This window comes from Ranitomeya variabilis, chromosome 7 (genome assembly GCF_051348905.1).
Source record: "Ranitomeya variabilis isolate aRanVar5 chromosome 7, aRanVar5.hap1, whole genome shotgun sequence".
Lineage (NCBI taxonomy): Eukaryota > Metazoa > Chordata > Amphibia > Anura > Dendrobatidae > Ranitomeya > Ranitomeya variabilis.
This window is the reverse complement of record NC_135238.1, coordinates 45,033,888-45,322,245: the sequence shown is the minus strand read 5'-3', so window position 1 is coordinate 45,322,245 and position 288,358 is coordinate 45,033,888. Positions and strand designations below refer to the sequence as shown.

Below are 288,358 nucleotides of genomic sequence, written 5' to 3'. Positions count from 1 at the left end.
TCCTGATCCTGGTTGGAGGGTGGAGACCATGGGGACGGGGCCGCCCACGAAAGAGACCGCGGGAAGAAGACGCTGGAGAAGAGACAAAGATGGCCACGCCAGAAGCCCCGCATGAGAAGGATCGGGCGCGGAGAGAGGTTGGACAGCCCAATGTAGCCCAGGGTACGCCGGCACTGCGGGGACTGACCCTAGCAGGGCCAACGATGGGCCGACCTCCCCGGCCGCCGTCGGAAGAGAGCATGGCCGCGGCCGAGGCCCGGCAGATTGCCGCCCGCCTGGAGGCCGATGCCCGCGTGATCGCTAGGCTGGGCCGACCCACGGAGGTCTGCTTGGCTCCAGTATCCCCTGCTTCTCCCAACCCGGCCGCGGCTGAAAGTGCGCTGCAGACATCAGGCCTGAAGATCATGCCTGAGGCCGAACACCTGCGGCGCTTGATGGCTGCATGGCGAACCCGACCCCAGCCGGCCGCGCAGGTTGACCTGACCACCAACGCGGAGGTTCCCTCATCCCACTGGGGGGTAGTGGTCTCCTTCAACCCCCAATATGGACGCGGGGTTATCCAGGAAATCGGGGAGCCGCTACAAATCCACGTGGATCGGGAGGAGGTGGAGCCCTGCAGCGGAAGATTTCCCCGCGATCTGGAGCCCGGTGATGCGGTGACTTACACCCGATGGAGGAGGGCTACGGGAGAGGCTGGCTGGATGGCGCGAGGCGTGCAGCGATGCATTGCCCTCCAGGCTGCTGCCGGAACACCGGAAGAAGATGATCCCGTGGGGAAAGCAGCAGAGCCCGGCCCTGCGGAACCTCGAGAAGACCAGCCTCGCCGTGCCCCGGAGGGACGTGTGCGCCTGCCAGCGAGAAGGGCCTCCCGGCGAGGGATCTTATCGTTGCTGGGACCGGAACCGCGTCCTGGCTCACCAGTGCGATCTGTTGGCCTGGTGAGACCGGATAGGAGACCACCACAGTAAGATTTTACTGTACTTTCTTACTTGTAAATAGTTACCGTTTTATTGCTTTTATGTGGCTGCTAAAACCCGTCCAGGGTAAACTCTTAAAGGGGTCCCTTCTGTTGACCCGGGATCCCTATTGTTTTTGGTTATTTTCTATTTTTCCTGCATTCTTCAAAAACTGAGAAATCATGAACAGTGCATGATCAGAACTTCTTTGTACATAGTTTGCACCTTATTAAAGGCGCTCCCTACTGGTTTTACTTAAAGAAGGACTCTTTGCGAAGATACCGCACTGGAACCTTTGCTGAGTGTGGACTGGTAGCTTGAGAAGATACGCTACCTCATAGAGACTTGGTCCTCTCTTAAAGGGGATGTTCATTTGTCACACTTCGATAGTAATATTGCTTAAGATAAGTAGCAATAATGTCTTGACCAAAGGAAATGATGATAATGTTTATATGAGAAAAGTTATATGTGTTTAATTAGTTAAATGTGAAGAAATACTGATAATGTGCTCTGAGAAGAAAAAGGTGAAAGATAGAAGAAGGATGCAGTGGACCCGTAGGGATAGACGTGGTGTCCAGCATGCATAATAGACAGAAAGAAAGAGAGAAAGATAATGAGAAGGCTTAATGTTCGATAGAAAATGTTTTTGATAATGCTGATAGATAGTTAATGGGGATAGAAGGTAAACCCTGAGTTCTCATAGGAGTCAAGAAAAGATGGCTCAGTGCTATAAAACTGAAAGTAATGTTATGTTCTATACTGTGTATAGTAGTTGAAAAGGCAGTAGGCCCTGGCTGAACGGGGCGGTCCTGTAACAGAAAGGAGAGGCAGTAGGTCTGGTGCCGATAGGACAGGCGGTCCTGCAGATCCCAAGTAGGAGAATGTAAAAGTTAAAAATGCCTTATAATGTGATTATAGGAAGGTCTTTAGTGGATGCAGAGTGTATGTCCTTAAAGGCAATGTTAAATTATTGTTCAACAGTTTTGCACTTAGTAGAATACCCGGTTGGGTAAGAAAAGCTAATTATAGCATGTTGCTATGATATTTAACCATGTTTGTAACGTTCAAGTGTCCGTACCTCCCATAAAGGGAAGCCTGTTCAAGTATACTTATTGTTATTGCACTCAACAAAATTGTATGTCTTTTTGCTAACTTGTATTGTTGTTTTCTTCCCAGTCCCGGAGTACTGTGTTTAACCAGGGGGGAGTGCAGCGCCCCAGAGTCCTGGTCGTTGCAGTACTGTGGCTCCGCCACTATGGGGAGCTACGGTGCGTCCGATGGCACTGAAGGAGTTCATCTGATCAGGTATCACAGACACCAATACATTTCACAGCTGGGCCTCCGGGGGGAGCTAAGGGTGCTATTCATTAGGCCACTCCCCACCATAGTGGGTAAACTGGGGGTCAGGCAGGAAGTTAGATGAGAAAGCTGACTGGGTTGGACAAAGCAACACCTGGTGGCAGAGGGTGTTGTGGAGGAAGAGACAGTAGGGTCTCTGTCAGGGGTGGGATCCTGACAGAGGCTTGGCATAGAAAAGAACGTAACGGGTCCGCGCCAGCTCCGGGAAGCGGCGGGGCCCAAGAAAGGACTAGAAGCGAGATAGATTGTGCTGAGTGAGAAACGAGATCAAGCAATAGGAGAATACCAGTAGGGGTCGTGCTGTAAGACCGGAGCAACACCCTACTGAGGCGCATTACCGGTGGCCCGGAACGCCGAGGGAGTATCATAACATTCAGCTTCAAGCAATACTCTAAACAGCGGCAGGACAGTCAGTCTAAGGCGGGCTGTCTCACACAAATCACCTATGAAGTCTTGGGGGGCACCTTGTGGAGAGGGGCGACTCTAGGGTCCCGGAAGAGCTCCGAGCCTACCCGTCAAACGGGTGCCGTCCCAACCAGAACATCAGGGAGGGACGGAGGATTAGAAGAACATCATTTAATCGAGTTGTGAGGGAACTTAAGAAACAGACACAACGGTTGTGGGGACTTTCCGTAAGCACAGCAGGGAAGGACCGCAACACATAGCGCTAGAAGGAAGGCACCGATTTCCACCTGTGAAGAGAACTCTGGAGGTGTCATTGGACCGGCTGGACTTGCGCAGCCTGGTGAACCATATTCTGGACTGTGGACTCAGAGATCTTCAGTAAAGAGGTAAAGAGACTGCAACCTGGTGTCCTCGTTATTTACTGCACCGCACCACCACTACCACCATCCACACCTATCATTCACTGTGCGCCCCATGGCAGGGTCACGGACCGGGGCCTAGCCGCCGTGACAACCCCCAGAAGCAGAGACCCGTAGGCCCGGTGCCGGGTACCCCTCGGCCCTGCGGCGGTGGGGGCGCTACATTAGCAAAGAGGACATTATGCACTGGAGGAAAGAAGAGGCCGAATGGAGAGGACGATCAGTGGTCGGCACAGCAGTGGTGGAACAGATAAGTGGCGAGTTGAGTATTATGGTGTTTTTTTTACATCCTATGTTTCTTATGCTTTAGGGTCTACAGAGACCCCACAACATAATAACGAACACTCAATGTGCACTGAATAGCTTAAAATTGAATAAAACGTTCTTGACAATTTGCATAAACAATCTATTACTCATCCTAGTCACACTTCCTTGCTACTGGTTTCAGGACTTCCCTCGGGCTTCAACAGGACGTGTACCGAGTTTGATCTCCACTCATGGGTATTCAAGAACATTTTCGTCTTATTGCTATCAATTTTGTAGAACCTTTCTTAAATGGCTTATAGGACGTTTGCGGAGGGACACAGATGTACATGGATGGGACAGTGATACATTTCGTCTAGAATATTTATCTCTCCAGTTACTTTAATGATTCTCTTTTTGTCCAAGTGGCCATGGTTTCCCTTTGACAACTGGCCATTTGCTGCTATCTTTGGGCCGTCAAATTTAGTACTAAGATTAACATCTGTAGGTTTCCTGATTTGCATTCAATTAAAGTTGGCCAACAGTGATTTTTTCTGGGTTGGCCAATCATTTATTGTGTATGGGGTCTCCCAACACTTTCCAACTCTTTCCGACAGATGATGTCAGGGTAGAGAATGACTGGATGTCTGGACATCTAAAGTGATCTAAGTAATGATAGAGCGATAATGTGGCTAAAAAACGTAGGTTATTACCTTTATAATCCAAAAAGTTTAGAATGCAAATGTTTTTTTTAGAAGAGGATTTTACAAAAGTAATGCAATTGCAAAAAGACACAGTCATCAAGTTCCACCAAGTGATGGACGAGCATAAAGGTAGGCGCTACAGTTGCAACCATAATGCATCTAACGGGACTTTCACACTGCATTTTGCCATCTATTCGTTGGCTCCATTTGGGCTTACGTCTTAACCCCCTGCCAAACAGTATGCAGGAGTATGCCCCGACGGGACCATAGACTATAATTCTGCCGACAGAGTAAACATGTTCTCTGTCATGCATCATTTTCGGGCATACATGCCTATTGGGGATGGACACCAAGGCGCAGTTTCATCCAATTAATTAGATGAGACCAGCTGGGATTTGGATGGTTAATTCTGCAACTGTCCCTCCAGCATCCAACAGAGTCTGTTTGAGCCTGATGTCAGGCTGTAGTGTAATGGATCTAGTAAGATACGCAAGGGACAGTGTGAAGGTTTTCCCCCGAGTACGGACTTTATACTTTCAAACAGTAGGTCTTAAATATTGAATTTCAGTAACGGATTGGGAGCGCCCCCAGACGCAGGGCCGTGGGGTTACTCGATACCGGGCCTCTCTGTCTCGGTCCTGGGGTTGTCGCGGTGGCTAGACCCGGTCCGTGACCCTGCTAAGGGGCGTCCAATGAAAGGTGTGATGGTGGTGCACGTCGCGTTGAATAATGAGGACACAGGGTTGCAGTCTCTTTACCTCTTTACTGAAGGATCCACAATCCAGAGCACTGCTAACAGGGCTGGCTGAGACCGGCCGGTCCGAAGGCACATCCAGAGTTCCCTTTGCAGGTGGAAATCAGTGCCTACCTTCTAGCACCTGTGTGTTGTAGTACTTCCCTGCTGAGCACCACGGGATAGTCCTCACAACTGTTGTGTCTGTTCTGATGATATTCCTCACAACTCGTATCTGTTTTGATGTTCTTCTCCGTCCCCCAGATGATATGGCTAGGACGCAACCGTATGGCCTAATCATGAAACCCTTTGCACCCCCTGGTGGCCGGAGTGTGACGTGTAATGTGTGACTGTGATACCTGGTCAGGTGAACTCCTTAGGTGCCATCAGACATACCATCACTCCCCTTAGCGGCGGAGCATCAGTACTGCAACGACCAGGACTCTGGGGCGCTGCAGATTTATGACCACATCAACGTTTGATGTGGTCATAAATCATATGAGTACACTTCAGGAAAAGAGAAGTATGAATTCAAGTGTACTAATTGAACACTGGTAACTCATTCTGCAGCCATCTATGTACAGTGATACGTAGAGGCTGCAGAAGACAAAATGATTTTTACTCTAAATGTATGCATTTAAAGGGTTTTTAGTCTCCAAATTGAAAGTTATCCTGTATTCTATTACTGATTGTTAGGGGTTCGAGCACTATAATGTCATTCATTGTTTTCAGGGTTAAGGGAGAAAGGCAAATGGCATCACTCAATGGCCGCTCATAAGTTTGGTGATGCTCATCTTTGGTTAGAAATTGGCCAGAAATTCCCATACACTCCCAGCAGTTAGAATCGTTGTCAAGTATGCATGTTTATTGCCATGTACCAACACAACTTTTCCAGCAGCCTCCACTAATTTTAATTTGGGTCTCCACCTGACCCATATGTACAAAAAAGTCTGTTTCCACACAAGCCCTCCAAACACCCTCTCTAAGGGGCTTAGAAATAGTTTTTGGCAAGTGAACTAGGTTTTATCCAAAAACTGAGGATAAATTGTCCATAAATTGCTGCATTTCTTTAAAATGTCTTATGCTGTGAATGCTTTTTTATTTTTCCAAATTTTGTTGACATTTATTTCTAAATTTCAGATGAATATCACAGTTGGTCAAGAAAATACAACCAAAGAATCCTCCCCACTCTCAGACCAAGTTGTCAGAATGACAGTTTTTATTCCGACCTTCTTCTTCTACTTTATCTTCTTGTATTTAATCGCTGTTCTGTTGAGGATCTTCTTCAGGAGTTCGAGCGCTATGGAAAGTGTCCGCCATGTCTTCTTTGCCCACATGATTATTAACGATACTGTGTTTCTCACTTTCTCACTTTTCCTTTCTGTCCTTTACTTTTATCCCATTGCCTTTCCCATTTCATTCTGTTACCTAATAGTCACTGTGACCTCAACGACTCTGAAGGTCACGCCATACAACCTGGCAGCCTTGTCCTTGGAGCGCTACATAGCCATATGTTACCCGCTAAGACACGGAGAGTTCTGCACAGTGCACAGGTGCGGTATCGCTATTTTGGTCATGTGGATTATTGGACTCCTCCCCAACATTGCAGATTTCATGATTGTCATCTTGTCAGTTGAGAAGAATTATTTTGTACTTTATGTAAAATGCAGCCGCTTCAATCTCAAACATAACCCCGCACAGGACATAACAAAAGTTTTTGACAACGCGTTTCCTTTTTCCTTGGTCGGACTAATCATTATATTCACCTATGCCAAGATCATGATGGTGGCTGTGAGGATGAACTCCGGTAAAGCCTCAGCCTCCAAAGCTGGGAAAACCATCATACTCCACGCGTTTCAGCTCCTGCTGTGCATGACGTCTCTCGCCCATAAAATTGTGGAAATACAGTTTCCAGATAATATAGTACTGCTGTCCAACATTAATTTCTGCTTTTTCATGTGTCTTCCGAGGCTTATCAGTCCTTTGATATACGGTATAAGGGATGAGCTGTTCTCTAGTAACATGAAAAAATATTTCCTGTACAACAAGAAATCTCCAAGAGTGGATTCAAACTAAGGGCAATAGATTCTCAGAGACCTGTTATAATATTATCAGCTTGGAACATAGTGAAGGCTGCGTCTTCTTGTAATGTAAATAAAAGTTGAGAAGTCTTTGGGCTTTATTGCGAAAACTCACTTGGACATGTAAGATGTTGAGCGTACCGCTTTGGAGTCTTACTGAAGATCAAGAAATGGACATCAGGGAGAAAAGGGTTTTAGCCACAGTCTGGCCCCAGCGCTGAACCATAAAGGGCCATCAAAAGATTGAAAAAAAGTACAAATCCATACACACCTCATCACTCATCTCCCCGGCTTCTCCTCTCTTCACCGCCACCCATCCAGTCCTCACTGCATCTTCTGATCCCGGTGCTGATCAGACTCTATGTGCACGGAGGGCTACGGCGCGCGTCGTGGGCGTATGACGCCGTGACCTTCCGAGAACTTGTGTAGAACACTCCCAGGCCTCATGAAAGCTGGACGTGCCGGTTGAGTCTGAGATGCCCGGGGATTCTAGTGTGGGCAGTGAGGGATCAGAAGATGCAACACTTAGGGGGGTCGTCCATTCTGGCGCAACATCTGCTAAAACACTGGATAATCACCGTTCCCAAGACCCCACTGATCATGCAATGTTAGCGCTGCTATTTCCAGCAGGTGACGTGACGGCGGCAGATTATCAGAGGCTCCTGTTTGGCCACAGTCCTTACTATTCTGTAAGGGTCGGACAGCCATGCTTTATTGACATCTGGTGCAGAATACAGTACAGATCAATCATGTCGGCCTATTACTGATGATCGAGGACAGTACAATGCCAATAGAAAATAAAATGCCCATATGCCAGCAATAAATCCAAAACATCATAAAAGGAAATCCTTCAACATACAAAAAAAATAAAACATAACAATTAGGAAGGAACACGTTGCTCATTTTGGTCTTGACGTGGGGGAGTGCTGGAGTCAGAGGTGCCTGATTCACGAGGAGGTGTGCGCCTCGCCACTAATATTACTCTAGTCAGAGACTGGAGTAAGATTTCTGGCATATTGTAAGTCTCACCCCTGAAAGCAGTACAGTTGAAAATCCCCATAATGCCGGGATCCCCGCAGAACACTGCGCAGAGCATCACACTGCCGGTCCTGGTAGGCTGGCTGTCAGGAAACCATGATGCCTGGAGTCTGATGATACTGTCAGGGTAACTGTGCGCAGTGACCCACCAGCCCATATGACACCTGTAAGGGCAGTGCAGGTGGTCACTACACAGGTGGGATACCGCCCAGTACAACATGGAACAATAAAGGAACACCCGGAGTTACAGAAGAGGCTATATGGGGGTTATCCCCTCCTTCTGGGACATGCTCTACCAGCCTCACCCGCTACCTATCTGCGCAGGACACACTCCCAACCATTTTCATATTACTCCCAAAGAGAACTTATGACGCCCTTTATAACACCCTAAAATAGGTGCAGACCAGTGGCTTAACAGTTGCCGTAAGTATCAAAGTCTTTGAGGGACCAATGCCCCAATGTCAAGTGAACAGCCCCACAGATCAAAGTTTTGATTGCCTGCCCAGCGCTGCCTATGCAGAGCGCAGAAGTCGAGACAAGTTTGATATTGGATTTTAATAGGAAACAACTCAACTAAAGTGACAAAGCTCACACTAACTTTAAGTGAGATTTGTTGTGTTGGTTGCTGTCTATGCAGAGTGCAACAGCCGAATACAAACCCATCTCAACTCCTGCACTCTGAGATGCAATATCCGAGATGAGAGTGGCTCAGCAGCTAATGAATGAAGGCAGCATTGAATCAGGTGCACTGAAAATTCATTGTCTTTATTCCTTACTAAGGGCAGATCTTATATTTCTTATGTTTTTACTAGAGATTCAACATAACCAGTTTTGCAGAATTTTGCTAAGATATCTGTTTGTGGAGGATAAATTTGTTGCTGGTCAAAATAAATTCCCAAACCTCCAACTGCACTAAACAAAACAACTTGTCGGGGGTTGTGGGTAGCCAAACTGGGCAATTGCCCAGGGCCGCCATCCAGAAAGGGAACTCCTGCTTCTTCAGCCCCACCATGGAGTGTAGAGAAGATGTCCAGCATTGCTTACAGTGTAACGCCATGCATCCTCCACAGTCAAAGAAGAGTTAGAGAAGGAGGGGAAGGGGCCACCACACAGCAATCAGGACAGAAAGTGGCGCAGTCCTGTCTGTGCGGTGTCCCCCTCTTCATCATGTCTTTGGGTACGTGCACACGATGCAGATTTGCCTGCAGAATTTTCTGCACAGAATCTGCATCTCTTGCCACGGAAACATCAGCACGGATTTGATGCGGTTTTTATGTGGATTTTCATGCGTTTTTGAAAGCTGAATAAAAAACTATTATTGAACAAAAAAAAAGATTTGTGATGTCATTTCTTGTCCAACCTCTTCATTTACATACTCCAATGAAGAATAATGTTTATTGAGCGCCCGCTAGGGCCGTGGAGTACTAGGGCCGGGTCCAGCGGTACTTAAAGTGGTTGTCACAGTGGCAATGACCCAGTCCGTGGCCCTGGGCGTCCGGTTAAAGGGGATGAATGGAAGTGGAGAATAAAGTCTATAAAGGATAATTTGTGACGCCAACTGTGGTATTCGGCCAGGGAAGGCCGACGCTGCTTAAAGGGGTCCACTGGGGCTGATGGAGTTGCAGCAGAGTTGTTATAGCTCCCCTCAAGTAGAGCTTAGTCCCCAGGGCTACCGGTACAGTTGGTAAGAGGGATGATTGATGGTGGGGTGCAGGAATGAGGGTGCAGGAAATAATTGAAGGACACAGAGCTGCAGTTTCTTTTACCTTTTACTGATGAAATGCAGGTACAGTCCAGGGTACAGGCAACAGGCGATGGGGTCCGGGCAGCCTGGAAACAACTTGGGATTCACTTAGCCAGGTGGGTTCGGAGGCCTTCCTTCTGCGCCACATATCTGACCCTCGCTGCCCGATGATCTACACAAGTCCTCTCAGTGTCTGTACTTCCAACCCGTATGGCTGACAGCCTGAGCTTGTCTTGGACACTGCCTTCTCATGGGAGCCCCAGGCTCCTGACCTGCTGTGTTGCCTCTGGATGTCAGGTGGGGCCTGGAGACTTGGAATCTCCTGCCCTCCGGATTCGGTGGCTGAATATGAAATCTTCTCACCATCACGGACCCTGGTGTCCGGTCTCTGCGCTTTATCTTGGGGTGAACCCAATCACAGCTCCAGACCCCAGGCTCCTATCTTTTGCTTCCTTTCCCTTCAGTGTCTCACACTAAACTCACTAACCCCATCTCCAGACCAGAACTTATAGGGAAGCTACCCTGAAACCAGGATTAGAGCTCCCCCTTCTGGTCTGGAGTTAGGAAGGTGTTGTGTGTTTGTATTACCTGATTAGGAAATCCCTTCTTGTGTCCAGGCATGATATCTGTCATGGTTCTCAATGGCAAGAGAACATAGAAGAGCATAAATAAGGACTAGCTCTTGGAAGATGGAATCTCGAGCTGACCGTGAGCTAAACCTACCGCACAACTAACAGTGGCCGGGTAGCGTGCCTACGTTTTACCCCTAGACGCCCAGCGCCAGCCGGAGGACTAAATAACCCTAGCAGAGGAAAATACAGACCTGGCTTACCTCTAGAGAAATTTCCCCAAAAGGCAGACAGAAGCCCCCACATATATTGACGGTGATTTCAGAGGAAATTGACATACGTAGTATGAAGATAGGTTTAGCAAATGGAGGTCCGCTTACTAGATAGTAGGAAAACAGAAAAGGGAACTTCACGGTCAGCTGAAAACCCTTTCAAAATACCATCCTGAAATTACTTTAAAGACTCTAATATCAATTCATGACACCAGAGTGGCAATTTCAGCTCACAAGAGCTTCCAGCCACAGAAATAATCAAACACTGAGGACTGGAACAAAAATGCAAAACAAACTTAGGACTAAAAGTCCAACTTAGCTGATAGTTGACTAGGAGCAGGAACATGCAACAGAAAGGCTTCTGGTTACATTGATGGCCGGCATAGGAGTGACTGAGGAGCAAGGCTAAATAGAAAACTCCCACATCCTGATGGAAACAGGTGAAGCACACAAGTTCAGTACCACCAGAGACCACCGGGGGAGCCCAAAAACCAAATTCACAACAGATATCACCCCTCCCTATGAAGAAGGCAATGCCAATGTGGCAACCAGACACCTGGGGTGGCACATTCCCCCCTAGTACAATTCAGTACTCCCGGACTGAGGAAACATAAAGAAAACATGTTAACAGGTGAACAATTATTAAAGGGTTACAAGGTTTCAAAAATATAAAAATTTACAAAAACCAAGCTGGTTTTCAGGTTGGTCTTCAGTCTCTGCTGCTTCAGGTGCAGTTGGTTTGGGAAAGATCAGGACAGGTACTATGATGGCTTGATTTACCTGTTTCTATGACTGGGGAAAGTCTCCAAGAATGGTATGGATTTTCTTTTCCTTCTCTTCTATGGGTTGAGGGGTATCTTGGTCTTTCTCTCTGTCTCTAAGTTGGTCAGGCCATACCTTCAGATGATCTCTTGATACTGCTTTTGAGGTCTCTCCTCCATCTTGACTGATGAGGCACACTTTGGTGTTATCAAAGTTTGAAGGCATGACGGTGTATGGTTCTGCCTCCCACTGATCATCTAGTTTGTGAATTCTTCTTTTTCTTTTTAGAACTTGTTCTCCAGGTGATAAAGGAACTGCAGGGGCATGCTGATTATAGTTCCTCTCCTGCCTCTGTCTTGCTTGGTACAAGCTTCTTTCCACTTTGCGGTATTGCTGCTGCTGCTCTGTATCCCAGTCTGCATTTGGTGATGTGCCAGGCTGGAATTCAGTTGGTGGAATTTACCGGGATATGGTTGTATAGATCTACAAAGTCCAGTAATTTCTCTTGCCATTGGTTTCTCTCTTCCAGGGGCAAGGTCTTCAACAAGTCAATTACCACCTGGTTCATTTTCTCACACATGTCAATTGTCTGTGGATGATATGGCGTTGTGTGATTTTCTTGCATCCGTACAGGTTACAGAACTCCTGGAACACTTCTGCCTCAAAGGCTGGGCCTTGGTCAAGGAGCACCTTTTCAGGGTATCCATGTGGTCGACAAAAGTGTTGTTGAAATGCCTTGGCTGCCCTCTTTGCTGTTTGGTCCTTGATGGGCACAGCTACCAGGAACCTTGAGTAATGGTCCACTATGGTCAGGGCGTAGACATAGCCTGAATGGCTTGGGGTCAGCTTCACGTGGTCCAAGGCTACCAGTTCAAGCAGCTGTTTGGTGACCATGGGCTGTAGGGGAGCCCTCTGGCTGTTACGGTCTTTCCTGTGCAGCTTGCAGGGGCCACATTCTCGGCACCATGTCTCAATGGCTATCCTCATGCCAATCCAGTAGAATCTTTCACGAAGTAGAACCTCCAACATCTTCCATCTGAAGTGTCCTGCTCCATCGTGGTACACTTCCAAGACCATTGGCACATCTCACCTAGGGACCACCACCTGCCAGACCAGTTCGTGAGTGCATTGGTCGATGTTCCTCCGACACAGCTTACCCTCATAGATGAACAGCTTGCCCTTCTCCTTCCACAATTTTTGTGTCTATTGTGGAGCATCTGGACCACGGTGTGAATCAGCTTGTGTCAGTAGCTCCTTTACTAGGCGGACTGCTGGATCACTATCCTGCGTTTCTGCCCATCTGTGGTGGGGCAATGGGTTCAGTGTGGCTTCTCGCCTGTCATTGCGCTGGCTCCTCACACAATGGGAGTACTGGGCCTCCGGGGCGGTGGAAGGCTGGTAACTTGATCTCTTTGAGTGCTTCCGGATCTTCTTCCTCTTCTGGTAAATTGGGCATCCTCAACATTGAATCAGCATTACTGTTCTTATGCCCTGCTTTTTACTTGATGGTAAACTCGTAGTTAGACAAACGGGTTATCCATCGCTGTTCCAATGCACCTAGCTTTGCCGTTTCCAGGTGAGTCAGCGGTGAATTTTACTGAAGCTAGGTAGTGCTTGAAGCCCAGACTATGGTGAGAAACTCCAACTTAAAGGAACTATAGTTGTTGGGGTTCCTTTCGGTGGGATGAAGCTTCCTGCTGGTGTAGGCAATCACTTTCTCTCTGCCTTTCTGCACCTGGGACAGCACTGCTCCGAAACCCATGTTGCTGGCATCTGTGTAGAGTATAAACGGTTGGTCATAGTCAGAATAGGCCAGGACTTCATCTCCCATGAGAGCCAACTTCAAACGGGTGAAGGATTCTTCCAACCTGTCATTCCACTCAAACGGAGGAGTCTTGCTCTTGGCCTTCTTAGATTGGCACACTAGCAAGTCTTGCAGGGGTGCGGCTAGCTTGGTAAAGTCCTTGATGAATCTTTGGTATTAGACTACCAACCCGAGGAACTGCCATACATCATGAATGTTGCTGGGTTTTGGCCACACCGGTGCCACACCTTAGTCGCTTACCACGTGACCTAGGTACTGGACCTTGGGCTTCAGCAGGTGGCATTTGGACGGCTTCACCTTCAGGCCAAAGTTGGACAGGGCTTCAAACACCTCAGCCAGGTGCTTCAAATGGTCTTCTTAGGTTTTGGAGAATACGATGAAGTCATCCAGGTACAGCAGAACAGTCTTAAAGTTCTTGTGCCCGAGGCAACACTCCATCATCCTCTTAGACGTCCCTGGTGCATTGCACAGCCCGAATAGCATGTAGTTGAACTCGGAAAGACCCATTGGTGTTGTGAAGGCAGTCTTCTCTTTATCTGACTCTGCCACGGGAAGCTGCCAATACCCACTAGTGAGATTTAAGGTGGGGAAATAGTTAGCGGATCTCAGTGCCGCTAACGGCTCCTCAATTCTAGGTAATAGGTAGGCATTCTTGTGTGTAATGCTGTTGATTCACCTGTAGTCAATGCTGTTGATTCACCTGTAGTCAACACACGTTCTCATGGTACCATCTTTTTTTCTAACGAGGACTAATGGAGCTGCCCAGGGGCTACAACTATCTTTGACCAGACCAGTCTCCTTCATCTCCTGTAACATATCTTTGGCACAATGATAGTGAGCGGGGGTTACAGGCTGGTACCTTTCTTTAATGGGTGTATGTTCTCCAGTGGGGATATGGTGTTGAACCCCTTTTACCTGCCCAAAGTCTAGTGGGTGTTTGTTGAATACCCGCTCATACTCCTGGACCACTCGGTAAGCCCCATGCTTTTGGTGCAAAGGAGTGGAGTCAATGCCTACGTGCAGTTTCTGACACCAATCCTCCAGCTGTCCTGCAGAGCCATTGTCCTCCTCCTGGTTGGGACGGGACCAAGCTCTCTGCTGTTTGTATGGCATTGTTACTGACAGTTAACAGTTTAGCAATGGTGGCATATCTGGATAAATGGACCTCTTTTCCCCCACAATTCAGGATGTGTATCGGTACCCTCCCCTTGCAGACATCAACTACCCCTTTGGCTGTCAGGATGGTCGGCCTACAATCAGAATACACAGGTTCTACCAGGGCCTGGTATCTATCTATCAATCACCGATCCATTATCTACCTATTATCTATCTAACTAGTATGTTTCTATTATCTATTTATCTATTATCTATCTATTTATTATCTATTATCTACCTTTTATCTATCTTTCTATCTATTTTCTGTGCTTATACTGCGGATCTCCTCACAATTCCATAAGGATAAATCAAGGTTCAACATCTGTAAGGCTGAAGTCTCTTGTGGGTTATTACTTCCATGATGTTCAGAAACAGAATTTTGATGTCAAAACCAATCTCTGACATTACTCATCCTTTGGAATACATCAGGGGCTGAGAAGCAGATATATAGAGCTCAGCCCCTCCATTGTCCCGTATCCTTCTCACTATATAGATTATGCAGCTTGTTGATGTAAATGGAAACACTTACATAATCCTCGTACAGTAAGTAGTAGAAACTGATAATGGGGTAGCTAGAACCATTCCAGTAGGTCTTTAGAAACCTGTGATGCCCAGAGGCAAAACCCAGATATATGGGTGCAGAGGTAACAATAGCACCAGGAACCATATTTAGGGTATGGGGGACAAATACTATGAGTTTTGATGGTACTTTATGAGTGTCACTTTATGCTGTATATAATGTGATGTCTGTTAGACTTGCTGCATGGTAAACGATGGTTGAGGGAGGTTAGCCTGCAGCCAGAGCTACATTCTGGAGGTTTCATAGCTGAAATTTCCCTTCAAATTCATTTTTTTTCACATGTGCAGAATGTGATTTCAGTTGTAGGAAGTGTCATCTTAAAAAGGCATGGTGCAATTACCTGCCCCTTGTATTTTAGTAATAATTTGGGGGGATCCTTTGCCAGAAATCTAATGTGTATAGATACTTTCAGTCACTAGAAGAAGAATTCCTCACTAGGACTCTAATATCTCTAGAGTCCATTTGGTTGCCTACAAGTTGTCCTACTCTGATGACTTTCATGAATTTCAATGAGAAAAGCAATGTAGCAAACTTTCTGCAACTTGAGGACCATCAATTTAGGTCTGATAACTATTGCCTAACTGTTGCTTGTGCTTTAGGTTATGACTGTCCTTTTTCTTTAGCATGAGGACTTCAACCAGAAGATTTTCTGTTACTATTCTGATAATGGTCAACTTCACTGAGGTCAGCAACAAGACGAACAATCAAACTGTAGAAATCGTGAGGAGTACCCTGCTTGCCTTAGTGCTCCTGTCCTTCTGTGTCTTCATCTACTTTGTGACAATCATCTTGTACGTCTTCTTCACCACTCCTCATGTTCGGGAGAATGCTCGCTACATCCTGTTTGTCCACATGCTCATAAACGATACCTTGCTACTTTCTGTGTTGATATTCGTCTCTCTTGTAGCTATATTTGATGTGTACATCCCTGTGCCGATATGTTATGCCCTCGTCATGTACTCCACAAGTTCATTTAAGGTGACAGCCTACAACTTGGCCATCATGTCCTTTGAACGTTACTTTGCCATTTGCTATCCGTTAAGACATGCACAAGTCTGCACCATGCAGAGGTCTCTTTTGGTCATTGGAGTCATGTGGCTTCTGAGTAGCACTCCTCTGGTGCCTGACTTTATCGCCATGTGTTATTCAATGCCAAAGAATTTCTTCTCCACCAGCTTGATATGTCAGTGGTCAACATTTGCAATGAACAGTTTTCAATTAACCCTAAGGTCATTGATGGAGATCACCACCTTCATCTTGGTGGGATTGGTCATCCTTTACACCTATGTGAAAGTTATGGTGGTGGCTCGGAAGATTGGATCTGGGAGGTCTTCTGCTTTTAAGGCAGAGAAAACTGTTCTTCTTCACGCCTTCCAGCTCGGACTCTGTATGATGTATTTTTCATATTCCTTCACTGATGCTTACTTGAGGAAATATTTCTATTTTATACCAATAACCAACTTTTTCTTATTCATGTGCATCCCCAGATATATCAGTCCTTTGATTTATGGTGTAAGGGATGAAGTGTTCCGAAAATATATAAGGAAGATGAACTTCTTTGTATAGTTGGATGGATGTCACTAAATAAGGCCAAACTTTACAACTTTTTGCAAAATGGGTGCAGCCCAAAAGGATGGTTGGACAATATTTATTAGGTAGACTAGGAATGAAAGGACCCATATCTACATGCCCACTATCAGGTATAATACAACACATATTATAATAAATTTGTCCCAATCACCCAATTTAATTTTTTTTACTTAAAAAATATGTTTTAGTAGAGGTGGGCCAAATCTTGGGTAGGTTGGCAGTATGTATAGTATTCATCTTTTGGTTCTACTTTAGTTCAGGCATTGGTGGGCAGATCCTACTCCTGTAAACAAGCAGTATCCAGTGTAGAATGCCTTTTCACTCCATGAGAAGTTGAAAAATACATTTTGCTTTGATCCCAATATGACTATTGTAGATGGGAGCCAACAGAGGACCCTCCAACTATGAAAAACACGTGACCAGTACTATTATTATCATACAGCCAAAGCTCACCGGAGGATTTTCAGGTATTCTTGTTTGGTCCTGAGAAGCCACATTCGAGATATCTGTGAACAATACTCCAATCTTAGAGACTGATATTCTGTGTTTCCATTTCTAAGAACCAAGTAAAACTGTAAAAGTGAAAACAAAAAAACATGAAAAACTTAAAAAAAAAAAAATTGAAAAATCTTGTGGAATGTAAAAATTTGTGAAACTCAAAAATTTGTAAAATTTCAATAATTTGAAATTTTTAATAATAATGAAAACATTATTAATGTTTGAATAATTCAATCTTATGGATAGAATTGAGCAAAATGATTTGTACTGCCCATATTCGGTGTTGAGTCCTCCAAGGAAGTCAGGCCAGGAGGGGCAGTGTTCACTTCTGTATCCGATGTGTTCAGCCCTGTATCTGGATTTTGCGACGTCTTTATGTCTTACTCTATGAGATGCCTGGGATGCTGGCCCCAGGAATGCAGTCTGCCCCGGAGTAACTCCTCAGTAGACTGGAAGCCAGATTAGGGGAGAGCGAATCTTTTGCTCAACTCTAGTTGTAGATCATTATAGTCTCCAGAGACAAATAAGAAAACAGGGAACTGCATACAGATTTGTGTGTATAGAATAAAATGTTGTTATTCTGCTTTATCGAAGGCTTCCACAAATACCACAAAACTTTTATTATCATCTAATGAGAATGAGAGGACTCTGCTCATCTTGCCACAGTCTGTACAGACAAACTGACTGAGTGAGCTACAGAAAACGAAAAGCATCAGCCTTACGTGAAACCAGAGTGTAATCTATAGTATTATTTTCTATGAGGATAATAAAGAAAAAAAAGATCAACATTGTCATACTTAAAGGGGTTGTCCTACTTGCTTCCTTTTCTAGTACAGGGTCAAGAGAGAAAAAGCTGATTACATGGTGTTCCTAATACACAGCGACAATCTGGGTAACGCTCAACATTTGACCCTTCTTCCAATAGCACCACCAAAAGAGAAATGAAGCGTTACTCATGTATCATGGACTCTGTGATGTATAGATGTGCAGCGTACTCTAAGGAGGGTGAGAACATGACTGTGCGACACTGGGGAAGCCATATGAGGAATAGAAAGGCGCCTTATAACTCTACATCCTGAGTACCGTGCTGTACCTACAAGACATTGTATTCTGTAGCGTTGTGCCTAGCAAAGATGCAACCAAAAGCTTATCTTCCCTGATTCAGCACCTGAACTGGTCCCGCAACCTACCAAATGCATATAATACACGTGCCTTCTATATGCCAGAAGGGCTTGTGGGTACCATGGAACACCAGGGCTCAGGTACAAATGCTAGAATTCCCTATCCTGCCCTTATTCGATGACCAGACTATGGACATTTGTTTTGGATCGGCCCAGAATCGGTCTGTTTTGAGGTTTTATGCTATTTTAGTAGATTGTCCCTTTTGCATTTTCTGCATGCTCAACATTGTGATTTATGATGTTGTTCCTTTAGTCATTGCCACAATCCTCTTGATCCTCCATGATTCGGCTTTTGTATGTACTGAACGACGTTATTGGTCCACTAGTTGGCCCCAGTGACATACCGAACAGCAGGCCTATGACGGCTTTATTAAATTTATTGGCTGCATGGAGCACAATCTTCCCAGAAGAAGGGGCAAGCACTTTCCTTTTATTCTGCAAGAATTTTCAACTATTTTACAGAAGTAGAATAACGGGGGGGGGGGGGGGGGGGGGGGATATATCCTTTACAAAAACAGAGAAGATGCTCCAAGATCACTTTGTATTAGGCCTCATAAGCCAGTAACTGTAGAGGATCAGGTTAGCGTAGAAGAGTCACAAGTTATAACCTGACTTAATGTTATACCACACGCTGAAGTAAGCCATTGTAACGGGGCTCAGGGTGGTAGCTGCAGGTGAGGTACTCGTCTTCTGCGCCCCGACCCACTAGAGAAAAACGGGGTCTTACGTTAGTGTGTGTGTGTGTGCATGCGTGCGTATGTGTGTGGACATGTTACCATAATGGACACCTCCTAGCTCTTCTTGGTCTTCCATGCATTGCACGGCTCCGCTCCTCTTTACAGACACTCTGTAAAGACACTCAGGAGATGCAGATGCCTTTCTCTTGGTTTCAATACAGTGAAATGTTTTCAATTAACATTTTTCAGTGGTATAGTTGGTGAACTGCAGAACAGGTTAGAGCATTTCAACCATTCTAAATATAGAGACAATTTAGCTGAGCTCTTTCAGTAACCATTATCCTTTATGACATTTTTCGTGATCTGCGTACCTACAGATGGGCGAACCCAAACAGTAAAGTTCGGCGTTCATACCGAACACCTACTGTTCGGTCACAAACACCGAACACGGACTTCGCCAGGAAGTGAAACTGTTCAGGTTCGGCCCCCCAAACATTTTGTCGCCCTTTCATGGCAAACACCATTTCTGATCGGCAGCAAAATCATCACCGCCAGTAAGACAGCCGCGGTTCTCACGCTGTCAAAAGACAGCTTGAGCGCACAGCAGTGATCAGGGGTATAAACTTCACCTCCGGTCACTGGTGTCAGCTGATGGGACTACTGCTCCCAACCAACTGCCGCCTGCTGCCACTAATAACAGTGAGAGCAGGAGTGGCTGATGGGTGTATTCATTAGCCGGCTCCTGCACTGTAAATAAGTAATTAGAAAAAAGAACAGTGTGGATTCCCCTGTATTTTTGATAACCAGCCAGGCAAAACTCACAGCTGGAGCTGCAAATCTCAGCTCTTAGCTTCAGCAAGGCTGGTTATCAAGAATAGAGGGATCCCCATGCCATATCTTTTTAATTATTTAAATAAATAATTAAAAAAAACAATGTGGTATATCCTCCATTTTGAAAACCAGCCTTGCTAAAGCAGACAGCTGGGGGCTGATATTCTCAGGCTGGTAAGAGGCCATGGATATTGCCCTCTCTGGCCTAAAAATTGCAGCCCACAGCTAGAAAAGACACATCTGTTAGAAATGTCAAGTAGAATTCATATTTGTGGGGTTGATGTCACCTTTGTATTGTCCGGTGACATAAAGCTGATGGATTAGTAATGGAGAGGCGTCTATAAGACACCTATACATTACTAATCCTATATATCTATGGTAAATAAAGACACAGCCAGAATAAAGTATTTATTTGAAATAAAACAAAACACGCTTTTACTTTTTTATTTAAAAATAACAGTTATGCTCACCTAATGCCTATTCTACTGAATCCCTCGTCTCCTGTAATAAAACAAAAATAAAAAACAACCATACCCTTCACCTGTCCTTCGTTCTGTCCCACATAATCCATGTCTGGAGATAAACAGCTTTCAACCTGGATGGTGCCAAGATTTGACCATCCAGGCTGAGAACCACTGGTGACTGAGCTGCGGCGAGCGCAGCATCAGTGACTAACAGTGACATAACTGAGGTTACCGCAGGTCACTGAGGCTGCGTTCTCAACCGGTCTGAACTGTGGTGGCCTCGGTAAGATGCCCACTAGCACCGTGAGAAAATCTCATGGTCAAGAAGCGAGTTCATCGTAGTTCACGAGGAGAATTTCACTGTGGTGGATTTGAACTGTGGTGAACTCACCTCTGCACCGTGAGACTTTCTCACGATACTAGCAGGGATCTTACCAAGGTCACAGCAGTTCAGCCCGGTTGGGAATGCAGTCTGTTTTCTGACAGGAGACGAGGGATTCAGTGGAAGTAGGCGTTACGTGAGTATAACTGTGTTTGTTATTTTTAAATAGAAAAGTAAAACTATGTGTTAAGTGTCAAGGTCCCACCACAGCCCAGGGGGAATCTCGAACCACCTCTGCTGCGGTCTCCCATTCTCCTCCTGCCGCAGTGGAGCCTGCTCAGCAGAGACATTGGTCCCAGCACCTGGCTCAGGCAGATGCTGTGCGTTTGGTTACTGCTGCTCCTCCAGGTTCAGCCATAGTAACCAGCACTGTTCAGCGGTAAGCTGAGTTGTTGACTGTTGATGGACTAATCTAGCGCCAGACAGTGCTTTTCAAGCACAAGACCACGATCCTTACAGCATCTATCCAGCAGCGACCGGCAGTGCGGCGCCATGCGCAATCAGTGCGCTTTCCTGGCCCTAGACAGGGTGGTTAGTGGCGTTCGCCAGTGCGGCGATGTACGCACTCTTGTGTGGTAAATATTAGTTAGTTTTCCCCTGGCACCACGGTTGTGGCACCGAGCACTAGTGGTCTAGAGAGACTCTTCCCCCTGTCCTTGGGGCAGAGTTCTGTGACTTGGCTCTAGTGCTCACTCTGCGGCTTGGCGGCCCTGTGAAGTAACAGGGTTCGTCTCCCTTTTCATACCGGGTGAAGCTAACCCGTGTGTCAACACGTTATACCGCCATTACTTAGCAGAAGGTTCCATCTCTGCATGGTGTACCCCGGGCTGCGAACGCACCTCTTATCACTCATTATATTATTTGGTGCGTTCCACCACCCCTAACACGATGCTTTGTTTTATTTCAAATGAAAGACTTATTCTGGCTGTGTCTTTATTTACCATATAACAACAGGATTACCAATGGCTAGGTGTCTTATAGACAACTCTCCATTACTAATCTGTGGGCCTGATGTCACTGGACAATATAAAGGTGACATCAACCCCACAAACAAGAACCCCACTTGCTACTGCTATATGGCAAATGGGAAGAGCCAGGCAAAGCACCAGAATTTTTGCATATAATAGATGTTTTTCTGGGCGGCTGCGGGCTGCTATTTTTAGGCTGGTGGGGGCAATATCTATGGCCCCTTACCAGCCTGAGAATACCAGCCCCCCAGTTGTCTGCTATAGCAATGCTGGTTGTCAAAAATGACGGTGACCCCACACCCTCTGTTCTTGATAACCAGCATTGCTTAAGCTGACAGCTGAGGGTTGCAGCCCCCCACTGTGAGTTTTGCCTGGCTGGTTATCAAAAATACAGGGGAACTGACACCATTTTTTTTCATTAATTATTTACAGCACAGGAGTCGGCTGATGAATACTCCCATCCGCCTCTCCCGCTCTTATTGTTATTAGTGGCAGCAGGCGTCAGCTGATGGGAGCAGTAGTTCCATCAGCTGACACTAGTGACCGGAGGTAAACTTTATACCTCTGATCACAGCCGTGCCCTCACGCTGTCTTTTGACAGCGTGGAACCGTGGCTCTCTGACCGGTGGTGATGATTTTGCAGCCGATCAGAAGCCGTGTTTGCTGCATTGTCATGCATGACAGCGTGGCAAACACTGGATGTTCAAGCCCCCATTCAAGTGAATGGAGTCCTGGTTCAGGATGGGGGAGTAGCCGTGGGCTAAACTCGAGTAACAAGTACACTCGCTCATCACTACTCCCAGCTCTTCTGGTCTGTGACCCATTGCACAACTCCAATTACTGTGACCGCATGAACAGAAAACTACACCCATCCATAAAAACAAAATCTTCTTTAAATGGCAGTTTGACTTGTACACAAAGAACAGCAGGAGATGCCTTTCTCTTGATTACAATACAGTGGCATGTATGGGGCAGCACGGTGGCTCAGTGGATATCATTGCAGTGCTGGGGTCTTGGCTTCAAATCCCACCAAGGACAACATCTGCAAGGAGTTTGTATGTTCTCCCCATGTTTGCGCAGGTTTCCTCCGGTTTCCTCCCACATTCTAAAAACATACTGATAGGGAATGTAGATTGTGAGCCCCACCGGGGACAGCGATGATCAGGGCCGTATTTAGAGTTTATGCTGCCCTAGGCACTTTTCGTGGTGCCTCCCCCATTGGTGAGTATGACTAATGCAGACCCTGTCGGCAGTGACTAAGGCTAATTTCACACTAGCGCCGTGCACTGCGTCGCTATGCGTCGTTTTGCAGAAAAAACGCATCCTGCAAAAGTGCTTGCAGGATGCGTTTTTTCTCCATTGACTTGCATCAGCGACGCAGTGCGACGGTTGCGTCGCCACCAAAAAACGTTGCATGTAACGTTTTTTGGTGCGTCGAGAACGTCTTTTCCGATCGGCCATGCGCGGCCGGAACTCCGCCCCCGCCTCCCCGCACCTCACAATTGGCCAGCGGATGCGATGAAAAACAGCATCCGCTGCCCCCGTTGTGCGGCGCTTTCAACGCTAGCGTCGGTGCGCCGCAACGACGCATAGCGACGTGCAGTGCACAACGCTAGTGTGAAAGTAGCCTTAGGCTACTTTCACATCAGCGATTTTTGCCATTTGCGGAAGATCTGGCAGTTTTTCTGCATCTGCCACATAGCAGATCACTTACGGCAACACTGTGTTCGGCCTCATTCATTCCCTATGGGACTTGCAGACATGTGCAGCACTTGCGGTTTTGCCGTGATCCAGAAAATGCGGTACTTGCAGCAATGGAAAGAAAAGTTGCTAGCAGTGTTTTTTGTATCACCACAAGTGCCGCACATGTCCGCAAGTAGACATCACTACCTGTCCCTGCACCTTGCTAGCTCATCCCTAGCATCCCTCTCTGACCTAAAACTACACTATAAAGCTTTAGAAAAACAATTTATTAACCGACATTCCTACGATAATGAGGGCTCCAGGCTACAGCGTAAGTGCATTGTTTTCCCTGTGGAGGGATTCAGGAAGACGGCCGCCACAGGCGGCGCATGTGCAGACTGAGATCGCATCTGGACCAAGATCCGAATCTCCACCTTCGGTGGCTCACAGCTTCAGAAATATGGCCGGCAGGAAAGCAATGCGCTTCACTTAGCTCTTACCGCCAACATTGGGCCCGCAGCATTGCACGGATGTGACACCCCCTCCTCCCATTCAGGGCCCGCTGCATTGTCCCACTTCTGCCACTGCAGACTTCCAGAGGAGGGGACTCAGCCTCCTGTGATCCTGTTTACAAGGCGGGAGACCGCTATTACTGGATCAGGGACGCTATTACAGGGCAGGGACATGTGTATGTATGTGCACACACACACACACACACACACACACACACACAGACTGCACAGGGGGACACAGTAGGCACACACAGACTGCACAGGGGGACACAGTAGGCACACACACAGACTGCACAGGGGGGCACAGTAGGCACACACAGACTGCACAGGGGGGCACAGTAGGCACACACAGACTGCACAGGGGGGCACAGTAGGCACACATACATAGACTGCACAGGGGGGCACAGTAGGCACACACACACAGACTGCACAGGGGGCACACATACATAGACTGCACAGGGGGCACAGTAGGCACACACACACACAGACTGCACAGGGGGCACAGTAGGCACACATACATAGACTGCACAGGGGGGCACAGTAGGCACACACACACACAGACTGCACAGGGGGCACAGTAGGCACACATACATAGACTGCACAGGGGGCACAGTAGGCACACACAGACTGCACAGGGGGCACAGTAGGCACACATACATAGACTGCACAGGGGGGCACAGTAAGCACACACACACAGACTGCACAGGGGGCACAGTAGGCACACATACACAGACTGCACAGGGGTACACAGTAGGCACACACAGACTGCACAGGGGGGCACAGTAGGCACACACAGACTGCACAGGGGGACACAGTAGGCACACACAGACTGCACAGGGGGACACAGTAGGCACACACACAGACTGCACAGGGGGACACAGTAGGCACACACACAGACTGCACAGGGGGACACAGTAGGCACACACACAGACTGCACAGGGGGACACAGTAGGCACACACACAGACTGCACAGGGGGACACAGTAGGCACACACACAGACTGCACAGGGGGACACAGTAGGCACACAGACTGCACAGGGGGACACAGTAGGCACACAGACTGCACAGGGGGACACAGTAGGCACACACAGACTGCACAGGGGGACACAGTAGGCACACACACAGACTGCACAGGGGGGCACAGTAGGCACACAGACTGCACAGGGGGGCACAGTAGGCACACATACATAGACTGCACAGGGGGGCACAGTAAGCACACACACACAGACTGCACAGGGGGCACAGTAGGCACACACAGACTGCACAGGGGGACACAGTAGGCACACACACAGACTGCACAGGGGGGCACAGTAGGCACACACACAGACTGCACAGGGGGACACAGTAGGCACACACAGACTGCACAGGGGGACACAGTAGGCACACACACAGACTGCACAGGGGGACACAGTAGGCACACACACAGACTGCACAGGGGGACACAGTAGGCACACAGACTGCACAGGGGGACACAGTAGGCACACACACAGACTGCACAGGGGGGCACAGTAGGCACACACAGACTGCACAGGGGGGCACAGTAGGCACACACACACAGACTGCACAGGGGGCACAGTAGGCACACATACATAGACTGCACAGGGGGACACAGTAGGCACACACACAGACTGCACAGGGGGGCACAGTAGGCACACATACATAGACTGCACAGGGGGGCACAGTAAGCACACACACACAGACTGCACAGGGGGCACAGTAGGCACACATACATAGACTGCACAGGGGGACACAGTAGGCACACACAGACTGCACAGGGGGCACAGTAGGCACACAGACTGCACAGGGGGGCACAGTAGGCACACATACATAGACTGCACAGGGGGGCACAGTAGGCACACACACAGACTGCACAGGGGGACACAGTAGGCACACACACAGACTGCAAAGGGGGGCACAGTAGGCACACACACAGACTGCACAGGGGGGCACAGTAGGCACACACACAGACTGCACAGGGGGACACAGTAGGCACACACACAGACTGCACAGGGGGGCACAGTAGGCACACATACATAGACTGCACAGGGGGGCACAGTAGGCACACACAGACTGCACAGGGGGACACAGTAGGCACACACACAGACTGCACAGCGGGACACAGTAGGCACACACACAGACTGCACAGGGGGACACAGTAGGCACACACACAGACTGCACAGGGGGACACAGTAGGCACACACACAGACTGCACAGGGGGACACAGTAGGCACACACACAGACTGCACAGGGGGACACAGTAGGCACACACACAGACTGCACAGGGGGACACAGTAGGCACACACAGACTGCACAGGGGGACACAGTAGGCACACACACAGACTGCACAGGGGGACACAGTAGGCACACACAGACTGCACAGGGGGACACAGTAGGCACACACACAGACTGCACAGGGGGGCACAGTAGGCACACATACATAGACTGCACAGGGGGACACAGTAGGCACACACAGACTGCACAGGGGGCACAGTAGGCACACAGACTGCACAGGGGGGCACAGTAGGCACACATACATAGACTGCACAGGGGGGCACAGTAGGCACACACACAGACTGCACACACCCATCACAAGCCAGTGCCACCAGAGCTCAGCAGTCTCCAGTGAGCAGTAGAGCAGAGCCTCAGCAGGATAACCCCGCAGCAGTGTGCCGGCATGAGTGCCTCACTTCAAGCCGAGGTCTGGCTCTGGCCCAGTGTTCTCCACTACCTGTCAGACCCCAGGACCGTCCTAACCAGCTGCGATGTGGACTGGGGACGCTGTGCCACTCTGGATCTCCTCCTTCCAGTCAGGTGAGTTCGGCAGACACTGACTGCACACAGAGTGGGCGTGTCTGTAGTGCAGGGATGCAGCTGCCGACACCCAGCCTTTAACCCAGAAAGCAGCCAGAAGCTGGGGGACCGTCCCAGGGGCATCTGAACCCTGCGCCCCAGCCCAGCCTGCCCCTGGTGGGATCCGATACTCCCACAGCAGCCGGAAGACAGGTGGGTGGGCGGCCCGACACAGGACTATGAGGCAGAAACTGAACTTGGCGCCTCAGCGAGGAGGGGGTAGGGCTTGCACTGTGACTTGTTTCCGGTGTTCTGAAATTTGTCGGCATGTCGTAGATAGTAGGGATGGGCGAGGCTACGGAGTCACGTGGCGCAAACTGACCAATCACGGCCAAGCAACAGCTGAAGCTGCAGGGTGGAGAGAAGAGGAGCTCTGGGCGGCAACATGCCTGAAAATTTCAGGGACGGGCGTGAGTATGGCACCTGGGGGCCTGGTTAAAACCACAATAGTGAGGGAGGGGGCGTGACAAAGGGAGGGGGACGCCCTGAAATTTCTGAGCATAGTAACGCCCCCCTCCCTTTGTCACGCCCCCTCCCTCACTATTGTGGTTTTAACCAGGCCCCCAGGTGCCATACTCACGCCCGTCCCTGAAATTTTCAGGCATGTTGCCGCCCAGAGCTCCTCTTCTCTCCACCCTGCATCTTCAGCTGTTGCTTGGCCGTGATTGGTCAGTTTGCGCCACGTGACTCCGTAGCCTCGCCCATCCCTACTATCTACGACATGCCGACAAATTTCAGAACACCGGATCCCTGTGCATTACACATGAGGGCGGCGCGCTGTATCTGACACCCCCGCAGCAGCCATAAGACTTAGGAGGGCGGGAGAAGGGAGGGCGGGAGAAGGGAGGGCGGGAGAAGGGAGGGAAGGAGGGCGGGAGATGGGAGGGAAGGAGGGCGGGCGGACCCGGACTATTTAAAAAAAAACAAAAAAAAAAAACACCTTGCCTTGCTCAGGTGCCGCCCCCCCCGCATCTTACCGCCCTAGGCACGTGCCCTCAAGTGCCTAGTGGCAAATACGGCCCTGGCGATGATAATGTGTGCAAACAGTAAAGCGCTGTGGAATATGTTAGCACTATATAAATAAAGATATTATTATTATGTCTTCAATAAACATTTTTCAGCGGCATAGCTGATAAATTAAAGAACATGTTAAAGACCTTCAACCTTTCTAAATATAGCTAGCTCTTCCAGTGACCATTACCCTTCAGGCTACTTTTCGGGAACCACATAATGATGCACGTGTGGCTGCTACCATACTGAATGTGTCCCCATCCTTGCTGACTCATCTCTTCTCAGAACTGCAGCTTCAAAGACCTGTCTGACACTTATTCATTCCCCAGAGACCTTTAGGGACTCTACCAAAGTTCCTGGCAATACATCCCCTTCAGCAACTCGCCTGCTAAAAGTATTTTGCTGCCACTGATGAAGTTCTTCTTATTTGCTTCCTCTTCCTTTCTGCTCTTTTCATCCAAACACCCCCCCAGGTTCTGATCACCTTAACCATAGGGTATCTGTACTTCTCTCTTCCTATTACTTAACTAACTTAAATAAAACATTGGGAGTTGTTATAGAGGTGGAATGCCATCCTCTAACCCCTCACACTCCTCCATTCTTTAATGATGGTCATCCGTGACCATCCAGGACCTTTAAGAAGGGTGAGCGTATACACAATAAAACACAGTAAATCGATCAGGACTGAAGGCTTAATATAGATGTCTTCTCCTCCACTGATTGGCTCCTATAGGTTAAGGGCCCCAGAAGACCAACAATACAGTCCTGAGCACAGTCCATAACTTTTTAAAATTTCTACTAAGACTGGTCCTTTTTGATAAGGACCCCAGAAACCACCAGTGTCCCTAAAAATAACAGTATCTGTTATTAAGGGTATCAGACACCCACAGATGCACCAGCATCTGCAGTCCAGCAGAAAACGTTACAAAAGGCATATCAAAACAAAAATCAAAAACAAAGATCTAACCAATTTGGCTATTACAGACTCATCTGGCCTTGTGGGTGTCTGGCCGCACACTGCATTGATCTCTCGGCCATGGGGTAATGTGACCGTTGTTTTTGACCCCTGATGAACCCTCAACAACTTGGAGGGGGAAACGCGTCGGGTCCTTCTTCTACCTCCCGCTGATAAGTATTGACTTTCTATTTTCTCTGATACCGGCCCCCTGTGATATTTTTTCCGGGTGGAGGCTATGTGTAAGGCGATTGATGGGAGACTTTTTTTTCTTGGATCGATTGTGGGTCCTTGATTCGATCTGTTATGATGAATTGTACACATTTTGTCAGCGTTTAGGTATTTAGATTTGTGTCCTATTGGAATTGTGTCTTTACTATTTCTGATTTGTACTCCGTAGGGCATTTAATAATATCATTGGGTGTGTTTAAATAATAAGTGCAATATTTGGATCTGCAAAGTAAGGGATCCCTGTGTAGACATTTTTTGGAAATCAATAGGTATGTATCAGGTGGTCATTGTTTTGAAGCAGAATACTCTTTTGAATACGAGATAAGTCTATTCAAGCTGCTTCTTTACCCACAACTTTTTTTACTTTGAGATAAGAGATACCTCTAATCAGATTTTACTCACCAGATAGAGCCCAAACACAGGCTCATAGAATTATTAGCTGCTGCAGATCAACCTCTCCTCGTGACCAGCCAGAGTAAAAAAAAACTGACCATGAAGGGCCGGACAAATGCCACTGCATACCACCGTTTTTGGCACCAGCACTTTATGAATTCGACCATCTCCCCGGGGTAGAGACTGTGTAGCCAAAGGGGGAAGGTACCTCCACTTGACAGTGCTTCTGATCACATAAATACGGTCTTTGGTCTCTTTTTTCTCTAAGAAACTGAAGCCTCACTTAATATCAAATTCTAGCACTCGGCCCTTTGTCTGGGCTTCCTACCTGGTCATGCGGCAGTCTAAGTTTGAACCTTCCAGCCACTCCCTAATATAGATATTAAATATCCATCCAATTCCTCCCCTCCACTACGTCATCATACCCTGCTAGACATTCCCACCACAGACTTTTCAGAGGATGGCTAGGGGTACACTCTAGTGGGGATGAATAGAATCACATCTTCTTCCAGTAAATTTCCAGCTTGGGCACTTCTGCCCCATATATCTTTTAGCAGTGGTACGCATGCGCTGCCCATGGACCTGTGGGATTGGCGGCTGGCGGTCAGTTGCGAGTGGTGCTCCTACGTCTTCTAAACAGATGATCTGGGGCTTCCGACCGTGTGACCGGTGGCAGTCAATACCCCCTTTTGTCTCAGGTGCCGTTAGGACGGCGCATGCGCCGAATGTACTGCTGAACATATTGGGTTCATTATAAGTCTACCACTTAGGCGAATGCGCATGAGGCCCACATTTGCCACTTCATATGTGGTTTCCGGTGTCCATACGGAAGTACAGCTATCTCAACATTAGGACATATGCCCTGTCCATACGCAATTACACACGGGCGCATGTGCAGTCCAGACACATAGTTTTCTTTCCTCTTACACAAACAGGCAGCAGCAAATTAACATCGCAGTGCATACTATTTAAACCGGCACACCCCCTGCCCTGACACGCCTCCCGAAGAAGCAGTTGTGAAACGCGCGTCGGGGAAGAGGGACGCCGAGAGAATTCCACGTGGCTATACATAAGGTAATAGTGTAGTTTTACATATATTTATAGCTGCAGCACTATAGCACTTTATACATTAAAATAATAAGGGTCAAATATTTAGGCACCCAGCTATATGGAAATGCCCAGTTAGCTTATACCTTATAGTCATTATGCTATTTCTGCTTCAGTGTGAATAAATCGTATTTACTCTATTAATAGCCCATAGAATTTTTAGGAAGACTCTATGGCTGTATAGTCCCTCGTTGTAGGATTGAGCACCCTTCCTTTTATGTTTACTTTTTGTTTTTGATTTTAATATTAATTAATAAAAATGATTTTTATCTATCTAATACTATTGTGGTGGATCAGTTCTTATTATTACTAGGTCACCATATAGTGAAAATTAGCTCACCTCTACTAGTCTGGCTGTTGCCCCTCCAGATTCTTCTTTCTCTTACGGAGATTCTGCGTCCATTCCAACAGCTTGCTACACAATTGCTGGAACTGGAACGGCCTCTTCAGAGGGTGGTGCCACAAAACTGACTGCCTCAAGAAGTGTTCTTTTGGCCGCATCAGCGGAGTCTGGTTTGGCTGCTTTTGGCACACCGCAATGCTGGCGGGCACCTCTTCCTCTGGTATAAGGCTCCAGTATCACACCCAGAGTTCATAGACCAGAAGCCACATGTCCAATTTTTATATGGAGAGGGACATGTAACTTAGGCAGCCAATGACAGAAGTCCTTGTGTGTGGACGTTGTGGATGGTTTCTGTGCCCTTATTAGGCTTCCGGAATTTCCACACATTAAGTTAATAAAAAAAAAAAAAGAATAATAGTCCGCCACTCATCTGACCTCTCGTCACCACCTCCCTTCATCAAACATGTCCCCCTCGCTCATCAAACAGCACCACTATCCAAGCCAAAGTCTTCACAAAAGCATTATTGGAAAATTGATCATTTATCTAACTTTGGCTTAATTTTGACGAGTTTGAGGAAAATGCTGCGGAACATTAACACAAATCCGAATGTTCAAGGTTCTTGCCGAATTTGAGGTTGGCGAACTTATTCTGAACAAGTTCGCTCATCTCTAATCGTCAGCTCAACATTTCTGAAGGCCTTGAAGACCAAGTTACAAGATGGCCATGACTGAGAGGTATCATCAATGCTCAAAATCACTGAGCTGGAAAAAAGAGATAATTGCAGTTCATTCAAGCCAGAGTTACTCATAGCAGATGGGCTGTGAAAAATGTGCTGAATTCCTAATTGTAGTAGAATTCACTTTAAATACCGACAATAACCAATTAGTTTGTAAGGAAAATGCCAAGGTGGGGTCCTGTAACAGAGCCAGAAGGCAAAACTCTATAAACCTAAGTACAAGGTACAATACCAGATGGGTTGCATCTAACGATGAGGGGATCAGGGAAATTTCAAATTCGCCAATTTGTGCAGTTTTTCCTGGTTTGGGGTCTTTGCAGAGCTTAGAGCGTAATATTAAACATAACATTAAAAAAAATTATAAAAATCCTTATACTTACCTCACCGCTCACCTCTCCGGCCCCACCGGTCCGGTCCTCAACGCATATTCTGATCCCTGCTGTCTGTGCTGAAATCCCGGCTCTGATGAAGCCAGGGAAGATTCTGCACAGGTGCACAATTAGGGCACAATGTCATTACATATCGAGGTGCACCATGACCTTGCACACACATTTGTAGAGTCATCCCAAGCCTCAGCAGAGCAGAATGCTGGCTCACTGCCAGAAACCTTGGGATTTCAGTATAAGCAGCAGTGATGATAAAATCCATGAGGAATAGAAAAATCTGCAATTTGGAGAACACAGATTTTTGGAGCATTCAGGTAATGTAGAATTCAATTCCACTCTAATGTATTCCCTTATTTGTAATTTCATCAAAGGTAGAGCCTTATCTCATAACCCAGTAGAAGCTAAGGCCGGGTTCACATTACCGTTTCTGTGCGCAGCGTATGATCCGCATACATCCTCATGCGTCATGCGTAAATATCTTTAACATGGTGCACACAGAGACATGCATTTGCATGCAAATTAATATGCATGCATCGTTTCACGGTGTCCGGCAAACGCAACGTGTTGCATTTTTTTTAGGCGTCAAATATTGCGCAATCATGCGCATGGGGACAATTGCGTCAAAACAGCGCATTGTCTATGGAAATGCATTGGTACGCAAGGACATGCATACGCATGCGTTCGATACGCATGTGTACTTCAGACTGTGCATGTCCAGGAAATGATGTCACCGCCTCCACCATGCGCATAAACAAAGAAAACGCATGGCAAAACGCATTTAAATGCATGCACACGCAGTGTTTTTTTGGCATCATGCATAAGATGTGGAGGCGCAAGCATGCGTTTGTGCATGCAGATGATATGCTGCGCACAGAAACGCTAATGTGAACCTAGCCTAACAATCTTACTGGTGAAGAAATTGGAGACATCAAGGTCCCAACATCGTGCTTAAAGTCGAGAAAATAGCGCAGACTTATCAACTTTTTTTAATTGTTCACAACTTTAGTGCTGAACCCACGGCAGGACCAAGGGGTGGAATGGAGCAGCAAAGAATGCCGCAGAAAAGGCAATGCGGGTACTGTCACTGGGAGTGCAATGTTTGGGAAGATGCTGAGGGAGTACCTTGCTGACCGTACCAACGTCCTCGGTGATTCCTCTGTGCCTTCTAATTATTGGGTATCCAAGTTGGACACGAGGCATGAACTGGCTCTCTACACCTTGGACGTCCTGGCCTGCCCTGCCACTAGTGTTCTGTCAGAGCGGGTTTTTTCCCTCATCCCACAAGAATTTATATAGCTACGCTGCAAATACCAGACTCTGTGAACACTACTCATTCCCCCCTCCCAGAGTCATGTAACACAAAATAGTTAATAAATAACATTTCCCACATGTCTACTTTACATCAGCACAATTTTGGAACCACACTTTTTTTGTTAAGAAGTTATAAGGGTTAAAAGTTGACCAGCAATTTCTCATTTTTATAACAAAATGTACAAAACCATTTTTTTAGGGACCACCTCACATTTGAAGTGACTTTGAGGGGTCTATATGAAAGAAAATAGCCAAAAGTGACACCATGCTAAAAACTGCACTCCTCAAGGTGCTCAAAACCACATTCAAGAAGTTTATTAACCCTTCAGGTGCTTCACAGAAAATAAAGCAATGTGGAAAGAAAAAATAAACATTTCATTTTTTTTCACAAAAATTTTCTTTTAGACACATTTTTTTTTCAGTTTCACAAGGGTAGCAGGAAAAATTTGCCACCAAAATTTGTTGTGCAATGTCTCCTGCTGAAACCCAATATCTGGAGGAAAGCCACTTGGGCGCATGGCAGGGCTTAGAAGGCAAAGAGCGCCATTTGACTTTTTGAATGTAAAATTTGCTGGTGTAATTAGCGGATGACATGTCATGTTTGTAGAGCCCCTGATGTTCCTAAACAGTGGAAACTCGCCACAAGTGATACCATTTTGGAAACTAGACCCCTTTGGGAATTTATTTAGACGTGTATTGAGCACCTTGAACCCCCAGGTGCTTCTCAGAAGTTTATAAAGTTGAGCCATGAAAATAAAAAAATCACATTTTTCCCACAAGAATGATTTTAGCCCCAAATTTTGAGTTTTCATAAAAATAACAAGAGAAATTGCATCATACAATTTGTTTTGCAATTTCTCTTGAGTATGCCGATACCTCATACAGTATGTGGGGAAAACTACTGTTTGGGCGTACAGCAGAGCTTGGAAGGGAAGGAGCGCCATTTGACTTAATGAATGCCAAATTTGCTGAAATAATTAGCAGATGCCATGTCACGTTCGAACAGCCCCTGATGTGCCTAAACAGTACAGTGGAAACTAGAGATGAGTGACCTTGTTCGGAAAATGTTCATCAATCTCAAATTCGGTACAAACATAGCTCATTCTGATTCATGTTTTGATTCTCGAGCATTTTTCCTCAAAGTTGGAAAAATTCGGGCACAGTTCGGTAAATGATCGCATTTTCACTAATGCTTTTATTAGGACTTTGGCTAGGATAGTGGTGCTGTGTGGTCAGAGGTGGGGTACATGCTTTATGAAGGGAGAAGGTGGCGAGAGATCAGAGGAGCTGCGGACTGTTCTTTTTTTAATTAACTTAACGTGTGGAGATTCCGGCAGCCAATCAGGGTGCAGAAATCATCCATGATGTCCATAAACAAAGGCTTCAGTCATTGGCTGCTGAAGTCACAAGTTCCTCTTCATATAAAAAAAGACATGTTGTTTTGGTAGTGCCATTTTTTCAATGTAACAGCGCCGAAAGGCTGATCCTGCTGCAAGTGGTCAGATAGTTAGAAAGGAATTTTATTGTCAGCTACTTCAACTAGATAGGAACATGTGTGAATTCGACCTTCCAGCATCTACCTCGTTTGTGTTAATACTGTGGGGCAGGCAGGAGGACACATTTCCAAATCTAACTCGTTTGTGAGACTCAGTACAAGCAAAAATTGCAATAATTTGACTACTACATGCATACCTTACTCTGAGATTCTCACTGCGTTAAAATGCGGACCAGCGAGACTCGCCAACCACAGGCCGTCCCATCAACCGCATCTGTTCCTTCTTCCTCCTCCATCACAATGGCAAGTGTTTTCGCACAGGTCTCTGGACACAGAATCTCCACTTGTTTGACCCTACATAGTCAGGGTGAGTGATGACCCATCAGCTATTATGGAAATAAAGATGTCTGCTGTTTTTGTTTCACAGAGCACACCACACCTTTCTCAAACCACCATAACATTTCCACCTGCGCCTCACTCACAGTCCAGCCATCCTGTTCTCCATACTCACAGCAGCACAGCTCTCGGTCCCGCAGTTGTGGTCACGTAAAAGAATGTTTCCTCCTACACATGCCAATGGTAAGAGCTTTAACTCCACCATCTCCATTCTGTTGACCGCGTAAATGCTGCCTTTCTACCTGGTGGATACATACAGTTTCCAAAAGCTGATGGCCAAGTTAGTCCCCTACTACCAGTTGCCCAGTTGCCATTATTTCTCTAAGAAAGCTGCGCCTGTGCTACACCAGCATGTCACAGACAACATCACCCGTTCCTTGAAAATATCTATGTCTGCCAGGGTGCATTCCACCACTGACACACAAACAAGCAAACATGGCCAGGGGAATTAAATCTGGCTGACTGGGAACTGGGTGACTGAGGTGGCTTTGCGGGCAGGGGGGCAAGGGACTGCTCCACATGTCTTGGAATCCAAGGCTTACGGGACAAACCTCTGTATCTAACACTTCCTCCGCTGCTTCTACCTTCTCCACCTCCTCTAGGGCGTCCACCTGCACCCTCAACCTCTCCCTTAATAAACCACATGTTCCAATAGTGCAAAGAGAATCCCCCCTAACCCTGTACTGCGCAGCCAGGGCTCACTGCAATTAGGCAGTGTTTAAATTAATATGCCTTGGAGATCGCAGATACACAGCTCAAGAGTTGCGGACAGCTATCAAGGACAAGTTAGGGCAAAGGATGTCTCCACTGAGTGCAAATCTGGTGGTGGACATACGCCAGGGCAATCTCACACATGTGCCTTGCATGGCTCATGTCCTCAACCTGGCGGTAGAGCAATTTCACCGCCACTATCCCAGCCTGGATGCACTGCTGCAGAAATCACGATCACTGTGTGCTCACTTCTATCATTCGCACACAGCAGGTAATTGACTTGCATCGTTACAGAGGTCTTTCGGCCTACCAGTTAGCCATTTGACATGCGATGTACAGACATGGTGGACTTCCACTCTGCACATTTTGCACCGACTGTGGCAGCAGCAATGAGCCCTGGTGCACTAGGTCCTTTTGCATAGCCTGAGCAAACACAGTACTGATGGGGTGCAAATCACACTTGTGGAGTGGGAACAGATGAAGGACCTCTTCACCCCTCTGTGCAGTTTTAAAATAGTCTGCAGGAGGAGGTGGTGGTCAGAGAGAGATGGAAGCAGAGGAAGATGCGGAACGGATAATAAGATCTCTGTCATGGCTTGGACAGGGTTAATACCCTGCCCTCTCAGGGTTAATTGTTGTGGCCTCTTTTTGGAACCGGGAGGGATATTTATACCCACTCTGGACTAGGATTCTCTGTCAATTATACTTTCGCTCTGAGTGCCTGACCCCTGGTGTGCGTGTGCATACTGTGGTCTTTGGTCTCCGTGCTCGATCTGGTCTGTTGATTTTCTCGGCTTTCTGACCTCCGGCTTCCACCTTACTACCCTTCTGTCTCACCCTCCAGTACCTCCCAGTTATTGACCTCGGCACGTTTGACTACTCTCTGGCGCTGTTCGCCTCCTTTGCACCCCGGCATCTGGCTCCAACCCTGGCCACTCCCCCTCTGTCACATAGTTCAGGTCCGGCTTGCTGCCCAGTGAGTTCTTCGCCATTTTGCGCTGGGCTCCCTTACTGCGGTGAGTAGCCTCCCAGCAGTAGTTACACCCGGGATCCTTGACAATCTCTAAGTTCCGGACTGTCATCGCACAGATGGGTGCCATGGGAGGGTGGATTACAACGATCGAGGGGCTCTTATAGTGATGGGTGCGCAATAGTCAGAAGATAGAGAGGATAATGATCTCCTCTCTGTTGTCCGTGGTTGACGGGAGGGCACGGAGGAAGCAACCTTGAGTGTTACCCCTCCACCAACACACCATGGACTTGGACCTCATGGAAGCGCAAGTCACATGAGCACCTTCTTGCTGCACTATCTGCAACATGATGCCCATATTGTTAGCATTAGAAATAGCGCCGACTACTGGGTTATCTCTTGGTTAGATCAACGGTACAATAGTAAATTTTACCAGATGCTTCCTCCCCCGGAGAGGGATGTGCACTTGCTGCAGTATTGAAACACATTTGTAGACAAATTTAAGAGTGGTTTTCCCCAAGACAGCAGTTAGACACACAGTGTGCAACACAGGTCTAAACTTCCAACCCAGGGAACATCGAGGTGTCATTGCAAAAACATTAGCAGCAACAATGTAAATGGCAGAAGGAAATTCTGTAAGTTGTTTCCCACATTTTTTAGACCAGACCACGCACCAGCAGAACAGAGTACAAGTCTGACACGTGGAGTGAGGGACTGGAGGGGATGGTGCAGGAGTATCTGGAGCTCAGTATCAATACCATCAGGTGAATTTGACCATTTTGAATTTTGGTCTTCAAAAATTCAAGAGTGGCCTGAGCTCGCCTGTCACACCTTGAAGATTTTGTCATGTCCGGCAGCAAGCATTCTCTCAGAACGTGTCTTCAGGGCTGCTGGTGGTGTCCTGATGGACAAGCGCACTCGGCTGTCCCCTGAAAGTGTAGACCTCCTAACTTTCATCAAGATGAACAAGTTGTGGATCTCCAATGACTTCTGCAACCCAGTCTTAGACTGGGCAGACTAGGCGATGGTGTCATTTTTATTGTGATGCATTGATCACGCATTATTGCAGCCTGTGAAGCTTTTGCCATGGCTTCTGTGCCTGCTGTTGCTGTTGCTGCTGATGTTACAATTTTTTGAAATGTGGAGACTTCAAGCTGGGTCTTCATCTGGCGGGTTGCCTGTAATGGATGTTGTGTCACAGGCCTAATTTACGGTTTCTACTCTGAGGAAATTGATGCCACTTTAGTGATGTGTGGCAATAATTTTTTGAAATGTGGAGTCTCCTTCATGTGTGTTGCCTGTAGCAGTATTGCTCCCAGACAGGCAGGCCTGCACTTACATTAAGTCAACAAGCTGTGTTACTTTCCTTAATCTTTATACCAATAGGAGTCTACAAAGCTGATATTTCTGCCACCTGAGTGTAGCTGAGCAGAGAAGCACTTTGAGCTGTTGCATGAGGTATCAGAGCTCCCAGCAAAGAAGGCTTACACAGATCCCTCACCCACCTCATCTTAATTGAAACTTAAGGTACCGTCACACTAAGCGACACTGCAGCGATAGCGACAATGATGCCGATCGCTGCAGCGTCGCTGTTTGGTCGCTGGAGAGCTGTCACACAGACCGCTCTCCAGCGACCAACGATGCCGAGGTCCCCGGGTAACCAGGGTAAACATCGGGTTGCTAAGCGCAGGGCCGCGCTTAGTAACCCGATGTTTACCCTGGTTACCAGCGTAAAATGTAAAAAAAACAAACAGTACATACTTACATGCGTCCCCCGGCGTCCGCTTCCTGCAATGACTGAGCGCCGGCAGTAGCAGGGCACAGCGGTGACGTCACCGCTGTGCTGTACTTTCACTTTCATTTTACGGCGCTCAGTCAGTGTGGGAAGCGGACGCCGGGGGACGCATGTGAGTATGTACTGTTTGTTTTTTTTACATTTTACGCTGGTAACCAGGGTAAACATCGGGTTACTAAGCGCGGCCCTGCGCTTAGTAACCCGATGTTTACCCTGGTTACCAGTGTAAAATATCGCTGGTATCGTTGCTTTTGCTGTCAAACACAACGATACACAGCGATCGGACGACCAAATAAAGTTCTGGACTTTATTCAGCGACCAGCGACATCACAGCAGGATCCTGATCGCTGCTGCGTGTCAAACTAAACGATATCACTAGCCAGGACGCTGCAACGTCACGGATCGCTAGCGATATCGTTTAGTGTGACAGTACCTTTAACCTCTAAGCTGTAAATGCTGGCCCAGACCCCGATACTTCATGCATGGCCCATGCCTGACTGCTGCTGTGCTATTATCAAATTTCTACTCTGGGTCAATTTGTCACTTTTCCTGGTGTGCACCTCTAATTTTTAGATATGTTTGGACTCCAAGTTAGATCTCCTTCATGTGTGTTGCCTGAATTTGGCAGACATCTCAGAGCACCAGGCCTACACCTGTCACTCCTCCACCTGTTGCTAATCAATGTTTCAGCCAGAAATGCTGGTCTTGGCCCTGTCCCAGGCCTCCATGCTACCTAATTATACTATTTGCAATCTCGGTCAATTTATGCCATTTTCCTGGTGTCTCACCCTAATTTGAGCTCTTTTGGCAGCTTTTTGGCCCACCTGAAGGTGTTATCTATGCGTTTGGTTTTGCCTCCAATTGAATTCAGTGGGGTTCAGTATGTACAACGAACATGTTTGACGAACATTAGGGACATTCGCGAACATCGGTCCCCAAAGAAGCTGGGCGAAAAGTGCGCGTCGAGGCAGAAGGCAGGAGCTCCCTACACTCTGTTTACGCAGCGGTTTACCAAACAGGTATGCTAAAAGTCGTTTATCATTTTTTCAGCTAGCATTTACAAGTAACGTATTCATGATAGATAGCCAGCTAATGACATCTGACATGCGCAGATATAATTTTAATCATTGCACTAATCAGCAATATGTCTTCTTGTCTACTTAATAAGATTTAAAACAATTGCACCCATGTATGTATTATTAATGAGGTTCAATGATGATGATAGTTATGTTTAATTTCTAAACACATGGTTATCTCAGTATACTACAGTGATCTTCATTGTTTGTGTCCGATGGTTTCTATAAGAACAAGCACTTTACACCTATAAATGTTTCATGCCATCTGCTGGTAACACTAAGTTGCTGCAATTGGTTATTTGCTTTTCTGATGAGTTGTTAGTGGAAATGGCAGGATTATAAAACTAAGAGTGTGCAGTTCCTTGTGTGATACATTTATTATCCTTCATGTAATAAACTCTTAGATCCAATAGTCAATTGTATGCCTATTCTGATATCAATTAGTTGTGATTTGCACAACCATATTGTCATTGTACTCCTCGCTGCTACCAACATATAGGAGTTTACAGCCTTCTATTATTTCCAGGACCTATTCCTGAATTTTATTATAAAAAAAAGTTTATTGACTTTTCTAAATAAAAATTGTGTTTTTATGTTAACCCCTTTCTGCCAGCTGACGGAATAGTACATCAGCTGGCAGATCCCCGGCTTTAAGGTGGGCTCCGGCGCTGAGCCCACCTTAAAGCCGCGACATGTCATTTATCCAGCGCTCTACACTGAGCACTTACTTTGAGGTTTCCATAAAAATCTCTGAGTGGTTTGAAGGGTGAATCCCCCAAGGGATCCATTCACTATAATGAGGCAGCAGAGTTACTCTGGACTCCATCTGGCCTCTGTCCAGCCGTGTCCTTCTTTTCAGAAGTGCAGAAAACTTTTATGCTCACCTAAAAGACAAACACTGCCAGACCACAGATCCTATGGCCTCCACAGGAACTGCTTGTGCCTCATTATAGGGAATCTTCCATTGAAGGTTCCACCTGAATCAAGGATTTCAGAGATTTACACAGAAACCCCAGTGTAAGCGCTCAGAGCAGAGAGCAGGATAAATTTGAGTTGGGCCTTACTACGATCTTTGGGAGGCAGAATGAACAAATCCACAGCAGGTGAAGAATTGGTTTTATTCATTTTTTTACACCATTCCTTGTGCGGTATAAGTGATTTGGCGACTTTATTCTTTGGGTTGGTGCAATTACAATGATACCAGATTTATATTGGATTTTTATCTTTGGCTGCTGTTACACACTAAAAGACACTTTTCATTGCAAAAAATAGTTTTTGCATAACCATGTTTTGAGAGCTATAATTTTTCCATATTTTGGCCCAAAGAGTCATGTAAGGTCTTGTTTTTTTGTGGTACAAGTTGACGTTTTTATTGGTACCATTTTTGCGCACATGACATTTTTTGATCGCTTTCTATTCTGATTTTTGAAAGGCAAAAAGAAAAAAAAACAGCAATTCAGGATTTTTTTTTCATGCCATTCCACATGTGATAAAATTGATAATTTAGCTTTATTCTTCGGGTCAGTACAATTAAAGCGATACCACATTTATTTTTTTATGCATTGCAGCTTTTACACAATAAATACTATTTTATAGAAAAACTAATTATTTTTGCATCACTTTAGTCTAAGAGCTATAACTTTTTTATTTTTCTGCTGATGGAGCTGTATGGGGGCTTGTTTTTTTGTGGGACAAAATAACATTTTCAGCGGCACCATGTTTTTTTTACACTCGCCTCTTTGATCACATTTATTGCACTTTTTATCGGCGGTATGATGAAAAAGCATTGTTTTTTGCCTCTGTTTCCTTTTTACGGTGTTCACTGAAGGGGTTAACGAGTGAGACAGTTCTATAGGTCGGGTCGTTTACATAAATGTATTTATTGGAATAATATTTTTCAATTTTTTTTGTTCTTCGGGTTTTTTTTTTAATATATTTTTAATTTTTTTTATACTGTCCCAGGATGGGATACAAGCCACCTTTCCTCCAGGACCCTGAAGGACCCCACAGCCATCTTGTGGCCCGGGGTCACCATGGAAGCACAAATGTGTAATGGAAACACCCAAGGAGCTCACTCCCTGTGCGATGCTCCTCAATGTCATTGTCGCTATTGACAGAGGCATCAGAGGGGTTAACCCTTTAACACCAAGGGTGGTTTGCACGTTAATGACCGGGCCAATTTTTACAATTCTGACCACTGTCCATTTATGAGGTTATAACTCTGGAACGCTTCAACGGATCCCAGTGATTCTGACAATGTTTTCTTGTGACATATTGTACTTCATGATAGTGGTAACATTTATTTGATATTACCTGCGTTTATTTGTGAAAAAAATGGAAATTTGGCAAAAATTTTGAAAATTTCGCAATTTTCCAACTTTGAATTTTTATGCCCTTAAATCACAGAGATATATCACGCAAAATACTTAATAAGTAACATTTCCCACATGTCTACTTTACATCAGCACAATTTTGGAAACAACATTTTTTTTTGTTAGGGAGTTATAAGGGTTAAAAGTTGACCAGAAATTTCTCATTTTTACAACACCATTTTATTTTAGGGACCACATCTCATTTGAAGTCATTTTGAGGGGTATATATGATAAAAAATACCCAAGTGTGACACCATTCTAAAAACTGCACCCCTCAAGGTGCTCAAAACCACATTCAGGAAGTTTATTAACCCTTCAGGTGTTTTACAGGAATTTTGGAATGTTTAAATAAAAATTAACATTTAACTTTTTTCACACAAAATTTATTTTAGCTCCAATTTGTTTTATTTTACCAAGGGTAACAGGAGAAAATAGACCCCAAAAGTTGTTGTACAATTTGTCCTGAGTACGCTGATACCCCATATGTGGGGGTAAACCACTGTTTGGGCGCATGACAGAGCTCGGAAGGGAAGGAGCGCCATTTTACTTTTCAATGCAAAATTGACTGGAATTTATATGGAACGCTGTCCAACACAACTGATGGTCCCAACCCCATTTATAAGGCAAGAAATCCCACTTATTAAACCTGACAGGGCACACCTGTGAAGTGAAAACCATTCCCGGTGACTACCTCTTGAAGATCATCAAGAGAATGCCAAGAGTGTGCAAAGCAGTCATCAAAGCAAAAGGTGGCTACTTTGAAGAACCTAAAATATAAGACATATTTTCAGTTGTTAAAACCTACAAGAGAAAAAGTAAGCAAAAACCCTGATGTAACTAAGTAAAAAAGCAAAAGTGCATTTAAATAACACAGAGTTTTCAGTAATACTCTTTTTTGATCAAAAAATAGCACAAAAGCCATCCCACCGCGTAAAGGTAACTCTGATCGGGACAGTCCTACACTGTATAATATTAAAACTTTACCATGTGTCAATGTTGACCTCATTGTGACTAAGGGCAGACAAAAGGACTGGGCCCAACCAGTGAACACCAGACCGGGGATCTCACGCCGTTAACGGTGATAAAGGGGCAGGACGGCATACTGGGACTCACACCTGTCCCTGCCACTATAAAGGGGCCCTGGCTTACCCTTATCTCAGGGGTACCTATAATGGTTAGGAGGCCTGAGCCGCCAGCGTATCCCTGTCTCCTGTGCAGGCCCTATCAGTGGCCCCCTCTCCCCCCCCCAGGGAGGAGGACTGCACCAGTGGATTAATATGACAAGTAAACAGGGTATGCAGACAAGGTAACTAAAATCTCAAACTCACCAAATGCTCACACAGCCACAGAGGAAACACAGAGAAGGGAAGAGGGAGGAAAAAACTTAGGAAGGAAAACAGGTTTAACATGCAACCAAAACAGCAGACAACAATCTCTGTAAATAAACCTCCAAGCTCCTAACACCATGCTGCTTCCCACTTCAAGCCAGGGAGCATAACTGATCACTGACAACAGTTGTAGTCAAAGCTGAGTCTATATAGGAGAGGAGATTACCAAAACCAATTCAGCTGAGAAACCAAGCTCTCAGCAACTTCAGCAACAAGGTTTAACTCCTGCCTTGCTGGCACAAGACAGCCAGTATATTCACACACAGTTGCTCAATATACCACAATAGCAAATCCCTCCCAAACGAAGGGTATATGTACCATCCAACTAGAACCTACACATTAAGTGTGATCTATAGAATAAATCGATATCCACTATGGTACTGATATAATACAATCAATTTTATTAAACATAGTAATAAAAACATAAAAAATTGAATTACTACATGTAAGAAAGGTACAAATCCACAAAAGGATCCACAAAATTGATTGTTTTATATCAGTACCATAGTGGAGATCGATTTATTCTATAGATCACACTTAATGCGTAGGTACAAGACAGCCAGGTCAGAATTCAGAAGAGCTTCTGTTCACCGTGTGTGAACGAGGCCCAGAGTGCTGCGGTTCTCTGGAACCTCTCTGTCGCAGTAGCCCCGTGACAGTACCCCCCCTTCTACGAGGTACCTCCAGAACCTCAGGACCAGGTTTCTCAGGATGAGCTGTATGAAATGCCCTGACTAACCTAACCTCAGGGACATCGGCTGCAGGTACCCACATCCTCTCCTCAGGACCGTACCCTTTCCAATGTACTAGATACTGTAGAGACCGGCGAACAAATCGAGAATCCATGACCCTGGCTATCTGGAACTCGAGATTTCCATCAACAAGGACCGGAGAGGGAGGTAAAGGTGATGGATTAGGTGACGCCACAAACCTCTTGAGTAAGGAGCGATGAAAAATATTATGGATCCTAAACGACTGAGGTAAAGCCAGCCAAAATGCAACAGGATTGACGACGGCCACAATCCTATAAGGGCCAATAAACCTAGGGCCCAATTTCCACGAGGGAACTCTCAGTTTAATATTCTTTGAGGACAACCAAACTCAATCACCCACACATAGGTCCGGACCTTCCATACGTCTCCGATCAGCCGCATTCTTATATCTGGAACTCATCCTCTTTAATTTATCAAGAACCCCTTGCCATACGGACGTGATGGATTAAGAAAACCTCTCCTCTTCAGGAACCCCTGAGGAATCCTTCCTATTAAATGAACTGAATTGAGGATGAGAACCATATGCCCTGAAAATGGGGACTTACCAGTAGACTCATGAGTACAGTTGTTTATTGCAAACTCTGCCAACTGTAAGTACTTAACCCAGTCCTCCTGATTTTCTGAAATGAAACACCTGAGAAGTTTCAAGATTTTGATTTACACGTTCAGTCTGACCATTGGATTGAGGATGAAAAGCTGAAGAAAACGACAAATGAATCCCCAGCCGGCTGCAAAAAGCCCTCCAAAACTTAGAAATAATTTGCACCCCATGGTCTCACACAATATCTGAAGGAACACATGCAGTCTCACAACCTCCTTGATAAAGATCTGTGCCAGAGTCTTGTCATTAGGTAACGCGGGAAAGGCAATAAAATGTGACATCTTGCTAAATCTGTCAACTACGGCTAAAATAACTGTATTACCCTCAGAAACCGGCAAGTCAGTGATGAAGTCTATTGACAAATGGGTCCAAGGTCTATTGGGCATCTCCAGAGGTTGGAGAGACCCAGACAGGCGAGTACGAGGGGTCTTGGAATGCGCACACACACTGCAGGCAGCGACATATTCCTGTACATCATGATTTACCCCAGACCACCAAAAACGCAGAGTGAGAAGGTCCGTGGTAACTTTACTTCCAGGGTGTCCGGCCAAAACCGAATCATGATGTTCATTGATGACCCTAAGACGAAGATTAGCAGGAACATAAAGTTTACCTAAAGGACAGGCTGCTGGGGCGTCCCCCTGCGCCTCTACCACCTCTCTCTCAAGATCCGAATTAATTGCGGCGACAATTACACCCTTCTGTAGTATAGGACCTGGCTCACAATTATCCCCACCCCCCGGAAAACAGCGGGATAACGCATCAGCCTTGACATTCTTGCTTCCTGGCCTATACGTAATATAGAAATTGAACCTGGCGAAGAACAGAGACCACCTAGCTTGCCTAGGTGTGAGACGCTTCACAGATTCTAAATACAACAGATTTTTGTGATCTGTGATCACCATGACTGGGTGAAGTGTTCCCTCCAAAAAATGGCGCCATTCTTCAAATGCTCATTTAATTGCCTTTGGTCTTCACCATAGTGGAGTTTGGAGTGTGACTGTTTGAGGTTGTGGACAGGTTTCTTTTTATACAGATAACAAGTTCAAACAGGAGCCATTACTACAGGTAATGAATGGAGGACAGAGGAGCCTCTTAAAGAAGAAGATACACGTCTGTGAGAGCCAGAAAGTTTGCATGTTTTTAGGTGACAAAATACATATTTACCACCATAATAGGCAAAATAAATCTTGCCATATCAGGCAAGATGATTTTCTGAATTTGTTTTCTCAATTTTGACTGTCATAGTTGTGGTCTACCTATGATGTCAATTACAGGTCTCTCTCATCTTTTAAATTGGGAGAGCTTGCACAATTGGTGGCTGGCTAAATACTTTGTTTCCCCCACTGTATATCACCTGAACAACAAAAAATACAGAAATGCATCATCAGAAGCCCTAGAACAATCAACAGTACATAAATACAAAAGTACTGAAAGTACTGAAATGCATCACCAGAACCACCATCAGTACAGAAATTCATTAACAGATGAACCAAAAGTACAGAAATATAGCAGCATAATCACTATTGGTATATAAATACATTACCATAACCACTATCAGTACATGAATATATAAAAAGAACCATTATCAGTACTGATACCAAGCCATATATTCTTCTCTTCTGATACTTATATAGCAGTGTATTCCATCTGTGCAACGCAGAAGTGATGTTGACGTTGCCCTGACCCCGAATTGCTTCAATTGTGCTAGTTCCTGAAAGGCAATTCAATCTAGGGAGTCGGCATTTTCCACAGTTTGGAGAATGGCCAAGGGGGAGCAAGCGAAATGCAGTCACCTGGGAGACACTTCAACCCACCACATCAGGCAGCCGGACAGTCCAATCAGATGTACCCAGGGCAAATGCATCACCTAGATAGGCTTCTTTGCAAGGCTATGCTCCCATTGTGCAAAAACATACACTTATGGAAAACCTGCTGCATTTTAAAGCAGAATCATATGACAACGCATGCTGCAGAATGCACTCACTCCGGGTGAGAGGCGCAACATGTCAATTTATGCTGCAGATGTACTCGTGAATTTCAACCTTTGCAATGCAAAAGATTAAAATGTGCGGATCCCCCAGTTATTAACTTGCAATGATATCTGCAGCAGAAAAAGCCGCAGCGTTATTCGCAGAATCAATTACCGCTACGGGAGATTCACAGTGGAGATGCCTAATGGGAATGTAACCTACTGGGTTTGTAATTATTGTCAACATTGCTCCACCTGAGGGCTCCAGGACACTATGTTCTCACAAAGATGGTCTCCAGCCACTCCTTACTGGACCACCCGTCACCAAGACAGGAGCTGATCATACACAGTGCACTAATTATTACAACAACTGGTTAAATTCAAATTTTCTGAAATATTGATGGGTTTTTTTGCATTTTCCGAGTACAAAAAAAAGTCTGTTTTGACCCATTTCTCTTCGGAACATGTAGAAATCCAGCTTGCTTGTTGTCTAGACTGGGCACGGAGTGACACTGTGCATTATCTGAGCCCTGGCACGCTGCCCCCTCCCTTCTATTGTATGGTATCAGGGGATAAATGCAGGGGCAGTGTGATCATCTGGGCATCAGCACCACACCACCATGCGCTGCCTCGGGACGCTGGCCCTGCTGCTCTTGTTTACTGCGATTCTGCTGCTTGGTTCGTATACTTGTTGTCTTCAGAGCATGACTGCCTTCTGTTGGATGTAGCAGAGCTGCATGTGTTATTTGTGGAGCGTGACACCTGCCTGGGGTAAGGTAGGGCTTATCATGTAGATTTATCCTGCCATAGAAGTTGTATACCTTTATCATACGACCTTCATGGAAGCCATTACACCTCGTGCACGGTGGAGTCATGGTGGACAACTCATGGTGGACAACCCTTTGTATTGTGGATTCATGAGGGACACATAGAATCAACGATTAATCTGTGAGGACCCATGAGTTGACACTGGTGAAAACCTCAGAATATTGTGCTTGGAAATTTCCAGATCTCCAAGAAAATATTCACTATAGTCCCTGTTCAGACTAACGTTGGCAGATTTTTTTTCCAGAATTGGAGCATGAGGATTAAATCTAAAATTCGAGTCGCTATTCAAAGTTTTGACATCTGGAGAAAGGGATCCCACCAAAAGAAAGAAGAGTGACCTCCTAGAAGGAACCTTTATTTTTCTTGCAGGATGCAGATTGGTTTTGGACCATAAAAAAACAACAGTGTCCTCAAACAATATTGTGGTCTTATTGTTTTTTTCCTTCTTGTATCCCTTTTGTTTGGAGAAAAAAGCAAAAACAGAATGTAGATTTTTAAATACATCTTTTATTCAAAAATTACTGAGCAGTAGTGATAAGAGAACACAAGCGAGAATTGCAGCTGCGGGGACTCCAACATATTTTTCGAGCATGCCGAAGACACTTGGTTAGCACACCGGCATTAAAATGTAATCTTGTTACCTATAGAGTTGAGCGACTTTAACTTTTTGGGGGTCGAGTCGGGTTTTGCGAAACCCGACTATCTCAAAAGTCGAGTCGAGTGCAATCGGCCGATAATCGCGTAAAGTCGGGGATCGATCGAAACACGAAACCCAATGCAAGTCAATGGGGAAGCATAGTCGGCAGTGAGTGGGGGCCAGGAAAACACCTACAGTGCCCATTTTGATGGCAAAAACATCCATTCTTGGTTGTGAAGCTTGTCAATCTTAATTAACTTTATAATAATAGTTAGGCATTGGAAATTGGAGGTCATTTGGCTAAAGTTGTGGGGGTAGGGCCGGTTCAAGTTTTTAGTGGGCCCAGGAAAGGTGCACTACGTCACGGCGGTGGAGCAGTGAGAGGTAAGTATTTCCACTTTGCAAGTGCTGTGATCCTGAGCAAGCAGGGGGGGGGGGCACTCGTTCGCATTGGCACTGGCACAGGGCCCCTCAAAGTATGGCGGTGTGTTTGCATGGCGGGGGCGCCTCCCACCGGCAGCGACACTTCTGCGGGCCCTGTGCCTGTGACGTCGTCAATGAGTATGCACTTTCTTCTGCACCTTTCTCTTTGTCCCTGTGTAAGGTGGTATAGTATGCGGGAAGCGGAGCCTGACTTTCAGCAGGGTCAGATTGTGGCTGTGTAGCGTGCAAGGGGAATGTAGTGGTCTGGGTCAATGTACCACAAGAGTCATCTAGCACTGGCTGGGCAATGGGCAGGATGAGGATGAAACACAGATATAGGCCCAAATAATAAAGTGGGATAAATGCAGTTCAAAATTGGTAACAGGACTAACCAGGCGGCATTGGTTTGTTTAGTGGAGAATAAAACACAGGAGCGGCAGACACCGTTTTAAGGGCCCAACCACAGTAGTAGGCCAAATGCAGTTTAATATTACAAATAAAGGCCGAAAGCCTGAAGATTGAAGCTCTGGAAAATAACACAGGGCAACACCAAGGTGCTATGCAGCTTCCATTATGTGGCAGGAGTACACAGGCAGCATTGGTGTGCTCGGTGGAGGACAATTGGAAGGAGGGACCGCAGACAGTAAGTACTCCAAAAAACTAAATACACTGTGTTCCAAATTATTATGCAAATTGGATTTAAGTGTCATAAAGATTTAATCAATTTGTTTTTCAAATAAACTCATGGATGGTATTGTATCTCAGGGCTCAATGGATCACTGAAATCAATCTTAAATACATGTGATAATTGGTTTTCCAGGTGATTCTAATTAAAGGAAAACTACTTAAAAATGATGTTCCACATTATTAAGCAGGCCACAGGTTTCAAGCAATATAGGAAATAAAAAGGATCTATCTGCTGCTGAACAGTGTTAAATAGTGCAATGCCTTGGACAAGGTTTGAAAATATTAGATATTTCATGAAAACTTAGGAGTGATCATCATACTATGAAGAGATTTATGACTGAAACAGAGTTCATGCAGATAAAGGCATATTGAGGAAGGTTTCTGCCAGATAAATTCATTGAATTAAGAGAGCAGCTGCCAAAATACCATTACAAAGCAGCAAAAAGTTATTTGAAGTTGCTGGTGCCTCTGGAGTCCCTCAAACCTCAAGGTGTAGGATCCTTCAAAGGCTTGCTTTGGTGCAAAAACCTACTATTCGGCCACCCCTAAACAGTGATCACAAGCAGAAATGGTTGCAGTGGGCTCAGACATACATGAAGACTATTTTTCAAGCAGTCTTGTTTACTGATGAGTGTCGAGCAACCCCGGATGGTCCACATGGATGGAGTAGTGGATGGTTGGTGGATGGCCACCATGTCCCAACAAGGCTGCGACGTCAGCAAGGAGGTTGAGGAGTCATGTTTTGGTCCAGAACAGCTGGTAGGGCCCTTTAAGGTTCCTGAAGGTGTGAAAATGACCTCTGCAAAGTATATAGAGTTTCTGACTGACAACTTTCTTTCATGGTATAAAAAGCAGAAATGTGCCTTCAGGAGCAGAAGCATCTTCATGCTGACAATGCACTATCTCATGCTGTCATGCTGCAAAGAATACATCTGAGTCATTGGCTGCAATGGGCATAAAAGGAGATAAACTCATGGTGTGGTGTTGTGAATTCAGTTTGTGGGCTCCCCCGGTGGTCTGTTATGGTAGTGCCTCTTATGTGCCTTCCTCCATCTCTGATTACTTGTCGCCACCCTTTAGGGGAGTTTCCTATTTAAGGCTGCTTGGCTGTTAGTCTTATGCCGGCCAACAATGTATCAGTAGCATTCTGTTGCATTCTCCTGCCTCAAGTTCCAGTTCAGCTAAGTTGAATTTCGTTTCTTGTTAATGCTATTTTTGTCCAGCTATCTGCAATGTGACTCTTCAGTGCTGGAAGCTCTTGTGGACGGAAATCACTACTCCAGTGGCATGAGTTGTCACTGGAGTTTAAAGTAATTTCTGGATGGTGTTTTTTGAGTAGTGTTTTTTAAGTTGACCGTGAAGTAACTCTTTCCTGTCCTTCTGCTATCTAGTAAGCGGACCTCACTGTGCTAAATCTGCTGTTCATCCTACGTATGTCATTTCCTCTGAACTCACCGTCAATATCTGTGGGGGGCTACTATCACCTTTTGGGGTTCATCACTGGAGGTAAGGCAGGCCTGTGTATTCCTCTTATAGGGGTAGTTAGATCTCCGGCTGGCGCGTGGTGTCTAGGGCATCGTAGGTACATCCCCTGGCTACTTCCAGTGTTGTGTCAGGTTCAGGTCACGGTCAACTTAGTTTCCATCACCCGAGAGCTAGTCCGTTTGTTATTTTTTCCCCCTGCCATTGGGGTATCATAACAGTTTGGCCGGCCAGTAAAAAATCTATGTGTAAAATATGCACTAAAGCAGGAAGGAGGAGAAAAGGTTTTTTTTTTTTTTTTTCTGTGTTTGAAAGTGCACCCTGGTTGCTCATTGTATTTCTTGCTTAAACTGCAGTCTTCAGCCTTTTTTTTTTTTTCCTCCTCTCCTCTTAACCTCTGAATGGCTTGGGTTACACCCATCTGAATCATGGATCCACAGAGTTTAGTTGCAGGTTTGAATAACCTTGCGACAAAAGTACAGAACTTACAAGATTTTGTTATACTTGCTCCAATGTCTGAACCGAAGATTCCTCTGCCTGAATACTTTACCGGAGACAGATCCCGGTTTTTGAGTTTCAGAGAAAATTGTAAATTGTTTTTGTCTCTGAGATCTCACTCTGCTGGTGATCATATACAACAAGTTAAAATTGTTATTTCTCTACTGCGGGGTGACCCACAAAGTTGGGCTTTTGCATTATCGCCAGGGGATCCTGCGTTGTTAAATGTAGATGCGTTTTTTCAAGCTTTGGGGTTGCTTTATGAAGAACCTAATTTAGAGAGTTTGGCTGAGAAAGCCTTGATAGCTCTTTCCCAAGGGCAAGATGAAGCTGAGATATACTGCCAGAAATTCCGTAAATGGTCGGTGCTTACTAAATGGAATGAGTGCGCTTTAGCAGCTAATTTCAGAGAAGGTCTCTCTGATGCCGTGAAGGATGTCATGGTGGGGTTCCCTGTGCCTACAGGTCTGAATGATGTCATGAAATTGGCTATCCAGATTGATCGGCGTTTACGGGAGCGCAAATCTGTGCACCATATGGCGGTGTCTTCTGAGGAAAAATCGGTGCACCATATGGCGGTATCTTCTGAGCAAAAACCTGTGCACCATATGGCGGTGTCTTCTGAGAAAAAACCTGTGCACCATTTGGCGGTGACCGCTGAAAAGGCACTAGAGCATATGCAATGCGATCGTGTTTTGTCTAGAGGCGAACGTCAGAATTACAGGCGCAAAAATGGGTTGTGCTTCTACTGTGGAGATCCAGCTCATGTTATATCTGCATGCTCTAAACGTATAAATAAGGTTGATAAAAAGGTTGATAAATCTTTTTCTACAGGTACCTTGCAGTCAAAATTTCTTTTGTCCGTGACATTGATTTGTACCTTATCATCTGTTACTGTGAATGCTTATGTGGATTCTGGCGCCGCTCTGAGTCTCATGGATTGGTCCTTTGCCAAGCGTTGTGGGTTTGATTTGGAGCCGTTGGAAGTTTCTATTCCCCTGAAGGGTATTGATTCTACACCTTTGGCTAGCAATAAACCACAATATTGGACACAAGTGACTATGCGTCTTACCCCAGACCATCAGGAGATTATTCGTTTCCTTGTGTTATACAACCTACATGATGTCTTAGTGCTTGGATTACCATGGTTACAGATTCATAATCCCGTCTTGGACTGGAAATCTATGTCTGTGTTGAGCTGGGGATGTCGGGGTATTCATGGGGATACACCTTTGGTTCCCATTTCTTCATCTACTCCCTCTGAGATCCCAGCATTTCTGTCAGATTTTTATGATGTCTTTCAAGAGCCTAAAATTGATTCTCTCCCTCCTCACAGAGAGTGTGACTGCGCTATTGAATTGATCCCCGGTAGTAAATTTCCTAAGGGTCGCTTGTTTAATTTGTCTGTACCTGAACATACTGCTATGCGGGAGTATATTAGAGAATCTTTGGAAAAGGGTCATATTCGCCCCTCGTTGTCTCCACTAGGGGCAGGATTTTTCTTTGTGGGTAAAAAGGATGGTTCATTGAGACCTTGTATCGACTATCGACTTCTGAATAAGATTACAGTTAAATACCAGTACCCGTTACCTTTACTGACTGATCTGTTTGCTCGCATAAAGGGGGCTAAGTGGTTCACTAAGATCGATCTACGTGGTGCGTATAATTTGGTGCGGATTAAGCAGGGGGATGAGTGGAAGACCGCATTTAATACGCCTGAAGGCCATTTCGAGTATTTGGTAATGCCTTTCGGTCTCGCGAATGCTCCTTCCGTTTTTCAGTCCTTTATGCACGATATTTTCCGTGAATATCTGGATAAGTTTATGATTGTGTATTTCGATGATATTCTTGTTTTTTCGGAGGACTGGGAATCTCATGTTCAACAAGTCAGGAGAGTTTTTCAGGTTTTGCGAGCTAATTCTCTTTTTGTAAAGGGCTCAAAGTGTAGTTTTGGAGTTCAGAGAATTTCCTTTCTGGGATATATTTTTTCCCCTTCATCTATGGAGATGGACCCTGTCAAGGTTCAGGCTATTTGTGATTGGATACAACCTACTTCTTTGAAGAGTCTGCAGAAGTTCTTGGGTTTTGCTAATTTCTATCGCCGATTTATAGCGGGTTTTTCTGCCATTGCTAAACCTTTGACTGATTTGACCAAAAAGGGTGCTGATGTTGCTAATTGGTCCTCTGCGGCTGTGGAGGCCTTTCAGGAGCTTAAGCGCCGCTTTTCTTCCGCTCCTGTGTTGCGCCAGCCTGATGTGTTGCTTCCGTTCCAGGTTGAAGTAGATGCTTCGGAGATCGGAGCAGGTGCAGTTTTGTCGCAGAAAGATGCTGACTGCTCAGTGATGAGACCATGTGCGTTTTTCTCCCGAAAGTTTTCGCCCGCTGAGCGAAATTATGATGTGGGAAATCGGGAACTTCTGGCCATGAAGTGGGCGTTTGAGGAGTGGCGTCATTGGCTTGAGGGTGCTAGACACCAGGTGGTGGTCCTCACTGACCACAAGAATCTAATTTATCTTGAGTCGGCCAGGCGTCTGAATCCTAGACAGGCGCGCTGGTCGTTGTTTTTCTCCCGATTTAACTTTGTGGTATCATATCTGCCTGGGTCTAAGAATGTGAAGGCGGATGCCCTCTCTAGGAGTTTTGAGCCTGACTCGCCGGGTGATTCCGAACCTACCGGCATCCTGAAGGATGGGGTGATATTGTCAGCTGTCTCCCCAGACCTGCGGCGTTCTTTGCAGGAGTTTCAGGTGGATAGGCCTGATCGCTGTCCGCCTGGTAGACTGTTTGTCCCTGATGATTGGACCAGTAGAGTTATCTCGGAGGTTCATTCTTCCGCGTTGACAGGTCATCCTGGAATTTTTGGCACCAGGGATTTGGTGTCTAGGTCCTTCTGGTGGCCTTCTTTGTCTCGAGATGTGCGCATGTTTGTGCAGTCTTGTGATGTTTGTGCTCGGGCCAAGCCCTGCTGTTCTAGGGCTAGTGGGTTGTTGTTGCCCTTGCCTATTCCTAAGAGGCCTTGGACGCACATCTCTATGGACTTTATTTCTGACCTTCCGGTTTCTCGTAGGATGTCTGTCATCTGGGTGATTTGTGACCGTTTTTCCAAAATGGTTCATTTGGTACCTTTGCCCAAATTGCCCTCCTCCTCTGAGTTGGTTCCTCTATTTTTTCAGAATGTGGTGCGTTTGCATGGTATTCCTGAGAATATAGTGTCTGACAGGGGTACTCAGTTTGTGTCTAGATTTTGGCGGACGTTCTGTGCCAGGATGGGCATCGACTTGTCTATTTCGTCTGCATTCCATCCTCAGACTAATGGCCAGACTGAGCGTACTAATCAGACCTTGGAGACTTACTTGAGGTGTTTTGTGTCCGCTGATCAGGATGATTGGCTTGACTTTTTGCCATTGGCAGAGTTTGCCCTTAACAATCGGGCCAGTTCTGCCACTTTGGTTTCTCCATTTTTTTGTAATTCAGGGTTTCACCCTCGGTTTTCGTCCGGTCAATTGGAGTCTTCGGATTGTCCTGGAGTGGATGCTGTGGTTGATAGGATGCATCGGATTTGGGGACAGGTTGTGGACAATCTGAAGTTGTCCCAGGAGAAGACTCAACAGTTCACTAATCGTCATCGGCGTATTGGTCCTCGTCTTTGTGTTGGGGACCTGGTGTGGCTGTCTTCTCGATTTGTTCCTATGAAGGTCTCGTCTCCTAAGTTTAAGCCTCGGTTTATCGGCCCTTATAGGATTCTGGAGGTTCTTAATCCTGTGTCCTTTCGTTTGGACCTCCCAGCATCTTTTACTATCCATAATGTTTTCCATCGGTCATTATTGCGGAGGTATGAGGTACCGGTTGTTCCTTCTGCTGATCCACCTGCTCCTGTGTTGGTTGAGGGTGAATTGGAGTATGTGGTGGAAAAAATCTTGGACTCCCGTGTTTCCAGACGGAAACTTCAGTATCTGGTTAAGTGGAAAGGTTATGGCCAGGAGGATAATTCTTGGGTGACAGCATCTGATGTTCATGCTCCCGATTTGGTTCGTGCATTTCATAGTGCTCATCCAGATCGCCCTGGTGGTTCTGGTGAGGGTTCGGTGCCTCCTCCTTAAGGGGGGGGTACTGTTGTGAATTCAGTTTGTGGGCTCCCCCGGTGGTCTGTTATGGTAGTGCCTCTTATGTGCCTTCCTCCATCTCTGATTACTTGTCGCCACCCTTTAGGGGAGTTTCCTATTTAAGGCTGCTTGGCTGTTAGTCTTATGCCGGCCAACAATGTATCAGTAGCATTCTGTTGCATTCTCCTGCCTCAAGTTCCAGTTCAGCTAAGTTGAATTTCGTTTCTTGTTAATGCTATTTTTGTCCAGCTATCTGCAATGTGACTCTTCAGTGCTGGAAGCTCTTGTGGACGGAAATCACTACTCCAGTGGCATGAGTTGTCACTGGAGTTTAAAGTAATTTCTGGATGGTGTTTTTTGAGTAGTGTTTTTTAAGTTGACCGTGAAGTAACTCTTTCCTGTCCTTCTGCTATCTAGTAAGCGGACCTCACTGTGCTAAATCTGCTGTTCATCCTACGTATGTCATTTCCTCTGAACTCACCGTCAATATCTGTGGGGGGCTACTATCACCTTTTGGGGTTCATCACTGGAGGTAAGGCAGGCCTGTGTATTCCTCTTATAGGGGTAGTTAGATCTCCGGCTGGCGCGTGGTGTCTAGGGCATCGTAGGTACATCCCCTGGCTACTTCCAGTGTTGTGTCAGGTTCAGGTCACGGTCAACTTAGTTTCCATCACCCGAGAGCTAGTCCGTTTGTTATTTTTTCCCCCTGCCATTGGGGTATCATAACAGTGTGGCCACCATCCTCCCCTGACCTCAACCCTATAGAGAACCTTTGGATTATCATCAAGCAAAAGATCTATGAGGGTGGGAAGCAGTTCACATCAAAACAGCAGCTCTGGGAGGCTATTCTGACTTCATGCAAAGAAATACAAGCAGAAGCTCTCCAAAAACTCACAAGTTCAAAGGATGCAAGAATTGTGAAGGTGATCTCAAAGAAAGGTTCCTATGTTAACATGTAACTTGGCCTGTTAGGATGTTTTAGAGTTAAATAGCTTTTTTGTCCAGTGAATGTGACCTCCTAATGCTGCAAATTCCACAAATGAGCATTTTCAGTTCTTTAAAACATATCAAATGTTTAGAAATCCTACTGTGCATAACAATTTGGTACAGTGCATTTTGAGTTTTTATTCCTGCCTATTTTAAATACTCTTTCTGATAGCACACTAGCTGCTGGGCAAGCAAGCTCCTGCAATGCATATTCGGCCAATTCAGGCCAGGTGTCTATTTTGGATGCCCAGTAATCAAAGGGGAATGACGGTTGAGGGAGAACATCGACAATGGCGGAAAAATAGTTAGTAACCATACTGGACAAATGTCTCCTTTCACTTTGAATTGATGCTGCAGTACCTGTCGTGTCTGCGGTCATTGCGAAATCACTCCACAACCTGGTCAGAAAACCCCTCTGTCCAACGCCACTTCTGATTTGTGAACCTCTAACACCTCTGCCCTGTTGCCCCCTGCAGCTCGTGTGAAAACCATCACCGGCGCTGTGTGCTGGGAATGCCTGAATCAAACGGTCTACAAGAGTTGCTTGTTTGGTTGCCAATATTTGTTCAAGGTTCTCATGTGGCATGATATTTTGCAATTTGCCTTTATAGCGAGGATCAAGGAGGCAGGCCAACCAGTAATCGTCATCGGTCATCATTTTAATAATGCGTGGGTCCCTTTTGAGGATACGCAAGGCATAATCCGCCATGTGTGCCAATGTTCCAGTTGTCAAATCTGTGCATGTGTTGGGTTGAGGAGCACTTTCGGGCAAATCAACGTCACTTGTCTTCCTCAAAAAAACAGAACCCAGCCTTGCAACGCCAGCAGTTTCTGTTGCCCCCTGAGAAGCTTCCTCATCCAAAAAATATTCATCCCCATCATCCTCCTCTTCGCCCGCCACCTCGTCCTGTTGACTTCCCTGAGCAGACAATGGCTGACTGTCATCTAAGCTTCCCTCGTCCTCAGCTGCAGACGCCTGCTCCTTAATGTGCGTCAAACTTTGCATCAGCAGACGCATTAGGGGGATGCTCATACTTATTATGGCGTTGTCTGCACTAACCAGCCGTGTGCATTCCTCAAAACACTGAAGGACTTGACACAGGTCTTGTAGCTTCGACCACTGCACACCTGACAACTCCATGTCTGCCATCCAACTGCCTGCCCGTGTATGTGTATCCTCCCAAATACATAACAGCACGCCTCTGTTCGCACAGTCTCTGAAGCATGTGCAGTGTGGAGTTCCACCTTGTTGCAACGTCGATGATTAGGCAATGCTGGGGAAGTTGCAAAGACCGCTGATGGTTCTGTATACGGCTGGAGTGTACGGGCGAACGGCGAATGTGCGAGCAAAGTCTGCACACTCTCAGGAGCAGGTCGGGTAACCCCGGATAACTTTTCAGAAAGCACTGCACCACCAGGTTTAAGGTGTGAGCCAGGCAAGGAATGTGTTCAGTTGTGAAAGGGCTATGGCAGCCATAAAGTTCCTTCTGTTATGACTCACTACCTTGCCTGCCTCAAGATGTACAGTGCCCAGCCATGACTGAGTTTCTTGCTGCAAGAACTCGGACAGTACTTCGGTAAGGTGTGTCTGTTGTCCCCCAAACACTTCATTGCTAATACAGCCTGCTGACGCTTGCCACTAGCTGTTCCATAATGGGACACCTCATGTGCAACAGTGGCAGCTGCGGATGGACTGGTCGTGCGACTGCGGTCTGTGGACGAGCTCTCACTTCTGCTGGAGGACGAGGAGGAGGAGGGGTACGAACGCCTACAGCCAACTGTTTCCTAGACCGTGGGCTAGGAAGAACTGTCCCAATATTGCTGTCCCCTGTGGACCCTGCATCCACCACATTAACCCAGTGTGCAGTGATGGAGACGTAACACCCCTGGCCATGCCTACTGGTCCATGCATCTGTTGTCAGGTGCACCTTTCTACTCACAGATTGCCTGAGTGCATGGACAATGCGGTCTTTTACATGCTTGTGGAGGGCTGGGATGGCTTTTCTCGAAAAGAAGTGTCGACTGGGTAGCTCGTAGCATGGTACAGCGTAGTCCATCAGGGCTTTGAAAGCTTCGGTTTCAACTAACCGGTAGGGCATCATCTCTAACGAGATTAGTCTAGCAATGTGGGCGTTCAAACCCTGTGTACGCGGATACGAGGATGAGTACTTCCTTTTCCTAACGAGAGTCTCATGTAGGGTGAGCTGGACTGGAGAGCTGCATAGGGTGGAACTAGCGGGGGTGTCGGTGGACATGGCAGACTGAGAGAGTGTTGGTGATGGTATTCTTGCTGTTGCCCTACATACAGTGTTTCCTACCACGAACCTGGTGATTCCCTGACGGCTTTGGCCTTGCGACGAAACCGCCACATTTACTGCAGGTGGTGTGGTAAACGGTGGGCTTACAGTGAGGGAAGGGATGTAGCGTTGCTGACTAGCTTCATTGCGAGAGGGTGCTACAACGTTAAGGGACGTTTGGTAGTTAGTCCAGGCTTGCAAGTGCATGGTGGTTAAATGTCTATGCATGCAACTTGTATTTAGATTTTTAACATTCTGACCTCTGCTGAAGGTCCTTGAGCATTTCTTACAGATGACTTTGCACTGATCATTTGGATCTTGGTTAAAAAAATGCCAGACTGCACTCTTCCTACTATCGGATACCTTTTCAGGCATTGCACACTGAGCTACTTTAACCGGATGGCCACGCTGTCCTACAACTGGTTTTAGTTTTGCCACACGTTTTTGACCAGATACGGGCCTGCCAGATGGAACCTGTTGTGATGTTGATGCCTCCTGCGGCTCCTCCTCCTCCGCTTCAGAGCTACTGCTGCCTGCACCCTGTTCCCCCAATGGCTGCCAATCGGGGTCAACAACTGTGTCATCTATGACCTCCTCTTCTATGTCCTGGGCATCTTCCTGTGGGTCACCGTGTAAGCCGGTGCTATAGTGTTCGTGATGGGGCTTAATAGTGTCATCAGGGTCAGATTCTGGATCAGTACACTGCGAGGGCAATGTTCTGATCTGAGTCAAAGGAACAGCATAATAATCTGGCTGTGCATCTGTGCACTCCATGTCCGATTCATCTTGTAATGGGCATGGCCTGTTAACAATTTCACTTTCTAACCCAGGAATGGTATGTGTAAATAGCTCCATGGAGTAACCTGTTGTGTCGCCTGAAGTATCCTTCTCTGTTGTTCTGGGTGAAGAACACAAAGAAGCGACTTGTCCCTGACCAGGAACATCCACTGACTGCTTTTACATTTGGTACTTTCCGAGGAGGAGGCGAAAGAGCTAGAGGCAGAGTCAGCAATGAAAGCCAAAACTTGTTTCTGCTGCTCCGGCTTTAAAAGCAGTTTTCCTACTCCCAGAAAAGGGAGCCTTCGAGGCCTTGTGTAGCCAGACGATGCCGCTGGCTCAACAACTTGAGCCTTAGGTGCTATTTTGCTTTTCCCACTACCACCAGATGCTCCACCACCACCATCATTACCAGCTGGCAATGACCGCCCACGGCCACGACCTCTTCCACCAGACTTCCTCATTCTTGGAAAAATTTAACCAAACTAACAACCATTATGTGGTCCTGTACAAGCAGGTAGAAGGTGTACGTAAACTTGTTGTGAATTTAAATCTCCCTTTTTTATGTGTGGGAGAATGCTGGAAAAAATGGGGCCCACTGTATTACACTACACAGTTTGATTGGCAGAAAGAGGCTGGCAGATATGCCACGAACAGGACTGACGCACGCAGATGCACACACTGGCAATAGAAATCTCACTCTTTATGTGTGGGAGAATGCAGGGAACAATCAGGCCCACTGGATTACACTACACAGTTTGATTGGCAGAAAGAGGCTGGCAGATATGCCACTAACAGGACTGATGCAGATGCACACACTGTCAATAGAAATTTCCCTCTTTATGTGTGGGAGAATGCAGGATTTAATCAGGCCCACTATGTCACAGTATAGTTTCTGTGGCAAAAAATGAATGACAGATACCACAGACAGCACTGGCACAGATGCACAGATTTGGCAAGATTATTCTCCCTTTATTTAAATTTTTTTTTATATGGGAGACAAGTGATTTAATCAGGCCCACTATATCACAGTATAGTTTCTGTGGCACAAAATGAAAGACAGATACCACAGACAGCACAAGCACAGATGCACTGATTGGCAATATAAATCTCCCTTTTTAGGTGTGGGACAGTGCAGAAAAATACAGGCCCACTGTTTTACACTACACAGTTTCAGGGGCTGAAAGTGGCTGGAAGATAATAATAATAAAAAAAAAGGGACTGTACTACAATCACTATCTCCCTACAATAATCTCTGAAAAGTATGGCAGGCAGCAATAAAAAGGACTGCTGCACACAAAAAATGAGGACAAACAAACAAGATAGCTGTGCAGAAAGGAAGGAGCAACAGGATTTGTGCTTTTAAAAAAGCAGTTGGTTTGCACAGCGGCGTACACACAGCAATGCAGCTATCAGGGAGCCTTATAAGCTACAGAGCTGTTGCACAGAAATCTTGCCTCCACTGTCCCTGCAAAGAAAAGGTGGTGTTGGACAGTGGAAATCGCTACAGCACAAGCGGTTTTGGGGTTAATGGACCCTGCCTAACGCTCTCCCTGCTTCTGACGAAGCTGCAGCAACCTCTCCCTATGCTCAGATCAGCAGCAGTAAGATGGCGGTCGGCGGGAACGCCCCTTTATAGCCCCTGTGAAGCCGCAGAAAACAAGCCAATCACTGCCATGCCCTTCTCTAAGATGGTGGGGACCAGGACCTATGTCATCACGCTGCCCACACTCTGCGTGCAGCTTCATTGGCTGAGAAATGGCGCTTTAAGCATCATATGAAACGCGACTTTGGCACAAAGATCGCGTACCGCATGGCCGATCCCATGCTGGGATCTGGTCGGGTTTCATGAAACCCGACTTTGCCAAAAGTTGGCGACTTATGAAAATGACCGATCCGTTTCGCTCAACCCTAGTTACCTAGCGTATAAATGCTGCTGTTTTCCTGAATTTGGCGATGTTTTTCTTTTGTTCCTGCTCCTCTCCGTTCCCGAGATACGGCCCCATCTTCCTTGTCTATAAATTTGTCTTTTGGCCAAGTGTGCATGAAAGAGGAGGTCACATCTCAGGAATGTAGAGGAGCAGGAACGAAAGAAAAGCAATGCTGGATTCAGGAGAACAGCGGCATTTACACCAGGTAACAAAATTCCAAATTTTTGGCATGTGACAGGTCCAGTGTAAACTGGTATCACATCCCTTGTAGCTACAGATCCACTTCCTATCACTTTCTCCACTCATCTGCTAAACTTTGAGATCTTAAGGCTTTTCTTGACATTGGGTCATGACCCTCAAACATATGGAAGACCTCCAAAATGATTCCATTACTGGAAAATATATTTGCGTTAACCAGAATTTATTGTGCAGAACATCTAGTCAGATTTAAAGTAATTACATTTTGTGATCATCATTTATTGAATGGTCAGACACCAGCAATGAATGTCTGGAGGACACTTCAGAACATCTACCTTGGATGGACTCTCGGTTCCTAGATTTCTAAAACTTGGACTCCATATCCATTAATAAACTACTTATCCATCAAGAGTCCTCCTCCTCTCAATGCTCGGTGACAAAACTACATTTTAAGATTAGCCTTTGGGTCACAAGCCTTGAGTCGTTTGTAAAATTAGCTTTAGGTCTAAATTTCAAGAAGATTGCACTTCTCGTAAATGGTGGCTCTGGAGTCCATATGGTTCCAGGAGCTTCTCGGCCTACTTTTTAGGATGTTTTAACAAGTTTTCTTCTTAAGGAAGCCAGATAACTCCACTTCTTGATTTATGGGGGTGGTAGAACATATTTCTCACGAGAGTTTTAGCCACTTTCTTTGCTCTCACTCAGCAATTTTCAGAACTTTCACAGCAATGGAAAAAATGTGCTCAAACGCGTCCATCACTCAATTACTGAGAGCGCGCATCGGGGTCCTCTTCTAGAAATGGATGCAGATGGTACAAAACAATTACACATAAGGTTTCTGCCACTCAAAGTCACACCCTGCTAATCAGTTATGCTGGGAAATGGGGCGATGATGTGACAACTTCCTATCGATTTACACTATGTAGAGAGGCAGGTTGTCAACACTTGCACATGGAGCGGCTGATGCTTTAGTACTAGGGCTCAGTATCTTAGGAACATTGTTAATCCTGTGACAGAAATCAGAGTGTCGATGGAGTTCCCCTTTAATAAAGTCATTATTATTGCAGCTGGCAGCAGTAAGGACCTGAAGTTCTCCTTATGGACATGTGGAAACCACCAGGGTTACTGTCGTCGCTACTGCTTTACCCATGAGAGCTCCGTAGGGGCATTTGGTTGTCCTCGAAAATTCAGGTAGCGTAAAGTTTTCCTGGTGCTTGGAGCGGTCGCAATATTTTCTTGTAAATTAGGTCCACACTTTTTTTTTACAGTCATTTTTCTGTCTTATCTTTTTGTCTTTGTCTAGTAGATTATTCATCTTTAACTGCACAAAATAAAATCTTGATAGCAAGAGTTTATAACTTATTATCTTCCTTCTTCTGAGCTTTTTATAGCCAATTTATGACTATAGGATGGTTGGACTGAACTTTGTAGAAATAAATCAGCCAAAAGGAGCTTAGAGGACGGAAGGTAAGTGTTAAACTCTCCCATCAGAAGCCGCTCACTGATGGATTCTCAGTTAACTCAATGCTAAATTTAAAGGGATAGCCAAAAAATTTTTGAAGGCTTCTTTCTCCTTTAAAGGGAGCCTGTCATTAACTAGTGGCATGTAGGTAAAGGGGCTTTAATCCTGATTAAATCCTATATTCGCACAAAGAAATCTGCAAGGTAAGGATTTTCTCAGCAGCAACGTGTCTTTACATACATGAAATTAGTTTGGGGTATAGAAATCCCGATTTCCAATTCTCTTTAAATGCATATACAGTGGGGCAAAAAAGTATTTAGTCAGTCAGCAATAGTGCAAGTTCCACCACTTAAAAAGATGAGAGGCGTCTGTAATTTACATCATAGGTAGACCTCAACTATGGGAGACAAACTGAGAAAAAAAAATACAGAAAATCACATTGTCTGTTTTTTTAACATTTTATTTGCATATTATGGTGAAAAATAAGTATTTGGTCAGAAACAAACAATCAAGATTTCTGGCTCTCACAGACCTGTAACTTCTTCTTTAAGAGTCTCCTCTTTCCTCCACTCATTACCTGTAGTAATGGCGCCTGTTTAAACTTGTTATCAGTATAAAAAGACACCTGTGCACACCCTCAAACAGTCTGACTCCAAACTCCACTATGGTGAAGACCAAAGAGCTGTCAAAGGACACCAGAAACAAAATTGTAGCCCTGCACCAGGCTGGGAAGACTGAATCTGCAATAGCCAACCAGCTTGGAGTGATGAAATCAACAGTGGGAGCAATAATTAGAAAATGGAAGACATTCAAGACCACTGATAATCTCCCTCGATCTGGGGCTCCACGCAAAATCCCACCCCGTGGGGTCAGAATGATCACAAGAACGGTGAGCAAAAATCCCAGAACCACGCGGGGGGACCTAGTGAATGACCTGCAGAGAGCTGGGACCAATGTAACAAGGCCTACCATAAGTAACACACTACGCCACCATGGACTCAGATCCTGCAGTGCCAGACGTGTCCCACTGCTTAAGCCAGTACATGTCCGGGCCCGTCTGAAGTTTGCTAGAGAGCATTTGGATGATCCAGAGGAGTTTTGGGAGAATGTCCTATGGTCTGATGAAACCAAACTGGAACTGTTTGGTAGAAACACAACTTGTCGTGTTTGGAGGAAAAAGAATACTGAGTTGCATCCATCAAACACCATACCTACTGTAAAGCATAGTGGTGGAAACATCATGCTTTGGGGCTGTTTCTCTGCAAAGGGGCCAGGACGACTGATCCAGGTACATGAAAGAATGAATGGGGCCATGTATCGTGAGATTTTGAGTGCAAACCTCCTTCCATCAGCAAGGGCATTGAAGATGAAACGTGGCTGGGTCTTTCAACATGACAATGATCCAAAGCACACCGCCAGGGCAACGAAGGAGTGGCTTCGTAAGAAGCATTACAAGGTCCTGGAGTGGCCTAGCCAGTCTCCAGATCTCAACCCTATAGAAAACCTTTGGAGGGAGTTGAAAGTCCGTGTTGCCAAGCGAAAAGCCAAAAACATCACTGCTCTAGAGGAGATCTGCATGGAGGAATGGGCCAACATACCAACAACAGTGTGTGGCAACCTTGTGAAGACTTACAGAAAACGTTTGACCTCTGTCATTGCCAACAAAGGATATATTACAAAGTATTGAGATGAAATTTTGTTTCTGACCAAATACTTATTTTCCACCATAATATGCAAATAAAATGTTAAAAAAACAGACAATGTGATTTTCTGGATTTTTTTTCTCAGTTTGTCTCCCATAGTTGAGGTCTACCTATGATGTAAATTACAGACGCCTCTCATCTTTTTAAGTGGTGGAACTTGCACTATTGCTGACTGACTAAATACTTTTTTGCCCCACTGTATTTTGGGCTTTCAATTGTTTTGTTTTTCAATTGAGTTTCATCGAAAATTTAGCATAGAATTAACTGAGAATCTGTGATCGAGCTGCTTCTTATAGGATAGTTTAACACTTATGTTACAGTTCCCTTTAAAAGGAGAAACACTTTTTTTAAAAAAACAACATTTTTTCCCTTAAAACTTTACATATGATCGGAAACCTCCTTAAATCTGCATAAAATCTACTCAATTTCTTAAAAGAACAGTCTAAGAAAAAAGTTTTTGGAGTCAATATATTCCCTACAGAGACAGAAAACTGTCTGGATAGGGATACACCAATCAGGACAGTAGAAAATCTGAGTGCCCGCCCCCAAGGGATCTGTAATGGGGTCTGACAATCGTTATACTGTTCTTTGATCAGAATTCTCTGCTCTTCCAGATGTTGCATCCCCGGGACTTAAATCTTCCTTGTTGAGACTGAGGATCGCCTACAAGTTGCGGGTCCAATCATAAAAATGGCCTGACGGTTACAGAAAGAAAATGCAGCAGAAGCCTTCCAATCCCTCAACAATGTGAACGAGATACTGAAGTAATAAAATTTATTTATTAGAAATCTGTGTATCCGGTTGGCAGGTCCGTCTTTTTTATGCATGGTCTTGTCCCTGGCCAACATGATTTCCCTACGAAAAAAGGATCTGCTGAGGACGAAGTCACCTTAATGGAGAGTGCTCAGTATCGGGCAGTATGAGACCAGGTGTCCGGTGCTGCTCACTGGCCAGAAGTATTCAGTGCTGGGAGTTTCTGCTGGGAGAGGGGCAGAGGAAGCTTTATCAGCCGTAGTCTCAGATTTCATTAGTGAAGGTTCCGATGTGTCAATGTGAAAAAAGAAATGTCTCTGACTTGCACTCCGCAGTCCATCATGAATGGAAACAGCAAATGGATCAACGATACTGGAGTTGGAATAAGTATCTTATATCACTGGGCTGGCATGCACTCGGACCCCACACTTCCTTTACAGCTTGACACATACTGTTTAGTTACTGATTTAATTGAATAGTGGTAGAATTTCTACAAATACAGCGCCACCTCCATGTATGGGTCATGTGTGGTATTGCAGTTCCGGGTCATTCACTTAAATAGAGCTAATCTGCAATACCAGACATAACCTGTGGCCAAATGTGGTGCTATGTTTTTTTTTTATAAAAAGAAAAAAGAGACATGCAATACTGCAGGGATCATCAAATAGTAGTAAATTTTATTAAGTAATAATCCTTAAACCACACCACTCACAATTAAGAACATTTAAAAACACGTAAAACACAACAACAGTCTGCCCAAGAAATAATGGGAAGACAGATCTATACACGCAGGTATGGACCTTTTAAATATATACCCCCACGTTTATAATAAAACAAATTATTCTCCCTAGAGCAAATATATTATTAATAGATTGGTATCTAATATATATGAATAGATAATTCAACAACTAGGATGATATAAGCAGATAATCATATCTTAGCCACTCAAACAGTCAGAAAAACGTGCTTCAGTTAAATACAAAAATAATCAGAAGAAATTCTACTAGACTGGCTGTGAAGGCTGTGTTTTTTTTTTATATTTAAGCCTCCATGGTTTTTAATTAGTTCACCATCTGCAGCAATTGCTGTAGATCCTTCATCAATGGAACTGCAACATTCTTTACAGAAAAAGGTTTGGTAGGTCACGGAGGTCATACAAAAAAAAGGCAAATGGAGACTGAGATGAGCAGTAGAGGAGGGGAGAAAAAAAAAGAAAGCCTTGGAGAAAGCGCAGACTAAGTTTCACACGTCCGTTATTTTCCAGTACCAGAGATGACAGTGTTAGTGTCCAATACTTGCAGCACATGTGTGGCAACCATGTGCCACATCAGTACCACACAGACGGGCTCCAGGGAAGAGGCGCTACAGTAAGCGCTGTTCCCCGGCGCCGGGTGCTGAAGATGACTCATCATTCTCCCCTGCTCTGCCAGTGATTGGCGCGAGCAGGTGAAAATGATGAGTTATATTCAACTGATAACAGCGAGAGCAAGCAGTGGCTGATGGGACTACTACTCCCATCAGCCTTCACCTGCTGCTGCTAATGACAGTGACAGCAGGAGTGGCTGATGGGAGTATTCATCATCCACCACCTGTGCTAGGTGGATTCATGAATCCTATGTCTAATAAAACGTAACGTCACTGGCTGCAAAATATCATTAAGTTTCTATACACAGGTAAAGCTCATGGCATCATCTCACTTTTATGGTATGTGTCCATGGGCCATATTACATCCGGAATAGCTGCGGATTGAACGCTGCATAGAGCCGCAGTGTTCAATCCGCAGCGTCCAGATGTTACAGCATAGTGGAGGGGATTTTGTGAAATCCCGTCTCCACTATGTGTGCGAACACGCACCCAGTGGCCCCGCATTTCCGGACATGCGGCGCGTCTTTTTAGAACGCAGCATATCCGTTTACCTTGTGGCGACATTGCGCCGCCGCAAGGTAAAACACAGGGCCCTATGTGTGGGGTGCGATGATTCTGGATGTGTGCAATGCACATCCGGAATCATTGTGTCTACAGAAGGGGGCGGCACTTTGGGCGGAGCGAGTTTTCCGCTCCGTCCAAAGCGCCGGCCATCCTGAACATGGATACATACCCTAATTGTTCCACTCCTGGTTTTGTCTTATAAATACTGATGTGAAATAATGACCAATACTGACCGTGTGAACGCAACCTATGCCACCACCTTTATCTGCTCCTACAAAAGTGTTAATCATCTCCCAACTTCCCCTGTAGACCCCCCCAAAATACTATTTCAATTCACTCCTGGAGTCCTCACTATTTCGATTCACTCTGTGCGTCCTCACTGCAGCGTCTGTGCCTCTTCTCTGCTCTTAATCACCGTCCTCCAGCTCTGATTGCTGCGGCTGCGCAGTAGCATCACCAGCCTGAGCAGGCGCACTTCCACTGGAGCTGGAATGACGAGTTTTTTGTGCACGAGCAGTGATGTCCTTTGCTCTGCCCACAGTGGGGGAACACACCAGAAGAAGCACAATGTGTAAAGAAAAAGAGGCATGGATAACGAAGAGGCATGGATAACGAAGAGGCATGGATAACGAAGAGGCATGGATAACGAAGAGGCATGGATAACGATGAGGCATGGATAACGAAGAGGCATGGATAACCAAGAGGCATGGATAACCAAGAGGCATGGATAACCAAGAGGCATGGATAACCAAGAGGCATGGATAACGAAGAGGCATGGATAACGAAGAGGCATGGATAACCAAGAGGCATGGATAACGAAGAGGCATGGATAACGAAGAGGCATGGATAACCAAGAGGCGTGGATAACGAAGAGGCATGGATAACGAAGAGGCATGGATAACGAAGAGGCATGGATAACGAAGAGGCATGGATAACGATGAGGCATGGATAACGAAGAGGCATGGATAACCAAGAGGCATGGATAACCAAGAGGCATGGATAACCAAGAGGCATGGATAACGAAGAGGCATGGATAACGAAGAGGCATGGATAACGAAGAGGCATGGATAACGAAGAGGCATGGATAACGATGAGGCATGGATAACGATGAGGCATGGATAACGAAGAGGCATGGATAACCAAGAGGCATGGATAACCAAGAGGCATGGATAACCAAGAGGCATGGATAACCAAGAGGCATGGATAACGAAGAGGCATGGATAACCAAGAGGCATGGATAACCAAGAGGCATGGATAACGAAGAGGCATGGATAACGAAGAGGCATGGATAACGAAGAGGCATGGATAACCAAGAGGCATGGATAACCAAGAGGCATGGATAACCAAGAGGCATGGATAACCAAGAGGCATGGATAAATCGGCATCTGTTACTTTTCACGCCTGTGCAAAGATTTAGCAAGGATTTACAGATGCTGATTTACACATGAGCGCACTGAACAGGCTTTGGAAGATTGACTGCGCACGCGTCATGAGTGTACCCAGATGCAAACATGATTACTTCATTTCATCACACACGTTCACTGTTCATGTAGCTTTAGTAACATATCATTTTTGAACAAACGCTCAGTGAGGCTGAGCACATGGACCTTGTCTTCCATAGCTGCTAATAATTTAATTGATTTATTATCTATCTATATGCATATAAACAGAACTTCATATGTTTTCAGCTTGTTCCCTTTTGCCTCTGATGAAGCCACAGTTTTCATGGCGATACGTGTGGGTCTCTACCCCGATCTCTTTATAGGTTGACACCGTATTTTCCTCTTGGACTTATCATCGGCTTCTTGGACTGTGTCGGTAGGATGTTGGTTATGGTCTTGAACCATTTGACTATACCTCATTATCAGGTCATTTGGGGATGCTACGCAATTCCAGCATTTATCATACTGATATTTATGTTGACATTACTGACTGATCAGCTTTTATCATTTATAGCGGGTTCTTATTCAAAACAGTGACAGATGGGGGAGACTGGAGTCTTATTTTCGGCCTTTGTTCTAGTTATTTTATTTACATTTTTTAAATGTATGTTTTTGGCTCATGTGTGAAATATTAATATCCGTAGGTGACCTCTTGGCTTTACATACCTCTTTTTCTACACAAATCTGGTGATGCTACTGGGCAGGTGCGAGACTTTGGTGACGTAGGTCACATCATCCACATCAATCCAAGCAAGAGGATGGACGTGAGGAGCAGAGAGGAGGCACAGACGCCCAATAGACCAACCACCCTCATTTAAATCCAGCAAGGGTTCAATTCAAGTAGTATTTTGGGGGTGTTTACAGGAGGAGTCAGGAGATGATGAACACATCGGGCAGGTTCCTTTTAAGTCAGATGTGTACGTGTACTAGTGATGAGCGAGCATGCTCGGATAAGGTGTTATGATGCTCCGGTGCTAACCGAGGGTCTTCGGTATAGTCGAAAATATGTTCGCGTTCCCGTGGCTGCATGTCTCATGACTGTTCGACAGCCACAACATATACCAAGATTGTCTGCTTGTTAGGCTGTGAAATATGCAGCCACTGGGACTCGAACATACTATTCGAGCACGCCGAAGACGATCATTTATTACCTGAGCATGCTCAGACAACACCATGAAAAAGCTGATTTAATCAGTCATTGGGTGCCTCCGACAGTCGCTTTGACAGCAGCATTTAGCACGCACCAACAGGGAGGAGAGTCATTCAATACTCTCACTGGCACACCCATGATGCGATGGCGGAGCACCGATGGATTGGTTCGGTTGATGACCCCCATGCCTGTAATTACAATACTCCCATGAAAGCTGGCTTTTAGTTAGCATTCATAGATCATCATGATTTTCACTACACATAGCAGTGTTGATGCCCTGCTATGTATAGCACAAGTAATCAAATGATCGCAGTTTCAAGTCCCCTAAAGGGACTATTAAATAAAGTAAAAAAGGGAGAAGGGAGAAGTAAAAATATGAAAAAAATAGAAATCGAAAGTTCAAATTCTCCCCTATTAGAACATCAAACAAATAAAAAACAAAACACACACACACTTGCTATCGCTGCGCTTGTAAAAGTCTGATCTGTCAATATATAAAATAAATTAATTTCTTCTATAAACGGCGTAAGAAGAAAAAAAAGCAAATAGCAAAAAATTATGGGTTTTTTTGGCCGCACTGCAATAAAACGCAAAAGAGGAGATCCAAACATTATATCTACCCCAAAATAATATCAGTAAAACGTCAGCTCAGGGCACAAAAAAAAAATCTCTCACAGCCCTATATCCCAAGAAGCGAAAATGTTACGGGCCTCGAAAAATGGAAGCAAAAACAAACTTTTTTTTCATTTTTACTTTATAATTATTTATTTTTAAATTTGATTTTTTTTTATACCACTGCTCTAAAAAGTTCCTCTCGGCCATTTAATAATACAAGTTTAGAAAAATAGGAATAAAAGAGTTATATACTCTCAAGTGACAACAAACTCGCTGAATGCTAAATGGATTTAATTGAAGCCCCTGGATCTGGTCATGTCAGGTCAGCTGGAGAGGTGAGTCAAGGACATCCCAATGCCTGCGGAAATACCATCACATACAGGATTGGACAACAGTCTCCGATTTGCCAGTCATCTATGGCTTTTGTCCCCCCAATTGGGATCAAAAACTACATCCAATTTAATCTCAAAACAAAAAAAGTCACAAAAGCCGAATGAGGACAACGACCCCTTCTATTGTCCTAAAAAGCAGAATGTAATTACTAGAACAGGATCTATAGAAAATATCCTACAATTGCCACAGAGTTCCACTAGTGGTTGTAAAACTAGAGGGACATTGACAACCAAAAAAACGTATGCCTGGCAAGTTGTCAAAAACACAGACATTTTTATTTTGAGCCATGTAAGGTCAAGGCGTCCAAGAACATATCTGCTGTAAAGTTACGAGAAGCCTTCATGACTCCAACAGGCGTCCACACCAACACCGCCAATATTAATGACAGTAAATCCAACGTGGCAAACTGCATAAAAGATGAGATTTCCGGGATCCTGGTGATCCAGATGATCAGGCACAGTAACACAGCTAGCAAAAAAAGACATTTGTCCATCCAGTTCAGCCTATATTTAGTCAGAATAAATCCCCAGATCTACGTCCTTATAAAGAACCTAATAACTGTAAGATACTATATCGTTACGCTCCAGGAAGACATCCAGGCCTCTCTTGAACCCCTCGACTGAGTTCGCCATCACCACCTCCTCAGGCAAGCAATTCCAGATTCTCACTGCCCTAACAGTAAAGAATCCTCTTCTATGTTGGTGGAAAAACCTTCTCTCCACCAGACGCAGAGAATGCCCCCTTGTGCCCGTCACCTTCCTTGGTATAAACAGATCCTCGGAGAGATATTTGTATTGTCCCCTTATATACTTATACATGGTTATTAGATTGCCCACCAGTTGTCTTTTTCCTAGACTAAAAAATCCTAATTTTGCTAATCACTCTGGGTATTGTAGTTCTCCCATCCCCTTTATTAATTTTGTTGCCCTCCTTTGTACTCGCTCTAGTTCCATTATATCCTTCCTGAGCACCGGTGCCCAAAACTGTACACAGTCCTCCATGTGCAGTCTAACCAGGGATTTTTACAGAGGCAGTATAATGTTCTCATCATGTGTATCATCATCATCATCATCATCATCAGGCAGCTTGGAAACTTCAGCTGATTAGTCACGAACATTGTTAGCTTTTTCCATTGGACAGCTCACCACTAGAGATCAGCGAATGGAAAAGCGTTCGCCAATCTTAAGTTCGACACGAACGTAGCACATTCAGATTCGTGTTCAATTTTCCAAGCATTTTACCTCAAAGTTGGCAAAATTCGGCCACAGATCGGTAAAATGATCGCACTTCTACTAATGCTTTTGATTTCACTTGTCTAGGATAGTGATGAAGATAAGTGGGGGGACAGGGAGATGTGTTTTATGAGGGGAAGGAGTGTATCTAAGTCAGAGGAGCTGCTGAGTGTAATTTTTTTAAAATAACTTAATATGTGAACACTCCGGCAGTCAAAGGGCCCAGAAACCATCCACAATGTCATGACACGAGGGCTTCTGTGATTAGAAACCGAAGTCACGTTTCCCTCCATATACAAAGCTGACATGTTGTTTTGCCGGGGCCATTTTCTTAGTGTAACAGCGAAGAGAGGCCGCTCTTGCTGCTGCGGAAAGTGAACTTGCCATTAAGTTAGACAGGATCATCTCCTGCTTGAAATCGATCTTCCAGCATCTAACTAGTTTTTGCTAATAGTTTTGTGGAGGCAGGAGTCCACATTTCGTATGTAAAATTGTTTGGGCAAAAACTGTGTTGTAGTCAGTAATCAGGAGTCCCCATTGGCTAATCAAAATTGTTAGGCCTAATATTGGGGTTCAGCAAGGAGGCCCTATTTGCTAATCAAAATCGTTAGGGCTAATAGTATTGTTCAATCACAGTATCTAAGAAAATAAATAGTGATTGTTCATTTAGTGACAGGTGACTGACGGATGTGAGCCTAAGGTTGCTAAACAGCAGGGTACTAGAGGGGAAGGCTACATACAAAATGAGTGGGAAAAAGCGCGGTCCTGATGGAAGGGGAATGGGCTTGGTATTCGACGTGTACGTGGGTTAGGTGTTATTGTTAATGAAAGCTCAACTGAACAAACACTGTCTCGTCCTATCCAAAGACAACTGACAATATCTGTTACCTGAAGGTCTACTTGAGTCCCTTTCCAGTGGATTGCAAGCGCTGCATCAATTCGCCTCTCCTCCTCTTCCTCCACCTTAGCATCACACACAGTACAATCCTCATAGATTGCACCCAAATCACCCTTGTTTCACAAAATTCCAATCACCCCATTGACTGTGTGGAACCACAGATGGGCCATACTGAAGAGCTGTCACACATTTTATTCCTTAAGCATCACAGGTCTGCTCCATAGATTCACAGAATCCAGAGGAGGAAAGCCTCTGCACCAATGCTCTGCTCACAATATTTTCCTGTTGGATCCGGGACAGACAAACTAGAGTCCGAGCAGAATCCCGACTTTTCTCTTTAGATCAGAGCCACGTGGTTGGAAGACTCAGGTCTTCTCAGACAGGAGGAGGAAGGAGAGAAATGGTGAGGAGGTGGCTTACAGAACATGACAGAGATTCTGTACCTCCTCCAGAGAGAAGAAGAGCTAGAGATCCATCCAGGAGCTCGGTACCAAAGGAGACCAGATACAGGAGCCGTTCGCCACATAAGCCGCTTTCTGACCATCCCAGCTCTCCTGAGGCTTCACCACCGAGCATGTTTCCTGACCGCCCTAGCTCTGCTGAGTCTTCACAACCGAGCATGCTCACTGACCATCCTAGCTCTGCTGAGTCTTCACAACCGAGCATGCTCACTGACCATCCTAGCTCTGCTGAGTCTTCACAACCGAGCATGCTCACTGACCGTCCCAGCTCTGCTGAGTCTTCACAACCGAGCATGCTCACTGACCGTCCTAGCTCTGCTGAGTCTTCACAACCGAGCATGCTCACTGACCGTCCTAGCTCTGCTGAGTCTTCACAACCGAGCATGCTCACTGACCGTCCCAGCTCTGCTGAGTCTTCACAACCGAGCATGCTCACTGACCATCCTAGCTCTGCTGAGTCTTCACAACCGAGCATGCTCACTGACCGTCCCAGCTCTGCTGAGTCTTCACAACCGAGCATGCTCACTGACCGTCCTAGCTCTGCTGAGTCTTCACAACCGAGCATGCTCACTGACCGTCCCAGCTCTTCTGAGGCTTCTAGATAATAGATAGATAATATAGATAGATAATAGATAGATTATAGATAGATAATAGAAAGATACATTTCTACCTGTCATTTATGACATTTTCTGACATTCTAATACAACTTTTCTCTTTAGATCAGAGCCCTGTGGTCGGATAACTCAGGTCTTCCCAGACAGGAGGAGGAGGGATGGAAATAGAGAGGAGGCGGCTTACAGAAGATGACAGAAATTTTGTACCTTCTCCAGAGAGAAGAAGAGCTAGAGATCCATCCAGGAGCTCAGGTTGCACTCTTGCAGGAAAGAAAATGGCAGAGAGGAATGAGAAGGATATGGCAAATCCAACGCCTTCCTACCAGGAGCGCCACAGGCCAGGAGGAGATTCCTTCTTGTGTCATCTGTGATAGATAGATAATAGATAGATAATAATTAATAGATATATACTGTAGATAGATACTAGATAATAGATAGATAATAGATAAAAGATAGATAATAGATAATATAGATAGATTTATAGATAGATAGATACATATATAGTAGATAGATAGATAATAGATAATAGATTGATAGTTAGATAATAGATAGATAATAGATGGTAGACAGATAATAGATTATAGATAATAGATAGATAGATAGATAGATAGATAGATAGATAGATAGATAGATAGATAGATAGATAATAGATAGATTTCTACCTGTCATTTATGACATTTTCTGTGGCTCCGCGAAAATCGCATCTGTCCTCTCTGCCGCCAAAACTGTTTCCAACACAACAGACAGAGAAGAGCCTAAATCCCAACATGTGCTCGTGTCCATCCCCATCTTGTAAAGAGGACACTAACAACTATTATTCCTTTTCTTACAACATAAAAACCTTCTGTAAATCAAACCTTCTACTCACTGATCTGGGAACTGATATGGCAGCCATCCAACTCCTGGCGGACATACCTGCCTTGGAAGCGGCTCCAGCACCAATCCGCTATGTACCGTAAGGCTACGAAGGAGACCTTGTGTACCTACACAGGGCTCTGACCACCACCCAGCATTAACATGGCCTACTACACCTGAGCGCGAACCTTAGGAACCAAAAACTTCCTCTGATATCAGATCCAGAATATGAAGTGTGAGAAAAGGAAATCAGATGAATCTGATTGGAATGTAAAAATAAAAAACGATTAAGAAATATATGAGAATTCCATTATTTATTGGTGTCGTAGGATTGAGGACTGAGGTTCAATGGCACAAAATAAGAGGCATCAGCACTATGCCAGCGGGATGGAGGTAATGACTGACGACTTGTAGCTTCGTTCATAAATACATAATTGGGGTTATGGCCTCATACACATTAGATAACAGTCATCCAAACCCGGCTCTGTCATAGAGAACACAGGAATGTTCCTGTATATGGGTCAGGGATCGGATCCATCGTGAATCCAGCAGCTATATAATGTGTAAGGCCAAGTTCAGCAGCGCAGCTACCAGGGGCAGAGGGGGCCATCGCCCCAGGTCCCTCGTTCTGAGGGGGCCCACCCGGAACTACACTACTGGAACTGTATCGGTGTGCACATCGCGCCGATACAGTTACATTCTGCAGCAGTGCAGGGAGAATTGATCTCACTGCTCTGCCGCCCGGCCACAATGGGGCCCCTGAGCAGGTGGGGGGCCCTGTGCCAGCAGTGGGCCCCCCGCACATCATCGCAGGGCCAGCTGTATCAGCTGGATGCCGATACAGCTGACCGCAGTAATAAGAGAGGGAGCTTTACGCTCCCTCTCCCATTATCCCTCTGTCAGCATCTAATGTCACTGACCCCGACATTGACAGTGGTTGCAATGATGCCAGTACTCGGCGCCTGCAGTCAAAAATGAGCGGGAGCAGCGCAGGAACCAGGAGGAAGAGAGGTGAGTATTTTGTTTATGGGGCTACATTACACTACAGAGGGTGGCTATGGGGGTGTATTATACTACAGAGGGTGGATAAGGGGGTGCATTATATTATAGAGGATACCTATGGGGGTGCATGACACTATAGAGGCTGCCTATGGGGGAGCATTATGCTACAGAGGCTGCCTATGGGGGTACATTATGCTATAGAGGCTGCCTATGGGGGTGCATTACATTATAGAGTCTGCCTATAGGGGTGCATTAGATTATAGAGGATGCCTCTGGGGAGTACATTACACTTCAGAGGCTGCCTATGGGGGTGCATTATGCTATAGAGGCTGCCTATGGGGGTGCACAGGAATGAACGTATGTGGCAGCTGTGACCCAGAGTCAGGCTACGGCTCAGAATCAACTCCAGAGATTAGAGGATAAGTCTCAGACAGAACTGCCAGAACAGGAGGACAATACTGTGGTCCCAGAACCTCCTCACATGGCAGACCCAACAAGGTCCCTGATAACCGACACTGAAGACTCAGCTTCAGACCAGGGCCTGGCAGTCACACTAGGCCAGAGCCTGCAAACTGACAGTCAGAGCCTCCAGTAGGCCCTGAGGACACATGTCAGTCTGCAGAAGCTCTGATGTCTTGCAGACCGACCCCCTACTGCTTCTGACAAAGAGAGAGTATACTGGGACCAGGGCAGACTGTATAAAGAGACACTCCCCACGGATACTACAGAATCTTGGGACTGTGAAAAGCGACTGGTCGTTCCTTATCTATTCAGAGAACAATTATTGAGAATTGCTCATAAAATTCCTCTGGCCGGACACTTTGTAATACAAAAGGCTAAAGCTCAACTGACACAAGACTAAAGCCCCCGTCTCACTAAGCGAGATCGCTAGCGAGATCGCTGCTGAGTCACAAGTTTTGTGACGCAACAGCGACCTCAGTAGCGATCTTGCTATGTGTGACACGCAGCAGCGACCAGGCCCCTGCTGTGAGATCGCTGGTCGTGTCGGAATGGCCTGGACCTTTTTTTGATCGTTGAGGTCCCGCTGGGTAGCACACATCGCTGTGTTTGACACCTTACCAACGACCTCGTTGACGACTCAGACACTGAATCGTCATAATAGCTCCCATGTGACATCGTTGTACAGGTCGCTACAGGTCGCTGGTGAGATGTCAAACAGTGAGATCGCAGCAGCGATCGTTGGGAAGATCTCACTGTTTGACATCTCACCAGCGACCACATAGTGACGCAGCAACGATCCCTGACAGGTCGTATCATTGTCGGGATCGCTTTAGCGTCGCTAAGTGAGACGGGGCCTTAAAGCTCAACTGACACATAACTTCTATTGTCCCAAGATGGGTACAGATATTGCCAATTACTGTCGGTCATATGTAGTTTGTCAGAGAGTTGGAAAGTTCGGGAATATACAGAAAGCTCCATTGATACCACTGCCAGTGATAGATGAGCCTTTCCAGCGAGTGGCTGTGGATATCATAGGGCCACTTGCCATCCCTAGCAGCTCTGGCAAAATGTTCATTATCACAGTGGTGGACTATGCTACACGATACCTGGAAGCTGTGGCACTGTCCTCCATCCGAGCAGACAAAGTGGTGGATGTTTTACTGACTGTTTTCTCTTGTGTGGGGTTCCCCAAGGAAATGTCAACCGATCAGGGAACCCAATTCATGTGCAGTCTGATGGATAGCCTCTACGAGAAAACACAAGTGCAGCATTTTGTGGCCAGCGCATATCATCCCCAAACCAACGGACTCTGCGAGCTTTTTAATGGAACATTAAAACAAATGCTGAAAATGCTGGTGGAGACTGAAGGGAGAGAAAGGGAGCGGTACCTCCCCATCTGCTTTTTATGTACAGAGAGGTACCCCAGGGGTCTACAGGATTTCCCCCCTTTGAACTGGTTTATGGGAGGGTAAGGGGGCCACTTGATTTGTTTAAGGACTGTTGGGAGGGTGACCCCAAAACTACAGGAGTCTCAGTGGTTGAATATATACTGCGACTCAGAGAAAGAATGCAAAAACTGAGCAACCTAGCCCATGAGGACGTGACCCAGGCCCAAATCAACCAGAAGGTCTGGTATGACCGCAATGCCAGACTGAGGGCCTACGAGGAGGGGCAGAAGGTTTGGGTATTGGTCCCTATGTTGTGTTCGTGACACCACCTGTGGTATTCGGTCAGTAGGGACCGACACTGCTTAAATGGGTCCTCTGGGGTGATGTTATGGCAGCAAAGATGGGGTAACTTCCCACAGGTGAAGTAGGTCCCCAGGGCTCCCGGTGTATAGATGGAACATGGTGAGAGGTGCAATAAAGAACGAGGACACAGGTTTGCAGTCTCTTTACCTGGTTTACTGAAGCTTCAGGCAACCGCAGTCCAGGGCACCAGATCACAGGTACAGGCAGGGTCCGGCCAGCTTGGAAGGGAATCCAGAGTCCCCTTTACCTGGTGGAGATAAAAGCCTTCTTCAAAGCGTGGTGGTGTTGTAGTCCCTTACTGCCTATGGCTTCTGATAAGGTCCTCGCAGTTCCTCTCTGTCCCCCATGAAGGTTAGGACACAAACCCGTATGACAGGTGGCTCGAGCCTATTTACAGGGTCTCTATCATGACCCGGGCTCTATATGCCACTGTGCCTCCTGAGTATAATGGTAAATTAAAGTCCAGCTGTCCTGCCAGTTTCCGCTATGCCTCTTAGAGACTGACACAGCCTCGGTCTACCAGCTACCAGAATTCTACGCTCAGCCAGGGAGGTAGCCAAATCACTACTCTGCTCCACTGGTATCAATCTCCTGTGCTTTACTCTCCGACACACTTTCTACAAGCTGTCCTTTCCTTCTCTGTTCTCTTTTTCCAGGAGCTGTAGCGACTCTGGCTACACGGACCCTTCAGTCTTGCTGACACTTACTGTCCGACTGCTCTCTTCCTGTCCTCCTGACAGACTGTTCTCTAACTTCCCCTCCAGCCAGAATATATCAGGGAAGTTCCCCTCAATCCATGTTCATAGCTCCTCCATCTGGCCTGGAGTACGAACATGTTGTGTGTGATTACCTGACAAAAGAGATCTTTCATCGCTTCCAAGCGTGACATCACTCTCCCCGTGAGGAAAGCAATGCCACTGTGACGACCAGGACCATGGGGTGTCACATACACTGTACATAAGTGGCTAAATGATGTTAATTATGTGGTGACCCTAGATGAACATGCAAAGCGTCAGAAAGTATTTCATGTAAATATGTTGAAGGCTCATCATGACAGGGAGACCTGTGTCTTACCTGTCTGTAGCCAGGCTGAAGAATGGGAGGCTGATCTGTTACTAGATCTGGGGGCTGGGACTTAGCACATGGAGTCCCTGGAGTCAGCAGAGTTTAACCCTGAGCTATCCCACAGTCAGAGGTCTGAGCTGATGGGGGTGCTTAGTGAGTTCCCAGAAGTCTTCAAAGGGGAGCCTGGGAGGATGCACTTAGCAACTCACCATGTGGACACTGGTACTAATCCCCCAGTACAGCAGTCTGCATACCCGGTGTCAGCAGAGGTGAAGGCACACATGAGGGAACAGGTAGAGGAGATGCTAAACCTTGAGGTAATACAAAAATCCCAGAGTGCCTGGGCCTCGCCTGTGGTCCTTGTCCCGAAAAAGGACCGTACTACCCGGTTCTGTGTAGAATACAGGAAATTAAATCTATTGACTACATGTGAGGTTTACCCCATGTTGAGGATAGACGAGCTGTTAGAGCAGCTAGCTAAGGCATCGTACCTCACCATCATGGACCTAAGTAGGGGATATTGGCAGATACTTCTGACCAGAGAAGCTCAGGAGAGGCCTGCCTTTATAACGCCATTCGGGCTGTTTGAGTTTCTGGTGATGCCATTTGGTATGAAAAATGCCCCTGCCACCTTCCAGAGGTTGCTTAATCACTTACTGGAACTGGAAGGATTTGAGGGCTTTGCCGTTGCTAATCTCGATGATATAGCCATTTTTTTAGTAATTCTTGGGAGGAACACCTCGTACATCTTTCCCAGGTGTTGCAAAGGATTAACGCAGCTGTTAAGCCACGGAAGTGTCAGGTAGCCAGGTTCCTCGGACATCGGGTGGGGGGAGGGCTGCTAAAACCTGATCCAGGGAAGGTAGAAGCCATTACAGCCTGGACCACCCCACGAACCGAGAAGCAGATACTGTCCTTCCTGGGTATGGCTGGCTACTATAAGAGGTTTGTACCAAGCTACAGTGCAAGCAAGGTGAGGAGCACCCAATTCTCTACCTAAGCAGGAAACTCCTGCCAAGAGAAATGGCTTATGCCACCATTGAAAAGGAATGTTTACCAATTGTGTGGGCTCTGCTGAAACTGCAACCATACCTCAAATTCACTGTGATAACATCATAACCTATGGAGTTGGCTCAAAAGAGTAGTTGGGGACAATGGGAAATTGCTTAGATGGAGCCTAATATTCCAGCAATATGATTTTACCATCCAACATAAGAAAGGGATCGATCACGGCAATGCTGATGTCTTATCTCACCAAGGTGGGGGGGGAACCAGATATGCTCTCGGGAGCTGACCTGTAAGTCAACTCCATGCATGTTCATAAAGAGGGAGGTGTAGTGAAATATGTATATGTGTGGCTGGCAGTTAATTAACATCTGTCTTGAAGATTGCAGGTCTCACCAAGGTGATAATATATGCTATCCTGAGAAAAGGCAGTTTTCTGTTCTCAGACCACAGAGGGCCTTCTTGGGAAGACACAAAATTGGAAACATTTAACACCTCTGATGCCTCAAAGGCAGATGCCAAATGGGACCTAGTGCAGCATGACAATTTCTATTTACTATGAGAAAGAATGGTACACAAAGAGTGTTCAGAGGAAAATAATGTATTCATTAGAAAATAGCCAGTATCCAGCCAAAAACCAAAGATTAGAATAGTGACCTGGGAGGCTGGTCTAGAAATCTGACATCCAAGTTAACTCTATAAATTAGGCCTGTACACATAGAAAGATGTTCACAGTGAGGGACAGCCAAGCTGGTGTGATCCGTTCCATATTTCACCTCCCTCAGGGGCAGAATACCAGACTGCAAAGTTCCATATTTCTGTAAGTTCTCCTTTTTAATTTAAAACTGTTTTTGCATATTTGTATTTCACTTTTAATTTCCATATTTTTGTATCTTTTATTGTAAGCACTGTACCTTTCCTATTAAAGCTTAAAACTATAATAAGTCTGAACCTTGTATGCTCTAAATAATCCATAGCCTTAGAGTGTGTGATCCTTATAATTGGCAGACAGCAGAAGTATTTCTGAGACTCATGGCCCATGTGTTTGGTGAGTGGTGGCAGCGTGTATGAGCAGCGTGTGTGGACTGTCGTGGTGTGAATTGTGCTCACATTGCAGCATGGGACAGAAGTTGAATGCTGGACTGAGACAGAGTAGATAGATTAACCCTTGCAGGCGCAACCTCAAGTCACATGCTGAGAAGTGGGTACGTGACAATTTCTCATGTGGAATATTGGAATATAAGGATGCTGTATCAAGGGTGACCTTTTTATTTCAATATAAGTGTCCACAACTTCTTAGCAGGTGCCATTCTGTTCACATATAATCATTAAAGGGGTTGTCCACTACTAGGACAACCCCTTCTTGTTCAAAAATGTTTGGCCCCCCCTGGGACCAGGAGCCGAGCAGACGTGCCTTGGATGTGCTCCTCGGTCCCCTTCAGAATTTAAGGTTGAATTCTACTTTTTCACCCATCGGAACCCGGACTAAAAGGCCCACAATATCCCACACACATCCGGGCTGACACACCTGCCGGTGCTCGCTACCGACGTGAGCCAGAACGCTTCCACCGCGAGCCGCCATCACTGCCCGTTGGCTGGAGCACGGAGGCAGAAGCGCACTGCTCCGGTGACAGAGGAGCAGCGGTGAGGGGGCCGGCGTGAGGCAGCACGCCTGGAATCGCGGCGCTGCCCAGAGAGGATCCGGTGAGTGTGGAGCCGTTGGAACGGGTGGACAGCAGCCACCAGAAGACGCGGCGGCCATCTTTAACACCGGAGTACTGCTCTAAAGGGTAGGCAGACTGTGGCTCCGGTCACCAACGGGGAGACCCCGCTTCAGCCCCCCCGGTGGTCACTCACCTGCCGGTTCGGTACCCGTGGTGGGGCATCCGGTTGCGGCGCCTGCAGGTCCCTGGAGGCGCCATACACGCTCTCCTCCCTGATCTCCTCTTTTGGCGCCAATAGCCGCCATCTTGCGGGGTGGCAAAAACTCAGCCTGAGACCCAGTTCACCCATTTAGGACAGCGCTATAATGCGCATTGTGCTGGACATCTAAAGGTCCTTAGGACGGGGGGCGAGACCTGACTACACTACGGTCTGGCCGCACTAGTTAGGAGCTCCTGCACTGACTTGCTTATTACATTAAATCACCTGGAGCGACATATTGCGGTTACCAAGACAACACTAATCAGGCAGAGAAGTGTTTCTCTTTTAACCCTTAATACCGCTCAAGCTGTCTCTTCTACTGACAAACTTCTCCTTTGGCAGAACTTAAAAAGGGGAAAATAGTGTTTAAACTTTCTTGTTATAATAACTATGGAAGGTGCTCTGCAGTTTCTTTCCTCTCATTAATGTCCCTACGGCGACACCTAGTGTCCATTCCTAAAAATTTGTGCTAATCTCAAACATATGTGCACATCAAAGTGGAGTTAAGCTCCTCCATGAGAATTTTGTGATTTTTTGATCATTAGATTGTCCTGCCATAGTGTTCTGTGCAGCGGTCCCTGGCCAGAACAGTAGTGAACCTCTGCCCATACAACACTTTCACGGACCCAACAACCCTAGCCCTGACGGCTCTCCAGACATTATTGACACTTCCATACCTCCCAACTTTTGAAGATGGGAAAGAGGGACAAAGTTTGCGGCGCGCAAAGCGCGCCGCGGCAAATTTTAGGCCACGCCTCTGACCACACCCATTCATAATTAGTCACACCCATATCCACGTCCCAACCACACCCATTTAGCACTGCCGATCACACTGTTTCATATACAATAGTTATAAACAAAAAAATATGGCCACACAGTGCTCCATACTGTATAATGACCACACATGATGGTCAATACTGTATAATGACCGCACATGATGCTCCATACTGTATAATGACCACACATGATGCTCCATACTGTATAATGGCCGCACATGATGCTCCATATTGTATAATGGCCGCACATAATGCTCCATACTGTATGCTGGCTGCACATGATGCTTCATACTGTATAATGACCGCACATGATGCTCCATACTGTATAATGGCCGCATATGATGCTCCATATTGTATAATGGCCGCACATAATGCTCCATACTGTATGCTGGCTGCACATGATGCTTCATACTGTATAATGGCCGCACATGATGCTCCATACTGTATAATGACCGCACATAATGCTCCATACTGTATAATGGCCGCACATGATGCTCCATACTGTATAATGACTGCACATGATGCTCCATACTGTATAATGACCGCACATGATGCTCCATACTGTATAATGACCGCACATAATGCTCCATACTGTATAATGACCGCACATGATGCTCCATACTGTATAATGACCGCACATGATGCTCCATACTGTATAATGGCCGCATATGATGCTCCATATTGTATAATGGCCGCACATAATGCTCCATACTGTATGCTGGCTGCACATGATGCTTCATACTGTATAATGACCGCACATGATGCTCCATACTGTATAATGACCACACATGATGCCCCATACTGTATAATGGCCGCACATGATGCTCCATACTGTATAATGACCGCACATGATGCTCCATACTGTATAATGGCCGCACATGATGCTCCATACTGTATAATGACCGCACATAATGCTCCATACTGTATGCTGGCTGCACATGATGCTTCATACTGTATAATGACTGCACATGATGCTCCATACTGTATAATGACCGCACATGATGCTCCATACTGTATAATGACCGCACATGATGCTCCATACTGTATAATGACCGCACATGATGCTCCATACTGTATGCTGGCTGCACATGATGCTTCATACTGTATAATGACCGCACATGATGCTGCATACTGTATAATGACTACACATGATGCTCCATACTGTATAATGACCGCACATGATGCTCCATACTGTATAATGACCGCACATGATGCTCCATACTGTATGCTGGCTGCACATGATGCTTCATACTGTATAATGACCGCACATGATGCTGCATACTGTATAATGACTACACATGATGCTCCATACTGTATAATGACCGCACATGATGCTCCATACTGTATAATGACCGCACATGATGCTCCATACTGTATGCTGGCTGCACATGATGCTGCATACTGTATAATGACCGCACATGATGCTCCATACTGTATAATGACATACAGGCAGGCAGCTCACACACACGCTCACACACACGCAGCACACACACAGCTCACGCAGCTCACACACGCACGCAGCATCACACACACAGTATCACACATACACACGCAGCATCACAAACGCAGCTCACAAACACATGCAGCTTTGACACAAATGCATCACACACGCAGCCATCACACACACACACAGCCATCACACACACACGCAGTCATCACACACACACACAGCCATCACACACACATGCAGTCATCACACACACACACGCAGCCATCACACACACACACGCAGCCATCACACACACACGCAGCCATCACACACACACACGCAGCCATCACACACACACACACACGCAGCCATCACACACACACACGCAGCCATCACACACACACACATGCAGCCATCACACACACACACACAGCCATCACACACACACCCAGCCATCACACACACACACGCAGCCATCACACACACACACACACAGCCATCACACACACACCCAGCCATCACACACACACACACAGCCATCACACACACACACCCAGCCATCACACACACACCCAGCCATCACACACACCAGATACCTCATACACACATGACACACACACAAATGCAGCATCACACACACACAATGACACACACATGCAGCATCAGACACACACACACATATCACACACATCACACACACACACACACACACACAATCTCCTCTGTGGTGCAGGGGCGGCTGATCTGTCCATGTGCAGCTCTTCAGTTTCTCCGGCTGCTCACAGCTCTGCACTGTCCCGGCACCTCCCCCGTCTCTCCTTCTCTGCCGGGATAGCAGCTAAGAGAAGGAGAAGCCGGAGCTCCGTGCACACACAAGAGGAAGTGAGTCGCTGACCTCTCATCTTGATCGCTGCTGGCTCTCTGCCTCAGCGTGGCAGCGCCGCACACACAGGGGGCGGGGGGTGGGGGGGGGGCGGGATCGGTCGGGAGGAGACCCAGCATGTATGATGCAGCAGCATGACCAGACAATAGATCATGCCGGCCGCTTACGTCACTCCTGACCCCGCCCGGAGTGCGGGAGTCCTAATCGGGCTCTCTCTACGTCCCGGAAGTGGGCGGGGCTTCACCGGCGGCCGCAAATTCGGGATTTTAAATGCCCGAAGCGGGACAGCGGGACCCCGGTGCCAAAGCGGGACTGTCACGCTGAAATCGGGACGGTTGGGAGGTATGCACTTCGTTATCAGGCGACATGGACTGTGGTGCTCTAATTTTAGGCCTCTCTGAGGCCACTCTAATGGCCTGAACTCAGCTCCCCCCTAATCCCAGTAAGGGACAACGCACAGTATGCATCATCCTTGACTCTACTTCTTCAAGCTGGTCGTATAAAACCGTGGTTCTCCATCCACTCCAACTGCTCCCATGACTAAGCTGCGCAAAAATAATCCTAGGTATGCTAGCAATAGATTCCAGGCGCTGACCAATCTGGAGGATAATATGCCTTCAGGACCTCTTTCCCAGTCCGAATCCTCCAACTCCTCCATAATAGACGGAGCAGAGTCCGAAACAATCCCAGCCTCTACCACCAGGACTCCGAGTACCCCAGCTCCGGATCATAATGCTCTACTCTCTCAATTTCAATCTATTTTACATACGGAACTATCCAAAATGTCTGACAAACTGACTAAAGATTTAACGAAGGAAATTAGGGAGCTGGGATCTCGTACCTCAGACTTGGAGGACAAAATGGATTTGTCTCTCGCCACCATTGCTACCCATGAAAAAGACATAGAGGCGCTTCACGAGGAGATTTATACCCTCAATAATAAGCTCGAGGACTTCGAGAATCGTGCTCGTAGAGGCAATATTAGAATTAGAGGCCTGCCAGAAACCATCACAGATCTTCAATCTGCAGCTACAGCCCTGTTCCAGGAACTCCTACCGGGCATTTCCATTGAACGCCTTGAGATGGACCGTATTCACAGAGCCTTAACCAGGAAAAACCCTAAAGGCCCCCCGAGGGACATAATTTTAAAGCTACATTATTATAAAACTAAAGATCAACTTCTCCAGGCCGCTAGAAATTCTACTTCTTTGGTTTTCCAGGGGCATTCCTACGAACTGTTCCCAGACTTGGCCCCCACTACTATCGCGAAAAGACGGGCAATGAGACCATATTTGGAAGTTTTACGTTCCAAAAACATTAAGTATCGCTGGGGATTCCCCTTTAAGCTGATGTTCCCCCACGGGGAGATGGTCCATACTGTCCTTTCCCCGGAAGGAGCAAGCCGCTGCCTCGCCAAGTTGCAGCTCATGAATCCCCCCTCACCTGCCTCAATGCCATCTGCGTCAATGCCACGGTCGGGGGACAGACGACCTGAACCGCAGGTCTCATCGGACCCCCCTTGAGATCCAGCATTTACCATAGCTCTACATGGAGCTTGGATATACACCTAGTCAATTCACATCTGCAGCCTTGGAACCGTCTAGTATCAATATTCCTTTTTTCCCTTTCATTTTCTTGGCTGTTTTATAGCAGACAGAAAATCGGTGTTAATAATGTTGAAGCATCTTAGTGTCTCTTCATTTTATAGTTTAAGATTGTTTTACAGTTTTCATTTAGGACTCTTCGGTTTTAGGCCCTCACTGGACGCCTACATGGAATTCGGTTCCGAAATGTTATTTCACCAGCTTTGAATGCCTGAGAGGGTCCCTTTTTCTTGCAATGCTTCGTTATATTATCTGTATTATATTTGTATTTTCAGGTTATCGATACTGACCTCACACTATGTATTGTTTTGGTGAGCTGTTGCGGCTGTAGGGTCTCCCTTCATAACCACCCCTATAGGTCTGGCATAGTTGACAACACACATGTCCTGATATACTGCTAGGCCTTATTGGTGTTTCACATACCCAGCTTTCCCCCACCTACCCCCCCCTTCCTATACATCTAATTATTAGGTTTACTCTAAATTGCGTTGTCCCTGAACTGTCCCTATGCCCCTACAGTGTCCTTATACACTGCTGCTCAGCACGTTGTGCTTAGCCAATGTTATGGTTTCTCTTGTTACCCTTATATCCCTGTTGTACCCAACTCTCCTTACTTGTGATGTCCCGAGTACTCAATCCTCCTCCCCCATCTTACACCCGAGTAAAAGCAATCTACCTCGCCAGAGTCGGGAGGACTTCCTCACTTCCAACCCAAAAATACGAGTGATAGCTAACATAGGCGATCCCCATATCTCTTTACCATGCCGCTAACGATCATTTCACATAACGTACGAGGTTTGAACTCTCCACACAAACGTACCAAGGCCTTTCGCTATTATAGGTCTCAAAGGGCTGACGTGGTTTGTCTCCAAGAGACACACTTTTCGGCCAGTTCTTATCCAAAGTTCTTGTCCGCTTCCTACCCATTATATTATTTAGCCACTGCCCCTAATAAAACTAAAGGTGTGGCCATCTGTTTTAAGAGGTCCGTTCCCTTCGTCTTTAAATCCTCAGTAGCTGATAAAGAGGGGCGTTACTTGATAGTTACAGGCAATATTTCAGACGAACTGGTCACCATCGTCTCATACTATGCCCCTAACACCCATCAAACCGCCTTTTTCTCAAAATTATGCGAATTAATCACCGAACATGCCCAGGGAGCCACGATACTTTGCGGTGACTCTAACTGTATACTCAAACCCCATTTAGATAGGTCAACTACTGCACAATCTCTTCCTATCCCATCGCCACTTCCGTCGACGGACTCGTCCTCCCTTAATAAATTCCTTTCCCAATACCAGTGGGTAGACCTGTGGAGGGACTTGCACCCCTCTCAAAGGGATTATACATATTTTTCCTCGCGACATCTAGTCCACACTAGAATAGATCACATATTTGCCCATCCATCCTTCATTCCTAACATCTCTAACATTTCCATCCTTTCCACCCCATGGTCTGACCACTCCCCAATCTTGCTCATATGCTCCGCGCTGCACCCTAAACCATATTCATTTAATTGGACCCTGAATGATTCTCTGCTCTCCTACCCTGAGATCGCTTTAAAATTAAAAAGCCACTTAGAAGAATATTTTTCTCTCAATCTTCAGTCAGCCTCTTCTCTGATTTTTTTGTGGGAAGCGCACAAGTCAGTATTGAGAGGTCTGTGTATTCAAATAGCCTCCCGTAGGAAGAAAGAACGACTTGCGAGAGAGGCTGAATTGGAAGATAGGGTATCAGTGCTTGAGACTCAACTGAAAAATGCACCATCCCCGGATGTATACAGAAATCTCACTCATGCCCGAACTGAGCTTGACCTCTGTCTATCTGAAAACGCTGACCGAGCCTTACGCTGGTCCCAACAACGGTTTTATGCCCTCAATAATAAAAATAATTCTAACCTAGCGCGACGGCTAAAATGTTTACCTCAACCCCGCCCCCCAGTAAGACTACGTACTCCTTCAGGAATCACGTCCAACCCACTGAAGATCACTCAATTGTTCCAGCAGAAATTAATACAACTATATAGTGCCACTTCAACCGTCGATTCCAGTGAGCTGGATGCCTTCTTGGATTCTGTCCCGCTCCCGGCGCTGGGACCAGGTCTGATTGACCTGTTAAACCAACCTATTTCTTCCAACGACATAGAGCTAGCAATTCAACAATTGAAAGTCAATAAAAAACCCGGCCCAGACGGTTTTACAGCCTTATACTATAAAAAATATGCCCCACTCTTGATACCCCATCTTACTAATTACTTTAATTCCTTGAGAGACGGAAATAAACCCAGAGAAGCATCGTTGATAGCAGCTGTGTCTATGATACCTAAGCCTAATTCTGATCAGTTAGCATGGTCCAACTACAGACCAATATCTCTAATTAACATAGACCTTAAAATATTAGCTAAAATTTTATCTCAACGGTTAAACTCGGGGCTGGGGACCATAATACATAGAGATCAGGTGGGTTTTGTTCCCAATAGACAAGCATCAGATAACATAAGACGAGTCTCTCACCTGCTGCATCATTGTAGACAGCGCAATTTACCAAGCATGTTATTATCGCTTGATATTAAAAAAGCCTTTGACTCCGTTTCTTGGCCTTATCTGTTTGCGGTCTTGCGGAAGTGGGGTTTCCCTCCTTGCTTTCTTACAATGATTCAGGCTCTTTATAGCTCCCCTTCTGCATATGTTAGATACAATGGCTTCTCCTCCCCACGCTTCCCTATTCAAAGAGGCACTCGCCAAGGATGTCCCTTATCACCCATATTATTTCTTTTAGCCTTTGAACCCTTGGCGATACACATTCGGCTCAACACATCCATCCAGGGAGCTACTATAGCTTCAGTTCCTCATAAACTCTTCCTTTTTGCTGACGACATGCTGCTCCTCTTAACATCACCTCGCTCATCCCTCCCAGCTCTACTGCAAACTCTTAACAACTTTGAGCGCATTTCGGGTTTACAAATTAACCCCTCTAAGTCCTACGCTATGAATATCAATCTCCCCTCCTCTGTCACCACATTGTTAAAACAAGAATTCCCGTTTCAGTGGACCTCTAACCATTTGGACTACTTAGGAGTGAAACTCACTTCGGAATACGGTTCGCTATATGCGACCAACTACCCTCATATGCTCCGTAAAATCCGCCTAATACTCCAGTCATGGGGTAAACTTCATCTTTCTTGGCTCGGCAGAATACGCGCACTAAAGATGACTATTCTCCCTAAACTACTTTATCTATTCCGGGTCCTCCCGGTCTCGGTCCCCACACAATATCTGAAAATAGCCCAACGAGCAATTAATTCTTTTGTTTGGAAGGGGGGTCTCCCTAGGGTTAATAGAGCCACCCTTTACCGCCATCGTCTAAAAGGGGGACTGGGGGTCCCAAACCTCTCGAAATACTATCAAGCAGCTCAAATAGGTCAACTGACGTACCATGCCTACTCTGAACCCCCCCTGTGGCTAGCTCTAGAGGCCTCGGAACTTCACTCAAGTACCCTCGACACGATACTCTGGACTCTCCCAGTTAACCGGAGAGAAAATACTAACCCCATCATGGTTCATTCCCTTAGAATCTGGGATTCAATAAAATACTCCTCGCACTTAATTTCACCATTTTTGCCCTTGGCCCCCCTTTGGGGTAATGCCCAGTTCCCTCCGGGAATGGATTCCCTTAGGGACTTTCGATTATGGGTAGCTGCGGGAATAACTAGAGTTCATCACCTCTTTAACGTGGATGGAATTGTCCCATTTTCTGTATTGAGTGAGAAATACAATCTCCCATCGAGAGAAATATTCCGATACCTGCAACTTTAAAATTTTGTTCAATCCTTACTAAGAACCTCAGCCCCCCCTTATTCTTTCACCCCCTTTGAACAGAGATGCCGCCAAAACCCACATGCCCCAGGAATCATATCCCTTCTTTATTCACATATTAATTCCCCATCCCAGAGGAGGTCCTTGGGTTATACCGTTCGCTGGGAGTCTGACATAGGTTCAACGCTGACAGACTCGGAGTGGACCCAAATCTGGTCTTCCTCCACTGGGGGTTTGCTCAATACCCTCATGTTGGAGACTAACTACAAAGTATTAACCAGATGGTACCTGACCCCTGCCAGAGTAGCAAAGGCTGTGGCTAACTATTCCCCAAATTGCTTTCGGAAATGCAACTCCATAGGAGATATGCTTCATATCTGGTGGCTATGCCCAATATATACTATAGTAGAACACGGCACTCTGGGTATCTGAGAGGTGCTCAAGTCAGGTATCCAACCCGTAATCAATCAGCAATAATATACTTGGCACTCAGGAGAACTTTGTAGTGAAGTCAAAACATCATTTATTCAGTGCATCCAGTTCAACATGAACGTTTTCGGTCCAAACATAGGACCTTCATCAGACAGGATTTTTGAATACTGTAATGTACATATACAAAAAATACAAAAAGATATTTTTTAGAGACAAAATTCATGATGCACTTTGAGCATACAATGTATTATATTCAAAGATATGTAATACAGAAAACCAAATATCATTAGTAAGGTGATCAGACAACAATAGTGACGGACTTTGGTGAATCCTGACTTGGAGCGTGAGATGTGAGCTTCTTATCGAAGAAACAGAGAGCTGTGAATGTGTTGGTAAGAGGATTACGATAAGGTGACCATGCTGGGTCTGGACAAGGGCCTGCCAGAATGGGGAGATAATGGTGAAATTGCCCCTGAATCATGCAGGGTGAGCTGCCTAAAATACAAGAATACATACACGTAAAACATGTGACAACATATGAGGATACAAAAGGGTATACCAAAACAACGGGCTGCCGTATATGAGAGTAAGTACTAGAGTATATAGCGTGTGTGACCACCGGAGCTGTGTATGAAACCCCTATGGATCAAAATGGCTACCAAACTTTATGATGACATGCTGAGGGTAGGTGTAAGCAGTCCCCCCACTAGGAGTAATACTATTATATACCTGGAATACACAGTATGTCTGTATGGGCCCACGGATGGTGCCAGAGTCAGACAGAATCCAGGAGGTGTGGTACCGCCTACGGAGAAGGACATATTGTGGCAAGTGTGAGTACATGCCCATAGGTACTATAGAGGACCTCATGGTAAATGTAGGGCAGAGGGACACATTACCTTGTACAGTATGTGCGAATGCGCTGCCAAAGGGCGAGATGCTCGCTGGTGCAGGGAGCGCTGCAAGAAATGAAGGTAGTGCCAAATAAATAAATAAATAGTTTGGGCACGAGAGGTAAAGGCAGAAAAATTGCCAATAGGCACTATAGAGGAACCATGGTACATCCTGGGCAGAGGGACACAATACCTGGTGTAATAAACGGAGCTGCGCTGCAGATAGGCGAGGTACTCGCTGTTGAGGAAAGCGCTGTAGGGAATAAAGGAGGTGCCAATAAGATGTAAAATCCGGGCATGGGGAATAAGGACAGGAGTGTGACAGAGCGCCGCTGTACCTGGTGCTGCAGAGGAGAAAGGCGCCGTGCAGAGAGTCCTCCCGGAGACGCTGGCACTCCAGCGTTACTTCCGGGTTTATGTGTGCGCCGTCAGGGGGTCAGCTGACCCGCTGCGTCATCGGCGTCACATGACGGTGCCGGCCGCGCATGCGCAGGATCGGGGGGAGCGCTGGGCAGATTTACAGGCCAACTGGCGCCTGTATATGACATAAAAAGTGTACTAATGCACCGCACAGCTAAAGTGTCAAAGCCACAATCGGGGAGATTTAGTGGGCACTGCAGCATATGAATGAAAAATGAGGAATAAAAATGAGGAATAAAAACCGCAGGGTGGCTATATGTGGGAGTTACATGTACACATAAGGGGTAAATGAGTAAAACCCCGGGGGATTCCCAATGGTGGTCACACAACTGTAATATAGAGACAAAGCTAATACTCTATATTAGAATGGCATGGTGTGGAAATACTATACCATGTGAAGGATAGTCGGTGCTCAGTGCATAGTAGTGCAGCTAGCGATTCTGTGAGGATATAAAAGGAGAAGAAGAAGTTAATATAACTTACAAAGCATAACAGGAATCATAATGCAATATTCACAGTCATTTTACAAAAAAGCTGAGACGTCGTAGTCCCTATTCAATCCCTTTGGTTCTAAAGTCTGTAACGTGTAAATCCAAAAAGCTTCCCTTCTCTGGAGCATTTTGGTACGGTTCTGACCTCTCCTAGGGGTATCAACTTGCTCCAGAACCTGGAACCGGAGCTGGGCGATACTGTGATTTTGTTCAGAAAAGTGATGTGGGAGGGGGAGGTGTGTCTTTTTACATCGGATCGTGGACTTATGTTGGGCCACTCTATCCCTCACCATTTGAGTAGTCTCCCCCACATAGGCTAAACCACACGGGCACTTTATAAGATATACCACAAACGTGGATTCGCAGGTATAAAATCCTTTTATGGGAATTGCCTTGCCCGTTTGTGGGTGAAAAACAGAGGAGCCCCTCTGTATGTTGCTACACTGAAGACAATTCAAGCAGGGGAATGTCCCCTGTCTTTGAGTTTGCCCAATAGTTCGAAGGTTCTGGACCAGAGTTTATTTCTTGATTCTCTCAGTTACGAATATTAACCTTAAGAAAAACCCCTGGGAAGCTCTATTAAATAAGCGTATTTCTAATATTCCTAGATATTCCCGGGCCCTTATCACATTTATATTTTTAGCAGCTAAACAAACTATATCCTCGGCATGGAAAAAAACAGGCTTGGATTTATCGGGAGTTAAATCTCGCCTATCCTGGTATATGGTTAATGAAAAATTAACTGCTATACTAACTGACAGAGTCGACAGATTTGAACTTATTTGGCTCCCCTGGGCAGAATACGCAAGCCACACCCCTTTTGCGGATCCGGTATCCCGATTGTCTAACCTTAATCCTCAGGCGCCTGACTAAACTACCCAAACGGATACAGACTTACTATAATCCCTTCTCGGGTTCCCCTCTCCCTCTCCCTTCCCCCCCCCCCCCAAACCCTTGTCCCACTTTCTATGTTTGTCTTTGTTTTTGCTGTTACACTCGTCCTTCATTATGACTTGTGTTAAGTTTATTGCTGGTAACTGGAACATAAATGAAAGACTGTCATACTGTCTATGATGCAATGTACTATTGGATAACGTTAAAGTACCTTCCTTTCCTGTACCACCTTTTTTTCGCAAACTTCAATAAAAATTTATTGTTAAAAAAAAATGTTTGGCCCCCATAAAACAACGCTTATACTCCCCACCAATGCCGGCTCCATTCCCATGGTGTTAGCACTCGCTCTCTGCAGGACTCTCCTCCAAGTCAAAACTTTCCTCCACCGCTCTACTGCTTATGTTATATACCTTATAGAGTGCACATGTGGGTTGCTCCATTCAGCAACTATGAACTAAAATACAATTACATGAAGCATATCGTCTCTAGGCATACTCTACAGACACAAAAAAGCAACTTCTCTGTGTTTACTATCACGCCAATAAAACACAGCCACATGTTCACCATTAATCTTCAACAAAAGAAAAACTGAAATATCCCATGGTCATAAGTATTCAGACGGTTTGCTCAGACACTCATATTTAAGTCCCATGCTGTCCATTTCCTTGTGATCGTCCTTGAGATGGTCCCACTCCTTCATTAGAGACCAGCTGTGTTTAATTAAACTGATAGGACTTGATTAAGGGTATCCTCTCCATCTCAAGCACTCCTCTACGATCCACAGTCATATACGGCTTGATCACGGAGCTGGTCCTCCATATTATTCACACTTTGGTTTTTCTCTTATTTGTTACAGCAGCACATTAAGTCATTCATTCCTACTCATATCGTTCCCGTCACATGGCAGCACGGAGTAGCCTCTCATTGTCTAAACTCTATTACACATGCTTTGGCATCAGGTCGCCTAGGATAACGAGCCTCTCATGTCTCGTCCTATCGTTCCCTTCACCACTGGTCTTAAGCTAAGTTCTGGGCAGACGGAAGGTGGGTTGGCGACTCGCCCTTAAAATCAGTTAATGCACAAGACTGCCTCTTTATAGGAAACCTCATGTTTCCTAAGCTGGGTCATTGAATCATCCTGGTTAGTGTTCCACCTCCATGGTGACACGTTTCACACATTTAAGCACTTTGCAATATGTTTTTTCGATCTACAATTGTATAGTTTTATTGTATATTTTAGTATAAATGTTAATGGGATATTTTGGTTGATACTGGTGCTCTTTTTGTAAGTATATAAAGCATTTAATGCATTGCATCCATTGATACCTTGTCAGTAAAGTAAAAAGAGACAATGTCCAATTCCGGTGGAAAAAACTGCAAGGTTTTATTTACTCTTCCGTAGATGTGATGTTTCGACCAGCAACAATGAAGCATGAAACAGACATAAGGCTGGTCAAAATGTTGCATCTATGGCAGAATAAATGTAACCTTGAAGTTTTTTTTCACCTGAATTGGATACTGTCTCGTTCTTCTATTGAATTTTTTCCTAGTGGACGCCTTGGAATTTTTTTGATGGTGCGTCCTTTCTGTGCCTATGTGTCCTTTGTAATTGTCCAATATTTGAGTGCTACAAGTCACCTTCTTTTTTATTACTGTCAATAAGGAAATCTTTCCCAACTTTTTGCATTATTATATTGTCAACTATTCCGATTATAGTTGTGAGGGTATTCCTTGTGGTGGGGTTCCCATCCATATCCTTCCTACATCTTTGAAGAAAACATTCCCGACGTCATTACTGCACCTTCATCAGGCTGGCAGGAAGGGCTTATCCATCTACAGGCATCAGAGGAGCCAGGGTGTGCAAAGAAAACATTCCCTACACCATCATGCTGGCAGGAAGGGCTAATCCATCCACAGGCATCAGAGGAGCCAGGGTGTGCCAAGAAAACATTCCCGACACCATCAGGCTGGCAGGAAGGGCTTATCCACAGGTATCAGAGGAGCTAGGGTGTGCCAAGAAGACATTCCTTACACTCAAGCTCAAACTTTACCAGCTTGCACTGTTGACGCCTGAACAAAGGTTCATAGCTTTACGCTGCTTGCTACTGATGCTTTCCCATCAGTAGAGTGCATCAGAACTCAATCTGACCAGGTGATGTTTTTCCACTGCTCGGTAACACAGTATTTGAAGTCCTTTTTTAGAGATGAGCGGTGTTCGAGTCGAACTGTTTTCCAATTTCAAATTTGAGCTGTTTTGGGCGGTGTTCGAGTCGTTCGTCGAACTCGAACAATTTGCTTAAAATTCGGCTGTTCGAGTTTCTGTTCGATAACTGTTTGTTCACCAAAAGCCTAACTTGATTTTCACATTAAAACTGTTTATCAATGTTAATAGACTGTTTCAGTGTATAGTGGGCGGGGGATAGATCTGGGCTGAAATAATGCTGATCTCCTTTTTTTTTTCTTTCCCGCATTTACAGAGGGGCGGTGCAGTCTCTCAGCCTATCAGCAGTGCGCACACACACAGCAATGTGTATGTGATGCACACAAGCAAGGGCATGTGTCATTGGCTGTGTATGTCACATTTCCTTGCCCTATAAGAACCAGCCATTTTTCCCGTCACCACCATTTCCTCACTGCTGCAGCTTAGTGTTAGACGGCTCCGGTGCTGCTGTGGGCACTATTCAGTCAAAGAGTCATTTTTGGGAACGAATTTTCTGAAAGATAGGTTTAGGGAGTCGGGAGTCGGGACTAGTTGTAATATCAGCCCTTTTCAGGGTAGGTTACTGCAGTTCATAGCACTTTTTGCCAGGCAGGTCTGTGCCAGTGTTGTGCAAGTGTTAGTCACAGCATTTGGTGTAATCTAGCTCAGCCAATCCTTTTGGGCTAGTAGCATTGTCTGATAGTCATCTGAGTAGCCCGCCTGTGAAGCTAGCTACACCACCTGTGTATCTCAATTTTTACTGCATCTAACCCAGTAAATCGTTTTGGGCCTAGGAGCAGTGTCTGCATGTCAGCAGAGTAGCCCACCCATGAAGCAAGCTACACCAACTGTGTATCTAATTACTAAGTTTTAACTGCATCTAGCCCAGGAAATCCTTTTGGGCCTAGTTGCATTTTGTGCTACTCAGCAGAGCACCCCACCCATGAAGCAAGCTACACCGCCTGTTTATCTAAGTACTAATTTTTAACTGCATCTAGCCCAGGCAATACTTTGGGCCTAGTAGCAGTTTCTGCTACTCAGCAGAGCACCCTACCCATGAAGCAAGCTACACCGCCTTCTTCCTTTCTCAATCTAACCTCTCGGCTCTGGGGTGTCCACTCTCCTTCCAGCTCTCTCCTTCTCACAGGTGGACTACCGCGTGTATTCACACTGTGGTGAATCTTTTGGGCCCAGGCATAAAAAGTCGTCGAGGTAATGGATAATATGTGCCGCCTTACAAACATCCATGATGACACATTCGAGGAAGCAACTAAACGCCTCAAATAGTGAGCAGGATATGGAGCACCCCATGGGCAAACAGCGATCTATGTAGTATGCTCCTTCACAGAAGCAGCCCAATGGGAGGACACTATTCGGAGGCACTGGTAGTAACCGGAATGCCCCCTCAATGTCTGTTTTGGCCATTAGGGTGCCCCTTCCCAACTTCTTGACCCGCCTGATTGCCTTGTCAAAAGAGGTACAGTACATAGTACTGTACTTGGTTCCACGTTGATGTTGTCATTTACTGACCTGCCCCTTGGATATGACAAATGGTGGGTTAGTCTGAATGTATTGGGTTCATTTTTTGGCACGACTCCCAACATGGATACCACTATGTCTTCTGAGGAAAGTGTTCTGAATGGACCTGCCGCCATTCTACCTAAAGATATTTCTTTTTAAAAAATTTTTGTCACGATGTCTGGGTGTTGGTAGGCTGATTTTAGATTTTTACTCCAGCCTTTCTTGATTTTAGAAGGGCATGACATGCCTATATCTGTGTCTCCTCCTCCTTTTACGCCCCCACCTCTTATATTTTCACATGACTATATGTACTTGTGACATTTCCATGTGTTGGTTGTGTCTTCTGAGCAGGTTGTCAGCTTTTGGACATCTTTTAAGGTGTTTTCTATATGTTTTCAATGAGTTTGTATGTGTTTGTGTTTGCCTGCCATTGGTTTCAATGGGGTTCGACGGTGTTCGTCGAACGCTTGATGAACATTCATCGAAGATGCCCCAATTCGACGAACCGAACCGAACTCGAACACTAGGGGGGTGGCTCAACACTAGTCTTGACTAAAATTTGACTGTATATGTTTAACACCATTGCAGGAGGAAACCACACAAGGTCGACAGGTTTTCAGCTACTGACCCCACTAGTCTATCATCGATGACTTTTTCAAGAATGAATGCATGCATAATAAATCTTTACAGCTACATTTTTCACTAATGCAACTAAAGTAAAAAGATAGACCATGGAAGTAGTAGATATAAAATATAATTTTTTTTTAATGAAGCCTGTTTGCAAAATTGCTTTATTAATTCCGTATAGATGTATTCTAGCAATAAATAGTAGTTTAGGAGATGAATAGAGCCTTTAATTAGAATAACAGATCCCGTAATATTTAAGCATTATATTATCTGTTCAACAAGATTGACCCATAATAAACATGGAGACAAAAAGTGAGACCGAAAACTACAGGCCCTGCAACTTTCCATACATCATTGGGGAAATGTATGGTGTGAAGGAAGTTGTCCTCCATAGTCTCTGATGATAACCTTCTCACCCAGCATCCGCTTGGACTCAACAGTGATTGAAACTAATCTGGTTAGCTTCTATTATGAAGGTCAGCAACTTCCTGCACTACAGCTGCTGTCGAACTACAACTCCCAACTTACCTGGACAGCTGCATGACAGCCAGGGAATGCAGGGAGTCATCGTTTTACAATAGCTAACGTGTCAAAAGTTTCAGATTTCTTTTCAGTGATGAGGTATGTCCCACATTAGCCTGGGGTAAAGCTGTCAATGTTGTTTAACTGGATTTATTATGGGCGTTGGATACTGTGGCACATAAAATGAGCATGCCGTTCATTTTCTCATGAAAATGGCCTAAATCCATGCGGCTCTTAAGGGAAATTACATCATAGACTTTTGCTCCGGCTCCATATGCTCTTTGGGAGGTTAACTTGGATTTTTTTGTTAGTAAATAAGGGGGTTGTCCACAACTAGACCACCATAAATAATAACGCCTGTACTCACCTACTGCACTGGAGGTGTCGTCACTCGCTGTCCCTGGAGCTCACGTGACGCTGGCACCCAATCAGCGCTGGCATTACTGGACCCGACTTCAGACAAATTTGAACATGGGAATGGCGCCAGCACAGGAGGTGAGTATAAGTGTTATTATTTTAGGAGGGCAAAGCTTGGGGTATGAGAAGAAGTTGTCCAAGTAGTGGACAACTTCTTAGAGGTAAGTAAAATTGATTTGAGTACATTTGTTTAGGTATGTATAGATACAAATTTGATTAGATTTTATTGACTACTGTTTTATTTGATACTTTTTTGTGTTACTGGGAAAAAGAAAAGCCATCTTGATTTGTTGATCACTGATACATGCTTTGTTCCCGTTCTGGATGTTTCATATAGAAATTAGCAAAATGTGAAATAATTTATGGAACTGTTTTCTATTTTCAGTTGAAGAAAGTAGGAAAGATTCAAAAACAAATGTCCTTTTACCTCTCCGTGATGAAGTGGAAGATAAGGAATCACCGATTGACAAAAAAGGAACTGAACATGGACTGGATAGATCTTTTGCATCTTCTGAATGTGGACAATATTTTAAAAGAAGTCTCATCCTTCCAAGCACAAGTGCATTTACAAAGATATAAAGACATTCTCATGTTCAGAATGTGGGAAATGTTTTGCCTATTAATCACTTCTTGCTATACACAAGAGGGTTCACACAGGAGAGAAGCCATTTTCAGAAGGCAGGTCTTAGTATGCATCAGAGAACTCATGCAGGGGTGAAGCAGTTTTCTTGCTCACGGTATGGAAAACTGTTTACTTGTAAATCAAAATTAGTTGATCATTTAAGAACGCACACAGGGGAGAAGCCATTTTCATGCTCAGAATGTGAAAAAAGTTTCACCCGGAAATCATATTTGGATGATCATGTAAGAACTCACACAGGGGAGAAGCCATTTTCATGTTCAGTATGTGGAAAATGTTTTAGCCAGAAAACATCTCTTACTCTACATCAAAGACTTCACACTGGGGAGAAGCCATATTTATGTTCTGAATGCGGTAAAGATTTTAAACATAACCCAGGTTTAGTGGAACATCTGATAAATGAAACACCGGAGAGACCATTTCCGTGCTCAGAATGTGAGAAAAATTTTATTCAGAAATCAAGTCTTTTGGAACATGTAAAAATTCACACAGGGGAGAAACCATATACATGCACAGAATGTGATAACAGTTTTAGGCACAAATCAAGTCTTGTAAAGCATCTCAGAACTCACACAGGGGAGAAGCCATTTTCATGTCTACAATGTAAGAAATCTTTTGCTTATAGAAAAGGTTTGGTCTTACATCAGAGAACTCACACAGGGGTGAAGCCATTTTCTTGCTCAGAATGTGGAAAACGTTTTACCTACAAATGCAATCTCATTAGACATCAGAGAAGACACATGGAAGAGAAACACCTTTAATGTTTGTTAGACATGGACAAATGCTTCGCTAAAATATAGAAAACCATCACCCCATTACTTGCCAAATTCAAATTTTTACAAGAACGGATTTTTCAGAAAAGGGCGTCCCAATATTTATTTAAAAATGACAATGACATGATTTCCTATTTTGAAACCATTCATTTTACAAACACAACACAAAAAATTGGACCTAATTATTAAAATTATAAAATCTTAGTTGCTAGAAGCTAAAGATTAGGCATCCCCAAAAAAGGACATTGGTAGATAATGGGTTAACATCAAGAGATTTTTGTGATGATCTCACTTATGGCTTTTGTGTTTTAGTTTTCCTGAATTATTTACGTAATTGTTGAGCCCTGTGTACACTACTGTACTAAAGCCAAGGAAGACACAGCCGAACTGTTGGATTAATACCTTAAGTACTGTGATCGCTAGCTACCACCACGTCTTAGTGGCTTGATGTGGGAGATAGTTAAGTCTTGCCATGGCTGGCTGATGGTCTAAGAAAGGCAAAGAGTAAGGCCGTTTTCACGCATCCATGAAACATGAACTGTTCTTGCTTCTGAAGACCTCGTCTCACCCCTCAATCTGAGTGACCTGTTTTATATAGATCTATGAAGCAATTAGCTCAGGTCAGGAGACCCAGCTTTGGGTCAAATCTTTTGGATCGAATGTTTCACACATGTGTGAAACTGAACCAAAATGTTGCCTGTCAGTTTAGTAGTGACTGACAATAATACTTTGTCAGACAAGTATATCAAGGCATTTTAGAAGTGATCAAAAGGGAAATAAAGAGTTAAAGAATTAAAAAGTAGTTCACTGTAAATAAAATAAAATATATATTTATCATAGGTAGTTTTATATTTTAAGACTAAAAAAAATTATAGTATCACTGCACAGGTTATTTAAATCACACAGTAAACAACTGAAAAACCCACCTTTTGTAGTTAATCCTGTTTTTTTTCCCCTCATGTTAATATCTCCCTCAACCCCTTCCCAAAAAAATAATGTACCCAAATATGTGTGTAATAAAAATATTATAAGTTCCAAAAAAATTAAACAATGCCGCAAATAGACCAGGACAAAATGGTTGGCACCTTTTTTTAAAGTAAGAAAAACTCCCAATGGTCACTGAAATCATTTGAAACTGACAACAGTAATTTTCTATTGAATTTTAGTAAATAATAATAATTATAAATCAGACTTTGTAGCAGAATTCTGGTCCTACAGGAAAATTGGGCTGTTGACAACATTTTTCATGTTGAACTGGGGTCTCTATATAATAGTGGCTGGAGTGGAAAAAAACATTTTTTTTTGCCTCTGTTGTAAAGATATTAGCAATCAAATATTTGGCAACTAATGAGTTAACTTTAGTTAAACCAAATTTTTTTTTCAGATAGTTTTCAGTGGGGCGTTTACTTCTTTTCCCAGTATGACATTGATCAATCGTATGCAGGCATCATCACGCGTCCTGCGGTTCTATGTTACTACCTGCATATGATTGGTCAGAGTCACACAGGGAGAAGTAACTGCCCCTAGTGAAAACTGTCTGAAAACACTCACTTGGATTTGGCTAAAGTTAACTCATTAGGTGCCAAATATTTCATAGCTGGTATCTTCACAACAGAGAGACTAAATAAAAATTATAAAGAAATATGCTCCGCATATTACATGGCTTGTCCAATTCAACATAAAAAACTGATGAAAGGCCTCTTTTCAAGAAAACAAAACTATTAAAAATGCCCTGGAATAAAATTATGGTTCCTCTAGAAAAGATTGAAATTAATTTTACCATGTGGAGAAGTGAAACTACAGAGTGTCCTGTAGTTATCACAAGTGTCTGCAGACTTGTAATCAGTCAGTCGCCTATTTACAGGGTAAAAAGTAGTCACTGTGCTGTTTGTTGTCATGGCGTTTACCACACAGAACATGGGGCAAAGAAAGCTAAGAAGAGAGTGGTCTCAGGAGATTAGGAGAACATTATAGACAAACAAGTCTCAGGTGAAGGCTATATGATGTCTCCTACAGCTGGATGTTCCTGTTACTACAGCTGCACATATCCAGAAGTGTAAGGTCTATGGGGCTGTAGCCGTCTTCCCTGGAGGCAGCCACACGAGGAATAAGGTCACAAATTGAAGAGATGGATAATACAAAGGGGAACCACAAAACCCAGAACTTTGAAAGAGATTAGAGGAGAACTCCAAGTCCAACAGTGTGAGGTCACACCAAGTGGCATGAAAATTCAACTCAGACGCAGTCACCATAACATTTAATTTCACCCCAATGTTTTTTTTAAATATGAGTTTGCTGTATCAAAACATTATCTCCACAAAATACAATAAATTTGGGCTAAAAAATTGTTTGTGCTCAAACCTGGTGGGGAAGGCTTTTTGGTACAATAAATAATGGCGGCTATGTATCTTCCATAGAGCCTGAGTTCACACAATTCTTTCTCAAGAGGAGGCCTGGCACCAACTGTAGTGAACTTGGACATATGGGAGTACCATTTCCATGTAACTGAACGATTGAGCGCATGTTTCTTGGACACATAAAATAAGAACTGACAATGCACTGGTGATAGAGGAAGGAGTGTGTGGAGCAGACTGGTTACGAGGAAGATGATCAAGAGGAGAGGAAGAACATGTGTGTGTGAAATGGTCAGCGCCCCCACTCCCACCTCTTTCCTACTAGGAGGTGCTCCCTGGGTCCATGTGTGACTACCACTGACAGTGTCCCTACCACTTCAACACAGATTGGCATTAAAATTGTCATGCCCATCTCCTCCATATCATTTTCTGACAATAAAGGCTGACTGACTGAACAGCAATCTAGTCTGAACTGGTGCATAACCAAAAAAGTCTTGCATAGCAAATAGATCAATGGCTGCACTCAACTGTACTTAAGCAAGGAAATGTCCAATACATGAAATGTGAATAGCTTAATGGCTTGTGAAATCTATGAAAAAACACATGAGATGCTTAGCACAAGATTTGGCCAAAAAATGTGAGCCCATCCACCAAACATCAAGGTAATCTCAGATCGGATGGGTACCTGACTTGACTGCCTAGTGTGAACACTTACCTATGGCGGGGCATTCACCATGCTGTGATTTTAACTACATCCAAACACAGTTGGTTCTGACCTTCCTATAAATGCAGGCTTTACCATGTAATTAGCCATAGGTAAGTGTTCACACTAGGCAGTCAGGTCAGGTACCCATCCGATCTGAGATTACCTTGATGTTTGGTGGATGGGCTCACATTTTTTGGCCAAATCTTGTGCTAAGCATCTCATGTGTTTTTTCATAGATTTCACAAGCCATTAAGCTATTCACATTTCATGTATCGCACATTTCCTTGCTTAAGTACAGTTGAGTGCAGCCATTGATCTATTTGCTAATAAAGGCTGACTGATCATGTCTTCCAAAATCTCAACTAGAAGAACATTTTTTTGGTGTATTATGTTCCTTAACCTCCAGGGAGCTGTTGGCGTTTGGACTTTGGGGCAGAATAGAAACAGGTGTCATTAACAGATTGGACATTTTGCTCTGCACAACATTAAACGATGTGATGGCTGAGGAGGTAAACTCAGCAGAAACGCTGACTCCAGCTGATGATGTCGCTGTCAGAGGCTACATTATCCTGCTGTGCTTAAGGTGAGCAATAGCACACATACACCATCACATCATTCACGTTCTCCTCGCTAACCTGACTGCCAGAATTTGTAAAAGAGGCCAAATGTGACTAGTGTTTGGTAATACTGAAGGTTTCTAACAGCACTGCCAGTGGTGTGAGAACATCTGCTGTCCTTGATATTGTTATTTTTTCTATCTCCCTGCCATGGCCGTTGCCTATATTTTGTTTAGGTTTAGCAAACATTTTTTTGCGAAAGTATAAGGTTTTATTTGTTTCTAAGCTTTTCGCAATTTTCATGTTTTACAATCTTATTCCCTTAAGCCATAGAGATATGTCACACAAAATAGTTAATAACTAACATTTCCCACATGTCTATTTTACATCTGCATCATTTATGAAACATATTTTTTTGCTGGGAAGTTAGAAGGCGTTGATCAGCGATTTCTCATTTTTCCATCAAAATGTACAAAAGCCCTTTTTCTTGGACCACCTCACATTTTTAATTGAATTTGAGGGGCCTATGTGACAGAAAATGCCCAAAAGTGACACCGTTCTAATAACTGCACCACTCAAAGTGCTCAAAATCATGTTCAAGAAGTTTATTAACCCTGTAGGTGCTTTACAGGAATTAAAGCAATGTAGAAGGAAAAAAATTAACATTTTATTCTTCTTTATAAAATTGTTGGTTTTGACCCAAATTACTTATTTATACAAGGGCAAAAGGAGAAAATGGACCCCAGAATTTGCCAATACCCCATATGTAGTGGAAAACTGCTGTTTGGGTGCACGGCAAAGCTTGGAACGGAAGGAGCACCGTTTAACTTTTTGAACAGAAAATTGGCTGGAATCAAGAGTGTTTTCAGAGCCCCTTATGTGCATAAACTGTGGAAACTCCCGATAAGTCAGCTTATTTTGTAAACTATACCCCTCAAGGAACATATTTAGAGGTGTGAGCACCTTGACCCCAGAGGGGCTTCATATAATTTTCTAATGTTGAGGCTCGAAATTGAAAAAAAATTAACTTATGCCATAAAAGTGTTGGTTTTGCCCCAAATTGTTCATTTTCACAAAAGTAACAGGATAAGATGGACCATACAATTTGTGGTGCAGTTTATTCTGAGCACACTGATACCCAGTATGTGTTAGAAAACTACTGTTTGGGTGCACGCCAGGTCTTGGAAGGAAGGAGCATCAACTGAATTCTGGAGCTCAATTTAGGCTGGAATAGATTGCGGATGCCATGTCACATTTGACGAGCCCCTGACAGGTTAAAACAGCAGAAACCCCACAAGTGATTCCATTTTGGAAACGAACACTCTTGAGGAATTCATCTAGGGGTGTAGTGAGCATTTTTATTCTTCAGCTGATTCACAGAATTGAATAACATTAGGCTGAGTAAATGGAAAGTTAACATTTTTTCCACTAAAATTTTCTTTTGGTACAAGTTTTTAATTTTCAAAAGGAATAATAGGAGAAAATGAATGGTGGAATTTGTTGTGTTACTCGTCCTGAGTACGCCGATACCCCATATGTGGTCAAAAACTACTTTTCCGGCACAATGCAAAGTTCAAGGGGAAGAGGCGCCATATTAGAATTAGATCTTACTAGAATGGTTTGCAGGTGCCATGTCACATTGGCAGAGCCCCTGAGGTGCTAGAACAGCAGAAACCCCAATGAAGTCATTTAAGTTTCCAAACTACACACTTGATGAATGCATCTAGGGGCGCAGTGATCATATTGACACCACATGTGCCTCACAGAATTAAAATAACTTTGGGCAGTGAAGAAAGACTAATTACATTTTTACCACTAAAATGTTGTTTCAGCCCCAAGTTTTAAATTTTTATACGGGCTAATAGTAAGAAATGAACCTGACAGTTTGTTTGACTCCACACATAAGACCTCAGGAGTGGACATGGATGTCAGACATATGTACCATCCTCCAAAACTTTGAGGACTCAACCAAGATGGTGAGCGGCGATGATACAATAATTAGCATCACCATCCCACTTCTCTCTGTTCTGAAATGCTCTCTGCTCACTATCAAAGAAGATGCGTTGCAGTCGGAGATTGATGAGATGGAGCAAGGAACCATACATGGTGAATACACACAGCCCACCCACATCTCATCTCAACGTGGATAGGGTGACAATGAGGAAGAGGAGGAGGCGGAGGAAGAACAGGAGCTACTTTCATGCAATAGATAGTACTACTAGCACAGCTGTCATACCGTCTGTTCAGCATGGATGGCCTGAGGACAGGAAGGAGGAGGACAGAATTTTCAGTCATCCTCTTGGTGAGGACACGGAAGTCTTGCCTGTTAGCAGTCTGGCACACATGGCTGAGTTTATGTTACGTTGCCATTCACGTGACCCTTGCTTTCTCAAAAGTTTGGGTAGCAGTCATTACTGGTTGGTGACACTTCTAGACCCACACTACAAAGAAAACTTTCTATCTCATATTCCAGAGTCAGACAGGTGTACTAAAATGGTGCAGGACCAGAGGGCTCTTGTTGCGGAATTATTTAAAAAATTCCCATCTGAAAACGCTGGCAGCAGACATCACAGTTCGTTGCACAACCAAGGACGACAGGCGAAAGAGACACAACTCCGATCCAGCTCAAGTTCTGGGAGTTTTCTCAGACCCCACATCGTATAGGCCCTGAGGCACGGGGTACTCTCACAAGAAGTGCAAAGTTTTGGAAGATGCTGAGGGAGTACCTTGCTGACCAAACCAAAGTCCTCCGTGATACCTCCATGCCTTATAATTATTGGGTATCCAGGCTGGACACGTGGCATGAACTGGCTATGAATGCCTTGGAGGTCCTGGCCTGCCCTGCCGCTAGCATTTTGTCAGAGTGGGTATTAAGTGCCGCTGGGGGAATTATAACTGATAAGCGCGTCCACCTGCCAACTGAAAATGCTGACAGGCTGACTCTTATAAAAATGAACAAGGGATGGATTGTGCCAGACTTCTGTACACCACTGAGCGATATCAGCCAAACATAACCTCCAATACAGTGTCTTTTTTTGTTAACGCTATTACCATGCACCTCTTTACACCCAAACATGGGTATACAGTACACTTCGTGATTTCAACTTTTTTTCTGTTGTCATTCTCCTTCTCTTCATCCTCATCACCCACCACTAGGGTTGAGCGACTTTTATTTTTATAGGATCGGGTCGGGTTTCACAAAACCCGACTTTCTCAAAAGTCGGGTCGAGTGAAATCGGCCGATCCTATAAAAATGTCGGGGTCAGCCGAAACACGAAACCCAATGCAGTGCAATAAGATACTATGGTTCCCAGAGTCTGAAGGAGAGGAAACTCTCCTTCAGGCCCTGGGATCCATATTAATGTGTAAAATAAAGAATTAAAATAAAAAATATTGATATACTCACCTCTCCGACGCAGCCTGGACCTTACCACTGGTAACCGGCAGCCTTCTTTGTTTAAAATGAGCGCGTTCAGGGCCTTAGATGACGTCACGGCTTGTGATTGGTCGCGGCCGCCCATGTAAACGCCAAGCGACCAATCACAAGCCGTGACGTAATTCTCAGGTCCTAAATTCCTAGAATTAGGAATTTAGGACCTGAAAATTATGTCACGGCTTGTGATTGGTCGCGTGGCGGTCACATGGGCGGCCGCGACCAATCACAAGCCGTGACGTCATCTAAGGCCCTGAACGCGCTCATTTTAAGCAAAGAAGGCTGCTGGTTACCAGCTGTAAGGTCCAGGCTGCGTCGGAGAGGTGAGTATATCAATATTTTTTATTTTAATTCTTTATTTTACACTTAAATGTGGATTCCGATACCGATTTCCGATATCGCAAACATATCGGAACTCGGTATCGGAGTTCCGATACCAGATTCAGAAGATCGCCGACCTCATGGCCGACCCCACACAGGGGTCGGGTCGGGTTTCATGAAACCCGACTTTGCCAAAAGTCGGCGACTTCGGAAAATGGCTGACCCGTTTCGCTCAACCCTACCCACCACCACTATATCACCATGGTGATCGTAGTCTGTGATGGAACAGCCACGTTATTGTGTTAAAGGGTGTTTTTGATGCCCATAAAAAAAATGTTTACAGTTTTTCTTTTCTTTTTTCATTGGATTGTTATGTACTTTTTTGGCTGTGCACCCGGAGTGCCCTTGCATGGATGAGTGGGTAGTTATACTGGAGCAGCTTTACAAGGCCCACCGTAAGATGATCGCATAAGGCAGCAGTGTGGGCACTATACTTTTTCTCATTGGACATTGTGTTAAAGGGTGTTTATGATGCCCGTAAAAAATATATTTACACAGCATGTTGATGTGTACCCCCCAGGGGCACATTTTTTTTTTATGAAGCCCTCCTCCACGTTTCATCCTAGGGGAATTGGGGTGCATGCAAATTTGGAGCAGGTCTGGCATTCACTGCATAGCCAAACAGTATGAGAGACCCAGTTCCTAATAATGGGAACTGCAGGGGTTTGTTACGCTGCTTCAACAATGCAATTCTCCACTTTTGGGTCTTCATCCTCAACTCTGCAATTCTCCAATGCAGGTTCTTCAGGCTTAACACTGCAATTCACTGCATAGTCAAACAGTATGGGAGTACCAGCTTCCTAATAATGGGAACTTTGGTGTCATGTGGCCATCCACTGCGTCGGTTCAAAGGGTTATTGGGGTGTAACTTTGGGGCAGGGCAGGCCTTGCATTCAATGCATAGGCGAACATTATGGGAGTAGCAAATTAAGAAAAATGGGAACTTTGGTTTCATGTGGCCTTCCAGGACGTCAGTTTTTTGGGTTATTGGGGTGCATCTAAATTTGGAGCAGGCTTTGCATTCACTTCATGGGCAAATTGTACGGGACTAGAGAAATCATAATAATGGGAACTTTGGTTTCATGTGGCCATGCACCACGTCTCTTCAAATTGTTTTGGTGGTTCGTGTAACTTTGGTGCAGGCCAGACCTTGGATTAAATGCATTGGCAAACAGAATGGGAGACCCACTTCCTAATAATGTGAACTTTGTTGGTTGTCAGCTTCAACAATGCAATTCTCCACTGCTAGTTCTTCAGCCTCAACACTGACATTCTCCAATGCAGGTTCTTCAGGCTCAACACTGCAATTCACTGCATAGGCAAACAGCATGAGAGTACCAACTTTCTAATAATGGGAACGTTGGTTTCATGGGGCCTTCCAGGACGTCTGTTTTTTGGGATACTGGGGTGCGTCCCAATTTGGAGCAGGCCTTGCATTCAATTCATGGGCAAACTCTAGGAAAGTTAAAAAATCTAATAATGGGAACTTTGGTTTCATGTGGCCATCCACCATGTCTCTTCAAACTGTTTTTGGGGTGCGATAAACTTTGGGGCAGACCAGGCCTTGCATTCAATGCATGGGCAAACAGTATGGCAGTACCAAATAAATAAGAATGGGAACTTTGGTTTCATGTGGCCTTCCAGGATGTCTGTTCAATGGGTTATTGAGGTGCGCCTAAATTTGAGTCATGCCTTGCATTCAATGCGCAGTCAATAATAGTACAGGATACACACTGTTTAATAATGGGAACAACAAAGCCCAGCCAGCTGATGGCTCTCTAAGAATAGGGAGGACACACTGCTGTCCCTTTAAGAAGATTAAAGTCCGCCTAATGGCCCTCCTCCTTTAACAGTCTCACCTTCATAACTGAAACGGGATGTGTCTGATGATGTGTCAAACACCACATGGCCAGCTAAGGTTACATAGTTACATAGTTATTAAGGTTGAATGAAGACTTTAAGTCCATCTAGTCCAACCCATAGCCTAACCTAACATGCTCTAACATGTTGATCCAGAGGAAGAATCCGCGTCTGTTATTATGCTTAAACCTTTTTTCCTCCAGACGTAGAGGATGCCCCCTTGTCCCTGTCTCAGGTCTGTGATTAAAAAGATCATCAGAAAGGTCTTTGTACTGTCCCCTCATATATTTATACATTAACATAAGATCACCCCTTAGTCTTCGTTTTTCCAAACTAAATAGCCCCAAGTGTAATAACCTATCTTGGTATTGCAGACCCCCCAGTCCTCTAATAACCGTGGTCGCTCTTCTCTGCACCCGCTCCAGTTCAGCTATGTCTTTCTTATACACCGGAGACCAGAACTGTGCACAGTATTCTAAGTGTGGTCGCACTAGTGACTTGTATAGAGGTAAAATTATGTTCTCCTCATGAGCATCTATGCCTCTTTTAATGCATCCCATTATTTTATTTGCCTTTGTAGCAGCTGCCTGACACTGGCCACTGAATATGAGTTTGTCATCCACCCATATACCCAGGTCTTTTTCATTGACTGTTTTGCCCAGAGTTTTAGAATTAAGCACATAGTTATACATCTTATTACTTCTACCCAAGTGCATGACCTTACATTTATCCCCATTAAAGCTCATTTGCCATTTATCATCCCAAGCTTCTAGTTTACATAAATCATCCTGTAATATAAAATTGTCCTCCCCTGTATTGATTACCCTGCAGAGTTTAGTGTCATCTGCGATATTGAAATTCTACTCTGAATGCCCCCTACAAGGTCATTAATAAATATGTTAAAAAGAGGGCCCAATACTGACCCCTGTGGTACTCCACTGCTAACCGCGGCCCAGTCCGAGTGTGCTCCATTAATAACCACCCTTTGTTTCCTATCCCTGAGCCAGCTCTCAACCCACTTACACATATTTTCCCCTATCCCCATTACTCTCATTTTATGTAACAACCTTTTGTGTGGCACCGTATCAAAAGCTTTAGAAAAGTCCATATACACTACATCCACTGGGTTCCCTTGGTCCAGTCCGGAACTTACCTCTTCATAGAAGCTGATCAGATTAGTCTGACAGGAACGGTCCCTAGTAAACCCGTGCTGATACTGGGTCATGAGGCTATTCCTCTTCAGATACTCCAGTATAGCATCCCTTAGGCCATGTTCACACTTTGCGGTTTTTACCGCGGAACCGCCGCGATTTTGATGCTGCGGTTCCGCAGCAGTTTCCATAGCGTTTACATTAACATGCAAACCCTATGGAAACCGCAAACCGCAGTGCACATGCTGCAGGAAAAACCGCGCAGAAACGTAGCAGTTTACAACCCGCAGCATGTCACTTCTTTGTGCAGAATCGCTGCGATTCTGCACCCATAGGAAAGGATTGAACCACTTACTTCCCGCATGGGGCTGTGCCCACGTTGCGGGAAGTAAGCGGATAATGTGCAGGTGGTACCCAGGGTGGAGGAGAGCAGACTCTCCTCCAGGCCCTGGGAACCATATTTGGGTGTAAAAAAAAGAATTAAAATAAAAAATAATGCTATACTCACCTCTCAGCGCTGCCCGCGGCGTCCGGTCTGGGTTGATGTGCGAACAGGACCTGCGGTGACGTCGCGGTCACATGACCATGATGACGCCGTGGTCACATGACCGTGACGTCACGAAGGGTCCTTCTCGGCACAGCATCTTTGGAAGCGGACCGCCGAGTGCAGCGCCGAGGAGATCGGGACGTCAGAGAGGGTGAGTATAGCCAATTTTTTTATTTTAACATTATACTATTGATGCTGCATATTGCTGCACATGCAGCATCAATAGTATAGGCGGAAACCCGCAGCGGAAACCGCGGAACAAACCGCGATAAATCTGCAGGGATAACCGCAGCGGGTTTGCCCTGCAGATTTATCAATTCCGCTGTGGGAGAACCCGCAGAGCACACCGCAAAGTGTGCACATAGCCTTAGAATGCGCTCCAGGATTTTACCCACAGTAGAGGTGAAGCTTACTGGCCTATAATTTCCGAGTTCAGTTTTTGTCCCCTTTTTGAATATTGGCACCGCATTTGCTATACGCCAGTCCTGTGGTATAGACCCTGTTATTGTGGAGTCTTTAAAGATTAAAAATAATGGTCTATCAATGACTGTACTTAGTTCCTGCAGTACTCAGGGGTGGATCCCATCCGGGCCCGGAGATTTGTCCATTTTAGTGATTTTTAGACGCCGCCGTACTTCCTGCTGGGTTAAGCAGGTGACATTTAATGGGGAATTTTTGTTATCACTGATCATATTGTCGCTATGGGATTTTTTTGTGTTAATACTGATGAAAAAAGTCATTTAGCATATTGGCTTTTTCCTCATCCTCATCCACCATTTCCCCCAGACTATTTTTAAGGGGGCCAACACTTTCATTTTTTAGTTTCTTACTATTTATGTAGTTAAAGAATATTTTGGGATTATTTTTACTCTCTCTGGCAATGAGTCTCTCTGTCTCAATCTTTGCTGCCTTGATTTGCTTTTTACAGAATTTATTTAATTTTCTGTATTTATTTAATGCCTCCTCACTACCTACTTCCTTTAATTCTCTAAATGCTTTCTTTTTGTCCCTTATTGCGCCCCTTACAGCTCTATTTAGCCATATTGGTTTCCTCCTATTTCTAGTATGTTTATTCCCATACGGTATATACTGTGCACAGGTCCTATCCAGGATGCTAATAAACGTCTCCCATTTTCTTTGTGTATTTTTATGTCTCAGGATTAGTGTTGAGCGATACCGTCCGATACTTGAAAGTATCGGTATCGGAAAGTATCGGCCGATACCGGCAAAGTATCGGATCTCACCTATTCCGATACCCATGCAAGTCAATGGGACACCAAGTATCGGACAGTATCCTGATGGTTCCCAGGGTCTGAAGGAGAGGAAACTCTCCTTCAGGCCCTGGGATCCATATTACTGTGTAAAATAAACAATTAAAATAAAAAATATTGATATACTCACCTGTCCGGAGGCCCCTGGACATCACCGCTGGTAACCGGCAGCCTTCTTTGCTTAAAATGAGCGCGTTCAGCACCTTCCATGACGTCACGGCTTCTGGTTGGTCGTGTGCCGCTCATGTGACCACCAGGCGACCAATCACAAGCCGTGACATCATTCTCAGGTCCTAAATTCTTAGGAATTTTTATCCATATTGTCTATGGAGACAATAACATTTCCCAGTGAATGCAAAAATGAAAAATTCATCAAAAACGCTGCGTGTGAACATAGCTCAAGTGGTGGAGGAACATTTTTGTTTTGGGTTATTTATTTTGCCTAATATACAAGTCGTTACCCTGGAAAGGATGTACCTCAACATATTTCCCAGGAAAATCCATTTTGGTTTCATTTTTGTATGTTTTAATGTGCGCCTGTAAAAGTGGCGTAATACTCTGACAACATTGTTCAGAACAGTGACCTGGGAGTCAGAAATGCTTCTAGGGGTCTTCCCCATTATGTTCCCGTGTAATTTGAGAACTGTTCCCATAGATTTCTGATTCCCGGAAAAAACCTCCGGGGGGAGGGGGGGTGTCACGGCAAAAAAACTCAGGTTTCCTAGGCTTATATTGGGCTCGTTGCTCATGTTGAGCACCCAAGCATTCCAATCTGCTCGACCCGAGCAACAAGCACCCGAGCATTTTCTGCTCGCTCATCAGTAGTCCTAATATTTCCGGTACCTGAAAAAAACGGTACCGGAGATGTCAGTGACATATACATTTATTACAGTAATGTAATGGTAAACCCACATGTAAGGGTAAACCTCAAACCCTACAGAATCCCCGAACCACACCAGGAGATAATCTGCAAGGAGGTGAAGAGAATGCTGGACCCCGGGGTGATAGAGGAATCAAGAAGTGGCTGGTCAAGTCCTCGTCCTCGTATCGAAGCCCAATGGCGAGTAGCGATTTTGTAATGACTACTGCAGGCTCAATGAGGTGTCCAGTGTTGACGCGTACCCAATGTCCGGCATGGACGAACTCAAATGGGATGTTATATACCTGGTAACGAGAATCAGGCAGTGTCTCTTGGGAGAAGCAGGAACTCCAACTGTGCGGGTCAACTGCAGGGAAAGGACTCATATGGACTGTGTTTTCTTTGTTTTACCTTTATGCCAGCAAGGCTCGGTTTATTTTGCTGAACCCACCAAGGTTTATGCTATCCACAATAAACCAGCAGGTGATCGTCTACCAGAATGTTTCCTCTGTCTACCTGGGAAAGCAGCTGAGCGTGTCAACCCCTCACAACATGTACAGAAAGCTGCACACACACTGTAATTGTATATGTCACTGACATCTATCTATTCTATGTGTGTTATAAATATATTTTTATATCTTTATTTTTATATAGCGCTCACATATTCCGCAGCGCTTTACAGGTTTGCACACATTATCGTCACTGTCCCTGTTACAGTCTGTTACAATCTAAATTCCCTATCAGTATGTCTTTGGAATGTGGGAGGAAACTGGAGTACCCGGAGGAAACCCATGCAAACACGGAGAGAACATACAAACTCTTTGCAGATGTTGTCCTTAGTGGGGCTTGAACCCAGGACTCCAGCGCTGCAAGGCTGCTGTGCTATCCACTGCGCCACCGCGCTGTGTGTATAACCCATATATCTGTATCTATGTGTGTAATCCATCTCTTCTAGACTGTCGGGTCCCAGTGTCATTTTAGAGTACGTGGCTGCTGAATTACCGGCTTTTCTTCTATCTATATAATATTTATACATATATCTGTGTGTGTCACTGACATCTATATATCTATGTGTATACTGTATATCTATTCTAACCTGTCACTCTATGATTTTACTGTATGCAGCACATGAATTGCCGGCTTTTTATCTATCTATCTATTTATCATCTACTTTAAAATACTTTAGTGGCAACACAATTATTACCGATCACGAATCCGAATGTGCCACATTTGTGCCGAATTTGTGTTTGTCGATCGTTTTACAAACATATTAGCACATGTCCTGTCATCACTTCTATCATGGAAATGCCCCTTTGACTAACGTTATCATCCATCCAATAGACTGTATGAGGACATGAGGTCCTGGTGATGGTCGGCCTGGAATCACATGATCACACAAATCCCAGAACACTGCCCCCTATCAGTGGAAATGTGAGAAAATCCAATAATGACACCAAATGCTTGAAGACTTTATCCTGAGCATCAGATTATATAGTTCAATGTATCTTTATAGAGAGAATGAGAAGATAAAAGAAACTGTCAGAAAAGAGTAAATGTGTTATAATGTCATATGATGAGAATTGGAAATGGGAAAAGCTCAGCCAAACCTCTGTAACCACCGGCTGTAATCTAACACCTGGAAATTGCCAGGATGTTATTTCATTCATCCCTATTTCTGCCTCCATCATTATCAGCTGCTTTATAAGAGGCCGATAGTGAGAGAAAAAGTATTGGTTATTCCGCTGCATTGTGACATCATCTCTTACCTTATATGGAAGCGGGCAGTGATGTCACACAGGTGAGTGATGATGTCACAATAGAGCGGAACCTTAAAAACCCTCGGTTCCATCTCACTGGCTCAGACTTGGTATATGTCTGTCTCCTGACAACACTGTACCTAGATCTTCTCCTTGTGAGATTAGCGCTTTACTTGCGATTTACTTGTGGAATAGCGAAACTGTATTAGAGGATACTTCTGGATTTTCCTGAAGATCACTGACTGAGGACTTCTACATCTGGAGGTAAATCTGTTTTGTGTTGTTATTTATGAAACTATTATTATTTATTGTTATAGCGCCATTTTTTCCATGGCGTTTTACATGTGAGGCGGGGTATACATAATAAAAACAAGTACAATAGTCTTGAACAATACAAGTCACAACTGGTACAGGAGGAGTGAGGACCCTGCCCGCGAGGGCTCACAATCTACAAGGGATGGGTGAGAATACAGTAGGCGAGGATAGAGCTGGTCATGCAGCGGTTTGGTCGATCGGTGGTTACTGCAGGTTGTAGGCTTGTCGGAAGAGGTGGGTCTTCAGGTTCTAACTAGAAGCTTTCTTCTCATTATTTTTTCATGTATTCTTGAATTTTGTATGAAAACACTTTTTGCGTTTGTTGCCATTTTCTGACACCCGTAGCGGTTTCTTTTTTCGTGATTTGGGGTTGGGTGAAGGATTATTTTTTGCACCCTGAGCTGTCGTTTTTACTGATACCATGATGGGGAACATGCGATGTTTTGATGAGTAACTCGTCCGGCACAAATCACGGCACAATACAACAGAAAAAACATTTTCATGAATATTTTTATTTACAATTCATGAAACAAATCCAGTCCTCAGTGGCCGGATATAAGAGTAGGAATGGCCGCGAGAAAACCAGGGAGCAAATATCAGTGTCCAGCAATTTACAGGGGGAGGAGGGGAGATTTCCTTTATTAATAAATAGTAGTAATAATAATGGCAGCCAGCGCTCTACCTGTATGGGGCAGGGCGGGCTGCACCAGGGATTATAGCACTGTGTAATATGGCTCCAATGTTATCTTCTCCCCTTCAGATCTCCCTCCTGACTCTGTCTGGTCCAGGACCACAGAGGGGACGTCAGCTCCTGGCTGTCTGGTCCAGGACCACAGAGGGGACATCAGTCACCACCTACATAAGCTGAGAAGAGAACATCAGCGTGCACAGGACCCCGCAGAGCCGGACATCTGTAGAGTGAGTATAATGGCTGCCGCCAGGGTCCATCTTCTTACACTAATTAGATAAGTGGAGGAGGCCGGACCACGGCTGTCAGCACCGACCACTGAGTTAGGCCAGAATTGCACCTGACAACCTCCCGCATTTAACCACTATCATTCGGCTACTTGTTGGCTGATTGTCGGGTGTCTGGTGCCATTAAGGCAGTTCTTACTGCTGGAAAATACTGACCAAATACTGAGCATGTGAACATGGCCTAAAGCTGAAAATTATTTGGTTTAGATCTGAAATAAAACTTGTGTCAGAGTATAATGTAGCCCCCCCCTCATAAAATATGTAGCTCCCCTCATAAAATATAATGCAGCCCCCTCATAGAGTATAATGCATCCCCTCCCATAGAGTATAATGTAGCCCCCTTAAATAAAATAATGTAGCCCCCTCGTAGAATATAATGCAGCCCTCAAATAGAATAATGCAGCCCCCTCATAGAGTAAAATGCAGCCCCTTCATAGGGTATAATGCAGTCCCCTTAAAGAATATAATGTAGCCCCCTCAAATACTATATTGCAGCCCCCCATAGAGTAAAATGCTGCCCCTTCATAGGGTATAATGCAAACTCCCATAGAATATAATGTAGCCCCCTCATATAATATAATGCAGCCCCTCCATAGAATATAATGTAGCCTCTCCATAGAATATAATACAGCCCCACAGTCCTACAGTCTTATGGCCACCAGTACTAACTGATATATATATATATATATATATATATATATATATCCCACAATCCTCACCTCTCCTCCTCATTCCCCCGCGGTTCCAGACTCTGCTCCAGTCTCAGCAGCTGCACTGCCATCTGCCCGGCACACAGTATGAGGTGACGTCATCACGCACCGGCTGTGGCAGAGGCAGAGGGCAATAATGGAGCAGGGAGTATCATCTGATGCCCTCTCCTCTATTATTGCACCTATGATGCCGATACAGTTGAATGCGGCACATGCTGGGGGCAGCAGCGGTGGAGCAGCAGGCGACAGGAGGAAGGAGACGACTGCTGCGGCTAAAGCCTGTGCCCGCTGCTAAAGAGAAATTAATATTCACTGCTCCCCACGCCCATGGCCAGTCCGACCTGGGCTCTACACACAGAACTGAGGAATAAAATGGTAAAACTCATCTGTTCCTTATACTACAGGTGGAATAATTCTCTACTGCTGGAAGGTTCTCAAAGTTTTACTTGTTGAGCGTTGAAAACTCCAAGTGTAAACTTTGTTCTGGATTAGGAATCTTATTTCCATCGGGAATTCACCAGATATTACTGTAAGTATTCTGAGGTCATAACAAACATTTCCTGCCTAAAAATAAAAGAATAAAATCTGACCGATCTATTGTTCCTTTTAGGGTTGATAAACGACTACAGAGCTGAAATCTTGACAAGAAGATCCCTGTCGATTACTAAGATCCCAGCTGAATTCTGTAGCACTACTAGTGACATCACATTTCTTGGATTTACAAGAAGAGTAAAGTAGTTAGAAGGTAACGATACTTTTCTGTAACATTTAAGTCTAAGTTGCAATGTGTGAACATGATGTGAGGAATAGCGCCATTTCCGGCCATTATATGGCTTGTATGGTATTTTGTATTGTTCTACAATTTTCACCCTACAGTCACTATCTCTAATTTGCATTTGTCTTTGAATCAGTGTCTCCCGCAAAAAAAGTATTTTACCTCTTACCTTAGGTAGCACAGAGCCATGGAGGAAATTATATATCAGTACTGAGCATTGTAGCTGTGAATCCAGCTCTGGTATAAGCTAATGTACCTGCTAGAATCCTGCAGGACAATGATTCTGTGCTTCCTCCTGGCAGTGCTCCTCCTCTGCCTCCTAACTTGTGAAATCTCTGTGCAGAGCAAGACGGATTACAGGAGGTTATTCAGAGTTAATGAGCTCAGGAGACGGGAAAGTGGAGGAATTGACCCATAAGAATAGATTAAAGACGATTTCTCTGATATCATATGTTACAAAGTTTCTTATAATCACTTATACTAGTGATTTATACAATTTGTTGCCGGGCAGTTCCCATGTAAACACTTTCTCGATGTTTTGCGGCTTCATCTTCTCGTCCTTCCATACTACTTATGGTCACTACTTTTTGGCTTTTGCTGTTTATTGTCCTATAACTTTTTTCCATTTGTGGATTATTCTGCAGGACTTCTCGCACACTGAGTGACTTCTGCGTGTTGCTCTGCGCTGTGAGATCTGCGACTATTGTGCGCCGGAAGAGCACGTTACTGAACACTTTTGAGGAGAAACCATGAGTTCTCGGGAATTGAGGCAGCTGATCATGGACAACATTGCATGGATGAACCGGCCAGAAAACCGAAGTAAGTGAACCTTTACAATGTAAGGGGTGTGTGTGGGGGGATTATACCGGGGTCTTTTTGTCGTCACCCCAGTAACAACAGGTTCCACTCTCTAGTTCTTTCCATAAGAGGAGTTAGAAATATTTCTGCCTGTATACTGGGGACAATGTTAGACGGGGAACTAAACTAATAACTCTGGGTATTGTAGTAGTGACGATCGGTGGGGTCCGGACCCTCAGACCAGCACACATCGCTCACAACAGGGGTCAACGTGCTTAGATTATTCTTGGGTGTGTGCAGAGCGGTGTCCCGGCCCAGTAAAAATTTATAGAGAAATAATAGATAGATAATAGATAGATAATAGATGATAGACACATTTGTACCTGTCATTTATGATATTTTCTGTCATTATAATACATGAGTTTTTCCCTTCAGATCAGAGCCCTGTGATCGGAAGACTCAGGTCGTCTCAGACAAGAGGAGGAAGGATTGAAGATGACAGAGATTATGTACCTTCTCCAGAGAGAAGAAGAAGAGTTAGAGACCCATCCAGGCGCTCAGTACGAGAGGAGACCAGACACAGGAGCCGTTCGCCACATAGGCCGCTACCTGACCGTCCCATCTCTCCTGAGCCTTTACCACCGACCACGCGCCCTGACAATCTCAGGCCTGCGGAGGCTTTACCACCGACCACGCTCCCTGACAATCTCAGGCCTGCGGAAGCTTTACCACCGACCACGCTCCCTGACAATCTCAGGCCTGCGGAGGCTTTACCACCGACCACGCTCCCTGACCGTCACAGTTCTGCTGATGCGTCACTACCGAGCAGCAGCAATAACAGGAGTGGTGGAAATGAAGCGGCAACCACCTCCGGGGCCGATCCTCAGCCAAATTTTATTCCACCATCCGTGGGCACAGATGCTGAGAATCAGGCCGGATTAGATTCAGTTGAGGATACAACCCCACCGCAGGCTGCACCCCTGCGGAGGAGAGGACGGCGGAGAGGAATGACAAGGATACGGCAAATAGAACGCCTTCCTACCAGGAGCGCCACAGGCCAGGAGGAGATTCCTTCTTGTGCCATATGCCTAGGTGATTATGAAGTAGGTGAGCAGCTTATTGTGCTGCCCTGCCGACATCTTTTTCATCAGAGCTGCATTACACCATGGCTCCGCCAAAACCGCTACTGTCCTTACTGCCGCCAAAACTGTTTCCAACAGAACAGACAGAGAAGAGCATAAATCCCAACATGTGCTCGTGTATCCATCCCCAATATATATTTATTTCCTTTATTAATGATTTTTACTAAATAAAATGTATATGTTTTTTATACTTATGAAGTCAGCACTCCATTTTTTCAGTTTTCTATGTTACCAGGAGTTTCTTCGTGTACGGCCATATTGATACATTTATAGAGGAACAGTCACACGATGCAACTACTTTTTACCTATTTATGCATCATTTCCGGAATTTTCTAAACTACATCAGTGATATGTCCGCCACTGCATTACAGAATCCATTTAGCTCTAGTGGTCCCCATACTTGCCATTATCCGTTCTGCAATTTCTGGGGCAACACCTCTATTAAATCTGTGGACAGTTTGCTCCAATTACAAAACAAGCACTAAATCTATTGTACTACTTCTAATCTGATTTACTATGCTGCACGTGAGTGTCCATATATATGGGGCTGCATTACACTATAGAGGCTGCCTATGGGGGTGCATTATATTAGGGGCTGCATTACACTATAGAGGCTGCCTATGGGGGTGCATTATATTAGGGGCTGCATTATACTATAGAGGCTGCCTATGGGGGTGCATTATATTAGGGGCTGCATTACACTATAGAGGCTGCCTATGGGGTTGCATTATATTAGGGGCTGCATTATACTATAGAGGCTGCGTTATACTATAGAGGCTGCCTATGGGGGAGCATTATATTACATTATACTAGGGGGTGCATTATATTATAGAAGCTGCCTTTGGAGGTGCATTATATTAGGGGCTGAATTATACTATAGAGGCTGCCTGTGGCGGTGCATTATATTATAGAGGCTGCCTATGGGATGCATTATACTATAAAGGCTGCGTTTGGGGCTGCATTATACTATAAAGGCTGCCTGTGGGGGTGCATTATACTATAGAGGCTGCCTATGGGCCTACATTATACTATAGAGGCTGCCTATGGGGGGGGGCATTATATTAGGGGCTGCCTTACACTATAGAGTCTGCATTATACTATAGAGTCTGCCTATGGGGGATGCATTATACTACTGAGTCGGCCTATGGGGGTGCATTATACTATAGAGTCTGCCTATAGAGGCTGCCTATGGCGGGTGCATTATGCTATAGAGGGTGCCTATGGGGGTGCATTATATTAGGGGCTGCATTATACTATAGTCTCCTTATGGGAGGTACATTATACTATAGAGTCTGCCTTCGGGGGGTGCATTATACTATGGAGTCTGACTACGGGGGGTGCATTACACTTTAGAGTCTGCCTATGGCGGGTGCATTATGCTATAGAGGCTGCCTATGAGGTTGCATTATACTATAGAAGCTGCCTATGGGGGTGAATTATATTAGGAGCTGAATTATATTATAGAATTGTTATCAATAAAAGATCCAAAAATAATTATGTGCTTAAACATTGGGCTTATTAGCCACATCAGCGCCACCAGTCCTTCCTATTTCTTATATTGTAATCAGCCCCTAATCGCCCGGACCCCCAAAGATCCCGAGATTCTCCGTCAGAACAGAGCTATGGGGGAAGCCATGAATTACGTCCTATGACTGATGTGTGAACACCCGGACAGTACGGGGGGCCGGGGAGGTGACGTGCTGTGGATGGAGACCCCTTTAGGAGCTTGTCACATTGGGGGTGTTAGAGCCCTAGGGGTCTCTGGAGACGTCCTACCTTCTTCGGGCCTCCTCCATTTTCAGTCGGCAATTAGGGGTCTCGTGTTCCTTCTTTGATGGGTGGAGTCTCGTCATGGGGGTCTCGGGACAAGATCCTGCGGGAGCAGCCAGAAAATGGAGGGTTACGGTAACGTAAATGATCGGGCAGACCCCTGTATAAAAGCCGGGAGGTGGGAGCTGTGATGGGGTCACTGCAGCGGGAAAACAGAAGTTTGCAAAAATGTCTGAATTTAAAGGGGCCGTTCCCTTCTGATCTAATGTGCCAGAAAGGTGTTGTGGGGGTCCCACTGATCCCCCAGATGTCAGTCCTCCACAGGCGGATACTTACCGGAGGACACCGGGCTGTCCCCCTGCTGGCTGCCACGGTCCCCACATGGCGGGATGGAGGGGCTCGGAACGGCAGTAATTGGAGGGCGGCGTTTTCGGGACTTGGCTGCAGACAGCAGAAGCATGCGCGCGGAGCGGCTCATGGAGGCCGGGGGAGGGGAGGCCACGCTCTGCAGCTTGTCTCGCAGCTTCTGACTCCTACAGGTACAGACACGACATGAGGGGGCAGAGGATTAAATCCCAGGACCCCCAGAAATAACAGCTCGCAGGTGGCTGAGATTAATCAGAGCTCAGACCAAAGGTGCAGTAACCGCCCTCTCCAGCAAAGCAACGAACCTGAGATCAATGAGTCCGGCTGTACAACACTGTAGAAGAGCTGCAGTGTAAAGAATGGTGGAGGGACAGAGCACCAGAAGGGACGCTGCTGACTGCACCCACAGACCGCGAGATCCCAGGAGCGGGTGAGAATGCGCCCAGCGGGTACGTACCGGGCCTCGGGGTCCTGAGCGTCCAGGGTGGGCTGCTCTCCGGAGTGTAGGGGAGAGACTGGACAGGAGCGGCCGCCCTGTAAGGGAAAAAGAGCAGTGATGGGTAACAGACGGCCTGGAGCTCGACTAACGGCAGCGCTGCCGAGAGCACAACGGAGGGTGGCCGCTGCTGAGAGCACAACGGAGGGTGGCCGCTGCCGAGAGCACAACGGAGGGGGGCCGCTGCCGAGAGCACAACGGAGGGGGGCCGCTGCCGAGAGCACAGCGGAGGGGGGCCGCCGCCGAGAGCACAACGGAGGGGGGCCGCTGCCGAGAGCACAACGGAGGGGGGCCGCTGCTGAGAGCACAACGGAGGGGGACGGAGGATCTACAGTCCCCTGCAGTGGATTCAGTCTCCTCCTACGGAGGGAGATCCATCATCCGGGGTCAGATGTGTCAGCCCCTCTGGAAACAAAAGGCATGCTGGGAGATGTAGTTCCATGATGTCATTAATGAGGGAAGTAGCCGGGTCGTCCTTCCTACACCACACGACGTACCCCAGAGCCTTCGAGCCGCTCCTCATCCTCTTCATCCGGGGTGGAGAGGACGCGGATGAACGACAGACCGAACTGCTCCTGCTTGTTGAAGGGCTGCGTGCAGGTGACACGGTCCCACTTCTCCAGGGCGGCTCCTGCGAGGAAGTCTCCTGCCGAGGGGAGTCTGCTCTACAGAAAAACCTGCAGTCCCCCCAGAGCAGCACACACTCCAGTCACCTCCGGAGCTGCATCCACAGAAATTATTCATATACTCCAGCCACCACCAGAGCTGCATCCACAGAAAATATTCATATACTCCAGTCACCAGAGCTGCATCCACAGATAATATTCATATACTCCAGCCACCTCCGGAGCTGCATCCACAGAAAATATTCATATACTCCAGCCACCTCCAGGGCTGCATCCACAGATAATATTCATATACTCCAGCCACCTCCAGAGCTGCATCCACTGAAAATATGCATATACTCCAGCCACCTCCAGAGCTGCAGTCTGTAAATTCACACATTATGCTCCACTCACATCTACAGTGGCATGTAACCGTTTATCCCCTGCTGGTCAGAATCACTGTTATTGTGAACAGTGAAGAGAGCTGAAGATGAAATGATCTGTAAAAGGCCTAAAGTTACAGATGTCGCCTCTCCTTGGTGTTTTAGGCAATAAAAATATATATTTTTTTCATCGTTTACATTTTAAAAATTACAAAAAGGAAAATGAGCAGATGAAAAAGTTTGTGCACCCTGCATGGTTAGTACAAGTATCAGCCTGTAAACGCTTTCTGTATCCAGACACGAGTCTTTCAGTTCTTGTGTGAGGGATTTTCCTCCGTTCTTCCTTGTAGAATTCCTCCAGTTCTGTGAGATTCCTGGGGCGTTTTGCTTCCTCTGCTATTTTGAGGTTTCGCCACAGATTTTCAATGATGCTGAGATCAGGGGACTGTGAGGGCCATTGTAAAACCTTCAGTTTGCCCCTTTTCAGGTCTATTGTGGATTGTGACGTGTGTTTAGGACCATTCTCCATATGTAGCAGCCATCCTCTTCCTCTTTTCACCTTCAGCTTTTTTACAGATGTTTTTTTCAAGAATTTGTTGAAATTTCATTGAATCCATTCTTCACTCTACCCTTGAAATTTTCCCCAAGCTATTGGCTGCAACACAGTGCAAAGAATGATCCTCCCCCATGCTTAATGGTTGGCGAGATGTTATTTTCCTGACATTCTGTGCCCTTTTTTCTCCACCTTTTATCATTGTGGCCACAGAGTTCTATTTTATCCTCATCGGTCCACAGGACTTGTTTCCAAAATGCATCAGGCTTGTTTAGATGTTCTTTGCAGACTTCTAAAGCTGAATTCCATTGATTGGATGCAGGAGAGGTTTTCCCCTGATGACTCTTCCATGAAGGTCATATTTGTGCAGGTGTCTCTGAACAGTAGAACAATGTACCACAACTCCAGAGTCTGCTCAATCTTTCTGAAGGTCTTTTGCAGCCAAGTGGGAGTTCTGATTTGCTTCTCTACCAATCCTATGAGCAGCTCTTGATGAAATTTTCCTTGGTCTTCCAGACCTTATCTTGACCTCCACTGTTTCTGGTAACTGCCATTTTTTAACTACATTACTAAATGAGGAAAAGGCAACATGGAAACGCTTTTCTATCTTCTTATAGCCTTCTCCTGCTTTGTGGGCTCCACCATTTTCCTTTTCAGAATGCTAGGCAGCCGCTTAGAAGAATTCAAAGCTGCTGTTTTTTGGTTAGAGGAGGCTGGGTTTTTATAAAGCTGGGAAATTTCCATCATCGGCCTTTCCTAACAATTATAGTGAAGAAGCCATAACCTTAACAGGCTAATTAAGGTCTGAAACCTGGGTCAAAGTTATCTGAGCACACATATATCCAAGGGTGCACAAACCTTGGCATCAGCCAGTTGTCCTTTAAGTAATTTTGAAAATCTAAAAGATGAAATTACTGTATATACTCGAGTATAAGCCGAGATTTTCAGCCCACTTTTTTTGGCTGAAAGTAACCCTCTCGGCTTATACTCGAGTCATACCCAAGGGTCGGCAGGGGAGGGGGAGCGGAGCTTTGTAATAATACTGCTCCTGGCACGGTCCCTGCACGTTTTTTTCCCCCCGACAGCTTGTTTCTGTAGTGAGCGGTCACATGGTACCGCTCACTACAGTAATGAATATGGACCCGACTCCACTCCCATAGGGGTGGAGCCGCATATTCATTACTGTAATGAGGGGTACCATGTGAAAGCTCACTACAGGAAGAAGCTGCCGGGGTACAGACGTGCAGGGACCGCGCCAGGAGCAGGTGATATAACGCAGTGCGCTATATTCACCTGCTCCCCGTTCCACCGTCGGCGCCGCTGCCTCCTCTACACTGACACTCAGGTCAGAGGGTGCGGTGACGCAATTAGTGCGCGCCGCCCTCTGCCTGAACATCAGTGCACAGGATGGGGAAGACACAGCGGCGGTCGGCGGTGGAATGGGGAGCAGGTGAATATAGCAAGTGCCGAGGGCCTGAGAGGTGAGTATGCGATTTTTTTATTCTTTTAATCGCAGCAACAGCATATGGGGCAAATGTCTGTATGGAGCATCTTATGGGGCCATAATCCACATTTGTGCAGCATTGTATGGGGCATATTTTAATATGGAGCATCTTATGGGGCCATCATGAACTGTATGGAGCATTATATGGGGCTCCTGATTTAATATGGACATTCAAAAACACTTAACCTACTGATGTCTCAATTAATTTTACTTTTATTGGTATCTATTTTTATTTTTGACATTTACCAGTAGCTGCTGCATTTCACATCCCAGGCTTATACTCGAGTCAATAAGTTTTCCCAGTGTTGGCTTATACTCAAGTACATACGAGATATAGATAGATAGATAGAATTTTCCTTCTCACCCCAAATGGGGGTGGTCTTTGTTGTCCTTCCTCATTCTCGAGTCCTCCTGGGAGTTTGAGGGTTCTGCGCAGGATCTTAGCTGTTCCCAGCATTGCGCTTTTCTGGACAGAGCTCAGATGTTGCTCCTGGGATCTGTTGCAGCCATCCTTCCTCTTAGGGGTCACTGCTCCACGTGCTACGATCACCACTGGAATCACTGTTGCCTCCACACCTTCTCCAGTTCTCCTCTGAGGCCCTGGTGTTTCTCCAGCTTCTCATATTCCTTCTTTCTGATGTTGCTGCCTCATCTATTATCATTGCTGTCCTCTGCTCCTTGTCTACTATCACGTCTGGTTGGTTAGCCAACACCTGCTTATCCATCTGGATCTTTAGATCCCACAGGATTTTAGCCCCTTCATTCTCCACCATTTCTCTGGGGTCTCCCACCTGGACTTAGCCCATACGCTGTGCAGATGTTCCTGTATACAGTTCCCGCTCCTTGGTTGTGGCGTTCGGTAGACGCTGTTCCTGCATTTCGCATCCAGCCATTGTGTGTTGGACGATTTCTGAGGTTTCTTTGCATAGTCTGCACCTTGGGTCTTGTCTTGTAGATTCCGGCTTCTATGGATCTGGTCCTTGGTGCTCGCTCTTTTGCCGCTATGATCAGTGCCTCTGTCTCGGAGTCCAGCTTTCTCCAGCCATTGGTAGGATTTCTCCATGTCAGCCGCCTCCATTATCTGTCGATGGTACGTCCCATGCAGCGGCTTGTCTTGCCATGGTGCTTCATGGTCCTGCTCCTTCCAGATCTGTTGCTGCCTTAGGCTCTCTCAGCATCTCATCGTTTGGAGCCATTCTCCTGCTGTATTCCTGGATACTCCTGGTTTCATCCGTGATGGTGGCTTGGATGCTTATCAGGCCTCGACCACCCTCCTTTCTGCTGGCGTACAATCTTTGGGTGTTAGACTTAGGGTGGAGACCTCCATGCATTGTGAGGAGCTCTCGTGTCTTTTGGCCAGCACTGTTCACAATAACAGTAATTTTGACCAGGGGTGCACAAACTTTTACATGTTGCTGTACTACAGTCACACCTAAAGCTGCAATAAATAAAAAATTACATTTTCTGCACCAGCCACATCTAGAGCTGTTGTCACCATTTTCCTTTACCCTCTTTGAACATCCGGACCCCTCTGTGGTTCTTCATCAGTCTGGCGTCTGCCGGTGGCATCAGCGTGGTCGTGGGGAGGAGAGTGGTGAACCCCTTATCCAGAGTCCAGATGGAACGTCCCACGTCGATCTGTAGGAAGGCCGAACCACTGTTTCCTGTTCACGGGGGCGGACACAACACATGAGAGCAGAGACACCCAGTCACACACAAGCTGGAACACCAAGATCTGCTCCAACTGCGGCACCTATATCAATGTAGCCGATGTGACAGGCTCGATCCAACTGTAACTCCACCCGGAGCTGCCGGCTGCGGTCCCGGGGACAGCTGAGCCACGCTGGGTGAGGTTGTCTATCAGGAGATTCTCCACCGGATGTTTTGGGCCTTGCAACAGGTGGAAAGAGAAGTGTGTAACCTGCACGTCGAGGCTCCTGCAATACAAATAGGAGAGCAGAACGTCGGGGCCACGTGAAGACCGAAACTGGGATCATAAACACAAAAGAAATGCTGTCACAGCAGGCAGTAAAGCGAGCGGGTAATCCGCCTGCAGTGTATGTGCCGCCATCTAGTGGCCAAAGGTAACACACACAAGAAGATGGAAATATTAGGGGGGTTTTGCTCAATTAAAAAACAAAAAAATAAATGAAGCAACAAGTGAGTTGTGTGAGCCCGAGAGACCGAGGTTTAGCCCTAAAAATAAGAATTGTAGAATAAACAAATCATGGACACGTCGGGCGCGGCCTCAGGAGCTGCAGAGGTCAGCTGTGCTACACTGCCGGCATCCGCCTGTACCAGGAGCAGCTCCCGGCCCACTGACATTAGGGCGACCACAATCCCGGCGGGGGAGACAGCGCGCCATGTTGTGCTCACAGTCACTACGGGCAGCCGTACACTGGGGGGGGGGGGGAGGGCGGCGACCGCGCACTCTGGGGGGGGAGGGCAGGGACTGCACTCTGGGGGGGGGGGCAGGGACCGCACTCTGGGGGGGGGGGGGCAGGGACCGCACTCTGGGGGGGGGCAGGGACCGCACTCTGGGGGGGGGGGGCAGGGACCGCACTCTGGGGGGGGGGCAGCGACCGTGCACTCTGGGGGGGGGGGGCAGGGACCGCACTCTGGGGGGGGGGGCAGGGACCGCGCACTCTGGGGGGGGGGCAGGGACCGCACTCTGGGGGGGGGCAGGGACCGCACTCTGGGGGGGGGGCAGGGACCGCACTCTGGGGGGGGGGGCAGGGACCGCGCACTCGGCGCCATGATGCAGAACACGGTCCGGCTGATTGTACAATGAATTGGTCTCCAGCAAAGTAACGCACAGAAAACGCCATTCACACCTCGGTATTCGGTAACAAGGTGAACCGGCCTGGGTGTACCAACATGGCAGCGTCTACACTGGAGTTGATTTCTTGAGGGGGAGGAGTGATTCCTTGGATCATGACATCACCGGAAAGGGCGGAGCCTCCTTCAGTCCAATGAAGATCCGATAACAGGAAGCTGCTGGTGGAGAAGAAGAGAAGTGGGGAGAGGACCGAGGGGCTGCAGCACGGAGCCGTGTGAGGAGAGGACCGAGGGGCCGCAGCATGGAGCCGTGTGAGCAGAGGACCGAGGGGCCGCAGCATGGAGCCGTGTGAGGAGAGGACCGAGGAGCTGCAGCATGGAGCCATGTGAGGAGAGGACCGAGGAGCTGCAGCATGGAGCCGTGTGAGGAGAGGACCGAGGGGCTGCAGCACGGAGCCGTGTGAGGAGAGGACCGAGGGGCTGCAGCATGGAGCCGTGTGAGGAGAGGACCGAGGAGCTGCAGCATGGAGCCGTGTGAGGAGAGGACCGAGGGGCCGCAGCATGGAGCCGTGTGAGGAGAGGACCGAGGGGCTGCAGCATGGAGCCGTGTGAGGAGAGGACCGAGGGGCTGCAGCACGGAGCCAGTGTGAGGAGAGGACCGAGGGGCTGCGGCATGGAGCCGTGTGAGGAGAGGACCGAGGGGCCGCAGCACGGAGCCAGTGTGAGGAGAGGACCGAGGGGCTGCAGCATGGAGTCGTGTGAGGAGAGGACCGAGGGGCTGCAGCATGGAGCCGTGTGAGGAGAGGACCGAGGGGCTGCGGCATGGAGCCGTGTGAGGAGAGGACCGAGGGGCCGCAGCACGGAGCCAGTGTGAGGAGAGGACCGAGGGGCTGCAGCATGGAGTCGTGTGAGGAGAGGACCGAGGGGCTGCAGCATGGAGCCGTGTGAGGAGAGGACCGAGGAGCTGCAGCATGGAGCCCTGTGAGGAGAGGACCGAGGGGCTGCAGCATGGAGTCGTGTAAAGAGAGGACCGAGGAGCTGCAGCATGGAGCCGTGTGAGGAGAGGACCTGCAGCATGGAGCCGTGTGAGGAGAGGACCGAGGAGCTGCAGCATGGAGCCGTGTGAGGAGAGGACCGAGGGGCTGCGGCATGGAGCCGTGTGAGGAGAGGACCGAGGGGCCGCAGCACGGAGCCAGTGTGAGGAGAGGACCGAGGGGCTGCAGCATGGAGTCGTGTGAGGAGAGGACCGAGGGGCTGCAGCATGGAGCCGTGTGAGGAGAGGACCGAGGAGCTGCAGCATGGAGCCCTGTGAGGAGAGGACCGAGGGGCTGCAGCATGGAGTCGTGTGAAGAGAGGACCGAGGAGCTGCAGCATGGAGCCGTGTGAGGAGAGGACCGAGGGGCTGCAGAATGGAGCCGTGTGAGGAGAGGACCGAGGGGCTGCAGCATGGAGCCCTGTGAGGAGAGGACCGAGGGGCTGCAGCATGGAGTCGTGTGAGGAGAGGACCGAGGAGCTGCAGCATGGAGTCGTGTGAGGAGAGGACCGAGGGGCCGCAGCACGGAGCCGTGTGAGGAGAGGACCGAGGGGCCGCAGCACGGAGCCGTGTGAGGAGAGGATCGAGGAGCTGCAGCATGGAGCCCTGTGAGGAGAGGACCGAGGAGCCACAGCACGGAGCCGTGTGAGGAGAGGACCGAGGGGCCGCAGCATGGAGCCGTGTGAGGAGAGGACCGAGGGGCCGCAGCATGGAGCCGTGTGAGGAGAGGACCGAGGGGCCGCAGCACGGAGCCGTGTGAGGAGAGGACCGAGGGGCCGCAGCACGGAGCCGTGTGAGGAGAGGATCGAGGAGCCGCAGCATGGAGCCGTGTGAGGAGAGGACCGAGGGGCCGCAGCATGGAGCCGTGTGAGGAGAGGACCGAGGGGCCGCAGCATGGAGCCGTGTGAGGAGAGGACCGAGGAGCCGCAGCACGGAGCCGTGTGAGGAGAGGACCGAGGGGCTGCAGCACGGAGCCGTGTGAGGAGAGGACCGAGGGGCTGCAGCATGGAGCCGTGTGAGGAGAGGACCGAGGGGCTGCAGCATGGAGCCGTGTGAGGAGAGGACCGAGGGGCTGCAGCATGGAGCCGTGTGAGGAGAGGACCGAGGGGCTGCAGCATGGAGCCGAGTGAGGAGAAGACCGAAGGGCTGCACCGTGGACCCTTGTACAAGGGAATTGGGATCAGGACTCGGTGTGATGCGCTGAGGATGTAATGTGGAAAGGGGTTGGTGTCAATTGAGCAAAAGGAAGATGATGAGGGGCTGTGGGGAATGGAAGGATGATGAGGGGCCGTGTGTGGGGGGATGATGAGGGGCTGTGGGGAACGGAAGGATGATGAGGGGCCGTGTGTGGGGGATGATGAGGGGCTGTGTTGGGGATGGGAGGATGATGAGGGGTTGTGGGGGGGATCATACATACTGGTTTGCTGTAAAGTGAATGGGGTGATGTAACTCCCGTGTACACAGAATAGAAAAAAAACAGCTTACCGGAGCTCAGAAGCAGAGTCCCTGGGACCAAATGTAAATAAAATCTGAAGAAAGTCCAGCTGATAGGAAATGAAACAATTTAGTGGAAAAGAGATGAAAAATGAAAATGTGTTAATTTGCAGAGAGCATAGCAACACGAGGCCATGTGTGTCTGAAATGCGCGTTTCTATGCTGTCTCTGCAATTTAGCACGTTTTCATTTTTTATCTCTATTCCAATAAATGTAGCAATTTCCAAGAAGCTGGATTTTCTTTACATTTGTAATTCTCCTGTGTTGGGAGGTGGGGATGTCGCTCTCGTGAGGCTGCATGTTGGGGGCTGTGTTGGGGAAGCCGTCACTCCTGTGCTTTTTGTTACATATCGCTAACGTGGCTTAGGCTACTTTCACATTTCCGTCTTCTGGGCTCCGTCGCAATCCGTCGTTATGGGCAAAAAACGGATCCTGCAAATGTGCTTGCAGGATGCGTTTTTGTGCCCATAGACTTGTATTAGCAACGGATGGGCACACGTCGCATCAGTCATGCGACAGATCCGTCGTGTTTTGGCGGACGCGATGCACAAAAAAAGTTCAGTGTAACATTTTTTTGTGCGATTTGTCTGCCATTTCTGACCGCGCAAGCGTGGCTGGAACTCTGCCCCCTCCTCCCCGCTCATCACAATGGGCAGCGAATGCCCACGTTGTGCTAAATTTAGCACAACGTCCGACAGTTTGCGACGGCCCCGTACCGACGGAAGTGTGAAAGTAGCCTTAGTTGTACATATTGGTTTGTAAAGTTTATTGTTAGACTTGTATGTATAAATATATGTATATTTTTCTCCTTTTGTTAAGACTTATTTATTTGTTTTTAATAAAACTGTTTGAGAACTATGGGTTGAATTTTTATTTCTAAAGCTCGGGGTCTGTTCACACATTGCAATTTGTTGGGGAAACAATCTGCAGCAAAGTCCTCACCAGTAGACCTGCACTAAATAATTCAGATCTCACTGACAATTTATTTCCGGTCCTCAGCAGCATTTAGCATATTCTGACTAGAAGAGGCAATTTTTACCCCCACATTTGGGAGGAAAATTGGGGTGTGTTTTATAGTCTGAATATAGCTTGTGGGGGGGGGGGGGCACAGTTGTGGAGCAGGGTCACAGGGGCAGGGTCACCGCTGCAGGAAACTAGTAGCAGAAGTGGAGTGAGGCTGAAGGACCTCAGCCAAGATCCCAATCTGTGCACGCAGCCGTTTTCCTGAAGCCCGACCATTTCTTCCAGCCCAGGACTTGCAGCGCTGGGACGCCCTCTCCTCCCACCCAGGGCCTGCACCACCGCCGCCGGTTTTATGCAGCACGGACCCTGCCTCCTGTCACCCCAATCCACTGCTCCCTATGTTGGCTATTGTCAATACGGACTGTAATATCCAAATGTTATCAATTTTTTTTTTCCTCACCAAAATTTGGGGTGCTTCTTACAGTTCAAAAATACAGTAAAAAAAACCCATGAAGATCGCTTATGTATCCAATTTCTTAGTTCCTAGCGATGTTTCTCGGTGTACGTCGGCCTCCTGTGGCCACTTACCATTCTCTGTCACCCATACAGCCTGGTCCGTTTTAGGTCCTATAGGACAACACTATATAATGGATGTTTATAAAAGGGCCATCAGTCTCTGAGGGTCTGACTGCGGGTGCCCCCACTGCTCCATAGCACAGACTCTGGCAGAGGTCACATTACATATGTTACAGAGGGGTAAAAATACTCCCCTTAATAATTTTGAAGAGTATTTTTAGCCAAGAAGGACATAATTTGCAGTAACACAAATCTATGTACATAGTGTTAGGTGCTGGGATTCTTCCTCTGCACAGGATAGATCCCAGGCCTTGTCTTCCTCTGTGGTCTCCCATTCAGTTCCAACTGCAGTGGATGCTGCTCAGCAAAGACGTCGGTCTTGCTCAGACTCAGTCTGTGAGCATGGTTACTGCTGACTCTCTAGGGTCAGCTATGGTAACCAATAATAGACTGCAGCGAGAAATCACTCCTGGGACTAAGTCCAAGATTCGCTCTTCTGGGCATGCCCGTGAGGCGACTCCTCATTGGTGGTCGGCTGTCACATGCTCAGGTCCTGGTCTAGCTCTGGATTGTCCTGTGAGCAAGGTCCTCTCTGATTAAATCTATAAAAAAATATTTGGCGCGCCTCTCGGTGCGCTAAGATCATTTATGTTCTGTGAGAGTGTGGAACCTAACGGTAGTGTGACTTGTTTGCATGTGCACAGGGCAGGCCTAGAGCCTTTAGAATTCCGGCACCTCCGGAGAGGAGATTTTTTTGTGTGAGTTCAGTGCTGGCGTTTAGCCTTTAGAAGTCCAGCTTCTCTGGAGAGGAGTTCCATGTGTGCACGTGCTGTGTCTGAGTCCACTACCAGTTCCCTTGCCTCAGTGAGATAGGAAGCTCCTGTGAAGTCAATGGGGTTCACGTTTAGCGTCTAATCACAGCTCTGCTGCAGAGCATCTTTCCATTGCTGTGTGCGATTGGCACAGCCACATGCTACTCTACTGAGTGACATTAACTCAGTGCGAGTCTGTTACGCTCGCTGCTAGTCCCGCCATTGTCCTCTGAGCTCCATCTGCACGGTGGACCGCGGGTGGCGAACGCACTTTATTATTATAATTTATTTAGTGTGTTCCGCCCACCCTAACACATAGTACACATCAGACCTGGGCATAGTGCAGCACTCTGGAGCTCCGGCCCTCTGGCTGTTCCTGTCTGGCACGTGGACTGAGAAAATTGCGGCCCACGGGCTGCACCATTTCTCAGCGACCAAGCTTGCTCCAGAAATTCTAGGCTATAGATTTTGCAGGACTACTTTGCAAGTGGCATTTGCGGGTGACATTTGCAAGCCCCTAAGGTGCCAACAGCAGAAACAAACAAAAGGGACCCAATTTTAACTATTTCGCCCCAAAGCCTGCTTTTACCTCCCTGACCAGGCTAATTTTTACAATTCTGACCACTGTCACTTTAGGTCATGACGCTGGAACGTTTAAATGGATCCCACTGATTCTGAGATTCTTTTCTCGTGACATATTGTACTTCATGATAGTGGTAACATTTCTCTGATATGACTTGCCTTTATTTGAGAAAATTTAGCAGTTTTCAAATTTTTAAGTTTTATGTCCTTAAACCCTTTACCCCCAAGGGTGGTTTGCACGTTAATGACCGGGCCAATTTTTACAATTCTGACCACTGTCCCTTTATGAGGTTATAACCCTGGAACGCTTCAACGGATCCCAGTGATTCTGCCATTGTTTTCTCGTGACATATTTTACTTCATGATAGTGGTAACATTTCTTTGATATTACCTGCGTTTATTTGTGAAAAAAATGGAAATTTGGCGAATATTTCGCAATTTTCCAACTTTTAATTTTTATGCAATTAAATTACAGAGATGTCACACAAAATACTTAAGTAACATTTCCCACATTTCTACATCAGCACAATTTTGGAACCAAAATTTTTTTTTTTGTTAGGGAGTTATAAGGGTTAAAAGTTGACCAGCAATTTCTCATTTTTACAACACCATTTTTTTTTACGGACCACGTTTCATTTGAAGTCATTTTTAGGGGTCTATGTGATAGAAAATAACCAAGTGTGACACCATTCTAAAATCTGCACCCCTCAAGGTGCTCAAAACTACATTCAAGAAGATTATTAACCCTTCAGGTGTTTCACAGGAATTTATGGAATGTTTAAATAAAAATGAACATTGAACTTTTTTTCACAAAAAATTAATTTCAGCTCCAATTTGTTTTATTTTACCAAGGGTAACAGGAGAAAATGGACCCCAAAAGTTGTTGTACAATTTGTCCTGAGTACGCCGATAACCCATATGTAGGGGTAAACCACTGTTTGGGAGCATGGCAGAGCTCGGAAGCGAAGGGGCACCATTTGACTTTTTAATGCAAAATTGACTGGAATTGAGATGGGACGCCATGTTGCGTTTGGAGAGCCCCTGATGTGCCTAAACATTGACACCCCCCACAAGTGACACCATTTTGGAAAGTAGACCCCCTAAGGAACTTATCTAGATGTGTGGTGAGCACTTTGACCCATTAAGTGATTCACAGAAGTTTACAATGCAGAGCCGTAAAAATAAAAAAATCATGTTTTTTCACAAAAATGATCTTTTCGCCCCCAATTTTTTACTTACCCAGGGGTAAGAGAAGAAATTGGACCTCAAAAGTTGTACAATTTGTCCTGAGCACGCTGATACCCCATATGTGGGGGTAAACCACTGTTCGGGTGCAAGGGAGAGCTCGGAAGGGAAGGAGCGCCATTTGACTTTTCAGTGCAAAATTGACTGGAATTGAGATGGGACGCCATGTTGCGTTTGGAGAGCCACTGATGTGCCTAAACATTGAAACCTCCCACAAGTGACACCATTTTGGAAAGTAGACCCCCTAAGGAACTTATCTGGATGTGTGGTGAGCACTTTGACCCACCATGTGCTTCACAGAAGTTTATAATGTAGAGCTGTAAAAATTAAAATAAGTTTTCCCACAAAAATTATTTTTTAGCCCCCAGTTTTGTATGTTCCCAAGGGTAACAGTTGAAATTGGACCCCAAAATTTGTTGTCCAATTTGTTCTGAGTATGCTGATATACCCAATATGTGAGGGGGGGACCACCGTTTGGGCGCATGGCAGAGCTCGAAAGGGAAGGAGCGCCATTTGGAATGCAGACTTAGATGGATTGGTCTGCAGGCGTCACGTTGCATTTGCAGAGCCCCTGATATAACTTAACAGTAGAAACCCCCCACAAGTGACCCCATATTGGAAACTAGACCCCCAAGGAACTTATCTAGATGTGTTGTGAGAACTTTGAACCCCCAAGTGTTTCACTACAGTTTATAACGCAGAGCCGTGAAAATAAAAAATATTTTTTTTTTCCTCAAATTATTTTTTGGCCCCCAGTTTTGTAGTTTCCCAAGGGTAACAGGAGAAATTGGACCCCAAAAGTTGTCCAATGTGTCCTGAGTACACTGATACCCCATATGTTGGGGTAAACCCCTGTTTGGGCACACGAGAGAGCTCGGAAGGGAAGGAGCACTGTTATACTTTTTCAACGCAGAATTGGCTGGAATTGAGATCGGACGCCATGTCGCATTTGGAGAGCCCCTGATGTGCCTGAACAGTGGAAACTCCCCAATTCTACCTGAAACCCTAATCCAAACACACCCCTAACCCTAATCCCAACGGTAACCCTAACCACACCCCTAACCCTGACACACCCCTAACTCTAATCCCAACCGTAAACGTAATCCTAACCCTAACTTTAGCCCCAACCCTAACCCTAACTTTAGCCCCAACCCTAACTGTAGCCCCAACCCTAACTCTAGCCCTAACCCTAATGGGAAAATAAATACATTTTTTTCATTTTTCCCTAACTAAGGGGGTGATGAAGGGGGGTTTGATTTACTTTTATAGCGGTTTTTTTTTAGCAGATTTTTATGATTGACAGCCGTCGCACACTAAAAGACGCTTTTTATTGAAAAAAATATTTTTTGCGTTACCACATTTTGAGAGCTATAATTTTTCCATATTTTGGTCCACAGAGTCATGTGAGGTCTTGTTTTTTGTGGGACGAGTTGATGTTTTTATTGGTAACATTTTTGGGCATGTGACATTTTTTGATCGCTTTTTATTCCAATTTTTGTGAGGCAGATTTACCAAAAAACGGCTATTCATGAATTTATTTATTTTTTTTTCTTTTGGGGGGGGGGGGCGTTTATACCGTTCCGCGTTTGGTAAAATTGATAAAGCAGTTTTATTCTTCAGGTCAGTACGATTACAGCGATATCTCATTTATATCATTTTTTTATGTTTTGGCGTTTTTTTACGATGAAAACTATTTTATAGAAAAAATAATTATTTTTGCATCGCTTCATTCTTTGGACTATAACTTTTTTACTTTTTCACTGATGATGCTGTATGGCGGCTCATTTTTTGCAGGACAAGATGACGTTTTCAGCGGTACCATGGTTATTTATATCCGTCTTTTTGATCGCGTGCTATTCCACTTGTTCGGCGGTATGATAATAAAGCGGGTTAACTAGTGGGACAGTTTTATAGGTGGGGTCGTTATGGGCGATACGAAATATGTGTACTTTTATTGTTTGTTTTTTTTATTTAGATAAAGGAATGTATTTATTGGAACAATATTTTTTTATTATTTATTTAGGAATTTTTTTTTTTTTCACGTGTAATTTTTTTTTTTTTTACTTTGCCCCAGGGGGGGGACATCACTGTAAAGTGTCAGATCGCTGATCTGACACTTTGCTGTGCACTGTGTCAGATCAGCGATCTGACATGCACAGCAGGGAGGCTTCCCGGCGCCTGCTCTGAGGAGGCGCTGTGAAGCCACCTCCCTTCAGGACCCGGATGCAGCCCCGCGGCCATTTTGGATCCGGGCCTGCAGGGAGGAGGAGGTAAGAGACCCTTGCAGCAACGTGATCACATCGCGTTGCTCCGAGGGTCTCAGGGAAGCACGTAGGGAGCCCCCTCCCTGCGCGATGCTTCCCTATACCGCCGGAACACTGCGATCATGTTTGATCGCAGTGTGCCGGGGGCAGTCCGTGACCGCTCCTGGCACATAGTGCCGGATGTCAGCTGCTATAGTCAGCTGACACTCGGCCGTGCTCCCCCCGGGAACGCGGCCGATCGCTCTGTACGTACTATTCCGTCCTTGGGAAGTAGGGTCCACCCCACATGGGCGGAATAGTACGTCCAATGGTAGAAAGGGGTTAAGGCCGGGATTACACATACGCGAGATATGTCCGACTCTCGCAGGTGAAAACCCAGCTCTGGCGCAGGCACTCCGTAGCGGAGCATGCAGCTCCATGTTTTGCTGTGCGGCTGCATGCTCCGCTCCGGAGTGCCAGCGCCAGAGCTGGATTTTCAACTGCGAGACTCAGACTTAGCTCGCGTATGTGTGATCCCAGCCTAAATCAGAGTCATAATGCACAAAATAGTTAATAAATAACATTTTCCACATGCCTACTTTACATCAGCACAATTTTTGAAACATTGTTTTGTTAGGAAGTTAAAAGGGTTAACAGTTGACCAGCGATTTTTCATTTTTACAACAATATTTGCAAATCCATTATTTTTAGGGACCACCTCACATTTGAAGTGACTTTGAGGGGCCTATGTGACAGAAAATACCAAAAAGTGACACCATTCTAACCACTACACCCATCACGGCAGTCAAAACCACATTCAAGAAGTTTATTAACCCTTCAGGTGCTTCACAGGAATTTTTGGATTGTGGAAGGAAAATATAAACATTTAATTTTATTTCACAAAAATCTACCTAATTTTTTTACTTTCGCAAGTTAAACAAGAGAAAATGGACCATATAATTTGTTGTGCAATTTGTCCTGAGCATGCCGATACCCATATGTGGGGGAAATCTACTGTTTGGGCGCACGGCAGAGCTTGGAAGGGAAGGAGCGCCGTTTCACTTTTTGAATGTAAAATTTGCTGGCATAATTTGCAGACACCATGTCACGTTTGGAGAGCCACTAATATGCTTAACCCCTTCACTCCTGGAGCTTTTTTCATTTTCGTTTTTCGCTCCCCTCCTTCCCAGAGCCATAACTTTTTTATTTTTCTGTCAATATGGCCATGTGAGGGCTTATTTTTATCTTTTGAACGATACCATTGGTTTTACCATGCCGTGTAATAGAAAACTGGAAAAAAATTCCAAGTGCGATGAAATTGCAAAAAAAGTGCAATCTCACACTTGTATTTTGTTTGGCTTTTTTGCTAGGTTCACCAAATGCTAAAACTAATGTGCCATTATGATTCTCCAGGTCATTACGAGTTCATAGACACCAAACATGTCTAGGTTCTCTTTTATCTAAGTGGTTAAAAAAAATTGCGCCATTTTCCGATACTCGTAGCGTTTCCAATTTTTGTGACCTGGGGTCGGGTGAGGGCTTATTTTTTGCGTGCCGAACTGGCGTTTTTAGTAATACCATTTTGGTGCAGATGCGTTCTTTTGATCACCCGTTATTGCATTTTAATTCAATGTTGCAACAACCAAAATAATTTAATTTTGGCGTTTTGATTTTTTTACTCGCTACGCCATTTAGCGATCAGGTTAATCCTATGTTTTTATTGATAGATCGGGCGATTTTAAACGTGGCAATACCAGATATGTGTATGTTTGATTTTTTTTTTTTATTTTATTTTGATTGAGGCGAAATGGGGGTGATTTGAACTTTTATATATTTTTTATTTTTTTAATATTTTTAAACACTTTTTTTTTAAATTTTGGCATGCTTCAATAGCCTCCATAGGAGCCTAGAAGCATGCACTACACGATCGCCTCTGCTACATAGAGGTGAAGCACAGATCACCTCTATGTAGCAGAAATGCAGGGTTGCTTTGAACGCCGACCACAGGGTGGCACTCAAAGCAATCTGCCTTCAACAACCATAGAGGTCTCAAGGAGACTTCTCGTTGTTATAGCAATGCAGCGATGACCTCCGATTATGTGACGGGGGTCAGCGCTGCGACTATTTCCAGCCGCGCGGCCGGGAGCGCTAGTGAAATGCCGCTGTCAGCATTTGACGGCGGCATTTAACTAGTTAATGAGCGCGGGCGGATCGCGATTCCGCTCGCGCTCATTGCGCGCACATGTCAGCTGTACAAAACAGCTGACATGTCGCGGCTTTGAGGTGGGCTCCCCACCGGAGCCCACCTCAAAGCGGGGGTTCTGCCAGCTGACGTACTATTCCGTCAGCTGGCAGAAAGGGGTTAAACAGTGGAAATCACCAACAAGTGACACTATTTTGGAAACTAGACCCCTTAGGGAACTTATCTAGACGTGTATTGAGAACCTTGAACCCACAGGTGCTTCACAGAAGTTTGTAACGTAGAGCCGTGAAAATAAAAAAAATCACATTTTTCCCAGATAAATCTTTTTTACCCAACTGTTTTGGTGCACGGCAGGGCTTGGAAGGGAAGGAGCCATGTGACTTTTTGAGTGTAAAATTGTCTGGAATAATTAGACACCATGTCGCGTTTGGAGAGCACCTGATGTGCGTAAACAGTGGAAACCTCCCAGAAGTGACTTCATTTTGGAAACTAGACCCCTTTGGGAACTGATGTAGATGTATATTGAACACCTTGAACCCCCAGGTGCTTCACAGAAGTTTATAATGTTAAGCCGAGAAAATGAAAAAAAAATCAAATTTTTCCCACAAAAATCTTTTTGACCTCCAAATTTTGAATTTTCTCAAGGGTAACAGGAGAAAATGGACCACAAAATTTGTTGTGCAACTTCTCCTGAGTTTACCGATATCCCATATGTCCTCAAAAACTACTTTTGAGCCACAGTTCACAGCTCAGAAGGAAAGAAACGCTATATTATAGTGCAGATTTTGCTGCACTTGTTTGAGGGTGACATGTTACATTGGCAGAGCCCCTGTGGTGCCAACACGGCAGACCTCTCAATGAATTCATCTAGGGGCGCAGTGATCACATTGACACCACAGGTGTGTCACAGACTTTTATACCATTGTTTAGTGAAGAAAAAATCATTTACATCTTTACCAAGATTGTGTGTTTGCCCCAAGTTTTACATTTTCATCCTGGGAAATGGGTAAAAATGGCCCCAAAATTTGTCCCACAATTTCTACTGAACATGGTAATACCCCATATGTGGCTGCACAATACTACTTAGCCATACGGAGAGACTCGGGAGGGACAGAGCGCTATTTGCCTCCTGGAACTCCTACAATAGTTTGCGGATTCCATATACAGAGCCCCTTAGTGATAGAAAAGCAGAATCCCTCCTCAAGTGACCCCATTTTGAAAATTATAACCCATTGGGAATTTATCTACAGATATAGTGATGATTTTCATTTCATGGGTGTTTTCCAGAAAGAAGCAGCAGTGGATGTTGCTGAGTGAAAATTGCAAACTGCCGATGTAGTGACCAATATAATCCCCCAAAAGAAAGACTGCAATAAAAGACAATATTTAAAAATTTTTTTTACTTCATTGAAAATAATACCAAATATTAAAAAATTATTAATATTATTATACAGCTGATCATAGGAGCACATAGAATAATATTGAAAAGCAAGCACAACAATTAATAATACATATACCAATACACCATACGAAAAGATGTGCATAAAGAATGTGGATAATACTCAGAAAACAATGTGAAAAAAAACAAAATATCATACACTATAAATTATATTTATATTTTAATGTCTAGTGTATAAACCTGAATAAGTGACAAACCAAACCACACTACGTAAATAATAATAATTGATGAATGTTGTCAAAAAAGTGCAACACTGCTAATACTAAAGGTTGTAATGGGTGTGTCCCAATAAAAAAGTGCAACAGTGCTAATACTAAAGGTCGTAATGGGTGTGTCCTAAAAAAAGTGCAACAGTGCTAATACTAAAGGTCGTAATGGGTGTGTCCTAATAAAAAAGTGCAACAATGCTAATACTAAAGGTTGTAATGGGTGTGTCCCAATAAAAAAGTGCAACAGTGCTAATACTAAAGGTCGTAATGGGTGTGTCCCAATAAAAAAGTGCAACAATGCTAATACTAAAGGTCGTAATGGATGTGTCCCAATATAAAAGTGCAATGGTGCTGATACTAAAGGTAATGGGTGTGTCCTAATAAAAAAGTGCAACAGTGCTAATACTAAAGGTCGTAATGGGTGTGTCCCAAATAAAAAAGTGCAATGGTGCTAATACTAAAGGTCGTAATGGGTGTGTCCCAAATAAAAAAGTGCAATGGTGCTAATACTAAAGGTCGTAATGGGTGTGTCCCAATAAAAAAGTGCAATGGTGCTAATACTAAAGGTCGTAATGGGTGTGTCCCAATAAAAAAGTGCAACAATGCTAATACTAAAGGTCGTAATGGATGTGTCCCAATATAAAAGTGCAATGGTGCTAATACTAAAGGTCGTAATGGGTGTGTCCCAATAAAAAAGTGCAATGGTGCTGATACTAAAGGTCGTAATGGGTGTGTCCCAATAAAAAAGTGCAATGGTGCTAATACTAAAGGTCGTAATGGATGTGTCCCAATATAAAAGTGCAATGGTGCTAATACTAAAGGTCGTAATGGGTGTGTCCCAATAAAAAAGTGCAATGGTGCTGATACTAAAGGTCGTAATGGGTGTGTCCCAATAAAAAAGTGCAATGGTGCTAATACTAAAGGTCGTAATGGGTGTGTCCTAATAAAAAAGTGCAACAGTGCTAATACTAAAGGTCGTAATGGGTGTGTCCTAATAAAAAAGTGCAACAGTGCTAATACTAAAGGTCGTAATGGGTGTGTCCCAATAAAAAAGTGCAATGGTGCTAATACTAAAGGTCGTAATGGGTGTGTCCCAATATAAAAGTGCACTGGTGCTAATACTAAAGATTATACTGAGTATATCCCAGATAAGAATCGCTTTACAAAGGCAGTAATCTAGAACACTACCATGCAAGAAGTAATGTAAAGTGCTGCAGTGCCAAGAGAATAAATACACATTTCGATAGCAGGTGAATGTGCAAATAAATGAAGGGCTCCTCATACCGATCGTGCTCCTGGTCCCTGCGCGTGTTTCAGCACTTGCCTTCTTCCGGGGCTTATACAAAGTAACAGGGAGGCATGCAGATTTATACAGCAGTGGGCCAATCAGAACTAAGTAATGCACGCAGAGCGATGTAAGAGAACCACCAATCACATGCACCCGGCGTCACCCTGACAACACACAACAAGGCCCGTAACCCCGCCCACATGAATCATGTGAACGGCCGAGAGTGCGTCGCCAAGGAGATAGACGCCAGAGTGAATGCAAACAGCGACAGGGAAAGCCGCGCAAGCGCACCACCACCTGCATGAAACTTAGGTATAACACACATAAAAGACGCATAGAATAAACTGAGAATCAATGCGCCGCCACCTGCATAGAATTGGAATATAACTCAGATGGCGCCAGATCAATGAATAGAGCAATTTATATGAATCTGTTATAAGAATAAATAAACAATTGGACAAAAATAAGATAAATAATAATAAATAAATAATAAACAAATATGTAAAAATGGAAAATAAAAAATTACGAAAAATAAAAATATATAAATAATGAATGAAAAATAGTAATGATAATTATGAATTATGGTAATTAATAATATATGAATAGATATATTAAATAATAAATAGCAAATAAATAATAGATAATACAAAAAATAATACTGAAATGAAGAAAAGTAAATAAATAAATAAAAAAAAATATATATATAAAAATAATAAATAAATGAAAAAATAAATAATAATAAATTATTATAAATTACCAGTAATCACAATTACATCCAGGAATTATACAAATACTTCTTATTTCATATGTGTCAAAGTATATCAAAAAGTGTCCATCAAAGTAAAATCCATCAAAATAAATCCATTCAACACAATAAAAAAGAGCAAAGAATCCGCACCACTGCAGCAAAGGTTCACTGCACCTCACACTCAAACCAGCCACGTGCCGTAAACGCCCCAAGAGGATCGGGTGCTCAATCTGAAAAAAGTGTGCAAAAAAATTCCAATGAAATAAGAAAACTGAGAGCACTCACCGTCCTAAAAATCAGTCCTTTATTGAAACGGAAGACTCTTCAGCAGGGGAGAATGTGAATAGTGACAGACGACGGCCGTTTCGCGCTACTGCGCTTCCACAGGTCCTACCTGATTTTTAGGATGGTGAGTGCTCTGTTTTCTTATTTCATTGAAATCCATTCAACAGATCCATCCATTGATATTCAGAATCTTCTTATTATTCTTTCAACTGAAGTTGGTCCCAGAGTGAAGAATACAACAGCCCAATATGCTAAAAAATAAATAAAATAAATCAATATGTGATATATTATAAAATCTAAAATATGCATACATCATAACAATAAAAAACTATTTTTTTACATTTGATGATCAGAGAAATGGTGAATAACTTAAAGTCTCATTGAGACCCAGAGGTTGCAGTGTATGGAGAGTCCAAATCCACCTAGTTTCTTTTGAGCGAGTCTGCAGCTAATATTGCCACCATGTAGATCTGTAATAATTCTATCAATACCAATTACCCGGGGGCCAGTTGTATCACAGTCATGATAGATCTTAAAATGTCAGGTTCTGTTTTATTTTTCTTATGTCTTTAATGTGGGATTCTTGCAGGAAAGTTCTGGTGAAACGACAAAGGGATTTGTAAAACCCACGTCAGTGTCAGTGACCGGTAAGATCGGCGTATAAATCTTATTTCACTCATTGGAGGGTCACAAAAATGACTTCTTTGCAACCATTTTTATTAACGTTCCTTCTCTTTTCCAAGAATATTTAGGTGAAGGGCCTTGTAGAGGGGTGTGATCTGTAAAACCGGGTGTGGCATGAAAAAGGGTTTATATCATGGGACCTTTCCGTGTGTTATTTTCTTCCACGTCCATTTTACTTTATCATCTCAGTAAAGCTAGGGCTACACAGCGGCCTTGGCTGTGACATAAGTTACGCAACCAAAGATTGTGATGTGTATATGCTACAATAATCAGGGTCCCGTTGGACCTCTGGGTACAATGACCACGATAAGCAAGTCAGTAAAAAATCCACCTGGGTCTGATTTTTCATAATTTGCTTATGGCGCTCGCGGTACCCTACGGGGCACAGTTCAACCCCATTTTGTTTGTATTGTGCCGTGATGCATAACTATCTTTGGCTACAAGTCAAGTGTTGAAGCCGAAGTCGCTTGTAGCTATTGCCGTAACTTTATTGTTTTATTTAGTAAAATTTACAAGGTTTTGTTTCTTTTTCCAGTTGAAGACGGGATAAGAGGCTTCCAGGGATATCCCCACCTATCCTCAGGTTATGAAGTAGAAGATGGCAATATCATACAAGTCCCATCAATAACGACTGATGCACCGGCAGATCTTCATTGCAAAGGTATGTTCTCTGACATCACTGATCACTGGATGCCTTCAACTGATCAATCGCTGATGGGCAAACAAAGAACTGGAGAGAGATGGAAACATTTTAGAAATAAATCTAATCTTACGAATAATGACAGATGTGCGGCCATTCCCCTGTTCAGAATGTGGGAAATGTTTCGCCAAGGAATTTCAACTTAAGAAACATAAAAAAACTCACACAGGGGAGAGATGCCGTATTCATGTCCTGAATGTGGGAGGTGTTTTAGTGAGAAATCCCGCGCCATAGACCATCTAAGAGTACACACAGGGGAGAAGCCATTTTCATGCTCGGAATGTGGGAAATGTTTTAGCCGGAAATCTTATCTTGTGACTCATCTAAAAATCCACATCGGAGAGAAGCCGTTTTTATGTACAGAGTGTGGGAAACGTTTTATTCACAAGTCACATATTTTAGTCCATCTCAGAAGTCACTCGGGGGAGAAACCGTTTTCATGTCCTGAATGTGGGAAATGTTTTAGTAATAGATCATATAAACATAAGGATGAATGACCTCGGGGAGATCAAAACATCCAACACCGCGGAGACACCATCACGTGTTTCTCAACGCAGTGATCCAGAACACTGCCCCCATCCCTAAAGGGAAATATGCAAATGCATGTAGAAAAGCCGTGGAGACACCATCACGTGTTTCTCAACGCAAGCAATGAATAGCCAGGTCTTTCACCAGGAAGGAACAACCACGGGAAGGGCAGCATCCAATAAAGGAAAACCACCTATGCCAAAACATGGTATCCATCCACAGACAGCTGTTTCGGGGTATTTGCCCCTCATCAGTGTGGAGTAGGAAACTGGCTATTAGGAGCAGTGCCTAGGTGGTTTTCCTTTATTGGATGCTGCCCTTCCCGTGGTTGTTCCTTCCCGGTGAAAGACCTGGCTATTCATTGCTTGCGTTGAGAAACACGTGATGGTGTCTCCGCGGCTTTTCTACATGCATTAGTAATAGATCACACATTTTGGGACATCTAAGAAGTCACACAGGGGAGAAGCCATTTTTGTGCTCAGAATCTGGGAAATGTTTCGCCAAAAAGTTTAATCTTGATAGACATAAGGGAACTCACAAATTAGAGAAACCATCGTAACCTCTCCGTGGCCATCATTAAGGGGCCTTAATCCTCAGCGCTGATTTTTATGCTAGAAACTAGTGTCCCGAAAGGGCCGAAAATGCAGCGGGCATGAGCTGTATATTATCGTTGACCCCCTGCTGCACCAGTCACCATCGGTTTTAGCACCAATCGTGTCCGTTTAGTTCACCAGATTCTGTTGCAATCACCACCGTGATATCTAGATGGTTAACAAAGAAAGAGGCCTTTTCTTTTTAACCCTATCAGGTTCCCACGATTGTGGATCCCAGTGGTTGTAATGGCAACCCAAGGTGGAGTAATGGCCTCTGGGTAAGATGGCAGTGTGAAACAGGCTGTGTCATTGTAAAACGGACAGGTCTCAAGCACTGCAATTCAGAAGTACTGCAAAGTATTAGACATTTAATTTGAAAAATATTCAAGTCGTGAAGTGGTGCTATTTAGTAATGTAAAAACAAGTTTTAATAACATTTTTAAAAAAATGCAAGAAAGTAAAAGAAAATATTAAACACTTTCACCTCAAATAACACCACTGTTATGTAAAAACATAAACAGAAAGACATAAAAACAATTGGTATCACTACACCTAATTATCAAAATTAGAAAAATTCTTACACTGTTAGATTATCTAACAAACGTCATAAAAAAAATAAAAACTCTCCAAAAATGTAACTTTTTTACTATACCGATGTAGAGAGACACAAAGGAAGATACTAGAAACATGAAATGGGGGGTTGCACAACTTCTGAATAGTTAGTGTCACTCTGATTGGTTCATTCCAACTTCATTTCCAACTTCACTTCCATATATGGTATTCAGTCCAGTGTCCAATGTCCAGTGACTTCTTCACATTCCAAAAATTCCTTCCAGTGTGCTGCTGATCAGGAAATAGACTCCATCTTGCTACACCATATCTGAACTGACTTATATAAGGTTTAATAATTGATTTCATTAGCCATTTTCTCCTTCACACCGACACAAGAAAAAAGAAATAAGAAGCTTTTGTATGTTAAAAGAACATCTGTAAAACGCAGGCTTCCTGTGGCTCTTTAAGCAATAAAATAAAAAGTTACAGTTCTCAGAATATGGAGATTATAGTTTGTAAAATATTGTTTTTCGCGTGCAAAAGTAACAAAGGAGAAAAAAACCTATATGTGTGATATCGGTGTAATCGTACAGACCTGAATAATAAAGCTGTCTTACCACAGTTAGTGCACAATGACCGCCATAAAAAAGATCTGGACTTTGTTTTGATTCCAAAAAATTAAAAATGTAAATATAATATTACGTCCCCCAAAATTTTATGGATAAAAACTAGCGATGAGCGAATATACTCGGTACACGAGATTTATGCTGGCTAACACATGTAAATCATTCAGCTGTGGCACTAAAAACTAATTCTCCGAGTACTTACAAATACTCGGAGGACACCCGAGTGTGCTCGGGAAATCTCGAGTACCGAGTATATTCGATCATCACTAATAAAAACTTCATCTTGTCCTGCAAAAACAAAAACTAAGCCCTTATTCAATTATGTCAGGCAAAAAAAAAGTTACAGCTCTTAGAATAGGGCAACAAAAAAAATATTTTTTTTTACTAAAATTTGGTTTAGTATGCAAAAGTAGCAATACATAAAATAAAACCTTACAGAAATCTGTCATCGCTGTAATGGCGCTGACCTGAAGAGTGAAGCCGTCATCAGTCACTTATACCACACGGTGAATGGAGGTAAATAGTTTTTTCCCAAATATCAGAATAAGGCTCGGTTCACATTCTGAGCACTTACCTTAAAGTTTCTGCCTAAAGCCCCCCAAAATGCAACTCAGATTCATTATAACGAGGCAACAGTGGAGTGACTTTGTCTACTCTCTGTTTAATTGGCGTTCATCAACACGACGGACAAAAGTGTGAGCAACCATAGTGTACATGACTAAGAGGAAGGGAAATCACTGGAACAGAAGACAAACGGGAGTCCAAGTGATTCACTCTTCCCTCATTATAGTGAATGGTTGCATCGGGAGTTTAGTTTAGATCACGTTTTTTGGGGACTTGGAATGAAAACCCCGACATAAGGGCTCAGCATAGAGCACAGGATAAATGTGATTCTAAAGAGATCAAAACATGTTTTACACCCCAAAATAGTATCAGCTCATTCCACAAAAAAACAATCCCTCACTCAGGTGCTTCATCTTTCAAAAGTAAAGAGCGGATTGTATCATAAGACTCTGGAAATGTGGCATGGCTCCCCCCCCCAAAAAAATGCGCTAGTGAATCCAAATGCCCCCATCCTTCTGTAACCCAGTGTGCCAAAACCACAGCTACCTTCCATGTTTGTATTACTGTAGCAGGAAGCACTTTACTAAGGCTAGGTTCACATTGCGTTAACAGCTGCCCGTTCAACACATGTGTTAACTGTCTGCTGTTAACGCAAGTGCCGATATGTTGTCGCGCTAGCAGTGACGGACCCGAAAATGCTGCAGCCCGCGTCCTAGGGTCCGTCACTCAATGACCGCACGCCGAAGCTGAACTTTTTGTTGTTTGTTCCTGAGTGGGTGATTCCCCGCAGCAACACGGACTGTGCCATGCATTATGTTTTTGTTTTCCTGTTAGCCCAGGAAGGCCGTGTTTGTTTTGCTAACGCAGCACTGGTTTATGTAGTACCTTTATTAAACCAGTGGAAGATTTAACCCCTAAGTGACCGAGCAAAAGTTTTTTAAATCTGACCAGTGTCACCGTATGTGGTAATGACTCTGGAACGCTTCAACATATCTCATTGATTTTGAGACTGTTTTTTCATGACTTATTGTACTTTATAATAATGGTAAATTGATGTTAATATTTTCTGCGTTTATTTATAAAAAATATCAGAAATGTTACAAAAATTAAAAAAAAAAATCAGGAACTTCTTTTTCTGGCATGAAGCATCTCATTAACTCATAACTTCAAGGCGGCTTTCTCCAACCCAGGTATCATTTTAACAGCGCCAACCTGACAATGTTGACTCTGACGGGATGATGTGGAATATTAGGGGTAGTAGTCCGGTGACTCTGAAGGGATGATGAGGGATATTAGGGGTAGTAGTCCGGTGACTCTGAAGGGATGATGAGGGATATTAGGGGTAGTAGTCCGGTAGCTCTGGCTGAAGGGATGATGTGGGATATTCTGGGTAGTAGTCCGGTGGCTTTGGCTGATGGAATGATGTGGGATATTAGGGGTAGTAGTCCGGTGGCTCTGGTTGACGGGATGATGTGGGATATTAGAGTGAGTGTGGCTATGTGGCATGGGTGGGGCTATACACTCAGCTTTATATATATATATATATATATATATATATATATACTGTATATATAATCTTTATAATTTGTTTTATCTAACCACAGTTAATTTACTATGCCCGGGCAACTCCGGGCTCTTCAGCTAGTAATAAATAATAATAATCCATCATCTGCTGTAAGCACTACAAACTGCTATCTAGAAACTGTTCTAAAATCTACATTCTGGTTCTACCGTTTAACTCATCGCCTGCTCTCCAGTGTATGCTACAGCCTTGGTTCTGTGGCTTCCGGTGTGTTCTACTCTGCATGGTTTATTGACATCCTGCATGACCCGTTGTCCTGGTCGTCATTGATGTGCTGTTGCCCTTGGTCCGTGTGTTTAACCTGGCCGGTGGCTTAGCCCTGTAACGACCAGGGGTATTTCAGTTTTTCCGTTTTCGTATATTGCTCCCCTTCTTGCCAGACCCATAACTTTTTGATTTTTCGGTCAATATGGTCATGTGAGGGCTTGTTTCTTGCAGGACAAGTTATACGTTTGAACAACACCATTGGCTTTAACATATCATGTATTGGAAAACGGGGAAAAAATCAAAGTGTGGTGAAATTGCAAAAAAAGTGCAATTCCACAGTTGTTATTTTTTTACCATGTTCACTAAATGCTAAAGAGTGACCCGCTGTTATGATTCTCCAGGTTATTACTAGTTCATAGACACCAAACATGTCTAGGTTCTTTTTTATCTAAGGCCTCTTTCACACTTGCGTCATTTGGCATCCGTAGCAATCCATCGTTTTGGGAAAAAAAAACGATCCTGCAAATGTGCTCACAGGATGCGTTTTTTTCCCATAGACTTGTATTAGCGACGGATGGACGGCCACACGTCGCGTCCGTCGTGCAACGGATCTGTCGTGTTTTGGCGGACCGTCGGCACAAAAAAAAGTTCAAGTGAATGTTTTTTTGTCCGTCGCGTCTGCCATTATCTACCGCTCTTGTGCGGCCGAAACTCCGCCCCCTCCTCCCCGGACTTCAGAATGGGCAGCGGATGCGTTGAAAAACTGCATCCGCTGCCCACGTCGTGCACAAATTTCACAACGTGCATCAGTACGTCGGCCCAACGCATAGCGACAGACCCGTACCGACACAAGTGTGAAAGTAGCCTAAATGGTGAAAACAATTTCAAAGTTTGTTAAAAAAAATAAAAATTGCGCTATTTTTGATACCTGTAGCGTCTCCATTTTTCGTGATATTGTGATCAGATCGCCTGTATGTAGCAGAGTTCCCACTTGGTATGAGCGCCGACCACCGGGCGGCACTCATAACAATCCGGTAGTGACAACCATGGAGGTCTACTGGAGACCTCTGCTTGTCATGCCAATCCATCAACAACCCACAGTCATATGACACGGGCACCGATGGAAGGGATTTCCGGTGCACTTGCCAGAAAACCCATGTTAAATACTTTTGTCAGTGCTTGACTGCAGCATTTAACTAGTTAACAGCTGTGGGTGGATTGCGATTCTACTCACGGCTGTTAGAGGCATATGTCAGCTGTTCAAAACAGCTGACATGTGCCAGAAAAGATGTGGGCCCTGCTCCGGAGCCCACATCAACAGGAGGGATTCTGACGTGGACGTACTATTACGTCCGATGTCGGTAAGGGGATAATGACAAATGTCATGGATCTGCCATCAATGTCTATAGTTGGAAGAAAATCATAGCTGTGTAATATTCATACAGATCAGTATATACATTAATTTATAAGGCGTATACTGCATATAGAGAGCAAGAAACCTGCGAATTACAGCTGGGCACAAGCTTAGGTCAAATACATGAAAGTAATATAACACTATAATACTGCACCCCTGTATATACCCCCCGGTGTTCCTCACCTCCTATACTAAATATTCTGTGATTATACATAATAGACTCAGATACGCCGCTGAGACCCACGGCTCAGATACATGGCTGTGATACACGGGTCAGACATACGACACAAATACATAGCTGCTAGATATTAATTGAATTCTTTATTGGCTTCATACAAGATATCACATGTAGACATTCCCACCATGATGATGATGATGATGATGGGTCCTGGACTCACAGAGAGTCGTCCGTCAATGCTCAGGAGAGGAAAAACCCCCAGTGGAGGAAACCTCTAGGGAACCATGCATGACGTGCCCTTCCCTAGGGCGGTGCTGGATCATAGACTCTACATGCCGTTTATAGACATGGAGTCACTTCTGGGCCTTTTTGGGAAATCCGCTGATCCTGCCGTTCTGCAGGCAGGATATTAGATGAGTCCTCATCTTCTGATGCTGGAACTCAGCTGTGGGTTCACCACCATCTGCCATAAGTTCGTAGGCAAATGCTATAGCATATAAGCCACAGTCGTAGCTGTTCTTCTGCTGAGCCACATTGATAAACCTCAGATTTTCAAGGGGATTGTTGACCACTGCACTGTACATGTTGATAATCTGCTGACTGATGGATGGAGACAGATTCCTGGACTTCGAGCTGTCGGCCACAAAGATTTGGCCATTTTTATAGCAGGTTGTCAGCCAGTGCTCCCTCTCCTGATCATAGTGGATTTGTACAGCATTCTGCAGTATGCCGTACCCTGGTACCATAAGAGCGCAGGGGGGCTGCAGGCCATCAAAACCCACAAACTGACTCTGCAGCAGGTCCTGGGCCATGATGATGATATCGTCACTCAGGTAGCCTTTCTTCCCTTTGCTCTGCAGGATGGTTAAGAGCTGTGGAGACAGGTTGTTCATCTCTGGGGTTACTTCTCTAAGTTAATCAATAAATCCAAGAAATGTGATGTCACTAGTAGTGCTACAGAATTCAGCTGGGATCTTAGTAATCGACAGGGATCTTCTTGTCAAGACTTCAGCTCTGTAGTCGTTTATCAACCCTAAAATGAGCAATAGATCGGTCAGATTTTATTCTTTTATTTTTAGGCAGGAAATGTTTGTTATAACCTCAGAATACTTACAGTAATATCTGGTGAATTCCCGATGGAAATGAGATTTCTAATCCAAACAAACTTTATACTTGAAGTTTTCAACGCTCCACAAGTAAAACTTTGAGAACCTTCCAGCAGCAGAGAATTATTCCACCTGTAATATAAGGAACAGATGAGTTTTACCATTTTATTTCTCAGTTCTGTGTGTAGAGCCCGGGTCGGACTGGCCATGGGCGTGGGGAGCAGTGAATATTCATTTCTCTTTAGCCGCAGCAGTTGGCTCCGTCCTCCTGTCACCTGCTGCTCCACCTCTGCTGCCACCCAGCGTGCACCGCTTTCAACTGTATCGGCATCATAGGTGCAATAATAGAGGAGAGGGCGTCAGTTGACGCTCCCTGCCTCATCATTCCCCTCTGCCTCTGACACAGCCGGAGCGCGATGACATCACTTCGTACTGTGTGCCGGGCAGATGGCAGTGCAGCTGCTGAGACTGGAGCAGAGTCTGGAACTGCGGGGGAATGAGGAGGAGAGGTGAAGATTATATATATATATACTAGACTGTGGCCCAATTCTAATGCATCGGGTATTCTAGAATATGCATTTCCCCGTAGTATATGGACAATGATGATTCCAGAATTCGCGGCAGACTGTGCCCGTCGCTGATTGGTCGAGGCAACCTTTATGACATAATCGTCGCCATGGCAACCATTATGACATCTACGTTGATAGGGGGGCTTCATTATACCCTATGAGGGGACTGCATTAAACCCTACAAAGGGGGCTACATTACATTCTAAGGGGACTGCATTATACTCCGAGGGGGCTACATTATACTTTACGCGGAGGCTACATTATATTCTATGCAGGGGCTGCATTATATTATATGAGGGGGCTACATTATATTCTATGGGAGTTTGCATTATACACTGTGAGGGGGCTGCAGTATATTCTATGGGGGGCTGCATTATAGTATTTGAGGGGGCTACATTATATTCTATGAGGGGACTGCATTATCCCCTATGAAGGGGCTGCATTATACTCTATGAGGGGCTGCATTATACTATATGAGGGCTGAATTATATTCTATGAGGGGGCTACATTATATTATATGAGGGGGCTACATTATACTCTATGAGAGGGATGTATTATACTCTATGAGGGAGCTGCATTATATTCTATGAGGGGGCTGCATTATATTCTATGAGAGGGCTACCCCAACCCCTGCTATATCATTAACACATCTACCTTATATTATACCCTGATACAAGTGTGTTCTTGTATTTATTTCTATGTAGTGACATAGTGGGCCCCAAGAATGATTTTCTGTTCTGGGCTCAAGGTGCTCCAGTCCGACGCTGTGTGCAGCGATCGTCCATTCGGTCACCACAAACCTATTAATTCACACAAGTTTTATTTCAGATCTAAACCAAATAATTTTCAGCTTTAGGCCACGTTCACATGCTCAGTATTTGGTCAGTATTTTCCAGCAGTAAGAAATGCTTTAATGGCCATCAGACACCCGACAATCAGCCAACAAGTAGCCGAATGATAGTGGTTAAATTCGGGAGGTTGTCAGGTGCAATTCTGGCCTAACTCAGTGGTCAGTGCCGACAGCCGTGGTCCGGCCTCCTCCACTTATCTAATTAGTGTAAGAAGATGGACCCTGGAGGTGGCAGCTCCTCTGCCATTATACTCACTCTACAGATGTCCGGCTCTGCGGGGTCCTGTGCACGCTGATGTTCTCTTCTCAGCTTATGTAGGTGGTGACTGACGTCCCCTCTGTGGTCCTGGACCAGACAGCCAGGAGCTGACGTCCCCTCTGTGGTCCTGGACCAGACAGCCAGGAGCTGACGTCCCCTCTGTGGTCCTGGACCAGACAGCCAGGAGCTGACGTCCCCTCTGTGGTCCTGGACCAGACAGCCAGGAGCTGACGTCCCCTCTGTGGTCCTGGACCAGACAGAGTCAGGAGGGAGATCTGAAAGGGAGGAGAAAACATTGGAGCCATATTACACAGTGCTATAATCCCTGGTGCAGCCCCCCTGCCCCATACAGGTAGAGCGCTGGCTGCCATTATTATTACTACTATTTATTAATAAAGGAAATCTCCCCTCGTCCCCCTGTAAATTGCTGGACACTGATATTTGCTCCCTGGTTTTCTCGCGGCGATTCCTACTCTTATATCCGGCCACTGAGGACTGGATTTGTTTCATGAATTGTAAATAAAAATATTCACGAAAATGTTTTTTCTGTTGTATTGTGCCGTGATTTGTGCCGGACGAGTTACTCATCAAAACATCGCATGTTCCCCATCATGGTATCAGTAAAAACGACAGCTCAGGGTGCAAAAAATAATCCTTCACCCAACCCCAAATCACGAAAAAAGAAACCGCTACGGGTGCCAGAAAATGGCAACAAACGCAAAAAGTGTTTTCATACAAAATTCAAGAATACATGAAAAAATAATAATAAGAAAGCTTCTAGTTAGAACCTGAAGACCCACCTCTTCCGACAAGCCTACAACCTGCAGTAACCACCGATCGACCAAACCGCTGCATGACCAGCTCTATCCTCACCTACTGTATCCTCACCCATCCCTTGTAGATTGTGAGCCCTCGCGGGCAGGGTCCTCTCTCCTCCTGTACCAGTTGTGACTTGTATTGTTCAAGACTATTGCACTTGTTTTTATTATGTATACCCCTCCTCACATGTAAAACGCCATGGAAAAAATGGCGCTATAACAATAAATAATAATAGTTTCATAAATAACAACACAAAATAGACTTACCTCCAGATGTAGAAGTCCTCAGTCAGTAATCTTCAGGAAAATCCAGAAGTATCCTCTAATACAGTTTCGCTATTCCACAAGTAAATCGCTAATCTCACAAGGAGAAGATCTAGGTACAGTGTTGTCAGGAGACAGACATATACCAAGTCTGAGCCAGTGAGATGGAACCGAGGGTTTTTAAGGTTCCGCTCTATTGTGACATCATCACTCACCTGTGTGACATCACTGCCCGCTTCCATATAAGGTAAGAGATGATGTCACAATGCAGCGGAATAACCAATACTTTTTCTCTCACTATCGGCCTCTTATAAAGCAGCTGATAATGATGGAGGCACAAATAGGGATGAATGAAATAACATCCTGGTGGTTTCCAGGTGTTCGATTACAGCCGGTGGTTACAGAGGTTTGGCTGAGCGTTTCCCATTTCCAGTTCTCATCATATGACATTATAACATATTTACTCTTTTCTGACAGTTTCTTTTATCTTCTCATTCTCTCTATAAAGATACATTGAACTATATAATCTGATGCTCAGGATAAAGTCTTCAAGCATTTGGTGTCATTATTGGATTTTCTCACATTTCCACTGATAGGGGGCAGTGTTCTGGGAATTGTCATCATGTGATTCCAGGCCAACCATCACCAGGACCTCATGTCCTCATACAGTCTATTGGATGGATGATAACATTAGTCAAAGGGGCATTTCCATGATAGAAGTGATGACAGGACATGTGCTAATATGTTTGTAAAACGATCGACAAACACAAATTCGGCACAAATGTGGCACATTCGGATTTGTGATCGGTAATAATTGTGTTGCCACTAAAGTATTTTAAAGTAGATGATAAATAGATAGATAGATAAAAAGCCGGCAATTCATGTGCTGCATACAGTAAAATCACAGAGTGACAGGTTAGAATAGATATACAGTATACACATAGATATATAGATGTCAGTGACACACACAGATATATGTATAAATATTATATAGATAAAAGAAAAGCCGGTAATTCAGCAGCCACGTACTCTAAAATGACACCGGGACCCGACAGTCTAGAAGAGATGGATTACACACATAGATACAGATATATGGGTTATACACACAGCGCGGTGGCGCAGTGGATAGCACAGCAGCCTTGCAGCGCTGGAGTCCTGGGTTCAAGCCCCACTAAGGACAACATCTGCAAAGAGTTTGTATGTTCTCTCCGTGTTTGCATGGGTTTCCTCCGGGTACTCCAGTTTCCTCCCACATTCCAAAGACATACTGATAAGGAATTTAGATTGTAACAGGGACAGTGACGATAATGTGTGCAAACCTGTAAAGCGCTGCGGAATATGTTAGCGCTATATAAAGATATAAAAATATATTTATAAAAAATAAAGATTATTTATTACACAGAATAGATAGATATATAGATGTCAGTGACATATACAATTAGTACAGTGTGTGTGCAGCTTTCTGTACATGTTGTGAGGGGTTGACACACTCCGCTGCTTTCCCAGGTAGACAGAGGAAACGTTCTGGTAGATGATCACCTGCTGGTTTATTGTGGATAGCATAAACCTTGGCGGGTTCAGCAAAATAAACCGAGCCTTGCTGGCATAAAGGTAAAACAAAGAAAACAGCCCATATGAGTCCTTTCCCTGCAGGATTCCCCTGCAGTTGACCCGCACAGTTGGAGTTCCTGCTTCTCCTAAGAGACACTGCCTGATTCTCGTTACCAGGTATATAACATCCCATGTGAGTTCGTCCATGCGGGACATTGGGTACGCGTCAACACTGGACACCTCATTGAGCCTGCAGTAGTCATTACAAAATCGCTACTCGCCATTGGGCTTCGATACGAGGACGATGGGACTTGACCAGCTACTTCTTGATTCCTCTATCACCCCGAGGTCCAGCATTCTCTTCACCTCCTTGCAGATTATCTCCTGGTGTGGTTCGGGGATTCTGTAGGGTTTGAGGTTTACCCTTACATGTGGGTTTACCATTACATTACTGTAATAATTGTATATGTCACTGACATCTCCGGTACCGTTTTTTTCAGGTACCGGAAATATTAGGACTAGTGATGAGCGAGCAGAAAATGCTCGGGTGCTTGTTGCTCGTGTCGAGCAGATTGGAATGCTTGGGTGCTCAACATGAGCAACGAGCCCAATATAAGCCTAGAAAACCTGAGTTTTTTTGCCGTGACACCCCCCCTCCCCCCGGAGGTCTTTTCCAGGAATCAGAAATCTATGGGAACAGTTCTCAAATTACACGGGAACATAATGGGGAAGACCTCTAGAAGCATTTCTGACTCCCAGGTCACTGTTGTGAACAATGTTGTCAGAGTCTTACGCCACTTTTACAGGCGCACATTAAAACATACAAAAATGAAACCAAAATGGATTTTCCTGGGAAATATGTTGAGGTACATCCTTTCCAGGGTAACGACTTGTATATTAGGCAAAATAAATAACCCAAAACAAAAATGTTCCTCCACCACTTGAGCTATGTTCACACGCAGCGTTTTTGATGATTTTTTCATTTTTGCATTCACTGGGAAATGTTATTGTCTCCATAGACAATATGGAGAGGAGTCTGTTGTGAATTCCGCTCTTGGGCTCCCTCTGGTGGCTGTAAGTGGCACTTTTGTGAGTTCTGCTCTTGGGCTCCCTCCGGTGGTTTTGAGTGGAACTGCTGCTCCTTGGATTTAGCAGTCAGCAGCTGCTTCCACTGATCGTCTTTCTGGCTCGGCTATTTATCCTGGCTCTATCCTTCAGCCTGGGCCAGTTGTCAATGGTTCCTGGTTAGATCCACATCTCTGCTTGGATTTCCCTGATATTCTTACCAGTTCAGCAAAGATAAGTCCTTGCTTGTTCTTTTGCTGTCCACATATTGTGGACTTAATCATTCAGCTCTTTCTATGTTTTTTCTTGTCCAGCTTGTCAGTATGGATTTATTCAGTTAAGCTGGAAGCTCTGGAAAGCAGATTTACCCTCCACACCTTTAGTCAGGTGTGGAGATTTTTGTAAACTCTGTGGTGGATTTTATTTCGGATCTTCCTGTTTCCCAGAAGATGTCTGTTATCTGGGTGGGCCAGTTGTACAACCACCGGAGGGAGCCCAAGAGCAGAACTCACAAAAGTGCCACTTACAACCACCGGAGGGAGCCCAAGAGCGGAATTCACAACAGGAGTCTTCTGCTCACTGAGCAGACGCTCAATGGGATAGATGAGGTGGGAATGGTAGGATGGAGCTGCAGGACAGTGAAGTAGCAAGCTGGGTGACAGGAAGCGGGGTAGAGGGAAGAGTGTCAGGGAGGCTAGTCCTGATCTGGCACACCCCAATAAGTTTGCTAAGTTGGCAGATGAGGGGGGTGCCAGTACAGTGGTAGCACTGCTGCAGCCAGGCATGTCATCTGAAAGCCGGAGGAGTGACTGCTCCAGTAAGGGGGGAAATAGGAGAGCAGGGCAGGCCAGACAGGTACTGGTAGTGGGGGACTCAATTATTAGGGGAACAGATAGGGCAATCTGTCACAAAGACAGGGATCGTTGGACGGTATGCTGCCTACCTGGCGCTCGAGTCCGACACATCGCTGATCGGGTGGACAGATTACTGGGAGAGGCTGGTGAGGACCCAGCGGTCATGGTGCACATTGGCACAAATGACAAAGTTAGAGGTAAGTGGAAGGTCATTAAAGACGATTTCAGGGAATTAGGCTGCAAGCTTAAAGCACGGACCTCCAGCGTGGTATTTTCCAAAGTACTGCCTGTACCACGTGCCACGCCAGAGAGGCAACGGGAGATTAGGGAGGTTAATAAGTGGCTCAAGGATTGGTGTAGGAAGGGGGGGTTTGGGTTCCTACAGAACTGGGCCGACTTCTCAGTTGGCTACAGGCTCTACGCTAGGGACGGGCTGCACCTCACTGGGGAAGGTGCAGCTGTGCTGGGGGAGAAAATGGCTAGAAGGTTGGAGGAGTATTTAAACTAGGGATTGGGGGAGGGTGTTCATTTTATAGGAGGGGAAGATAGTGCAGATAGAGACCTGGGCACAAATAAGGAAGTTGGGGGTGGCATGGAAGGTGGGGTTAGAACAGTTAATAATTTAAGAAAGAATAGAGGTACAGAGAGGAACATCAAGTGCATGTATACTAATGCCAGAAGCTTTGCCAACAACATGGAGAAAGTAGAACTAATGTTGTTGGAGCATAATTATGACATGGTGGGGATATCTGAGACGTGGCTGGATGAGAGCCATGACTGGGCTGTTAAGTTGCAGGGCTATAGTCTGTTCAGAAATGACCGTACATATAAGCGATGGGGTGGGGTGTGTCTGTATGTAAAATTGTCCTTAAAACCCATCCGGCGTGATAATATAGGTGAATCTAATGAAAATGTAGAGTCTCAGTGGGTGGAGATAAGGGGAGGGGGAAAAAATAATAAATTACTGATAGGGGTTTGTTATAAATCTCCAAAAATAATGGAAGCAATGGAGAATATCCTCGTAAAGCAAATAGATGAAGCTGCGACTCAAGGAGAAGTCATTATTATGGGGGACTTCAACTACCCTGAAATAGATTGGGGAACAGAAACCTGCAGTTCCAGTAAAGGTGATCGGGGTCTGACAACTATGAGAGACAATTACCTTTCACAACTGGTTCAGGACCCAACAAGAAGGGGGGCACTGCTAGACCTAATATTAACCAACAGGCCAGACCGCATATCAAATATAAGGGTTGGGGGTCACTTGGGGAATAGTGATCACAAAATAATAAGTTTTCATGTATCCTTTAATAAGATTGGTAGTAGGGGGGTGACAAGGACACTAAACTTCAGGAGGGCAAATTTCCAACGGATAAGAGAGGATCTTGGTGCAATTAACTGTGATGATATCCTGAGTAGTGTTGAGCATTCCGATACCGCAAGTATCGAGTATCGGCCGATATTTGCTGTATCGGAATTCCGATACCGAGATACGATACTTTTGTGGTATTGGGAATCGGAAGTTCCCAGTGTATGGTTCCTAGGGTCTGAAGGAGAGGAAACTCTCCTTCAGGCCCTGGGATCCATATCCATGTAAAAAATAAAGAATTAAAATAAAAAATAGGGATATACTCACCCTCTGACGCGCCCTGGTAGTAACCGGCAGGCTGCTTTGCTTAAAATGAGCGCGTTCAGCACCTTCCATGACGTCACGGCTTGTGATTGGTCGCCTGGCGGTCACATGAGCGGCACGCGACCAATCAGAAGCCGTGACGTCATGGAAGGTGCTGAACGCGCTCATTTTAAGCAAAGAAGGCTGCCGGTTACCAGCGGTGATGTCCAGGGGCCTCCGGACAGGTGAGTATATCAATATTTTTTATTTTAATTCTTTATTTTACACAGTAATATGGATCCCAGGGCCTGAAGGAGAGTTTCCTCTCCTTCAGACCCTGGGAACCATCAGGATACTGTCCGATACTTGGTGTCCCATTGACTTGCATGGGTATCGGAATCGGCGAGATCCGATACTTTGCCGGTATCGGCCGATACTTTCCGATACCGATACTTTCAAGTATCGGACGGTATCGCTCAACACTAATCCTGAGACATAAAAATACACAAAGAAAATGGGAGACGTTTATTAGCATCCTGGATAGGACCTGTGCACAGTATATACCGTATGGGAATAAACATACTAGAAATAGGAGGAAACCAATATGGCTAAATAGAGCTGTAAGGGGCGCAATAAGGGACAAAAAGAAAGCATTTAGAGAATTAAAGGAAGTAGGTAGTGAGGAGGCATTAAATAAATACAGAAAATTAAATAAATTCTGTAAAAAGCAAATCAAGGCAGCAAAGATTGAGACAGAGAGACTCATTGCCAGAGAGAGTAAAAATAATCCCAAAATATTCTTTAACTACATAAATAGTAAGAAACTAAAAAATGAAAGTGTTGGCCCCCTTAAAAATAGTCTGGGGGAAATGGTGGATGAGGATGAGGAAAAAGCCAATATGCTAAATGACTTTTTTCATCAGTATTAACACAAGAAAATCCCATGGCGACAATATGATCAGTGATAACAAAAATTCCCCATTAAATGTCACCTGCTTAACCCAGCAGGAAGTACGGCGGCGTCTAAAAATCACTAAAATGGACAAATCTCCGGGCCCAGATGGGATCCACCCCTGAGTACTGCAGGAACTAAGTACTCTCATTGATAGACCATTATTTTTAATCTTTAAAGACTCCACAATAACAGGGTCTGTACCACAGGACTGGCGTATAGCAAATGTGGTGCCAATATTCAAAAAGGGGACAAAAACTGAACTCGGAAATTATAGGCCAGTAAGCTTCACCTCTACTGTGGGTAAAATCCTGGAGGGCATTCTAAGGCTATGTGCACACTTTGCGGTGTGCTCTGCGGGTTCTCCCACAGCGGAATCGATAAATCTGCAGGGCAAACCCGCTGCGGTTATCCCTGCAGATTTATCGCGGTTTGTTCCGCGGTTTCCGCTGCGGGTTTCCGCCTATACTATTGATGCTGCATGTGCAGCAATATGCAGCATCAATAGTATAATGTTAAAATAAAAAAATTGGCTATACTCACCCTCTCTGACGTCCCGATCTCCTCGGCGCTGCACTCGGCGGTCCGCTTCCAAAGATGCTGTGCCGAGAAGGACCCTTCGTGACGTCACGGTCATGTGACCGCGGCGTCATCACGGTCATGTGACCGCGACGTCACCGCAGGTCCTGTTCGCACATCAACCCAGACCGGACGCCGCGGGCAGCGCTGAGAGGTGAGTATAGCATTATTTTTTATTTTAATTCTTTTTTTTACACCCAAATATGGTTCCCAGGGCCTGGAGGAGAGTCTCCTCTCCTCCACCCTGGGTACCACCCGCACATTATCCGCTTACTTCCTGCAACGTGGGCACAGCCCCATGCGGGAAGTAAGCGGTTCAATGCTTTCCTATGGGTGCAGAATCGCAGCGATTCTGCACAAAGAAGTGACATGCTGCGGGTTGTAAACCGCTGCGTTTCTGCGCGGTTTTTCCCGCAGCATGTGCACTGCGGTTTGCGGTTTCCATAGGGTTTACATGTTAATGTAAACGCTATGGAAACTGCTGCGGACCCGCAGCATCAAAATCGCGGCGGTTCCGTGGTAAAAACCGCAAAGTGTGAACATGGCCTAAGGGATGCTATACTGGAGTATCTGAAGAGGAATAGCCTCATGACCCAGTATCAGCACGGGTTTACTAGGGACCGTTCCTGTCAGACTAATCTGATCAGCTTCTATGAAGAGGTAAGTTCCGGACTGGACCAAGGGAACCCAGTAGATGTAGTGTATATGGACTTTTCAAAAGCTTTTAAAACGGTGCCACACAAAAGGTTGATACATAAAATGAGAATAATGGGGATAGGGGAAAATATGTGTAAGTGGGTTGAGAGCTGGCTCAGGGATAGGAAACAAAGGGTGGTTATTAATGGAGCACACTCGGACTGGGTCGCGGTTAGCAGTGGGGTACCAAAGGGGTCAGTATTGGGCCCTCTTCTTTTTAACATATTTATTAATGACCTTGTAGGGGGCATTCAGAGTAGAATTTCAATATTCGCAGATGACACTAAACTCTGCAGGGTAATCAATACAGGGGAGGACAATTTTATATTACAGGATGATTTATGTAAACTAGAAGCTTGGGATGATAAATGGCAAATGAGCTTTAATGGGGATAAATGTAAGGTCATGCACTTGGGTAGAAGTAATAAGATGTATAACTATGTGCTTAATTCTAAAACTCTGGGCAAAACCGTCAATGAAAAAGACCTGGGTGGATGGGTGGATGACAAACTCATATTCAGTGGCCAGTGTCAGGCAGCTGCTACAAAGGCAAATAAAATAATGGGATGCATTAAAAGAGGCATAGATGCTCATGAGGAGAACATAATTTTACCTCTATACAAGTCACTAGTTCGACCACACTTAGAATACTGTGCACAGTTCTGGTCTCCGGTGTATAAGAAATGCATAGCTGAACTAGAGCGGGTGCAGAGAAGAGCAACCAAGGTTATTAGAGGACTGGGGGGTCTGCAATACCAAGATAGGTTATTACACTTGGGGCTGTTTAGTTTGGAAAAACGAAGACTAAGGGGTGATCTTATGTTAATGTATAAATATATGAGGGGACAGTACAGAGACCTTTCTGATGATCTTTTTAATCATAGACCTGAGACAGGGACAAGGGGGCATCCTCTACGTCTGGAGGAAAGAAGGTTTAAGCATAATAACAGACGCGGATTCTTCCTCTGGATCAACATGTTAGAGCATGTTAGGTTAGGCTATGGGTTGGACTAGATGGACTTAAAGGGAACCTATCACCCCGTTTTTTCGGCATGAGATAAAAATACTGTTAAATAGGGCCTGAGCTGTGCATTACAATAGTGTAGTTTGTGGACCCCGATTCCCCACCTATGCTGCCGAAATACGTTACCAAAGTAGTCGTTTTCGCCTGTCAATCAGGCTGGTCAGGTCGGATGGGCGTGGTGTCTTCCCCCAGATATTGCGTAGTTTTCTGTTGGTGGCGTAGTGGTGTGCGCATGTCCAAGGTCCTGAATCCTGCACAGGGGTGTGAAAATAGCAGCGATGTCCGTTATTCCATTGGTGGTCGGTGGGCGCGGCCATCTTCCTTTGGCCGCGCGTACGCAGAAGCGGCGCTCTGCTGGCCGCGGCTTCAGGAAAATGGCCACCGCGATATCCATCTGTGCACGCACGGCTTCAGGAAAATGGCCGCGGGATGCCGCGCGTGCGCAGATGGATATCGCGGCGGCCATTTTCCTGAAGCCGCGGCCAGTAGAGCGCCGCGGCCAGCAGAGCGCCGCTTCTGCGCACGTGCGGCCAAAGGAAGATGGCCGCGCCCACCGACCACCAATGGAATAACGGACATCGCTGCTATTTTCACACCCCTGTGCAGGATTCGGGACCTTGGACATGCGCACACCACTACGCCACCAACGGAAAACTACGCAATATCTGGGGGAAGACACCACGCCCATCCGACCTGACCAGCCTGATTGACAGGCGAAAACGACTACTTTGGTAACGTATTTCGGCAGCATAGGTGGGGAATCGGGGTCCACAAACTACACTATTGTAATGCACAGCTCAGGCCCTATTTAACAGTATTTTTATCTCATACCGAAAAAACGGGGTGATAGGTGCCCTTTAAAGTCTTCATTCAACCTTAATAACTATGTAACTATGTAACCTTAGCTGGCCATGTGGTGTGTGACACATCATCAGACACATCCCGTTTCAGTTATGAAGGAGGGACTGTTAAAGGAGGAGGGCCATTAGGCGGACTTTAATCTTCTTAAAGGGACAGCAGTTTGTCCTCCCTATTCTTAGAGAGCCATCAGCTGGCTGGGCTTGGTTGTTCCCATTATTAAACAGTGTGTCTCCTGTACTATTATTGACTGTGCATTGAATGCAAGGCATGACTCAAATTTAGGCGCACCTCAATAGCCCATTGAACAGACGTCCTGGATGGCCAAATGAAACCAAAGTTCCCATTCTTATTTATTTGGTACTGCCATACTGCTTGCCCATGCATTGAATGCAAGGCCTGGTCTGCCCCAAAGTTTATCGCACCCCAAAAACAGTTTGAAGAGACATGGTGGATGGCCACATGAAACCAAAGTTCCCATTATTAGATTTTTTTTACTTTCCTACAGTTTGCCCATGAATTGAATGCAAGGCCTGCTCCAAATTGGGACGCACCCCAGTATCCCAAAAAACAGACGTCCTGGAAGGCCCCATGAAACCAACGTTCCCATTATTAGAAAGTTGGTACTCTCATGCTGTTTGCCTATGCAGTGAATTGCAGTGTTGAGCCTGAAGAACCTGCATTGGAGAATGTCAGTGTAGAGGCTGAAGAACTGGCAGTGGAGAATTGCATTGTTGAAGCTGACAACCAACAAAGTTCACATTATTAGGAAGTGGGTCTCCCATTCTGTTTGCCAATGCATTTAATCCAAGGTCTGGCCTGCACCAAAGTTACAGGAACCACCAAAACAATTTGAAGAGACGTGGTGCATGGCCACATGAAACCAAAGTTCCCATTATTATGATTTCTCTAGTCCCGTACAATTTGCCCATGAAGTGAATGCAAAGCCTGCTCCAAATTTGGATGCACCCCAATAACCCAAAAAACTGACGTCCTGGAAGGCCACATGAAACCAAAGTTCCCATTTTTCTTAATTTGCTACTCCCATAATGTTAGCCTATGCATTGAATGCAAGGCCTGCCCTGCCCCAAAGTTACATGCACCCCAATAACCCTTTGAACCGACGCAGTGGATGGCCACATGACACCAAAGTTCCCATTATTAGGAAGCTGGTACTCCCATACTGTTTGACTATGCAGTGAATTGCAGTGTTAAGCCTGAAGAACCTGCATTGGAGAATTGCAGAGTTGAGGATGAAGACCCAAAAGTGGAGAATTGCATTGTTGAAGCAGCGTAACAAACCCCTGCAGTTCCCATTATTAGGAACTGGGTCTCTCATACTGTTTGGCTATGCAGTGAATGCCAGACCTGCTCCAAATTTGCATGCACCCCAATCCCCCTAGGATGAAACGTGGAGGAGGGCTTCATAAAAAATAATGTGCCCCTGGGGGGTACACATCAACATGCTGTGTAAATATATTTGTTACGGGCATCATAAACACCCTTTAACACAATGTCCAATGAGAAAAAGTATCGTGCCCACACTGCTGCCTTATGCGATCATCTTACGGTGTGCCTTGTAAAGCTGCTCCAGTATAACTACCCACTCATCCATGCAAGGGCACTCCGGGTGCACAGCCAAAAAAGTACATAACAATCCAATGAAAAAAGAAAAGAAAAACTGTGTAAACATTTTTTTTATGGGCATCAAAAACACCCTTTAACACAATAACGTGGCTGTTCCATGACAGACTACGATCACCATGGTGATATAGTGGTGGTGGGTAGGGTTGAGCGAAATGGGTCAGGCATTTTCTGAAGTCGCCGAATTTTGGCAAAGTCGGGTTTCATGAAACCCGACCCGACCCCTGTGTGGGGTCAGCCATGAGGTCGGCGATCTTCTGAATCTGGTATCGGAACTCCGATACCGAGTTCCGATATGTTTGCGATATCGGAAATCGGTATCGGAATCCACATTTAAGTGTAAAATAAAGAATTAAAATAAAAAATATTGATATACTCACCTCTCCGACGCAGCCTGGACCTTACAGCTGGTAACCGGCAGCCTTCTTTGCTTAAAATGAGCGCGTTCAGGGCCTTAGATGACGTCACGGCTTGTGATTGGTCGCTTGGCGTTTACATGGGCGGCCGCGACCAATCACAAGCCGTGACGTCATCTAAGGCCCTGAACGCGCTCATTTTAAACAAAGAAGGCTGCCGGTTACCAGTGGTAAGGTCCAGGCTGCGTCGGAGAGGTGAGTATATCAATATTTTTTATTTTAATTCTTTATTTTACACATTAATATGGATCCCAGGGCCTGAAGGAGAGTTTCCTCTCCTTCAGACTCTGGGAACCATAGTATCCCATTGCACTGCATTGGGTTTCGTGTTTCGGCTGACCCCAACATTTTTATAGGATCGGCCGATTTCACTCGACCCGACTTTTGAGAAAGTCGGGTTTCGTGAAACCCGACCCGATCCTATAAAAATAAAAGTCGCTCAACCCTAGTGGTGGGTGATGAGGATGAAGAGAAGGAGAATGACAACAGAAAAAAAGTTGAAATCACGAAGTGTACTGTATACCCATGTTTGGGTGTAAAGAGGTGCATGGTAATAGCGTTAACAAAAAAAGACACTGTATTGGAGGTTATGTTTGGCTGATATCGCTCAGTGGTGTACAGAAGTCTGGCACAATCCATCCCTTGTTCATTTTTATAAGAGCCTGTCAGCATTTTCAGTTGACAGGTGGACGCGCTTATCAGTTATAATTCCCCCAGCGGCACTTAATACCCACTCTGACAAAATGCTAGCGGCAGGGCAGGCCAGGACCTCCAAGGCATTCAGAGCCAGTTCATGCCACGTGTCCAGCCTGGATACCCAATAATTATAAGGCATGGAGGTATCACGGAGGACTTTGGTTTGGCCAGCAAGGTACTCCCTCAGCATCTTCCAAAACTTTGCACTTCTTGTGAGAGTACCCCGTGCCTCAGGGCCTATACGATGTGGGGTCTGAGAAAACTCCCAGAGCTTGAGCTGGATTGGAGTTGTCTCTTTCGCCTGTCGTCCTTGGTTGTGCAACGAACTGTGATGTCTGCTGCCAGCGTTTTCAGATGGGAATTTTTTAAATAATTCCGCAACAAGAGCCCTCTGGTCCTGCACCATTTTAGTACAGCTGTCTGACTCTGGAATATGAGATAGAAAGTTTTCTTTGTAGTGTGGGTCTAGAAGTGTCACCAACCAGTAATGACTGTCACCCAAACTTTTGAGAAAGCAAGGGTCACGTGAATGGCAACGTAACATAAACTCAGCCATGTGTGCAAGACTGCTAACAGGCAAGACTTCCGTGTCCTCACCAAGAGGATGACTGAAAATTCTGTCCTCCTCCTTCCTGTCCTCAGGCCATCCATGCTGAACAGACGGTATGACAGCTGTGCTAGTAGTACTATCTATTGCATGAAAGTAGCTCCTGTTCTTCCTCCGCCTCCTCCTCTTCCTCATTGTCACCCTATCCACGTTGAGATGAGATGTGGGTGGGCTGTGTGTATTCACCATGTATGGTTCCTTGCTCCATCTCATCAATCTCCGACTGCAACGCATCTTCTTTGATAGTGAGCAGAGAGCATTTCAGAGCAGAGAGAAGTGGGATGGTGATGCTAATTATTGTATCATCGCCACTCACCATCTTGGTGGAGTCCTCAAAGTTTTGGAGGATGGTACATATGTCTGACATCCATGTCCACTCCTGAGGTCTTATGTGTGGAGTCAAACAAACTGTCAGGTCCATTTCTTACTATTAGCCCGTATAAAAATTTAAAACTTGGGGCTGAAACAACATTTTAGTGGTAAAAATGTAATTAGTCTTTCTTCACTGCCCAAAGTTATTTTAATTCTGTGAGGCACATGTGGTGTCAATATGATCACTGCACCCCTAGATGCATTCATCAAGTGTGTAGTTTGGAAACTTAAATGACTTCATTGGGGTTTCTGCTGTTCTGGCACCTCAGGGGCTCTGCCAATGTGACATGGCACCTGCAAACCATTCTAGTAAGATCTAAACTCCAATATGGCGCTTCTTCCCTTCAGAACTTTGCATTGTGCCGGAAAAGTAGTTTTTGACCACATATGGGGTATCGGCGTACTCAGGACGAGTAACACAACAAATTCCACCATTCATTTTCTCCTATTATTCCTTTTGAAAATTAAAAACTTGTACCAAAAGAAAATTTTAGTGGAAAAAATGTTAACTTTCCATTTACTCAGCCTAATGTTATTCAATTCTGTGAATCAACTGAAGGATAAAAATGCTCACTACACCCCTAGATGAATTCCTCAAGAGTGTTAGTTTCCAAAATGGAGTCACTTGTGGGGTTTCTGCTGTTTTAACCTGTCAGGGGCTCGTCAAATGTGACATGGCAACCGCAATCTATTCCAGCCTAAATTGAGCTCCAGAATTCAGTTGGTGCTCCTTCCTTCCGAGACCTGGCGTGCGCCCAAACAGTAGTTTTCCAACACATACTGGGTATCAGTGTGCTCAGAATAAACTGCACCACAAATTGTATGGTCCATCTTATCCTGTTACCTTTGTGAAAATGAACAATTTGGGGCAAAACCAACACTTTTATGGCATAAGTTAATTTTTTTTCAATTTCGAGCCTCAACATTAGAAAATTCTATGAAGCCCCTCTGGGTTCAAGGTGCTCACACCTCTAAATATGTTCCTTGAGGGGTATAGTTTACAAAATAAGCTGACTTATCGGGAGTTTCCACAGTTTATGCACATAAGGGGCTCTGCAAACACTCTTGATTCCAGCCAATTTTCTGTTCAAAACGTTAAACGGTGCTCCTTCCGTTCCAACCTTTGCCGTGCACCCAAACAGCAGTTTTCCACTACATATGGGGTATTGGCGTACTCAGGAGAAATGATACAGCAAATTCTGGGGTCCATTTTCTCCTGTTGCCCTTGTATAAAAGTAATTTGGGTCAAAACCAACAATTTTATAAAGAAGAATAAAATGTTAATTTTTTTCCTTCTACATTGCTTTAATTCCTGTAAAGCACCTACAGGGTTAATAAACTTCTTGAACGTGATTTTGAGCACTTTGAGTGGTGCAGTTATTAGAACGGTGTCACTTTTGGGCATTTTCTGTCACATAGGCCCCTCAAATTCAATTAAAAATGTGAGGTGGTCCAAGAAAAAGGGCTTTTGTACATTTTGATGGAAAAATGAGAAATCGCTGATCAACCCCTTCTAACTTCCCAACAAAAAAATATGTTTCATAAATGATGCAGATGTAAAATAGACATGTGGGAAATGTTAGTTATTAACTATTTTGTGTGACATATCTCTATGGCTTAAGGGAATAAAACTTGAAAATTGCGAAAAGCTTAGAAACAAATAAAACCTTATACTTTCGCAAAAAAACGTATGCTAAACCTAAACAAAATATAGGCAACGGCCATGGCAGGGAGATAGAAAAAATAACAATATCTGGCAGTGCTGTTAGAAACCTTCAGTATTACCAAACACTAGTCACATTTGGCCTCTTTTACAAATTCTGGCAGTCAGGTTAGCGAGGAGAACGTGAAGGATGTTATGGCGTATGTGTGCTATTGCTCATCTTAAGCACAGCAGGATAATGTAGCCTCTGACAGCGACATCATCAGCTGGAGTCAGCGTTTCTGCCGGGTTTACCTCCTCAGCCATCACATCGTTTAATGTTGTGCAGAGCAAAATGTCCAATCTGTTAATGATACCTGTTTCTTTTCTGTCCCAAAGTCCCCTAGCCAACAGCACCCTGGAGGTTGAGGAACATAATACACCAAAAAAATGTTCTTCTAGTTGAGATTTTGGAAGACATGATCAGTCAGCCTTTATTAGCAAATAGATCAATGGCTGCACTCAACTGTACTTAAGCAAGGAAATGTGCGATACATGAAATGTGAATAGCTTAATGGCTTGTGAAATCTATGAAAAAACACATGAGATGCTTAGCACAAGATTTGGCCAAAAAATGTGAGCCCATCCACCAAACATCAAGGTAATCTCAGATCGGATGGGTACCTGACCTGACTGCCTAGTGTGAACACTTACCTATGGCTAATTACATGGTAAAGCCTGCATTTATAGGAAGGTCAGAACCAACTGTGTTTGGATGTAGTTAAAATCACAGCATGGTGAATGCCCCGCCATAGGTAAGTGTTCACACTAGGCAGTCAAGTCAGGTACCCATCCGATCTGAGATTACCTTGATGTTTGGTGGATGGGCTCACATTTTTTGGCCAAATCTTGTGCTAAGCATCTCATGTGTTTTTCATAGATTTCACAAGCCATTAAGCTATTCACATTTCATGTATCGCACATTTCCTTGCTTAAGTACAGTTGAGTGCAGCCATTGATCTATTTGCTATGTAAGACTTTTTTGGTTATGCACCAGTTCAGACTAGATTGCTGTTCAGTCAGTCAGCCTTTATTGTCAGAAAATGATATGGAGGAGATGGGCATGACAATTTTAATGCCAATCTGTGTTGAAGTGGTAGGGACACTGTCAGTGGTAGTCACACATGGACTCAGGGAGCACCTCCTAGTAGGAACGAGTTGGGAGGGGGGGCGCTGGCCATTTCACACACACATATTCTTCCTCTCCTCTTGATCATCTTTCTCGTAACCAGTCTGCTCCACACACTCCTTCCTCTATCACCAGTGCATTGTCAGTTCTCATTTTATGTGCCCAAGAAACATGCGCTCAATCGTTCAGTTACATGGAAATGGTACTCCCATATGTCCAAGTTCACTACAGTTGGTGCCAGGCCTCCTCTTGAGAAAGAATTGTGTGAACTCAGGCTCTATGGAAGATACATACCCGCCATCATTTATTGATTCCGAGCTTTCATTCACCCCCCACATTCGATCACTGGCTCGCTCTTCTTATTTGCATCTCAAAAACATTTCTAGAATTCGCCCTTTTCTTACTTTCGACTCTGCAAAAACTCTTACTGTTTCTCTTATTCACTCCCGTCTGGACTATTGTAACTCTCTACTAATCGGCCTCCCTCTTACCAAACTCTCCCCGCTCCAATCTGTCCTGAATGCTGCTGCCAGGATCATATTCCTCACCAACCGTTACACCGATGCCTCTACCTTGTGCCAGTCATTACACTGGCTACCCATCCACTCCAGAATCCAGTACAAAACTACTACCCTCATCCACAAAGCACTCCATGGCTCAGCACCACCCTACATCTCCTCTCTTGTCTCAGTCTATCACCCTACCCGTGCCCTCCGCTCCACTAATGACCTCCGGTTAGCATCCTCAATAATCAGAACCTCCCACTCCCGTCTCCAAGACTTTACACGTGCTGCGCCGATTCTTTGGAATGCACTACCTAGGTTAATACGATTAATCCCCAATCCCCACAGTTTTAAGCGTGCCCTAAAAACGCATTTGTTCAGACTAGCCTACCGCCTCAACGCATTAACCTAACTATCCCTGTGTTGCCTATTAAAAATAGAAAAAAAAACAAAACACATAATCAGGTTCCTTGCATCGTGTTCTCATACACTTTATGCAGTTAATAGCCCTCTGTGTCTGTACTGCTACATACTTAGGCAGTTAACTGGTTCATGCAGCTTTACATGAACACCCGAGCCTTACACTATGGCTGGTCCAAATAACTAAAGCAATTGTTACCATCCACCTCTCGTGTCTCCCCTTTTTCCTCATAGTTTGTAAGCTTGCGAGCAGCAGGGCCCTCATTCCTCCTGGTATCTGTTTTGAACTGTGATTTCTGTTATGCTGTAATGTCTATTGTCTGTACAAGTCCCCTCTATAAGTTGTAAAGCGCTGCGGAATATGTTGGCGCTATATAAATAAAAATTATTATTATTATTATATTGTACCAAAAAGCCTTCCCCACCAGGTTTGAGCACAAACAATTTTTTAGCCCAAATTTATTGTATTTTGTGGAGATAATGTTTTGATACAGCAAACTCATATTTAACCCCTTCCTGACATCAGACGTACTATCCCGTCGAGGTGGGGTGGGCCCCCATGACCGCCGACGGGATAGAACGTCATACGCGATCGGCCGCGCTCCCCCCGTGACCCGGGGGGAGCGCGGCCGATCGCGGCCGGGTGTCAGCTGCATATCGCAGCTGACATCCGGCACTATGTGCCAGGAGCGGTCACGGACCGCCCCCGGCACATTAACCCCCGGCACACCGCGATCAAACATGATCGCGATGTGCCGGCGGTGCAGGGAAGCATCGCGCAGGGAGGGGGCTCCCTGCGGGCTTCCCTGAGACCCCCGGAGCAACGCGATGTGATCGCGTTGCTGCGAGGGTCTTACCTCCCTCCCTGCCTGCTCCAGACCCGGATCCAAGATGGCCGCGGATCCGGGTCCTGCAGGGAGGGAGGTGGCTTCACAGAAGCCTGCTCAGAGCAGGCACTGTGAAGCAGCCTGCACTTCTCGCAGATCGGTGATCTGTCAGAGTGCTATGCAAACTGGCAGATCACCGATCTGTATTGTCCCCCCCTGGGGCAAACTAAAAAAGTAAAAAAAAAAAATTTCCAAATGTGTAAAAAAAAATAAAAAAAAATATTCCAAAATAATGAAAAAAAATATATATATATTTTTCCCATAAATACATTTCTTTATCTAAATATATAAAAAAAAACAATAAAAGTACACATATTTAGTATCGCCGCGTCCGTAACGACCCGACCTATAAAACTGGCCCACTAGTTAACCCCTTCAGTAAACACCATAAGAAAAAAAAAAAAAAACGAGGCAAAAAACAACGCTTTATTATCATACCGCCGAACAAAAAGTGGAATAACACGCGATCAAAAAGACTGATATAAATAACCATGGTACCGCTGAAAGCGTCATCTTGTCCCGCAAATAACGAGTCGCCATACAGCATGATCAGCAAAAAAATAAAAAAGTTATAGTCCTGAGAATAAAGCGATGCAAAAATAATTATTTTTTCAATAAAATAGTTTTTATCGTATAAAAGCGCCAAAACATAAAAAAAGAGATAAATGCGGTATCGCTGTAATGTACTGACCCTAAGAATAAAACTGCTTTATCAATTTTACCAAACGCGGAACGGTATAAACGCCTCCCCCAAAAGAAATTCATGAATAGCTGGTTTTTGGTCATTCTGCCTCACAAAAATCGGAATAAAAAGCGATCAAAAAATGTGACGTGCCCAAAAATGTTACCAATAAAAACGTCAACTCGTCCCGCAAAAAACAAGACCTCACATGACTGTGGACCAAAATATGGAAAATTTATAGCTCTCAAAATGTGGTAACGCAAAAAATATTTTTTGCAATAAAAAGCGTCTTTCAGTGTGTGACGGCTGCCAATCATAAAAATCCGCTAAAAAACCCGCTATAAAAGTAAATCAAACACCCCTTCATCACCCCCTTAGTTAGGGAAAAATAAAAAAAAAAGTATTTATTTCCATTTTCCCATTAGGGCTAGGGTTGGGGCAAGGGTTGGGGCTAGGGTTAAGGCTACAGTTAGGGTTAAGGCTACAGTTAGGGTTGGGGCTAAAGTTAGGGTTAGGGTTTGGATTACATTTACGGTTGGGAATAGGGTTGGGATTAGGGTTAGGGGTGTGTCAGGGTTAGAGGTGTGGTTAGGGTTACTGTTGGGATTAGGGTTAGGGGTGTGTTTGGATTAGGGTTTCAGTTATAATTGGGGGGGTTTCCACTGTTTCGGCACATCAGGGGCTCTCCAAACGCAACATGGCGTCCGATCTCAATTCCAGCCAATTCTGCGTTGAAAAAGTAAAACAGTGCTCCTTCCCTTCCGAGCTCTCCCGTGTGCCCAAACAGGGGTTTACCCCAACATATGGGGTATCAGCGTACTCAGGACAAATAGGACAACAACCTTTGGGGTCCAATTTCTCCTGTTACCCCTGGGAAAGTACAAAACTGGGGGCTAAAAAATAATTTTTGTGGGAAAAACAAAGATTTTTTATTTTCACGGCTCTGCGTTATAAACTGTAGTGAAACACTTGGGGGTTCAAAGTTCTTACAACACATCTAGATAAGTTCCTTGGGGGGTCTAGTTTCCAAAATGGGGTCACTTGTGTGGGGCTTCTACTGTTTAAGTACATTAGGGGCTCTGCAAACGCAATGTGACGCCTGCAGACCATTCCATCTAAGTCTGCATTCCAAATGGCGCTCCTTCCCTTCCGAGCCCTCCCATGCATCCAAACGGTGGTTCCCCCCACATATGGGGTATCAGCGCACTCAGGACAAATTGGACAACAACTTTTGGGGTCCAATTTCTCCTGTTACCCTTGGGAAAATACAAAACCGGGGGCTGAAAAATATTTTATGTGGGAAAAATTTTTAGTTTTATTTTTACGGCTCTGCATTATAAACTTCTGTGAAGCCCTTGGTGGGTCAAAGCGCTCACCAAACATCTAGATAAGTTCCCCCCCCACATATGGGGTATCAGCGCACTCAGGACAAATTGGACAACAACATTTGGGGTCCAATTTCTCCTGTTACCCTCGGGAAAATACGAAACTGGGGGCTAAAAAATAATTTTTGTGGGAAAAAAATTTTGTTTTATTTTTATGGCTCTGCATTATAAACTTCTGTGAAGCCCTTGGTGGGTCAAAGTTCTCACCACACATCTAGATAAGTTCCTTAGGGGGTCTACTTTCCAACATGGTGTCACTTGTGGGGGGTTTCTACTGTTTAGGTACATTAGGGGCTCTGCAAACGCAATGTGACGCCTGCAGACCATTCCATCTAAGTCTGCATTCCAAATGGCGCTCCTTCCTTTCCGAGCCCTTCCATGCGCCCAAACAGTGGTTCTCCCCACATATGGTGTATCATCGCACTCAGGACAACTTGGACAACAAATTTTGGGGTCCAATTTCTCCTGCTACCCTCGGGAAAATACAAAACTGGGGGCTAAAAAAATAATTTTTGTGGGAAAAAATTTGTTTTATTTTTACGGCTCTGCATTATTAACTTCTGTGAAGCCCTTGGTGGGTCAAAGCGCTCAAAACACATCTAGATAAGTTCCTTAGGGGGTCTACTTTCCAAAATGGTGTCACTTGTGGGGGGTTTCAATGTTTAGGCACATCAGTGGCTCTCCAAACGCAACATGGCGTCCCATCTCAATTCCTGTCAATTTTGCATTGAAAAGTCAAACGGTGCTACTTCCTTTCCGAGCTCTCCCATGCGCCAAAACAGTGGTTTATCCCCACATATGGGGTATCAGCGTACTCAGGACAAATTGTACAACAACTTTTGGGGTCCAATTTCTCCTGCTACCCTTGGAAAAATACAAAACTGGGGGCCAAAAAATAAGTTTTGTGGGAAAAAAAGGATTTTTTATTTTCACGGCTCTGCGTTGTAAACTGTAGTGAAACACTTGGGGGTTTAAAGTTCTCACAACACATCTAGATAAGTTCCTTGGGGGGTCTAGTTTCCGATATGGGGTCACTTGTGGGGGGTTTGTACTATTTGGGTACATCAGGGGCTCTGCAAATGCAACGTGACGCCTGCAGACCAATCCATTTAAGTCTGCATTCCAAATGGCGCTCCTTCCCTTCCGAGCTCTGTCATGCGCCCAAACAGTGGTTCCCCCCCACATATGGGGTATCAGCATACTCAGGACAAATTGGACAACAACTTTTGGGGTCCAATTTATCCTGATACCCTTGTAAAAATACAAAACTGGGGGCTAAAAAATCATTTTTGTGAAAAAAAAAAAGAATTTTTATTTTCACGGCTCTGCGTTATAAACTGTAGTGAAACACTTGGGGGTTCAAAGTTCTCACAACACATCTAGATAAGTTCCTTGGGGGGTCTAGTTTCCAATATGGGGTCACTTGTGGGGGGTTTGTACTGTTTGGGTACATCAGGGGCTCTGCAAATGCAACGTGACGCCTGCAGACCAATCCATTTAAGTCTGCATTCCAAATGGCGCTCCTTCCCTTCTGAGCTCTGTCATGCGCCCAAACAGTGGTTCCCCCCCACATATGGGGTATCAGCATACTCAGGACAAATTGGACAACAACTTTTGAGTTCCAATTTATCCTGATACCCTTGTGAAAATACAAAACTGGGGGCTAAAAAATCATTGTTGTGAAAAAAAAGAATTTTTATTTTTACGGCTCTGCATTATAAACTTCTGTGAAGCACTTGTTGGGTCAAAGTGCTCACCACACATCTAGATAAGTTCCTTAGGGGGTCTACTTTCCAAAATGGTGTCACTTGTGGGGGGTTTCAATGTTTCGGCACATCAGGGGCTCTGCAAACGCAACATGGCATCCCATCTTAATTCCAGTCAATTTTGCATTGAAAAGTCAAATGGCGCTCCTTCCCTTCCGAGCTCTGCCCTGCGCCCAAACAATGGTTTACACCCACATATGGGGTATCAGCGTACTCAGGACAAATTGCACAACAATTTTTGAGGTCCAATTTCTTCTCTTACCCTTGGGAAAATAAAAAATTGGGGGCGAAAAGATCATTTTTGTGAAAAAATATGATTTTTTATTTTTACCGCTCTGCATTATAAACTTCTGTGAAGCACTTGTTGGGTCAAAGTGCTCACCACACATCTAGATAAGTTCCTTAGGGGGTCTACTTTCCAAAATGGTGTCACTTGTGGGGGGTTTCAATGTTTAGGCACATCAGGGGCTCTCCAAATGCAACTTGGCGTCCCATCTCAATTCCAGTCAATTTTGCATTGAAAAGTCAAATGGCGCTCCTTTCCTTCCGAGCTCTGCCATGCGCCCAAACAGTGGATTACCCCCACATATGGGGTATCAGCGTACTCAGGACAAATTGTACAACAAATTTTGGGGTCTATTTTCTCCTGTTACCCTTGGTAAAATAAAACAAATTGGATCTGAAATAAATTTTGTGTGAAAAAAAGTTAAATGTTCATTTTTATTTAAACATTCCAAAAATTCCTGTGAAACACCTGAAGGGTTAATAAACTTCTTGAAAGTGGTTTTGATTACCTTGAGGGGTGCAGTTTTTAGAATGGTGTCACACTTGGGTATTTTCTATCATATAGACCCCTCAAAATGACTTCAAATGAGATGTGGTCCCTAAAAAAAAATGGTGTTGTAAAAATGAGAAATTGCTGGTCAACTTTTAACCCTTATAACTCCGTCACAAAAAAAAATTTTGGTTCCAAAATTGTGCTGATGTAAAGTAGACATGTGGGAAATGTTACTTATTAAGTATTTTGCATGACATATGTCTGTGATTTAAGGGCATAAAAATTAAAAGTTGGAAAATTGCAAAATTTTCAAAATTTTCGCCAAATATTCGTTTTTTTCACAAATAAACTCAAGTTATATCGAAGAAATTTTACCACTATCATGAAATACAATATGTCACGAGAAAACAATGTCAGAATCGCCAAGATCCGTTGAAGCGTTCCAGAGTTATAACCTCATAAAGGGACAGTGGTCAGAATTGTAAAAATTGGCCCGGTCATTAACGTGCAAACCACCCTTGGGGGTGAAGGGGTTAAAAAAAACCATTGGGGTGAAATTAAATGTTATGGTGACTGCGTCTGAGTTGAATTTTCATGCCACTTGGTGTGACCTCACACTGTTGGACTTGGAGTTCTCCTCTAATCTCTTTCAAAGTTCTGGGTTTTGTGGTTCCCCTTTGTATTATCCATCTCTTCAATTTGTGACCTTATTCCTCGTGTGGCTGCCTCCAGGGAAGACGGCTACAGCCCCAGAGACTTCACACTTCTGGATATGTGCAGCTGTAGTAACAGGAACATCCGGCTGTAGGAGACATCATATAGCCTTCACCTGAGACTTGTTTGTCTATAATGTTTTCCTAATCTCCTGAGACCACTCTCTTCTTAGCTTTCTTTGCCCCATGTTCTGTGTGGTAAACGCCATGACAACAAACAGCACAGTGACTACTTTTTACCCTGTAAATAGGCGACTGACTGATTACAAGTCTGCAGACACTTGTGATAACTACAGGACGCTGTGTAGTTTCACTTCTCCACATGGTCAAATTAATTTCAATCTTTTCTAGAGGAACCATCATTTTATTCCAGGTCATTTTTAATAGTTTTGTTTTCTTGAAAAGAGGCCTTTCATCAGTTTTTTATGTTGAATTGGACAAGCCATGTAATATGCGGAGCATATTTCTTTATAATTTTTATTTCGTCTCTCTGTTGTGAAGATACCAGCTATGAAATATTTGGCACCTAATGAGTTAACTTTAGTTAAATCCAAGTGAGTGTTATCAGACAGTTTTCACTAGGCGCAGTTACTTCTTCTCCCTGTGTAACGCTGACCAATCATATGCAGTTAGTAACATAGAACTGCAGGACGCGTGATGATGCCTGCATACGATTGATCAGTGTCATACTAGGAAAAGAAGTAAACGCACCACTGTTAAATCCAAGTGAGTGTTATCAGACAGTTTTCACTAGGCGCAGTTACTTCTTCTCCCTGTGTAACGCTGACCAATCATATGCAGTTAGTAACATAGAACTGCAGGACGCGTGATGATGCCTGCATACGATTGATCAGTGTCATACTAGGAAAAGAAGTAAACGCACCACTGAAAACTATCTGAAAAAAAAAATTTGGTTTAACAGCGTGGTTGTTGAATCCTGGATCCCAACTCAAGCAGGTTTCTCCCAGCAGGTCATTTCCACCATGATCAGTGCTCGCAAGATGTCTTCCGCTCGCATCTTCCACAGCACCTGGAAAGCCTTCTTCTCTTGGTGCAGACTCCGCGGTCGTTCCCCTCTCGTTTTCTCCATTCCCTTCATTCTGGAATTTCTCCAGTCCGGCTTGGATTCCGGCCTGGCCCTCAGTTCCCTCAAGGGCCAGATTTCAGCGCTGTCGGTGTTGTTCCAGCATAAGATTGCTACTAACTCGCAAGTCAGGACCTTCATTCAAGGGGTCTCCCACGTGGTTCCCCCCTACAGAATGCCACTAGAGACCTGCGATCTCAACTTGGTCCTAAGCGTCCTTCAGGAACCTCCGTTTGAACCTCTGCAAGACGTCCCACTATCTCTTGGAAGGTGGCCTTCCTTGTGGCGATAACGTCTATCAGGTGCGTCTCGGAGTTGGCCGCACTTTCCTGCCGGGCGCCCTTCCTTTCCTTCCACCAGGACAAAGTAGTCTTACGCTCATCTCCCGCTTTTCTCCCTAAAGTGGTGTCATCTTTTCACCTCAATGAAGATATTATTCTTCCCTCCTTTTGCCCACAGCCAAAACATAGGGTCGAAAAGGCCCTTCACACTTTGGACGTGGTACGGGCTCTCAGGAGGTACGTCTCTACGACTGCCTCTTTCCGTAAATCGGATTCCCTCTTTATCCTCCATGAGGGTCACAGGAAGGGTTCAGCCACGTCTAAGGCTACGATAGCCAGATGGATCCGATCGGCTATCCAAAGAAGCTTATCGGGTCAGGGGCAGGCCCATCCCGGCGGGGGTTAGAGCTCACTCTACTCGGTCAGTTGGTGCTTCCTGGGCCATTCGGCACCAGGCGTCGGCGGAGCAGGTTTGCAAGGCCGCAACATGGTCTAGCCTGCATACTTTCACAAAGCACTACAACGTCCACACTCATTCTTCCGCGGATGCGGCCCTTGGCAGACGTATTCTGCAGGCGGCCGTTGTGCATTTATAGGTCAGATGGTACACAGTTATTTGGTTGTATTGTTACCCACCCAGGGACTGCTTTAGGACGTCCCATGGTCCTGTGTCCCCCAATGTGGCGAAGGAGAAATAGGGATTTTTGTGTGTACTCGCCGTAAAATCCTTTTCTCCGAGCCACTCATTGGGGGACACAGCACCCACCCCGTTAGCCTTACGGCTCGTTACCTTTTTGGTTCTTGAATTTTTCTCACATGTTATACTCTAATGTTATGTAGTATATTGATATTAATCTCCTCCTGCTTTTGCACTGAACTGGGTCTCTGGAAGCCAGAGGGTGTATATTGCAGGGGAGGAGCTAACCTTTTTTGTCTCAACTTAGTGTCAGCCTCCTAGTGACAGCAGCATAACACCCATGGTCCTGTGTCCCCCAATGAGTGGCTCGGAGAAAAGGATTTTACGGTGAGTACACAAAAATCCCTATTTTTTTATTGATAGATCGGGCGACTCTGAATGTGGCGACACCAAATGTGTGTAGATTTGATTTATTTTTTTTTAATTGATGTATTTTGAATGGGGCGAAAGGGGGCGATTTAATATATATATATATATATATATATATATATATATATATATGTATATATTTTTATTTTTTTCATATATTTTTTTAACTTTCTTTTTACTTTTGCCATGCTTCAATAGCCTCCATGGGAGGCTAGAAGCAGGCACAGCGCGATCGCCTCTGCTACATAGCAGCGATCTGCTGTTCGCTGCGATGTAGCAGAAAATCAGGTATGCTGTGAGCGCCGACCACAGGGTGGTGCTCACAGCTGCTGGGGATCAGTAACCATAGAGGTCTCAAGGACCTCTGGTTACCATTCTGCAGCATTGCCGACCTCCGATCATGTGACGGGGGTCGGCGATGCCATCATTTCCGGCCGCCCGGCCGGATGTGGTAGTTAAATGCCGCTGTCTGCGTTTGACAGCGGCATTTAACTAGTTAATAGGTGCGGGCAGATCGCAATTCTGCCCGCGCCTATTACGGGCACATGTCAGCTGTTCAAAACAGCTGACATGTCCCGGCTTTGATGCGGGCTAACCGCTGGTGCCCGCATCAAAGCGGGGCTTCTGACCTCGGACGTACTATCCCGCCGAGGTCAGAAAGGGGTTAAAAACGTCAGCTCGGCACACAAAAAATAAGCCTTCAGCCAACCTGAGATAACGAAAAATGGAGACGCTACGGGTATCGGAAAATGGCGCAATTTTTTATTTTTTTATTAAAGTTTTGAATTTTTTTTTACACCACTTAGATAAAAAATAACCTAGACATGTTAGGTGTCTATGAACTCGTAATGACCTGGAGAATCATAATAGCAGGTTAGTTTTAGCATTTAGTGTAGCTAGCAAAAAAGCCAATCAAAAAACCAAGTGTAAGATTGCACTTTTTTTTGCAATTTCACCGCACTTGGAATTTTTTTTCCCGTCTTCTAGTACAAGACATGGTAAAACCAATAGTGTCGTTCAAAAGTACAACTCGTCCCGCAAAAAAATAAGCCCTCACATGACCATATTGATGGAAAAATAAAAGTTGGCTCTGGGAAGGAGGGGAGCGAAAAACGAAAAAGGGCCGCGGCGGGAAGGGGTTAATCTTCAGGTCGGTCCTGGCCTTTTAATGCCATCCCAATGTTGTCAGATGTGGGTGTACGGAGCGGCCTCAGTAGCTGCGCCTGCTCCATACCCGGCAGATGCTGGTTATACAGCGGGGACTGGAGTCGGATCTGATCGCTGTTTAACACCGTACATGCTGCAGACAATCGCTGACCAGCATTTGAGCTGCACGTTCCTGACTGGGGGCGTCCAGGTGCAGAGCGGCCCCTCCGTGACACGGCTGCAGGGAGGCACTAGACGCCGTGTCCGCACCTCTGGGCTTTATAGGGGGCCGTGACGTTTGCTCTATACGGCAATACTGACAAGTTCTGGTCTCCGATGAAGAATATTAAGCAAAAAGCCACAATAGAAATCTACATTAAAAAAACATAAAATCTCTAACCTTCTGATCTGACCGCCTTTCCCGTCATTAACGATGAACACTAAAAAAATCCTATTTGTTATCGCCACATCCAGGAAAGTCCGATCTGTGAAAATCTAAAGTGATTAATTTCCTGCGTTAAAGTCTGTAAAGCAAAAAGAAGAAAAATCCAGAATTAATTGTCGTCTGTTCCCCAAAATGATAAACCCTCAGTCACATCTTCCAGTGGTTCCCACATCCCCTCGCCCACTGCTGGGATCACACACGTCCTCCACCTGCAGAGCTGACAGCGCCTGTTCTCTCCCCCCAGACTCCTGAAGATCATGGACATGAAGCAGATAGGACGCAACTACTACAACCCGAGCGACGCCACCGAAGTCCGAGCCCACCGGTAACCAGCAGAGCAGGGTTTACATGGGACTGACCATGCTGTACCCATGGGAGCATGTAATGTATGTACACAGTGACTGCACCAGCAGAATAGTGAGTGCAGCTCTGGGGTATAATACAGGATGTAACTCAGGATCAGTGATGTAATGTATGTACACAGTGACTACAGCAGAATAGTGAGGGCAGCTCTGGTGTATGTATGTACACAGTGACTGCACCAGCAGAATAGTGAGTGCAGCTCTGGGGTATAATACAGGAGGTAACTCAGGATCAGTAATGTAATGTATGTACACAGTGACTGCACCAGCAGAATAGTGAGTGTAGCTCTGGGGTATAATACAGGATGTAACTCGGGATCAGTAATGTAATGTATGTACACGGTGACTGCACCAGCAGAATAGTGAGTGCAGCTCTGGAGGATACGTAATGTATGTAGGCACAGAATCCTCCTGCTCTTTGCTGGCTCCCTGCTGTTGCCTGTAGGTGTCTGTACACACTGATGCTGTTACTTTTCTCCTCCATCTTCACCCTCCGTCCTGTCTCCTCTCCCATCAGACTCTCCATCTGGCCGGGGTTTTCCACCTCCATCCTCCAGTATGAGTCCAGCATCATGTTGAGCATTGATGTCAGCCATAAAGTCCTCAGGAACGAGACTGTGCACGACATCATGAGCAGCCTGTACTCCTCGTGTGGCCCTCAGAGGTTCCAGGACGCCTGCTGCAAGGAGCTGATCGGACAGATCGTCCTCACCAAGTAAGGCCTCTTTCACACTTCCGTCTTTTCTCTCCCGTCGAAATCCGTTGATTTTTGAAAAAATACAGGATCCAGCAAATTTTTCTACTGGATCCTGTTTTTTCCCATAGATTTGTATTAGCGACGAATTGTGATGGATGGCCATCCGTTTCATCCGTCGTGCACTCGATCCGTCGGTAAATCGTTGTCCGTTGAGCGGAGAAAACATTCAGAGGAACGTTTTTTCTGCACGTCGTAATATCAGGTCCTGCACTGTCCGGCGTTGGCTATAATGGAAGCCTATGGGTGCAGGATCCGTCACTGACTGTGAAAAGCAGGAATCCAGCGACGGTGCCGTCTTTTGAAACTGAGCATGCGCGGAAGAATTTCCAGTCAGGGAAATTCTCTCTCTCTCTCTCTCGTTCGCTCTCTTTCTTTTTATTATTGATGCTGCCTATGCAGAGGTCATTGCACGCAAGGCATTATTGGGAACGCCAGCTGCCGGGAGCATCGCAAGCATCCTTAACGCTGCGTGGGATGCCGGAAGGTGAGAATATTACGATTTTTTTTTTCCCCCAATTTATTTTTAATTATTTTTAACCTAGGTTTTGTTTATGCGTTTTTTGCAGCGGAAAACCGCTGCGAAGACGCATACACAACAAGTGCGCATAGCCTCGACTGGTCCGTCAGGAAAAACAGGCCCAGTGCACCCGTTATATACAATCTGCACAGGATCCGTCATTTCAACATATTGACGGATCCTGTGCAGATTGCAAAAACGGAAGCATGAAAGAAGCCTAAGAGCCGCCATGTGCCTCGTACTCGGCCGCTCAGTTGGCACCGGCGCCTCTAGAAGGAAATGGATCACCTGGGTACATTCTATTCCTTCACTTTTGGAACCAAATTTATGTAATTGACTCTTAATGATCAGCAGTTTTCATTTGTGTTTAATTTTTCTTCTCAAAGATCCATAACTTTTTATTTTTTTATTTTTTTTACTTTCACTATCGCCATATTACATCTTGTTGTTTTGCGGGACGAGTTGTAGTTTTTAATTACACCATTAATTTTACACTATAATATGCTGAAAAACAAAGTGTCATGACTTTAAAAAAAAAAAAATTCTGCGTTTTTTTTTTTCTTATTGATGGTGTTCGTCGTATTAAAAAAATGACCCAATAACATTCTCCTTATTTGTACAGCTACAGCAATGCTAAACTTGTCTTTTTTAAGTAGGTAAAAAAAATATTTGAACTTTGTTTAAAAAAATAAAATTAAATTGACCATTTTCTGAGTCCTTTAATTTTTTTTTTCTTCTATCCATGGAGCGGTGTGAGTCTTTGATTTTTGTGTGGCGAGCTGTAGTTTTTGTCGATGCCACTTTGAGGTACATACAATGGTTTCTTCACATATTGTATTTTTAGGAAACTTGGATCTACTAAAAATCAGCAGTTCTGCCATTATTTTCTTTTACTTTACAGCGTTAAATCATTTTATTTTTTTTATTCCTTCTTTTGTTACTGGTGATGATACTGAATATGATCTTATTTTATTTTTTAAAATTCTGTATTTTTGACCTAAGAAAACGTGATCATATTAGATTTTTTTTTTTAAGAATATTTTTAATATATATATATATATATATTATTTTTAATTTCTGCTAAAGAGCGTGAAATTGCGATTTGTTTGATGACTTATTCTTTACTGAATTCTTAATTTCACTGATCAACGCTGCTTTTTGTGCAGGTACAACAATAAAACCTACCGTATAGACGAGATCGCCTGGAACATGACTCCAGCGTCCACCTTCAAGAAGGCAGACGGAAGCGAGATCAGCTTTGTGGACTACTATAAGAACGTAAGACCTGCTGGGAATAATGAGAACTGGGAGCCTTGAGTGCGAAACCTCAGGAAACCTGTTTTGGTTTTTTTTCTTTTTTAATTTCGTTGTTAAATATAATTGAGAAAAAAATTCTTTAAAAAAACCCTTGGATTGTCCACCACTCGTATTGCTGATTTATCCTTGGAGTTGGTGGACACCTGACACCAACAACGATTTGCTGTTTTCAGCTCCTGTTGCGACTGTGTACAAAGAAAGATTTTGGATACTTGTCGTAAAATCTGTTTCTTGGAACCTTCTTTTGGGGACACAGGAAACCATGAGTGTAAGCTGCTGACACTGTGCAGAATAAAGCTTACTCCTCCCCAGCAGTATATACCCACCATCTGGGAGAGAACCAACCAGTTTGGGAGAAAACTGGGGAAAGGGGTTAAAGTAGATTACCCTAAATGTAACCCACAATGGCTCAAACAGGGAGCGGGTGTCGTGTCCCCCAATGAAGGCTCAGAGAAAAAGATTTTACGGAAAGTACCCAAAATCTTCTTTTCTCTATTGCGTCATTGGGGGACACTGTAAACCATAGGATATCATAAAGCAGTCCTTAGTGTGGGAAGAGAGACAGGTACTCAAAAATGTAAGGTTGGTCCACTGCTGCAGGAGGGACGTCCCTAATCCAGATTGGTGATCGCTAAAGAATAGACGAGAACCGTGTAGCACTAGGAGAAGGTGTGGACTGAAGACGAAGAAGCGATCTAACAGCCCGTGAAACTCCCACTGTTGTGATCCTAAGTGGAATAGGTCTTTACCTCACTCTGTTCCTGGCAAGATCCTGATTGAAAATAGACGATGGGAGGAAAAAAGTATGAAATGCCTAGAGAAGGAAGGGAGGTAACGGCTTTACAAGGAAGGAGTGCAACCAGGCTCAGGACCCTTTGCAACCAGACATATAATAATAATTTTATTTTAATATAGCGCTAACATATTCCGCAGCGCTTTACAGTTTACACACCGTTTCATCGCTGTCCCCGATGGGGCTCACAATCTAAATTCCCTATCAGTATGTCTTTGGAATGTGGGAGGAAACCAGAGAACCCGGAGGAAACCCACGCAAACAGGGAGAGAACATACAAACTCCTTGCAGATGTTGTCCTTGGTGGGATTGAATCCAGAACCCCAGTGCTGCAAGGCTGCAGTGCTAACCACTGACCCACCGTGCTGCTCTGGCGGGAAAACGGTGGACGCCTTGCTATGATTTAGTTAAACACCCTGGTTGGAGAGACCCAGCGGCCTTATAGTCTGCTGCCTCTGTGTCCTGATGCAAACTAAGGGGCTGAGAAATCTGGAGGATGAAGAAGGGCCCATGAGATGAGCAGGACTGAGAAAAGGAACATTGAGTTCAGTTGAAAGAACACCAGATTGTCTTGTTTAGTGTTCCGCTCTGGATATAAGTCACGGCTCATGCGGATAAGGTGGACCCTGAACTTCGAAGGGTTGGTCGAAGGGAAGATTCTTGGTCTTTAAAAGTGTCCCTGGGCTGTAAGCTCCTCGTATACAGCTCTGCAAGCTGAGTAAAAGTATCCATGGACACAGCCTACCACCAATAGGCAAAGTGATTGGCTCCTCCCGGTCAGATTTGCTTCACCCAAGGGAGTAGAAAGTAAGGTACGATCTGGGGACGGCCCATCGTGTTCCTTACAATGAAAGGCAAGAGTTGTTTCAATGTCAACTGAATTTGGTGAACACGCTGAAGAAGAGGGGAAGAGGCAGGGAGATGGACACCGAAGAGGCAATATCACTAGAAGGACCGAAGACTCTTCTCCATGGGCGCCAAGGTCTTTCCATGGTAAAATTCCACACACAGGTGAAATAGGCGTGATAACGTCTACAAGGGAGCAGTAACGACCGCTCATCTGAAGGGAAGGCTCTGAAGAGAAGATCCTTCCCTGTCTCTGGAGATGGAAACTACTGGTCACGTTGTAAGCAGAAAAGAACCAGCTTAAGGACGAGCTCTCACGTCCTGATAGGCAAAGTTCTCTCACCGAATGAGATTCATCAAGAGACACAGCCTTAATGAGGTCCTTGCCTAGTATGGTGGGCCCAGGCTGCGGCATCAGATGCTTCATCTTGAAGCATATGGAAACAGTCGGTCCGTCACAGTACGAGATAGGTGACGGCCCTGGAAGGATGGAAAAAGGCGAATACCTGAATGCAGGAATGTGAAACCAGAGATACAGTTGTGCTCAGAAGTTTACACACCCAGCAGAATTTTTGATTTATTAGCCTTTTTACAGAGAATATGAATGATAACACCACAACATTTCCTCCACTCATGGCTCGTGGTTGGTGAAGCCATTTATTGTCAGACTACTGTGTTTTCTCTTTTTAAATCATAATGACAACACAAAACATCCACATGACCCTGATCAAAAGTTCACATACCCCATTTCTTATTACTGTGTGTTGTCCCCTCTAACATCAATGACAGCTTGAAGTCTTTTGTGGTAGTTGTGGATGAGGTTCTTTATTTTCTCAGATGGTAAAGCTGCTCACTCTTCTTGGCAAAAAGCCTCCAGTTCCTGTAAATGGATGATGAGGGAGCAGAGGGGATCCAGACGTGGAGCTGGATTGTGCTCGCTTCCTGGACCTATGTGAGGTCTGTCATGACTGCTTGCTTCTGAAACATGTAGGGAAATGATCAGAGCTGCAGGGACGGAGGATTAATCAGTCAGATGTGTGGAGACCTCTGCCAACGACTAAGATGCCTTGGTCAGGTCTCTACTACGAGAGATCGGGAGGAAACCTACTTGGAGGAGGGGGTACGCTTTTATCCCTGGCAGTGGGGGGTTCCTGAGAGACTTTCATGTTTGGGTTCCTGCAGTCAATGCAAGGACCAATTCCATAAAGACACTAATAGGCCGGCGTCACACTAGCGAGTTTTACAGACGTATGAGAGGTGCAGAAAATACGGATTGCATACGGTACAATGATTCTCTATGGCCCAGCTCCTATCTGCCGTATTTTACTGATCCGTATTATACGGTCTTGTACGGCCGTAGAAAATCGCAGCATGCTGCGTTTGTCACCGTATTGCGCGAAAAAATCGCCAATGAAAATCTATGGGGGCGAGAAAATTACTGATTACACACGGACCATGCATGTGACTTGCGAGAAATACGCAGCGATGTTCTATAGAAAAGCCGGTAATTCAGTGCAGTGTACAGTACAATCACACTGACAGAATAGAATAGGTAGAATAAATGTGTACACATAGAATAGGTGTGTGTGTGTGTGTGTGTGTATATGTATATGTGTATATATATATATATATATATATATTAGATTGTGGCCCGATTCTAACGCATCGGGTATTCTAGAATATGCATGTCCCCTTAGTATATGGACAATGATGATTCCAGAATTCGCGGCAGACTGTGCCCGTCGCTGATTGGTCGAGGAAACCTTTGACATCGTCGCCATGGCAACCATTATGACATCTACGTCAATACTGTGCCCGTCGCTGATTGGTCGAGGCAAATTCGCGGCAGACTGTGCCCCTTGCTGATTGGTCGAGGCAACCTTTATGACATCATCGTCGCCATGCTGTGCCCGTCGCTGATTGGTCGAGGCCTGGCTAATCAGAGACGCGGGATTTCCAGGACAGACGGAAAAACCCTTAGACAAAAAAAAAATATATATAAAAATATATTATAATATATATATATATATATATATATATATATATATATATATATATATAATATATTTTTATATATATATTTTTTTTTTTACTTCAGCGCTAGATAGCATAAAAGCCGGTAATTCAATTGTCGGCTTTTGCTATCTCCTTCCCAAACCCGACAGGATATGAGACGTGGTTTACATACAGTATACCATCTCATATCCCTTATTTTATTACATATTCCTCATTAGCAATGTTCCAAGTGTCCGTGTGTACAATTTGGTGTGTCTAGCTATTAAATTAGAGTGTTAAATCGTGGAAAAAATTGGAATAGGCTCCCGCGCAATTTTCTCCGCCAGAGTGGTAAAGCCAGTGACTGAGGGCAGATATTAATAGCCTAGAGAAAGTCCATGGTTATTGCCCCCCCCGGCTACAAACATCTGCCCCCAGCCACCCCAGAAAAGGCACATCTGGAAGATGCTCCTATTCTGGCACTTGGCCTCTCTTCCCACTCCCCTGTAGCGATGGGATATGGGGTAATGAAGGGTTAATGTCACCTTGCTATTAAGACAGATTAATATTGGAGAGGCGTCAATTATGACACCTATCCTTTATTAATCCAATAGTATGAAATGGTTAATAAAACACACACATTATTACCAAGTCCTTTAATGAAATAAAGACACAGGGTGTTGTAATATTTTATTAGACTCTTAATCCACCTGAAGACCCTCGTTCTGTAACCCTGTCACTGGCTTTACCACTCTGGCGGAGAAAATTGCGCGGGAGCCCACGCCAATGTTTTCCGTGATTTAACCCTTTATTTTACCAGCTACAGCGCCCAAATTTTGCACATACACACTACTAACAGTAGTAGTGTGGAATATCCCCCAAAAAAGGATATGAGATGGTTTACTGTATGTAAACCATCTCTCATATCATGTCGGGTTTGTGAAGGAGAAAGGAAAAGCCGGCAATTGTGTGTGCGTGCGTGCACACACACACACACACACACACACACACACACACACACACACATATACACATATATATTGCCCAGTGACGTAGTATACAGCACAGAGCCGCGTAGTATATTGCCCAGCTACGTAGTATATTGCCCAGCCACGTATGTCACAGGTTAACAAATAAACATATACTCACCTTCCGATCCGAGGGCCCCTTGTAGTTCTAACATACTCACCATACTTGCAGTTCTGTCGTCTGTGCGCGGTACAGGCGGCAGCTTCCGGTCCCAGAGTGTGAAGACGTCGCGGACACATGTCCGTGACGTCATGGCAGGTCCTTCTGGCATACGATCCCTGCTACCGGAACCTGCCGCTTGCACACAGCGGTTACCGGAGGGTGGCGAGGAACGGGAAAGGCGGCGGAAGGGGAGTATACAATGATTTTTTTTTTTTATTTTATTTTTTTTTAATTTTTAACATTAGATCCTTTTATTATTGACGCTGCATAGGCTGCGTCAATAGTAAAAACGTGGTCACACAGGGTTTATAGCGGCAGTAACGGAGGGAGTTACCTGCGGCATAACGCGGTCCGTTACCGCTGGCATTAACCCTGTGTGAGCCGCGACTGCGGGGAGTATGGAGCGGGCGCCGGGCACTGACTGCAGGGGAGTAGGGAGGGACTAATTGGACTGTGCCCGTCGCTGATTGGTCGCGGCAGCCATGACAGGCAGCTGGCGAGACCAATCAGCTAATGAATAACCGTGACGGAAGTTGAGGACAGACAGACAGAAGTACCCCTTAGACAATATATATATATATATATATATATATATATATATATATATATATATATATATATATATATATATATATATATATATATATATATAGTACAGACCAAAAGTTTGGACACACCTTCTCATTTAAAGATTTTTCTATATTTTCATGACTGAAAATTGTACATTCACACTGAAGGCATCAAAACTATGAATTATCACATGTGGAATTATATACTTAACAAAAAGTGTGAAACAACTGAAATTGTCTTATATTCTAGGTTCTTCAAAGTAGCCACCTTTTGCTTTGATGACTGCTTTGCACACTCTTGGCATTCTCTTGATGAGCTTCAAGAGGTAGTCACCAGGAATGGTTTTCACATCACAGGTGTGCTCTGTCAGGTTTAATAAGTGGGATTTCTTGCCTCATAAATGGGGTTGGGACCATCAGTTGTGTTGTGCAGAAGTCTGGTGGATACACAGCTGATAGTCCTACTGAATAGACTGTTAGAATTTGGCAAGAAAAAAGCAGCTAAGTAAAGAAAAACGAGTGGCCATCATTACTTTAAGAAATGAAGGTCAGTCAGTCTGAAAAATTGGGAAAACTTTGAACGTGTCCCCAAGTGCAGTGGCAAAAACCATCAAGCGCTACAAAGAAACTGGCTCACATGAGGACCGCCCCAGGAAAGGAAGACCGAGAGTCACCTCTGCTTCTGAGGATAAGTTTATCCGAGTCACCAGCCTCAGAAATCGCAGGTTAACAACAGCTCAGATTAGAGACCAGGTCAATGCCACACAGAGTTCTAGCAGCAAACACATATCTACAACAACTGTTAAGAGGAGACTTTGTGCAGCAGGCCTTCATGGTAAAATAGCTGCTAGGAAACCACTGGTAGGGACAGGCAACAAGCAGAAGAGACTTGTTTGGGCTAAAGAACACAAGGAATGGACATTAGACCAGTGGAAATCTGTGCTTTGGTCTGATGAGTCCAAATTTGAGATCTTTGGTTCCAACCACCGTGTCTTTGTGTGATGCAGAAAAGGTGAACGGATGGACTCTACATGCCTGGTTCCCACCGTGAAGCATGGAGGAGGAGGTGTGATGGTGTGGGGGGGCTTTGCTGGTGACACTGTTGGGGATTTATTCAAAATTGAAGGCATACTGAACCAGCATGGCTACCACAGCATCTTGCAGCGGCATGCTATTCCATCCGGTTTGCGTTTAGTTGGACCATCATTTATTTTTCAACAGGACAATGACCCAAAACACACCTCCAGGATGTGTAAGGGCTATTTGACCAAGAAGGAGAGTGGTGGGGTGCTACGCCAGATGACCTGGCCTTCAGTCGCCAGACCTGAACCCAATGGTTTGGGGTCAGCTGGACCACAGAGTGAAGGCAAAAGGGCCAACAAGTGCTAAGCATCTCTGGGAACTCCTTCAAGATTGTTGGAAGACCATTTCCGGTGACAACCTCCTTAAGCTCATCAAGAGAATGCCAAAAGTGTGCAAATCAGTCATCAAAGCAAAAGGTGGCTACTTTGAAGAACCTAGAATTTAAGACACATTTTCAGTTGTTTCACACTTTAATTCCACACGTGTTAACTCATAGTTTTGATGCCTTCAATGTGAATTTACAATTTTCATAGTCATGAAAATACAGAAAAATCTTTAAGTGAGAAGATGTGTCCAAACTTTTGGTCTGTAATGTATGTGTGTGTGTATATATGTATATATATGTATATATATATATCTATATGTGTATGTATATGTATGTATGTTTTAATGAACATTTGAGCCCATAAATCCATTAGATGTCGGTTTTGCAAGCCTGCAAGAAAATATCGCAGTACGGATGCCATACGGATTACATACGGAGGATGCCATGCGCAAAATACACTGCCACACCCTGCCTACGGATGACATACGGATCACTATTTTTGGAACATTTCTGCGTATTACGGCCTTAAAAAACGGACCGTATCTTCATACGCTGAGTGTGACGCTGGCCATAGTCTTAGTGTGAGGGGAGACATAAACTTAACCCATAAACTCCCTGGGGAGACATGTCCTGTAGTCTCTATGGTATGGGAATGATATGTCCATTAACTCTATGGTGTTGGAAAGAGATGTTTTGTGGCCATTGTCGTGAGTCCGCGCTGGAGAGACAGTGAAAACTTCCGTGATTAGCTGGAAAAAAAAAGACACGAGGAAGTTTCCGCCACTCTGGCTAACGTGTGTGCCCTAATCGTAGAATGGAACTAGTCTGAAGCTGGGGCCTAAATGTGGAAATTGCTTTGTCGGACAAAAATAAACGGGGCGCTATCTTGAAGGGAAAAAAAAAGGCCGAGAAGGGACGGTAATAAACTGGGGCGCTATCCAGCAGTAGGGCACCTGTGCCACATCTTTTATCAACATTTTCCTTTGATCCTGTGGAGCCCTCGCCGCCATGAAGTGACTGGAAGGGAGAGGTAACTGGTTCCAGATGTGGTCCCGACTCCTACTTCATAGTTTTGAAGACTGCATCAGGAATTCCTGGGTGAGGGGGTCGCTGGAATGGGTACGTCTTCCCTCCCACACAGTCATGGTCCCAGAAGGTGCCAACCATGGATGATGGGAGGGACGCTAGGGGGGGACACTGGGGCCGAAAGGCAGGACACTCCACCACGAGCCGCCCCGAGACACTTGTGAAGTGTTACAGGGAATAGGGTCTCGCCTCTCAGACTAGAGCGGGGACGATGTGGATGCCGCCACACTGTTCTATCTGTCCCTTAGTTGGGAAAACTGTGAGAATTTACACACTGTTACAAGGTGTATCTGAAAGAAAAAGGGAAACTGTTAGTAAAACAAAAGATGGTAGAGACTGGTCTGAACATGGACCCGTGTCTGACTTCCTTGGACACTAACCAAAACTGGTTAGTTCTCTGGGTGGGTGTAGCCTGATGGGGAGGAGTTGGCCTTTTTTCTGCCTAGTGGCAGCAGCATACACCCATGCTTTCCTGTGTCTCCCAATAAAGGAGTCACGACCCAACATTTTATCTTAATTAACCAGACCTTTATTTCTCCTTCACCTCATTGGGGGACACAGACCGTGGGTGTTATGCTGCTGCCACTATGAGGACACTAAGTTGAAACAAAGAGTTCTCTCCTCCCCTGCAGTATACACCCTCCTGCTGGCTCCCAGAGAACCAGTTCTTGCTTAGTGTCTGTAGGAGGCACTTGGGTCTGGTTCAGACCCCAACGTTCTTATTTAATTTTTACTTTTCTGTAACCTTTTATTTTTGAATTAACGGAGTGAAGGGGGTAACGGTTCCTTTCAAGGCTCCGATCTCCCCCGAATCAACAGGCGAGAATGCGGAGAGTTCCTCCCCGTACCCTCTCCTGCGACGTGGGGTGCCTGAGCTCACTGCAGAGGTGACGGTTCCTTCACGGTCCTGATCTCCCCACACAAGCAAAAGGCTAGCACATAGTGTCGCCTCTATCTATCCTCTCCTGGAGCCAGGCCTAATGCCGGACATTCTGCCCTGTTCCATGGACAACAGAGGGCCCACTATGGCATCCGTGCAGCCCCCACTGCATCACCACTGATTGAAAGCGGATGATGCAAGGAGGCAGAAAGTCCCTCTCCACCCCCCTGACTATGGGGGGTGGGGGGGGGATCCAAAGACCAGCCACAATGCAACAGGTCTGCACCAGCTCTGCTACATCACCTCAAAATGTGAGAATGACTGCGGCTGGCACCATCTGGTCGCAGAGACGGGGTCCTGGTCCCTGGGGGAGCGGTGTCACGGCGTCCAGCGGCGTTTTACACCACTTTATTCATCTGTTTGCGCCGTGGGCAGCGTTCATTTCTGGCAGGCTTCACAAATTTAGTCCCCAGCTTCTAGTTGGCCTAGGCCGTGTTTTTCATGGCTCCGCCCACCGCAGCCGGCGCTACCCACACTTCTGACGCTTCTCGTCCTAAACGTGAGGCGCCCCTCCTGCTCTCGGCGGCCATCTTTCTACACCTCAGGAACGGAGCCGGCCTTCTGACAGCGGTGACAGTAACAGCAGAGCTGACAGAAGCGCTGCGAGCCGTGAGGACACCGACACCTTCCCTGGGGACACAAGAGCAGGTCCCGGGTAAGCTGAATCCTCCGGAACTGACAGCTTAACACCTGAGGTAACGCGCCGTCGCAAAAATTTAGTCCCCGGCTTCGTCCGAGGTGTAAGTCCCTCTCTACCTCCCTATTAAAAGGATGGTGGATTGAGGGTGACCCCTTTCTCCCTGTACCATGGTCCTAGACCAGCAGCGGCACTGGACAGGCGGTCTGCGGCGACGCTGGCAGGGGGGGGGGGCTTACTCTGGCAGCGAGGACGCATTTCTGGGGCCGACTGACAGGGGCGACAGTTTGGCGTCCGTGAGGTCTGTTTCTCGCTCTCCCTCACTAGTGATTTGCAGAACAAGACTCTGAGTTTGAGTTGGATGTTTTCCCGGATCTGCACTCACCAGAGTTCCAGAAAATGAGGGACTCTCTTATTGAGCCCGTCAATCAGACTCTAAAGGTTGACGAGGATTGCGGTTCTGTCCCAGAACACACAATGCCCTTCAAGAGGACTAATCGCTCTCATAACAGCGTTTACCATTCACCCGGAGGTCTGGGTTATACTTAACCAGCGCTGAGAGCAACGTGTTAAACATCTGAAGGGTCAGCACCCTCTTGAGGCGTGGTACGCCCCTGTTTTGATCTGTGGAAAGATTGAGCTGAATCTCCTGCGGTGAACCCACTAGTATTCGTTTCGGTATTCAGAATCCTATCCTGGCCGGATGGATCATCACCCACAGACTGTCAGAGACTGACTCGCTCCGTCTTTAAGACCTCTGGTTCAGCACTATCCATCGTATGCCGCGGCAGGGGTAGCTAAAGCCATGGTATCCTGGTCGCCTTTTTGGAGGCAGTGCAGCGCAGCTAGCCATCAGCGGCGGATGCCATCACGTTCAGAAGGTGTTTCTTTTTTTATGGCTCATTGAATAGAAAACGGACTCTGTGTGCAAAAAAAAATCCTTTTTCGGACACCATAGATTTACGAGGGGCTCAAGGTGTTCTACTCTAATCTGTTTGACGTTCACTCAGTACTTTGGCTGCATGGGGTCCTGGGATCAAAATCCCACCTTAGTTTATCGGACCTGCAGCACCATTGGGCAACAGCCCTGGGTAAGTGCTCTAACCCTGAGGCACGGTTTTTTTTTTTCCTGCAAAGGATTCATGAGATTAACAGGTCATGAGGTATTCTGTCTTACAGCCTCATTTTACTGAGGCTGGGATCTAGACTACACTATACCTCCCCCTCCCCCAGTGTGGTCTTTGTCGCTGACGCAGCCCATGGCATCACTGACCAGCGATACAGTCCCTTCATTATCCTTCCTCTATCAGTCAGGGTCTTCACCAGCCTGACTGGGATAATTCATCCATCTCTAATGCAGCACGTTGTTTCAGTGGTTAGTACTACAGCCTTGCAATCTGGAGTCTTGGCATCAGATCCTACCAAAGGATCATGGTCACTCGTCGATAAGAGGGACGCTTCTAACATCCATCGACAACGGGATGTTTTTTTCTACATATTCGAATTTCCCCTCTCTAAACAATCCTGTGCTTTGCCATCCCCTAACAGCATTTTCAGTTCACATCGTGCTCTCGAAGGTCATGACGGCTGTCATGTCCATCTTGCACTCTCGAGGCGTGATCTTTCTGCCCTACTCAGACGACCTTCTCATCAGGGGTCTTTGCATCTCTGGCGATACTCTTCCTCCCCTGAGCTCGTGGATAAATGTATACAGGCTCCCCTCGTTCCAGCCCAATGGATATCCTTTTAAGGAATGACCCTGGATGCCTCCGAGGGTTAGTGATTCCCCCTCAACACAAGGTCCGAGTCTTTTCTAACACGGAGCCCACGCACTTAACCACTCACTCGATCATTCTATCTGGTTTGCTGTGACGGCACTGGGGCAAAATGGTGACCGCAATCGAAATGATCGTTCTTTTTCATTCAGCTGACTCTGTCCCCTGCAGCATGAACCCGTTTTCTTCCTTGATCGCCGATGCTGCATGCTCCGGCGGATCAGGCAGCCTCTCAGGTGATGAACATTGAGGCCTTCTCTCTTCCAGTGGAAATATTTTCTCCCGGTTTAATGGCTAGTAGTGTCTACCGATGTCAGTCTCCTTGACTGGGGAGTAGTCTTGGGCACCTCATGGCTCAGGGGCGCTGATCAACTCGGGAGTCGAGCCTTCCGATTAATGTCTGGGAAATCTGAGCAATCAGGATAGCCCTGCAACAGTTCCATTATCTCCTGCCGAGTCACCCCATCAGAATTCTATCGGATAAAGCCACAGCTGTTGCATGTATCAATCATTAAAGGGGGTAACCACAGCAGGGTGGCCATGCATGAGGTAGCCCATATTGCCCAATGGGCAGATAGGAACCACTCAGTATTTTCAGCAGTCCATATCCCAGGCGGCAGTTTTTTTGTAGCCGTCAAGGTCTCGCCTTGGGACAATGGAAGGCCTTTCGACAGAAATGTATTCATCTAAGGACTCCGGGCGTGGATCGGATGGCTTCAAGATTGAGCGCCAAGGTATTCCACTTCAGAGCTCGGTCTTGGGATCTATAGACCATCAAGGAGCATACACGAGTCTCTCCGCGGCTTCATCTTCAGCACCTGCTTTTTTTCCCCGCTTAATTTACTTCCGAGAGTCTTCAGGTAGACCTGAGCAGAGGGGATTCCAGTAATCCTTATCGCCCAGGTTAGGACACACTTGGTGTGATATGCAGATTGAGTGCAGATAGTCGTCGATGTCCTATGGCGACTGCCGGATCATCCAAATCTGCTCTGCCAGCGTCCGTTTTTTTGTCAGGACGTCCTCATGTCTTCTCTGTACCCTCCAATTTGGGAAATTCTCCAAACTGGTCTGGAATCAGATTTGGCGCTCAGCTTTTCTTTTTTTTCTTTTTTTTTTTTTTTTCTCTCTCTCTCTCCCTCTCTCAAATTCCAGATCTTGGCCTTATCTGTTTTATTCCAGCTCAGAAGTACTTCCATTCCTTAAGTGAGCATTTTCTTTCAGGGGGTCTCCCATGTGGTATCCTCCTATATCTTGCATTCAGAGCCCTGCAACCTTTATATGGTCCCGGGTGCGCTTTAAAGGGAACCTGTCATCCCCCCCCCCCCCCCAGGCGTTATAAACTAAAAGAGCCACCTTGTGCAGCAGTAATGCTGCATTCTGACAAGGTGGCTCTTTTAGTTCTGGGTGCTGTAACTACCGAATAATCAGTTTTATTGTCCGAAATGCCTGCTCCTCAGTCAAGTGGGTCGGTGTTTCCCCCCTGCTTCAGACAGCACACAGCTGTCACTCACATCTTCTTGGCGCCGGGCGCTGCCTACTCCTCGCCGCTGTTTTCAAAAGTACCCGGCGCCTGCGCTCTTATCCCCTGCCTGGTGCAGGCGCAGTGAGTGCTGGCCGTCTTTCCTCATATGCAGCCCAGCTGACTGCGCATGCGCCGCCTCCCTTCTTGGGAATCCCAGCCCCGCAATGTGAATAAATCATAAGTCACTGCGGGGCTGGGATTCACAAGCAGGGCGGCGGCGCATGCGCAGTCAGCTGGGCTGCATATGAGGAAAGACAGCCAGCACTCACTGCGCCTGCACCAGGCAGGGGATAAAAGCGCAGGCGCCGGGTACTTTTGAAAACAGCGGTGAGGGGGAGGCGGCGCCCGGCGCCAAGAAAATGTGAGTGACAGCTGTGTGCTGTCTGAAGCAGGGGGGAAATGCCGGCCCACTTGACTAAGGAGCAGGTATTTCGGACAAATAATAAAACTGATTATTTCGGAAGTTACAGCACCCATAACTAAAAGAGCCACCTTGTCAGAATGCAGCATTACTGCTGCACAAGGTGGCTCTTTTAGTTTATAACGCCTGGGGGGGTGACAGGTTCCCTTTAACAGATGCCTTTCGAACCGTTGCAGGATGTCTCTGAAGTCGTCTGTTTCTTCTCGCTGCGCTATCAACCAAGTTTCAGAGCTACCACTCTTTTTGGTCGAGTTCCGTTCCTTTCCTGATTTTCCCCCAGGACAAGGCTGTCATCGAATCATCTATGGTCTCCGTTTTTTCCCAAGGTGGTTTTTCCCTTTCCACCTTAACAAGGACTTTGTCCTTCTCTCTTTTCTTGTCCAGCTCCAGTACATCCGGTGGAATGAGCCTTTCACACCTGGACATAATAAAGGCTTTCCGAAGGTGCATCTAGAAGACGGCGCCCTTCAGTAGGTCGGACGACCTATCTGTGCTTCCTGAGGGTCTCGGGCACCGTTTAGCCATTTCAGGGCTACGATACCAAATGGTCTCACTTGTCTTTTCAGATGTCTTACTGTGTCAGGAAACAAGCCTATCCCAATGGGGATTACGGCACACTCTACTCAGTCGGTAGACATTCTTTTTTGTGCCTTTTGGCATCAGGTGTCGGCACAAGAGGTCTGCAAGGCTGTAACTTGATACAGCTTACGCTCTCAGACTTCTGCACAAACGGTCCCTCGCAGATGTATTTTGCAAGCGGCGGTAGCGCAACTGTAGTCAGTTGGTACATGGGGTTAGATCTGTGATGTGACTCCCCACCCAAGGACTGCTTTGGGACGTCCCATGGTCTGTGTCCCCCAATGAGGCGTAGGGGAAATAGGGATTTTTGTGTACTAACTGTAAAATCCTTTTCTCTAAGCCAATCATTGGGGGACACAGCACCCACCCTGTTAATTTTTTGGCTTGCGCTTGGTTTATGTTTATGGTTTATGATCTCCTACTGCTTTTGCACCGAACTGGTTCTCTGGGAGCCAGCAGGAGGGTGTATACTGCAGAGGAGGAGCTAACTTTTTGTTTCAACTTGGTGTCCTCCTAGTGGCAGCAGCATAACACCCATGGTCTGTGTCCCCCAATGATTGGCTCGGAGAAAAGGATTTTACGGTGAGTACACAAAAATCCCTATTTTCAGTTAGCCAGGAGTCACTAACTGTTATCTACATGTTGACTTTTGAATTTTTCTTTTTGGTTCGTCAAGAAAACAGACTTTTGGTAACATTATCCTGTAATACTGACTTGTAAGTTGAAATTTGATGTAACGCATTGTGCTGTTATCCTGGGCAACTAGAGGCGCATAATTGAACAATGTTTGCTGAAATGTTGATTACACATTGTCCAGGCCAGCTGGCTTGTTGACTTGCAAAACAGGAGGAAAAACTATGCAAATAAATACAATAATTAAACAATGTGAGTTGACCTTGTCACCATTCTTCCGCTTTACCTCTGGATGTTTGAAGGACAGTTGTTAACTATAAAAAGAGGACATAAGCGCCTCTATAACCTATACCTTCGTAAACCGATATACATCCAAACAGCCAAGAGATCCGAAGAACCAGAAACTCTACAGGACAGCAGCCAGGACATCATGGCTCCATCACGAGGGACACAGATTTGACATTCTTCAGGATGTCAGCTTAGAGGACCACAGCCCTGGCTTAAAGAATGCAGATCTCCATTCACTATCGCTGAACCATGGATACGTTTGGGATAGTCAGGATTTGGACCCACCGGTCACCTGAGCTCCATGGATACGTTTATGAAAGCAAGTAATGGGACCCACCAGTCACCTGGCTCCATGGAGTTTTTCGGAGAAGCCAGGTTGTGACCCTCTGGTCAACTGGCCTTCTGCCTCAATGGACTGACATCTTCCTAAGCTTGTCAGTACCTCCTTTCTGTGCGTGCCACAGGTGGGGGTAGTCTGTCCTGGAAGCTGGAAGTCCCAGCTGCTTTAATCTTAATCCCGGTGAATTGGCAGAAAGGTGAGACTCTGTCATTTGCACCATCTTGGGTATTCATGTGTTTTGGTTAGCGCATCAGGGTGTCGGGGTCGTAACGACAATATACCCTCATTCACCAGTCATTTCAAATTAAACTATAAGCATGTGGTACCGGGTAAGAATGAGTCAGACAGGTAGCTGGTTCAATCTCAGTGCATGCTCATGTGACTATGTGTCAGCCACAGTCATACCAACTGAACTTTATTTTCCAAATACACGGTACTAAAAAGGAATGCAATAGGCGGGGTTTAAGCAGTATACGTCTAGTGCTCAGTCCTTCTGATTCGTCGGATGTCTCCTGGTGGATTCCTCCTCTTCTTTCTATTTCCAAGTTTCGATTTCAGAAGAAATGAAACTTTAACCTTTCAGATTCTAAACTGAAGTGAAGAATGAACACTGGCAGCCATCTTTAATACAGTTACATTTGCATTAGCAAGGGAAAACTTATTGTTTCACAGTATAAAATATATAAAAGTACAAAAGGTATATAAGAAAATATATTTTCACCTTGACAATCCCCCCTAAACACTAAGTTTTTCCCTTACAGAAAGATCCTTTGAGACTGTCCATGTGATGGGAAAAGGGGAGGTGGATTTCTTCATCCAGACACCTCAGAAACTCTCCCCTAGCGAGAGGCCTCCAGGCAGCTGAACCCTTCACTAACCTCACATGGAGTTCTCCCACTGTCCCTAAACTAAATCTCTTAGCATCATCTGAGAATGGGGGGTTTTGTCTATTCTCTTGAGAGGAATGTACTTAGGGATCTCCCCTGACTCAGTACCATCGTACTCTGGTGGATCTATTTCTTGATTGAGGAAGGTGCCAGTCGGAGTTGCCTTGGCAATAACCTTTTTATACAAGGGAATAACACAACAGAGGATTACACTGGTCAACAGCATTTTTGGTGCCAAAGATATTTCATCGAATTTAGGGTATTTTTGGGCTGCTGATTCTGAATATGTCATCAGTTTTGCCAGATTGGCTCAAGTTTTTGAGATTTTTGGTATCTTATTTATAGCACTTGTTGGTAAATGCGACGCATCATCTCATTAATTTCTTTGGATTAGTACTTGAACTGAGCAGTTCTCAATATAGTTTTGTGTTAATTAGTGTTCTAAAAGTTTGTTCATAGCTTGATTTTTGCACTAACTTTATGTTGTCTGTTTTCCAGTGAAAAGCATGAACTCATCAAGAAGAAGTTGTCTTAACGATCCAGACTCATTCTGTTACATTTGTGGTGAATACACACTGCCAAAACATAGAAGAAACATAAACAGACTTCGTAAAAAAAGTGTATTTTGCCTATTTTGGGGTTATGCTTGGGGACCAAGACAAGTTTTGGGCACCACACATAGTGTGCAAAGCATGTATCGAATTATTACGAAAATGGAGCAAAGGACAAAGAAAAAGCTTCAAATTTGGTGTTCCAATGGTGTGGAGAGAGCCAAAAAATCATCACGATGACTGTTATTTATGGTAAACACAGGTACAGGCACATCTTCACAATGAGGGACAGACCCTCTTGCAGATTCCATGTTACTCCCATTTTCGTTTCTTATGCTTATTGAATCCTTGCACTTGCACTGCACAGAAATAACAGTCATCATGATGATTTTTTGGCTCTCTCCACACCATTGGAACACCAAATTTGAAGCTTTTTCTTTGTCCTTTGCTCCATTTTCGTAATAATTCGATACATGCTTTGCACACTGTGTGGTGCCCAAAACTTGTCTTGGTCCCCAAGCATAACCCCAAAATAGGCAAAATACACTTTTTTTACGAAGTCTGTTATGTTTCTTCTATGTTTTGGCAGTGTGTATTCACCACAAATGTAACAGAATGAGTCTGGATCGTTAAGACAACTTCTTCTTGATGAGTTCACGCTTTTCACTGGAAAACAGACAACAACATAAAGTTAGTGCAAAAATCAAGCTATAAACAAACTTTTAGAACACTAATTAACACAAAACTATATTGAGAACTGCTCAGTTCAAGTACTAATCCAAAGAAATTAATGAGATGATGCGTCGCATTTACCAACAAGTGCTATAAATAAGATACCAAAAATGTCAAAAACTTGAGCCAATCTGGCAAAACTGATGACATATTCAGAATCAGCACCCCAAAAATACCCCAAATTCATTAAAATATTTTGGACACCAGAAAAAAAAATTTTTTTTGTTGACCTGTGTTATCGATCCAACTATAAGGAGGGCAATTAGTACCAAACAAACTTATTGAAGGAATCCCTTGATCCCACCTAACCAACTGGAGAAGAAAGATATATCTGCTCCAGCATACATGACACATCATCTTATTGTCCTAATTTGTTCAACTTCTTTTTGCAACCTTCAGGTCTTTCGGATCTACATTTCGCCATTCAGGTCTGGCTGTCTATATTTCGTCTCGTAAGTCTTTGGTCATACCGTCAATGAATGTATTTACCTATACTCTAACATAAAGTGGATTTATGGGGCTGTACTCCATGCCTTCCCATTTCAGCTGTAACCGTCCAAAGTATAGCTCTACACTCTCCTTTTGTCACATTTGTAGAAAATCTTAATTGTGTCCTAGCAAGTCACCTGCTTTTGTGCTCACTAACTACCTAGGCCTGCCTAGGTGCACTTATACGTCCAACATATGGTCATTATTTGTCTGTAGAATGAGAAAGGTTGGTTCTCAGGGTCAGCCAATTGCTTTTGCGTAGCTAGCTAGTCAGAGGGCCTCCAGGGATAATACTCCTGTATCTGTCTTACCCTACCTGATATGGTTGGTTCTCTGGTGGTGGGGAGTGACATGACATGCTGGTCTACAGCTCCTTCCCAAAAGGATTACTGTCAGCCTACTCCTAAAAGTTAATGTCCCCACTATCCACCAACCACATCCTGTGTCAGCTTCTTATATCACTACATGTGATCTTGTCTGGACAGGATTCAGTGTAATTCTTTTAGGTCGGGTTGCAGCACGGGTCATACAAGCGTTAGGGCCCAAGTCCTCAACTATATCCTGAAAGGCATCACAGCTATGATTAACGAATCTTTGTTCTCTGTAATATACCGTATATACTCGAGTATAAGCCGAGATTTTCAGCCCAAATTTTTGGGCTGAAAGTGCCCCTCTCGGCTTATACTCGAGTCATGATCGGTGGTGGGGTCGGCGGGTGAGCACTGTCATATACTTACCTGCTTCCGGCGTTCCTGTCGCTCCCCCTGCCCGTCCCACTGTCTCCGGGTGCCGCAGCCTCTTCCCCTGAGCGGTCACGTGGGACCGCTCATTAGAGAAATGAATAGGCTGCTCCACCTCCCATAGGGGCGGAGCCGCCTATTCATTTCTCTAATGAAGCTGTGCCGGTGACCGCTGATAGAGGAAGAGGCTGCGGCACCGAAGACCAGCTGTCCGGGGGAAGGAGCGGGATGCCGGGAGCAGGTAAGTATCGCATATTCACCTGTCCTCGTTCCACACGTCGGGCGTCGCGCCATCTTCCCGGCGTCTCTCCTCACTGACTGTGCAGGCAGAGGGCGCAATGACGCATATAGTGTGCGCGCCGCCCTCTGCCTGATCAGTCAGTGCGGAGAGACGCCGGGAAGATGGCGCCGAGGAGCTGCAAGCAAGACAGGTGAGTATGTGTGTTTTTTTTTTTTTTTTTAATTGCAGCAGCAGCACAGATTTATGTGGAGCATCTATGGGGCAATGGTGCTATGGCAGAGCCATGGGGCAACAGTGCAGAGCACTATATGGCACAGCTATGGGGCAACGGTGCAGAGCACTATATGGCAGAGCTATGGGGCAACGGTGCAGAGCACTATATGGCACAGCTATGGGGCAATGGTGCAGAGCACTATATGGCACAGCTATGGGGCAACGGTGCAGAGCACTATATGGCACAGCTATGGGGCAACGGTGCAGAGCACTATATGGCACAGCTATGGGGCAACGGTGCAGAGCACTATATGGCACAGCTATGGGGCAACGGTGCAGAGCACTATATGGCACAGCTATGGGGCAACGGTGCAGAGCACTATATGGCACAGCTATGGGGCAACAGTGCAGAGCACTATATGGCACAGCTATGGGGCAACAGTGCAGAGCACTATATGGCACAGCTATGGGGCAACGGTGCAGAGCATTATATATATGGCACAGCTGTCTATGGGGCAACGGTGCAGAGCATTGTATATATGGCACAGCTTTATGTGGAGTATCTATGGGGCAACGGTGCAGAGCATTGTATATATGGCACAGCTTTATGTGGAGCATCTATGGGGCCATAATGAACGGTGCAGAGCATTATATATGGCACAGCTTTATGTGGAGCATCTATGGGGCCATAATGAATGGTATGGAGTATCTATTTCTAATTTTGAAATTCACCGGTACCTGCTGCATTTTTCACCCTAGGCTTATACTCGAGTCAATAAGTTTTCCCAGTTTTTTGTGGCAAAATTAGGGGGGTCGGCTTATACTCGGGTCGGCTTATACTCGAGTATATACGGTATATATATATTTGATCCATTCAACATTTTTATTAATCTGCACCTGTGGGATTATAGAAGCAATGTCGGCATAAATCTGGTTCTGGGCTTTAAACTGGTCAGGCACCCCCCTTGGCACTCCAATGGCATTAATATATATCAGTGGATCTTCTTCATAACTCATGTGGAGCTGATTGAGACTTCTCCTCTTTCTGGTAGGTTCGTCAGGTGTCTTTGGATCCCAAGGTAAAATCTTGAACTGCATGGCTAGTTTAACAAGGGTGCATTGGCCTATCCAGGCATTAGGCAACCTAGGACGGAGCTTGCCATTTCCACATAACCAATAAATATCGTACATATATTGTGTATAAGAGAAAAGGAGTAAAACGGAGAAAGCAAATACTGCAAATAATTTATTAAGTCATACAGAAGTTAATACATACAAGTATAATAGCACAGTGAAAAAGGGGATGGTAAGAATAGGGTGAGTCCCCACCGGTATAAGCCAGCACCCAAGTAAAGATATACCTAATCTACTAGTAGTATAGAGGCAGCCGCCCATGGGCATAAAGTGAGCCCTATGGAGACACAAAATCACGCCCCACACTAGAAATAATGGCAACCAGACAGGCGCTTACCGACAGGGTGCGGAGATGGAGTGTACCGGGTGGGATTCAGTCCAGCAGGACCCCCGACGCGCGTTTCGCTAGCGCGAATGCTTGAGCTTTATCCCCTTGACTGTGCTATTATACTTGTATGTATTAACTTCTGTATGACTTAATAAATTATTTGCAGTATTTGCTTTCTCCGTTTTACTCCTTTTCTCTTATGCTTCTTATGGAGTTGCTCTGTCCTTGGGACTCTGGGTTTTTCTGGCACGATTCTGTGCTCTAAATTTCCCAGATAACATGTTGCCTAGTTTTGTTCTAATATATTGTGTATGTTTGATTAGCAAGTCAGTATCTAGAGGACTGTTCTCTTTGCAGAAACCTATCTCGGAGATCTCTACTGGTGTACCTGTGGTGTCGTGGGAATTATAGCAGGTGTAATTGTCAGCTAATACGGTTACTTCTCCTGGGACCTTTAGTCTGGGTTCCTTATGAATTAGTGGGACGTAATCTGGGCAATCAGTGGGCTTCAAACCTTTCAACAGATTCATGACACAGGCAGTGGTGTTGTCATCAGGGAAAAGCAATGCATGTGTGTATAGGTGTGTATTCGCAGCAGCACAAGCAATACATCCTACAGAGATATTCTGGACTCTTACATTGTATCTCACCCATTCTAACCATAGGTTTTTCCTTGGGGCTGTTTGTGTTTCTATGGAGAAAACCTCTTGCCAACTGAGACCTGGAATGGGGATCACTTCATTAACTACATTTTGCAAACGCTCACCTGGGCCTGTTTTAGGTGTACTGGTAACAGGGGCCTTGGTTGGTCTAGAGCTAATATCCTGGAGCTGTATATGGCCTAAATACCCATAGGGTCCAGCACTAAATATATAATTATAATGCCTTCCCAGTACGAACGTCTGCAGATCAGCAGATTGGGGGCTTTCAAGATTTAGGAGGAGGGGGTGACAACTTTTACCCCATTTACAGCCTCTAGGTGGTTGCAGAAGGGCTGTTAGATGCATTCTCTCACAAAGACTCCTACCCGTCCCATCCTTGGGGAACATGGCTTCGCTAGGTTTATATCCCCAATCATCCCCTGTATTCCAGGCAGCATCTGTCCAATAATGGCAATTATTGTTGTATTGTCTGGTAACACACATATAAAACTGGATGATCCCCTCTACCACCCGTTCAGTCTCAAGGCCCTTGACTACATCACAGAAATCAAATCGCCAGATATTCACCAGGGCTGTCAGATTTACCCAGAGAATAGTGGGACCTTAGTATTTTCATTTACATTAGGGGCCGAAGAGGTAGGGGCGAGGATGGCCCCTAGTCCCAAGGTCAAAAACAACAGCAACATTTCCCTTCAGTCACTACTGTGACTAAACACTGGTTCGGTCTCTTTTACAATATGAGGCGTGGATCCAGGTGCTCTTTCCTTCAAGTTTTACTGCAGTGGGGGGTGACCAGGATCACCGTGTGGGGTCCTTCAAATCTTGTCTGGAGACAATCTCTGCGCACAAACTTTTTCACATACACCAGGTCTCCTGGCACAAAGGGATGGTGTCCAAGAACCTTGTCTGGGTCTGGAAGAGAACTGAAGACAGTTAAATGCACTTTGGCAAGGTGTCCATGTAAGGCCTGCACATAGCTAGTCAAGTCCTGGTACTTGAGTTGCAACTGTTGTGGAAAGAAACATCCAAGATTGGGGCCCCTGCCAAACAGAATCTCATACGGTGACAGTCCTGTCTTCCTGTTTGGGGTATATCTTACTGAAAACAAAGCTAGAGGAAGGCATTCTGTCCATGGTTTACCAGTCTCTGTCATTGCCTTCTGGATTTTAAGCTTAAGAGTTCCATTTAGTCTCTCCACTTTTCCACTGTTCTGCGGATGGAGTATGCAATGCTTGACTTACCCCCAGTGCTGCCATTACCTCTGACATGATCTCTCCAGTAAAATGGGAACTCCGATCGCTTTCAATGACTTCAGGAACTCCATACCTGCATATGATCTCAGCCATCAGTTTCTTCGCCGTTGTCTTAGCCGTAGCTTTGGCAACTGGGTAGGCTTGTGGCCAACCTGAAAATAAATCAATGCAGACCAACACATACTCATACGTCCCTACCCTGGGTAACTGAATATAATCATTCTGCAGTCTCTGGAATTGGTTAAAGGGCTGGGGAGTGTGATTGGATTGGGTTTTCACTGTCCTACCCTGATTATGTGTGGCACATATCATGCAGCTCTGTACCTGCCCTTCTGCGCAGGTGGAAAACCCCGGGGGCAATTCATTGTTTCTGTAGGGTGTCACACATGGCCGTCTTCGAGTGGTGCACATTCCTGTGCAGAACCTGTGCCATCATTGGGTACAGTACCTGTGGTAGGCAGACCTTTTCACCCCTCCCCCATAGTCCAGTGACGGTATCAGAGCAAGCCCCTATCTTTTGCCACCTATTTTTCTCCTCCTTACTTGCCTGTTCTTGTAACCGGGCTAAGATGTCTTTCAACACAAGTGGAGATGGTGGGGTGTCCAGGTGATGTACTTGAGAGGCTACAGGAGTGCTTGCTGCTTTCTTTGCAGCCTGGTCTGCCAGTGCGTTACCCTTTGTCCGTCCATCAGTGCCTTTGGTATGTGCCTTTACCTTTATGATGCCTGCTTGGGTGGGAAACTGTAGTGCATTCATATGTTGCTGGACTGCCTCAGCATGTTTAAAGGGGTGGCCATTTGCTGTCAGGAAAGCTCTGGCTCTCCAGATAGGCCCATAATCGTGTGCAATGCCAAAAGCATACCTGGAATCAGTGTAGATATTTACAGTCTTACCTTCTGCTAGTTTGCACGCTTCTGTAAGCGCCTTGAGCTCTGCTTCTTGTGCAGACATATGAGCTGGCATTGACTCTGCCTTGATTACCTCATGTTCTGAGACCACAGCATATCTGGTACAGTAGCGTTCTTGGTCATCTTGGTGACGGGATCCATCTACAAAAAGCTCAAAATCAGCATTAGAATAGGCACACTAGAGACCAGCCGTTTCCTGAGACATTAATTCTAGACAATCATGTGGTTTGGAAACCTAATCTTGTTCCTCTGGATCCATTCTAGAAAGAAAAAGAGTGTCCTTGCTCATGTCACCTACTCCTCCCCCCTTTGGATCCAGGGGAACTAGGAGAAGAGTAGCGGGGTTCAGGACAGTGCACCTTTTCAAAGTAACATTAGTAGGCATGAGAATAGCACACCAAAGTCGCAGCTGTCCAGCCATGGACATGTGGCTAGGTTGTACCTGGTTAAGGATACTATATACATCGTGTGGGGTGTGGACCATCAGTGGGTAATACAACACAGTCCAAACACAGGAGGAACTTCCTCTTGCCACCGTATCCAGGCGGCCACTGTAATAAGCAACAGGTCTCTGTTTGTCTCCATAAAACTGAATCAGCACACCTGTAGCATGTCCTGCATAGGTGAGCTCTGTCTGCAAGGCAGTCTGCAATACTGTACGGCAGTGCTCGGGTGTCTTGTAATCATATACGGGGCCTGCAGTGTGTAACACTATATCACAGGGCAAATTCCCTCTTTGGGTGGACATAGCGTCTCCTGGATGCAAGGGGCCATAAACGACAAGGTAGGCCTGACACTCTTGGGCTATGGCTGGGCTTCCCTTTTCTAGCTATCTGTTGGGCCAAACAACCTCTATGTGACAGGGTAGAGTTAGCTGGGTTCACTATGGCTCCTACCTGGTGGGTAATTATGTCCCCATACCCTACTGAGAAAAGAACCTGGGATTCCTGAGGTGTGATGTAGTAGCGTGAATGACAGGGGAACCAAACTTCAGATTCCTGGAAAGTCTGGCCTTGTAAGTGTGAAGGTTTCACGGGAAGAGGAGATGTAGGGGCCTTTCCGGGCTGGGGGGTCTGCCATTTACACCGATTAAAACAAACTCTTAATCTGAAAATTGACATAACGAAGCTAGGGAGGGACCCTATTATCCAACAGGGAGCCCCCCTGTTGATCTTCAATTTGCTATATATAAGCAGGTAAATCTTTTACCAATCTTTCAATTACTTACAAGTTTTTCTCTAAGACTAAGCACAGGTCTATTTCACTTCCAATTTCATACAGTACTTATTGCTTTAAACATAAATCTCTCAGCGTGTACTAAACCAAGGACAGAGAAAACTTAGAATGCAATACATGGCCCTCCTTCCCTCTAGCCCACAGCACCGAGGGGAGAAATTTCAAGCAGGTCGCGCAGGGATTCACTCACCCCCTCCCATCTAGTAACACGGAGATAAGAAAAATCACTGCATTCCACAGCGCACAAGGGAGAATACAAAAGCCCAGCTCTTTGCCCCCCTTTCTCTAAGTTCGTAGCACAGATGAGGAAAGAGGAGAAATCTCACAGCGGTCCGCTCCCTCCTCCCCTCTCCTACACAGCACTGATACAAGGCTCCGTATCTTCTACACAGTCACAAATTGCAGCAGTTTTCAGACTTAATTTCTACAAAACTTTCCTATGATCCTCCGTGGTCTGGGCGGAGCCCCAAGGACGGCCCGTACACGCACACGCGGCAGGTCTCCACCCAGGTTGGATTCTGCACAACACAAACGGGACACACCTACGCTTCTGGAGAACTCGTCCCGTCGCCATCACAGGGCGGTGGCTGGGACTGCATTTTCATCACCAGTGGCACGGCGGCCATTTTACAATCTGTGGGATCACAGTTCAAAGGCATTTTATAACCAAACACGGGTTCTACATTCTCTGATCCTCCCTCTCCATCAACCACTTTTTATCCTTTGTTCTTTAAGCCTCGCGCAACTCGCAGATAAGCTTCTTGACTGCCTCTTGCCCTCCCGTGACTCTACTATTGTCTTGACTTCAACAGCATCCTCATCTAACTTGTGGGGCACTGACTTCTGCTTTAAGATACGCAACATGACTCACAGAATACTATGGTTTTCTGCAGTAAACCACTAGCAGCGATATCAACACTGTGTTCTATATATATATATAGTACGGAGCCTCACGTTCGACGTACTAGGAAAAGAGCCTCACGCTTAATGTTTCCTGTCTGTCCCTAACCTGAACAACAGTGATTACAGACTATCCTGCCACGATATTCTAAACAGTCGGGAGGCGGTCTCCTAGTGAGAGCCCTCCACAAAAAATATAGGTGGTCCCCTCACGGAACGCCTTAGTTACCTGTCAGCACAGGTGGTCCCCTCTCGGAACGTCTTAGTTACCTGTTGTGTATCCGCTTTTTGGGCTCCCCTGGTGGTTGCTGGTGGTACTGGTGACTTGTTTGCACTTTGCTGCTTCTTTTCACCTGCTTCCATCAGCGTTTGGGAGTTTCCTATTTAGCCTTGCTCTCCAGTCATTTCCTTGCCGGTCATCATTGTAACCAGAGCCTTCGGTTGCATGTTCCTGCTACTAGTCTGCTGATCAGCTAAGTGGACTTTGTCCTTTTGTTTTGTACCTTTTGTCCAGTTTGCAGTTTTTGTAATTCTCTGTAGCTGGAAGCTCTTGCGGGCTGAAATTGCCACTCCTGTGTCATGAGTTGACACAGGAGTCTTAAAGTAATTTCAGGATGGTTTTTGAAAGGGTTTTCAGTTGACCGTGAAGTCCTCTTTTGTATCCTTCTGCTATGTAGTAAGTGGACCTCTCTTTGCTAAATCTACTTTCATACTGTGTATGTCTTTTCCTCTTAATTCACCGTTATTACATGTGGGGGGCTGCTATCATCTTTTGGGGTATTTCCCTAGAGGTAAGCCAGGTCTGTTTCTTCCTCTACCAGGCGTAGTTAGTCCTCCGGCTGGCGCGTGGCATATAGGAAGCCGTAGGTATGCTCCCTGGCTACTGTTAGTTGTGTGGTAGATTTAGCTCACGGTCAACTCGAGTTTCCATCACCCGAGAGCTCGTTCGTTATTTATATGTTTCTTACGTTCCCTTGCCATTGGGAACCATGACAGTTACCTATCTGGACAGGTGGTCCCCTCTCGGAACGCCTTAGTTACCTGTCAGCACAATATCACAGAGGCTGCGTCTCCTATCCCTTTCTCTAAGCTGCCCCACAATCTACAACTAGCTCAATTTATCACTCCACTTCACTACTAGACAATAGTCACGGGTAGGGTGGTTGAACGGAGTACAATGACCGGTGGAGGAGGTGTGGTGTACATGAGGACGCGCCGGATGCGACGTCTCTCAGTTGCTGGTTCAGAGCGTGGCACAGGATCGCATTCGATCTCACCACTCGACCGGTCACTCCCCAGACCCAAGGAGACCACAGACAAACCAATAACGGCTGAAACACTAGCAAGTGTGACACATACAGTGTATATGATCGCCACTTACCGTGTTCAGAGGGTGATCAGTCCTCGACGTCAGCCACTACGGGTATCATCCACAGACATCCAGGCATGGGTCCAGAGGGTCTCGGATCGCTGGCCACGCCCCACGTTGGTCGCGCCAAATTGTCAGGGTCGTAACGACAATATACCGTCATTCACCAGTCATTCCAAATTAAACTATAAGCATGTGGTACCGGGTAAGAATGAGTCAGACAGGTAGCTGGTTCAGTCTCAGTGCATGCTCATGTGACTATATGTGTCAGCCACAGTCATACCAACTGACCTTTATTTTCCAAATACACGGTACTAAAAAGGAATGCAATAGGCGGGGTGTTGTGAATTCGGTGTTTGTGGGCTCCCCCGGTGGTCTGTTGTGGTAGTGCCTCTTATGTGCCTTCCTCCATCTCTGATTACTTGTCGCCACCCTTTAGGGGAGTTTCCTATTTAAGGCTGCTTGGCTGTTAGTCATATGCCGGCCAACAATGTATCAGTAGCATTCTGTTGCATTCTCCTGCCTCAAGTTCCAGTTCAGCTAAGTTGAATTTCGTTTCTCGTTTATGCTATTTTTGTCCAGCTATCTGCAATGTGACTCTTCAGTGCTGGAAGCTCTTGTGGACGGAAATCACCACTCCAGTGGCATGAGTTGTCACTGGAGTTTAAAGTGATTTCTGGATGGTGTTTTTTGAGTAGTGTTTTTTTTAAGTTGACCGTGAAGTAACTCTTTCCTGTCCTTCTGCTATCTAGTAAGCGGACCTCACTGTGCTAAATCTGCTGTTCATCCTACGTATGTCATTTCCTCTGAACTCACCGTCAATATCTGTGGGGGGCTACTATCACCTTTTGGGGTTCATCACTGGAGGTAAGGCAGGCCTGTGTATTCCTCTTATAGGGGTAGTTAGATCTCCGGCTGGCGCGTGGTGTCTAGGGCATCGTAGGTACATCCCCTGGCTACTTCCAGTGTTGTGTCAGGTTCAGGTCACGGTCAACTTTAGTTTCCATCACCCGAGAGCTAGTCCGTTTGTTATTTTTTCCCCCTGCCATTGGGGTATCATAACAGATTGGCCGGCCGGTAAAAAATCTATGTGTAAAATATGCACTAAAGCAGGAAGGAGGAGAAAAGGTTTTTTTTTTTTCTGTGTTTGAAAGTGCACCCTGGTTGCTCATTGTATTCCTTGCTTAAACTGCAGTCTTCAGCCTTTTTTTTTTCTCCTCTCCTCTTAACCTCTGAATGGCTTGGGTTACACCCATTTGAATCATGGATCCACAGAGTTTAGTTGCAGGTTTGAATAGCCTTGCGACAAAGGTACAGAACTTACAAGATTTTGTTATACGTGCTCCAATATCTGAACCGAAGATTCCTCTGCCTGAATACTTTACCGGAGACAGATCCCGGTTTTTGAGTTTCAGAGAAAATTGTAAATTGTTTTTGTCTCTGAGATCTCACTCTGCTGGTGATCATATACAACAAGTTAAAATTGTTATTTCTCTACTGCGCGGTGACCCACAAAGTTGGGCTTTTGCATTATCGCCAGGGGATCCTGCGTTGTTAAATGTAGATGCGTTTTTCCAGGCTTTGGGGTTGCTTTATGAAGAACCTAATTTGGAGAGTTTGGCTGAGAAAGCCTTGATGGCTCTTTCCCAAGGGCAAGATGAAGCTGAGATATACTGCCAGAAATTCCGTAAATGGTCGGTGCTTACTAGATGGAATGAGTGCGCTTTGGCAGCTAATTTCAGAGAGGGTCTCTCTGATGCCGTGAAGGATGTCATGGTGGGGTTCCCTGTGCCTACAGGTCTGAATGATGCCATGAAATTGGCTATCCAGATTGATCGGCGTTTACGGGAGCGCAAATCTGTGCACCATATGGCGGTGTCTTCTGAGGAAAAATCGGTGCACCATATGGCGGTGTCTTCTGAGGAAAAATCGGTGCACCATATGGCGGTATCTTCTGAGCAAAAACCTGTGCACCATATGGCGGTGTCTTCTGAGAAAAAACCTGTGCACCATTTGGCGGTGACCGCTGAAAAGGCACTAGAGCATATGCAATGCGATCGTGTTTTGTCTAGAGGCGAACGTCAGAATTACAGGCGCAAAAATGGGTTGTGCTTCTACTGTGGAGATCCAGCTCATGTTATATCAGCATGCTCTAAACGTATAAATAAGGTTGATAAAAAGGTTGATAAATCTTTTTCTACAGGTACCTTGCAGTCAAAATTTCTTTTGTCCGTGACATTGATTTGTACCTTATCATCTGTTACTGTGAATGCTTATGTGGATTCTGGCGCCGCTCTGAGTCTCATGGATTGGTCCTTTGCCAAGCGTTGTGGGTTTGATTTGGAGCCGTTGGAAGTTTCTATTCCCCTGAAGGGTATTGATTCTACACCTTTGGCTAGCAATAAACCACAATATTGGACACAAGTGACTATGCGTCTTACCCCAGACCATCAGGAGATTATTCGTTTCCTTGTGTTATACAACCTACATGATGTCTTAGTGCTTGGATTACCATGGTTACAGATTCATAATCCCGTCTTGGACTGGAAATCTATGTCTGTGTTGAGCTGGGGATGTCGGGGTATTCATGGGGATACACCTTTGGTTCCCATTTCTTCATCTACTCCCTCTGAGATCCCAGCATTTCTGTCAGATTTTCATGATGTCTTTCAAGAGCCTAAAATTGATTCTCTCCCTCCTCACAGAGAGTGTGACTGCGCTATTGAATTGATCCCCGGTAGTAAATTTCCTAAGGGTCGCTTGTTTAATTTGTCTGTACCTGAACATACTGCTATGCGGGAGTATATTAGAGAATCTTTGGAAAAGGGTCATATTCGCCCCTCGTTGTCTCCACTAGGGGCAGGATTTTTCTTTGTAGGTAAAAAGGATGGTTCATTGAGACCTTGTATCGACTATCGACTTTTGAATAAGATTACAGTTAAATACCAGTACCCGTTACCTTTACTGACTGATCTGTTTGCTCGCATAAAGGGGGCTAAGTGGTTCACTAAGATCGATCTACGTGGTGCGTATAATTTGGTGCGGATTAAGCAGGGGGATGAGTGGAAGACCGCATTTAATACGCCTGAAGGCCATTTCGAGTATTTGGTAATGCCTTTCGGTCTCGCGAATGCTCCTTCCGTTTTTCAGTCCTTTATGCACGATATTTTCCGTGAATATCTGGATAAGTTTATGATTGTGTATTTGGATGATATTCTTGTTTTTTCGAAGGACTGGGAATCTCATGTTCAACAAGTCAGGAGAGTTTTTCAGGTTTTGCGAGCTAATTCTCTTTTTGTAAAGGGCTCAAAGTGTAGTTTTGGAGTTCAGAGAATTTCCTTTCTGGGATATATTTTTTCCCCTTCATCTATGGAGATGGACCCTGTCAAGGTTCAGGCTATTTGTGATTGGATACAACCTACTTCTTTGAAGAGTCTGCAGAAGTTCTTGGGTTTTGCTAATTTCTATCGCCGATTTATAGCGGGTTTTTCTGCCATTGCTAAACCTTTGACTGACTTGACCAAAAAGGGTGCTGATGTTGCTAATTGGTCCTCTGCGGCTGTGGAGGCCTTTCAGGAGCTTAAGCGCCGCTTTTCTTCCGCTCCTGTGTTGCGCCAGCCTGATGTGTTGCTTCCGTTCCAGGTTGAAGTAGATGCTTCGGAGATCGGAGCAGGTGCAGTTTTGTCGCAGAAAGATCCTGACTGCTCAGTGATGAGACCATGTGCGTTTTTCTCCCGAAAGTTTTCGCCCGCTGAGCGAAATTATGATGTGGGAAATCGGGAACTTCTGGCCATGAAGTGGGCGTTTGAGGAGTGGCGTCATTGGCTTGAGGGTGCTAGACACCAGGTGGTGGTCCTCACTGACCACAAGAATCTAATTTATCTTGAGTCGGCCAGGCGTCTGAATCCTAGACAGGCGCGCTGGTCGTTGTTTTTCTCCCGATTTAACTTTGTGGTATCATATCTGCCTGGGTCTAAGAATGTGAAGGCGGATGCCCTCTCTAGGAGTTTTGAGCCTGACTCGCCGGGTGATTCCGAAACTACCGGCATCCTGAAGGATGGGGTGATATTGTCAGCTGTCTCCCCAGACCTGCGGCGTTCTTTGCAGGAGTTTCAGGTGGATAGGCCTGATCGCTGTCCGCCTGGTAGACTGTTTGTCCCTGATGATTGGACCAGTAGAGTTATCTCGGAGGTTCATTCTTCCGCGTTGACAGGTCATCCTGGAATTTTTGGCACCAGGGATTTGGTGTCTAGGTCCTTCTGGTGGCCTTCTTTGTCTCGAGATGTGCGCATGTTTGTGCAGTCTTGTGATGTTTGTGCTCGGGCCAAGCCCTGCTGTTCTAGGGCTAGTGGGTTGTTGTTGCCCTTGCCTATTCCTAAGAGGCCTTGGACGCACATCTCTATGGACTTTATTTCTGACCTTCCGGTTTCTCGTAGGATGTCTGTCATCTGGGTGATTTGTGACCGTTTTTCCAAAATGGTTCATTTGGTACCTTTGCCCAAATTGCCCTCCTCCTCTGAGTTGGTTCCTCTATTTTTTCAGAATGTGGTGCGTTTGCATGGTATTCCTGAGAATATAGTGTCTGACAGGGGTACTCAGTTTGTGTCTAGATTTTGGCGGACGTTCTGTGCCAGGATGGGCATCGACTTGTCTTTTTCGTCTGCATTCCATCCTCAGACTAATGGCCAGACTGAGCGTACTAATCAGACCTTGGAGACTTACTTGAGGTGTTTTGTGTCCGCTGATCAGGATGATTGGCTTGACTTTTTGCCATTGGCAGAGTTTGCCCTTAACAATCGGGCCAGTTCTGCCACTTTGGTTTCTCCATTTTTTTGTAATTCAGGGTTTCACCCTCGGTTTTCGTCCGGTCAATTGGAGTCTTCGGATTGTCCTGGAGTGGATGCTGTGGTTGATAGGATGCATCGGATTTGGGGACAGGTTGTGGACAATCTGAAGTTGTCCCAGGAGAAGACTCAACAGTTCACTAATCGTCATCGGCGTATTGGTCCTCGTCTCTGTGTTGGGGACCTGGTGTGGCTGTCTTCTCGATTTATTCCTATGAAGGTCTCGTCTCCTAAGTTTAAGCCTCGGTTTATCGGCCCTTATAGGATTCTGGAGGTTCTTAATCCTGTGTCCTTTCGTTTGGACCTCCCAGCATCTTTTACTATCCATAATGTTTTCCATCGGTCATTATTGCGGAGGTATGAGGTACCGGTTGTTCCTTCTGCTGATCCACCTGCTCCTGTGTTGGTTGAGGGTGAATTGGAGTATGTGGTGGAAAAGATCTTGGACTCCCGTGTTTCCAGACGGAAACTTCAGTATCTGGTTAAGTGGAAAGGTTATGGCCAGGAGGATAATTCTTGGGTGACAGCATCCGATGTTCATGCTCCCGATTTGGTTCGTGCATTTCATAGTGCTCATCCAGATCGCCCTGGTGGTTCTGGTGAGGGTTCGGTGCCCCCTCCTTAAGGAGGGGGTACTGTTGTGAATTCGGTGTTTGTGGGCTCCCCCGGTGGTCTGTTGTGGTAGTGCCTCTTATGTGCCTTCCTCCATCTCTGATTACTTGTTGCCACCCTTTAGGGGAGTTTCCTATTTAAGGCTGCTTGGCTGTTAGTCATATGCCGGCCAACAATGTATCAGTAGCATTCTGTTGCATTCTCCTGCCTCAAGTTCCAGTTCAGCTAAGTTGAATTTCGTTTCTTGTTTATGCTATTTTTGTCCAGCTATCTGCAATGTGACTCTTCAGTGCTGGAAGCTCTTGTGGACGGAAATCACCACTCCAGTGGCATGAGTTGTCACTGGAGTTTAAAGTGATTTCTGGATGGTGTTTTTTGAGTAGTGTTTTTTTAAGTTGACCGTGAAGTAACTCTTTCCTGTCCTTCTGCTATCTAGTAAGCGGACCTCACTGTGCTAAATCTGCTGTTCATCCTACGTATGTCATTTCCTCTGAACTCACCGTCAATATCTGTGGGGGGCTACTATCACCTTTTGGGGTTCATCACTGGAGGTAAGGCAGGCCTGTGTATTCCTCTTATAGGGGTAGTTAGATCTCCGGCTGGCGCGTGGTGTCTAGGGCATCGTAGGTACATCCCCTGGCTACTTCCAGTGTTGTGTCAGGTTCAGGTCACGGTCAACTTTAGTTTCCATCACCCGAGAGCTAGTCCGTTTGTTATTTTTTCCCCCTGCCATTGGGGTATCATAACAGCGGGGTTTAAGCAGTATACGTCTAGTGCTCAGTCCTTCTGATTCGTCGGACGTCTCCTGGTGGATTCCTCCTCTTGTTTCGATTTCAGAAGAAATGAAACTTTAACCTTTCAGATTCTAAACTGAAGTGAAGAATGAACACTGGCAGCCATCTTTAATACAGTTACATTTGCATTAGCAAGGGAAAACTTATTGTTTCACAGTATAAAATATATAAAAGTACAAAAGGTATATAAGAAAATATATTTTCACCTTGACAAGGGCACCTGCTGACCTCCCATTCCCACCCCTCCTCCCCCTGTCTCCACAGAAGGCTCAGAAATATTTTCCGGTAAACGCCCAAAATCATCTTCTCTTTGATTCGGCTCAAATATCCCCACTACATCTTGCAAGGAGCTGTGCTGTCCTGGCTGGGTGCACAGTTGCAACAGGAGCTGAAAATGAAGCGATAGAGCGAGTTTTTTAATTTTTTTTTTTTTTTTTTAAAGAATTTTGCTTATGGGTGATCTCCTTTTATTATTTGCTGGTAACTTGGACAAAGCTCTGATAACTGAGACGTTCATCATCCTGCTGTTTATTTTGCATCGCCCTCAGCAATACAATGAACAAGTGGAGGACATGAGCCAGCCGCTAATCGTGAACATCCCCCGGAGGCCCAAGCCGGGAGCCGAAAACGGAGCCATCGTACTGGTGCCAGAGTTATGTAACCTAACAGGTGAGCGCAGTCCCCGGCGGGTTACTAGCAGAGCTCGCTGACTACGCCACAGTTATCTCTGTGATTGTAAATGGTGGCTAAATAGCTATAGGGCTGGATTTGTGTCCAACATTCTTGGTCCAAGTGCTGACTGTTCTGTCTGCACTGGCCGTGGGCTTCCGGTCTTGGCCTCAGCTGAACGTAGACACATATAAGGTCTGGACATCGCAGGGTGTGCACCGACCAATAGTGTCATAGGTGTGAGAACAGCCTAAAGTAAAGCTCAAGAAGGTGATGGGAACGGTCGCAAATGCAATATTAATGCCTTCCCACAAATAGACGTCCTGGGAAGGGTCTTCACATGAGGAGGCAATGAGGAGCTGTGCTAGATTATATAGCCAGCATCTGTCTCTGACAGTCGTGGCCGTCCTGTTTGAGTTCCTGTTGTTGCTGTTAACCATTTAAATGCTGCTGTCAATCTCCGATAGCAGCATTAAACGGTGCGCATGCTCGTCCTCGATCCCTTTAGGTTCCTGCCGTGGAATTTTCACAATATGCTGCAGTACTGTGGTGTAGCACAAATGATTGGATGTTGAAGTCCCCGAATAAACTTCAAAATAATGTAGAAAATTAAAGGAAATAATAGAAATATATAAAGAATAAAAAATATTTTACCGTTTAAAAAAAAAAAAAAATTGATCTGCCCTGTCTGCTGTATGGCTGGTGTCTTGCAGATCGCTAGGGATCCCCTTCTGAAATGCGCCGGTCCCAGTAATGCCCCCCATGGCTCCTCACCAGGAGGCAGCTGCTCGTATTCTCATCTCTTACCGTTTCATCTTTATAACACAGGTCTGACCGACAGAATGAGAAACGACTTCAACGTCATGAAAGACCTGGCCGTTCACACTCGCTTACCACCAGACCAGAGGGAGCGACAAGTTGGGAAGTTCCTGAATTACATACACAAGTAAGTAGCCACGGTGGCTGGTAAGGGCCGTCTGCCTCTGACATGGGCCTTCTTTTGGGCAAGGTGAGTTTGGTTAGAAGCCATGTCTTGAGTTTGCTGTGATTTCAAAACTGGTTCCCCATCGAGGCTGTGAGTGCCTCAGTCATACCGAACAGTACGGAGGCTCCTGATAGCGGCCTCAGCTGTCAGTATGATTGGCGCATGACCGAACAGCTCACATAAGCTGGAATTTCTGAGATGTTGACCCTTCAGCCTGATTACAGCAGTAGATCGGAGACATTCCTCTATTGCTTTGCTCGCTACTTGACTACAAACACGAGGGATACCTTGCGTGATGAGATAAAAATAAGACCGCATAACAAGAGATGTCTGACCTCAGTTTGATGCTTACGTAACCCAATACACGTTTCGCCGTTGCTTCTTCCGGGGAACCACACCTCCAGAAGAAGCAGCGGCGAAACACATTCTGAGATGGTAAAGCCGTATACTGAGGTAAGGCAGCTCTTGTGGTCCCTATAGCTGCTGGATAGTCTCATCTGGATCCAATAGACGTAATGGCCACTTCTCCATTCCTGACAGTGGGGTCCTGTTCTAAAGATAGACACAGTGCCAATAGAGCACCAGCAAGACATTTATTGGGCTCCTTCCTTTCACCACCCAGTAGTGATGAATCCGGGGATTGTATATTTTTCTCCTGTCTTTAGGGACGAGAGCGTTCAGAAAGAGCTACGTGACTGGGGGCTGAATTTCGATACCGAACTCCTACAGTTCGAAGGGAGAATCGCACCTCCGGAAAAAATCCTGCAAAAAGACAGATCTGTGAGTATTTAGGTTGAGAGTGAACGCACCACAACACCTTCACATTCCCCCTAAACTATTTATTTATTTACCATATATTTTTTTTATTTTATTTTCATTTTCATAGGAGGGCTTGTATTTTGCAGGATGAGATGTAGTTTTGAAGGATAAAAATTAAATTACACTGAACGTGAATACAAGGAAAAAGGGTATAATTTCTACAGTGTCCGCAGTGTTATACAATGGCCTGGAAACAATTCTGCAGGTCCGTTCTTGTAAGGAAAATATAACACTAAGTGGTTTGGGGTTTGTTTGTTTTTTTAGACTTTTTCACCTTTTCTATTTTGTCTTTTATATTGATCCGAGTGATGACTTGATTTTTTTTTTTGCCCAATTAGCTGTGATATAAAATGCACGTTACATTTCAGGAGGCCTTTGTTTGAAATATTCAGTAGTTTTTTTGGGGGGTTTGGATAATATTCCAGGGCCCAATAGTGCTTTGTGGGGTCTTCTTGAGCTGCAGCCTGGATTCTTTCCTTCTTTTGACTCATTTTGCTCCTCTTTCAGAGGCTGTTTGGGAGTCCGACACAGACTGCCCCTGGCCATGCCTTCCCCACCAGCTTTCTTGTCTCAAAGCCAGGTTGACTCTTGGTTGCCCACTACTTTGCACAGACCTGGCATGTAACTCAGGCTGCTGAGAATCCGGGTGACAACATCCCGGAGATCCTGCACTGAGATGTAATTTGTGATTTCGGATTATTTGCAGGCAGAATATAATCCACAGTTTGCTGACTGGTCGCGAGAGTTGAGGGGTGCCGTCCTGATCAGCCCCCGAGATCTGAATAATTGGCTGCTCTTTTACACCCGGAGAAATTACGATGCGGCGAACGCTCTTCTGCAGAACTTGTTCAAGATCACACAGCAAATGCGCATCAAGATGAACCGGGCGGTTCTGTGAGGCTCGGGGGGGCTCTGCCGGGGGGGGGCTCAGCCGAGGGGCTCGCACAGTGCGGGTCTTACACCATACGTTTTGTTTGTCTTTTCTAAAGGGTTGAAGTCGAGGACACGGTGGGAGGATATTTACAGGCCTTCCAGCAGAACATTACAGACCACACCGAGATGGTGGGTAGCTATTGGACTGGGTGGAAACGTGACCAGCAAGAATGTCTGAAATGTCGCCATGATCTGTCTCTGCTCTCCAGGTGGTCTGTATCCTGTCCAGCATTAATAAGATGAAGTACGACGCCATCAAGAAGCACCTGTGCGTGGACTTCCCCATCCCCAGCCAGTGCGTCGTTGCCAGGACCTTGAGCAAACCCCAGACTGTCCTCTCCGTCTGCACCAAAATCGCCTGTTGTGAATTTGGATTCTGGGCTCCCCCGGTGGCTACTGGTGGAATTGAACTTGTGTCATCATCTGCTCTGTTCACCTGTTCCCATCATGATGTGGGAGTCGCTATATAACCATGCTTCTCTGTTAGTCTGATGCCGGTCAACAATGTTATCAGAAGCCTTCTGTGCATGTTCTTGCTCCTAGACAACTCCTAGATAAGTTGGACTTTCGTCCATGTTTGTTTTTGTATTTTTGGTTCCAGTTCACAGCTGTAGTTTCGTTACTGTGTCTGGAAAGCTCTTGTGATACAGAAATTGCCACTCTGGTGTTATGAGTTAATGCCAGAGTCTTAAAGGAATTTCTGGATGGTATTTTGATAGGGTTTTTCAGCTGACCATGAAAGTGTCCCTTCTGTCCTTCAACTATCTAGTAAGCGGACCTCAAATTTGCTAAACCTATTTTCATGCTACGTTTGTTGTTTCATCTTGATTCACCGCCAATATATGTGGGGGTCTTCTGTCTGCCTGTCGGGGAATTTCTCTAGAGGTGAGCAAGGACTGTATTTTCCTCTGCTTAGACTATTTAGTTCTCCGGCTGGCGCTGGGCATCTAGCGATCAACGTAGGCATGCTACCTGGCCACTTCTAGTTGTGTGATAGGTTTAGTTCATGGTCAGTTTAGTTCCCATCATCCAAGAGCTAGTTCTGATATATGCTGGGCTATGTCTCTTGCCATTGAGACCATGACAGTTTGACCGGCCCACTAAAGGGTTAAATCCTTGGCTGAGAAAGGAGAGAAAAGAGAAGCTGCTGAAATTTTTTTTTTTTTTTTTTTTCCTCTAGCTCTGAGTGTGCTCATAATTGAACCACCTGCCAGTCTGTCTATACTACAGCTTTCCTTTCTTTCTCTCCTTCTAAACCTTGAATGGCTCTGTGTTCATTTGTGTAAAATGGATCTTCAGGGTGTAGCTGCAGGTTTGAGTAATCTCGCCACGAAGGTACAAAATTTGCAAGATTTTGTTATTCATGCACCTATGTCTGAGCCGAGAGTTCCTTTGCCGGAATTTTTCTCGGGAAATAGATCTGGTTTTCAGAATTTTAGAAATAATTGCAAATTGTTTTTGTCCCTGAAGTCTCGCTCTGCCGGAGACCCTGCTCAGCAGGTCAGGATTGTTATTTCCTTGCTCCGGGGCGACCCTCAAGATTGGGCTTTTTCATTGAAGCCAGGGGATCCTGCGTTGCTCAATGTGGATGCGTTTTTTCTGGCCTTGGGGTTGCTTTATGAGGAACCTCATTTGGAGCTTCAGGCAGAAAAAACTTTGATGTCCCTGTTTCAGGGGCAAGATGAAGCAGAAATATACTGCCAAAGATTCCGTAAATGGTCTGTGCTTACTCAGTGGAATGAGTGCGCCCTGGCGGCGACTTTCAGAGAGGGCCTCTCTGATGCCATTAAGGATGTTATGGTGGGGTTCCCTGTGCCTGCGGGTCTGAATGAGTCCATGACAATGGCTATTCAGATCGATAGGCGTCTACGGGAGCGCAAACCTGTGCACCATTTGGCGGTGTCCACTGAGAAGACGTCAGAAAGTATGCAGTGTGATAGAATTCTGTCCAGAAGCGAGCGGCAGAATTTTAGACGGAAAAATGGGTTGTGTTTCTATTGTGGTGATTCTACTCATGTTATATCAGCATGCTCTAAGCGCACTAAGAAGCTTGACAAGTCTGTTTCCATTGGCACTTTACAGTCTAAGTTCATTCTATCTGTGACCCTGATTTGCTCTTTGTCATCCATGACAGCGGACGCCTATGTCGACTCTGGCGCCGCTTTGAGTCTTATGGATTGGTCCTTTGCCAAACGCTGTGGGTATGATTTAGAGCCTTTGGAAACTCCTATTCCTCTGAAGGGGATTGACTCCACCCCATTGGCTAGTAATAAACCACAATACTGGACACAAGTAACTATGCGGATTAATCCGGATCATCAGGAGATTATTCGCTTTCTGGTGCTGTATAATCTACATGATGTTTTGGTGCTGGGATTGCCATGGCTGCAATCTCATAACCCAGTCCTCGACTGGAGAGCTATGTCTGTAAAAAGCTGGGGATGTAAGGGGACTCATGGGGACGCACCTTTGGTTTCCATTTCATCATCTATTCCCTCTGAAATTCCTGAGTTCTTGTCTGACTATCCTGACGTCTTTGAAGAACCCAAGCTGGGTTCATTACCTCCGCACCGCGAGTGCGATTGTGCTATAGATTTAATCCCGGGTAGTAAATACCCTAAGGGTCGGTTATTTAATCTGTCTGTGCCTGAACATGCTGCTATGCGAGAATATATAAAGGAGTCCTTGGAAAAGGGACATATTCGTCCGTCGTCATCTCCCTTGGGAGCCGGGTTTTTCTTTGTGTCTAAAAAAGATGGTTCTTTGAGGCCATGTATTGATTATCGGCTTTTGAATAAAATCACGGTCAAATATCAATACCCGTTGCCGCTGCTGACTGATTTGTTTGCTCGCATAAAGGGGGCCAAGTGGTTCTCTAAGATTGATCTCCGTGGGGCGTATAATTTGGTGCGAATTAAGCAGGGGGATGAGTGGAAAACCGCATTTAATACGCCCGAGGGCCACTTTGAGTATTTGGTGATGCCTTTTGGTCTTTCTAATGCCCCTTCAGTCTTCCAATCCTTTATGCATGACATTTTCCGCAATTATTTGGATAAATTTATGATTGTGTATCTGGATGATATTCTGATTTTTTCGGATGACTGGGACTCTCATGTCCAGCAGGTCAGGAGGGTTTTTCAGGTTTTGCGGTCTAATTCTTTGTGTGTGAAGGGTTCTAAGTGCCTTTTTGGGGTTCAAAAGATTTCCTTCTTGGGATATATTTTTTCCCCCTCTTCCATTGAGATGGATCCTGTCAAGGTTCAGGCTATTTGTGATTGGACGCAGCCCTCTTCTCTTAAGAGTCTTCAGAAATTTTTGGGCTTTGCTAACTTTTATCGCCGATTTATTGCTGGTTTTTCGGATGTTGTTAAGCCATTGACCGATTTGACTAAGAAGGGTGCTGATGTTGCTGATTGGTCCCCTGATGCTGTGGAGGCCTTTCAGGAGCTTAAGCGCCGTTTTTCTTCTGCCCCTGTGTTGCGTCAGCCTGATGTTGCTCTGCCTTTTCAGGTTGAGGTTGACGCTTCTGAGATCGGAGCTGGGGCAGTGTTGTCGCAGAAAAGTTCCGACTGCTCCGTGATGAGGCCTTGTGCTTTTTTCTCCCGTAAATTTTCGCCCGCTGAGCGGAATTATGATGTTGGTAATCGGGAGCTTTTGGCCATGAAGTGGGCTTTTGAAGAGTGGCGCCACTGGCTTGAGGGGGCTAGACATCAAGTGGTGGTATTGACTGACCACAAAAATCTAATTTATCTTGAATCCGCCAGGCGCCTGAATCCTAGACAGGCGCGCTGGTCGTTGTTTTTCTCTCGGTTTGATTTTGTGGTGTCATACCTACCGGGCTCTAAGAATGTTAAAGCGGATGCCCTTTCTAGGAGTTTTGAGCCTGACTCGCCTGGTGACTCTGAGCCCACAGGTATCCTTAAAGATGGAGTGATTTTGTCAGCCGTTTCTCCAGACCTGCGGCGGGCCTTGCAGGAGTTTCAGGCGGATAGACCGGATCGTTGCCCACCTGGTAGACTGTTTGTTCCTGATGATTGGACCAGCAGAGTCATCTCTGAGGTTCATTCTTCTGCGTTGGCAGGTCATCCTGGAATCTTTGGTACCAGGGATTTGGTGGCAAGGTCCTTCTGGTGGCCTTCCCTGTCACGAGATGTGCGAGGCTTTGTGCAGTCTTGTGACGTTTGTGCTCGGGCCAAGCCTTGTTGTTCTCGGGCTAGTGGTTTGTTATTGCCCTTGCCTATTCCTAAGAGGCCTTGGACGCACATCTCGATGGATTTTATCTCGGATCTGCCTGTTTCTCAGAAGATGTCTGTCATCTGGGTAGTGTGTGACCGTTTCTCTAAGATGGTCCATTTGGTTCCCTTGCCCAAGTTGCCTTCTTCTTCCGAGTTGGTTCCTCTGTTTTTTCAAAATGTTGTTCGTTTACATGGTATTCCTGAGAATATCGTTTCTGACAGAGGAACCCAATTTGTGTCTAGATTTTGGCGGGCATTCTGTGCTAGGATGGGCATAGATTTGTCTTTTTCGTCTGCTTTCCATCCTCAGACTAATGGCCAGACCGAGCGGACTAATCAGACCCTGGAGACATATCTGAGATGTTTTGTGTCTGCGGATCAGGATGATTGGGTTGCTTTTTTGCCTTTGGCGGAGTTCGCCCTCAATAATCGGGCCAGCTCTGCCACTTTGGTGTCCCCGTTTTTCTGCAATTCGGGGTTTCATCCGCGATTTTCCTCCGGTCAGGTGGAATCTTCGGATTGTCCTGGTGTGGATGCTGTGGTGGAGAGATTGCATCAGATTTGGGGGCAGGTGATGGACAATTTGAAGTTGTCCCAGGAGAAGACTCAGCTTTTTGCCAACCGCCGTCGTCGTGTTGGTCCTCGGCTTGGTGTTGGGGATTTGGTGTGGTTGTCTTCTCGTTTTGTCCCTATGAGGGTCTCTTCTCCTAAGTTTAAGCCTCGGTTTATCGGCCCGTACAAGATATTGGAGATTCTTAACCCTGTGTCCTTCCGTTTGGACCTCCCTGCATCTTTTTCTATTCATAATGTTTTTCATCGGTCATTATTGCGCAGGTATGAGGTACCTATTGTGCCTTCCGTTGAGCCTCCTGCTCCGGTGTTGGTTGAGGGTGAGTTGGAGTACGTTGTGGAAAAAATCTTGGACTCCCGTGTTTCCAGACGGAGACTCCAGTATCTGGTCAAGTGGAAGGGATACGGCCAGGAGGATAATTCTTGGGTGACTGCCTCTGATGTTCATGCCTCTGATCTTGTTCGTGCCTTTCATAGGGCTCATCCTGATCGCCCTGGTGGGTCTGGTGAGGGTTCGGTGCCCCCTCCTTGAGGGGGGGGTACTGTTGTGAATTTGGATTCTGGGCTCCCCCGGTGGCTACTGGTGGAATTGAACTTGTGTCATCATCTGCTCTGTTCACCTGTTCCCATCATGATGTGGGAGTCGCTATATAACCATGCTTCTCTGTTAGTCTGATGCCGGTCAACAATGTTATCAGAAGCCTTCTGTGCATGTTCCTGCTCCTAGACAACTCCTAGATAAGTTGGACTTTCGTCCATGTTTGTTTTTGTATTTTTGGTTCCAGTTCACAGCTGTAGTTTCGTTACTGTGTCTGGAAAGCTCTTGTGATACAGAAATTGCCACTCTGGTGTTATGAGTTAATGCCAGAGTCTTAAAGGAATTTCTGGATGGTATTTTGATAGGGTTTTTCAGCTGACCATGAAAGTGTCCCTTCTGTCCTTCAACTATCTAGTAAGCGGACCTCAAATTTGCTAAACCTATTTTCATGCTACGTTTGTTGTTTCATCTTGATTCACCGCCAATATATGTGGGGGTCTTCTGTCTGCCTGTCGGGGAATTTCTCTAGAGGTGAGCAAGGACTGTATTTTCCTCTGCTTAGACTATTTAGTTCTCCGGCTGGCGCTGGGCATCTAGCGATCAATGTAGGCATGCTACCTGGCCACTTCTAGTTGTGTGATAGGTTTAGTTCATGGTCAGTTTAGTTCCCATCATCCAAGAGCTAGTTCTGATATATGCTGGGCTATGTCTCTTGCCATTGAGACCATGACAATCGCCTTACAGATGAACTGCAAGTTAGGAGGAGAGCTGTGGACAGTGGAGATGCCGGTACGTGTGTCCTTACACCTATACATGGCGAGAGGCTCGTCTCTCCCCCATGTGGCGAGGAGCAGTGAAACTTGACCCCTCCATGTGGCAATACCCATAATCCATGCACAGTAAAATCCAGTTGTCACCTATCCCTTCTCCGTGGTGTTGTTGAGGGAGGATCTGGAGTGACCCTTCATGGTTGACTCAGTGATTTTCAAATTGATCCACAGGGTGTTGCCGGCAACTGAGAATGACCAGATGGAGACATGTCTCTGTTTGGGGGGATCAATGTCAAATCCCAAGTTATACTTCAACCAATCAACATAAGAACACGCTCACAGTTTTCTTAACCTATAACGCTTCTTTCACACTAGCGTCGGTACTGGTCTGTCGCTAAGCGTCGGCGCGACGTACCGACGCACATTGTGAAAATTTGTCACGACGTGGGCAGCGGATGCAGTTTTTCAACGCATCCGCTGCCTATTCTAAAGTCTGGGGAGGAGGGGGCGGAGTTCCGGCTGCGCATGCGCGGTAGGAAATGGCGGATCCGACGTAAGAAAAAATGTTACATTGAACATTTTTTTCGTGCCGACGATCCGCCAAAACACGACGCATCCAGTGTGCGACGGATGGCCAGCCGTCGGCAATACAAGTCTATGGGCAAAAAATGCATCCTGCGGGCACATTTGCAGGATCCGTTTTTTCCCCAAAACGACGCATTGCGAAGGACGTCACACAACGCAAGCGTGAAAGTAGCCTAAGAATGCAGGAACAGCCTGTACGTCAAGGTCTCGTAGAAGAATACACCTTCACTCTCGTGCTCTTGTTCAAACTAGAACAATCAAGGTCTCATAACAACTATGAACTTTAGCCTAGTAACAGAATTTATCTCAAAACAGCAAAATGGAGTCGAAAAGCACAAAATGAAGCCTGCTTTAATTTTGATCTTGGTTTAACCCTTCACATTCCCCCCCCCCCCCTAGATAAATTTTGTTAACTAATATGCAGCATCAGAGGTACTATCCCAACCTATAAGCTTGAGGGGTACGGTCTTCACATGACCGGTGCCATGTTACCAGCCATGGCTGTTGCGGCGCACCCGTCCCCCCTGTATGCTACAATTTACGGATAACAATTTTTGATGACGGTGGAGGAGGTCTTTTGAAGATAGCCATACGCTTGGCTTCAGCATCTTCATCAGGTAACTTTGTGAAATTGGTGTAGAGAAGAGCAGGGGTGGCAACGCTTTTGGTATCATTAGTTGTTCTAGTGCAGAATTTCCTAATACATACAGAAATACACCAAAGAACAAAGCTTAGTATTACATACATAACAAGGATAAAGGCAGCGGTGTGTAACAAACTTTGCAAGATTCCAGCTATCCAGCCCCTAAGTCCCTTAAACCAATTGGCTGGATTAAGAAAGGAGAAGGTGTCTGCCCACCAACTGTCCTTATTACGGTCATTGTCTTTATCATATTGATCTCTGAGTCTTTGAATGTCTTCTAACTTTAACTTCATAGTGCTATTGGGATCTGTATGATGACCGCAAGCGGGTCCAATAACCAGACACATACCACCCTGTGCTGCTGTTAAGTAATCCAGTACTACAGTATGTTGATTAGTGACTATGATGAGTTGGTTTTGGACAGCAACAGTAGTATTAAGTATTATGCCCTTTATCTGCCACTAGTCTGTTTGACCAGCTTGCAGTGCGATGCATGGATCCACGTCGGTCTCCCTTCCAGCTTTACTGACATAGGAGTAATGAGGAGGACTTGGTAGGGACCGTCATACAAGGGTTCCAGTCCGTGTTTTCTGACATGCCTTTTCACGACCACAAAATCACCAGGCTTCAAGTTATAACAAATATCGGTTTCTGCTGAATCTGGAAGGGAAGAAGAAACTAGAGCATGGGTGTTAGCAAGATTTTTACTAAGCTGAATAACATATTGAACAGTACGGTCAGTTTCTTCTGATAACTGCTGAGACTGGAAATTTGCAACAGAGGACCTAGCACCAAACAGTATCTCATATGGGGACAGGCCATGTTTTGCCTTAGGGGTAGTACGAATGTGGTACAGTACAATGGGTTGGAGCTCTGGCCATGGAGCCGTAGTCTCCTGCATCATTTTGGTCAATTGTCCCTCCAGTGTGCCGTTCAGCCTCTCAACTTTCCCACTGGATTGTGGATGGTGCGGAGTATGGAGGGCTTCAGTGGATCCAAGCATTGTCAGAACCTCCTGATACACATGAGAAGAAAAGGCCGGGCCTTGGTCACTTTCAACGACTTCTTGAACACTATATCTGTATATAACTTCCATCACCAGTTTCTTTGCTGTAGTTTTTGCAGTCATGTTGGTAACGGAATGCTTCCGGCCAACTGGAGAACATGTAGACAACCACCAGACAATATTCATACCTTCCAGACTTAGACAACGTGATGTGGTCCACCTGGAGCCTTTGGAAAGGATAGTCGGGCTTAGCAAGATGCTTCGGGGGTACACGTTGAAGTTGACCAGGATTGCAGGTCTCACAGATATTACATACACGGTTGAGTGCTGTCAGGACTGTAGAAATACAGTTGTGGCCAAAAGTATTGACACCCCTGCAATTCTGTCAGATAATACTCAATTTATTCCTGAAAATGATTGCAATCACAAATTCTTTGGTATTATTATCTTCCTCTAATTTGTCTTAAATGAAAAAACACAAAAGAGAATGAAGCAAAAAGCAAAACATTGATCATTTCACACAAAACTCCAAAAATGGGCCAGACAAAAGTATTGGCACCCTCAGCCTAATACTTGGTTGCACAACCTTTAGCCAAAATAACTGCAACCAACCGCTTCCGGTAACTATCAATGAGTTTCTTACAATGCTCTGCTGGAATTTTAGACCGTTCTTCTTTGGCAAACTGCTCCAGGTCCCTGATATTTGAAGGGCGCCTTCTCCAAACTGCCATTTTTAGATCTCTCCACAGGTGTCCTATGGTATTCAGGTCTGGACTCATTGCTGGCCACCTTAGAAGTCTCCAGTGCTTTCTCTCAAACCATTTTCTAGTGCTTTTTGAAGTGTGTTTTGGGTCATTGTCCTGCTGGAAGACCCATGACCTCTGAGGATACCCAGCTTTCTCACACTGGGCCCTACATTATGCTGCAAAATTTGTTGGTAGTCTTCAGACTTCATAATGCCATGCACACGGTCAAGCAGTCCAGAGGCAGCAAAGCAACCCCAAAACATCAGGGAACCTCTGCCATGTTTGACTGTAGGGACCGTGTTCTTTTCTTTGAATGCCTCTTTTTCTCCTGTAAACTCTCCTGTAAAAAGCTCTACTTTTGTCTCATCTGACCAGAGAACATTCTTCCAAAACGTTTTAGGCTTTTTCAGGTAAGTTTTGGCCAACTCCAGCCTGGCTTTTTTATGTCTCGGGGTAAGAAGTGGGGTCTTCCTGGGTCTCCTACCATACAGTCCTTTTCATTCAGACGCCGATGGATAGTACGGGTTGACACTGTTGTACCCTCGGACTGCAGGGCAGCTTGAACTTGTTTGGATGTTAGTCGAGGTTCTTTATCCAACATCCGCACAATCTTGCGTTGAAATCTCTTGTCAATTTTTCTTTTCTGTCCACGTCTAGGGAGGTTAGCCACAGTGCCATGGGCTTTAAACTTCTTGATGACACTGCGCACGGTAGACACAGGAACATTCAGGTCTTTGGAGATGGACTTGTAGCCTTGAGATTGCTCATGCTTCCTCACAATTTGGTTTCTCAAGTCCTCAGACAGTTCTTTGGTCTTTCTTTTCTCCATGCTCAATGTGGTGCACACAAGGACACAGGACAGAGGTTGAGTCAACTTTAATCCATGTCAACTGGCTGCAAGTGTGATTTAGTTATTGCCAACACCTGTTAGGTGCCACAGGTAATTTACAGGTGCTGTTAATTACACTAATTAGAGAAGCATCACATGATTTTTGGAACAGTGCCAATACTTTTGTCCACCCCCTTTTTATGTTTGGTGTGGAATTATATCCAATTTGGCTTTAGGACAATTCTTGGTGTTTTTTCATTTAAGACAAATTAAATGAAGATAATAACAAAGAATTTGTGTTTGCAATCATTTTCAGGAAGAAACTGAGTATTATCTGACAGAACTGCAGGGGTGTCAGTATTTTTGGCCACAACTGTACCAGGGCTAGGGCCTGGTTTTTTCCTCAATGTGTGGGCCCATGTGCCCACGTGGCAATAGCAGGATACATCCGCTTAGTGGGACACACAAGTTGGTCCTTTTTCCAGAGACCATGTCCATACATGCTCCATCAGCCTTCCACTGCTTCACTTCTTCCTTTGGGGACATTCTCTGCATCGTCATTAAGCGGTCTTGTGGGGTCCGACAGAAAACCTCCATCTGTCATCGATCATCAGGTTCCTGTAGAGTCAGTGTTTCTTGTAACTGTTTACGCTGAGAGCATGTGGTCACCATAGTTGGTATGGTCGGTTCAACGGGTAGGAGAGCAGCAGCTTTTGCTTGCATATCCGCAAAGGCGTTGCCAACAGTCTGTGGACTGTTCCTAGGACCGTGCGCCTTAACTTTGATAATGGCTACCTGGGTAGGTAATTTGAATGAGTACATGAGGGTTTTAACAGCTTCAGCATTCTTCACTGGAGTCCTGGCGGTGGTAATAAACCCACGATTGGCCCATAGAGCTCCGAAATCATGAGCAATACCAAATACATACTGTGAGTCCGTGTATATATTAGCCCGCCTGTCTTTGGCCAGAACACATGCAGTAGACAGAGCCTGAAGTTCTGCTTCTTGTGCTGACTGTGAGGGAGGGAGTGCAGCTCCGTGCGCTACAGTGTCTTCCGTAGTAACAGCGTATCCGGTGTGGAATCTGCCAAACTCTTCAGCATATCTTGAACCATCCGTTTATAACACCAGATCAGGATTTGGAAGTGGATTTTGGAAGCTATCTCTTCAGTCAGGAGTTGGGAACAGTCATGTTGGAGGTAATCCTCATCACTGCCATCCTTCTTGGGGACCGGCAGTAAAGTAGCGGGGTTGATTGTAGTCAGGCAAAAGGAGTGAACACTGCAGCCGCAAGTGTCGTCGTACAGTCAAATGTTTTGGCTGTTGGAGTGTCAGTATTGCCGCAATATCATGTGGGGCAAAAATGTGCGTCTCATGTCCAAGAATTATGTCTGCAGTCTTGTCAAGCAACGAGTGAGTGGCGTGAACTGCCCTCATGCAACTTGGTGATGCACGGGCCACGGGGTCGAGGCGGGCTGAATAATAGCCCACAGGCCGTTGTCTATTGCCATGCGACTGTGTGAGTACCCCTGCTGCGTGTCCTTCATTCTCAGACACATACAAATGGAACGGTCGAGTATAGTCCGGGATGCCCAAGGCAGGGGCGGAAGCAATAAGCCGCTTTAATTCAGAGAAGGCACGATAAAGGCTTTCCATACAAACCGTTGATCTTTCCTTATAGTTCATATACCGTCTTTCAGGGCATTGTAGAAAGGTTGCATTATGCGGGATGCGTCCGGTATCCACTGACGACAATAAGTACATAGTCCAAGAAAATGCTGGAGTTCAGTCTCATCTTTTGGAAAAAGGAAGGGAGCTGACGGCTATTTTTCTTTCTTTTGTGAGGTGTCTGACACCCTGAAGGAGACAGTTACCCAAAAATATCACATGACCAAGGCAGAACTGAAGTTTCGAGGCCGAAACCCGACAGTTCAGATCTGCCAGATACTTGAGGAGGGGAACAGTGGCAGCAATGGCTTCCTGCTCTGTTCGTGCACACAACAAAACCTCATCCACATACTGGAGCAGCGTGACATAGCGATGGTCTAACTGCCAGGGTAAAAAACACTCGCCCATATTTTTTGCAAACTGATTGGGACTGTTTTGGGCCCCTTGTGGCATAACTGTCCACGTCAATTGTCGTCCCTGATAAGTGAATGCAAACAAACTGGCAGTCTGGGTGTAATGGAATGCTGAAGAAGGCATTGGCAAGGTCGATGACTGTGAACCAAGCAGCATTCTGAGGTATCTGGGACACAAGAGTATGTGGATTAGGCACCACCGGTGTTTACAGAACAGTAGCTGCATTAACTGCCCGTAGATCTTGTACCAGCCGGTACACATGGGGTTGGCCGGGTGGGGTCTTTTTCTTAACGGGAAACAAGGGTGTGTTACATGGGGAAACACAGGGTATCAGGGCACCATTATCGAGTAATGTTTGTATTTGCCCCTTGAGGCCCCGCTCCTGGTCATGTTTCAAAGGGTATTGATGGACTTTCGGAAAAGGGGCACCAGGTTTGAGAAACCCTTTTACTGTTTCTACAGACATTATTGGGGGTGATCTGGGCCTATCAGGGCCATCATTACCATGGGAAGGGCATGTAGGATACAGATCTCATTGTGTTCATCTGCATAAGGGTTATGTAACGTAAGAACCATCTGACCATCATCTTGGAATTGTATTCTGGAGCGGAACTGTGATAATAAATCTGCCCCCAGTAAATTTACCAGACATGTGGGAGAGATTATGAACTGGGCCGTGACCTCAGGGAAAGGTCCCACAGGGATGGGTTTTGTAATAGTATGTTTATTGGGTCTGCCATCTCTTCAGTATGGTCGATTATCAGGATTTTGAGGCTATCTGATTCTGAGTATCCCCCAGAGTTCCCAGTATTCAGGTTACGGGTGGAAGGGGGAACCTGAAGGTAGCAACTGTCAGCATGGGTATGACAATCTCTCTGAAAGTGACCAGGCCGGCCACAGCGCCAGGACTTCAAGCGAAAATTGGCACGGCGGGGCTGGGGAGTGAGATTCCCAGACATAGGGTTAAAAGGGAAATTGGAGTAGGGAACTGAATTTGTGTAGGGGAGGAGGGCAGGAGCTGGAGTCTGTTGTGTGGGCCACTGATAAGGAACAGCTGCGTCCTTGTAGCTGGGGTGGGGGCTGAAGTTGGAGCAGGAATCGCTGTGGCTACTGGTTTAACCTTTGATTTCCCTGCTGATGCAGAGCGGGCTAAATTCTTCTGAAAACTTTTTACTATTTTCAATGCATCATCCGGAGTGGAAGGCTCGATACCAGGTCTGACTGACATTATTGCCTCTTTCAATTCAGATTTGAGGCCGGACATTAAAGCTGCCACAAAAAGGTGTGAATGGGCTTTATTATACAGTGAGAATCCCAAATCTTTAAACACTACCATAAGACGCCCATAAAACTTCTCGGCAGTCTCCTCCTTGTCCTGTGTGACATCTGTGAGGGAGGTAGCTTGGTCCGCTAATCTATCTTGTGCCCAAACTTTTAAAGCATTGCAGATATCAACACCACTCATATGTTCCCCGTCTAAATTCACATTATAGAATTATTAGGCAAGTTGTATTTTAGAGGATTATTTTTATTATTGATCAACACCTATGTTCTCAATCAGCCCAAAAGACTCGAATATCAAAGCTTAATATTTTTGGAAGTTGGAGTGGGGCTTTTATAGTTTTAGCTATCTTAGGAGGATATCTGTTTGTGCAGGTAACTATTACTGTGCAGAATTATTAGGCAACTTAATAAAAACCAAATATATCCCCATCTCACTTGTTTATTTTCACCAGAAAAAACAATATCACTGCACAAAATTTAGAAATAAACATTTCTAACATGCAAAAACAAAACCTCTAAAAATGAGTGACCAATATAGCCCCCTTTCTTTATGATGACACTCAGCAGCCTTCCATCCATAGATTCTGTCAGTTGCTTGATCTGTTTACGACCAACATTGCGTGCAGCAGCCACCACAGCCTCCAGACACTGCTCTGAGAGGTGGACTGTTTTACCTCCCTGTAGATCTCACATTTTATGAGGGACCACAGGTTCTCTATGGGGTTCAGATCAGGTGAACAAGGGGGCCATGTCATTGTTTTTTCTTCTTTGAGACCTTTACTGGCCAGCTACGCTGTGGAGTAGTTGGAGGCATGTGATGGAGCATTGTCCTGCATGAAAATCATGTTTTTATTGAACGATACCAACTTCTTCCTGTACCACTGCTTGAAGAAGTTGTCTTCCAGAAACTGGCAGTAGGTCTGGGAGTTGAGCTTCACTCCATCCTCAACCTGAAAAGATCCCACAAGTTCATCTTTGATGATACCAGCCCATACCAGTACCCCACCTCCACCTTGCTGGCGTCTGAGTAAGGAATGGAGCTCTCTGCTCTTTACTGATCCAGCCTCTGGCCCATCAAGAGTCACTCTCATTTCATCAGTCCATAAAACCTTTGAAAAGTCGGTCTTAAGATATTTCTTGGCCCAGTCTTGACATTTCTTTTTTCTTGTTCAAAGGTGGTCGTTTTTCAGCCTTCCTTACCTTGGCCATGTCCCTGACTATTGCACACCTTGTACTTTTTGTTACTCCAGTAACGTTGCAGCTCTGAAATATGGCAAAACTGGTGGCAAATGGCATCTTGGCAGCTTCAAGCTTGATTTTCCTCAATTCATGGGCAGTTGTTTTGCACCTTTTTTGCCCAGCACGCTTCTTGCGACGCTGTTGGCTATTTGCCATGAAACGCTTGATTGTTCAGTGATCACGCTTCAAAAGTTTGGCAATTTCAAGACCGCTGCATACCTCTACAAGACATCTCACAATTTCGGACTTTTCAGAGCCCGTCAAATCTCTCTTCTGACCCATTTTGCCAAATAATTAAGCACACCTTATATAGGGTTTTGATGTCATTAGACAACACCCCTCCTCATTACAGAGATGCACGTCACCTGATTTACTTAATTTGTAGTTGGCTCTCAAGCCTGAACAGCTTGGAGTAGGACAACATGTATAAAAAGTATCATGTGATCAAAATACAACTTGCCTAATAGTTCTGCACCCAGTGTATATATTCCTGAGGTACGTATCCTACCCAATCTTCCATCACCTCACCACACCTGATTCTAAGGGTACTGTCACACAGTGGCACTTTTGTCGCTACGACGGTACGATCCGTGACGTTCCAGCGATATCCATACGATATCGCTGTGTCTGACACGCAGCAGCGATCAGGGACCCTGCTGAGAATCGTACGTCGTAGCAGATCGTTTGGAACTTTCTTTCGCCACTGGATCTCCCGCTGTCATCGCTGGATCGTTGTGTGTGACACCGATCCAACGATGCATTCGCTTGTAACCAGGGTAAACATCGGGCTACTAAGCGCAGGGCCGCGCTTAGTAACCCGATGTTTACCCTGGTTGCCATCGTAAAAGTAAAAAAAAAACAAACCGTACATACTCACATACCGGTGTCCTTCAGGTCCCTTGCAGTCTGCTTCCCGCTCTGACTGACTGCCGGCCGGAATGTAAGAGCAGAGCACAGCGGTGACGTCACCACTGTGCTGTGCTTTCACTTTACGGCGGCACTCAGTCAGAGCGGGAAGCAGACGGCAAGGGACCTGACGGACATTGGTATGTGAGTATGTACGTTTTTTTTTTTTTTACTTTTACGATGGTAACCAGGGTAAACATCGGGTTACTAAGCGTGGCCCTGCGCTTAGTAACCCTATGTTTACCCTGGTTACCCGGGGCCTTCGACATCGTTGGTCGCTGGAGAGCGGTCTGTGTGACACAACGACTTTCCAACGATCACGGCCAGGTCGTATCGCTGGTCGTGATCGTTGGAAAGTTGCAGAGTGTGACAGTACCCTAACAGTGATCAAGATTTCAGGATATTTTGACTAAAAATAGAGTTACGATCACTGGTCAATCCGGAGTGTCCGTCCCTTATGAGGTACGGTTCGAACACTGGGCCCCCAACGGAACTACACCTCTATATGATTCCACCCAAGAATCACCCCACCATCGGGGACAACCTCACATCCTCTTTGCAGCAACAAACACAGGAAAACCACACCAGATGGTCAGTCTGAACAGTGTAACTGCCAACTTACCGTGGTTGTTGTGGGGGATGATCAGTCCCAATTTTCCAGTGCCTGTGTCTGGTCCGAGGGTCCTTTGTCTTATTCTCCTCCGGGGGGCAGAGGCGTCCCTGTTTGGGGACCCCACTTTTGGGCGCCAAGCTGTTGAGGGAGGATCTGGAGTTACCCTTCATGGTTGAGTCAGTGATTTTCAAATTGTCAAGGTCTCATAACAACAATGAACTTTAGCCTAGTAACAGAATTTATCTCAAAACAGCAAAATGGAGTCAAAAAGCACAAAATGAAGCCTGCTTTAATTTTTCTTAGTTTAACCCTTCACAGTGTAACTAATTTGTCACGTGCCCGCTCTCAGCACGTGACTTGGGCTGTGCCTGCAAGGATTAATCTGTCTCCCCACTCTCAGTCCAGCATTCAACCTCTGTCCTATGCTCTAATGGGAGCATAAATCACACACAGACCCAGGCCACACACCCGCTCATACACGCTGCCACCACTCATCGAGCACACGGGCGATGAGTCTCGGAAATATTAATACTACCACTCATAAGGCTCACACACCTTAGGCTATGGATTCTTTTAGAACATTCAAGGTTCAACTTGTTAAAGTTTTATACTTTAATACAAAAAAGGTTCAGTGCTTACAGTAAGAAAAGGTATAAAAATATGATAATAAAGACATACAACTTATGCTAAACAGTATAAAAATAAACAGGAGAAAACTTACAGAAATCATCTAACTGGTAGTTTGCTTTGTGCTCCCTGAGGAAGGGGGGGGTGAATGGAGTTGGTGGAACACATGAGCGTCTCAGGCTGCCCTCACATGTGAACACGTTTTTTAGGTATACAGGTCTAATTTATAGCTTTGGTCTGGAGGTCAGGTTTCTAGACCAGCCCCTCAGGTTAATATCATAATTGCTTGTATTTTGATTGGTCCACGGCCGCGCCCCCCCAATCAATATATTCTTTTCTCTTGAGATCCTTTGTGTAACAGCGGTCACAGAGATACTATCAGGCCGTAATTAACATCTCTCTTTCAAGAGCTAGGAGATGTCAAATGTTACCTTTCTTCTTGGCTTCCAGCAGGACCCCCTGGTGAGGTTAGAGACAGAAGTCTACTTGTCTCAGGAAAATACACATTAACACCTGGGTGCGACCTGCAACTTTTCAAGACAGTTACATTAACTAATGTTACATTATTGCCATTATATAATGTATCTAGATGTGTGTGTGTGTGTGTGTATGTATATATATATACACAGCAGCACATGTACAAGAATCATGTACATGTGCTGCTGTGATTTTTTTATCTATATGATGCAGTTTGCAGCTTCACTCTCTCTCTCTCTCTCTCTCTCGAGAGAGAGAGAGAGAGAGAGAGAGAGAGAGATACACACACTAGATGGTGGCCCGATTCAAACGCATTGGGTATTCTAGAATATGTATGTAGTTTATTTATGAAGTTTTCAGAATAATGCAATTTATACACAGGATTCGGCCAGGCGCGACCAATTAGCGAAGCGTGGTACAAATTCCGCCCCAATTCGCGGGCGGCCGGGCGTGACCAATCAGTGAAGCCAGGGCCGGCTCCAGGTTTTTGAGAGCCCCGGGCGAAAGAGTCTGTGGGCCCCCCTCTTTAACACATACCACGATTCATGATGCACAAATACAGCAGAGAAATACACCACAGCCAAGTAGTATATAGCAATGTGGGCACCACATCCCTGTTTAAAAAAAAAAAAAAAAAGAATTAAAATAAAAAATAGTTATATACTCACCTTCCGGCGGCCCCCGGATCCAGGCCAGGCGTTTAGCGATGCTCCTCGCGACCCTCCAGTCCCAAGAATGCATTGTGGTCTCGCGAGATGATGACGTAGCGGTCTCACGAGACGGCTACGTCATCATCTCGCGAGAGCGCAGTGCATGGCCCGGAGCGTCGTGAGGAGCGGCAAAGGCGCCAGAAGGTGAGTATATAATTTTTTTTATTATTTTCAAGATTAGATCTTTTTACTATTGAAGCTGCATAGGCACACAGGGTTAATAGCAGTGTTAATGGACTGCGTTACACAGCGGCATAACACGGTGTAATGCAGCCATTAACCCTGTGTGAGCGCTGACTGGAGGGGAGTATGGAGGGGCGAATTCACGGCCGGACTGTGCCCGTCGCTGACCAATCAGCTGGTCGCTGACCAATATATTTTCAAAATAAAAGTTCAATTTCTTCAATGTAAATGTGGAAGGTTTAATCAACCCACTGTTCTGGGCGACGTTTCGGCTCCATCTGAGCCTTTCTCAAGATTATATATATATATATATATATATATATATATATATATATATATATATATATATATATATATAATATATATTACACATATTTCACCACACCAGTGAATGTGGCTTTTTTTTTTTTTTTCTCAGCTGGATAAAGCAATAATTATTGGGATTGATTGCTACCACGACACCCTGCAGGGGAGGAGATCTATTGCTGGCTTTGTCGCGAGCACGAACAAGCAAATGACTCGGTAATGTATCTGCCACGTCCGGGTTCCTCATAGATTGCTGGCTCTTCACTCCGGCTAATGCAGAGAACTGGAGCAAGGACCCTGAGCGCCCCCTCCAGATACAGCCCCCATTGTACTGCAGCCCCAAGAAAAAACTAATTGCCCCTACGGTCTACAGCCACCATTGTACGCAGCCCCCAGAATAAACTGACTGCCCCTCCGGATACAGCCACCAGAACAAACTGATTGCCCCTCTGGATACAGCCACCATTGTACCACAGCCCCCAGAATAAACTAAATGCCCCTCCGTATACAGCCACAATTGTACCGCAGCCCCCAGAATAACCTGATTGCCCCCACGGTCTACAGCCTCCGCGCCCCTCAGCCCCGCACCCCAGAGTGGGCCGGCACTGATGCCATTGTGCCCCTGATGTCTTGTAGGCCCATAGCAGCCTATGAGATGGCGGCCTTATTCTGAATGAGCCCTAAGTAACCTCTGACCTTTCTATTTTAGCTGGTTTTCCCGATGCGTCGTCCAGGATCAGAGACAAGAGATTGTCGATGGCCTAAAAGTTTGTATGCAAGGTAAAAAATATAATAAAAAGTTCCAAATGTGCAGAACAAACATCTGGATGGATTTTCACTGTATAGAAGGGGAGTCTGGTGTAGGAGACCTCGGCGTAGATTTGTGCTACAATTTCTGCCATGTTTTAGTAAATCTGCCTGCTCCCCCAGCTTCTCCGAGAAGTGCCATGGCTGATAAAATAGTGGGGGACAAATCTCCCCTTTGTTTATCGCCGACACCAGGTAACTGTGCTGAGATTTGTGTCTCATAGACTGGTGCAGGTTCTGTTCGCAGCTGTATCCGTACACCATGTAGTGGCCATTCTTGGTACTGCAGCTGTATGAAATGTGATCGGAGCTGCAGTACTGAGAGCGGCCACTACACGGTGTACGGCGCTGCACACATCTGATGCAGGGGTGTCTGATCCCCACCGATCCGATGTCTGTGGCCTATAGCAGAATTTCAGTGCGCCTGTGGGCGGCCTTATTTACTGGTGTCACGATGTCATGATGACTTTTTTCTGTCTTTTCTTTATGTCCTTTCTCTTTCTCTAGCGGCGCTGCACGCATGGACCAAGACTAACGAAGGAAACCTGCCGCAGCGCATCATCATCTACAGAGACGGAGTAGGCGACGGGCAGCTCAAGACCTTAGTGAACTACGAGATCCCACAGTTCATTGATTGCATCAAGTCTGCTAAACAGAATTACAGGTGCGGCAGAGGTGGCCCCAAACCCTTATGGTTCCTGACACAATTTTAATTTTTGTACTTTTAGTATTAAAAAAACAAACAAAACCCTTTTTTTAATTTCTCCATCAATATATCCGTACGAGGACTTGTTCATTGCGGGATGAGTTGTAGTGTTGAATGACGCCATTCATTTTACCATAAAATGTACTGATGAATCGGAAAATAATTCCTAGTGGGGGGGGAAATGGTGGGAAAAAAAAAATTCTGCCATAGTTTTGTAGGTTTCATTTTTTGTTTGTTTGTTTGTTTTACAAAGTACCATGTGCAGTGAAATGACCTGACAATAAGATTCTCCGGACGATTACAGCGGCACCAAATTTCTCTACTGTTTTTTTTTGTTTGTTTTTTTTTTAAAAAGGAAGGAGAGCGTTGTTCCATCATCCTTCTATAGTCTAAATAATCAGAAGGAAGAGAAACTTCAAACTCCAGATGTTAAAAGATGTATAGTTAGAAGATATCTAAAGAAAAAACAGAGGAAAAAAAACCCAATCAAAAAGTCCACAGTAGTTAATATAAAATCATGAAAATTTTATTAAGTAATAATACATCACATTTATAACCTGTATAGAGCAAATGCAATAGAAAATAATATTTAAAATGTATAAAGGGCGCACCTAACCATTAGAAATTCTATATTTAGTAGTTGCCACATATAACGTGCAAAAGACGTGGTAAAAAATTGTAAAAAAAAATATAAATGCATAAAAAATGTGATAACCACTAATGGGCACCGCTGACACAGTGATCTCATGCGGAAAATGCTAGTGTGCAAACAGTGTGCAAGCCAAAGTACATATGCAAGAGAGTTGAAATAGTAATTAGGCTGAACTGTACAAAAATACCACTAGGTGTCGCTGTTGATAACAGCAAGTGTTGGCACACGGGAAAAGAGATTGATAGTAATAAGAAAACATAATGCGGTCATGATAGACATGTACTTACTATGCTCTTAAGATCCCGGTTTCCTGGATGGCGCCTGACGAAGGCAGCGTGCCGAAACGCGCGTTGGGGAGGGCGCCATCCAGGAAACCGGGCTCTTAAGAGCATAGTAAGTACTAGGGTTGAGCGAAACGGGTCGGCCATTTTCAGAAGTCGCCGACTTTTGGCAAAGTCGGGTTTCATGAAACCCGACCCGACCCCTGTGTGGGGTCGGCCATGAGGTCGGCGATCTTCTGAATCTGGTATCAGAATTCCGATACCGAGTTCCGATATGTTTGCGATATCGGAAATCAGTATCGGAATCCACATTTACGTGTAAAATAAAGAATTAAAATAAAAAATATTGATATACTCACCTCTCCGACGCAGCCTGGACCTTACCGCTGGTAACCGGCAGCCTTCTTTGCTTAAAATGAGCGCGTGAATGGCCTTAGATGACGTCACGGCTTCTGATTGGTCGCGGCCGCCCATGTGACCGCCACGCGACCAATCACAAGCCGTGACGTAATTCTCAGGTCCTAAATTCCTACCAATCACAAGCCGTGACGTAATTCTCAGGTCCTAAATTCCTAGAATTAGGAATTTAGGACCTGAGAATTACGTCACGGCTTGTGATTGGTCGCGTGGCGGTCACATGGGCGGCCGTGACCAATCAGAAGCCGTGACGTCATCTAAGGCCATTCACGCGCGCATTTTAAGCAAAGAAGGCTGCTGGTTCCCTCGGTAAGGTGCAGGCTGCGTCGGAGAGGTGAGTATATCAATATTTTTTATTTTAATTCTTTATTTTACACATTAATATGGATCCCAGGGCCTGAAGGAGAGTTTCCTCTCCTTCAGACCCTGGGAACCATAGTATCCCATTGCACTGCATTGGGTTTCGTGTTTCGGGCCGACCCCGACTTTTTTATATGATCGGCTGATTTCACTCGTCGGGTTTCGTGAAACCCGACCCGATCCTATAAAAATAAAAGTCGCTCAACCCTAGTAAGTACATGTCTATCATGACCGCATTATGTTTTCTTATCGATCTCTTTTCCCGTGTGCCAACACTTTCTGTTATCAACAGCGACACCTAGTGGTATTTTTGTACAGTTCAGCCTAATTACTATTTCAACTCTCTTGCATATGCACTTTGGCTTGCACACTGTTTGCACACTGGGGTCTAAGGGGTAACGTTTCTCCTTATGGAGAGTGACATACCAGCTGGCTTGTCAAGGTAAGGAGGCTTATTCGCCGTGCAATGCTCCTCTGGGAATTTATATATGCAAATTGCCTCTGCTGAAAAAAAGAGGACGAGGGCCAACAGACCGAAACACCGTGTCTGCGAATTGAGATACTGATTTGGCTTTTATCCTAAGTCATATTGCACGACTCGTTAAAGGGTTGATTGTGACTTGTAGGATCGCTACGTCCAATAGGTGGCGCTATAGAGTTAAGTCGTGTTTTTTTCAGCAGAGGCAATTTGCATGTTTGCACACTAGCATTTTCTGCATGAGATCACTGTCAGCGGTGCCCATTAGTGGTTATTAAATTATTTTTTATACATTTATATTTTTTTTACTATTTTTTACCACGTCTTTTGCACTTTATATGTGGCAACTACTAAATATAGAATTTCTAATGGTTAGGTGCGCCCTTTATACATTTTAAATATTATTTTCTATTGCATTTGCTCTATTCATGTTATAAATGTGATGTATTATTACTTAATAAAATTTTCATGATTTTATATTAACTACTCTGGTTTTTTTCTTGGTTTTTTTCTTTGGCTAATTTTCCCAATTAATAGTGAAGGGCAGTCTTGCTCCCTTAACAGATACTATCACACTACATAGCGGTACTACTAGTATTATTATTATTATCATCACCACTATTACTATCATATTCCATGCTATGTAGCCGTATTTGTTAGTTCTATATGAAAAATTATTTTCTCGATCTAGGGTGGCACCCTCGTTCTGGTATTTTTTAGAAGATAACTGTCTGTTACAGAGGCCTGGAGGAAAGACCGTTCCTTGTGTCCTTACAGGGACCCAGGAAGGGGCTTAAAGTGCCGCTGGTGATGGAATCCGTCTTGTGGTTGTTGTGGAATCTTCATTTTCAGTTTTGAGTGAATGATCTGCTCGTGCCCAGGGGTGGTCTGTGGGGGCTTCATGTGGTGCTCTGATTAGGTATTCATAATGCAGACTGCTGACAGATCACTGATCCCTCAAAAAAAAATCCATTTTGAAATGGCACCTGCGCAGTAGCATCTATTTGTGTCTGTAGAGGAGATCCGATAGCTGCCACTGCACATGCACAGATGGCGCCATCTTGGAGGAGGATTTTTTTTTTTTCTCGGGCTAGCAGGGGCAGCACACAATCTAGAAATGTACAAGCGTCTAGGAAATTGATCCGCAGTACGTCTCGCGTACACTCACGTGCCATGGCGTCTCTGAGCTCCATTTCTCGTTCTCCCTCAACAGATGTTGGTAGTGAACTCTATTCTGAGTATGAATTGGACGTCTCCTTAGATCCCGTTTCGCCAGACTTTCAGAGGACTGTTGATTCTCTGAGGCCGTCAACCAAAATCTGGAGGTTGATGAAGACTCCAGCTCTGTGCCGGATCACGCTGTGTGCTTCAAATAAGCTAAGCGTCCTCATAGACCATTAACCATTCACCCGGAGTTTCGGGATATAGTTAATCTACACAGGGAGGGACCGGATAAGTGCTTTACAAGACAAAAACCGCTTGAGGCGAAGTACCCTTTCTCAGCAGATCTCAGAAAGGATTGGGCCGAGTCCCCTGCAGTAGACCTGCCAGTCTCTCACCTGGCATCCAAAACCCTTCTATCCCTGCCGGACGGATCATCTATTAAAAATCCCACAGGCTACCAGGTAGAAAATTTGGCTCGATCTGTCTTCGATGTCTCAGGTGCGGCTCTATATCCTTCCTTCGCTGCCGTGTGGGTAGGTAAAGCAATGGTTTCTTTGTCGGAGACCTTGGCTAATTCTATTCAGAGCAGTAATCTTCCTCCAGGAGCAGCGCAGCTGGCTAGCCATATTTCTCAGGCAGGAAATTACATGGTACACGCTTCTTTGGATGTGGCCAACTGTGCGACTCTATCGGCGGCAAATGCCATCATGATCAGAATATCTTTATGGCTCAGAGAATGGAAGGCAGATTCTGCATCAAAAAAGTCTGACATCTCTTCCTTACTAGTGTGGGTGTTTGTTTGGAAAGAAACTGGATCAGCTTATCTCTGATGGTACCGGAGGAAAGAGCAAATTTCTTCCCCAGCAGAGGCTTAGGCGTCCTTTTCGGCGTCAACAACAAATCCTTTTCCGATCTTTTCTTGCCAATCCAGATTGGTCCAATCCCACTACCTCTTCAGGATCAGGACGCTCTCCTCACACAGAGGACCCCAGGCATCCAATCAGCAATGGAAGGGCCAGACCAAACAGTCTGGATTTAAGGGAACTAGGTCCCACAGATTTTCCTCCCAATGACTCATGGGTTTATCCAGTCGACACCAGCAAGGTAAGCGGTCACCTACTTCTGTTTCACCAGGTTTGGCTCTGTCGTTCACGACGAATGGGTCACAGACCTGGTGTGTTCCGGATACAAAATAGATTTTTCTTCGAATCCCCCGACTCGTTTCTTTCCTTCCCAACTTCCAGCAACAAGGGCAAAGACTCTTTCCCGAGCCATAGACTCTTTGCGCCGCAATGGCGTCATTGTTCCGGTGCCGGAAAACAAAAGGTTTGAGGGATTCTACTCCAACCTATTACCGTATATACTCAAGTATAAGCCGACCCGAGTATGAGCCGACCCCCCTAATTTTGCCACAAAAAAATGGGAAAACTTATTGACTCGAGTATAAGCCTAGGGTGGAAAATACAGCAGCTACCGGTGAATTTCAAAAATAAAAATAGATGCTCCATACCGTTCATTATTGCCCCAAAGGAGGTTCCATATAAAGCTGTGCCATATATAATGCTCCATACCGTTGATTATTGCCCCATAGATGCTCCATATATAGCTGTGCCATATAGAATGCTCTGCACTGTTCATTATGGCCCCATAGATGCTCCATATAAAGCTGTGCCATATGCAATGCTCTGCACCATTCATTATGGCCCCATAGATGCTCCATATAAAGCTGTGCCATATACAATGCTCTGCACTGTTCATTATGGCCCCATAGATGTTCCTTATAAAGCTGTGCCATATATGCTCTATAGCGTTCATTATGGCCCCATAGATGCTCCTTATAAAGCTGTGCCTTATATGCTCTGCACTGTTCATTATTGCCCCATAGATGCTCCTTATAAAGCTGTGCCTTATATGCTCTGCACTGTTCATTATTGCCCCATAGATGCTCCTTATAAAGCTGTGCCATATATGCTCTGCACTGTTCATTATTGCCCCATAGATGCTCCTTATTAGGCTGTGCCCTATATGCTCTGCACTGTTCATTATTGCCCCATAGATGCTCCTTATAAAGCTGTGCCATATATAATGCTCTGCACTGTTCATTATGGCCCCACAGATGCACCTAATAAAGCTGTGCCTTATATGCTCTGCACTGTTCATTATTGCCCCATAGATGCTCATTATAAAGCTGTGCCATATATGCTCTGCACTGTTCATTGTTGCCCCATAGATGTGCCATATAAATCTGTGCCATATATAACGCTGCTGCTGCAATAAAAAAAAAAAAAAACACATACTCACCTCTCTTGCTTGCAGCTCCTCAGCGTCCCGTCCCGGCGTCTCTCTGCACTGACTGTTCAGGCAGAGGGCGGCGCACACACTATATGCGTCATCGCGCCCTCTGACCTGAACAGTCAGAGCCAGAGGACGGGAAGACAGAGCGGCGCCCGGCGGTTGGAACGTGGACAGGTGAATATAAAATACTCACCTAGTCCCGGCGCTCCTGACGCTGTCCCTGCCTGTCACACTGTCTTCGGGTGCCGCAGCCTCTTCCTCTGTCAGCGGTCACTGGCACCGCTGATTAGAGAAATGAATATGCGGCTCCAACCCTATGGGAGTGGAGTCCATATTCATAACTTTAATGAGCGGTCCCACGTGACTGCTGAACAGGGGAAGAGCTGCGGCACCCGACGACAGTGTGACACGCAGGGACAGCGTCAGGAGCACCGGGACTAGGTGAGTATGCGACAATCCTCTCTCCCCCTCACCCGCTGACCGTGACTCGAGTATAAGCCGAGAGGGGCACTTTCAGCCCAAAAATTTGGGCTGAAAATCTCGGCTTATACTCGAGTATATACGGTAGTTGTCCCAAGAAAGGACGGAAAAATGAGACCCATAGTAGACCTCAAACTTCTAAACAAGTTTGTCAAGGTCCATCATTTCCACATGGAGTCTCTTCGTTCGGTCATAACCTCAAGTGAAAAAGGGGAGTTTCTAGCATCCATCAATTATTCGATATGCTTATCTGGACATCCCGATTCCCCCACCCCCAAAAGTTCCTGCGTTTCACCATTCGCGAACTGCATTTTCAATTCACAGCCTTGCCCTTCGGCCTCGCTACTACTCCCAGGGTTTTCACAGGGCGGCTGTCATGTCCATTCTGCACTCTCGGGGCCTGGTCGTCCTGCCCTGTCTGGACGAACTCTTGGTCAAGGGTCCGTCTTTCCACGACTGCACGGAGTCCGTTCGTATCACTTGAGATACTCTTTCTCGTCTAGGTTGGCTGATAAACTTAGCCAAGTCTTCCCCCGTTCCAGCTCAGCAGATATCCCCTTTTTAGGCATGATCCTGGACACCTCGCGAGGGTTGGTGATTCTCCCTCAAGACAAGGTCCTAGCCCTTCAGCAAGGAGCCCCCACACTTTTTCAGTTATCCCCTCATTCCATCCCCTTTGCGATGAGGGTACTCTAGAAAATGGTGGCAGCATTGGAAGCGGTTCCTTTCGCACAGATGCACCTCCGGCCCCTACAGCATGCTCTTCTAGCCGCTTGGGACAGGAACCCTTTCTTCCTCGACTTCCGGTGCCGCCTATCCCCGCGGGTCAGGCAAACTCTCAGATGGTGGACATTGAGTTCTTCCCTCAACCAGGGAAAGTCCTTTTTGCCGGTCCAATGGCTAGTGGTGACTACTGATGCCAGTCTTCTGGGCTGGGGAGCAGTTTTTTTGTCACCACATCGCTCAGGTCCGCTGGTCATCTCAGTAATCGAAACTGCCAATCAATGTCTTGGAAATCCGAGCGATATGGCTAGCGCTACTGCAGTTTCATTATCTCCTAGCTGGTCACCCAATCCGAATTCGATCGGACAACACCACGGCTGTGGCATACATCAAGCATCAAGGGGATACCTGCAGCAGGGAGGCCATGTGTGTAGTAACTTGCATTCTCAGCAGTGCACACACCAGGCTTGGAAAACTGGGCGGCAGACTTCCTCAGCCGCCAGGGTCTCGCCTCGGGGGAGTGGGAACTTCCAACATATCTGTCTTTTTTGGGGGACCCCGGATGTGGATCTGATGGTGTCCAGACTGAACGTCAAAGTCTCCAGGTTTTTAGCTCTGTCTTGAGTTCCAAGAGCCATAGGAGCGGGTGCTCTGGTTCTTTTGTGGTGCCAGTTCCGTTTTCTGTACGTTTTTCCCCCGCTGCCGCTTCTTCCGAGAGTCATCTGGAAGTTCAAGGCGGAAGGGGTTCCAGTGATCCTGGTCGCTTCGGATTGGCCATGCCGGTTGTGTTTCGCAGATTTGGTGTGCCTAGTCGCCGATGTACCCTGGCAACTGCTGGTTCGTTCAGATCTGCTCTCCCAGGGACTGATTTACCACCAGAACATGGCGGCCCTGTGTTTAACGACTTGGCCGATGAATCCTGGATTCTAGCCCAGGCTGGTTTTTCACAACGGGTCACGTCCACAATGATCAGTGCTTGTAAGCCTGCGTCGGTACACATTTATCACCGTACCTGGAAGACATGTTTTGCTTGGTGCAAGGCTCATGGACGTCTTCCCCCTCATCTTCTCTATTCCCACCATTTTGGAGCTCCTACAGACCAGCCTGGACTCAGGCCTGGCGCTCGGCTCGCTCAAGGGCAAGATATCCGCCTTATCGGTCTTATTCCAACGAAGGATTGCAACAATACCTCAGGTGAAGACGTTCATTTAGGGGGTTACACATGTGCTTCCCCCCCCCCTATCGCATGCCTTTAGACCTTTGGGACCTTAACTTTGTCCTTTTAGTCTTACAGGAAGCTCCTTTTGAACCGCTTCAGGACATTTTGCTCACCTTGCTATCCTGGAAGTTGTTTTTCTTGTTTCAATCACATCAGTAAGGCGGGTTTCGGAGCTGGCTGCTCTGTCCTGTCGGGCGCCTTTCCTTATTTTCCATCTGGACAAGGTTGTCCTCAGGCCGTCCCCATCCTTTTTGCCCAAGGTTGTCTCATCCTTTCAACTTAATGAGGACGCTGTTCTTCTTTCATTTTGTCCGACTCCAGTCCACATGGTGGAAAAGGCTTTCCATACTCTGGATGTAGTCAGAGCTCTGAGAAGGTATATCTCGAGGATGGTGTCCTTCCAAAGGTCGGATTTCTTGTTCGTGTTCCTGAGGGTCACAGGAAGGGTCTAGCCGTTTCGAAGGCCATGATGGCTACATGGATACGTTCCACCATTCAGGAGTCCTACAGCATCAGAGATAAGCCTATCCCAACGGGCATCAGAGCACACTCCGCTCGGTCAGTGGGTGCTTCTTGGGCCATTCGGCATTGGTGGAGCAGGTCTGTAAAGCCGCAACTTGATCCAGCTTACATACTTTCTCGAAGCACTATAATGGTCATACTCAAACTTTGGCTGATTTGCTTAATTATTGTATTGTTAATGTTGTTACTTATGACTGTTGTGTTTGAAACTGTTAAGCTGTAAAGCGCTGCAGAATATGTTGGCGCTATATAAAGATTATTACTAGTATGCGGGGAAAAATTCTGCAGGCTGTGGTGGCACACATCTAGACAGTTGTTACGTGAAGCCTGATGTTTTCGGTTGTTGTTTCCCACCCAGTGACTGCTTTGGGACGTTCCATGGTCCTGTATCCCCCAACTAGGCTAAGGAGAAACAGAGGTTTTTGTGTACTCACCATAAAATCCTTTTCCCCGAGCCACTCATTGGGGGACACAGCACCCAACCTGTTAGCCTAATGGCTTGTGCTTGTTCCTTTTTTTGACATGTTGTTGTACTCTTATGTATTATTAATGTTCTCCTACTGCTTTTGCACTGAACTGGTTCTCTGGGAGCCAGCACGAGGGTGTATACTGCAGGGGAGAAGCTAACTTTCTTTGTATTAACTTGGTGTCGGCCTCCTAGTGGCAGAAGCATACACCCATGGTCTGTGTCCCCCAATGATTGGCTCGGAGAAAAGGATTTTACGGTGAGTACACAAAAATACCCAGTTTTTAACCACTAAAGTATACATAAAAAACCTTACAAGTTTGCTATCACCATAATTGTACTGACCTGAAGAATCATGTTGAACAGCAACAAAACAAAATCCAATGATGGAATTCCTCTTTAAGAAGCCGGTTTGTAGTTGCCATCGTTCCCATTAGATCAGTTTTAGGAGGACGTCCATTATCACATTGGCAAGTTAATGGGAGCCGCTCTGCTCACTTCTGCTGTGTTTTTGGTTTTTGTAGATGCTTCTCATCAATCAAAGAAATTTTTTTTTGTTTTGTTTTTTTAGCCCAAGACTAACCGTGGTGGTGGTGAAGAAAAGAATAAATGCCAGATTCTTTGCCAATATGGGCGGCCGGCTCCAGAATCCACCACCGGGAACAATCGTTGATAGTGAAGTCACCAGACCTGAATGGTTAGTACATATGTGCCCAGAATAAGTATGGAGGGAGGACTAGTAATGTCTGAAGTGTGACTCCTGGGAGACCCCCACCTTACTTCAGACCCCACACTGGGAGATGTCTGGCAGTCAAGTAAATGAGGATGAGCTGCAATACCAGACACTGCCACATAAAAAGAGTAGCGCTGGTTTCTGATTTCAGACACCCCCTTTAATCCAGATCAAGGGAAAGTGGACACTAGGAGGTATTTTACTGTAAACCCCCCGACGTTTTAAATATTTCCATAGATCTCTGTTCCTATGGGCTCCTTGGTCGGGAGGCTCAAACATAGTGTGCTCAGTATCTTAAAGGGGTTGTCTATTACATGTAAAAAAAAAATTAGCCAATGGGGGGGTCTTAAATGAAAAAAAGCCCCCTACCGGACCCCTGACATTCCTCTGTGATACAGATCAATCCTCTTCCTGCTGAGACAGAATGTGATCGCTGAAGGGCATCAGTCATCACTAACTGGCTGCAGCGGTCACTTTGTGTTCCTTGCTGGAAGAAGTGCGGAGACTCTCAGGGATGGGAGGACACAGGCAGCGTTACAAAGAAGTGGTGGGGCTCTTGTATCTTTTTGAACTTTAAGACACCTTTGGGCCCAATCTTAATATAACATATACTGGACATCCCCTTTAATAAAGTGACCAGCAGCGATCTGACCGATGCTCTCAGCAATTAATCCATACTTCTTCTGTAAAGTCTCCGGAACAGAACTTGCTCAGAGGAGGCATGGACTTTAGGGCAACCACAAAAAGCTTAGCCAAATCCATTGTTCACGGACTTTCCTGAGTTTCCATAGTTGTCAGGTTAAACTGAAAGAAATGGAGTACAAGTCAGTATGTATGGAAGCTAGGAGCATGTTCACACGGGCCATCAATACAGAACAAAGACAGAAAATATCCTGCTGTAAGTAGAAGCAATCGTGCATATGGATAACACTGGGTATTTAATAAACACTGATTTTATAAAAGAAAAGTGAAAGCCATCCCAGCAACGTCAGTGTGCCCGAGTTCGGGATGGTGTTGACGAAGCACCCGATGTTCTCTATATCCACTACGCCTTTTACTTACAGAAGGTATTTATTGTGTTTGTTTTGGGACTTAGAGTTGCCAGGTTGCTCTCGATAGATTAGTGATGGCTGACACCATCGTCTATAAACCATTAACGCCCGTGTTGTCTGCTTCCGCCAAGGTATGACTTCTTCATCATCAGCCAGTCTGTGAGACAAGGGACCGTCTCCCCCACACATTACAACGTGGTGTACGACACCGGAGGCCTGAAGCCCGACCACATGCAGCGCCTGACCTACAAGCTCTGCCACCAGTACTATAACTGGCCTGTACGTAGTTACTGGGAGATTACTGGAGAAGGGACTTCAGGAGTCCTGCCTGTTCACTGTTTTTTTTTTTCCTCTTAGGGTGTCATCAGAGTTCCAGCACCGTGTCAGTACGCCCACAAGCTGGCCTTCCTGGTCGGGCAAAGCATCCACAGAGAGCCCCACAATTCTCTGTCCAGTCTCCTGTACTACCTGTAGAAATTGTGCAGGGCTGGGGATTGTTCAAGTGTCTGGTTTGAATTTAAGTTTTTACTACCTGTAGAAATTGTGCAGGGCTGAGGATTGTTCAAGTGTCTGGTTTGAATTGAAGTTTTTGAAAAAATTGGCAGAGTTGGAAAAGCCAAAAGTAGCAGCAACCAAATTGTAGCTGTCATATATATTTATTTTCTTTACTTTTATTTTATTAATTGGAAATTATATTGGTTAATGTTGACAAAAGGTTTAATAAAATAGTTATGTTCTGGCTTCTCAATCATCCGATGTTTATTAGACTTGAGATTTTTCTGCTAATTTTGCAGAGGAGCTAGGTTGTTCCAATAAAATCTTCCATCTTTCAGCCAAAGAGAAATCATCCATCCTTCGGTATCGGAAGAGCCAGGGTGCACAATACTTGCCTTTTTGTAAGAGCAAAGTGGCTTCTTTAGAGCTGAACCAACATTTCTAGGCATCCATTCAAAATCAGACTTTCTCCTTCGCCTCATTGGGGGACACAGCCCGTGGGTGTATGCTGCTGCCAGTAGGAGGCTGACACTAAGTGATACACAGAAAGTTCGCTCCTCCCCTGCAGTATACACCCTCCTGCTGGCTCTCAGCTCCTCCCCTGCAGTATACACCCTCCTGCTGGCTCTCAGCTCCTCCCCTGCAGTATACACCCTCCTGCTGGCTCTCCGCTCCTCCCCTGCAGTATACACCCTCCTGCTGGCTCTCAGCTCCTCCCCTGCAGTATACACCCTCCTGCTGGCTCTCGGCTCCTCCCCTGCAGTATACACCCTCCTGCTGGCTCTCAGCTCCTCCCCTGCAGTATACACCCTCCTGCTGGCTCTCAGCTCCTCCCCTGCAGTATACACCCTCCTGCTGGCTCTCAGCTCCTCCCCTGCAGTATACACCCTCCTGCTGGCTCTCAGCTCCTCCCCTGCAGTATACACCCTCCTGCTGGCTCCCAGCTAACCAGTTCTTGCTTAGTGTCCGTAGGAGGCACATGGGTCTGGTTCAGACCCTATCGTTTTTATTTTATTTTTTACTTTTCTGTACATTTTTATTTTTTAAAGGGCCACTGTCGCCCCCCTCCAGCCGTTATAAACTAAAAGAGCCACCTTGTGCAGCAGTAATGCTGCAGTCTAACAAGGTGGCTCTTTTAGTTTATGATTCAGTTATTCCCTCAATAAAGCGTTTTAAAGTTTGTACAAAATAACCTGTCCTCAGACCTGGAGGCGGTCCGAAGCTTCCTCGGTGAATCTCCCAACGGCCGTCACTCATCTCTTCTGGGGATGTGGTCGCCGCCCCCTGCGCGCTGTTTCTTCTTAAATCCGGCGCCTGCGCTGTGCGTGCCTGCCTGGGGCAGGCGCAGTCTTCATTGTCCGTCATAGGTCAGATGCAGGGTGCCTGACTGCGCCTGTGCGGGCAGTGCGGCCACCCTGTTGCTGAATCCCTGCCCCGCACAGTGTTATTCATAATGCACAGTGCGGGGCTGGGGATCCTGGGCATGCGCACTGCGCTGTTCAGACGCTCCCCCAGCTCAGACGCTCCCCCAGCTCCCCCGCCTTCCAGCGTTATTTGCGGCTGCTTCATTCCAAACGCTGGCAAGGAAACCTGTATATTACGGCACCGCTGGAAGGCGGGGGAGCGTCTGAACAGCGCAGTGCGCATGCCCAGGAACCCCAGCCCCGCACTGTGCATAATGAATAACACAGTGCGGGGCGGGGATTCAGCAACAGGGTGGCCGCACTGCCCGCACAGGCGCAGTCAGGCACCCTGCATCTGAGCGATGAAGGACAATGAAGACTGCGCCTGCCCCAGGCACGCACAGCACAGGCGCCGGATTTAAGAAGAAACAGCGCTCGGGGCGGCGACCACATCCCCAGAAGAGATGAGTGACGGCCGTTGGGAGATTCACCGAGGAAGCTTCGGACCGCCTCCAGGTCTGAGGACAGGTTATTTTGTACAAACTTTAAAACGCTTTATTGAGGGAATAACTGAATCATAAACTAAAAGAGCCACCTTGTTAGACTGCAGCATTACTGCTGCACAAGGTGGCTCTTTTAGTTTATAACGGCTGGAGGGGGGCGACAGTGGCCCTTTAAGTAACAGAGTGAAGGGGGCGACGGATCCTTTCAAGGTTCCGATCTCCCCCAAATCATCAGGTGAGCACGGCGAGTATACCTACCCGTACCCTCTCCTGTGACGTGGAGAGCCATGCCTGAGCTCACTTCAGGGGCGACGGTTCCTTCACAGTCCCGATCTTCCGACACCAGCAGCAGTCGACCACATGGAGTGTCGCCTCCATGTATCCTCTCCTGGAGCCAGGCCTAATGCCAGACAACTGGCGCTGTCCACCCGGGGACTGAACTCTGTGGATGTACAGAGGCCCCCCTCTATGGCGTCCAAGCAGCCACCACTGTTAAAGCGGATGGTACAAGGAGGCGGACGGTTCCTCTCCACCTCCCTAACAAAGGGATGATGGATTAAAGTTTACCCCTCTATCCCTGCACCGTCCACGCTGCAATACCCGACCTGCAGTCATCTGCGGCGGCTCCATGCCGGGATCCTGTGGATCCTGTCAGCGGTGGGCCTCTGCAGCGGGATATTCACATGCTCACAGGCAGTCTCAGGTTTCCCTGTGGCCCACCTCCCTGAGGCAACGTTCCAGCCGGCTGCAAAAATTTAACCCCCCGGCTTCGGCCGTTGTGTAGGCCGCACCCCGGAAGCGCACTATGGTGCCCTAAGGTGGCTCTGCCCGCTTTTCTGGCATTTCTCGCCTGACACGGAAGCGCTCAGTTTTCTCGGCCACTACAACGTCCGTCACTTCAACCGCTGGTTTCGCTCCCGCCGGCTGCAGAAATTTAGGCCCCGGCTTGGGCCCTATTCATGAAAGTCTCGAGGCTCCGCCCTCGTGCCTGTGGCTCTGCCCCCGAATCGGTGCTTCTCGCTCTCTGCGAGATTTTATCACCTCTGCAACTCCCGGTGGCCATCTTGGTCCACCCGGCCGGCTCACACAGGGGCGACGACTTTGCATTAAAGGGGCACAATGACTCTGCAACATGGTATGACCAGTGTTCCCTGGTCTTAAAGGCACAAGACCAGTGTTCCCTGGTCTTAAAGGCACATGACCAGTATTACCTGGTCCTAAAAGCGCATGTCCAGTATTCCCTGGTCTTAGAGGCACAAGACCAGTGTTCCCTGGTCTTAAAGGCACATGACCAGTGTTCCCTGGTCTTAGAGGCACACGACCAGTATTCCCTGGTCTTAAAGGCGCATGACCAATCCGAAGCTGGTCACCCTAAATGAGCTCAGGAGCCCTCCGTAGCTGATCCCATTTTATCCCAGAGTACCTAGTTCCCTCAGTGGACTTTGTCACTGCCGCAACCCATTGCTTCTCTGACCAACAGATTGAATCCCTCCTTGATCCCTCTGTGGCTCGGAGTGATCGCAGGACTGATATACATGGTCCCTCCTACATGGGAGCCGTCGGCTAGCAGGGGCCGCAAGTATTCTGGGAAACGGAAGTTTTCATTTCATGATCTCCCCAAGGATTTGCTCAAAACAAGACTCTGAATATGGATCGGATATTGCCTTGGACCTGGACTTGCCAGAGCTTCAGTAAAGGATGAACTCGCCTGTTACGTGTTACGGAACCTGTTGTGAATTCCGCTCTTGGGCTCCCTCCGGTGGTTATAAGTAGCATTTTTGTGAGTTCTGCTCTTGGGCTCCCTCCTGTGGTTTTGAGTGGTATGGCTGCTTCTTGGATTTAGCATCAGCAGCTGTTCTCACTGATCGTCTTTCTGGCTCGGCTATATTAGTCTGGCCTTTTCCCTAATTCAATGCCAGTTGTCAATTGTTGAGCTTGGAGTCATGGCTCTCTGAGGATTCCCCTGTCACTCTGACCATTTCAGCAAAGCTAAGTCCTTGCTTGTCTTTTTGCAGTTCACTTGTTGTGGACTTTGTTGTTTAGCACTTTCTATGTTTTGCTCATTTGTCCAGCTTATCAGTATGTATCTAGTCAGCTAAGCTGGAAGCTCTGGGCGGCAGAGTTTGCCCTCCACACCTTTATTCAGGTGTGGAGATTTTTGCATTTCTCTGCGGTGGACTTTTTCTAGTTTTTATTACTGACCGCACAGTGTTCTGTCCTGTACTAATTCTTTCTAGCTAGTAGTGGCCTCCATTGCTAAATCTTGTTTCATACTACGTATGTCATTTCCTTCTCCTCTCACAGTCATTATTTGTGGGGGGCTGTCCTATCCTTTGGGGATTTTCTCTGAGGCAAAATAGCTTTCCTGCTTCTACCTTTAGGGGTAGCTAGATCTCCGGCTGTGACGAGGTGTCCAGGGAGTGACAGGAACATCCCACGGCTACTGCTAGTGTCTGTTAAGATCAGGAACTGCGGTCAGTATAGTTACCACCTGCTCAGAGCTAGTCGCATGTCGCTCCTTAATCACCAGACCATAACAGTACAACTGGCCAAAAATGAGCTGAATGCATCTCAAAAGAAGGAAAAGAAAAAGAGTTCTGAGACATTTTTTTTTCTTTAGTCTGTTTTGTCTTTTTCCTTCATCTTAATCTCTGGGTGATTCAGGATTTGGATGCGGGCATGGATGTTCAGGGGTTGTTTTCTCGTGTGGATCAGCTTGCTGCAAGAGTACAGAGTATTCAAGATTATGTTGTTCAGACTCCGGCCTTAGAGCCTAGAATTCCTACTCCAGATTTGTTTTACGGGGATAGATCTAAGTTTTTGAACTTTAAAAATAACCGCAAATTGTTTTTTGCTCTGAAACCCCGTTCCTCTGGTGACCCCACTCAGCAAGTTAAAATAGTTATTTCTCTGCTGTGTGGTGACCCTCAGGACTGGGCATTCTCCCTTGAGTCAGGGGATCCGGCATTGCTTAATGTAGATGCATTTTTTCAATCGCTTGGATTATTGTATGACGAACCTAACTCTGTAGAGCATGCTGAGAAAACACTGTTGGCCCTGTGTCAGGGTCAGGAAGCGGCAGAATTATACTGCCAGAAATTTAGAAAATGGTCTGTGCTCACTAAATGGAATGAGGACGCTCTGGCAGCAATTTTCAGAAAGGGTCTTTCTGAAGCCCTTAAAGATGTTATGGTGGGGTTCCCCACGCCTGTTGGTCTGAGCGAATCTATCTCTCTAGCCATTCAGATCGATCGGTGCCTGCGTGAGCGCAAAGTGGTGCACCATATGGCAGCATCCTCTGAACAGAGTCCTGAGCCTATGCAATAGGATTCTGACTAGAGCGGAACAGAGGGGATACAGACGTCAGAATGGGCTGTGTTTTTACTGTGGGGATTCTGCTCATGCTATCTCTGATTGCACTAAGCGTATTAAGAGGGTCGCTAGATCTGTTACCATTAGTACTGTACAGCCTAAGTTTCTCCTGTCTGTGACCCTGATTTGCTCATTGTCATCTTTTTCTGTCATGGCATTTGTGGATTCAGGCGCTGCCCTGAACTTAATGGACTTACCGTATTTTCCGGCGTATAAGACGACTGGGCGTATAAGACGACCCCCCAACTTTTCCAGTTAAAATGTAAAATCTTCTTAAAAGTCGGGGGTCTTCTTATAAACCGTGTCGTCTTATAGGGCCGGTGACTTTTGTGCCTTTTGGGGGGGGGGGGGGGGAGTGGGCCTGATGACGACGAGGGGGCGTCTCACAGGAAAGTGAGTATCCCCCATTACCTCATTGTATCGCTGCAGCGTGGGGTCTCTGCTGGGAGCGGCGACTGCTGCTCCTCATTGTGGCGCGTGGGTGCTGTGGGGCGGCGGCTCCTCTTCTTCAGTGCGGGGCCTCTGTGCTGTTGTGGGCCGGCGGCTCCTCTTCTTCAGTGTGGGGCCTCTGTGCTGCTGGGCGGCGGCTTATCTTCAGGCAGTCGGCGCTCCTCCGGTATCTCCTTAAAGCCCGGAGGCCCTGCCGGCAACTCCATCGGTGCAATGCAGTGGCCTCCGGGAACATGGCCGCTGCTCAGATTCAGATCTCGTCCCGAGATCTCGGGAGACGAGATCTGAATCTGAGCAGCGGCCATTTTCCCGGAGACAGCTCCATTGCTGCTATGCAGTGGCCTCCGGGAAAATGGCCGCTGGGGGCGGCGCATGCTCAGATTCAGATCTCTGAATCTAAGCAGCGGCCATGTTCCCGGAGGCCACTGCATTGCACCGATGGAGTTGCCGGCAGGGCCTCCGGGCTTTAAGGAGATACCGGAGGAGCCCCGACTGCCTGAAGATAAGCCGCCGCCGCTGCCCAGCAGCACAGAGGCCCCACACTGAAGAAGAGGAGCCGCCGGCCCACAGCACAGCCACCGCCGCTCCCAGCAGAGACCCCACGCTGCAGTGATACATGTCATGATCTCCATGGCCAGAGAACATAGCATAAGCCTATATAGGAACAAGCTCTTGGAAGATGGGAACTGTACTGACCATGAATTAAACCTACCGCACAACTAGAAGTAGCCAGGTAGCATGTCCTACTTTTTATCCCTATATGCCCAGCGCCGGCCGGAGAACTAAATAATGCTAGCAGAGGGAAATATAAGACCTGGCTCACCTCTAGAGAAATGCCCGTAAAGGAGACAGAGGCCCCCCACATATATTGGCGGTGATTTTAGATGAAATAACAAACGCAGCAGGAAAATAGTTTTAGCAAATTTGAGGTCCGCTTTCTAGATAGCAGAAGACAGAAAGAACACTTTCATGGTCAGCAGAAAACCCTAACAAAACACCATCCAGAAATTACTTTAGGACTCTGGCATTAACTCATAATACCAGAGTGGCAATTCCTGATCACAAGAGCTTTCCAGACACAGTAACGAAACTGCAGCTGTGAACTGGAACCAAAAAGCAAAAACAAACATGGACGAAAGTCCAACTTATCTAGTTGATGTCTGGGAGCAGGAACAAGCACAGAGAGGCTTCTGATAACATTGATGACCGGCAAGCAACTAACAGAGAAGCCAGGTTATATAGCGACACCCAGATCTGATGAGAACAGGTGAACAGGGAAGATGATGACACAAGTTCAATTCCACCAGTAGCCACCGGGGGAGCCCAGAATCCAAATTCACAACAGTACCCCCCCCTCAAGGAGGGGGCACCGAACCCTCACCAGAACCACCAGGGCGATCAGGATGGGCCCTATGAAAGGCACGAACCAGATCGGAGGCATGAACATCAGATGCAGTGACCCAAGAATTATCCTCCTGGCCGTATCCCTTCCACTTGACCAGATACTGGAGTCTCCGTCTGGAAACACGGGAGTCTAGGATTTTCTCCACAACGTACTCCAACTCACCCTCAACCAACACCGGAGCAGGAGGCTCAACGGAAGGCACAACCGGTACCTCATACCTGCGCAATAACGACCGATGAAAAACGTTATGAATAGAAAAGGATGCAGGGAGGTCTAAACGGAAGGAAACAGGGTTAAGAATCTCCAATATTTTATACGGACCGATGAACCGAGGCTTAAACTTAGGAGAAGAGACCCTCATAGGGACAAAACGAGAAGACAACCACACCAAATCTCCAACACAAAGCCGAGGACCAACACGACGGTGACGGTTGGCAAAAAGCTGAGTCTTCTCCTGGGACAACTTCAAATTGTCCATCACCTGCCCCCAGATATGATGCAATCTCTCCACCACCGCATCCACTCCAGGACAATCCGAGGATTCCACCTGACCGGAGGAAAATCGAGGATGGAACCCCGAATTACAGAAAAACGGGGACACCAAGGTGGCAGAGCTGGCCCGATTATTGAGGGCGAACTCCGCCAATGGCAAAAAAGCAACCCAATCATCCTGGTCAGCAGACACAAAACACCTCAGATATGTCTCCAGGGTCTGATTAGTCCGCTCGGTCTGGCCATTAGTCTGAGGGTGAAAAGCAGACGAAAAAGATAAATCTATGCCCATCTTAGCACAGAATGCCCGCCAAAATCTAGACACAAATTGGGTTCCTCTGTCAGAAACGATATTCTCAGGAATACCATGCAAACGAACAACATTTTGAAAAAACAGGGGAACCAACTCGGAAGAAGAAGGCAACTTGGGCAGGGGAACCAAATGGACCATCTTAGAAAAACGGTCACACACCACCCAGATGACAGACATCTTCTGAGAAACAGGCAGATCTGAAATAAAATCCATCGAGATGTGCGTCCAAGGCCTCTTAGGAATAGGCAAGGGCAACAATAATCCACTAGCCCGAGAACAACAAGGCTTGGCCCGAGCACAAACGTCACAAGACTGCACAAAGCCTCGCACATCTCGTGACAGGGAAGGCCACCAGAAGGATCTTGCCACCAAATCCCTGGTACCAAAAATTCCAGGATGACCTGCCAATGCAGAAGAATGCACCTCAGAGATGACTCTACTGGTCCAATCATCAGGAACAAACAGTCTATCAGGCGGACAACGATCCGGTCTATCCGCCTGAAACTCCTGCAAGGCCCGCCGCAGGTCTGGAGAAACGGCTGACAATATAACTCCATCCCTAAGGATACCTGTGGGCTCAGAGTTGCCAGGTGAGTCAGGCTCAAAACTCCTAGAAAGGGCATCCGCCTTAACATTCTTAGAACCCGGTAGGTATGACACCACAAAATTAAACCGAGAAAAAAATAATGACCAGCGCGCCTGTCTAGGATTCAGGCGCCTGGCGGTCTCAAGATAAATCAAATTTTTGTGGTCAGTCAATACCACCACCTGATGTCTGGCCCCCTCAAGCCAATGGCGCCACTCCTCAAACGCCCACTTCATGGCCAAAAGCTCTCGATTCCCAACATCATAATTCCGCTCAGCGGGCGAAAATTTACGGGAAAAGAAGGCACAAGGCCTCATCACGGAGCAGTCAGAACTTTTCTGCGACAACACTGCCCCAGCTCCGATCTCAGAAGCGTCGACCTCAACCTGAAAAGGAAGAGCCACATCAGGCTGACGCAACACAGGGGCAGAAGAAAAACGGCGCTTAAGCTCCCGAAAGGCCTCCACAGCATCAGGGGACCAATTAGCAACATCAGCACCCTGTCTAGTCAAATCGGTCAATGGCTTAACGACATCCGAAAAACCAGCAATAAATCGACGATAAAAGTTGGCAAAGCCCAAAAATTTCTGAAGACTTTTAAGAGAAGAGGGCTGCGTCCAATCACAAATAGCTTGAACCTTGACAGGATCCATCTCAATGGAAGAGGGAGAAAAAATATATCCCAAAAAGGAAATTCTCTGAACCCCAAAAACGCACTTAGAACCCTTCACACACAAAGAATTAGACCGCAAAACCTGAAAAACCCTCCTGACTTGCTGGACATGAGAGTCCCAGTCATCCGAAAAAATCAGAATATCATCCAGATACACTATCATAAATTTATCCAAAAAATCGCGGAAAATATCATGCATAAAGGACTGGAAGACTGAAGGGGCATTAGAAAGACCAAAAGGCATCACCAAATACTCAAAGTGGCCCTCGGGCGTATTAAATGCGGTTTTCCACTCATCCCCCTGCCTGATCCGCACCAAATTATACGCCCCACGGAGATCAATCTTAGAGAACCACTTGGCCCCCTTTATGCGAGCAAACAAATCAGTCAGCAACGGCAATGGGTATTGATATTTAACCGTGATTTTATTCAAAAGCCGATAATCAATACATGGTCTCAAAGAGCCGTCTTTTTTTGACACAAAGAAAAAACCGGCTCCTAAGGGAGATGACGATGGACGAATATGTCCCTTTTCCAAGGACTCCTTTATATATTCTCGCATAGCAGCATGTTCAGGCACAGACAGATTAAATAAACGACCCTTTGGGTATTTACTACCTGGGATTAAATCTATAGCACAATCGCACTCGCGGTGAGGAGGTAGTGAACCCAGCTTGGGTTCTTCAAAGACGTCACGATAATCAGACAGGAACTCAGGGATTTCAGAGGGAATAGATGATGAAATGGAAACCAAAGGTACGTCCCCATGAGTCCCCTTACATCCCCAGCTCAACACAGACATAGCTCTCCAGTCAAGGACTGGGTTGTGAGACTGCAGCCATGGCAATCCTAGCACCAAATCATCATGTAGATTATACAGCACCAGAAAACGAATAATCTCCTGGTGATCCGGATTAATACGCATAGTTACTTGTGTCCAGTATTGTGGTTTATTATTAGCCAATGGGGTGGAGTCAATCCCCTTCAGAGGAATAAGAGTCTCCAAAGGCTCTAAATCATACCCACAACGATTGGCAAAGGACCAATCCATAAGACTCAAAGCGGCGCCAGAGTCGATATAGGCGTCCGTGGTAATAGATGACAAAGAGCAAATCAGGGTCACAGACAAAATAAATTTAGACTGTAAAGTGCCAATGGAAACAGATTTATCAAGCTTTTTAGTACGCTTAGAGCATGCTGATATAACATGAGTAGAATCCCCACAATAGAAACACAACCCATTTTTCCGTCTAAAATTCTGCCGCTCGCTTCTGGACAGAATTCTATCACACTGCATACTTTCTGGCGTCTTCTCAGTGGACACCGCCAGATGGTGCACTGGTTTGCGCTCCCGCAGACGCCTATCGATCTGAATAGCCATTGTCATGGACTCATTCAGACCCGCAGGCACAGGGAACCCCACCATAACATCCTTAATGGCATCAGAGAGACCCTCTCTGAAAGTAGCCGCCAGGGCACACTCATTCCACTGAGTAAGCACAGACCATTTACGGAATCTTTGGCAGTAAATTTCAGCTTCATCTTGCCCCTGAGATAGGGACATCAAAGTTTTTTCTGCCTGAAGTTCCAAATGAGGTTCCTCATAAAGCAACCCCAAGGCCAGAAAAAACGCATCCACATTGCGCAACGCAGGATCCCCTGGTGCCAATGAAAAAGCCCAGTCTTGAGGGTCGCCCCGGAGCAAGGAAATCACAATCCCAACCTGCTGTGCAGGGTCTCCGGCAGAACGAGATTTCAGGGACAAAAATAACTTGCAATTATTTCTAAAATTCTGAAAACCAGATCTATTCCCCGAGAAAAATTCCGGCAAAGGAATTCTCGGCTCAGATACCGGAGCATGAACAATAAAATCTTGCAAATTTTGTACTTTCGTGGTGAGATTATTCAAACCTGCAGTTACACTCTGAAGATCCATTATAAACAGGTGAACACAGAGCCATTCAAAGATTAGAAGGAGAGAGAAAAAAAAAGAAAGACTGCAGCATAGACAGACTGGCAAGTGATCCAATTAAGAGCACACTCAAACTAGAGGAAAAAAAAAAAAAAAAATCTCAGCAGACTTCTTATTTCTCTCCTTTCTCAGCCAAGGATTTTAACCCTTTAGTGGGCCGGTCAAACTGTCATGATCTCCATGGCCAGAGAACATAGCATAAGCCTATATAGGAACAAGCTCTTGGAAGATGGGAACTGTACTGACCATGAACTAAACCTACCGCACAACTAGAAGTAGCCAGGTAGCATGTCCTACTTTTTATCCCTATATGCCCAGCGCCGGCCGGAGAACTAAATAATGCTAGCAGAGGGAAATATAAGACCTGGCTCACCTCTAGAGAAATGCCCGGAAAGGAGACAGAGGCCCCCCACATATATTGGCGGTGATTTTAGATGAAATAACAAACGCAGCAGGAAAATAGTTTTAGCAAATTTGAGGTCCGCTTTCTAGATAGCAGAAGACAGAAAGAACACTTTCATGGTCAGCAGAAAACCCTAACAAAACACCATCCAGAAATTACTTTAGGACTCTGGCATTAACTCATAATACCAGAGTGGCAATTCCTGATCACAAGAGCTTTCCAGACACAGTAACGAAACTGCAGCTGTGAACTGGAACCAAAAAGCAAAAACAAACATGGACGAAAGTCCAACTTATCTAGTTGATGTCTGGGAGCAGGAACAAGCACAGAGAGGCTTCTGATAACATTGATGACCGGCAAGCAACTAACAGAGAAGCCAGGTTATATAGCGACACCCAGATCTGATGAGAACAGGTGAACAGGGAAGATGATGACACAAGTTCAATTCCACCAGTAGCCACCGGGGGAGCCCAGAATCCAAATTCACAACAGATACAATGAGGTAATGGGGGATACTCACTTTCCTGTGAGACGCCCCCTCGTCGTCATCAGGCCCACTCCCCCCCCACCCACCATATACACCCGGCAAGGCGATACCCGGCGTATAAGACGACCCCCGACTTTTAAGAAGATTTTCAGGGGTTAAAAAGTCGTCTTATACGCCGGAAAATACGGTAGAATTCGCTAGGCGCTGTGGTTTTTCTTTGCAGCCTTTGCAGAGTCCCATACCCTTAAGGGGGATTGATGCTACACCGTTGGCCAAGAATAAACCTCAGTATTGGACTCAGCTGACTATGTGCATGGCTCCAGCACATCAGGAAGATTGCCGTTTTCTGGTGTTGCATAATTTACATGATGTTGTTGTACTGGGTTTTCCATGGTTACAAGTACACAATCCAGTGCTGGATTGGAAATCGATGTCTGTGACTAGTTGGGGTTGTCAAGGGGTACATAGTGACGTTTCTTTAATGTCAATTTCCTCTTCCCCCTCTTCTGATGTTCCTGAATTTTTGTCAGATTTCCAGGATGTATTTGATGAACCCAAGTCCAGGTCCCTTCCTCCACATAGGGACTGTGATTGTGCTATTGACTTGATTCCTGGCTGTAAGTTCCCTAAGGGCCGACTTTTCAACCTGTCTGTGCCTGAACATACCGCCATGCGGAGCTATGTAAAGGAGTCTTTAGAGAAGGGGCATATTCGGCCGTCTTCGTCACCATTGGGAGCGGGATTCTTTTTTGTTGCCAAGAAGGATGGCTCCTTGAGACCCTGTATTGATTATCGCCTTCTTAATAAGATCACGGTCAAATTCCAATACCCTTTACCTTTGCTCTCTGATTTGTTTGCTCGGATTAAGGGGGCTAGTTGGTTTACCAAGATTGACCTAAGAGGGGCATATAATCTTGTTCGTATTAAACAGGGTGACGAATGGAAAACGGCATTTAATACGCCCGAAGGCCATTTTGAATACCTGGTGATGCCTTTCGGGCTTTCTAATGCTCCTTCTGTATTTCAGTCCTTTATGCATGATATTTTCCGCAATTATCTTATCTTGACAAATTCTTGATTGTGTATTTGGATGATATTTTGATTTTTTCCAATGATTGGGAGTCTCATGTGAAGCAGGTCAGGATGGTATTCCAGATCCTTAGAGCATTATCACGATTTGTGAAGGGGTCTAAGTGCCTATTTGGAGTTCAGAAGGTCTCTTTTTTGGGGTTTATTTTTTCTCCTTCGTCTATAGAAATGGATCCTGTTAAGGTCCAAGTCATTCATGACTGGATTCAACCCACATCTGTGAAGAGCCTTCAGAAATTTTTGGGCTTTGCTAATTTTTATCGCCGTTTCATTGCCAACTTCTCTAGTGTGGTTAAACCCCTGACCGATTTGACGAAGAAAGGCGCTGATGTGACTAATTGGTCCTCTGAGGCTGTTGAGGCCTTTCAGGAGCTTAAACGCCGATTTACTTCTGCCCCTGTCTTGCGTCAGCCGGATGTTTCTCTTCCTTTTCAGGTTGAGGTTGACGCTTCTGAGATTGGGGCAGGGGCCGTTTTGTCACAGAGGAATTCTGATGGTTCCTTGATGAAGCCATGTGCCTTCTTTTCCCGAAAGTTTTCGCCTGCGGAACGCAATCATGATGTCGGCAATCGGGAGTTGTTGGCTATGAAGTGGTCATTTGAGGAGTGGCGACATTGGCTTGAGGGAGCCAAGCACCGCATTGTGGTCTTGACCGATCATAATAATCTGATTTACCTCGAGTCGGCCAAGCGGCTGAACCCTAGACAGGCTCGGTGGTCCCTGTTTTTCTCCCGTTTTGATTTTGTAGTCTCATATCTTCCAGGATCTAAGAATGTTAAAGCGGATGCCCTCTCTAGGAGTTTTTTGCCTGATTCTCCTAGAGTCCTTGAGCCGGTTGGCATTCTTAGGGAAGGGGTGATTCTGTCTGCCATCTCCCCTGATTTGCGGCAGGCGCTTCAGGAATTTCAGGTTGATAAACCTGACCGCTGTCCTGTGGGGAAGCTGTTTGTTCCTGATAGATGGACAAGTAAGGTAATTTCTGAGGTCCATTGTTCTGTGTTGGCCGGTCATCCTGGGATTTTTGGTACCAGAGATTTGGTTGCTAGGTCCTTTTGGTGGCCTTCCTTGTCGCGGGATGTGCGTTCTTTTGTGCAGTCCTGTGGGAATTGTGCCCGGGCTAAGCCTTGCTGTTCCCGCGCTAGTGGGTTGCTTTTGCCTTTGCCTGTCCCGGAGAGGCCTTGGACGCATATTTCCATGGATTTTATTTCGGATCTACCTGTGTCCCAGAGGATGTCTGTTATCTGGGTGGTTTGTGACCGGTTTTCTAAAATGGTCCATTTGGTACCTTTGCCTAAATTGCCTTCCTCCTCTGATTTGGTTCCATTATTTTTTCAGCATGTGGTTCGTTTGCATGGCATTCCAGAGAATATTGTGTCTGACAGAGGTTCCCAGTTTGTTTCCAGGTTTTGGCGGGCCTTTTGTGCTAAGATGGGCATTAATTTGTCTTTTTCTTCGGCGTTCCATCCTCAGACAAATGGCCAAACTAAGCGAACTAACCAAACCTTGGAAACCTATTTGAGATGCTTTGTGTCTGCTGATCAGGATGATTGGGTGGCTTTCTTGCCGTTGGCCGAGTTTGCCCTCAATAATCGGGCCAGTTCGGCTACTTTGGTTTCGCCTTTCTTTTGTAATTTTGGTTTCCATCCTCGTTTTTCTTCAGGGCAGGTTGAGCCTTCTGATTGTCCTGTTGTGGATTCTGTGATGGACAGGTTGCAGCAGATTTGGACTCATGTGGTAGACAATTTGACGTTGTCTCAGGAAAAGGCTCAGCGTTTTGCTAACCGCCGTCGCTGTGTTGGTCCCCGGCTTCGGGTGGGGGATTTAGTCTGGTTATCTTCTCGTCATGTTCCTATGAAGGTTTCCTCCCCTAAGTTCAAGCCTCGGTTTATTGGTCCTTATAAGATTTCTGAGATTATCAATCCGGTGTCTTTTCGTTTAGCCCTTCCAGCCTCTTTTGCCATCCACAATGTTTTCCATAGATCTTTGGTGCGGAGATATGTGGTACCCGTTGATCCTCCTGCCCCGGTGTTGGTTGAGGGGGAGTTGGAATATGTGGTTGAGAAAATTTTGGATTCTCGTTTTTCGAGGCGGAGGCTTCAGTATCTTGTCAAGTGGAAGGGTTATGGCCAGGAGGATAATTCTTGGGTTGTTGCCTCCGATGTCCATGCCGCCGATTTGGTTCGTGCTTTTCACTTGGCTCGTCCTGATCGACCCGGGGGCTCTGGTGTGGGTTCGGTGTTCCCTCCTTAAGGGGGTGGTACTGCTGTGAATTCCGCTCTTGGGCTCCCTCCGGTGGTTGTAAGTAGCACTTTTGTGAATTCTGCTCTTGGGCTCCCTCCGGTGGTTTTAAGTGGTACTGCTGCTCCTTGGATTTAGCAGTCAGCAGCTGCTTCCACTGATTGTTTTTCTGGCTCGGCTATTTAACCTGGTTCTATCCTTCAGCCTGTGCCACTTGTCAATGGTTCCTGCTTGGATTCACATCTCTGCTTGGATTTCCCTGATATTCTGACCTGTTCAGCAAAGATAAGTTCTTGCTTTGTTCTTTTGCAGTTCACTTGTTGTGGACTTAATCGTTCTGCACTTTCTATGTTTTTTCTTGTCCAGCTTGTCAGTATGGATTTATTCAAGTAAGCTGGAAGCTCTGGGAAGCAGATTTACCCTCCACACCTTTAGTCAGGTGTGGAGATTTTTGTAAACTCTGTTATGGATTTTTCTAGTTTTTAATACTGACCGCACAGTATTCCGTCCTGTTCTATCTAGCTAGACTGGCCTCCTTTGCTACATCCTGGTTTCATTCTGCGTATGTCATTTCCCTTTCCACTCACAGTCAATATTTGTGGGGGGCTGCTTATCCTTTGGGAATTTTCTCTGAGGCAAGATAGCTTTCCTGTTTCTGTCTCTAGGGGTAGTTAGTCCTCCGGCTGTGACGAGGTGTCTAGGGAGTGACAGGAACATCCCACGGCTACTTCTAGTGTTGTGTTAAGCTCAGGAACTGCGGTCAGTACAGGTACCACCTCCTCCAGAGCACGTCCCATGTTGCTCCTAAACCACCAGTTCATAACAGGCTTCTAATACTGGACCACGCTGGTATCTGAGCTCTGCACTACCGAACGCTCTGTCACATGGTAGCAAGAGCATCTGAACCTGAGGTACTGAACTGCTGTGAATCAGACATGAAGAGATTTTTTCTTTGCAATTCAGGTCCTTCCACAACATCTGTAAAGGAACAAGTTTTTGTTCTCATTTTTTCCCGTATAGACGTGTTCTTCAGATTATTGTCTTGCTCCTCAATAACACTTCATGTTCACTTATGGCCAGAAGACTAGATGTTTTCCCGAACACTGTTCATGGTTCCTCCGATACCAGCTATCCATCCACGTGGTGAGACAGCAGAGCCCCCTTTCATGTCTGACTGTTGTATGAGGGTCTCACAGGACGCCGTGCATCATCATCATTGCCTGATGATAATTGGCTTATCCTAGGGCAGCACGATCTGTAAAAACTGCCCTGCCACCATTGCCATAAACTTCAGAAATGACATTCTGTACCGAAGCTAAATACCAATACCATAAAACATACTGTCCTACGCTTAATACTACCATAGTGTAAGGTGCCTGGGGCGAGCTGCTGCTTCTTCACACCTTGGCACCTCACAAATAAACAGTGTCCCAGTCCATCGATGTTGTGCAGTGCACTCACTTTCCAGCTGGAGGCCTCCACTGCATCCATGTCCTTAGGTCCAGGATCACCTGCACACATCAGAGGACACCTGGGTCATTATAAATTCAACTTTATTGGACAGGTCAGATACAAAGTCTTTATCATGCAGTATCGGGCACAGCAACCTCAGATTACCAATCCGGCCCCACAGCCATCAAGAGATCCACTACGCTTCCCTCATGTGGTTCTCCGACTGGCTCCCTCCTTATGGAAGGGATGAAGGCACACTCCTCAGTGCCTAGGTCAGGCTGTAAATAAGAATATAGCTGTCTAGATGGAGCGCTGATGACAGAGGCCACCGGAGCACAGATTTATGGGTTTAAAATCTTTAATCACTGATAAAAGATTTTAAACCGCTAAATCTGTGCTCCGGTGGCCTCTGTCATCAGCGCTCCATCTAGACCGCTATATTCTTTTTATTTGTATTGCTGCTTCCTCCTTGAGGGACCGCGGTGGGAGCTGCAGTTGACAAGCCAAATCACCCTTCACTGCTCCAGGACCTTCCACCACGTGACCGGAAGGTCATTGATCATGTGGGACGCAGTACTCGGAGTCTCCTGCACACCGGCACATCTCCGGACTTCAGTCGTCCATCATTGCCCTGCGTCTTCCGTGTTGAGGTCTGGGAGCTGTCGTTCATCTGTCGTACAGGACTAGGAATCCTTCTGAGCCATTCCACATTGTTATGCTTGTCCAGCATAACTGTCTTCGGTGAGTAGGTCTATGACCTTTCTGCATTCTTTTCCCGGCTGATACCATTCATGTGCGCTCCCCTCTCTCTTTGTTTCTAGGTCAGGCTGTAAACCCAGGACGTTACAGGAAGATCCATAGGAAAATAGGAAATTTCGTGCGACCTCATGCTGCTAGAATGACATGTACTTCACGTGGCTCCAGCCCACTGCAGCTTGAACCTGGACTTCACACAAACCTCTCACTTAGGTCACATTCACACATTCAGTATTTGGTCAGTATTTTATATCAGCTTTTGTAAGCCAAAATCAGGAGTGGAATAATCAGAGAAAAAGTATAATAGAAACATGTCACAACTGTGCCATACACAATGACTGTGAAAGTGTTTATATACATAGAGACGGGGATGAGTACCTCATACTCAGTGATGGGAAGAGTGTTCCCATATGCAGTAATTATAATAGAGTAACCCTTTAAACCAGTGTTCCCCAACTCCGGTCCTCAAAAGCCACCAACAGGTCATGTTTTCAGGATTTTCTTTATTTTACACAGGTGATACTTGCATCAGCTGAACGACCAAGAATCACATCACCTGTGTAATATAAAGAAAATCCTGAAAACATGACCTGTTGGTGGCTCTCGAGAGCCGGAGTTGGGGAACACTGCTTTGAACAGTGCCTACGAAAGAGCACACCTAATCAAATTATGTCCCCATACACACAGTGCCTGAGAGAGTGCATATAATCAAAGACTATCCTCATTCGCAGCAGCATGCCCGCTGTCTTGGGGTCATATTCGACACTGAACTTTCCTTTACTCCCTATATCCGATCACTCACTCGCTCTTGTCACCTGCATCTTAAAAACATCTCCAGAATCCGACCTTTTCTCACCTTGGAAACTGCTAAGACTCTTACTGTCGCTCTTATTCATTCTCGTCTGGACTACTGCAACTCTCTTCTGATCGGTCTCCCTCTTACCAAACTTTCTCCTCTCCAATCCATCTTGAATGCTGCAGCCAGAGTCATATTTCTGTCCAGCCGCTTCACCGATGCCTCCATCTTGTGCCAGTCATTACACTGGCTACCAATTCGCTACAGGGTCCAGTGCAAACTCATCTCTCTCACCCACAAAGCTCTCCACAGTTCTGCACCGCCTTATATCTCCTCTCTCATCTCTGTCTATCACCCTACACGTGCCCTCCGTTCTACAAATGACCTAAGATTAACATCCCCTGTAATCCGAACCTCGCACCTCCGTCTCCAAGACTTCTCTCGTGCTGCGCCAGCTCTCTGGAATGCACTTCCCCAGAGGATCAGACTGATGCCTAGCCCTGACCTATTCAAGCACGCTCTAAAAACCCATCTCTTCAAACAAGCCTACCGCATCAACTACTCAGTAAACTAACTTTGTTCCCTCCTTCCAAATATTCTGAATCCGCACCCTACTATTCATCTGTCTCCACACCCTCCATGCACACGATAACTGCACTTGATACTTGACTATTGCACTTAAACACACGGGCTGATGACCGGATCATGCAGCTTTATATGAAAATCCCTATTTATTATAATTGCCAGAAATAACAAGCACTTTTCACCTATTGTGTCCCCCCATTTCCTTGTAGATTGTAAGCTTGCGAGCAGGGACCTCACTCCTAATGTCACTGTTTAAATTATCTTAACTTGTACCGAATTTATTGTTTGTACATGTCTCTGCTTAATTGTAAAGTGCTGCGGAATATGTTGGTGCTATATAAATAAAAAGTATTATTATTATTATTCGCAGTGCCTGAGAGAGAGCATATCCAAACAGAGGCTATCCTCATACACAGTGCCTGAGAGAGAGCATATCCAAGCAGAGACTAGCCTCATACACAGTGCCTGAGAGAGAGTGCATCCAATCAGAGGCTATCCTCATACACAGTGCCTGAGAGTGAGTGCACCCAATCAGAGGCTATCCTCACAACAGTGCCTGAGAGAGAGCACATCCAATCAGAGGCTATCCTAATACACAGTGCAGGATTGAGCGCATCTAATCAGAGGCTATCCTCATTCACAGTGCCTGAGAGCGTATCAAATCAGAGGCTATCCTTATTCACAGTGCCTGAGAAAGCACACCCAATCAGAGGCTATCCTCATACACAGTGCCTGAGAGTGAGCGCACCCAATCAGAGGCTATCCTCATCATAATCTATGAGAGTGAGTGCATCTAATCAGTAGCTATCCTCATTCACAGTGCCTGAGAGAGTGAGTGACCACATCCAATCAGAGGGTACCCCTATACACAGTGCCTGAGAGTGAACGTATCTAATCAGAAGCTATCCTCATACACAGTGCCTGAGAGAGAGAGCGCACCCAATCAGAGGATATCATCATACACAGTGCCTGAGAGCAAGCGCACCCAATCAGGGGCTATCCTCATACACAATGCCTGAAGAGAGTGCATCCAATCAGAGGCTATCCTCATACACAGTGCCTGAGAGTTAGCGTATCCAATCAGAGGCTATCCTCATACACACTGCCTGAGAGTTAGCGTATCCAATCAGAGGCTACCCTCATAGACAGTGATGAGAGAGAGCGCATCCAATCAGAGGCTATCCTCATACACAGTGCCTGAGAGAGAGCGCACTCAATCAGAGGCTATCCTCATACACGGTTCCTGTAAAATAGTGCCTGACACACAAAACCCACATACACAATGCTATAGTCAAAAAAAAAAAAAACCCACACAGATATGTTAGTGCACATCAAGTTTTTGCTCACAGTTACCTCAATTTCCGGTGTTAAATATTATCGATAAAGATCAGGGCTGGGAAGATGTTATGTTTGGCAGAAATTACACTGATGTAGTCATGTACGTGCCATTCTAAGGGTATGTTTCCACGGTCAGGAAACGCTGCTTTTTTGACGCTGCGCAGAGCTGCAGCGTCAAAAAAGCCGCGTCCAGATGTTCCAGCATAGTGGAGGGGATTTTATGAAATCCCGTCTCCACTATGCGTGGAAACCCGCACGCGGCGGCCCTGCGACTCCGGACATGCTGCGCGTCTTTTCAGATCGCAGCATGTCCGTACACCTTGCGGGGACGCAGCGTCCCCGCAAGGCATATCACAGGGCCCTATGGGAGCGAGCGATCATCCCGGATGTGAAGAGTTAACACATCCGGCATGATCGCGTCCCAGAAAGGGGGCGGGGCCTAGCGCCGAGCGGCTTCGCCGCTGCGGCGATCCCGCCGGCCATCCTGAAAGTGGAGACATAGCCTAAGGTTCTTAAAAATCCCCCTCATTTCCTCACCATCATGAAAGGAAAAAATGGGTACGGCAAGAATTAAGAAATTACAACTGGTGGTCCATGACTCCACTGTCCTCCATTCAGTAGAGTCTCAACTTTCATAAGTGTTTGGAAGAATAGGACAGAAGATTTGGGAACTGTGTTTCCTCTTCCTTCTTACCTAACGTCTAAATCCCATAGCTTGAAAGAAAAATGATCAACTTGAGCCCAACATTAGCAGTAGAGTCTTCTTCTATAGCAGGGTAGGACTTGCCTAGAACCTGACTTTCAAGATCATTTTTATATTTTTAGGTCATGATAGAAAGGACTTTTCTCCGATTTTCCTCTAGACTTCAGGTTTCACAGTGATGCTGAATTGAACATATTATGATGTGATGCCTGAGACGCTCAGCTCGGACGTTGTGTACTTGACTTGACTTGACCTTAGTAATTCTGCTTCTAGTCTCGTTTATAATTTTTTTTCTGCTTCATGGTCATCATGTTGAGCGTGTATTTCACCACCTCCCAAAGTCACCAGGAGCCCCGTTATATCCTTTTTGACCACATGCTGATCAGTGACACCATTCACATCGTCATGGGACTCTTTGTCTTTGTCACCACAACATATCTAGTCGTCTTCTTCTTTCGTCCTTGAAACATTACACTGGTCAACGCAATTTTTCTGGCAAAATGTTTTAAAACATATTTTAAGTCAATTTTGGCTGCTGATTACAAATATGAACTCCGTTCTTGGCTGTCACATCAGGATTTCGAGATTTTAAATTTTTGATGAAAATTACTCCCATCTAATGTTTTATGATAAAAATACATGATTTTCGATACTACATTGTATATTTTTAATCAAGGAATAACAAAGATTACAAAGTCTATGTACAGCAAGTCAAATATACTTACAAAATTAAACTGCAAAATATAAAAACACATATATATGGCACACAGATGAATGACAAATGGCAGTTATTTGAACTTTCTTTTCTTGGCTGATCTGCGATGTACAGCTTCTGGGTTGTCTCTCATCAAGCTCCAGCTATAGTCAGCCATCATATGTGAGTCCCACCGGCCTTGATACCGTTCTTCCATTGTTTTAATGTCCTGATGAAAATGCTCCCCTTGTTCCTCGCTCACATCCCCAAGGTTTTCTGGAAAAAAGTCCAATTGGCTGTGTAAATAGTGAATCTTGATACTCATTCTACATCCAAGATTTCGCAGACTCATTAGTAGCTCTTCCACAATCTCTTCATAGTTGTCGGCTTTCTTATTCCCTAGAAAATTCTGCACCACATTACAAAATGCATTCCAAGCTCTTTCTTCTGTCTCATTCATTGATGTGATAACATTTCGGTCTCTCATAAGTAGGGTTGAGCGAAACGGATCGGTCAATTTCATAAATCGCCGACTTTCGGTAAAGTCGGGTTTCGTGAAACCCGAGCCAATCCCAGTGTGGGATCGGCCATGCGGTCGGCGATCTTTGCGCCAAAGTCGCGTTTCATATGACGCATTCAGTGCCATTTCTCAGCCAATGAAGGTGGACGCAGAGTGTGGGCAGCGTGATGACATAGGTCTCGGTCCCCACCATCTTAGAGAAGGGCATGGCAGTGATTGGCTTGCTTTCTGCGGCGTCACAGGGTCTATAAAGGGGCATGCACGCCGACCGCCATCTTACTGCTGCCGATCTGAGCATAGGGAGAGGTTGCTGTAGCTTCGTCTGAAGCAGGGATATTGTTAGGGAGGAAAGATTAACCCCCAAACCGCTTGTGCTGTAGCGATTTCCACTGTCCAACACCACCTTTTCTTTGCAGGGACATTTTTTTTTTGGTGCATTCTAAGGCTCCCTGATAGCTGCATTGCTGTTTGTACGCCGCTGTGCAAACCAACTGCTTTTTTCAAAGCAAAAATCCTGTTGCTTCTTTCTGCACAGTTCTCTTGTTTCTTTGTCCACACTCTTGTGTGCAGCAGTCCTTTTTATTGCTGCCATACTTGTCCTTTGATCATTGTAGGGAGATTGAAATTCTACTACAGCCCTTGTATTTTTTTATATATCTGCCAGCCACTTTCTGCCAATCAAACTGTGTAGTGTAATACAGTGGGCCTGATTTTTTCCTGCATTCTCTCACACATAAAAAGGGAGTTTTATATTGCCACTGAGTGCATCTGCATCAGTCCTGTTTGTGGCGTATATCTGCCAGCCACTTTCTGACACTGAAACTGTGTAGTGTAATACAGTGGGCCTGATTTTTTCCTGCATTCTCCCACACATAAAAAAGGGAGTTTTATATTGCCACTGAGTGCATCTGTGTCAGTCCTGTTTGTGGCATATCTGCCAGCCACTTTCTGCCAATCAAACTGTGTAGTGTAATACAGTGGGCCTGATTTTTTCCTGCATTCTCTCACACATAAAAAGGGAGTTTTATATTGCCACTGAGTGCATCTGCATCAGTCCTGTTTGTGGCGTATATCTGCCAGCCACTTTCTGCCACTGAAACTGTGTAGTGTAATACAGTGGGCCTGATTTTTTCCTGCATTCTCCCACACATAAAAAAGGGAGTTTTATATTGCCACTGAGTGCATCTGTGTCAGTCCTGTTTGTGGCATATCTGTCAGCCACTTTCTGCCACTGAAACTGTGTAGTGTAATACAGTGGGCCTGATTTTTTCCTGCATTCTCCCACACATAAAAAAGGGAGTTTTATATTGCCACTGAGTGCATCTGTGTCAGTCCTGTTTGTGGCATATCTGTCAGCCACTTTCTGCCACTGAAACTGTGTAGTGTAATACAGTGGGCCTGATTTTTCTGCTGTCTCCCACACATAAAAAAGGGAGTTTTATATTGCCACTGAGTACATCTGTGTCAGTCCTGTTTGTGGCATATCTGCCAGCCACTTTCTGCCAATCAAACTGTGTAGTGTAATACAGTGGGCCTGATTTTTTCCTGCATTCTCCCACACATAAAAAAGGGAGTTTTATATTGCCACTGAGTGCATCTGTGTCAGTCCTGTTTGTGGCATATCTGTCAGCCACTTTCTGCCACTGAAACTGTGTAGTGTAATACAGTGGGCCTGATTTTTTCCTGCATTCTCCCACACATAAAAAAGGGAGTTTTATATTGCCACTGAGTGCATCTGTGTCAGTCCTGTTTGTGGCATATCTGTCAGCCACTTTCTGCCACTGAAACTGTGTAGTGTAATACAGTGGGCCTGATTTTTCTGCTGTCTCCCACACATAAAAAAGGGAGTTTTATATTGCCACTGAGTGCATCTGCATCAGTCCTGTTTGTGGCATATCTGCCAGCCACTTTCTGACACTGAAACAGGACACTGAAACAGTGTAGTGTAATAGTGGGCCTGATTTTTCTGCATTCTCCCACACATAAAAAAGGGAGATTTATATTGCCACTGAGTGCATCTTTGTCAGTCCTGTTTGTGGCATATCTGTCAGCCACTTTCTGCCACTGAAACTGTGTAGTGTAATACAGTGGGCCTGATTTTTCTGCTGTCTCCCACACATAAAAAAGGGAGTTTTATATTGCCACTGAGTGCATCTGCGTCAGTCCTGTTTGTGGCCTATCTGCCAGCCACTTTCTGACACTGAAACTGTGTAGTCTAATACAGTGGGCCTGATTTTCCTGCATTCTCCAACACATAAAAAAGGGAGTTTTATATTGCCACTGAGTACATCTGCGTCAGTCCTGTTTGTGGCATATCTGTCAGCCACTTTCTGCCACTCAAACTGTGTAGTGTAGTACAGTGGGCCTGATTTTTTCCTGCATTCTCCAACACATAAAAAAGGGAGATTTATATTGCCACTGAGTGCATCTGCGTCAGTCCTGTTAGTGGCATATCTGTCAGCTACTTTCTGACACTGAAACTGTGTAGTCTAATACAGTGGGCCTGATTTTTCTGCTGTCTCCCACACATAAAAAAGGGAGTTTTATATTGCCACTGAGTGCATCTGCGTCAGTCCTGTTTGTGGCATATCTGTCAGCCACTTTCTGCCACTCAAACTGTGTAGTGTAATACAGTGGGCCTGATTTTTTCCGGCATTTTCCCACACATAAAAAAGGAGATTTATATTGCCACTGAGTGCATCTGTGTCAGTCCTGTTAGTGGCATATCTGTCAGCCACTTTCTGACACTGAAACTGTGTAGTGTAATACAGTGGGCCTGATTTTCCCAGCAGTCTCCCACACCTATAAAGGGAAATTTAAATTCACAACAAGTTTACGTACACCTTCTACCTGGTTTTACAGTACCATATAACGGTTGTTAGTTTGGTTACATTTTTCCAAGAATGAGGAAGTCTGGTGGAAGAGGTCGTGGCCGTGGGCGGTCATTGCCAGCTGGTAATGATGGTAGTGGTGGTGGTCGTGGAGCATCAGGTGGTCGTGGGAAAAGCAATATAGCACCTAAGTCTCAAGTTGTTGAGCCAGCATCTTCGTCTGGCTACACAAGGCCTCGAAGACTCCCTTTTCTGGGAGTAGGAAAACCACTTTTAAAGCCGGAGCAGCAGGAAAAAGTTTCGGCTTTCCTTGCTGACTCTGCCTCTAGCTATTTCGACTCCTCTTCGGAAAGTGCAAAATTTAAAAGCAGCGCGTCGTCAGTGGATGCTCCCGGTCAGGAACAAGTCGCTTCCTTGTGTCCTTCACCCAGAACAACAGTGAAGGATGCGTCAGGCGACACAACAGGTTACTCCATGGAGCTCTTTACACATACCATGCCTGGGTTAGAAAGGGAAATTGTTAACAGGCCATGCCCATTACAGGATGAATCGGACATGGAGTGCACAGATGCACAGCCACAGCCAGATTATTATGCAGTTCCATTGACTCAGATCACAACATTGCCCTTGCAGTGTACTGAGCCAGAATCTGACCCTGATGAGACTATGGTGCCCCATCCCGAACGCTATAGCACCGGCTTACACGGTGACCGAGAGGAAGGTGCACAGGACATAGAAGAGGATGTGATAGATGACCCAGGTGTTGACCCCGATTGGCAGCCATTGGGGGAACAGGGTGCCGCTGGCAGTAGCTCTGAAGCGGAGGAGGAGGAGCCGCAGCAGGTATCAACATCGCAACAGCTTTCATCTGGCAGGCCCGTATCTGGCCAAAAACGTGTGTCAAAACCAAAAACAGTTGTAGGACAGCGTGGCCATCCGGTTAAAGTAGTACAGTGTGCAATGCCTGGAAAGGTATTCGATAGTAGGAAGAGTGCAATCTGGCAATTTTTTAACCAAGATCCGAATGATCAGTGCAAAGTGATCTGTAAGAAATGCTCAAGTACCTTTAGCAGAGGTCAGAATGTCAAAAATTTAAATACAACTTGCATGCGTAGACATTTAACCACCATGCACTTGCAAGCCTGGACTAACTACCAAACGTCCCGTAACGTTTTTGCACCCGCTCACAATGAAGCTAGTCAGCAACGCTACATTCCTTCCCTCACTGTAAGCCCACCATTTATGACACCACCTGCAGCAAATGTGGAGGTATCGTTGCAAGGCCAAAGCAGTCAGGGAATCACCAGGTTCTTGGTAGGAAACACTGTATGTAGGTCAACAGCAAGAATACCATCACCAACCCTCTCTCAGTCTGCATGTCCACCACCACCATTCCCGCTAGTTCCACCAAATGCAGCTCTCCAGTCAACTCACCCTACAAGAGACTCTCGTTAGGAAAAGAAAGTACTCATCCTCTCATCTGTGTACACAGGGTTTGAATGCCCACATTGCTAGACTAATCTCGTTAGAGATGATGCCCTACCGGTTGGTTGAAAGCGAAGCTTTCAAAACCCTGATGGCCTACGCAGTGCCACGCTATGACCTACTCAGTCTACACTTCTTTGCGAGAAAAGCCATCCCAGCTCTCCACCAGCATGTCAAAGACCGTATTGTCCATGCACTCAGGCAATCTGTCAGTAGAAAGGTGCACCTCACAACAGATGCATGGACCAGTAGGCATGGCCAGGGACGTTACGTGTCCATCACGGCACACTGGGTTAATGTGGTGGATGCAGGGTCCACAGGGGACAGTAATATTGGGACAGTTCTGCCTAGCCCACGGTCTAGGAAACAGTTGGCTGTAGGCGTTCGCCACCCCTCCTCCTCCTCATCCTCCAGCAGAAGCGAGAGCTCGTCCACAGACCGCAGTCGCACGACCACTCCATCCGCAGCTGCCAGTGTTGCACACGAGGTGTCCCATTATGGAACAGCTAGTGGTAAGCGTCAGCAGGCTGTGTTGGAAATGAAGTGTTTGGGCAACAACAGACACACCGCGGAAGTTCTGTCCGAGTTCTTGCAGCAAGAAACTCAGTCATGGCTGGGCAGTGTACATCTTGAGGCAGGCAAGGTAGTCAGTGATAACGGAAGGAATTTTATGGCTGCCATAGCCCTTTCACAACTGAAACACATTCCTTGCCTGGCTCACAGCTTGAACCTGGTGGTGCAGTGCTTCCTGAAAAGTTATCCAGGGTTACTCGCCCTGCTCCTGAAGGTGCGAAGACTTTGCTCGCACATCCGCCGTTCGCCCGTACACTCCAGCCGTATGCAGAACGATCAGCGATCTTTGAAGCTTCCCCAGCACCGCCTAATAATCGATGTTGCAACAAGGTGGAACTCCACACTGCACATGCTTCATAGACTGTGTGAACAGAGGCGTGCTGTTATGTATTTGTGGGAGGATACACATACACGGGCAGGCAGTTGGATGGCAGACATGGAGTTGTCAGGTGTGCAGTGGTCGAAGCTACAAGACCTGTGTCAAGTCCTTCAGTGTTTTGAGGAATGCACACGCCTGGTTAGTGCAGACGATGCCATCATAAGCATGAGCATCCCCCTAATGCGTCTGCTGATGCAAAGTTTGATGCACATAAAGGAGCAGGCGTCTGCAGCCGAGGAAGAGGGAAGCCTTGATGACAGTCAGCCATTGTCTACTCAGGGAAGTCTCCTGGACGAGGTGGCGGACGAAGAGGAGGAGGACGAGGAGGATGATGGGGATGAATATTTATGGGAAGAGGAAGCTTCTCAGGGGGCAATAGAAAATGATGGCATTGCAAGGTCAGGTACAGGGTTTTTGAGGGAGATAAGTGATGTTGATTTGCCAGAAAGTGCTCCTCAACCCAGCACAAGCAGTGAATTGACACCTGGAACATTGGGCCACATGGCGGATTGTGCCTTGCGTATCCTAAAAAGGGACCCCCGCATTATCAAAATGATGACCGGTGACGATTACTGGTTGGCCTGCCTCCTGGATCCATGCTATAAAGGGAAATTGCAAAATATCATGCCACATGAGAACCTTGAGCAAATATTGGCTACCAAACAAGCAACTCTTGTAGACCGCTTGTTTCAGGCATTCCCAGCACACAGCGGAAGTGATGGTTCTCACACGAGCTGCAGGGGGCAACATGGCAGAGGTGTTAGAGGTGCACAAATCAGAAGTGGCGTTGGACAGAGGGGTTTTATGACCAGGTTGTGGAGTGATTTCGCAATGACCGCAGACACGACAGGTACTGCAGTATCAATTCAAAGTGACAGGAGACAACATTTGTCCAGTATGGTTACTAACTATTTTTCCTCCCTTATCGATGTTCTCCCTCTCACGTCATTCCCATTTGAATACTGGGCAACCAAAATAGACACCTGGCCTGAATTGGCAGAATATGCATTACAGGAGCTTGCTTGCCCAGCTGCTAGTGTGCTATCAGAAAGAGTATTCAGTGCTGCTGGTTCAATACTGACCGAAAAAAGGACTCGTCTGGCTACCCAAAATGTTGATGATCTAACCTTCATTAAAATGAACCAATCATGGATTTCTAATTATTTCGCCCCACCATTCCCTGCTGATACCTAGCTTTCCTGTAAAAAGGTCTTGCTTTTGGACTCGTCTTACTGACTGCTCCAATTTCTCCATTTGCAGCTGCTGTATGTCCACCATAGGCCATTTTTACACCTCCCTAAATGGGCTGACTCCCCCCACGGGGCCGTGGTCACCACTTGGCGCAAGCACCCATGCGAGTGCCGTTTGGCTGAACAGGTGGGTGTGCCCACTTTTGGGCGACGGCACTGGCACAGGGTCCCTCATAGTACAATGAAGTGTCTCTGGCGGTGGTGGTGCACACCCAACGTCAGACACACCGTCGTAACATGAGGGGCCATGGGCCAGTACCGCCGCCCACGAGAGAGTGTTCCCCCCCAGCACAAACAGTGCTCTACCACTTGCAAAATTACCTCTCACTACTCCACCACTGTTTAGTCTGTGCTGTTAAATCCTTCAATGGCACTGCCAATACCAATTTGTTGACATGATTGATGCTAGTAAAAATATTCTGGGGCCCTGTCCTCCATTTACACCAGTTAATACTTTGCGCCAACTACCACTGTCTGCAAGTCAGCAGAGGAGCCCACCCCTGTACCTAGGTATGCCACCTGTTTATTTGTGAAATTTTTTTTTGGCCAGACATTAACCTCACTTTATTATTTTGGCCTACTAACAGTGTCAGACACTCCTTGCAGTTGTCCTCCACTGAACAAAGCTAGGCCGCCTGCGTACTCCTGTAACCTATTTTTAACTGCATTTTGCCTATTACTTTTTTGGCCCTACTAACTGTGTCACTGTCTGCCCCTCGGTGCAATCGTCCTCCGCTGACCACACCAATGCTGCCTGTGTACCCCTGTAACCTATGTAAAACTGCATAGAGCCTACTTTTTTATTTTAGGCCTAGTAAGTCTGTCTGTGGTCCCTCCTTGCAATTGTCCTCTGCTGACCACACCAATGCTGCCTGTGTACCCCTGTAACCTATGTAAACCTGCATAGAGCCTACTTTTTTATTTTAGGCCTAGTAAGTCTGTCTGCGGTCCCTCCTTGCAATCGTACTCTGCTGACCACACCAATGCTGCCTGTGTACCCCTGTAACCTATGTAAACCTGCATAGAGCCTACTTTTTATTTTAGGCCTAGTAAGTCTGTCTGCGGTCCCTCCTTGCAATCCTCCGCTGACCACACCAATGCTGCCTGTGTACCCCTGTAACCTATTTAAACCTGCATAGAGCCTACTTTTTTATTTTAGGCCTAGTAAGTCTGTCTGCGGTTCCTCCTTGCAATCGTCCTCCGCTGACCACACCAATGCTGCCTGTGTACCCCTGTAACCTATTTAAACCTGCATAGAGCCTACTTTTTTTTATTTTAGGCCTAGTAAGTCTGTCTTCGGTCCCTCCTTGCAATCGTCCTCTGCTGACCACACCAATGCTGCCTGTGTACCCCTGTAACCTATTTAAACCTGCATAGAGCCTACTTTTTTATTTTAGGCCTATTTTAGGCCTAGTAAGTCTGTCTGGTTACCCCTGTAACCTATTTAAACCAGCATAGAGCCTACTTTTTTCATTTTAGGCCTAGTAAGTCTGTCTGCGGTCCCTCCTTGCAATCGTCCTCTGCTGACCACACCAATGCTGCCTGTGTACCCCTGTAACCTATTTAAACCTGCATAGAGCCTACTTTTTTTTATTTTAGGCCTAGTAAGTCTGTCTGCGGTCCCTCCTTGCAATCGTCCTCCGCTGACCACACCAATGCTGTCTGTGTACCCCTGTAACCTATTTAAACCTGCATAGAGCCTACTTTTTTATTTTAGGCCTAGTAAGTCTGCTCCACTCCTTCCAATTGTCCTCCGCTGACCACACCAATGCTGCCTGTGTACCCCTGCCACATAATGGAAGCTGCATAGAGCCTATTTTATTATTTTGGGCCTAGGAAGTCTGTCTGCGGTCCCTCCTTGCAATCGTCCTCCGCTGACCACACCAATGCTGACTGTGTACCCCTGTAACCTATTTAAACCTGCATAGAGCCTATTTTTTTTAACTTTAGGCCTAGTAAGTCTGCGCCACTCCTTCCAATTGTCCTCCGCTGACCACACCAATGCTGCCTGTGTACCCCTGTAACCTTTTTTAAACTGCGGAGAGCCAACATTTTTGTTTAAGGCCTACTACCTGTGTCTGTCTGCGCCACTCAATACAGCTGTCCTCCTCTGAAAAAAGCTGAGCTTCAATTGTCAGGTTTTCAGCCTATAGGAATTTGAAAACTGCATTGGGGCTACTAGTTTGGTTGGGCCTACTAACGGTGTCTGCCGCTCCTTGGTGTTCTCCAGGTTTTTTTTCCTGAGCTTCAATCTTCAGGCTTTCGGCCTATATTTTAAATATGAAACTGCATTTGGGATACTAGTTTGGTTGGGCCTACTAACGGTGTCTGCCGCTCCTTGGTGTTCTCCTCCACTGTACAAAGCTGAGCTTCAATCTTCAGGCTTTTGGCCTATATCAGAAATTAAACTGCATTTGGCCTAATAGTTTGGTTGGGCCCTACTAACGGTGTCTGCCGCTCCTTGGTGTTCTCCTGTTTTTTTTTCCTGAGCTTCAATCTTCAAGCTTTCGACCTACATTTTTAATATGAAACTGCATTTGGGATACTAGTTTGGTTGGGCCTACTAACAGTGTCTGCCGCTCCTTGGTGTTCTCCAGGTTTTTTTTCCTGAGCTTCAATCTTCAGGCTTTCGACCTACATTTTTAATATGAAACTGCATTTGGGATACTAGTTTGGTTGGGCCTACTAACGGTGTCTGCCGATCCTTGGTGTTCTCCTGGATTTTTTTTCCTGAGCTTCAATCTTCAGGCTTTCGGCCTATATTTTTAATATGAAACTGCATTTGAGATACTAGTTTGGATGGGCCTACTAACGGTGTCTGCCGCTCCTTGGTGTTCTCCTCCACTGTACAAAGCTGAGCTTCAATCTTCAGGCTTTCGGCCTATATCAGAAATTAAACTGCATTTTGCCTAATAGTTTGGTTGGGCCCTACTAACGGTGTCTGCCGCTCCTTGGTGTTCTCCTGGTTTTTTTTCCTGAGCTTCAATCTTCAGGCTTTCGACCTACATTTTTAATATGAAACTGCATTTGGGATACTAGTTTGGTTGGGCCTACTAACGGTGTCTGCCGCTCCTTGGTGTTCTCCTGTTTTTTTTTCCTGAGCTTCAATCTTCAGGCTTTCGGCCTAGATTTTAAATATGAAACTGCATTTGGGATACTAGTTTGGTTGGGCCTACTAACGGTGTCTGCCGCTCCTTGGTGTTCTCCTGTTTTTTTTTCTGAGCTTCAATCTTCAGGCTTTCGGCCTATATTTTAAACATGAAACTGCATTTGGGATACTAGTTTGGTTGGGCCTACTAACGATGTCTGCCGCTCCTTGGTGTTCTCCAGGTTTTTTTTCCTGAGCTTCAATCTTCAGGCTTTCGACCTACATTTTTAATATGAAACTGCATTTGGCCTACTAGTTTGGTTGGGGCCTACTAACAGTGTCTGCCGCTCCTTGGTGTTCTCCTCCACTGTACAAAGCTGAGCTTCAATCTTCAGGCTTTCGGCCTATATCAGATATTAAACTGCATTTGGCCTACTAGTTTGGTTGGGCCCTACTAATGGTGTCTGCCACTCCTTGGTGTTCTCCTCGACTGTACAAAGCTGAGCTTCCATCTTCAGGCTTTCGGCTTATATGAGATATTAAACTGCATTTGGCCTACTAGTTTGGTTGGGCCCTACTAACAGTGTCTGCCACTCCTTGGTGTTCTCCTCCACTGTACAAAGCTGAGCTTCAATCTTCAGGCTTTTGGCCTATATTTACAAATTTTAAACTGCATTTGGCCTACTAGTTTGGTTGGGCCCTACTAACGGTGTCTGCCACTCCTTGGTGTTCTCCTCCACTGTACAAAACTGAGCTTCAATCTTCAGGCTTTCGGCCTATATCGGATATTAAACTGCATTTGGCCTACTAGTTTGGTTGGGCCCTACTAACGGTGTCTGACACTACTTGGTGTTCTCCTCCACTGTACAAAGCTGAGCTTCAATCTTCAGGCTTTCGGCCTATATCTGATATTAAACTGCATTTGCCCTACTAGTTTGGTTGGGCCCTACTAACGGTGTCTGCCACTCCTTGGTGTTCTCCTCCACTGTACAAAGCTGAGCTTCAATCTTCAGGCTTTCGGCCTATATCAGATATTAAACTGCATTTGGCCTACTAGTTTGGTTGGGCCCTACTAACGGTGTCTGCCACTCCTTGGTGTTCTCCTCCACTGTACAAAGCTGAGCTTCAATCTTCAGGCTTTTGGCCTATATTTACAAATTTTAAACTGCATTTGGCCTACTAGTTTGGTTGGGCCCTACTAACAGTGTCTGCCACTCCTTGGTGTTCTCCTCCACTGTACAAAACTGAGCTTCAATCTTCAGGCTTTCGGCCTATATCGGATATTAAACTGCATTTGGCCTACTAGTTTGGTTGGGCCCTACTAACGGTGTCTGACACTACTTGGTGTTCTCCTCCACTGTACAAAGCTGAGCTTCAATCTTCAGGCTTTCGGCCTATATCTGATATTAAACTGCATTTGCCCTACTAGTTTGGTTGGGCCCTACTAACGGTGTCTGCCACTCCTTGGTGTTCTCCTCCACTGTACAAAGCTGAGCTTCAATCTTCAGGCTTTCGGCTTATATCAGATATTAAACTGCATTTGGCCTACTATTTTGGTTGGGCCCTACTAACGGTGTCTGCCACTCCTTGGTGTTCTCCTCCACTGTACAAAGCTGAGCTTCAATCTTCAGGCTTTCAGCCTATATTTACAAATTTTAAACTGCATTTGGCCTACTAGTTTGGTTGGGGCCTACTAACGGTGTCTGCCGCTCCTTGGTGTTCTCCACTGAACAAAGCAGTGCCGCCTGTTTACTCCTGTTACCAATTTTGAACTTTATTTGGCCAACTTTATTATTTGGGCCTACTGTGTCTGCCTCTCATTACAGTTGTCCTCCACTGAACAAAGCAATACCGCCTGGTTAGTCCTGTTACCAATTTTGAACTGCATTTAGCCCACTTTATTATTTGGGCCTATATCTGTGTTTCCTCCTCATCCTGCCCATTGCCCAGCCAGTGCTACATGAGTCTGCTGGTACATTGACCCAGACCACTACATTCCCCTTGCACTCTACACAGCCAGAATCTGACCCTGCTGAAAGTCAGGTTCCTCTTCCCGCATACTATACCACCTTACACGGGGACAAAGAGGAAGGCGCAGATGAAAGTGCAGGTTCCTTCATCAGGTGGGGAGGGCATACTCGTTGGTGACGTCACTGTCACAGGGCCCCTCATAGTACGCAAAAGTGTCTCTGCCGGTGGGAGGCGCCCCCGCCGTCAAACACAACGCCGTACTTTGAGGGGCCCTGTGCCAGTGCCAATGCGAACGAGTGGGCCCCCCCCTGCTTGCTCAGGATCACAGCACTTGCAAAGTTGAAATACTGACCTCTCCCTGCTCCACCGCCGTGACGTAGTCCGCGTTTCCTGGGCCCACGAAAAACTTGAGCCAGCCCTACCCCCCCACAACTTTAGCCAAATGACCCCCAATTTTCAATGCCTAACTATTATTATAAGGTCAATTAAGATTCACAAGCTTAAGTGACACGAATTGATGTTTTTGACATTAAAATGGGCACTATAGGTGTTTTCCTGTCCTCCACTCACTGCCGACTTTGCTCCCCCATTGACTTACATTGGGTTTTGTGTTTCGGTCGATCCCCTACTTTGCGCGATAATGAACCGATTTCACTCGACTCGACTTTTGACAAAGTCGGGTTTCACGAAACCCAACTCGATCCTAAAAAAGTAAAAGTCGCTCAACCCTACTCATAAGTGTTCTTATTTGAGGTCCATCAAATATTCTAGCCCCTTTCTTCTCTTCACTAAAACCAGGAAAAGTTGAACATATATAGTTAAAGCATTCTCCACTGTTATTGAGAGCTTTGATGAGCTGCTTCATCAATCCAAGTTTTATGTGTATGGGAGGAAAGACAATGTCCTTCCTATCCACTAGAGCAGAGGTCCCCAACCTTTTTTGCACCAGGGACCGGCTTTAAGCAAGACCAGTTTTCCATGGCCCGGTGGGGGTGGGGCAGGGGCGGGGCTTTGGTCATATGGGGGTGGGGTTATGGAGGGATGGAGCTTAGTGCATACTTATCATATAATTATGACATTTATAATGAGAATGTGATTCAACTTACCATAGGTTCAGAATGAGTGGGAGCACCATGCTTGTTTCCCTGGTGCTCTGCACCATTATTGCCCCATAGCTGTGCCAGATAGTGCTCTGCACCGTTTATTATTGCCCCATAGCTGTGCCATACAGTGCTCTGCACCGTTTATTATTGCCCCATAGCTGTGCCATACAGTGCTCTGCACCGTTCATAATTGCCCCATAGCTGTGCCATATAGTGCTCTGCACCGTTCATAATTGCCCCATAGCTGTGCCATATAGTGCTCTGCACCATTATTGCCCCATAGCTGTGCCATATAGTGCTCTGCACCGTTCATTATTGCCCCATAGCTGTGCTGCTGCTGCAATAAAAATAATAAATGACATACTCACCTCTCTTGCTTGCAGCTCCTCAGCGTCCCGTCCCGGCGTCTCTGCACTGACTGATCAGGCAGAGGGCGGCGCACACTATATGCGTCATCGCGCCCTCTGACCTGCACAGTCAGTGAGGAGAGACGCCGGGAAGATGGAGACAGCGCCCGGCGTGTGGAACGAGGACAGGTGACTATGTAATACTTACCTGCTCCCGGCGTCCCGCTCCTTCCCCCGGACAGCTGGTCTCCGGTGCCGCAGCCTCTTCCTCTGTCAGCGGTCACCGTTACCCCTGATTAGAGAAATGAATTATGCGGCTCCGCCCCTATGGGAGGTGGAGCAGCCTATTCATTTCTCTAATGAGCGGTCCCACGTGACCGCTGTACAGGGGAAGAGCTGCTGCACCCGGAGACCGTGGGACGGGCAGGGGGAGCGTCAGGATCGCCGGGCATAGGTGAGTATGCCTCAGCGCCCTCTCCCCCTCACCCGCCGACCGTGACTCAAGTATAAGCCGAGGGGGCACTTTCAGCCCAAAAATTTGGGCTGAAAATCTCGGCTTATACTCGAGTATATACGGTAGCTGTCAGCGGCGCCGCGGACCGGCTGAAAAACCCCAACGGCCCGGTCCTG

General features: G+C 45.8%; 3 protein-coding genes, 2 long non-coding RNA genes and 1 pseudogene across 7 annotated transcripts; 5 read left to right on the top strand and 1 right to left on the bottom strand.

The window, feature by feature from the left end:
- The first annotated feature begins 15,511 nt into the window (after positions 1–15,511).
- LOC143786217 (odorant receptor 131-2-like) lies at positions 15,512–16,411 on the top strand. The gene has a single exon (XM_077275503.1). The coding sequence runs from the start codon at positions 15,512–15,514 to the stop codon at positions 16,409–16,411; it is 900 nt and encodes a 299-aa protein (XP_077131618.1).
- Positions 16,412–26,524: 10,113 nt separating this feature from the next.
- Positions 26,525–65,302, top strand: LOC143784925 (uncharacterized). The gene is made up of 4 exons (XR_013217915.1): positions 26,525–26,633; positions 39,133–39,340; positions 62,419–62,542; positions 65,131–65,302. It is a non-coding gene; the product is annotated as an uncharacterized LOC143784925 (long non-coding RNA).
- A 33,742-nt stretch (positions 65,303–99,044) lies between these two features.
- LOC143786216 (uncharacterized) lies at positions 99,045–146,345 on the top strand (annotated as a pseudogene).
- On the top strand, positions 115,397–120,184 carry LOC143785840 (uncharacterized). Of its 3 annotated transcripts, none has more exons than XR_013218109.1 (6): positions 115,397–115,543; positions 116,355–116,512; positions 117,684–117,808; positions 117,890–118,024; positions 118,699–118,873; positions 119,275–120,184. XR_013218109.1 is itself a non-coding variant. In XM_077274980.1 (6 exons), the coding sequence occupies exons 5-6, from the start codon at positions 118,804–118,806 to the stop codon at positions 120,091–120,093; spliced, it is 876 nt and encodes a 291-aa protein (XP_077131095.1). In that variant the 5' UTR covers positions 115,397–115,543; positions 116,355–116,512; positions 117,684–117,808; positions 117,890–118,024; positions 118,699–118,803; the 3' UTR covers positions 120,094–120,184. The 3 variants fall into 3 exon arrangements, 2 of the variants coding, with proteins under 2 accessions (XP_077131095.1, XP_077131096.1); XM_077274980.1 differs by having other exon boundaries at positions 119,288–120,184; XM_077274981.1 differs by lacking the exon at positions 115,397–115,543 and adding an exon at positions 115,570–115,828 and having other exon boundaries at positions 119,288–120,184.
- Positions 146,346–151,519: 5,174 nt separating the features above from the next.
- LOC143784924 (uncharacterized) lies at positions 151,520–155,230 on the bottom strand. The gene is made up of 4 exons (XR_013217914.1): positions 155,087–155,230; positions 153,999–154,276; positions 152,332–152,455; positions 151,520–152,250 (listed from the first exon to the last, which is right to left on the bottom strand). It is a non-coding gene; the product is annotated as an uncharacterized LOC143784924 (long non-coding RNA).
- Positions 155,231–155,247: 17 nt separating this feature from the next.
- On the top strand, positions 155,248–252,724 carry LOC143786214 (piwi-like protein 1). Its single transcript, XM_077275502.1, has 17 exons — positions 155,248–155,330; positions 182,241–182,321; positions 182,876–183,073; positions 184,799–184,910; positions 218,415–218,535; positions 219,364–219,481; positions 220,186–220,300; positions 221,046–221,233; positions 221,329–221,401; positions 221,482–221,628; positions 227,339–227,404; positions 239,734–239,837; positions 240,331–240,401; positions 240,936–241,092; positions 250,763–250,888; positions 252,108–252,255; positions 252,334–252,724. The coding sequence occupies exons 1-17, from the start codon at positions 155,248–155,250 to the stop codon at positions 252,448–252,450; spliced, it is 2,025 nt and encodes a 674-aa protein (XP_077131617.1). The 3' UTR covers positions 252,451–252,724.
- Positions 252,725–288,358: the final 35,634 nt, after the last annotated feature.

Excerpts from the sequence above, each read along its gene's own strand:
- LOC143786217 (XM_077275503.1), top strand. The coding sequence starts at position 15,512 with ATGGTCAACTTCACTGAGGTCAGCAACAAGACGAACAATCAAACTGTA.
- LOC143785840 (XM_077274980.1), top strand. The coding sequence starts at position 118,804 with ATGAGTTCTCGGGAATTGAGGCAGCTGATCATGGACAACATTGCATGG. Across the intron at positions 118,874-119,287 it reads GAACCGGCCAGAAAACCGAA|ATCAGAGCCCTGTGATCGGA; the intron begins GTAAGTGAACCT and ends TTTTCCCTTCAG.
- LOC143786214 (XM_077275502.1), top strand. The coding sequence starts at position 155,248 with ATGGAACCGAGGGTTTTTAAGGTTCCGCTCTATTGTGACATCATCACT. Across the intron at positions 221,234-221,328 it reads AAGATGAACCGGGCGGTTCT|GGTTGAAGTCGAGGACACGG; the intron begins GTGAGGCTCGGG and ends TCTTTTCTAAAG. Across the intron at positions 252,256-252,333 it reads ACCAGTACTATAACTGGCCT|GGTGTCATCAGAGTTCCAGC; the intron begins GTACGTAGTTAC and ends TTTTCCTCTTAG.